Source organism: Chironomus tepperi, unplaced genomic scaffold (genome assembly GCF_022539635.2).
Source record: "Chironomus tepperi strain 1889 unplaced genomic scaffold, CSIRO-AGI_Ctep_v1 contig_219, whole genome shotgun sequence".
NCBI classification, from domain to species: domain Eukaryota; kingdom Metazoa; phylum Arthropoda; class Insecta; order Diptera; family Chironomidae; genus Chironomus; species Chironomus tepperi.
Window position 1 is genome coordinate 197,346 of NW_027226341.1, and position 229,707 is coordinate 427,052.

General features: G+C 26.4%; 30 protein-coding genes and 5 long non-coding RNA genes across 58 annotated transcripts in view; 13 read left to right on the forward strand and 22 right to left on the reverse strand.

Annotated features, from left to right (window-relative positions):
• The window catches only part of LOC139090583 (cytoplasmic aconitate hydratase-like), a 5,059-nt gene extending 620 nt beyond the window's left edge, over nt 1-4,439 (forward strand). The window contains exons 2-11 of the mRNA XM_070640344.1: nt 1-17; nt 74-410; nt 480-947; nt 1,009-1,109; nt 1,166-1,282; nt 2,536-2,866; nt 2,940-3,014; nt 3,071-3,169; nt 3,231-3,685; nt 3,752-4,439. The exon at nt 1-17 is cut by the window's left edge and continues 180 nt beyond it. Of these exons, the coding sequence (XP_070496445.1) occupies nt 1-17; nt 74-410; nt 480-947; nt 1,009-1,109; nt 1,166-1,282; nt 2,536-2,866; nt 2,940-3,014; nt 3,071-3,169; nt 3,231-3,685; nt 3,752-4,276 (2,525 nt within the window). The 3' untranslated portion in view covers nt 4,277-4,439. The remainder of the gene's footprint in view (nt 18-73; nt 411-479; nt 948-1,008; nt 1,110-1,165; nt 1,283-2,535; nt 2,867-2,939; nt 3,015-3,070; nt 3,170-3,230; nt 3,686-3,751) is intronic.
• A 2,846-nt stretch (nt 4,440-7,285) lies between these two features.
• Egfr (epidermal growth factor receptor) lies at nt 7,286-23,791 on the reverse strand. 2 transcript variants are annotated; one of them, XM_070640621.1, is made up of 8 exons: nt 23,620-23,791; nt 11,862-12,281; nt 10,978-11,786; nt 10,743-10,914; nt 10,542-10,674; nt 10,177-10,484; nt 9,043-10,105; nt 7,286-8,982 (listed from the first exon to the last, which is right to left on the reverse strand). In XM_070640621.1, exons 1-8 carry the CDS (start codon nt 23,726-23,728, stop codon nt 7,938-7,940), a joined length of 4,059 nt encoding a protein of 1,352 aa, XP_070496722.1. In that variant the 5' UTR covers nt 23,729-23,791; the 3' UTR covers nt 7,286-7,937. The 2 variants fall into 2 exon arrangements, with proteins under 2 accessions (XP_070496722.1, XP_070496720.1); XM_070640619.1 differs by lacking the exon at nt 23,620-23,791 and adding an exon at nt 14,460-14,870.
• Nucleotides 23,792-24,507: 716 nt separating this feature from the next.
• Nucleotides 24,508-35,188, reverse strand: MESK2 (misexpression suppressor of KSR 2). Of its 9 annotated transcripts, none has more exons than XM_070640623.1 (9): nt 34,664-34,823; nt 30,461-30,651; nt 29,261-29,353; nt 28,213-28,403; nt 28,021-28,141; nt 27,520-27,947; nt 27,342-27,451; nt 27,195-27,279; nt 24,508-25,515 (listed from the first exon to the last, which is right to left on the reverse strand). In XM_070640623.1, the coding sequence occupies exons 2-9, from the start codon at nt 30,649-30,651 to the stop codon at nt 25,316-25,318; spliced, it is 1,419 nt and encodes a 472-aa protein (XP_070496724.1). In that variant the 5' UTR covers nt 34,664-34,823; the 3' UTR covers nt 24,508-25,315. The 9 variants fall into 9 exon arrangements, with proteins under 9 accessions (XP_070496724.1, XP_070496725.1, XP_070496730.1 ...); XM_070640622.1 differs by having other exon boundaries at nt 24,532-25,515; nt 27,505-27,947; nt 34,664-34,822; XM_070640626.1 differs by having other exon boundaries at nt 24,533-25,471; nt 27,505-27,947; nt 34,664-34,822.
• Nucleotides 35,189-35,886: 698 nt separating this feature from the next.
• On the forward strand, nt 35,887-44,124 carry Fkbp14 (peptidyl-prolyl cis-trans isomerase Fkb14). Of its 2 annotated transcripts, none has more exons than XM_070640605.1 (6): nt 35,887-35,984; nt 37,368-37,551; nt 43,100-43,148; nt 43,392-43,462; nt 43,540-43,696; nt 43,767-44,124. In XM_070640605.1, exons 2-6 carry the CDS (start codon nt 37,370-37,372, stop codon nt 43,944-43,946), a joined length of 639 nt encoding a protein of 212 aa, XP_070496706.1. In that variant the 5' UTR covers nt 35,887-35,984; nt 37,368-37,369; the 3' UTR covers nt 43,947-44,124. The 2 variants fall into 2 exon arrangements, with proteins under 2 accessions (XP_070496706.1, XP_070496707.1); XM_070640606.1 differs by lacking the exon at nt 35,887-35,984 and adding an exon at nt 36,569-36,681.
• Nucleotides 44,125-45,500: 1,376 nt separating this feature from the next.
• On the reverse strand, nt 45,501-46,719 carry LOC139090668 (protein CDV3 homolog). The gene is made up of 4 exons (XM_070640467.1): nt 46,432-46,719; nt 46,309-46,365; nt 46,036-46,245; nt 45,501-45,964 (listed from the first exon to the last, which is right to left on the reverse strand). Exons 1-4 carry the CDS (start codon nt 46,591-46,593, stop codon nt 45,740-45,742), a joined length of 654 nt encoding a protein of 217 aa, XP_070496568.1. The 5' UTR covers nt 46,594-46,719; the 3' UTR covers nt 45,501-45,739.
• A 152-nt stretch (nt 46,720-46,871) lies between these two features.
• for (cGMP-dependent protein kinase for) lies at nt 46,872-60,799 on the reverse strand. 3 transcript variants are annotated; one of them, XM_070640696.1, is made up of 16 exons: nt 60,516-60,799; nt 59,450-59,525; nt 58,667-59,363; nt 56,303-56,432; nt 56,210-56,246; nt 52,387-52,606; nt 52,020-52,256; nt 51,778-51,927; nt 50,987-51,342; nt 50,863-50,914; nt 50,749-50,801; nt 50,620-50,691; nt 47,810-47,860; nt 47,685-47,726; nt 47,435-47,624; nt 46,872-47,370 (listed from the first exon to the last, which is right to left on the reverse strand). In XM_070640696.1, the coding sequence occupies exons 2-16, from the start codon at nt 59,487-59,489 to the stop codon at nt 47,205-47,207; spliced, it is 2,493 nt and encodes an 830-aa protein (XP_070496797.1). In that variant the 5' UTR covers nt 59,490-59,525; nt 60,516-60,799; the 3' UTR covers nt 46,872-47,204. The 3 variants fall into 3 exon arrangements, with proteins under 3 accessions (XP_070496797.1, XP_070496796.1, XP_070496795.1); XM_070640695.1 differs by lacking the exons at nt 56,210-56,246; nt 56,303-56,432; nt 58,667-59,363; nt 59,450-59,525; nt 60,516-60,799 and adding exons at nt 53,492-54,004; nt 54,074-54,811; XM_070640694.1 differs by lacking the exons at nt 56,210-56,246; nt 56,303-56,432; nt 58,667-59,363; nt 59,450-59,525; nt 60,516-60,799 and adding an exon at nt 53,492-54,812.
• LOC139090500 (uncharacterized) lies at nt 56,528-57,512 on the reverse strand. The gene is made up of 2 exons (XM_070640213.1): nt 56,798-57,512; nt 56,528-56,734 (listed from the first exon to the last, which is right to left on the reverse strand). Exons 1-2 carry the CDS (start codon nt 57,227-57,229, stop codon nt 56,528-56,530), a joined length of 639 nt encoding a protein of 212 aa, XP_070496314.1. The 5' UTR covers nt 57,230-57,512.
• Nucleotides 60,800-70,596: 9,797 nt separating the features above from the next.
• On the reverse strand, nt 70,597-76,577 carry Drgx (Dorsal root ganglia homeobox). The gene is made up of 11 exons (XM_070640529.1): nt 76,275-76,577; nt 75,231-75,357; nt 75,054-75,145; nt 74,937-74,980; nt 74,820-74,877; nt 74,349-74,360; nt 74,196-74,282; nt 73,763-73,953; nt 73,550-73,684; nt 71,513-71,616; nt 70,597-71,069 (listed from the first exon to the last, which is right to left on the reverse strand). Exons 2-11 carry the CDS (start codon nt 75,325-75,327, stop codon nt 70,609-70,611), a joined length of 1,281 nt encoding a protein of 426 aa, XP_070496630.1. The 5' UTR covers nt 75,328-75,357; nt 76,275-76,577; the 3' UTR covers nt 70,597-70,608.
• A 9,500-nt stretch (nt 76,578-86,077) lies between these two features.
• Nucleotides 86,078-88,948, forward strand: LOC139090743 (uncharacterized). Its single transcript, XR_011544447.1, has 3 exons — nt 86,078-86,336; nt 87,323-88,498; nt 88,752-88,948. It is a non-coding gene; the product is annotated as an uncharacterized lncRNA (long non-coding RNA).
• Nucleotides 88,949-89,106: 158 nt separating this feature from the next.
• Nucleotides 89,107-91,801, reverse strand: fz4 (frizzled 4). The gene is made up of 5 exons (XM_070640631.1): nt 91,018-91,801; nt 90,472-90,940; nt 90,239-90,411; nt 90,082-90,162; nt 89,107-90,024 (listed from the first exon to the last, which is right to left on the reverse strand). Exons 1-5 carry the CDS (start codon nt 91,436-91,438, stop codon nt 89,435-89,437), a joined length of 1,734 nt encoding a protein of 577 aa, XP_070496732.1. The 5' UTR covers nt 91,439-91,801; the 3' UTR covers nt 89,107-89,434.
• Nucleotides 91,802-94,019: 2,218 nt separating this feature from the next.
• Nucleotides 94,020-99,324, reverse strand: LOC139090600 (aminopeptidase N-like). 2 transcript variants are annotated; one of them, XM_070640365.1, is made up of 13 exons: nt 98,991-99,324; nt 97,954-98,068; nt 97,838-97,892; nt 97,677-97,778; nt 97,442-97,602; nt 97,175-97,378; nt 96,848-97,012; nt 96,470-96,760; nt 95,721-96,382; nt 95,071-95,649; nt 94,929-95,017; nt 94,295-94,863; nt 94,020-94,219 (listed from the first exon to the last, which is right to left on the reverse strand). In XM_070640365.1, exons 1-13 carry the CDS (start codon nt 99,092-99,094, stop codon nt 94,094-94,096), a joined length of 3,222 nt encoding a protein of 1,073 aa, XP_070496466.1. In that variant the 5' UTR covers nt 99,095-99,324; the 3' UTR covers nt 94,020-94,093. The 2 variants fall into 2 exon arrangements, with proteins under 2 accessions (XP_070496466.1, XP_070496467.1); XM_070640366.1 differs by lacking the exon at nt 98,991-99,324 and adding an exon at nt 98,141-98,242 and having other exon boundaries at nt 94,021-94,219.
• Nucleotides 99,325-99,678: 354 nt separating this feature from the next.
• Nucleotides 99,679-102,223, reverse strand: LOC139090669 (late secretory pathway protein AVL9 homolog). The gene is made up of 6 exons (XM_070640468.1): nt 102,039-102,223; nt 101,810-101,982; nt 101,639-101,733; nt 101,093-101,573; nt 100,103-100,691; nt 99,679-100,034 (listed from the first exon to the last, which is right to left on the reverse strand). The coding sequence occupies exons 1-6, from the start codon at nt 102,074-102,076 to the stop codon at nt 99,866-99,868; spliced, it is 1,545 nt and encodes a 514-aa protein (XP_070496569.1). The 5' UTR covers nt 102,077-102,223; the 3' UTR covers nt 99,679-99,865.
• Nucleotides 102,224-106,075: 3,852 nt separating this feature from the next.
• LOC139090766 (endocuticle structural glycoprotein SgAbd-5-like) lies at nt 106,076-106,815 on the forward strand. The gene is made up of 4 exons (XM_070640586.1): nt 106,076-106,233; nt 106,316-106,419; nt 106,474-106,601; nt 106,667-106,815. Exons 1-4 carry the CDS (start codon nt 106,222-106,224, stop codon nt 106,735-106,737), a joined length of 315 nt encoding a protein of 104 aa, XP_070496687.1. The 5' UTR covers nt 106,076-106,221; the 3' UTR covers nt 106,738-106,815.
• A 305-nt stretch (nt 106,816-107,120) lies between these two features.
• Nucleotides 107,121-108,946, forward strand: LOC139090769 (uncharacterized). The gene is made up of 3 exons (XR_011544449.1): nt 107,121-107,205; nt 107,276-107,472; nt 107,542-108,946. It is a non-coding gene; the product is annotated as an uncharacterized lncRNA (long non-coding RNA).
• On the reverse strand, nt 107,275-109,416 carry LOC139090768 (coiled-coil-helix-coiled-coil-helix domain-containing protein 7). Its single transcript, XM_070640587.1, has 3 exons — nt 109,275-109,416; nt 109,119-109,217; nt 107,275-108,537 (listed from the first exon to the last, which is right to left on the reverse strand). Exons 1-3 carry the CDS (start codon nt 109,326-109,328, stop codon nt 108,427-108,429), a joined length of 264 nt encoding a protein of 87 aa, XP_070496688.1. The 5' UTR covers nt 109,329-109,416; the 3' UTR covers nt 107,275-108,426.
• A 225-nt stretch (nt 109,417-109,641) lies between these two features.
• Nucleotides 109,642-117,025, reverse strand: LOC139090586 (multidrug resistance protein homolog 49-like). 2 transcript variants are annotated; one of them, XM_070640347.1, is made up of 15 exons: nt 116,888-117,025; nt 114,663-114,844; nt 114,068-114,577; nt 112,904-113,973; nt 112,804-112,838; nt 112,692-112,743; nt 111,836-112,627; nt 111,736-111,770; nt 111,249-111,661; nt 110,844-111,009; nt 110,638-110,773; nt 110,286-110,579; nt 110,192-110,226; nt 110,074-110,125; nt 109,642-110,007 (listed from the first exon to the last, which is right to left on the reverse strand). In XM_070640347.1, the coding sequence occupies exons 2-15, from the start codon at nt 114,833-114,835 to the stop codon at nt 109,775-109,777; spliced, it is 3,996 nt and encodes a 1,331-aa protein (XP_070496448.1). In that variant the 5' UTR covers nt 114,836-114,844; nt 116,888-117,025; the 3' UTR covers nt 109,642-109,774. The 2 variants fall into 2 exon arrangements, with proteins under 2 accessions (XP_070496448.1, XP_070496449.1); XM_070640348.1 differs by lacking the exons at nt 114,663-114,844; nt 116,888-117,025 and having other exon boundaries at nt 112,904-113,844; nt 113,904-113,973; nt 114,068-114,085.
• Nucleotides 117,026-117,861: 836 nt separating this feature from the next.
• Nucleotides 117,862-123,257, reverse strand: LOC139090579 (protein 5NUC-like). Its single transcript, XM_070640339.1, has 7 exons — nt 123,127-123,257; nt 121,082-121,396; nt 120,949-121,030; nt 120,626-120,879; nt 120,431-120,558; nt 119,949-120,380; nt 117,862-119,886 (listed from the first exon to the last, which is right to left on the reverse strand). The coding sequence occupies exons 2-7, from the start codon at nt 121,378-121,380 to the stop codon at nt 117,992-117,994; spliced, it is 3,090 nt and encodes a 1,029-aa protein (XP_070496440.1). The 5' UTR covers nt 121,381-121,396; nt 123,127-123,257; the 3' UTR covers nt 117,862-117,991.
• Nucleotides 123,258-124,941: 1,684 nt separating this feature from the next.
• Nucleotides 124,942-125,700, reverse strand: LOC139090697 (uncharacterized). The gene is made up of 2 exons (XR_011544444.1): nt 125,390-125,700; nt 124,942-125,273 (listed from the first exon to the last, which is right to left on the reverse strand). It is a non-coding gene; the product is annotated as an uncharacterized lncRNA (long non-coding RNA).
• A 9-nt stretch (nt 125,701-125,709) lies between these two features.
• Nucleotides 125,710-126,153, reverse strand: LOC139090698 (uncharacterized). Its single transcript, XR_011544445.1, has 2 exons — nt 126,048-126,153; nt 125,710-125,981 (listed from the first exon to the last, which is right to left on the reverse strand). It is a non-coding gene; the product is annotated as an uncharacterized lncRNA (long non-coding RNA).
• A 377-nt stretch (nt 126,154-126,530) lies between these two features.
• On the forward strand, nt 126,531-127,496 carry LOC139090644 (RING finger protein 11-like). The gene is made up of 3 exons (XM_070640438.1): nt 126,531-126,702; nt 126,988-127,180; nt 127,295-127,496. The coding sequence occupies exons 1-3, from the start codon at nt 126,595-126,597 to the stop codon at nt 127,435-127,437; spliced, it is 444 nt and encodes a 147-aa protein (XP_070496539.1). The 5' UTR covers nt 126,531-126,594; the 3' UTR covers nt 127,438-127,496.
• A 3,242-nt stretch (nt 127,497-130,738) lies between these two features.
• Nucleotides 130,739-164,585, reverse strand: grh (grainy head). 5 transcript variants are annotated; one of them, XM_070640268.1, is made up of 18 exons: nt 164,390-164,585; nt 157,522-158,482; nt 156,152-157,235; nt 147,825-147,984; nt 144,831-144,941; nt 143,843-143,943; nt 143,449-143,740; nt 142,605-142,819; nt 141,545-141,707; nt 138,862-138,973; nt 138,015-138,109; nt 137,876-137,932; nt 137,689-137,787; nt 135,575-135,754; nt 135,355-135,512; nt 134,889-135,072; nt 133,337-133,401; nt 130,739-132,953 (listed from the first exon to the last, which is right to left on the reverse strand). In XM_070640268.1, the coding sequence occupies exons 3-18, from the start codon at nt 157,195-157,197 to the stop codon at nt 132,827-132,829; spliced, it is 3,165 nt and encodes a 1,054-aa protein (XP_070496369.1). In that variant the 5' UTR covers nt 157,198-157,235; nt 157,522-158,482; nt 164,390-164,585; the 3' UTR covers nt 130,739-132,826. The 5 variants fall into 5 exon arrangements, with proteins under 5 accessions (XP_070496369.1, XP_070496373.1, XP_070496368.1 ...); XM_070640272.1 differs by lacking the exons at nt 156,152-157,235; nt 157,522-158,482; nt 164,390-164,585 and adding exons at nt 148,701-149,018; nt 153,701-154,360; XM_070640267.1 differs by lacking the exons at nt 157,522-158,482; nt 164,390-164,585 and having other exon boundaries at nt 156,152-157,481.
• Nucleotides 164,375-165,090, forward strand: LOC139090535 (uncharacterized). Its single transcript, XR_011544434.1, has 3 exons — nt 164,375-164,455; nt 164,525-164,582; nt 164,732-165,090. It is a non-coding gene; the product is annotated as an uncharacterized lncRNA (long non-coding RNA).
• A 4,408-nt stretch (nt 165,091-169,498) lies between these two features.
• On the reverse strand, nt 169,499-173,798 carry Hem (Nck associated protein 1 Hem). The gene is made up of 4 exons (XM_070640420.1): nt 173,657-173,798; nt 171,442-173,344; nt 171,358-171,375; nt 169,499-171,220 (listed from the first exon to the last, which is right to left on the reverse strand). Exons 2-4 carry the CDS (start codon nt 173,287-173,289, stop codon nt 169,718-169,720), a joined length of 3,369 nt encoding a protein of 1,122 aa, XP_070496521.1. The 5' UTR covers nt 173,290-173,344; nt 173,657-173,798; the 3' UTR covers nt 169,499-169,717.
• Nucleotides 173,799-174,768: 970 nt separating this feature from the next.
• On the forward strand, nt 174,769-178,226 carry dos (daughter of sevenless). The gene is made up of 6 exons (XM_070640373.1): nt 174,769-175,520; nt 175,716-176,055; nt 176,117-176,532; nt 176,603-177,382; nt 177,456-177,551; nt 177,620-178,226. The coding sequence occupies exons 1-6, from the start codon at nt 175,437-175,439 to the stop codon at nt 177,899-177,901; spliced, it is 1,998 nt and encodes a 665-aa protein (XP_070496474.1). The 5' UTR covers nt 174,769-175,436; the 3' UTR covers nt 177,902-178,226.
• An 842-nt stretch (nt 178,227-179,068) lies between these two features.
• On the reverse strand, nt 179,069-185,821 carry LOC139090604 (alpha-tubulin N-acetyltransferase-like). Of its 3 annotated transcripts, none has more exons than XM_070640375.1 (10): nt 185,723-185,804; nt 184,665-184,779; nt 184,156-184,220; nt 184,010-184,097; nt 183,290-183,534; nt 183,116-183,230; nt 182,869-182,978; nt 182,663-182,703; nt 180,994-181,037; nt 179,069-180,016 (listed from the first exon to the last, which is right to left on the reverse strand). In XM_070640375.1, the coding sequence occupies exons 2-10, from the start codon at nt 184,769-184,771 to the stop codon at nt 179,425-179,427; spliced, it is 1,407 nt and encodes a 468-aa protein (XP_070496476.1). In that variant the 5' UTR covers nt 184,772-184,779; nt 185,723-185,804; the 3' UTR covers nt 179,069-179,424. The 3 variants fall into 3 exon arrangements, with proteins under 3 accessions (XP_070496476.1, XP_070496475.1, XP_070496477.1); XM_070640374.1 differs by having other exon boundaries at nt 179,071-180,016; nt 184,665-184,860; nt 185,723-185,821; XM_070640376.1 differs by lacking the exons at nt 180,994-181,037; nt 182,663-182,703; nt 182,869-182,978 and having other exon boundaries at nt 179,077-180,016; nt 184,665-184,860; nt 185,723-185,821.
• Nucleotides 185,822-186,454: 633 nt separating this feature from the next.
• Rack1 (Receptor of activated protein kinase C 1) lies at nt 186,455-188,068 on the reverse strand. The gene is made up of 5 exons (XM_070640534.1): nt 187,881-188,068; nt 187,665-187,818; nt 187,533-187,587; nt 186,932-187,241; nt 186,455-186,868 (listed from the first exon to the last, which is right to left on the reverse strand). Exons 1-5 carry the CDS (start codon nt 187,987-187,989, stop codon nt 186,540-186,542), a joined length of 957 nt encoding a protein of 318 aa, XP_070496635.1. The 5' UTR covers nt 187,990-188,068; the 3' UTR covers nt 186,455-186,539.
• Nucleotides 188,069-189,318: 1,250 nt separating this feature from the next.
• DAT (Sodium-dependent dopamine transporter) lies at nt 189,319-196,790 on the reverse strand. The gene is made up of 11 exons (XM_070640557.1): nt 196,497-196,790; nt 194,423-194,614; nt 192,307-192,440; nt 192,072-192,227; nt 191,598-192,003; nt 191,482-191,544; nt 191,315-191,405; nt 191,131-191,255; nt 190,253-190,259; nt 190,158-190,171; nt 189,319-190,082 (listed from the first exon to the last, which is right to left on the reverse strand). The coding sequence occupies exons 1-11, from the start codon at nt 196,531-196,533 to the stop codon at nt 189,376-189,378; spliced, it is 1,932 nt and encodes a 643-aa protein (XP_070496658.1). The 5' UTR covers nt 196,534-196,790; the 3' UTR covers nt 189,319-189,375.
• Nucleotides 196,791-198,455: 1,665 nt separating this feature from the next.
• On the forward strand, nt 198,456-199,694 carry LOC139090796 (small integral membrane protein 14). Its single transcript, XM_070640616.1, has 4 exons — nt 198,456-198,614; nt 198,892-199,036; nt 199,225-199,431; nt 199,489-199,694. Exons 2-4 carry the CDS (start codon nt 198,953-198,955, stop codon nt 199,522-199,524), a joined length of 327 nt encoding a protein of 108 aa, XP_070496717.1. The 5' UTR covers nt 198,456-198,614; nt 198,892-198,952; the 3' UTR covers nt 199,525-199,694.
• Nucleotides 199,695-199,822: 128 nt separating this feature from the next.
• LOC139090795 (zinc finger CCHC domain-containing protein 8 homolog) lies at nt 199,823-201,792 on the reverse strand. Of its 2 annotated transcripts, none has more exons than XM_070640615.1 (2): nt 201,508-201,792; nt 199,823-201,399 (listed from the first exon to the last, which is right to left on the reverse strand). In XM_070640615.1, exons 1-2 carry the CDS (start codon nt 201,583-201,585, stop codon nt 199,957-199,959), a joined length of 1,521 nt encoding a protein of 506 aa, XP_070496716.1. In that variant the 5' UTR covers nt 201,586-201,792; the 3' UTR covers nt 199,823-199,956. The 2 variants fall into 2 exon arrangements, with proteins under 2 accessions (XP_070496716.1, XP_070496715.1); XM_070640614.1 differs by having other exon boundaries at nt 199,826-201,399; nt 201,460-201,792.
• A 429-nt stretch (nt 201,793-202,221) lies between these two features.
• On the forward strand, nt 202,222-203,887 carry LOC139090616 (uncharacterized). Its single transcript, XM_070640394.1, has 3 exons — nt 202,222-202,469; nt 202,532-202,650; nt 202,712-203,887. Exons 1-3 carry the CDS (start codon nt 202,262-202,264, stop codon nt 203,819-203,821), a joined length of 1,437 nt encoding a protein of 478 aa, XP_070496495.1. The 5' UTR covers nt 202,222-202,261; the 3' UTR covers nt 203,822-203,887.
• Nucleotides 203,888-204,784: 897 nt separating this feature from the next.
• On the forward strand, nt 204,785-208,098 carry IKKepsilon (I-kappaB kinase epsilon). Of its 2 annotated transcripts, XR_011544437.1 has the most exons (8): nt 204,785-204,976; nt 205,391-205,758; nt 205,820-205,873; nt 205,971-206,177; nt 206,239-207,323; nt 207,399-207,713; nt 207,781-208,004; nt 208,051-208,098. XR_011544437.1 is itself a non-coding variant. In XM_070640334.1 (7 exons), exons 1-7 carry the CDS (start codon nt 204,921-204,923, stop codon nt 207,898-207,900), a joined length of 2,205 nt encoding a protein of 734 aa, XP_070496435.1. In that variant the 5' UTR covers nt 204,785-204,920; the 3' UTR covers nt 207,901-208,098. The 2 variants fall into 2 exon arrangements, 1 of the variants encoding a protein (XP_070496435.1); XM_070640334.1 differs by having other exon boundaries at nt 207,781-208,098.
• Nucleotides 208,099-208,826: 728 nt separating this feature from the next.
• Nucleotides 208,827-211,364, forward strand: LOC139090742 (solute carrier family 22 member 7-like). The gene is made up of 8 exons (XM_070640547.1): nt 208,827-208,995; nt 209,090-209,951; nt 210,033-210,135; nt 210,192-210,488; nt 210,554-210,642; nt 210,710-210,844; nt 210,905-211,117; nt 211,179-211,364. Exons 1-8 carry the CDS (start codon nt 208,993-208,995, stop codon nt 211,340-211,342), a joined length of 1,866 nt encoding a protein of 621 aa, XP_070496648.1. The 5' UTR covers nt 208,827-208,992; the 3' UTR covers nt 211,343-211,364.
• A 425-nt stretch (nt 211,365-211,789) lies between these two features.
• LOC139090716 (zinc finger protein OZF-like) lies at nt 211,790-214,131 on the forward strand. 2 transcript variants are annotated; one of them, XM_070640515.1, is made up of 5 exons: nt 211,790-212,258; nt 212,327-213,077; nt 213,456-213,752; nt 213,840-213,985; nt 214,068-214,131. In XM_070640515.1, exons 1-4 carry the CDS (start codon nt 211,890-211,892, stop codon nt 213,956-213,958), a joined length of 1,536 nt encoding a protein of 511 aa, XP_070496616.1. In that variant the 5' UTR covers nt 211,790-211,889; the 3' UTR covers nt 213,959-213,985; nt 214,068-214,131. The 2 variants fall into 2 exon arrangements, with proteins under 2 accessions (XP_070496616.1, XP_070496615.1); XM_070640514.1 differs by having other exon boundaries at nt 213,840-214,098.
• Nucleotides 214,132-214,946: 815 nt separating this feature from the next.
• On the reverse strand, nt 214,947-219,721 carry LOC139090646 (solute carrier family 22 member 4-like). Its single transcript, XM_070640440.1, has 9 exons — nt 219,668-219,721; nt 219,061-219,213; nt 218,059-218,979; nt 217,869-217,971; nt 217,509-217,805; nt 217,348-217,436; nt 217,150-217,284; nt 216,868-217,080; nt 214,947-216,795 (listed from the first exon to the last, which is right to left on the reverse strand). Exons 3-9 carry the CDS (start codon nt 218,849-218,851, stop codon nt 216,641-216,643), a joined length of 1,785 nt encoding a protein of 594 aa, XP_070496541.1. The 5' UTR covers nt 218,852-218,979; nt 219,061-219,213; nt 219,668-219,721; the 3' UTR covers nt 214,947-216,640.
• Nucleotides 219,722-220,875: 1,154 nt separating this feature from the next.
• LOC139090679 (cilia- and flagella-associated protein 91-like) lies at nt 220,876-224,187 on the reverse strand. The gene is made up of 4 exons (XM_070640480.1): nt 223,772-224,187; nt 223,299-223,715; nt 222,321-222,506; nt 220,876-222,241 (listed from the first exon to the last, which is right to left on the reverse strand). Exons 1-4 carry the CDS (start codon nt 224,185-224,187, stop codon nt 220,882-220,884), a joined length of 2,379 nt encoding a protein of 792 aa, XP_070496581.1. The 3' UTR covers nt 220,876-220,881.
• Nucleotides 224,188-229,707: the final 5,520 nt, after the last annotated feature.

Genomic DNA, 229,707 nt, shown 5'->3' on the forward strand with positions numbered 1-229,707 from the left:
CCACAATTCTAAATTGGGTAAATTGATTAATATGGTCTAATTTAAAATTACTCTAAATGATTTTGATATTTAGGCACAATATAAAGGAGAATCAGCAGATGATAATCAAGAGTATGAAATTCCATTCAAACCTGCCAGAGTTATTCTCCAAGACTTTACTGGTGTTCCAGCAGTGGTTGATTTTGCCGCTATGCGTGATGCTGTTTTAAAATTAGGTGGTGATCCTGAAAAAATCAACCCGATTTGCCCATCAGATCTCGTCATTGATCATTCAATTCAAGTTGATTATTCCAATTCAAATGATGCGTTGAAAAAAAACCAAGATTTAGAGTTTGAGAGAAATAAGGAACGGTTTACATTCTTAAAATGGGGTGCAAAAGCATTCAATAACATGTTGATTGTTCCACCAGGTTTGTATACGATGATAATACCGCTCTCAAAGCAATTGTTTAGTTAACATTTTTTTATTAATTTTTTAGGCAGTGGAATCGTTCATCAAGTTAATTTGGAATATCTTGCTCGTGTTGTTTTTGCAGAGAAACAAAATGATGGTCGATGTCTTTTATATCCAGATTCTCTTGTTGGAACTGATTCTCATACAACGATGATAAATGGTTTGGGAATTTTAGGTCATGGTGTTGGTGGGGTAGAAGCTGAAGCTGTTATGTTGGGGCAAAGTATTTCTTTTCTCTTACCTGAAGTCATAGGATATAAATTAGTTGGAGAGCTAAATCAATACGTTACTTCAACGGATTTGGTTTTAACTATTACAAAAAATTTGCGTCAATTAGGAGTAGTTGGAAAGTTTGTTGAATTTTTCGGTCCTGGTGTAACATTTTTGAGTATTGCTGACAGAGCTACTATATCAAACATGTGCCCAGAATTTGGTGGAACTGTTGGATATTTTGCAGTCGACAACCGATCTCTTGATTATTTGAGACAAACAAGTAAATGTTTACTTTTTTTTGTTAATTCTATAATATTATCTATTTTTTTTTATTATAATAGATCGAAACGCAAAAAAAATAAACATTATTGAGCAATACCTGAAAGCAACAAAACAGTTCAGAGATTATGATGACTCCATGCAAGATCCTATGTTTTCAAAAGTAATATTTTAAAATGAACAACTTTTTGAAATTTATCATTTTTATTGAATTTCTAGGTAATAACATTGGATTTGTCAACTGTTAATTCTTCTTTATCTGGCCCCAAAAGACCTCATGATCGGGTTCCAGTATCACAAATGAAGCAGGATTTCAAAGAATGTCTTGTTAATAAGGTAAACGACGTTTCTTAAATTTTATGCGACAAACATTTGCCCAGTGATGATAAAAAAATCACAACACATCAGTCTGAACATAGTTTGTCGCACAATTTTTAATTTTTTTTTTTTTTTTTCACTTTTATATAAATGATGATTGGGATTGTCTAAATTAAAGTACAACTACTGTGATATATTTTTTTGATTTGTATGATATCACAGTAGAGTTCCTTTAATTTAAATCAATTTTCAACAATACCCTGTTTTTAATTTACTCTATTTAAAATTTTACATTAAAATATGAAGACGAATGAAAACTAGTAAGGTACGATCGGCTGTGATATAATTTTAAAATACTAATATCACACCGACAGTTCCTTCCTAATTTAATCACTCAAAAACTTGGCAAATAAAACTGATTTTATAGATGTAAGAACCAAAATGTTTACTGCAAGGATGCATTAGCTTTATGAATGATATAATTTAGTAGTCAAAATATATCAATATACATATATATCATAAACTCAAGCACCAAGCTGTAAACATGGTCATTTATTCAAAAAACTGAATACTTAATACTCAACTACTTAATACTGTTGATTAAATTATTTTAAGTTTAGGATCGAGTGTTCGGTCTAGTCACTAGAAGAAAGTAAACAGAAACTATCCGCCACTCGCCCTAAACTATTTTTTATAATTTATTTAAAAAAACACAATGATACACTTTCACTTTTAAATCTGTCACGATAATGAAATTAATATTTATAAAATCCTAAATTTATAGGGATTTTTCAAAGAGAAGATCCTCTCATGAGAGATATAAGGAGAGAAGGGAATAGTTAATTAGAAAATTTTGTATTTAGAGTTCAAGTTCAGGTATTAATTTTACAAAAACTTTTTAAAATTCCTCCTCTTTTTATAATTTTTATGCGAGAAAAAAATTTTTATTGCACCCAAAAATAGGTAGAACTAGTCAAATTAGCAATAAGCATACCTTTCTTAACGTTAAGTCAATGCATACTAATTTTATTCATTCTTAATGCATTCTTACGCGAAATTTATTTTTCAAAACATTTTGATTTGCTTGACAATTTTTTGTTTGATGAAATATTTTTCCATTTATTTGAGTTCGATGACACTTTTGCAAAATGCTTAGTAAAGCATAATCATCATATTTAATGACGATGTAGTCAATATCTTTAATTTATAATACTTTTTAAAATAAAAAATTTAAAGCTCATCATATTTTCACATATGTAAAATGTTCAAAGGTTGGATTCAAAGGTTATGAAATACCTTTAAACGAAATAGATGCTGAAGCCTCATTTATTTGGGAAGATGGAATTGAATACAAAATAAATCATGGTTCTGTTATTATTGCTGCAATAACAAGCTGTACAAATACTTCAAACCCAACAGTTATGCTTGGTGCCGGTCTATTAGCTCAAAACGCCGTAAAGCTAGGTCTTAAAGTGAAGCGATATATTAAAACATCATTATCACCTGGTTCAACTGCTGTTGATCATTATTTGAGGGAATCTGGTGTGATTCCAAGCTTAGAAGAACTCGGGTTTCATATTGTTGGATATGGATGCATGACATGTAATTTAGTTTTTCTTTTTTAAATTTTTAATAGAAACTTAAAATTTTAAATTTTTGTATTATTTTTCTAAAGGTATTGGCAACAGTGGACCGATTCATGAAAATATTGCGACAGCAATAGAATCAAAAAAACTTGTATGCTGCGGAGGTATTATATATATAATTTTTAATTAATTCAATCGATTTAAACCAATTCTATTAAAGTATTATCTGGAAACCGTAACTTTGAAGGAAGAATACATCCTTTGACCAGGGCAAACTATTTAGCGTCTCCACTTTTGGTAATAGCATATGCATTGGCAGGTAAAATAATTTTACTAACAAATTAAACTAATAAATTAAATAATGAATAACGAAATTTTAGGAACTGTGGATATTGACTTTGAAACTCAACCAATTGGAATTTCTCATGATGGTAAAGAAGTATACTTAAAAGAAATATGGCCGAGTAGAGCTGAAATTCAAGAAGTGGAAAGAAAATACATCATTCCATCAATGTTTCAACAAGTTTATGAAAAAATTCAATTAGGTTCCTCAAATTGGCAATCGCTTATTGCTCCAACGGGAAAATTATATCCTTGGGATGAAAATTCTACCTATATTAAACATCCTCCCTTTTTTGATGGAATGACTCGTGACTTACCTGTGAAAGATCAGATTAAAGATGCAAGAGTTTTATTGCTTTTAGGAGACAGTATAACTACAGATCACATTTCTCCAGCTGGATCTATTTCAAGAAATTCTCCTGCAGCAAGATATTTAACAGAAAGAGATCTTGCTCCGAAAAATTTCAATTCTTATGGCTCACGTCGAGGAAATGTAAGATATAATCTGAGATGATAATAAATCGTTAAAATTATTTTGAAAAAACTTACAATATTTTAGGATGCTGTTATGGCCCGTGGAACATTTGCAAATATCCGTTTAGTTAACAAATTTATGAAATTTCCAGGGCCAAAAACAATTCATATTCCAACAAATGAAGAAATGGATATCTTTGATTGTGCTGAACGTTATCGCCAAGAAAAAACTCCTTTGATCTTACTAGCAGGAAAAGAATATGGTAGTGGCTCTTCTAGAGATTGGGCTGCAAAAGGTCCATATTTATTAGGCATACGAGCAGTAATTGCTGAAAGTTATGAACGTATACATCGTTCAAACCTTGTTGGTATGGGTATATGTCCATTGCAATATTTATCAGGTCAAAATGCTGAGTCGTTAGGACTAACTGGATTTGAAACGTTTAATGTTTTACTACCCAATAATGTCAGTCCCGGACAAAATATAAATATTGAAACAAGTTCAGGCATCACTTTTGAGGTAAAAGTGAGATTTGATACTGATGTTGAAATTTTATACTACAAACATGGAGGAATCTTGAATTATATGATTCGAAAAATGATTTCCTAATTTTTATGTATGTTACAACTAGGGTTTTCAATACCGGTATACCGATATGGTAATATGGGAAATGGGTTTTTAATTTTTAAAATTTTAAACATAAATGGTTATATATTTTTATATGTTATTTACGAAGGTTTTGAGTATAAATAAAGACGAAATAAAACAATAATATTGTTATTTATTTTACCATACCTATATTTTTCTATGGATAATACCGTATTTTACTGAAAGTGTGGAAAATTATGTAAATAAAAGAACTACATTTTTTTACCGCATTTTTGAATTTTTTTTTTTTCAAAAAGGTAACTGGGTAATTCCACAGATAGGTTGAATTTTGAAACCTTTTACTTAAATAATCCGCGTTCTTTAAAATTTAATAATTTCCAAAATGAAATTTCTATCTGATATAATTAGTATGATTCTTCGTTAGGATTCTGGTTATGATAATGCTGAATTTATGCAACTTTACTATGACTTCTTGTAAGGTACATTATATAACCAAACTATAACTTATATTCAACATAAATGTCTTAAAAATTGATAGATTGATTTAATTTAAGCTTATTAGGCTTTATATTTCAAAATATGAGATTAAATTCAAATTGGCATAAAATTGGCACTATAAATTTCAATGAAAATCTGAAATTTTGTGGAAAATTTCCTTAAAAGTGATGATTCTAAGTGGGCCCAAATATATTTGGGTTTAAACCCAAATATTTGGGGAACCCAAATAGTTCGAAAAAACCCAAATATTTGGGTATTTGGGTATTTGTATTGACATCTCTAGTTTCCACAGATAAGATTTTTTTGTCTTTGAGTTAATATTTCTATAAATTAGAGAAATGTTGGATTGTTTTGTTTGCACAAGCTTATGTAAAACATTAAGATATATCATTTTGTCTAATTCGGAAGTGTTTTTATGGCTTAATTAGTGAGATATTTTAATTTTTAATGCCCGTTGCTTGGATTCACAGAGTTGAATTTTTACTTTTGGGGTAGAAATTTTAACCTTCTAGACTGTTTTATAACATGTATTTTCCATTTTTTTATTACTTTTCCCAATCAAGCTTGCCTAAAACACTAATTAAACTTAAAATTGAGATTTTATGTAATTTTTTTCAAAGCAACGCTAATCCGCAAAAACGTACTGAATTTTGATTCCGGTTATTGATGTAATCGACGAAATCATTAAATAGCTAAAAAAGAAAACTCTTGTGTTTGATATTATTTGATTAAATATCAATTGATAGTTAAAGTTTAAAATTTTAACAAATCAAATTTTCTAAAAACGACAACATTACAGACAGGAATAAACGAAATTCAACCAATCTGTGGAAATGTCCATATATTGGTAACAGTGTTGACTGAATAAAGTTTGAATTTTTCGTAACAGTTATGTGGTTTGAATCAGTTTGAATTATAAAAATCCGTTTTTTAGGAAATACTTAAATTTCTAGTATGGTGTCATGGAATTTAATGGATCTTGTTTTGTGGGTCTGGAAGTGAACTGGAACCTACTGATTCTTGTTTTTATGGATCTGGAAGTTGTATAGTTACTACTGGATCTTGGATTTTAGGTCTAGAAGTGACTTGGATCTTATTTTAAAGTTCTGGAAGTGTCCCGGATCCTTCTGGATCTTATTTTGTAGACCGACAACTAACTAAATAATCAATTACTTATCGCAGGGACAAAATGCGCTGAAGTAGCTATAACGTGATAAGAACGAGTTCTTTTATAATTTTTTGTATCAATAGCTAGTATGCGTATTAAATATCAAGAATTATTTGATACTAGTTCATTCAAAAAATTCAAATGGACATTTTGAAACAAATTCATGAAGATTTATATGATTTTGTTTTTCAACATTTTACTGCAAACGAATTATTAAATGTATCAGAAGTTTCGAGAAAATGGAACAATATAATAGGTAATTCAAATGTTTTTTCATCAAAAATATGGGTGAATGTTGATGACCGATTTGCAGAACCATGTAATGAAATTGTAGAAATTTTTCAAAACAGCAAAAGAAAATATGATAATTTTAAAATTTTTGAAATTGGAAATGGCTTAAAAATAATATTAAATAGCAAAAGAAAATGGAAAAGAGCTCAAATTAGTATTCAGTCATTTATGGAAACAACACAATATTACGAAATATTAAAAACAATTAATCATATAATTGATTTGAAAATTTTCGAAATGGATATACAAGATGCTCAAAAATTACAGAATATTGAAAAATTAGCTAGAGAGGAATTTTCATTTCCAAACTTATTCAAACTATATTTTGGTTTTACACCAATTAAAGCAATCGAACCTTTTACTGTATCTTGTCCAAATTTAAATACTATTATTTTTGATGAAGTTAATTTTAAAAAATCCACTTATGAAGAACAAACAATAATTACATTTTTCAAATCTCAGCATAGTTTGAAGAATCTTTGCACTCCTGTTAAAATTTTAAACTTAATTATTAAAAATTTGGAAAACATAAGTTTTAGTTTGAAGAAACTGTTTATAGACTTTTCAAATGAAGATATATTACATGAGGAGCAGTTCGAATATTTCTTGTCAAAGCAAAAAGAGATGATTTGGATCAAGTTATATGAATGTTCTCAGTCAATGATTGTCACGTCAGTTTTAAAAATTTGCAAAAGCTTAAAAAGGCTTAGTATAGAATATTTTGATAGTTCCTCTTTAAAATTTGAAACTCAAAATTTAAAGGAAACAAAAAATTATTTTGTCGAACAAATTGATTTAGAATGTGAAAATTTAAACATAGAGTGGATCATTCCAATTTTAAAAGTACCGATAGTATTAAAAAGTATTTATGTTTTTCATTTACAAGAAGTGTTGTTGAATTATATTGTTGAAAACCATAAAAATATTACGAAAATTTTTTATTGTTCAATTTACGATACTTTTAAAAAAAATTCTAAATTTAACCATGTTGAATTAATAGAAAATAAATCGTTTCTAGAAGATTGTAATCTGTAAAAAAAATTACACGATAATTTTCTCATTTTTTATTTATTTTATTTATGTTTAATATTTTTACATTTTGTGCCAATTATTTTTCTGATGATAATTAAATTTAGTAATTATGGAAGCTTTTGATTTGTTTGTCTAAACAATGTCTTAACATGCAAAAGATCTTTGATGGCACATACAGTTTTGTTGTAATTTTCAACAGAATGCTGAATTTATAGTACGTTTGCTTTTTTCGTAATTTGTACTTTTGATAATTATATTTTGAAATAGTATTTGTCAAATTGTCAATCAATTGTTATTTTATTTTTTCATTCATTAATTTTTTAATGCTATATAAATATCACAGTTGTTTTTTTTTCTTAATTATAAGTTTAAAAATTATATGCTTTAAGAAAGAATTTTCTGACATAAAATTCAAATATTTTTTTTTTAAAAATTGAAATTATATGAATAGCAAAAGGCTAAGATTGTTTCATAAGTACTTAATAAATAAAGTGAGGTTGAAAAATAATTAAAATGATTTGAGAACATTCTTTTAGCGATTTCGGTTTATGAATTAATGAATACCCAATTGAAATTTACAATGTTCAAATCATTAACTGTATTTAACATTAATTTTTATAAAATTCTTAGAAAAAACACAGAGTAATTTAAAGGCACGTATGAAGTTTTTCACTAAACAGTTGTTTCGCTTCTGGTAGTGTGAAGAGGTTGCAATTCTCTTTGAAGATCATTATAATAATCATGTTCTGATATAGGTTCTCCAGAATTTGTTAATGGAATACCTAACGTTTGAGTAGGTAGAGTTTCTGATTTAATTTGATTATTGTTTAAATTATTCAATAAACTATTATTATTTAAATTTTGAAAATTGTTTTCCTTAATGCTACCGCTTATTATAGCTATGTTTGAAGAATTAGAATTAAGTAGATATTCGGGATTATCTATTGCTGGATGAGATAAATCCATGTAACCAGATCCTGCACCTGGACCAGTTGGCATTAAGTAATCATCTTCATCCAAAGGCAAGTCTAGACGTAAATTTCCTATTCCTACTTCTCGACTTGTATCAGTCTCATCGTCTCCATTTTTCAAAGGGTCAGTACAATATCGTTTGGGGTGGTTGTCATTATGCTCATTACTACTACATTCTATTTGCTGTCGTGATTTGGGCTGTAAATATTCTTCGGCATCTAAAATAGTGTTCCCAGATGTACTGTCCAATGGAGCTAATGTTCTTATTAGATCTTTTTCGTCTTGTGTTGTATATGAAGGTAAACGCATAAATTTATCTCCAGGTATAACTAGATATCTTCCAGGATCCCTTGCCTTTTCGGCAAAAGTTTGACCTAATTGCTTAAAAGTAGGTCTAGAGTCTGCATCTAATACCCAACATGATAATAAAATGCAATAAACATCTAGTGAACATATATCGGGTTGTGGTAATTTATGCCCTATTTCAATTAAATCAGGAACATCTTTTGCTGGAATATTCTCATAAGGTCTACCTCCATAAGTTAAAATTTCCCAGATTGTCACACCGAAAGACCAAACATCACTCTTGCTTGTGAATATTCTATGTCTTATGCATTCTAAAGCAAGCCATTTAATTGGCATTTTTCCACCGGCAGCGCGGTACGTATCTGAATCATAGTCCAGTAGCTTGCTCAATCCAAAGTCAGTAACTTTAACACATGATGGCGTTTGTACAAGAACGTTTCTGAAATTATTTATTTCCATTATTATAAAAAAATTCTCGAGGGAAAAAAAACTATTTTACCTAGCAGCTAAATCACGATGAACAAGTCTTCTTTCTTCCAAGTATGCCATTCCTCGTGCTATTTGTGTCGACCAATTTAAAAGAGCTTTTGAACCAATTTTATCTTTGTTGCTTCTAACATAATCTAATAAACATCCTAATGGCATTAGTTGTGTAATAAGCATCATTTGCGATGTCATACAAACAGCATGAAGTTTCAAAAGATTTGGATGTTCAACAGAACACATTATGTAAGCTTCATCCAAAAATTCTTTACTTGACTCTGATCCATTCAGTTCAGTTAAAACTTTGATAGCTACAGGAATTTTAACGTTTTCTCCTTCCGGAACCCAAACACCTTTATATACACGACCAAATGCTCCCATACCTAATATACCACCCCTACGTAATTCTGCTTCTTTTATAATACGCAGTTTTGTTAGATTTGGTCCAACATTAGTAGGTCGTAATGGTTCAGAATCTTCGCATCCAGCCAATACTTTTGACATTTTAACAACATCTTTTTTTGCTTTTGCTTTTTGACGGCACAAATATGTTAAGATAATAAGAAAAGTAAGTACGAGACCTAATGTTATAAAAATAACAATCAATAATGTTGGAACTCCAGCAGTTATCCTTAGTCCTAGATCAGACGAGCAATATGGACGAGATTTTATATCGTTCGCTTCTGGGAATATTTTATACTTGTATTTTGGAGGGCAAATAGATGTGCAATTGAAAAATGTTGTGTTGTGGTAATGAGCGTTTGGAACTCCGTCGTGGAATATTTTAAAATTTTTACAATCCACACAATTATGAGGACCAGGTCCCCGACATCTTTGACATTCATCGTGGCAAAGATCACATGTTCTTGTCTCCTCATTTGCAAAGTGATTGTCTGGACATTCTTCCTCGCATTGCTCTCCTCTTCGATAACCCGCACATTCAGTACATACGCTTTCATGAAAGCCGTATTGTGTGCATTTTTTGCAACGAGGATGACACGGTCTACAAATAGATTTTCCTGCCATGTTCTTTAAGGAACCAGTTTCATAAGGTGGAACCCATTCGTGGTAAAACCGATCTAAAGTTAGAAAAAAAAAAAATGTTTTTAGAAACATTTTGACAGGATGTTATGTTTAATGTTTTCATTACCTGGACATGTTGCATTCTTTTTAAGACATTTTTGAATTGTTGTGTTTGGATAAATAATAGCATGGTCACATTGTATACACCCATCATCAGATATTATGTTTCTAGGACCTTTGCAACCGTTGCAAGCTTCGTGACAGTTGAGACAAATTCCATCTTTAGGATATTTTGTATGAGAACATTCTGCAACACAATATTTTCCATCTTTAACATGAAGACATTCATAACAGTCATCAGCATTTGGACCCGTACACGTTCCTTTGCATTCTGGATGGCATTCACCACAGTTTTTCTCATCGATTTGATAAATACTAAAAAAAATTAATATCATTAGAAAACAGGTTTTTAATACTAAATTTTCTTCATACTTTTTAGCACTTTTGCAGCTTGGTAAACAAGTTCCTTTGTATATAAAATTTTTACATTCCAAGCACTGATCTGATCCTTTTCCCCAACAGCCAGCAAATGAACATTCTTCGGAACATACTTCTCCTTCTGATTCTATTTTTTCAAAAGAATTGCATTATTATATATTATTCTTAAAAAATATTCTTTAAAAAATATATTACCGCATTCTGTTACATCACGATTTCTAGCTGAGACTATTTCATGATCTCTCGATTTCTTTATTTTATTCCAGTCAATTTTGTTTGCAAAACAAAGATGTTTATTTTCTACAATTACAACAGCTCCCGAATTAACTCTTTTCAACGATTTCAATCCAAGTGATTTTAATGAAGTCTAAAAAAATAATTTTAATTTTTTGCCATTATTCATAAAATATTAAAAATTTAGAAATAATACCTTGACGATAAATAAAGAAGCAAATAAATTTTCTTTTAGTTGTCTGCCTCCAATAACTTCCAAATTTCTAAAGTATGATAAATTCGTGAAGTCATCATGATAACCTTGTATATTTAAGTAACCTGTAATTTCCTTTACAGTTGAAAAGACTTCGAGACGATCTGGATGTATCTTAATAAAACGAGGTCCAAATGAAAAATTTGAATAGACTTGTTGATAGCCAGTAAATGTCTGATCTAATATTTCAAGAGAGCCTTCTATAATAGTGCAATCTTTATAATTATCAATATTTCCTGAATGTACTATTCCTTCGCTATTGCATGTTTTTGGACATGGTCCATTGCATTGTACACATTCACCGTTTTTAGCCATTTTATTCGATGGACATGTTCGTACACAAGCTCCATTGTCTTTAAGCAAATGTTCTGGACAATGTCTAACACATGTAGCACCATAAGCATACTTTCCATGTGGATTCGGCTCCCAAAGATAGTTTGTAGGATTGTATATTTGCATGCTGGGGCATTCTTGTTTGCACTCACCATCGTCATAAAAGTTTTTACACGCTAAACAGTCTTTTTGTGTTGGTCCTGTACAACCTCCAGCACAAAATAAATGGCAACAATCTCTGGGTTTTGGACCAAAACATCTTCCTTGGGAGCATTGTGGAGAACAATTGATTTTACTAAATTTTTGGCAATTTTCTGGACCTTCTCCCCAGCATCCTTTTTCACAACTAGAATGGCATGCTGGACAATCTCGTTCAGGAGAAGTAAAGTTATACGTATATATATTTGTAGCATTTGCAGCTATTTTTAAAATTTTAAAATAAAATTGTGTAAATTAAAAAAAGCAATAAAATTAAATCTAAAATCTTAAAATACCTGATAATATTTCGTCCCATTGAATTGTTCTTACGTGACATAGATTATAATTGTTAAACATTCCAGAAGAACCATTTAAGATATCTCTTAAAGCTGGTAGCTCTAATGTTTGCATTTGTGAAAATGAAACAAACAATCCAAATTCATTTTTCCAAACATTTAACTTAAATAAAGTTCGTCCTCGAATAATTTGTAAACGTGGTAACCTAACGTGTTCTACATCCACATGGCTTATTAATACATATCCCGTGACTTCTCTAATGTGCTGTAAGAAGCTTAAATCATATGTATTATTCTGTATCCAAGTTATTTCGAGGTTTCCGTCTACGTAAGTACAGTTTGTGTAGCGATCTTTGAGATTTTTGTAATGAAATTCTCGATTTGACGGTACTGACATTCGCCCATTAGTTCCAATGCATACTGTTAAAAGAATTTACAAAGAAATTGAAAAAAATTAAACTTATGATTTCATTATTTGAGATATATGTTTGATAATTCATACTTTAAATTTACTTTGACTTTCGGCACTATAAAGAATAAACAATCATGTGCATCATTTTTGACTTGCACGATTTCAACAAAAATTTTCTCTTATTATTTTCTGAGTTCGTGTTTCACGTTTTTCTTATTACCATTTTATTTTACTCTTTATCGTTTCGCTTAATATTATCTTTCGTTTTTTCTTCGTTTCATGCTTTCCATGCAATATGCCTTTAGATATATTATTGTGCATTGTTGTTGCTAAAATATTTTTATAAACAAAAGAATTACTTTTCGTTTATATATGTAGTCGAAAAAGTATCCATGAAATCCTTGTTTATTTTCTTTAATGATGATTCTATGAAATTGTGGACAAATATCAGTTCTTTATGTTCTTTTTTATCAGATAGAAATGGATAAATCCAACACATTTGCTTTTACATAAATGTTGTGAAAATGAAAGGAGAACAAAGAATGAGAGAATGAAGTAAGTAAAGAAAGAAGAAATAAATGAAAAAATCATCTCTCAAACTCACACAGTAGGGATTATGGAATTTTTTGGATTGACCTTACGGACTAGATACCATTTTGAAGAGTGAAGTCCATATTTTAGATATTTTTAAGATGTTTACATGAATAGATACAAACAATTATTAGACATCAAATTAGAGTTAAACTTAATTTTTTTTGATTTAATTATTCTTAATAAAAAAAAAAATAAACTTAAATAATATCAAAAAAATGTCGACGGTCTTTAATAAATATATCTACTGTACGTATAGATCATTTTAAAAGTTTATTTCAATATATTCAATATTAAAAGCACCTCAAGAATTTAACACTCAAACAGACAAAACTGCAAATACAAATAGATGTGTGATGCTGAACATAATCAAAGAAAATAAAAAGCAGCTAGTTTGATCTTCTCTTTTAGTTTCCATCTTCCACAAGTACAATTTTTTAAAAGAATTCCATAAAAATGCTTTGTTCACTATCTTTGTGTTAGTATGCTGTTTTTTTTATTATTAATTTCTTATAACTTTTTAAGTTCTGATTAGATCAAAATAATTATTTTAATACTTTTTTATACCAACACTAAAATATTTATTTTTCAAAGCCAATAATCATAATACTTTTTAATTTTGAGCTGGTTGATTTATATAGTTTATTTTTGAAAAAAAAAAAGTATTTTTTTTTTTTAATTTTAGTCGTTAGAAAAAAAATTAATAATATGTTACTGATTTAATACTCATATAAAAATGTTTGTTTTTAAAATACTCATTTAAAATAAAATTAATCCAACAAATAATCAATATATTTATGAAAAAATTAACATGAATTAAAATTTTACATTTAAAATATAACACACCATAATAGAGTGTGAATATATAAATATAAAATATTGAGGATGAATATTCAGTCGATACTTAGAAAGTTACAAGAGAAATAAAAGAAATAAAAAGATTGAATAATCATTTTAAGAACTAATAAAGATCGACCTCGTGACTTATGCTTTTTGTAGTTTTTTATGGAGACAAATGCTGAACTCTTTTAAGGTTTATTTCTTTTCCTTCTTCAGGACTTCATACTTTATTTGCTTTAAAATGCCGATTCGTTTTAAAAAGTACATAAACTCAATGTATAAAATTTCATTTAGCAATTTTTTTTTCACAATTGTGTAAATATTGTTTATTATTTTGTCACGATTTTCAGTTTGTATATGAATTGGAAAAAATGTTTTGGTATTAATGTAAATAATTTTAACAATTTACTTTAATTCATGCTGTTAAGTACTTTGTTGATTTTTCACCTTTATCATAAATTTATCAAATATCAAACAGCATAAATGGTTATCATTTTAAACAACAAAAAACAATTTTATTACGGTAGTGCTTATCAGTAAATTTTATTTTGGAGCGAAAATAAAAATAAATATCACATAGATGTTTAATTAAATAAAATTTCTTTCATGTATTTTAAAAATATGTTCTTATCAGTTACCAGTAATTGTGCAAGTATATGTTTAAGTAAATATTCGATTCATTGATTTTTTTTATATTTTATTTCTCATTTTTCTTGTGAAATACCGTTTGGTTGTATTTTATTATTTAAACTTACTTTTCCCTTTGACGAATTCAGATTGACGTTCTTCTTGTGCTTGTTGTTTAAGTCTTTCACGATCTCTTTTATTTTGCGTTTTTGATGCCAATAAAGGCAGAGGATTGACTAATATTATAAAAACTACAATGTTAAGGACAATCCCCAGTTTCATAAAATCGCACAACATTATGACATTATGCAACAATAAAAGCCTTAAAAGTAGCTTTATTGAAGCTTTAAAAAAACGTTGGACGTTCAATGCGATCAATATTTCCAAAAGATCACAAAAAAGTCAATAAAAGAACAATATCTTAAATTATTATTTATATATTTCCAACTCACAGAAGAGTCTATAATAAGTTTCAATTCTTTATTCTCACTTGCAGAACAAAAAAATAAATACCACTTGTTATGAGTATTTTTTTATTATTTTAATTGTATTTGTGTTATGTGTGTGTAAATCGATTTCTCATCTTATCTTAACACTTTTTCAACATTCAATTTTCTAAATTTTATTCATTTTTTTTGTTATAAATTCTTTAATTGATATTTTATGCAACTATTATTCCAAAATTTTTAATTTCACAATTGTTCACAAACTTTTAAATGTTTTATAATATAATTTATGATAAATAAAAAAAACTACTTATATAAGAAAAATACGATCAAACATCTCAACAGTTAAACTCTAACTAAAGTGTTTCAGGTTATAAAGGTTTGCGCGATCCATCTATTCAGGTTTTTTATTCTCTGTATGAAATTTTGTGTTGATGTATACAGTTGTATGTACATAAGAAACACCAACACTAGTATTCATAAGAGCTTTTACCGAAACAAAATGGAATGTGAAAGAAAATTATTATTTCATGTTTTTAACTTAAATAAGATTTTATGTTGTCTGTATTAGTTTCATGATATGCTTATAAATTATCTTTTTGAAGAGGAAAAAAAAAATATTACACAAAAAGTAATCTTTATAGAAGAAAAGCATCTAAAAAGAATCAGGTATATAATAAGATGAACAATACAAGAAATCAGGTAAGAAGATGCTTTAAAACTTCTTAGTTCTTTTCACATTTACAAGATATGAGTAATGTAAAGAGCATTGTTTTAAAATGCTAAATCATTTTTGCTTCTTCTTTTGGAGAGATTTTCATAAAACATGCATTCTAAAAATATGTTGATGCATACTAAAATTGATTTTAATACTATATAAATTCGCTTTTTATTCATTTTAATATGAATGCCAAATTAAACAATCAATTAGGTATTTAGATTTTTTAATCTTTATTAAAACTTAAGTTAAACGAGAAAATTTAGAAAATATCATAATAAAAATATAAAATTATGAAGTTTTTATTTTTTATTTTATTTTTTTTTTATCGAACAGCAGTTTTTCACAGGCAATATAAAAATTTGCAATATAGAAACCTGAATGTGGCTTATCAGTTAAGTAGCTTATTCTTAAACGAAATACCGTAGACAGAGACTTAAAAAAATATTCCTATATGACAATAAGTAGAAAGGCGATTTATATATTAAAACGAATTGAATATCAAACAAGAATTAAATACATAAACACGGATCTTCTCTTAATAGATGACAACGACAACGATGAATAAATACAAAATTTTTAATATTTTTCAAAGAAGAATATGAGAGAATAAATTAATTAATTAGCATTCTTTAATTTTAAAAGTTGTAGATGAAATTTTCAGCATTCTTTAAGATTAAGCGAAAATAAAATAAAATCCCGATTAATTTTTATTAATGTTTGTGTTTGTTTAGCAAATGAAATTTAAGCCTTGTGTAATATTCTTTGCATGCTTGATTTCTTCATTTTAATTATTTACTTTATATTTAATAACTATTGTACAACCTATGACATAAAATTAATAAATATTCAAGCTAATAAAACTATGTTTTTTATATTTGACGTATCCAGTTTTTTTAATAACTTTATTAATCCAGAGACATAAAAACATTTTCAAATTTAGACTAGTTCATTAGATTTGTAAGACACCAAAAAATTTTTATTTAATTAGTTGTTAATAACGAATTTCGTCTATTTATTTCTATGTTAACCTAAGAAGTCTTTCTTGCATGCATTTAAAAAAAATGAAGCATTTATTAAAATTATAAATTAATAAATTCTTGTAAGGAAAACAACAGGTAGAGAATAGAAGAATGTGTATATGATCCACACTGTGAGTTGAAGAGGTTTGAAAGGTTCATAAAACTTTCTATTGTCTACTTCAGATGAATTTTGTTGAGAAGAATAGTGAATAGCCAAAAAATCTTATTTTCCATTGCTCTTTTTATGATCCGTTTAGAGATTAGTAAAAGTTGAAAAAATGGACTTAAACTAATTTGGTTGAAATTTTTATAAATATTCTAGAATGATCAATAATTAATAAAAATAAAATACACTTTTCTAATTATTTCAGTTTTAATTAAGCTTTTTTTTTAAAAAAAAATTTTTAATTTAATGTGTATTTTTTTTTTTAATTGTCTACAAGATAAAATTATATTATTAAATAGCTGAACTAATAAAAATATGCACCAAATCATAACTTAAAGAAACATTAAAAATTTAATCATGTTTAAATATACAAAAGTGTATGTATAAAACCGGTTTAGTGTGTTATTTAGTATGGATGCTGTTAAAACTTCTGAGTAATATTATTATTGTTGTATTATATATATTTGATTATTATTCTTTTTAATAACGATATTTTAAAAATATTGCAAGCAAATAAATTAAATATTATCTTCATTTATTAATTAAATTTTAAATTTAAATTCAATTACACAGTAATATCTCTAAGCAATAATCATTACGATGATTTTATTTCTTTTATTCAAACGGTTACAAAATTTTTAAATAAAAAGCTTTTAAAAAGTTTTGTGATCGAAAAAATAAAGTTTCTTGACTCAATTGCGTCAAGTATTCTGCTAGTTTTCAAGTTAGAATCAAATATATAGGTCGCAATATTTGCAAAACAAGTTTAAATTTTAAAAGAAATTTTATAACTTATTTCAAGTTAATTTGTTTTTTTTTTTTTCATTGTTGAACAAGTATCTAAACATCAGAAAAATCATCATTTTAAGAACAAATATTTCCTGTCTAAAGCTATTAATACATATAATGAAAATGAATTCCAAAATAAAATACAATTGAATTCAAAATTTTGTTGAATAGAAATTATGTTGATAATTTTATGTAAGATCATGTTCAGAATGCTCAGAAAAAAATTATACTATTTGTGTAATTTTTATTTAACATTATAAAGAAAATAGAATATTTATATACTAGTGAAGAATCCCATTAAGCTTGACGAGAATATTTGTTTTTTCCGGGATTCTTTTGAGATCCAAAATTAATAAAAAAAACTTACAAAAGTACTCGTTCTTATCGAGTTACTTCAGCGCATTTTTGTTCCAGCGATCAGTAATTGATTATTAAATCAGTTCCCAGTGGAGTTCAGAATGAGAAGTCAAACATTTAATAATTATATTGAAACCATAAAAAAAGTTTAAAGTAATTATCAGAGATAGAATCTGGTTTTTCGGCTAATACTATTTTTAGATTTTTTGCCATTATTGAAAATGACTGTGAATCCTAATATTTCATATAAGGAACAACGGTCATGCTTTTTTAATTGCTTTATGTCGCCAAAAAATAAAAGAAATGGTTTTAGCAGAAAAAATCGACTTCGATCTATGGTTATTATAGTCATCTTCAAACCATTTCAAAATGAATCTTTGATTCTTGAGTAAATTGAACTAAATAGTTTTTTATTACAATTTCTTCATGCATAATCCAAAGTTTAAAGTCATTTTAAATTAATTATTTTTCTAGAGCCTAATGTTCAGATAAAAAAAGAATAATATTTCATCATTGAAAATAAATTCCTAGAACCTACCACCCCCCCCCCCACTTCCCCCCCTGTTACGAAATGTCCATTCAAAAAAAATTTTTTTGTTTAGGCTGTTTCAAAATCCTAGACCTCTCCCCTAAAAAGCGAACGTAATAAGTAAACGGCCCCTTGGTTGAAACTGTTTTGGTTTTACAGGAAGTGAAAAAAAAAAAAAAAAACATAAAAATGTGATTCAAATTTGATTTAAAAGGAATTGTTTAAGTAGTTTACAGAAAGGGTTCCATATGGAATGAATTTATGCTTCTTTAGATTAGATTTTACATAAAAATATATATTTGTTTATTTTGTTTTTTTCTTTTGTTTTAATTTTAAAAAAAAAGTTGTTTATCAATCAAAATCTGACGATTCTATACTCAATGTTTTAGTCCACATTAGCATAGGGTTCGTTCACTTTTTACGTTACGCAAAAAAACGAATTTCTAGACCCTAGTTACAAAATGTCCATGCAAAAAAAAATTAGGCTGTTACAAAATCCTAGACCCCCATCCCCCTTAAAAAGAAAAGCGAACGTAATAAGTGAACGGTCCCATATCTAATTCATCGAAATTTTATTTCCTATTACGCTCCACAAAAAAAATATTTTTCCAGCTAAGTTCAATCGAATTATTTTCTTATTAAACATTTGAAAATCTATAAATTTAATCAATAGAACTTTTACAATAACTATTGACTTTTAGATATTATGCAACAAGAATTTTTTGAAAACCAGGTTTTTTAAAATTATATTCTTTAATTTTCCGAATTTTTTTAAAAATTTAATTTTTTTTTTTAAATTTTTCATGGTTTCTGAGTAATTGTGTAAATGTGCAAAATTTTCTAATGTGTATCAGGTTTGTCATTATTATTTATATAATCATTTAGGCCAAAAGTAATTACGGATCCTTCTCGGATTTTTATACATTTTTCATTAAATATTATAAATGCAAATTTTCTATGAAGTACCCCCATATTGCCATTGAAGTCGGCAAATTATACGTCAAAATTTTCAAATCTGCCTGTATTTTTTTTTTTTTTTTTGCAAAAGAAACTTTCTTCATTAATAAAATATATGTGAAAGAAAGCTGTCTTATTCTAGATAAATACAAGACACAATATCTACAAGAAGACAAATTTCTTCTGCAGCTAGTATATTATATTTTGAAAGACAAAATATGTGGAAGAATTTGCTGTGTTCTTATTTGGCGGACATCTTTCATGCAAAACAAATTGAGTTTTTTTTTTTAAGTTAAACAAATTTAAGATCACATGTTGTGTTAAAACTTTCTTTCTACAAAAGAGAATGCATAAAAAACGAAAACATATGTTTTTATGAAATTTTCTCACGCATTTGTGCATTAAAAAAAAATTGTGTATTAAAAATTATTAGCGAATTAATTTAAAATCAGGGAAGATCTATAAAAGTTTTTTTTACACCGGATTTACACCGATTAGATATAAAAAATCTCTCATATCAATCTTTTTTTAAAATATTAAGAAGACAGTTGTCGTCCCCCTAGTTAAAATGCAGAATTCTTGATTTTTTTTCCTTGTTTTATTAAATCATTTGTTTACCAAATTTAGCAGTATGCATCATGTCAAAAATTTAATAAACAATCATTTCTTTGAAGACCATTTCACTTTAAATATTTATTTTATGGTCTTTTATTTAAAAAAAATTATTTCATTGTGAACAACCAGATTTTTGAAATCCAATAAATTTATTGAAATGGATTTATTTCTCTAATGAATTTTTTACATAATTCTATATTTTTTAGAGTTCTAAGAGTGAAACAAAAAAAAAGCAATTTTTAAAAACAAGCACACAAATGACAAATCATTGAAGTATGAAATAAACTATAAAATATCTTTATGTTCAAAATTTTAAATGTTAAAGAAAATCTTTTTCAAAACTTATTAGAAAAAAAATGAAATGATTAAAGTGTTAATATTTGAGCCAATATTTAACTTTATTCAAATTATAATTGTTAAAATAAAAACTAATAACAAAATTCGTTAAATAAAAAGTATATTTTCATTTTGCTTGAATTCACTGCATACAAGCAAATAATTTTTTGTAGCTCAATGAATAACATTGTATTCGAGAATGAGTAAAGAGAGAATCAAAAAAAAAAAAAATGAGAACAGCACTTGTTGACTATAGATTTTACGCTCTTTTGCGTTAGACAGAAATATAATTTGAAGAGACAATCTCTTTTTTATAAAAAAAAAAAAAACTTTTTTTTCTTACTCAAGCATTTAAGTTTCCAAATAATTTTTCTTAATAAATTTAAAAATAATTTAATAATTTTATTGAGTTTAAAATTAAAAAAATAAATATCTATTAAATTCAAATGTTATGAATTAAAATTTGTTCTTTAAATGACTAAACAATTAAAAACTAATGCTTAAATATAAAAAAAATTTAGATTTACAAAATTTTTTTACAGCTGGGATTGGAACATCATGGGAAAATTTTGTTTCTCTCTCTTATTCATTTGAACGGAAACAGATGCATTACTAATAAGATCCTTTAATCCTTAATTATAGTGAACAAATCGTGTTTGTTTTATATTGTAAGTGTTTATTGATTTTCATATTTCGAAATTCCAATTCGAAGCTTTTTTTAATTGATGATTTCAATTAAAAACAATTTAAGTAATTAGTCGTCTCGCAAACATTCAAATCAATTTCTTGTTATGTATACGTTTTAAGACATATATTGTTACTTAAAGAATATTTTTTACTACTACACAAGAAGATATGAGGGATCGAATTGAATTCAGTTGAAACGAATATGAATCAAGAATGAACAAATACGTTGAGATAAATTATAGAAGAAAAAAATGTATGACTAACTTTTGTGTCAAAGATCAAACTATCAATGAATGGAGAACTAGGTTGATTCAAATGTCTTAAATATATTCAATATGTTTAAAATGTGTTCATTCTAATGTCGATCATTTTAATTTAAACTTAAAATTTTATCAACTGAGATATAATCAAAGTTGGTTGAAGACCTTTTTCTCCCAATTTTTTGACACTCAATATTTAAAGAACACAAATTTAAAATTTTTTGTACACCAGTACACACATATTCTATCGGAAATTTAATAATTTGTATCTTCATTTTGTATATCATAAAAATCCTAAACATTTTGAAGCTTCGCAGTAAACACAGCAGCTCGGGAAAAATACAGCATTGCAATATCACGTTATCATGTGGTTCATTGTTTGTTAGTAATTTATAACTTATAACTTATAAATTATAAGTAATGCCACAGGTATCGAGAGCAACTGTACAGAATTTTGAATCATCTTATTACTTAATTATTGTAGCAATCTGTTTTAATTTTTAATTTTAAATTTATTTGTATGTTTCAATGTTAAAATATGTTTTCTCTTTTCTTTCGAGTTTTGTAGTTTCTCTAATTATTTGACAATTTGCTGTCAATGAACCGTCTTAAAAATAACAAGAATATTATAAACTGGGAAGTTGAATTAGAAATATTTAAATTTAAATTTTTATTATTATTAAACATACAGGAAATAGCATTTTTCAACTCTATTATCTTTTTTATATTACCTATATTAAATATTTTCATTTTTATTTATATTTCATATTCTTTTCTGAATATATTTTAATACATGAAATAAAGTAGAAGTAACTGAAATTAAGCAAAATAATATTAAATTTTTTTGCTGGTTTAATTTTATTTTCTGCTGGTTCATCAGTTCATTCCACTACTTTTCCTTACTGGTGTGATTTTTTTTTTGTATTGGTGTGTATAGTATTAATAAATTTGCGTCATGGGTCAAATTTCAGAATTTTTTTATCTTTGTTTTTATTGTAGAATCAACTTCAAATGAAATCTACAAAATATTTTTTTATTGTATTAATAGGAATGCATATTTAATATGCATTTTAAAAACTAGCGAGTAAGCAACAAATGATCAAGTTTCTTATTTCAAAAATATTTTTTCAAATTGTCGAAATACTTTATAGATAAGTTTCAAATTACAACTTCATACACACTGTTCTTAGATTTGTATTGTTGTTCTTTTGTGTATGGGATCAATGTGAATATAGATAGAAAAGGAAGATCTTAACGATTACAGTACTCTTGAATGCTTCTACAACATCCGTTTTAAGGCCAGCTTGTAAACAGCAGTGCATTTTGTTAGAGAAAAAAAATCAAATATGAAGAAATTTAGATCTTAATATTCTTTAAATTTAATTAAAAAGACAATTTTTTAAAAATATTGCTGCAAAAAAAATTGATTTGTAATGTTACATTGTCAAATTAATTTTATGATAAATTATACAAGAGTGTCTCGGTGAAACAGGTTTTTTAATAGTACACTACAGATTGCACCTTGAAGCTAGAAGCAATTTACAAACACATGTAAAATCATACATCCACATGTTGCCATTTTATGTTCCACAAAAAAGCAATAATGAAAAAACTGGAAAAAATTCTTCAATGGGCTTCACAATTTTTTTACCTACTTCTTTCCACTAGTGAAAATATATGTATTAGTTCTCAAATTTCTTTTTCACTTAACAATGAAAAAAGTGCTCACAAATACAAACTCAAACAGGATGAAATTCCATGAGAATATTTTTAAAGATTTAATGAAATTTGAGAAATAATAGTTTTTAAAAATATATGAAGAAAAGTATATTCAGTCTTAAAAACAAATTTAAATTTTAAGATAATGCAAAAATTTCATATTTTAAATGCAGTTATTGATGTAGTACCATTAATATAAAGCTACTCTAAAACTTGTTTCTACACCGTTTCATTCATCTTTGATTTTTCATTCATTCTTTTTTATCCGATTCATAATTAAGTAAGAAGATTTATACAGAGACGTAAAAGTTCATTAATAATTGATTTTATTCATTTCTTCGATCTTTTTCTCATCTACATTTGTGTAAGTTTTTAAGAATCCGAATTTTTTTCCTATGATTGCAAAAAATATGCACAATTTTTCAATTTTTCTAGTTGAAATTTTAATTATCATTACTTTAGTAATCGTTTATTTCAGTTTATTTGATAAGATAACATTATAGTCTGTGATAAGTAATATGGCATGTATAGGAAAAATAAATATTTTCTTACTAATTCAATCATTTGTATCGTGGGAGCATTAATGAAATTGTGATATTCTTTAATATATACTTTAAAATTACAAATTTTAATGTTCATCCTAAATTTAATATTTAAAAAACCTAGAAAAGTGAATATTAAATTTACCTCGAATTTCGTTATCCTCAAATTTGTTGACGATATTTGTATAACATTTACAATGGTGAAATAATCCACAAAGAATCAACAAAAAAAGCCAGAAGAGTTTATTCAACATTGTTTTTCTTTTTTTAAGTCAATTATTAGAACTTTTTTTTAGCACAATAACTTGAAAAATAATATAATTAAGAAAACATTATTGCATCACTGATAAGTGAAAAAATATATTATATTATTTCCCACTGATAATTAATATAATTTTCTATCGATTATCACTTTTATTCTAAAGTCAATAGTATTTCACATAAAAACTTAAACTAAGTTTTTTGTTTAAAAAACGTCTTATTTCTTTTGAATACGATCCACGTCTGAACGAATGATCATATTGAAATAAACTCATTCTCGTTCAATATATCTCACCAAATTTGGACTCGCTCTTTTATTTTTTCTCTTTTACTCTCTTGCAATGTTTGATGCTCTCATCGTGTAGAAAAAAGCTTATCAAAAGCTTCACATTGCTTAAAAATAAATCTAAATAAAAATTTTAAAAGATTGTATTAATAAAAAACAAATTATTGGTTTCCAAAAGTTTTATTAAAGCTTATTTTCATGATTTTATTTTTTATTTTTTAATTACAAATTAAAAATGACTTTTCGCGTGTGTAAGATACAATATTTTTAAAACCAAATATGAGAACAGGCACTCAAATATTCAATTAGGCTTAAATGTTTTTTTCATATTAATGATTTAAAAAATATATTTTTCAAATAAATGAAAGTAACTGTTACAAAAATTCTGAAGAAAATTTTAATATCATAGCTAAGTAGAATTGCTGATTTATAATGATAAAGAAACACTAAAATAAAAACTAATTTTCTCGATAGACACAGAATACAAAAAGTTGAGGAGTTTCTTACATTCTAAACAATGCTTATTGATCACGTTCATAAATTAAATCAAGATTGATAGTAAAATTTATTTTATTGCTTGAAAATGTTATCGAGAATTTTTTAATATCAGTTAAGATTATAAATAAATAAAAGAAAAATCAAAAACTAAAGTTAAACAATACCGTGGTTTGACTGAAATTTAATAAACAATAATTTGAACAAGAAAATTTTATAGCAATATTTTGTAGTTTGTGAGTAATTGATGGAAATTTAAGAAATAATATAGGTTTTGACTTAAATTTTTCATTTAAATTTTTAGAAAATGTCATCTCAATTTTAATTTCAACTTTGCAAGATAATCTTTTACGAAAGCTTCATCATCTACATTGAAATATTATCATAGAATACATTATTAATTTTTTAGCGTAGCTGTAGCATTTCTACTTATTATTAGGGTTGTGTTTTGAAATAAGTGGCAGTTTTTCATTCTGTGTTCTGTGTTAAAGTAAAGTAATAAATATTAGCACAAAATACCATTTTGTAGATATGCATATGTCTCAGTTTTATAACAATACATGAATTGAAATTTAATTTTCAAATTGAATTTATTCAATTATTTCAAAATTCTTTTTTTAAATATGATGCTTAATTTAAAATAAAAGTTTAGCAATTGTAATTTAATCAAATTAATTCACGCTTACATTATCTTTAAATATTGTTTAAAATAAATTAGAACAATTTTATTTGATCTCAAATTATTTTTTCAAAAAAGAAAAATTCATAAAGATTTAGTTGCTAAAAAAAAATTTGAAATTTATAAAGGCAGCGGGTTCTCGGTAATTCTAAACATGGTAGTAGTTTTCCCATCAGCACAGTTGTATTTTCTTCCATTTCCATTATTAACATCAATTTCAGCATTGTTGCCGTTAACTTCATCAAAAGCTTTATTATTGATGGTGCTGATAAAGCTCTTAAAATGATATTTCAAATAATGTTGCGTCATGAAGGAAGGTGCTGGTAGCGTATGTATAATTTTTAAGTTTAAGTTTTTGTTAAGAAGCAAGGATGCATATGATGTATATTTTTATTATAATTATTATTTACTGATGATGTTACGCAAATGAACTGGATATTGCTATAGCACTTTCATTTGAATATTTTTAAATATAATGCTGTAGATGTTTAAATTTTTTCTATGTACATGAAAAGGAAAAGTTCTTATTTACTTTTTAGGGTTTTAGGAAAAGTTTTTTTTTTTTAATTTTATTTCCTGTTTTCTATTAAAAAACAAAATTAGTGATTATATAAAATAATCAACTTATTTTTAAATTAAAATTTAATTTAAAAAAATTAGAGACTTCGATAAAGAAAGTAACCGTTATTGCTCCTATTATTGAAAATATGTTTGAGTAAAATAAAATTAAAAGATTCTAAATGTTTCTCACCAGAAAAGTCATTTACGAGAAAATAGCAAAAAATATATAATTTCTCTGTATTTATTTTAAAACAAACATATTGAAAGTGTTTACTTTCAACTTATGGCTTAATTATAGCAATGAATTCAAGTTTTATGACGAAAATCACTTGGTGTATAATTCCAATGAAATGAAAAATTATAATTTTCGGCAAAATATAACAAAATTACAAATTTAAAACAATCAACAAGATTTAGATAATGAAAAAATATTGCATATTTTGTATGATTAAAAAATTATTTGATTTATTGTTGCTTGAATTTAAAATAAAATTCTGATAAAGTTTTTTAATCAATTATAAAATTTTTATTTTTTGATTTTGGTTTATTGTAAATTTTTAATGCATTGGTTGGTTTTTGGAATAATTTTCTTTACTATTTTTTTTTTTTTTTTGAATAAATGAATAAATTAATTAATGGTTTCAATTGTAGGTTCACGGGATAATTTTTGCAAAGCACCAACAGCTAAAAATATGAAAATTAAAAATAAAACTAAATAAAATGCACACATGAAAAGAAATATGATAACAAAATTTGAATTCTATGCTTCTCATAATTATGATCGATGGCATGCAAATATAATTGCATTCTTTAGACATCTTAAATTATTAAGAATAATTCAGACAATACTTTATTCTCATGTTCTTAAAATCAGAAGAAATATAAATATAAGTTTTTCTTCATATATTTTTTTTATCAGCGTGATTTGCGTATCATCAACGTTTAAATGAAATATTTTGTTTAAGTGAGTCAACTGTGTTTAAATAGCCAAAACTAAAATATAAATGAAAGTTGAACAAAATAGCGTATGATATTTAAAAATATAAAAAAATAATAATAATAAAAGGTGTAAGTGAAAGATTTGTTTTAATTCATTTTCATTGTTTTTTTTTTTAAATAAAAATTTATTGAATTAATAAAATACCTAAAGAAATAAAACTCTCGATATTTTTCATAATTCTAAGTTTAACACAAGTTTTTTTGAAAAGAAATTGCATAATTTTTGCTATTTTTGGTCTTTTTCAAACATTTCATAATTTATTGATTGAGTAAACATGACCAATAGAACGATATTATTAGTGTATGTATTGAATGAATTGATGAATATCATAAATGAAAAAATGAGAAAGCTTTCTTGAATAATCAAATTTTGCTTCTGTATACGATTATTGTGGTGTTTACTGATTATCTTGTAATTAAAATTAAAATTGACACTTACCATATCCTTCACCTTGTAAAAATAATCTAAATGCTTCTGCTAATTTTCCAGGCTGTTCTTCAAGAACGAGTCCACAATCGCTAATCTAAAGAAAAAATACATTAATTTTAATAACATTAGATGACAAATTTTTTTTTAAAAACTTACTTTCATCCAATTAGTTTTTGCAGGATCCAGACGTCCATTAAACGTAACAGTATCGTCAATATGGGGAGACAAAGATCCGGTTATATTTAAAACAGGCATTTTTAAGGTAGCTGAAAATACAATAAACAGTAAATATAGATATGTACCTAAATACAATTCTTACCACTTTGTGGGCTACCTGTAGGAGTTCTTGCAATATTCATATCCATTCGTTTGACATAAGAGTCAATGAACATTGCAAGGTTAATAGGATTTACTGAACGCTCAAAATATGACTTATACATTTGCACTAAATCTAAATTTCTCTCTTCTGGATTGCGACCAAAATGATGCCACATCAAATAATCTAAAACACCTTGTGTCATTCCTTTTGCCCTTAGGTTTCTCGAGTTTAAAGATTGATAACCCCATTCAATCCATCCAGCTTGCGTTGAGCTACAATTTACTAAGCAAAGGGCTCCTACTTTATCAGGATGATGCATCGCAAATCGAACTAAAATATTTGCCCCTGCGCCAATTCCAAATCCAATAATGCTTTTCAATCCAAAGTGCGACATAACAAACAGCAGTTGAGAAGCTAGCTCATCCATAGTAGGATAAATGAAACTGTTTTAAAATAAATAAATAAATATTTTGTAAAAATTAACTTAATTCAAATTTTTAAACAAACTTTTCATACCTTTCTGGAAAAGTCGGTGCATTTTCTTCTTGACCAGGAGCTGTAACATGAAAAACGCAGAAATTTTCCAACATAGCTCTCATAGTTGGATAGTTAAAAAAGCCAGTAAATGTTGATGCATCTAAATTTTGACAAATAAATAAATAATTTGTTGAGGGATAAAACGGTTAAGGGAACAAAAAAAATACTTACAGTTTAAGCCGAGATCATGGAACGTTAAAATAGCTGGTTTTGAAAGATCACCTTGTACAGCAACCGTAATGTCTCCTTTATCAGTTGAAATACAATGCATATCGCATGCATTACTAATTGAATCGCGTGAATGGGACTGTTGAAGTTGAACAGAGCGTAATTCTATATCATCCAATTCAGCTGGCATTGTGCTTTTATTTTTAAAAAAAAAGAAAAATTAAGTAAGGTATGTAAATTTTAAAATAATCCCGTGATAAGTATGTACTTAATTAGATAAACTTTCCAAAATCAGTCAATATTTACTAGATTCAGATAAAAAAAATAAACTGTAGCAAAATGCATCAATTCAAGGGTCACAAAGTTTTAGATAATTTGAAAGTATTTTTTTTTTCTTATTTAAAATTGTGCTATTAAGCTTTCATTGCAAGGTAATGAAATACAATGATTAAAGCCGTTCAAAAAATAATTTAGGATAGATACGAGAGCAAAAATGGAAGGTCATTTGATTATGAAAAAAAAAAAAATTAAATGTATAAGAGATAGATTTTAATATTGAATCAATCTTCTAATTCATTTAGTACGAGTGGAAACTGCATGCTTCTTTAGTGTTTTGTCATGACACAAACTTTAATGCAATTTTGCTCAAACAATAAAAAAATATACAAAAATGTACCTCAGATATATTCTAAATTAAAAAATTATATATATATATATATTTAACGATTTTTAATTAAAGCATAAGAGAATGATGGTATTAATGGTCTGTATAAGTTTGTTTTCATGTTGCACTATCATTAATATGTTTTCAATTGTTTTGTTTTATTCGCTCTAAATGTTTTTTTTTTTCTCTATGTTTAAATGATCGGTTTGCATAGTTTTTATATACCTAAATATATTTATATTGATTTTACGCATTTAATGAATATATTCTCCCAAACAATTCTGCAAACAAATAATTTTCATGTTTGTTTGTTACATTTTCTTTTACTAGCCATTATCTTTATGTATATCAAAATTTCATTCAGTATTTTGGTTAGTTAAATCTTACCCAAGTAATCTTGTAGATTCTGCAGTATGCGATGGAGCTGACGGCATTCTGATTGAAGTAGTTTTGCTTATTGTTTTAATTTCTTTCTGATCTCTGAAATTTTTTTTGTCATGGACGGTATAAAAACAAACAAATATTAAATACATGCATTTAATTAAAAAAAAAAGAACAAACTTAATGCACAAAATTATTAGTTTTTACTTTATCTGTTGAAATATAATTTTAAATAATAATAATAAAAATAATAATAAAATCCGAGTTTATGGTTTTTATCAATTTATCACGTTTCTGTCTAATATATAGAATTTTATGTTGGACAAACTTTTCACAAGTCCTTACTTTTAATAAAAACCTTTAATGCTAACATTTTTGATTATTGATTTTTTAAACATGGAATTTTCCTAATGAATTTAAATAATTTATGATTTAAAATAAAAATTAATAATAAAATAAATCAGATTTTTTTTTAAATTTTATTCCATGATTGTGATGAGTGCATGATTTTGAAAACGAAAAAGCATATTTCTGAATATTAACACTTACATCATTATTTGGTAATTAGAATTGAAATTATATAGAAATTTGCACATTTTTCACATTGATAGTAAAAAATTATTTATTCTTTTAATACTTTTGTTTTAACATATTTTTTTTTTTTTTGTTTGATTATTCAAGATAATATGCTATTTAATTAAGATATTTAAAATATCACATTTAATTAATACACAAAACACTAAAAAGCAATAAACATGCTGAAAGTTAAGCATAAAAAATTAACCATTTTGCTGCAGTTTTAAATTCGTTAAAGGATGAGAAAACAACATTTTTTTTGCCTAATCATTCACAAAATATAGCAGTTTTTCATTATTGATTCATTATCAAAAAGCGTTCCTTCTTTTTTTGTATATATACTCTTAAAAAATTTCATTGAGAAATTTTGTAATAATAACCCTTTTAAACGTATTTATAAAACTGCAATTAAAATAGGCTGTTTTTTGATTTAATGAAAAAGCCGAATATTGATGACAATTCCATTATTTTTTTTCTAAAAAAAGTATAAACAGTAACTTTAGTAACTTTCAAGGAATCATCAATTAAAAATGTTTGTTTAAAAATTAAAACGAAAAAAAAAAAAAAATTAATAAAAACCATACTTAAAAAACATTGATTTAAATCCGTATATTGAAAAAAGCGACTTACCTTACATTACATGCAGACGAGTTTGAGATATCAATGTCATTTGAGTTAAATGCATGCTTCCCAACAGCATGTTCGAGAGCTTTTTTAACTGTTTCTAATACTGTTAACGATTTCGTTGGTTCTGTAGTTGAATTGTACACATTTGCACCCTCAGATAAAGAAACATAGCCCCCTGAATCAGATAAGGGCATCTATTTCCCGAAGAATATTATATTCATTACATATTAAACATAAAAATGACGGCTCAAATTAATTATATTTAAAAGTTTTTTGCTTTCATTTTTAATAAAAGAAATCTTAATTTAAGTTTTATTTAAAAAAATGCTGTTTAGATAAGTCTAGAATTTTTTAACAAACAAGGCTCTCACAGGCCTATAATTTTTTTTTTTCTATTTTTCTATTTACCTCTTCTTTTTTTTAGTAAGTAAATTTTTTTGCAACCTTTAAACTTTTTACCTTGTATAATGTCATGATTGTATGCTACATGTCTGGTATATTATGTAAAATGCATGTCATACCAAGAAAAATTAATTATAGTTTTAATAATAATCACACATATTTGCTGTGGTAAAATTAGTGTTTTTTAATGTATCACCATACTATATTTTCGTGAATAAGATACTTTTAAACAACAAAAGGGTGTTTCTTTGGATAAATTTTTCAAAATTTTCGACTTTGAATTAATTTTTCTCATAATCTGGCAATTTTATAGCTCCATTCTTTATATTCACTTACGGAATTTGTGCAGATCTTTATTTATGAACAATTATTTTTTACTGCATGCTTTATTTAATTAAATATTCCAATTTTTATGCCAGTTTCTCGGAATCAAATAATCAAATTCCGACTTTCAACATGAATTTTTTGCACTTTATTCTACTTGTCACTGGTTGAGTTGATATTTCGAGTGTATTTCACCTAAAACTATCGTTTGTTGCTCTTTAAACGTTGCAAAAATCCTTAATTAAAGAGAAAAATTGTAATTTTAGTGATTCCGAGAAACTTTTTTCCTAATCCGTGAGAAAATTCATTTTTTGATTTTATGTTTTTGCAGGAATTATAGACTAACAATACAAATTGAGATATTATAATTAATATTTTAACCAAATTAACAATTAGTTAATTTGTTTAATAAGTTAAAGTAATGTTTTTCTATATAGTAAATTTTGTAGTTTTTGAGACACGAATTATACGAATTTGACTTATCCAGAGAATCACCCAAAAGTCTAAATGTATTTCTATATATTTACATTTTTAGCGCATTTTTGAAATTTGCTTTCAAGAAGATAGCTTAATAAATCACTTTGTTCATTCGGTTGATGATAAAAACTTTTTATCTAGACATTGTAGATAGCTCTAGTTTTTTGTAATAGCTCAGTTCCATATAGATACTGTGGCGACGGACATTTAAAAGTTTTAAATCAACGCATAAATGGTTTATTTAATGAATTTTTGATTTTAGTATAAAATGTAAACAACTTTTGGCGGGAAAATTTTGAGATTTGCAGAGCCATTAGAAAGTTTGAATTTCAGAAAACCGTTACATGAAACACATTAAGGACATTTCCACCGATTGGTTGAATTCCGTTTATTCCTGTCTCTAATGTTGTCGTTTTTGGAAAATTTGATTTGCTAAAATTTTAAACTTTAACTAATCAAATAATAACAGAAACACATGAGTTTTCTTATTTTTAGCTATTTAATGATTTTGATGTATTCAATTTAACTTATCAAGCTATAATTACATCAAAAACCGAAGTCAAAATTCAGTACGTTTTTGCGGATTAGCGTTGCTTTGAAAAAAATTACATAAAATCTCAATTTTAAGTTTAATTAAAATGTTTTAGGCGTGTCTGATTGAGAAAAGTTATAAAAAATGGAAAATTACATGATATAAGGACGGTAAAGTATAGTAAAACAGTCTAGAAGGTTGAAATTTCTGCTTTAAAAGTAAAAATTCAACCCTGTGTATCCAAGCAACGGGCATTAAAAATGAAAATTTCTCACTAATTAATCCATAACAACATTGGAGAATTAGACAAAACGATAGATCTCAACTTTTAACATAGACTTGTGCAAACAAAACAACCAAAAACTTCTCTAATTTAGAGAAAAATTAATTCAAAGACAAAAATTTTGGAAAATTTTATCAGTGGAATCGCTCTTAAGAAATTTACTGTATGAATTGTTTTGAGGTCTGGAGGTGACCTGTATCTTGTGTTTTAGTTCTGTAAGTGACCTGGATCTTACTGGATCTTGTGTTTTGGGTCTGTAAGTGACCTTTATATTGCTCGATTTTGTTTTTTTGCAGGAATAATAATATCTATGAATTAATTACTGATTGCTAGGACAAAAATGCGCTTAAGTCCCTCGATCAATTAATTACACCATGAATTTTGTAATTTTTTTATGTTGAAGTGGAATTTTGCGAACACATTAAATGCTCAATTTATAAAGTTTAAAATTAAAAAAAAAAAAACAACATAAAAACAGCAAAATTAAAAACAAACTCTTCACACAATGTAATATATATTGTCTAATATATATATGAAAAAAGTGCATTTGATTGGACAAAAAAAGACTTTTGGATTTCAAAGTTTTTTCTTCTTCTGGAATTACCTTATTTTTTATTTTTTTGTAATAATCAAAATCATAATTTTTTGTAATAATCAAAATCATAATTTTTATTAATTATAAAGTCATACATTTTTTGTTGTAATATGTGCTAACTTATTATTGACATTATTTGTATAATAAGTGTTAATGTGCTAATTTTGCATGTTCAACTTTAAGTTTAAACGTTCAAATTTAAAAATTGAAGGATAATTTCTTTGAGCTTTTTAAAAAAAATGTTTAATTTTTTAGTATGAACTAATAGTAATACATAGTCAATTTAAACAAAACATTTTTCTAAATTTCTGTTTGTATTTTTCCTGAATGATTTGTGAAGAATTTGCGTATATTGTGTGAATTAGCTCGTATTAAATAGATGTTTAAGAAAACTACATAGATGCATTTTATGTATGATTAATAATGCAATGTATTTTAATGAATTGGAGAAACTTGTTTAGGTTAAAAGCAATACGATATCGGAAAGTGAGGCAGTGCAATGATTGTTGTTGTCGTTAGTACAGAAAACAAGATTATATACATCAATTTCGAATAAATAAAAAAGATAAATATTTCATAAAGCACTGAAAATATAATTATCGCACAATTGTGAAATCAAGTGTAAATTGTTTGTTAAAGAATTACTATGAAAATATTTGAAATGTATCACCAAGAGACTTGAAGAACGCAAAAAAATACTGTTAATTTTAAAAAATAATATAAGTTTAGCAACTTCGCTACAATATGTAAATTATTAAGTTTTATTTTGCTTTGAATTACTGGCATGAACAATTTAAACTTTTTTATTGACTCTTAGAATTTTTCAATAATATTACATAAACATTTGTAATGAGTCGTTTATTTATCATAAAAAGTTCAAACCTGCGCATAAATGTAGAAGAAAACTTTCCGCTTTGTAATGATTTACTTAAAATTTAAAAAGAAATTAACATTTAATTTCTTAAAATAACAGCTTATTTTATTTTAGATAAGCTGCATAAGACCAATTTATACAAACGGGTATAAATTAGTAACAATCGTAGGAATCCTAAATATTATCTTAAACATTGTGTTATGTAACTTTAGAACTTTCTGAACTACAATTTTCTGCTTCATTTCTTTCAATTTTTTTCTTTGTTGTAAAAACAAAGTTGTTATAGAAAAAATATATTTAATATTAGTGTCAATTGACACTTCCTGCTGTATATTGTTAAGAAAATTCTCAAGTAATTCAAACTTAATAGTAATGAGCTGTATGATGAAAGCTTTTAAAACATTTGATTTCACTTTATGCTTTCGAATATCATGAAAGAATAGGTATGAAAATTATAAGAACAAAATAGAACAAGGTAAAACGAACATATTGTATGATGAGGAAAGAAAAATCAATAATCATCAAAATTTATGATAGAAAAAGATTGATTTTAGTATTTAAAACCTAATTGACACACTAATATCCTTAATTTATTGATGATAAAACATTAAATTAAGAATAAAATAAATAATACTAATAATTTTTTAATGTTAATCAGAATAATTGTAATCTTATTTTTTCACAATTTATTTCTAATAGTAATAATTCTTCACATTTACCTTCAATTGTATCTTTTGTATATTAATAAAGAATAAACAATTATTGACTTAATAATTTTAGTATTTCACTATTTAAGTTATTTAAAGTAATTTTTCAAGACGATTTTTTTTTTCACGATTTGCCCTTTTTGTTCAAGTGTTTTTTTCTTTATAAATACACGAATAATTCGATTTTTTTTTTCATGGAATCTCGCAACTTTGAAATTTAAAATCCGTTAAAGTCAGCGCTAAATGTTCAGCACTTAGATATAAGAAATAAAATATTCGATAGATGACACCACATTATGAAAACAAAATTATACAGACGGTTGAACAATCAAATTGATTGTTAAAAGAGGAATTTAAAAAACAAATTTTATTGTTACTTACCCATAATACATTTGTGCAAACTATTATTAAAATGTTCCGTTCTTTTAGGTTTATTTTATTGAAATGTTTTCATTTTAACAATGCACACATTTTTTTTATTTTACACATTTATTTTTTATATTTTTAAGATATATTTTAAACCAGAATAATTTAAAATATTAATTCTTTTTAAATCTCAATGGTTGCAATTATAATAACCGTTTGAACTTTAACAAATAATTGGATAATATTTGGAGATATATTTTAAATATTATTGTAAAATCTTTTGTAAAATGATAGTTTGGATGGAGCTGTTTCAACTGTGAAACTATTCTCACTAAAAAACTAACAGACAAAAGTCTGCTTTAGACTCCAGCGCAAGCAAAGTACATTCACACGTTCAAATAAAATTTAAATACACTGATAAAAAATAAACATCAGTAGGTATATTATTTTAATATGACAAATGTTTGAGAGAATATTTTGAAGAATATAAATTCTCTAGAAACCACTTAATGAGCAAGCAGGTATTGATACTAAAATAAATGACGAGATTTAAATAAAACTTGTCTTCGTTTAACAAACACATTGTTTAAAAAAAATCATTTTATGACTATTTATTTACTAAGAGGTATGAAAATTCCTTTTTCAACAAAACTTTCTTTAATTAAAAAAGGTTAATTCCTTAATTATGTAGCAGTAATTATAAATGCAATATCAGTCCTTTTTATTAAAAACATTTTACAACAAAAGTTTAATTAATTGTATTATCATACATTTGAATGTATTTTGAAAATGCTATACACAATGACGATTATATTGTTGTGTTGTATATATATTTATTTTACATGTAGTGATATTAATTTAAAATAAAGCACTACTTCAGATCAGACATTTACTCAGTGACTTAAGAGAATTCATAGTAAATACTGTACATAAGTTTAGAAGAAAAAAATTAAATATAGAATAAAAGGTAATCATATTGTAAATAAATTTGCATTTTCATAAACAATTTCCTTATAATTAAGTGTTTAAAATTTTTTTTATATTCTTCAAAATAAATCTTCCTTATCAAAACATGATTTGTTGGCAAATTGTAAAATAAAAGAAGAACAACGTGGCATTTTTTAGAAGTAGGAATTTAAAAAATATTAATTACAGTTAAAACTCGACAAGTATAATATTTCAGGATATGAAAACGTAAAGAAAATTGCAAGAAAGATAATAAAAATTAAAAATTTATGTCACAAGTGAAGAGAAAACATTCATAAAATTTCACATTTTGCCACGAAATGCATAAAACTGAGCAAATTTTTTATTATCGCTACGCAGCTTATAAATGATTCAAGAACTTATAGCGTGCTTTGTCACTTTCTCTTAAGAAATGAAAGAGCTGAATGTCTCAGTGTTGAATAAGTAAAAACATACGTAGTAATCTGCTGCTTAACGATATAACTTTCTGCTTACTACAAAATTATGAGCTTCACATACACATTCAAGAGAAAAGTACCGTTGATGTTGCGCTTTTTTGTTGTTAAAAGTGCTTCGTCTAAAACAGTTTCATATGAATGAAATCAGTATCTTTCGATTCTTCCAACAAGAATCATCTTCATCGCAACATTTGTGGTCGGTCGGATCTGTTGAGTATATTTTTTATACCAAAAACTAAAGTAATTATTACAACATTAATATATTAAACCCGGTGATATATATTATGCATAAAAAATTAAAAATCAAATTAAGTGAAGTTATTGAATGCCCATTGTATGCATGCACTTCAATGTAAATTTAAATGTGCTCAATAAATTAATGAAAATTTGGAAAGCAATTTTATTTACCTATAATCAAATTAGAAATATTCGATCATTTTCACACCATAAATTTCATTGACTGTGATGCATGATAATTTAATATTTATTTAACTGTGTATAATGCAGTCATTGCATAGCTGATAATTAGCATGTGAAAGCCTTTTCGCTTCATCGAAAACATTCGGACGTAATTTGTTACTTTTTCAAATGTCAAGTGACATGTCATTCCAATGATATTTAAATTTATGTTTTGCTATATTCATTGAAGATATGGTGATTTATTTTATCCTGAAAATCGTGCAAAATTATAGAACGATAATTTTAAAGAATTAAATTAAAATTTTCACTCTGGTTTTTCAAAAATATTTCATAATTTTTAATTTTTTTCCCACTCAATATACTATGTAAAACTAAATTCGGATGTAAATAAGAAAGAAAAAATTATCAAATTGCTATCAAACTTAGTTAATTATTTACCATTCAAAAAAATACAATTGAAATCTAACAATATATATATATATATATATATTTTTTTTTTTTTGCAGTAATGTACTTTAAAATAGTTTTATTAGTTTGCTCATTAGCCTGGGTTAATAGCGAAGGAGATAAAGAACTAAAAATTGATTATGTTTATAAACCTGAAGAATGTTCATTAAAATCAAAAAGTGGTGATACACTTACAATGCACTATACAGGAACACTTACTGATGGAAAAAAATTTGACTCAAGGTAAGAAAAAATTTTAATTTACTAGAACAGTATTTCTCAAACAGTTCTAAAATATGAGAAATATATCAGTTGCTGTATCGACTTTTAGTGAAGAAAAAATTAAGATATACAAAAGTTATATTGAAAAATGTTTCAGTTATAATTTTGCTCAATCGAACTTAAATTTGGAAAGAAACTTTAATTGTGAATATGTAGGAAAAATGCATTTTTGAGATTCACAAATGATTTATATAAAATATATTTTATTAGATTCCTGCCTCTTTAAATGTTAAATTTTATCAAAAATTAAAAATTCACTCCTTTTCAATGTTAAAAGACAATAGATTTCAGTTTATTTATTCATTAATTTTTATTGTAAGAATTTTCAATGGATCCTATTATATTTTGTCAATATAAATAACTCAAAGCTTTTGTTTCTATCAATGCCTGGTGATATATCGATTATTCATACAATTTAGTCATAAATTTTACTCATATAAAAAGATATTTATCTTTAACGCGTTGTCCATGTAATACAGTTAATTAAAAAAATTAACTTTCTTTTCTTATTTTAATGAAGAATACCTTTACAACTTAAAATTTTTAAGTAAAAAATGATAGTAATAAAAAAGTTTTAGTTGATTTTTGCAATGATATAGTAAAATGTTCGGCGACAGACCAAATTTCAGTATTTTTAAAAGTTTGAGAACCACTGTATAAGATTAACAATTCTAATCTAAAAATATTTTAAGTTTTAATTAAGCTTATTTTTATATTAATCATAAGTATGTTTTTTATGCTTTGAAGTACTGAAACCTGCATTTAAACAATTAGCATTTAAGGCTCTAATTGTTTTTAAACATAGAAAGTGTGAAAACTTGAATTTACTTAAACTTCCTACTTACTTTATCTTGATGATTCGGTCCAATAAAAATCTAAAATTTTTTTTTACATAATTATCACGTTTCAATATCTTTTTTTACATGAACATTTCAATTGAATTTTATTATTGGTGAATACCTGTCAAGAACATCTGCGTTCTTATGTCCGAAAAAGGAAATGTTTAAAAAGGCTAGAATAATATTTCACTGTAAACGTGCTTGTAATGTTTTTAGTGGGATTAATTGAATTTACTCACTCATTTTCATTACATTACCGTCGTTTTAGTCAATTTATGATAAGAAATTTTCATCATGTCTGCATTTATAATTTAAATTTTCGTTCTTATCAAGCAAGTCCATAAATAATTTAATTTTCATTTAAAATACTAATCACCTTTTTATATGAAGAAAATATACAATTTATAAGTGAAGCTCTTAAATGAAAAAAGCACTTGAAATTTTACATTTGTGATGAGTGCAACATGCTTCAAAAATTGAATCATCTCTACAACCCTTTTCGTCCTATGTGAAATAAATTAAATAAGCTACATTTATGAAACTACCTTTTTATATTTTTTTACTTTTTGTAAAGTGCTTTTAACATGCTTTGATTTTTAAAGAAAAACTATTGAAAAGAGTTTGGTATGGCAAGAGAAAATTTCCGGAAATTAAAGTCTTGAAGGTAAAAGACTATATATAAATAACTTTTTCTGTTTTTTATTGATAACATATTTTTTAAACGTTTTAAATTTTAAAGCAATTAATTGTTTTATTCTTGACAAAAATTCATAAAATTAAATAATTTTAAGCAAATACTTCACATTCACAGTTTTCTTAATACATTTCTTTGGTTCTTTATCTTTTCTATAAATAATAAATTAAAAAGGGTTATATGAAACTGTTGGAAAGGAGCATCATATGTTTAAATAAATAGCTAACATATTTTTTCACGAGAAGTATCGGATTACCTATATCAGTTTGCGGGTAGAGAAAAATTTATATTCTTTATTTATTTTTTATCACTGTGTTCTGAAAGCTCACAGAACATTCTTGAGTACATCATCATAAAATAAAGTATATGTTTTAACCCCTTCAAATTTTTACAGGATCATTTTCGAACGCAAAAAGAATATCAAATTTTGCTCTTTTTTTATCTATATTTGACAGTAAAGAAAGAAATCCCTGCTTCAACACTTAAAGAATATTTCTTTTTCTCATTCATGGAAGAAAATATTAAGTTATCCACCATAAGAAATATGACTACATACCTTTAGTCACTTATTATAAAAACGTGCCTTTTGGGAGTTTCTGGTAGATTTGCAAATACTTATTTTGAAATTTATCATAAATTATTTAAACAACTGCACTTCTTCTTTTCTTTTTGACCATTTTGTGTCAAATGTCATGTATGTTAGATGTTTGAGGCATACACGGAAATGTACAGCATCATGTTTTGATGAAGTAAAAAAGAAAATGTGACACAGTAAAAGAATATGTTAAATAAATTTTTAATTTAACGATAGCGGTAGATTTTTTACCAAAAAAATAAACAAGGCTACTGAATTCAAATGATTTGAGGAACTTCTTTTACAAGCATAAGTATCAAAGAAGACGTATCAATTCATTAATTATTCATTTAATACTGTAAAATTCAGGGAAAAAGTGTCAAATTTTTTATATTCAAATAAAAGGTCGTGTTTTTTGTGGTTTTTCTTACAAAAAAAAATTATTTCTACCAATTTATTCAAATATCACTTTAATAAGAATGTTATTACATGAGGACAGTCGGCTTTTGGTCGAAAAGAGAGAATTGTCGTGGTGATAAAAATGTACATGGTTTAAATCAAAATATGCTGAAGAAGCCGTTCACTTATTATGTTACGTAAAATAACGAGTTTCTAGACCCCCACCATACAATAAAAATTGTTCATGGAAAAAAATTATTTGGATCCCCGTTCCCCCTAAAAAGCAAACGTAATAAGCGGGGCCGTTCGCTTAAAATAATTGTTGTTCTACTTACATATATAATAATTACAGACATATCTGTATCTTAAAAAATTTAGTCTATTTCAAAAATTTAAAATAAAGCAATATAGGTAATTTAAAAATAGCAAAGCATATTTATGAGCTTCAAAGATTAAATCGTTTTGTATAAGTCCAATTTTTACTGCAATCGTTTGTATTCCTAGTCTTCTGCATTAATTTTCATCATGTTGCATTCTAGGTATTTGGAGAAAATTAATTTTTGAATATTAAATTAATGAAACTGTAGAACATTTTCAAATATCTCCTTCATATCGCGAAATAATGTTAAACTCTTTCATCCTCTAGAAATAGGAACTTTATATTTAATGAATTCAGCACACTAGATACGTGAATGAAGTAAATTTTTTAACATCTGTTCTTTATTTTATCTATAAAATTTACAATTTTTATTTTCGAATGAAAAACGTTTGATTCACATAGGAAATATCCGATCTATTGAAAAGAAACCCATTTGAATTTCCCAAGAATTTTCTTTATTTTTATTACATTCTTTGCCATCACATTAAAGTTTATTACTTCATAAAATCCAAAACACGAGAATTTCAACCACTACATGAAGGAGCAACCAAGCTATCAATATTTTTGTTTAAACAGTGTTTTGTAACAACTACAATACACGTTCTATGAACAAGTTCCAATATAGACAAATTTCAAAGAGATAACGGAAGAAAATTATTCTTTACCGTACTCAGATTGATGTTGTTTAATCGAAGCCAAACAACTTTTATTTCTCGACTCTAACACGCTTTCCAGTACTCTAACAATCGTTTTGGCAAATGAACAACCACATGGGATTGAATTCAATTCAAATTCCTAAGATGTGAATTTACATCACAAAATAATTTTCATCTGACGACAATTTGCATGCATGTAGTACGTATATATTCCTTTCTCACTTTATTCACAGTTCGCTTATATCTGCTTATAAATAAATGATAAACATTTTTACAAATGATTTTCCTTTTTGGAATATTTTTTCTCTCGGTACTTCTAAAGTCTTCATATGGTAAAATGTATGCTTTTTGGATACCACTGCTATTTTACATACCTTTTTACCAATAGTTCGACAATTTTCATGAGAATTTGTTGCAATGTAAGGCAACATTTATCACAATTTAGCATTATAAAAAGAATCTTTACTAAATGTATGTTCAATTTTTCAAAAAAAACTTGCAATCAGTTTATATTTCCAAAACCCTTTTTTTAATGCTCTTATCCTTACATACTGCAATATTTTTTTTAATAAAGAACGTTCTATAAGTAAAATAATATCGTGTGTTAAAAATCATCGGTAGGTTTCTTCAATTTACCAAAAAGGAAGCAAATTACAAAAAAAACAGTTGTCTTATTTTCCTCGGGGATTAGATCTCATTTTTCAAATTTTCATATTTATTTTTACGCTATTTTTATTCTTTAAATCGTATAAAAAAACATAGGTATATCACACAGGTTACAATTTTTGTCATTTTTTTCAATTGGCTTTATTTATCATTAGAAAATGCTTCATTTTTTATCTCTACATCATGTTTATGTCATGTTCTTTACTTCTTTAAATATTTCTGTCGCAATATCACAATAAAACAAAAATTTGTTAGAGCAGATAATATTTGAAATACTTCAGACATTAGGATAACAGCATCAGAGTTGACAAAATTATTATAATATTTTTATAAACAGAGCTCAAAGTCGACTAGAATTTCGAATGGTAAACTCAGCCGCTAAAATTTTTCTTCCATAATTGTTTAGGGTGATTCCACCCATGTAATTTTTATTTAAAATATATTTGATTTTGATTTTTTTTTTGACATCTTTCAGATGTCAAATGTTTAATTACTTAATTCATCTTATATTGTGCTTTTTAGTACTATTAATCAAGTCATTAAGACAAAAATTATAAATATTCTCAATAATTACAAAAATAACAATAAATAACGAAATTCCTAATCCGCAAAAAAATAAATTTTTTTGCTTAATTAACAGCAATTGCTTTCATTAGAAAGCTATTTATGATGTTAAAAGAGGATTCAACCAACTAATAACAAGATAAAACTGAGCTGGGTAATTCCACAGATTGGTTGAATTTTGAAAATTTTTACTTGAATAATCCATGTTCTTTAAAATTTAATCATTTCCAAATAGACATTTACCCTGAATATACGTTATAAGCCACTACCCGTTGCTAAGCCACTAAGCTTAGTAAAGAAATTTGACTCTGGAAAAATTTTTGTATCCGTTGATAAGCCACTGCCAAAATGCCAAAGACAAGACAAAATAGAGTTAGGACTAGAAAAAATTAACAATTTTTAAGATTTCCATGATAATTTTCGATTTTTCTTCATTTGTTTACATTTCTTTACTTAGCCACTACTCGTTATTAAGCCTTTTTTTGCGATTTTGAATACTTTTTTCTTCCGATAAGCCACTGGCTTATAACGTAAATTCAGGATAGTTTAGTTAACATTTCAAGAAAACCAAATAAAATTTTGATTTTAAAAATTAATTTTTCATCATTGGAATCACCCAGCTATTAAAACAAATTTGGTGTATTATGATGTTTAGTTCTTAAGTTGTTGATGTAAGAGATCGCACTGATCCAAACAAGAAGCTACATTTTTTTAAATTAATTTTTTTTAATTCTTTAGTTATGACAGAGATCAACCTTTCACGTTTCAATTAGGAGCTGGACAAGTGGTAAGTGAATAACTAACAAAGCTTTTTTTTTGAATGATTAAAGTTAATATTTCATTTTCATAATTTATTTCTCTGCTCATCCGATTCTTCGTTCCTATGTAAAATTTATTGTTAAAAAAAAAAACTCGTTAAATTCCTAAAATTCAAATCATCCACTAAAAAATATTTTCAATATAAAAAAAAAAATTATTTTTACAAACTAAAAATATTAACATTATTTTTTTATATATATTTTTTAATTAGATAAAAGGATGGGACCAAGGCTTAGTTGATATGTGCATAGGAGAGAAAAGAAAACTAACTATTCCACCAAGGTTAGAAAAATTTATATCAATTAAACCATATAGGTATTTAAAATTATTTATTAAAATTATACGCTAACAAACAATAGCTTAGGATATGGCGACCGTGGTGCAGGTAATGTTATTCCAGGCGGAGCAACTCTTTTATTTGATGTAGAACTTGTTAATATCGGCGATTCTCCACCAACAACAAATGTGTTTAAAGAAATTGACGAAAATAAAGATTTGCAACTATCTCGTGAAGAAGTATGTATCGAATATATGCAAATATATATTTAACTTCATATATTAATTAATTATTTCAAATTTTCACCAGGTTAGTGGATATTTAAAAAAACAAATGAGTGCAGTAGAGGGTCAAGATACTGACGAAATTAAAAACTTATTGGCAGAGCATGATAAATTAGTCGAAGAAATTTTCCAGCATGAAGATAAAGATAAAAATGGCTATATCTCTCACGATGAGTTTTCTGGTCCAAAGCACGATGAACTGTAGTAATATAAACTATCATGAAATTACAACATATCAGAACATTGTAATAATTAGGATTTCTTAATTATTTATTTGTTCATGTATGCGCATCGATTAATATTAGAGTGCATTACAAATATAGACTTAATGTATTTACTTCTAAAAAACATACATATCAACAATAAAAGATTTAAAATTTTAATTGTCTACATTTTATTATTTTTTTTTCTAAATTAATACGAAATCGATGAGATATTACAGAAAACCTTTTTGATACCGTCTTTCCGATTTCTAGGCCTAGCCGTGAAATCAAAAACTATTTGACAAATCATTATTAAATATGCTAAAAATATTTTGTGTTTTATCGGTCGAAATTTAACCGATTTTGTTTTCTTCAGAACACATCAGTATATTTACAGAACGTACTTAAACAGAGGCGTTGTGGTCGAGTGTTGGCCCATCACTCTAACGACCCAGCTTCGATCAGAGGGAAATTCTTGTCGGATTCGAACATTCGTATTCGCGACACACAAATTGTGACTAGGCACATTGCATTGGCGTACCCTGGGCGTTACAACTGTTCAGAGTTGGAAAAAAAGCAAAACTTCAATTATGACAAATAAAACGCAATGCTTATTATTATTAATTAAATATAAAATTCTACATATGAATAATCGAACATCATATATCATGTTAATCGTATCCACTCCATCTTCCTTGATGTTTGATTAATCTTGGATATTTAAAAAAAAATGTTCACAAAAATCTAATTAAAACAGATTAGAAAAAAAAAATAAAAAAGTACTCGTTCTTATCGAGTTACCTGATCCAGGAAACTTCCAGACCTAAAAAACAAGATCCTGAAAATTCCATTTCACTTCTAAACCTAAAACACAAGATCCAGTAGGTTCCAGGTCACTTCCAGATCTAATGCACAAGATCCAGTTAGATCCAGGTCATTTCCAGAACTAAAACACAAGATCCTGGTCACTTTCAGACCTAAAATACAAGATCCAGGAATGTATAAGTCACTTTCCCTACCTAAAAAACAATTCGTACAATAAATTTCTACTTATTAAGAAGTGTTTTATGTAACGGCCAAAAGTTGTTTACGTTTTGTACTGAAATCATAAAATCATTAATTATAGTATTTATGCGTTGATTTGAAACTTTTAAATGCCCGGTGCCGCAATAAATTTGTGGAACCGATCTTTTAAAACCATTCCGAGCTCTCTACGATGTCTAGTTGGCAGTCGGCCGAACAAAGTGATTTATTAAGCTACCTTTATGAAAAAAATTTCAAAAATGCGCTAAAAACTTTGCTGAGATCTTAATAGAATTTTTCCCTTCTTTTAAAATTATCATTTATTTTAGAATAATTTCGTATTTGATAGTTCGAATACTAAATTTATACCTAAGGAAAGTTAATAACTATGAAAAATGATTACTCATTAGTTTAATAATTCCAAATTTTTTATTCTGAATAAAAAAAAGAGATGTTAAAATTAAAAAATATTTAACACTTTTGAAATAAGTAGTTTTCATTACTTTTTTTTTAAAAAATATTCAACGTTTAAAAAGCAGACAAAAATGCATACTCGTTTGAAAAACAATAATTAATGATAGTTTTCAAATGCACAAACTATTAAATTAGTATACAAAACAATTCAGATTTCGAAGATTTTCAATAAGGTCTTCAAAATTTTGGAAAAAATACCGGTTAATGTCGAGTATGATAAATCTTATTTTAAACGTTGAAAATGAGGAATTCAATAAAAAGTATATTTTATGAATCTGCAGAAAATTCCGTTGACCTTTTAGCTTTCAATATCATTATTATTGAATAGTGAGGAATAGGTGTTTCCTACTGAAACTGGATTATTTGTGAACGTTGCCTGTGCACCCTTTTTAACTCCATGTTTGACTTCCTCGAAACCATCTTTTTTCATTTTCACTTGTTCTACAGGCTTTTCAGTTCCAAGAGATGGAAAGTAATTTTCATTATTCAAATCCGGAGCATTCTTCTTTCGGGCTTTAGAACTCTATAATGTATTTTAAATATAAAAAACAAAAATAAAGCTTTGTGTATTTAAAAATGTAGTTAATTATTTACATCTCCTCTAGGTGCAACGTAAATTCCTGGTTTTGAACTAGAAGCAGCAGCAGCAGCTGGAGTCGCAGTCTCTTGTTGAGTTTGTGATCCTTTCTTCCATGGATTCTCACTATTATCACCATCATTGTAGGCTACGTTATCAAACTCATTATCATTACCCACATTACTCTGATTCTGTTGTTCTTCTTCTATTGTCAATTGTCCCAATTTCTAGAAGATCATAAAAGCATAAAAAGCCTTAAACATGAAAATTAAGGTTAAACTTTAATTTACCAAATTAGAATAGTCTGGTCTTTTTGATTCCTCAAATTCTCTCCATTCGTCGTCATTCTATAAACAATAAATGAAATATATTAAATTTAACGAAAATTTAATTACCAATGATTAAATATATACATCATCATTTCCAGTTTCATTATTTGATTCTTCTACAGTTTTATTTTGTTCTTTTTCCTTCACTACTGATTGTTCTAGTTGTTTCAATTCACTTGAGACGAAAGATTTCTTTGATTTTCCCTTTTTCTTATCCTTTTTTGCAAAAAAGTCGTCTAAATCCATGTTTAATTCACAAAAATTTAGAAGTTTTGGAATTATGAAGTTTAGCAAATACGAGTAAACACGTCTGGTTAACGTAACGTATGAACTTCTACGTGAGATGTAAAAACAAATGTTGTTCTAAATCTGAATCTCAATAATCAGATTTTTACTTGCGTGGAAGTTTATAGATGTTGTATTCGAAATAATAATTTCGAACAAACTTTCCATGAATGTTATTTTTTTCTTTCGAAAATTCAAAATTGAATATTCAGTTACATAATATAAAAAACTAGAATATCTTGAACGGTCTTGAACAACATGAAAATTGACACATTTTATTAAATCAATTATTTTTAAGACAAAAAATCTAACATTTCAAAATAGTTTTCAAATAAAATCTCGAAAGATCATTTTAAAAATGCAATAACCGTGAATAATCATTAAAAAAAATACATATAGAATTAAGTAAAGAAATATTAAAAAGAAATGTTTCGGTTATAATCAATAATAATAAATTTCAACAATATATATATATATATATATATATATATATATAATATATATTTAAACTATATATATATATTTTTTTTGCTTGTTAATCACTAATAATTAGTTAATGTTATATGTAAATGTTAAAAATCCTTATCCCAACCAGATAAATCATCCGGTGGTAATGGTTCGCTATCATTAGGATATTCATCGAAATTTGAAGTATCAATAACACTTTTAACAGTTGGTAATATGGGTGGCGTCAATGTTTTATTACGCAATCCTTCCCAATAGAATCCATCAAACCATCTAATTTAAAGCGTAAAAGATAATTATTCAAAATTAAAATAATTTAATATAAAAATAAACGTACTTATGCTTTTGAATTTCTTGTATTCCTCCACGTTGATAGCCTAAACGTTCTGATGGATTGTCACGACAAAGCTTTTTAATCAATGCGGTGGCATTTCTTGTGATATTTCTGGGAAATTCTATGGCATCAATACCTTTCAAAATAATATTATATGTACGCATAGGATCTGGGCCAGTAAAGGGAGGTGTGCCTAAATTATAAAAAAAGTACATAAAAGCAAATTTACCATAAAACTTATTAAGCACTTTACCTGTTAAGAGTTCAAACATCAGAACTCCCAGTGACCAATAATCTAATTATGTTATAGGAAATAAATTAGAAATAAATAAGAAGCATTATTTTTAATTTCATTTATAAGATTCAATAATATTTTACCAGCACTAATGTCATGTCCACGATTAAGAATAACTTCTGGTGCAACATATTCTAAAAAAATTAAAATTTTTATTTATCTTGGTTATTTCTTGAATTTCTAACTTAAACACTGAATATCTACTAAGCAAAAGAGTTTTTAGGTGGTGTATGTACAAAACAAATATAAAGAATTGATTTGAATATAAAATAATAAAATATTCTCCCACCAATCATGGTTGGAAGATTTTAATTTAAGGATTAGTCGGGCTTCTATCGAAATTTGTATAATAACAAACAAATCTCAAAAAGTTTAACAAAATATTTTTGATTTTACCGAGTTATATGTTTTGGAAAATAAATGTTTTCAAGATGATTTCAACGGGTTACCGACAAAATCCCACTGTACATTAGCTCACTGACATTTTCCTACTCGTACATTAGCCCTCTGGTACATATGCCCACTGGTATATTAGCTGGTTCACATGTCCACAAGTGGAAAAAAATTTAAAAATTGTTTTTTTAAATAATATTTTAAATTTTTTTTTAATATTACTTGATTTTATTGTTGACTGGATACTATGTGCCAATTCTAAATACATAAATTTAGAGTTGTCCGATAAACAAACAAATTTGCCTTCTTGTAGGCTTGCCTAGCAAATGGCAATACTGTCTAGCCAAAGGGAATAATTTTTGCCAATAGTAAATATGCCTATGCCTAGGAGAACCTAGCGTAGATTTGAGTAGGTACTTACTAAGTTAAGTAAATAAGTCTACAGGTAATGCCTATGATAAATTTTTTGCCTTTGGTAGCAAATCGATAGGTGACAACTCTGCATTAATCTATAATTTCTTAATCAGTAGCTTTCTTCATAATATTTAATCTACACTCAAAAACAGTCTGCATTTCATTTATCTTCAAGACCAATCTCTATGATATGCTCTATGAAAACAGTCAGAACATTAACTTGGGAACTAGTTGTCTAATTAAGGCTAAATGTTTGTGTCAATTACATCAACTTTAAAACGGGAAGCTTTTTCTAGTACATTAAGACGCTTCATTGATGAAGATCTTGATTTGTATCAAACAAGAGACTTGAAGAAAAACCAAAAACTCATGGGAAGAAGCTAATGATTAAGAGAGTATAGACTTATGTATTGAGAATTGACACACAGTATCCAGTCATCTAAATATGTATAATGCTTGAAGGGCCCAGTCCTATGAGCTGGAAGCACTGCAATTTTAAATCTGTTGTACCACACAATTTAGACCTAGAGTTTATAGTGAGATCCGAACCACTTGCAAGCTCTGAACATTGCAAAAACTGTACGTTAAAACTCGTGTCCGCAAGATTTCGTACAGAAAGTCATCCAAATACTTGTATATCCTTGTATACCTAGCAGTGGAGACACATTATGTGCCAAAGACCTCAAAACTCCACACGAACCGAGCTTCATAACTAGAACGGTGAAATGGATGATGCCATTTCACCGTTATCCAGTCATCTAAAAAATCATGTGATATTTTTTAAAAAAATTATAATATAGCTACCTTAATCAAAGAAAAAAAAATCTAAAAAAAAAATTTAAAATAAACTTTTGTTAAATATCACTTCAGGGGGTATATGAACCAGAGGGATTATGTGCCAGTGGACATATGTACCAGTGGGTTTATGCACTAGATGGTTAATGCACTAGAGGGTTAATGTACCAGTGGGCAAATGTCAGTGGACTAATGTACCAGTGAGCAAGTGTCAGTGGGCAAATGTCCTGCACCCGATTACGACAGTAGTTACTGCTTAATATTCGAGAAAACAGCATTCAAAAAATGGTGTGTTGAATGTATTTTTAAAGGATTTTTTTTGAATTTTATCGGAAAAAATGGCTTTGTTTATCGTAGGTATATCAATTGTTTTTGTTATATTTTTAGGTTAATTAATTAATTATAGTAAATTGCTGAATAATTAGAGCGATCTGTTATTAAAAATTATTGTGATTTTATGAGGAATCAAACATTAGAACAAGATGTTAATTAAGGTGAAATCAAAAATTTCGTTAAAAAAAACCAGGATTGAAATATTTTTACTAATTTCATCAAATTAAGTTAAATAGCATAGTGAGATCAGAATCAATGAATAAATGTGCATAGGAAAGGTAATACGATGCAATTTATACCTTATAAATTACAAATTTAGCATATTTAACTTCAATTAGGTATTTGGAAATGTAAACAAATGAAGAAAATTCATGGAAATTTTAAAAATTATTAATGTTTTCTAGTCCTAACTGATTGTCAACGTCTAAATATATCATTTGAAAACAATTAAATTATTTTATCTAGTTTAATTAATGACATTTTGGTAGTGGCTTATTAACGAATCCAAAAAAATTTTCAGTCAAATTTCTTTACTAAGCCAGTGGCTTAGTAACGGGTAGTGGCTTATAACGTAAATTCAGGGTATATATATATTGATAACAACATATTTATCTCTCATATCATATATTTTAGCTACAAAGTTATTGCTATATTGAATTTTCGTATTTTTTTTCGCCAATGATACCTAAGCGTTTTGCTTAGAATATGATTTCTGCAGTATCAATTGATATTTTGATACATAAAAACATTCATATTTATGCATTAATTACGAAAATATCAAGCATGATGGGAAATTATTAAATTATTATCGATAATTTAGGCTGAATTGGTATTTATAGCAATCGAAGTTTTTAAAGTTAACTACAAAAAAAAAATTAAAAAGTGTATTTAAAGAGGCGGAGCTTAGAACGGAATGACAGTTGTAATAAAGAACTAAATTATATATTATAAAAATTACCAGGAGTTCCACAAAATGTCCATGTCTTAAAGTGTCGACCACTTTGTAGCTTTTTAGCAAAGCCAAAATCAACTATGGAATAATAGAAATGTTTTAAACAATTAAATTTCATTTATTTTTCTTACAAACCTAATTTGACGTAGCCAGATACATCCAACAAAAGGTTTTCAGGTTTGAGGTCTCTGCATTTTAAAAAAGAAAATTTATTTGAAAATGTATATTGCAAGAGAATTATGTTCATACCTATATATTATGTTTCTAGAGTGTAAATAATCAAATGCCTCCACAACGCAAGCTAAATATGAATCATTTATGTTATACATTAAGTCATATATTTTATTTTAAAATGGGAATATTATGAAAATACCTGTATAGAAACGAGTAGTTGAATCATCAAAATGTCCACGATCTCTTAAAATCGTCCACAATTCACCACCTAAGCAACTTTCCATTAACATATACAAGTATTTGCGATCTTTGAACGTTTTAAAAAGTTTAACAATGAAATCACTATTTGCTTCTACCATTATTTCTTTCTCTGACATGATGTGTTGCTGTTGCCTTGTTTCAACTATTTGAGCTTTTTTCATTTGTTTGAGCGCATATGAACGAGTTGTATCATCTTTAATTTGAACTAATTCGACACGTCCAAATCCACCAACACCAAGTGTGACAATAACTCTTAAATCCGTAAGTTGAACATCACGAAATTCTTCATTGATTCTGTAATTTTGTTAATTCACAAAATTATATTTTAATTAATAAGGTTATAATGACTTGGGTATTTAAATTAGAACATTGAGACTTAAAATATTTCCATCCGATTCATGGACAAAACTTCATCCGGAACAATACGAAAGATTGAATGAAGTTCAGTGTAAACACCTTAAATTTACTAATATTTCATCTTACCAACGTATTTTTCCTTTTATTTAAGATTGATAGCAGTAATAAGTAACGATTTAATTAGTCTTATGAAGTGTTAATAATATTTAAAAATAAATCATTAAGATAATTTTGAATTAATAGCTGAAAATTTTGATGATTTATAGTTTTAATAAAAAAAAAAAAAATTAAAAAATTTTTGGACGTTGTTGATTCTAGTTAAAGATAACAGATTTTTTTAAATGAAAATTTTAGTTTCTGATTACTTCGTACCTTCTTCTTTCGATAGTACTTTCATCCGTATATCGATTTTTTACTTCGTCTAAGTTAGAAATTAGTTGGATAAATGTTTCTCGATCTATCACCAAACATGTTACTCCTTCTTGTGAATCGCATATGATATTTGCTGTTCTCAAATCGTCACTATAAGAGTTATTTGTAATATTTGTAATAATTTTGTAATAATTGTATTTATTGTATTATATAAAAAAAAATCTAAATGTTAAAGTACTAACCCTTGAAGAGCTTTCTCTCCAAAGAAATCTCCTTTGCCTAAAGTACGAATAAATTTCTCTTCGAAAGAATCTTCGGGTCTTATTGTTACACGAACTTGTCCTTTTGATATGATAAAAAAAGTATCTCCTCGTGCTCCTTGCCGAATGATATAATCTCCCTTACGATAGTAACATTCTTCAAGCACATCTGATATTTTTATCAAGGTATCTTCTGAAAGATCCTTGAATGTTGGGACACTGAAAATATTAGAAATATTTATACATAGAATTTTATTTGTAATTTACATTTCAATTAATATTCTAATTAAAAAATTGAGTTTTTGAATATATGTTCAGGGAAACTATCGGCAATGTAAATAATAAATACCTTTTAAGGAAGTCTGTATATTCAGTTTGCTTGATCAAACCAGTTCTCATCATAATTGTCTGGAAGCATTGTCGCTCTATAGCCCATAATTTACAGTCTGATACAGCAGTTATTGTCGCAGTTCTCTGACAGTTGTATAATATTGCTAATTCTCCTAAAACTTTTGCTCCAGACAATGTTGATAAATATTTTCCTTCGCGTGATACTTCAACGCGTCCCTCTTTATGTATGAAACGAAAGGGAAAGTTCATTTATGAATAGACAGCATACAGAAGAAGAGAAAAAAGAGAATTATTTTCAAAGCTATCAAAAGAGTATATTTGTAAGTGAAAGTGACTAAAGTTTTGTAGCAGAGTTCACTCACATTTTTTAAATTTTAATCAGAGTTTTTTCTCTATTTAAAATCTATCCGTATATTTCTTAAACATCAATTTTAAAATTAAATTTAAAATTTTCCTAAAAATACCTATACAATTTTCTATTTATTGTATATAGTTGTTAATTCCTTTTTCATTTTAAATATTTTTTTTTTTTAATTTAATTTTAACTTAATATAAAATATTAGCATTTATGTTTATCTGTTTCAAAATTTAGTTGAAATGTAAATTAAAAACATGAATTGAAATAATCACTTTTTTTAATTATTATCTCATGGTCAAGCAACTTAAAATTCTGTCACAATATAATTTAATCAGTCTATAATTTGTGACTAATTCTTCTAAAACTTAAAATTATATTTGAGATTTGAAAATAATCTAGAATTTATTTCGCATTTTGGTATTCATTCATATACTTGTACATTCTTTAAAGAACCGCCATTAATTCATTTACAAAAGCATGCAGTTTAAATGGGTATTCCTTTTTCTTCTCAATATTTCATAACCATTTAAATGCTATTGTGATAAGTTATGCAATTGTTTCATATTAGTCATTCAAAGCAATGAAAACACATCTTGTAACTTTGAGCAGCGTAGAAATATTTTTCTAGCTTGTGAATATGTTGTTTTAATATGGAAAAAATCGACGAAGCATAATATTTTCATTCATAAAAAATGTGTGGTACATACTTACATTAATATATTCAGTTAAATTTTAATTTTTTTACCTTTAAGTTTGCCATCATTATTTTCTTTAGATATATTATCTTTATTTAAATTTCCAGTACGTCTTTTGCGTGTATAGGAGTGAACAGGAACTATTAAGCGAGGTCGAGGTATGGAAAACGTTTCTAATTCTTTAGATGATTTAATATTGTTTTCATACAAAATAGGAGAAGCAGATAAAGTCGATGTACTTGAAGATTTACTATCTTTTGCTTGTAGATTTCTTTGAAAAGACTCATTTAATTCTGAAACTTTTGTTCTTTGACTCTTCTGACTCTTTGATCGACCTAAGAGAACTTTTGGAATTTTAGAGCCAGTTGATATCGTATTGTAAAACAATTTAGTTAAACCACTTTTTTTCTCTTTCTTCAAATTTATATTACAATCGTTTGAATATATTTCAAATTCTTTGGCAGATTCGCTTGACTTTGAATTCTCAATGTCTCGTATTGTATCAATAGCATCCAATTGATTCATTTTGGTTTTTTGTTTTCCTACAGCTGCTGTTGCTGTTGCTGAATTAAGTATTATTTTTGACGTTAAATTTTCTGTTGCAAAACTTGAATTTTGTAACTTTTCATTACCTTCATTCAAAGTACGAAAATACATTGTTTTATAACAATATGATTTATTCGCTTGATTTCCATAGTTTGGATTGTTTAGTCTAATATTTTCAAATTTATCATTTAAAATATCACAGTCTGATTCGTTATCACAATGGCGATCTAATTTATTTACTTTATTGATTCTATTTTCTTCTCTTTTATTAAAGCTCCATTGATTTTGTAAAGAGCCTTTTAAATCTTCCTTTTCTCTTTTAAAATAATTTCTTGATGTTGTAGGTTGCTTTACAATTACTGTCTGAGATCTTTTTATAAATGTATCGGTGCTTTTTGCATTTGAAAATGGCAGGTAGTCTGAAGAGTGCCAGTTATTTTGCGAATGGTTGTATAAAGGATTTGAAATTGTAGTATTATTTTTTTTCTGAATATCACAGTCCCATTCAGCATTACTTTCTGTTTTGTTTTTGCTTACTTTTAATTTAGACGGACGATAACCTATTTCAATATTTTTTCTCTGTTGGTTTGTTTCTAGTTCTCTTAGTTTATCTACACGTTCTTGATAATATCCCAAGGATGAAACGTTGTGACTAATTCTTGATAATTTAACGCCTTTTGTCAAATCTTGCTTTTGGTTTGAAGTATTCCAATTAGCTTCATACATTACTCCCAAAGAATTGTAATTGCCAACATAAAAGTTGGCATCTATTGCATAACCAGGATACGATTTTAACTTCATTATTTCATTCAATTTATCTTATTTATTATTTAAAATTTAATATCTAACACATTTTTATTAATTAATTGATTGGCAATGACAGAAACGTTTAAAAATATATATATATATATATATATATATATACCATCCTCTTTTTTCACTTTCCTTTTTTCATTTATTTATTTTTATTATTTGTCTTTTTTTAGTAACTTTTGGTTTCTTTTTTATATTAAGAAAATGTAATAAAGAAATGGAATTCGATTTGAGATCATTTTTGAACAATAGTTTTTAACACTGTATTGACTTAACCTTCGAATTCGCATTTTCCATACTTTTACTGAATAAAGGAATTTTTTGCTGAAGGTCTTTATGCTTACACTTCAACGTCTCGTACACGAATAAACAAGTTAAACTATTGCTCACAATTTGGCTCTTTTTTAAACCACACACACAAGATGTATTTTTCTCTCACTCTCTGTGTCTTTTGCTATACATTAACAAAACAAAGATTTCTTAATCTTTTTAACACTGTCTATAATTTTAACATTTTATTTTTTTAGGAGTTAAAGTAATGTGAATTTTTTTTAGTGCTTAGTTAATGCCAATTATTCACTAAATAATTTAGTTTTGTAATGTAATATGTCTGCCAAAAAAAATAACAGCAGATTCATTCACAGATTTTGTTTTTTGAAAGATATTATCTGCGGAAGAAAGTTTTTCTTGTTCAAAAATAAATTTTTCTTCTGCAGATTGTGTCTGCGCATAGATTTAACAATCAATTTTAAAAGAATGTTTTAAGGTTTTTAAAAAGATTTTTCTGCCGAAGATTAAATTTACATTGTGACATAATCTGCACTTAAGTTTCAAAGTTTGATTATTTATCATAATATTAGATTTAAAATTTTTTGTTCAATCTGCTACATATGTCACTAAAACTTTCTTCATGAAATAAAAATTAAACAGAACAAAAACCATTTTTTTTTATATTCACACCGTTTTTCTAAATATTTAATTTGTTTGCATAGCAAATTGCATATATTTCAGGCTAAGTTATTATAATTATTTAATTAACAAAAACTGCAAGTTTTTCATTCAGGACAGATCTAAAAAACATTTTTTTCGAAAACGAAATTTTTGTAAAATTCTCGAACACTTTTTGTTTTGCTTAAATTTTTTCAATTTCTTTTTCTTTAAATATTATCAGCTGGACTAAAGCAATAAGAAGTTAAATATTTGTGTAAAAATATTTCAGTACCGTTTATTCGAGGATTACCCTTGAAAAATTTGAATATATTTTTCATTTTTATTCTAAATTATTTTTATTATAATTTATGAGTATAATTGTCAATATTACTAATCTTTTAAGAGAAGAACAACAAAATTGATGGATGTTATCTCATGATAGCTAAACGGGTTTTATTATAAAAAAAAAAAATTCTTACCTTCCATTACGTATACAATGCTTCCCACATCACCTTCCTATAATTATCAACATTTTAAATTTTTAACTAATTATAATTTTACAATAATTGTACCTTAATAATAAGACTCCCAGCTCCATATTGCACAGGATACATACAATCAACAATTTCTCGAATTTGGGTCATTTCTAAATTTTTCATAAAATCATTGTCTAAAATTGCAGACTTTATAATCTGACGAGAACTAAAATAAAAAAAAAAAAAAAAAATGAATAATGATTTTTTGTTGTTTTTCACCAAATTTTCACAAAAATAAAGCAAACTGATTGTGATAAATGCTTACGCTGAATCTTTTGGGACTTTAACTAAATCATTGTTTGCTCCTGTAATATGGGACAATGGTTCAGCTGATATTGCTGTTCTTTTTAACCGTAAATGTTCATTCGGAACAACAACACGAGTATTTTCCAAACCAGGACCAATTTCAATAAATAATTCATTCTCATTTTTGTGTTGTTCTAATATAGATTTTGTAAAAGGTCTAATCTAGAAAAATTGGATAAACGATTACATGAATGAATTTAATCATTCTTGAAAAAACAACATTACCACTTCTCGAAATTTATCCAATTGCCGACTCATTTCTTCAATACGATCATCTTTAGATAATGATTCTTTTTGTACAAATATAAGATTGTCAGAAAGTCTTACAATTTTCCTATTTAATTCTTTAATAAGATTATCGCGATCTTTTAGTTCTTTTTGTAATTTATTCAATGTAGAATCTTGAGTTGTTGTAGGAATTGAATTTTCGTCTGATATTTCTTTAACAATTTTCATACAATTTGGACAACTCTTGCACGTAATTGTGTCCTTAAGTCTTTTATATTCTTCTTTCAAGTAATTTATATTGATATCGCGATTTCGTAGATCTTTTTCTAAGCATATCAATCCTTCATTTTTATTTTTAAGCGACTCATAAAGAATTTGCAACTCTTGCCTAAGAGCGATAACAGTGTCTTCTATATTTTTTCGCTCCATATCAGTGCATAAACTTCAAAATCTACTTTTACTATTATATTTATGGAAAAAAATTGATTATTAAATTTCATCTGACCACTCAACACTTTGTTTTTCATAATATTTCATTTTTCAAAAAACGAATAGCACAAAGTGAATAGATTGATTATTATTTTAAATCAAAATACAATTGATTCCATTGTTGTCGAATAAAATTCATTATGGTGATGATATGTAATCATTTCATAAATAGCAATCACGAGATTATATTATGTGCTCATAGTTAAAATATATCTTTATTTTTGTAATAAAACTTTTAAACTGTTTGAATGATTGATATATTTTTCTTATAATCAAGTCAGTTTAAAAAAAATAGTAACAAAAATAATACAAAAAAATGAGAGGCCTTTGCACATATTAATTTGTGTATGTTACGAAGGGTAGTGTCGATGATGTCATTTTAATTGTAGATTGAGGACATATTTTGTTTTCACCTTTAATATTTTTTTATTTAGCTTTACTTTTCTTTACTATTCGGTTCAATTAAAAATTTACAAGAAAAATTATTTCATTTGGATATTATTTTGAAATTGAACATTTATAAGCATAATTTGTCCTCTTTTACTAGTAACATTGAATGTGAGTCATATCATTAAAATATGCACGAAATACTTTATAGCTTTAAAATATCAACTAATCAGTAAAAAGGTATACTATAAAAACAACAATTGTAATGAATAAAAAATGGAAAGAAAAGTAAAATTTATAATAGCTTAAATACATGCTAGTAATAAAAAATGAAATTGAAAGCAAAGTGTCAAGGCTGATCTATTTCTTTTTTACAATGAAGTCGTGAAGGTTGAAAGATAATTACTGCTTAAATTTTTTATTTTAAATCGCTAAATTTTTAATTCCACTTCAAAATTTATTGTATTCTATTTGTTTAATGAATTTAAAAATTTAAAGCTAATTTTTGTGAGACAGAATATATTATTAAACTATTTTAATTTTCACTGCTCTCGACGCAAACTCACAAAACGCACTGAGGAGCAATTATTTTTCTATAAAATAGACTCGCTATGTTTTGATGTCAAAGATATAACTTTTCACACATTAAACGACTGAAAGACTTACGTAAAATTTATAAGAGAATAAATATTTTTAAATGTATGTTAAGAGACTGAGAGATACTTGCATCCAATTTCTCTCGCATGTGCGTGATCAAATATATAGGAGTTGTATTGAAATTCTTATGTACATTTAAGATCAATATGATTGATTAACATTAAAATATCATAACCCGAAGAACATAAAAGCTCTATTTATATTCCATATTAAAGCCACACGGGTTTAAAAAAAATGTTATTTTAAATATTAAAAAACTTTTCTTTCATGATAATTATATCACAATCAACATGCTTTTTCAATAACTTTTTAAGACTAAAATCTTTTACTCACCAATCATTCTTTTCGTATTTTGGAAAAGCTACATTTAAAAGCTCATGCATTGAACTTTGACTTTGTGGTTCAGCTGATATACCTTGAGCACGTTGTCTTTGAATATTTCTTCCAAGTTTTCGGTTCATGGCACCACTTGCACGACTAAATGGGAAAACACTTTGAAATTTATCTAAATGACTTTTTAAATTTGCAATTTCATCATTTTTTTGATTCAAAAGTAGCTCAAGCTCTTTAATTCGAACATCTTTACATTGAATAATCTTAATAAGTTCCTTTTCTTTGTCTGTTAACTGTTGCTCCCTTATTTCTTCCATATGTATATCATTAACGTAACATTCATTGATGTTTATATTTCCAACTGCATTGTTTAAAAAATCATTTTTTACTAATTCCATTTGAGAAGAAATTAAATTATTATTTTGTGAATCTTTTGGTTCTGTTTCTAATAAAATTTGTTGTCTATTAGCATCATCGTTCTGATGAATAATCATTGGCATATCACCACCAATATTATTATTATTTTGCAAATTCATATCTTCGTTGTTGATCATTTTTGTTGTATTCAATGGTATTTGCAAAGTTGAAATATTTTCACTTGCATGAAGTTTATTGAAAAAAGTTGTAACGTTAAAATTATCAATAGCACTCGCAAGAGTTAAGGTAGTTTGAGAACTTTGCTCAACGGCCAATGGCCCTATAAATGTAAAGTTATTATTATTAATAAGAAAGAAAGATTAGAAAAACTAGGTAAAAAATACAATAGAATTTAAGATAACTTACGTTGGGGCCCTAAGCAAAACCCGTTAAAGCACAATCTCATTCAATTTTTATTCTACATTCCATAGTAAACATAAATCTAAAGATAAAAGGAAAATATTTTTTGATTAACTCTAAAATATTATAGCAAATTATTTGTCATTTATGTGATGGATAAACGACGCATAAATTTAGAGGTGTGAATATGAAGATAAAGATGACAAAAAAATTATGAAGGACATGTGTGTTTACTTTTTTGAATGGCCACTAAAAATTTAGTGTTTTGATACTTAATAACACTAATATTGTTATTTATTTTTAAATCTTTCTTCATTTTTGACTTTAAACAAATTATTTAATAAATATATTATTTCAAATAAATTATATTTTTCTGGTTGTAGCTTATTAAAAATTCTTATATTCTGTATTAAAAATATTAGAATAATTAGTAATAAAATGTACAGTACACTGACAGTACCTTAATAAATCAGAAAATAGTTTTCTTTTTATTTTTATTATCATTTTGTATGTCAGTGCAATTCTATCTAATCAAAGTACTTAACTACTTGAAACTGAAGATAGAAAATTGTTGACAACACACATAATATTGATAATCATATATTGATAGTTTAAATTTTATATAGTATGTATATATTTTACATTAAAAGAAAATAAAAAACGAATGAATTAAATGCAATTAGAATGATCAAGTAAAAAAATAATAAATGATCATGTGAACTGATGTGAACAATATTAACAACATCAATTTCATTGGAATATATCTAAATTTTACGAGATTTTTCTGCTTTTCACTTGATATGTTATTATTATTATTTTTTTTAAATTAATATCAATTAATATTGTTTCTTTTTTAAATTTTTGTGACTCTTTATTGCATTGAACTAAAAATTAACTAAACTAAATGGTAATGCATGCAAAATATTCATATTAATAATTTAATTTTTGCTTTATTTTATTTCAAACATGTGACAACTTCATATTGTGATTACCAATTAGCAAGTTTTAAAGTTTAGTCCAAATAAGTATTTATTATACTCTATAACATATAATAACTATAACTATATATTACCTATTTTCTCCCGTCAAAAATATTTATATTGCTCCGCAAACTGGCGAAAAGCACACTGAAACTTTTTCCAAAATACGATGAGGTTTACACTTCTTTTCAGTTTGTTGTTGTTGTGAGTTAGCAAGTTTTATATGTATTTTATATTATTATTCCACAATTGCCGTCTTTTAATTTATTTTATGTGTACATATTATTTTACCAACATTTCGATTAATCAATTTTGTCACAGTATTGATTACCATAGTATGAATAAAATCCATACAACTACATAAAATATTTAAATTATTTTTAGTTAGTTCACTTCTGTTATTGTTGTAAATAATTTAAAATATAAAACAAAATTAAGAATTTAACAAATATAATTATTTATCGAAAAATATTTTCGTTAACTTGAATAAGTTAAATAAATATCTGTTAATTTAGAAAATAGATCAAGAAATTATAAATCGTATGCATGTGACTTATCTTTTCAAAATAATTTTTTTTATAAACTCTAAGCAAGTGATAAAGAATATCTATTTTTAGAAATTTTAATAAGTTCTTTATATTATAATGAAAATGTCAAAAATTTAACACTTATTAAAATTCCATAGAGTTTACAATTCCAGGATCACAACAGAAATTGTATTTTTAACCTCTTTCACCTTTAATATCTCATTATTTTTTATTTTCAGTTCTTGCAAAAATTTCTTTACATTTTAAAGAAGTCAAAATTTTGAGATCATTTTAAGGTTGAAGATTATGTCTGTATTAAATGCGTACGTACATAAATAAAAAAACACTGTCAATACAAATAGAAAATGATCATATGTAGGTAAAATATTTTGCCAAAAATTTCTACTTATCAAAAGTTCTTTCTATATTTTAAAAATGCATACTCAATTTTTCATAAACTGAAATAACTTAGTTCACTTTATTTTATCACAATGGCACAAATCATATCAATAAATTGTAAAGTTATTAGGTATTTTTTTTTTTAAATATTATTTTCTAAATTACTGAACTTTCTTTTATATCAGATTAAACTTTATTTAAATTTTTAAGCACATATACAAGTGTTTCCTTCCAAAAATAATTCAATGTCCTTTGAGGTTAAAGAATTTTTTTAAAAATAAATAAAACTCAATCTCTCTTTAGCTGCGATTGTAGTAAAAGTACGATTTTCTTCGGTACCACCAGATATACATTAGTTTATTTATACAATGTCATAAATTTTTTTTGATGTTGATGTTTTTGTTCTGCAATAAATATATTTATAATGTAATAAATAAAGTTAATTTTTAATGACTTTCTAATAGTGATTACTATAATTTGATAGGAATAATCATTTTTTTTAAACAAAAAAAGTATAATTTCAAAAGAAATATATCGTTTTATTTAAAAGCGTGTGAATAAATAAAATTTAAAGCAGTATAATAAAACATTTGTACTGTTTTAAGAATTTGAAAATTATAAAGTCGTTGGTGGTTTTTAAAAATATTCAAACGATAACCACACCTACACATATAACGAAAATTTAAGAGAAGGGATATGATAATAAAAGAGAAAGTCGACTCTAACAGGGGAACGATGTGTTTATTTTGAATTTCAGCGAAGAAAAATTCCATCTCATAAATACATGGAAAATTATCGTAATCAAAATTCACAAAATATTTTATTTGAGATATAGGCAAATAAAAAAGTTTAAAATATTTATATTTTAATATATCTTGAGAGATAAACAGTATTTCTAATAAGGTGAATCAGGTTTGAACCTGAGCGACGGCACCAGCAACCACAGTTGAAAATTTATAGCAAAGATAATTTTCATATAAAAGTATCAAATATCCTTTTAGATGATGAAAATTTAATGTTTACTAGCGCGTTCGAAATTGAATTTTCTAGCACATCTGTTAATCTAATTTTTTGTATAGACACTAAGTAGAAAAAAATCAATAAATATAGAAACGAGACATCAATTCAATTATAGATAATTTGATAACACTATAAACGTATATTAGGTTTGAGTAATCAATAAGATCTGTAAAGAAATAAAATTTCATACTTATTATATTGTAAAGGAAAACTTTTTATATCAATGAAAGGATACTTTTGATGTCTTGACGTGTTCTTATTAAATTTGTGGATGCCAAAACTTTCACATAAACTCAATTGGAGAAAATTATTTTACTGTTATATGAAAATACTACGGTCAAAGGTTCTAAACTAAATAAAATCTTCTAAAAAAGTTGTTATATTCCAAATTGAATACAATCCTTAGTTGTTACTCTTGATTTTTGAGTTTTTTTAATAACCACATTTTAACATAAAAGACGTTTTTTTTTTAACTTTTTTTAAAAATAAAAAATAAAAATAAAAATGTAGTTTTGTTAAAACATTTACAATAGTTTCCTATTCAAAATAAATTCATTGCATTTTATTACAAAGCATTTACCTTATTTATTCATCAAGTATAACTTTATTATGAGATAATCTTTAATTAGAGTACTTGTGCAGTTTGCAATTTGTATGTATTAATATTGTGAAAAATTATATTAGTGACCCTTCTATTGTCAATAATCCTCTTGAGATTTGAATAATAATCATGATGAAAAACTCATTAGAGCATATTATCGTGATCTAGTGTTTTACTCTAAAATTATTTAGTATTATTCAAAACTAAGTAAGACTTATATGCAAATAATTTAGTTTTTTATTAGTAAAAGTAAAAATCAATACTTAAAATTAAAAAATATTTAATTTCTTTACCAATATTATATTAAAATATTAAAATTAATTTATGGAATAAGTATATTCAATGTAAATTTTTATGACAACTATTATATTATAAAGAATTACAACTAAACAAGCAAGTGTGAATAAAATTCAAACATTTGAAATTATTTATTCTGTTTCTATTTTCTTTTAAGTTTACCCTAACACATGAGACATTTTTATATCAAAATAAATATAATAATCTTGTATATTGAATTTAGATTTTTACTTTTTACTCTCGTTCACACAAACAAAGTCAAAATTATGCAAATTACATCTAATAGATGACAAAATTCTTTGATTGTCAAACGTATACATTACGAAGTTGGCAACGTGAAATTTGAGAAGTAAAATCAAGCTGATTTAATTTTTGAAGTGAAGATATGCAGTAACAGATGAAGGGAGTGATGAATAATATCTCCTAAATTAAATTTGATTTGCATTTTAGCTTTCTCAGGGAAAACTAGAGAGAAAATGATTAGAAAGAATATTTTAGTAGGCACATGTAAAACGTAGTACTTAATTATTTCACATTAAAATTTTATTTCGATCAAAAGAATTTTAGTACCTATCAGAAAACAAAAGGGTGAAATATTTTTTTTTATATATTTTTTATTTAATTGATGAATTTGTGATTGTAAAAAAGTAGGAGAATAGTCTTCTGCGCTAACGAACTGGATTCGATACTAAGCAATGGCTAGTCAACTTTGAGTAAAAAAGCATTATTATTGCTTGAATTTTGTTTTTACGACACACGAATATATAGAATTGTGAATCAATCGTCGTCAATGAATGAAAACAAAACAAAACAAATCAAATGAAAAGGGATATTTATTACATCGAAAACCATCAGGAATTTCGCCAATATGGAAATCAATGATTTAAGAAATTTTATTTAATAATATCGTTCATTTGTCCTTCTGTCTGCCATCCAAATTTAAGCTCCGCCTGTTTTTCATAAACGCCAAATTTATATTTTATAAGAATATTTTTAAGTATCTTCGAAAAAATTTAAAAAGACTCTTGTTATTATTTTAACAACTTCTCTGAATTGTAAATTTTTGATCACCCACCCATCCATACATCGCTGCTTAACTAAATAAACTATTTATTAATCTTAAGTTGCATAAGGGTGTTTCTTTGGATAAATTTTTTCAAAATTTTCGACTTTGAATTAATTTTTCTCATAATCTGGCAATTTTATAGCTTCATTCTTTATATACACTTACGGGATTTGTGCAGATCTTTATTTATGTACAATTATTTTTTACCGTCATGCTTTATTTAATTAAATATTTCAATTTTTATGCCGGTTTCTCGGAATCAAAATATCAAATTCCGACTTTCAACTTGAATTTTTTGCACTTTATTCTACTTGTCACTATGGTTGAGTTGATATTTCGAGTGTATTACACCTAAAACTATCGTTTGTTGCTCTTTAAACGCTGCAAAAATCCTTAATTAAAGAGAAAAATTGAAATTAAAGTGATTCCGAGAAACTTTTTTCCTAATCCACGAGAAAATTCATTTTTTGATTTTTCGTTTTTGTAGGAATTATAGATTAACAATACAAAATAATGACAGATTAAGATATTATAATTAGTATTAGAACGAAATTAACAATTAGTTAATTTGTTTAATAAGTTAAAGTAATGTTTTTCAATGAAGCAAATTTTGTAGTTTTTGAGACACGAATTAGACGAATTTGACTTATCCAGAGAATCACCCATAAACTCGATCAAATGTTAAATTTTTTTAAATGTGTAGAAAATTTTTTTTTGAAAATAAATTAAAAAAATTACAAAAGTGTTCTTGATCGAGGGACTTAAGCGCATTTTTGTCCCAGCGATCAGTAATTGATTAATAATTCACTTCCAGACCTCCAAAATGAGATCCAGTAGGTTCCAGGCTATTTCAAAACCCATAGAACGAGTTCCAGTAGCATCTAGGTCATTTTCTGACCTAAAATACTAGAACCAGTAGGATCCAGGTCACTTTCACACCTAAAAAACAAGATTCAGTAAGATTTAGGGCACTTCCAGAACTGCAAAACAAGATCCAGTAGGTTTGAACAATCATAAACAAGTTTACAAAAATGCGCTAATAATATGTCAAAGTAAGAATTTTGAATTAAATCTTTAATATCTTGAAATGGCTTGAAATAAATGCTAAATAAGTCCGATTAAGATAAAATAATATGAATTAAACATTTGTCATATCTGCACTAAATTTTTTTAAAAATATTTTAAAATCAACAAATTTTCTGGAAAATTACTCAAAAGCTTTGTAAAAAAAAATTTTATCATGCCAATTCAACAGTAATCTGTTCTTCAATATTTTTGAGTTTTTTCTTAAACTAGTAATTACTGTTTACACTTGTAAAATATACCACGATTTAAGACAAAACAACATGCACAACGAAATTCTGATTGAATTTAAAAAATAATTAATTTTTAACTTCATCTCCTTCTGTCATTCCACTCTAAGTTCGAGCAATTTTCATAAATTTTCAAAACGGATTTCGCAGTCTCTATTAGAAAAAATTGTTCCAAATTGAAATTAGAATAATAATACTACATACAAACTTATAATGAAATCCCATCGAAACTGTTATTTAAATGATATTATACTTAAACGGAAAAGTAGGGTTTCTGAAGCCGTTAACGGAAAACGGAAAATGGCTGTTAACGGCACCTAAATTGAAAATGGAAAACGGCCGTTTTTAACCTCCGTTTAAGGCACTTTTCCGTTTTCTCCAAATTCATAAAACCAAATAATTTTTACTATTATTGAAGGAAATATAGTTTGCTTTAATCATACTTAGTCTTAAGTTACTTAATAATTAGGTCTAGGTACATTCTTCAGAATCTCTTATTTTGTTGAATTCAGAAACTTTGAATAAATTTTGACAATTCTCCTTTTGAAGATTTGGGTTCACTTTCAGGACTGAAAATATTTTATAATTCGGTGATTCCACCGATTGGTTGAATTTTGAAAATTTTTACTTGAATAATCCGTGTTCTTTAAAATTTAATCATTTCCAAAATGACATTTAATTCAGTTGACACTTCAAGAATACCAGATAAACGTCTTTATTTACTCACTTAATATCATAAACAGCATTCTAATCAAAGCAATTGCTGTTAATTAAGTTATAATTTTGATTTTAAAAATTTATTTTCACGTGGATTAGGAATTTCGTTACTTATACTTTTTTTCAACAATGAGAATTTTTAATAATTTTAGCTTAATAGCTTGGTTTTGAGCCCTAATAAGCACAACATAAGATGTATTAGATAAGGAACCATCGATTAGACTACCAAAGAAGCTTTAAAAGTGTTTAAATAGTCTAAATTTTCGTTTTGAATGATGTCAAAAACAACAAATTCCAAAAAAAAAGTATAAGTAACGGGCATAAAAATGGAAATATTTCCTTAGTTAAAGTGTATTAAAGGTACTAGATGACATAAACGATAGTAAATAGGTAAATACATGATATAAGGCATTAAAAGTAGTGAAAAAGTGAGTAAATTAAGAGAAATATCATTTTTTGTGAAAAAATTCATCGGTGGAATCACCGAATTAGGTATTTTTGATACTTTTTCGCTAGTTTTTAACTTAATTTAACTAGTTCTTCAAAAATTGAGACTCAAAATTATTCAAAAACCTCTAATAGTGCAAAATTAAATTTATTTTGCTGTCTATTAATTTCATCTGTAAACCAAAAACGTTTTTCAGAATCCCTCGGTGATTCCACCGATGAATTTTTACACAAAAAATGATATTTCTCTTAATTTACTCACTTTTTCACTACTTTTAATGCCCTATATCATGTATTTACCTGTTTACTATCGTTATATGTCATCTAGTACCTTTAATACACTTTAATTAAGGAAATATTTCCATTTTTATGCCCGTTACTTATACTTTTTTTTTGGAATTTGTTGTTTTTGACATCATTCAAAACCAAAATTTAGACTATTTAAACACTTTTAAAACTTCTTTGGAAGTCTAATCGATGGTTCCTAATCTAATACATATTATGTTGTGCTTATTAGGGCTCAAAACCAAGCTATCAAGCTAAAATTATTAAATATTCTCAATGTTGAAAAAAATATAAGTAACGAAATTCCCAATCCGCGTGAAAACAAATTTTTAAAATCAATATTATAGCTTAATTAACAGCAATTGCTTTGATTAGAATGCTGTTTATGATATTAAGTGAGTAAATAAAGATGTTCATTTAGTATTCTTGAAGTGTCAATTGAGTTAAATGTCATTTTGGAAATGATTAAATTTTAAAGAACACGGATTATTCAAGTAAAAATTTTCAAAATTCAACCAATCGGTGGAATCACCGCCCTACGGAAAAGTACAATAGTGTAATGTAATATAAGTAGGGTTGTCAATTACAAATACCAATATTTGGGTATTTGGTCCATTTTTACACACTGTAAAATTGTGAAACTATTTGAGTCACCAAATAATTTGTAATTTCAAACCAAATAATTTGTATCTACCAATCTAAGATCTAAGAGTTAAATGTAAAGCAAGTATGAAATATTTCCTGAAAATCTTCAAGTATAAAATTTTGCAATATTTTTTAAAAAATTTATTAAATTTTTAGAATTTTTGAGCATTGTTTTGATTAAATATCTAATGAATACAAAAATCAATTTATATATATGGGGCCGTTCACTTATTACGTTACGCAAAAAAACGAATTTCTAGACCCCCCTCCCCCCTCGTTACAAAATGTCGTTACAAAAAAAATTTTTTGGTTGAGGCTGTTACAAAATCCTAGACCCCCCTCCCCCCTAAAAAGCGAACGTAATAATTGAACGGCCCCTATGTGGTTATACGAAAAAGTGACCATTAAATTTTTGAAATTTACCAACACTATTATGTGTATTTTACACGGAGAACAATGGAAAATTGTGATAGTGTTAGTTTTGTTTGGGCGAAGTTTGTCTGTATGACCACATATATAAATATTGACAAAAATTTAACACATGTTGTGGTTTTGAAAGTCAGAACGAAAAGATAGAAAATCGTACTTCATGTCCTTATGATTAGAATGAGAAATACTAAAAACAGGACTGAGAATAGAGGTTAGAAAATTACCGGTAATCGGGATTTGAAGGTAACGGATATTTACCGGTAATTACCGGTAATATATATATATCTATATATATATACCTATATTCAGCGTAAACGGATCGAGAATTCATTTTAGCATTTTAGAATTCGTTTTAGCACTTATGTTTGAAATTTTAAAAACCGTTAGAAATTATCACAAAAAAATGATTTCTTCTTGAGTTTAAAACACGATTTTTAAATTATTACTTTTATTAATTTTAAATTAATTACTGTTTATTGGGTGATAACTTGCAGAAATTATACCAATATACATGTATAATTCAGTAAATATCAATTAATATTAGCAATGAAAATTTTGTATTTTTACCGTTAAATTTTTATTCAAATTTCAAGTGCTAAAAACAGTACAAATTATTTTAAAACCATACAAAAATAACCGTCAATTTTTCTATTCGTTTACCCTGGATATATATATAAAAAAATCGGGATAAAAAATGTTATTTTTGGTCATTTTTGTAAAAGGGCATTTTTAAGCGTTTTCAGACCATGGATTGTATAGATCAGTTGTAAAAGATCAAAAAATAAGAACTTCTTCATTAAAATTTTTGACTATTGGACTTCCTGTAATTTAAAATTTCCAAAAGAAAAAATTGAAAAAATGACCAAAATTTGGTCAGTTTTTATTACAGCCGCTAGCGTTAAATGACTTGTTTTTCATGAACTAAAAAGTACCCATTCTCTATCATTCTTCATACCAAATGATCCATTTTCAAATGTAATTTCGGCTGGAACGCGAGATCTCGAAAACTAGACATCGTAGAGTGCTCTGGTTTGTTTTTATAGCTTCGTTCTATCAAGTTATTGGGTTATCGGTCATTTAGAAGTTTCAAATCAACTCATAAATACTATAATTAACAGTTTTTCATTTTTATATACAAAATAAAAAAAAACACGTTTTTTCATTGTTTTACAGTGTTTTTCAATGTTTGTCGATGTTTTTACAGTGTTTACTGAACAATGTTTGAATTTTTTTTGACCGTTATGTTTTTTTGAATTATGAAAATTATGAAAATCCGTTAAATGATGAAGATTTATATGGATCTTGTTTTTAAGATCTGAAAGTGACCTGGATCTTACTGGATCTTGTTTTTTTTTTATGTCTGAAAGTGACCTGGATCTTACTGGATCATATTTTTTTGATCTGGAAGTGATCTGGATCTTACTGGATCCTGGGTTTTTAGGACTGAAATTTATCTGAATCTTGTTTTTTTAGGACTCGAAGTAACCTGGATCTTCCTGGATCTGTTGTCTTGGTAATCTTCGTCTTTAACATCTCTAATGCTCATCGCATCGACATCATAAATTTATTAATTAAAACAAAATTAAGTTGTAAAAGCCTGTAGCTTGGTCTTTTAAAATTGAATTATTTGTATTCATGAAAAAAAATTAATAAAAAATACAACGTTTATAAAAAACTGAATCTAACATTTTTAGCGCATTTTTGAAATCATGGATCAACATTTCAATGTATGCCGGTTGGATTTTTGATTGTATTTTGCTATCATTGGCTTTTCGAGCTTTTTTTCGAATTGTGGTCGAAATTTAACAGAATACTATAGATATAATGAACAACAACGTCTGTTACTTGAATAATTTTGATTTTAAATCATTCTGATCTCAAACACTCCGAGATATACTTGGAAAACGAAAGTACATAATCCAAATTCAAGGATAATCTATTTTAGAGATACCGGCCAATTGAGCTTGATTCAAAATAAAATAAAAAAAAAATAAAAATTATTGAAAATTATATTTCCTACTATGCTGTGTCCTTTAAAGTTAAAAGTTAATTAAGTTAATATCAATATTTTATTTGACTGAATAAATTGATAATTGGTTTATTTTACTCTGATTAAAATTGTGAAATATACAGAAAACTACAAAAACAATAAAAGTTATCTTTAATTTGTAATTACTTAAAAGTATAGAATTTCAAAATTGTTAGTTTGTTTATTTGTCATAATCAATCATATAATAAACAATATTTAAAGTTTTTCATTGTTTATCAATTGAAAATAAAGCTTATAATTATTGATATTCACAAAAAAGTTTTTTTATATTAATTGCAAATGTTCAAAATATTTAATTAAACTTCAATTTGTTAAAGTTAAAATCATATCATTTTATAGAAGTTTTAGATATTCCAAAATATGGTTAGCATAGGTAAGTTAATTATCATTCAGTTACTAATATTTTCGCTTTTTTCATTTTTCTCTACTTGTTCTATTTTACTTACATTATTATTATTATTATTACTATTGTTATTATTATTATTGTTAATATTATTATTATTACTATTATTATTGTTATTTGATATAATACTTCCACTATTATTTTGAAATGAAATTTCGTTTGTATACTCAGATGGAAAGTGACAATTTTTTATCGATCGGCTTGTTAAGGCATGATGTAAGGAAATAGGTGGAAAATGGATTGGTAATCCAGTATGTAAAGACAATCCTGCAACTGCATGCAGACTATGAAGTAGTGCTGCTGAATGTTCTTGAGCTTTTCTTCTTAACTCAGCCACAGACGTGGTTCTTGCATCAGTGCCCAAGGAATTACAAATTGTTGTTTCAAGTGAATTGTTTGCTGCATGCGATAAGTTTTGTTCCAATAACATTGATGAACAAGAATTTGCTGCGTTATAAAAAAAATGCAATAACATTAAAAATATATAAATAAATAACAAATTGAGATTACTTAGAAAAAATGAGGAATTATAAAATAAAACGCCAAAAACATAAATACCGGCCTGGTCGAAAATTTCAATAACGGTTATTCATAATTTTCATAATCTTCGTCAGTAACGGTAATATAAATGACTCTAACAAAGGAACCAAGCATGGAAAGTCTTTAAATTTGGTACCAAATTGTGTGTCTTGGCGAGTTCTATAGGATAAAAATATAAAATCATATAGAATAATTGAAATATTCGAGTAATCTATCCGTTACTGACGTAGAATTTTTTTCCAGGTCGAGTATATATATATATATATATACTCCAGTATACCAACTATATATATATATAGCTGAAGGTGCGTTTTTAGAAAACATATCTCTTTTGTGTTAGTATTGCTTACCTTTTAAATTTGAAAATAACGGTGGTGTAAATTGTGAACTTAAACCAGCTAAATGAGGTGGCAGAAATAACGGTGGCTGCCCATTATCCAAATGTCGAAAGTTGCTTTATTAGCATTTAAAAATAAAAAGTAAAAAGTAAAAATAAAATCAATAAATTTAGTCAATAAATGATTTTCTTCGGAGATGACTTCCTGACCACACGAGATTTTTAATGATTCTAAATAAAAATATCAACTAATATTAAAGCTATTAGGGGGAAACTATTAATGATACGAAACCAAAATTTATTTACTAGTCTCTCAATGGAAGTGTTGCTATAGAGGGTAAATTGGAAAAAATCTATTCTTTGTTGTAACATTGCCACAATAGTAGCAAACTTATGTTCAGATTTTTTAACAATTCATCATAATTTTTTAACAAAAACTTCAACCCCTGTGATGTTCGAATACTTTGGTTTACAATATTTTAGTACTTCTTTTTCTTCAATGATTATTTGCATAAAAAAGTGGTCTCTATAAATGTTCTTTTCACAATTTGTTATGTATGTATCACAATAAATTGAGGGCGTAGCAAAACAATTGCTATGAAATTGCCTTTTAATGCTTTAATGCATGATACATCTTAATTTTTCATATCTTCAATGCCTTTCTTTGAGTGCTCATGAATAATTTATAAACTAAATAGGATTTCATCTTGAATCAATATACTTATTTTTCATTTATATAATTTTTGTATTCCTTTATGAACACAATAAAATGCTTTGTAATGTGGCAATAATGGAAAATACTGCAAATTGGTGAATAAAATAATTCTTAATCACAGCATGTCTGCTGATGCTGATTACATATATTTTTTATATTGAATAATTTTAATGGCATCATCCCTTGTAATTGCTTGTACACAAACAATAAAAATTTAACATTCCAACCCCATATGTTGTCAAACAATTAACAATCGTTTACTTAATGGTTCTTTATCCGTTTACATTGTTAACAGCTATTCTTTTTGACAAAATCACTGTTTGTAAATATTTTATAATGATGATACGAGAGTCAACACGTGCTTGATTTAAAAATAATTATGGAAAACAATTATCAGATGATATGTTTGCGATATAAGCACTACAGAAATAACATTTATTGAGACATTAGAGATTGTTTTTTTTTTCAGTAATTTCCTTTAAATAATAAATATTATATTAAAATCGTACTGGAATTGCCGGATTTCCTTTTAAAGATTTATGAGAAATTTACTTCATTTAAGGCATAAGATTTGCTTACTTTTTGTGATAGATCCATATATATCTCTCAAAATTTGATAACCTGGTAGGACTATAGAAATCGCCGTTAAGCATGACGGGAAAAATTAATAAAATGATTATTTTTGCTTTTTTATAAACAGGGCCCTTGATAAAGGTCTAAACTGTTGAGATTAATATATTTTTTTTACTTAATTGTACCAACAAACAAACAGAATAATTAATGACAGCTATTGTGAAGCCTCCTTTGTGGAAGACAATTCAATTGCAAAGGTATAATAATAGATTAGTATAGGCAATATTGTCTGCCTAAGTCCAGCAATACTATCTAGGCTTCATCTTTTTCTTGAGTAACTTCTTGAAAGTCTCTGCTATTAGCACTTGACCTATTTAATTTTTTTTATGTTTTCATAAATTTTTACATAGATTAGATAGAAATACTCTTTAAAAAACTCCATCTTTTTGTTGACACTGCAAAGGTAATGATAGGTTTTAGGTTTTTATAGAGAAAGACAAAATGAGTCTTTCCAAAACTTATTTGTGATAGATGGCTTTGGTTGTAAATATGTAGATGAAAACTCTGTTAGAAATTTCATACTGATCGAATCTTTCAAAATTAGAATCTAAAACTTAAGCAACTTTGGATTGTGAAAACTCGATTTATAAAATTTGGTTTAAACGTATTTTTTTAAAATCAGTGTTTATACTTCTTTTTTTTGAACTTTTCTTTCGATTAAAAAAAAAAAAAAAATAAAAAATAAAATAAAATGTTACATACCTATCAAAATTACCAAAAATATGGCTCTGTATATTATTTGAGTTCATTTGATTTGACTTTGTTATATTTTTGGGAAGAGGATCTCCAACTTCTATTGGTGAATCTGATAGGGCAGGACTAGAAGAAGAATGTTGTCTATAAAAATTAAAATACATAATTTTTTTTACCAAATATTAAATTAAATTAGCTAAATTTGATAAAAAATTAATAAACCTTAATTGTGGGGATGGTGTTCCATTAACACTAGTCGAAGAATTCGATTGCACTTGGTTTGCTGAAGTTGAACGATCGATATCTATTTCGTTTCTTGGACTTGTGGCTGTTGCACTAGAACTTTGCTCATCATCGTCATCCATATCACCTCCCACGTTTGGAGATATTGAATCTCTACTATCTACATCATGCTAATGAAAGTAATTTATTAAATCATTTGTAAAAATGGAATATCCTTATTCTTTTATTTCTATTAATTGATTATTGACTAATTGAGAGTTAGTTAAATCAGAATATTGCAAGAATAAATCTGGTGGTTTTTAAATCAAATGCAATTTTAGAATTAATATTGACTTTTATTTATTCAGAAACCAGATCAAATCATAATATTTTGTCAATAAACATATAAAACAGTATTAAAATAAAAACTTACTTTGTCTGAGCCTAAATTTTCACTATCATCACGCTTTCGTTGATCTTCCTTAAGACGCTCTGATTTTCGCCATTTCGCTCGTCGATTCTGTCAAACGATATTTGTTTTTTAATGAATAGATTCTAACATTATTATATTTTATTAATCACTTACTTGAAACCAAACCTTTTGAAAAGAAAAGACAAAAATTAGAACATTAAAATTTTGTAAAGAACATAAACTATTAAACTTAATATTTGGGAATGTTATTATTCGCGCTTTTACATAATTATTTGGTTATAAAATATTCATAGACTAAAAAAGATATAAGAAAAATTTAATTCAATTTATTTGAAAGGGAGTATGAGGACAAACCAAATTTGTTTAAGTAATGCGTTTTGAAGAAAAATTCATGCTCTTTCATGTACGCGAAAAGTATTATTAAAAATTCATGAGTCATTTAAAATATGTTAAGAGGGGATCTTCACCAATTCACTTAATGCAGCATCAAATTTAATAAGGTAATTTGAAGTAAAAATATATTTGATAGACAATAAAGTATTTTTATAAGTTTTTAATCTTTAACCTTTAAAATAAATAATATAAATTTGCAATCATCTAGATTAGACAAAAAAACAAAATTACCTGCACTCTTGCTTCCGTTAAATTTATTTTCATCGCCAAATCTTCTCTTGTGAATACGCTAATGGAAAATATAACTTTTTTAAAAAGGAAAACTTTTTCAAAACATCAATTTCTTACTCTGGATAGTGAGTTTGTGCAAATGCAGTTTCCAATTCTTCGAGCTTTAAAAAAATTATATTAAGCAATAACTTGGTGATTTTTTTTTTACAAAAAAAAAATATTTTTAATCAATACCTGCTGCAATGTAAATGTTGTTCTATTTCTTCTTTGCTTTCTTCGAACGAACGTTTCATCATGTATTGCTGGATGATATGAATAGCTTGTATCTGTCGCAATAATATGATTTAATTATTTTTTAAAAAGCTAACAATAAATTATACAGTAAATAATTTTAATTCATTAAAATATTACATGGATGAGTAGGAGCAAAAGGATATTCTAAAGTTGGCAATCTTTGCTGTGTTCCATTAGAAGTATGAAGTGCAGGTGGACAATGATAGCAAAACATTCCTCGTCCCGGCACTGAAGCGGGAGGTATCTATAGAATATTCATATTTATTTTTTTTAAAAAAAAAAAAAAAATTATTAATTTCGTTTTGAATATCCTCGAGTTAAACAATTTTGATTTAAATTTATTAATTTTTAAGTTTTATAAAATTTTTATGGATTTGATCAGAAACAGAACTCATTGTATTTTGTTTTTCACAAAAAATTCTTATTTAGTAAAACATTTGTGTAAATTTAATTTAATACACAAATATCAATGTTGTAGCATTATTTTAATTAAATGTTTCATCACAATATTCACTTGAACAAACACTTGTTTAAAACGTTGTACATTAATAAAAGATGACTTGCATTAAAAATTTACATTAGCTTTTTTAGATTCACAATATTTCAATATATATTATAAACTTTCATCCTTTGACTTTTGCGACGGTTTTTTCTAAATGTAAGAATGCTATTCGTTGTTTTATATGTCTTGTTTTATAAAATACAACAAAAAAATTGGATAATATAGATCCTTTTTTAAACTGATGCCAAAATCTATTGTATATGATGAATTCCATATTTTTATATCTTCAGAAACTTAGATGTATATGCACATATGATATATAATATTTTTTAACAGTATACTCTTAATTATATTGTATCGACCTGTAAAATTTGATTCAATTTTTTTCTTCTTTGATTCATTCTTTAACTTTTTAACAACTTTATTGTATTTAACTTTTTTTTTTATTTATACCGTCGGAAAGCACAATAATATTTTTTTGAGTTTTTCTTCAAACATGAGCACAGTTTATTTATTTATTTTATTCAAAAAAAAAAAAAAACCAATATATATTCACTTTTAGGTATTTATTTAAAAACATTATTGCTAGAGTCATTATTATTAGTTTTTTTTTGCTATGATATGTTTTGCATTTAACTATTTTATGATAATAATTTTACCTTATTTCCTTCCGTGAAAATTGTGAATTTAAAAATGCGAGAAAATCTCGCTTATGATTTGAAAAAACTGATTATTATTAAATAAATATATTTATTTTATTTTGATATAGTAATAATCCAATAGAGTCAATTCTGATATTTTTTGTAACACATTTATGTATTTTACGTCTTCAATGCTCCACGCTTGTTTCGCAACTGAATAAATGCTATGTTTTCGTCAGCAATTATCAATTAGATCGAATCAACATCACACACAGCTATCAACTTATAATATAATACATATTGCATAATGATATTATTAAAAAATAATATTAAAGAAAAATCTGAGTAAAATGCGATCCACAAAATTCATTTAATATAACTCTCACTATACGAAAATTATAATACTTATGTAGCTGGCCAGATTCTCATTAAATCCTTTTTACCGAATACTAAAGAGAAGATGCGCACATATATACATTCTTACTCGTGCTCACATGTTTTGTGTTAACGCCTCTTTTCCCCTTAAAAATTATTGCTGATATTATTGTTTTGTCCTATGCATTCTATACAATTTCATTCACTCAACTTATATCTCAGTTTGATCGTGGTACAGTCTTTATTTTACTATATTTTGGCATGGCTGTAATTTTGAACATTTATTATCTTGAAAATATTTATGTCGCGTAGTTTAACTCACAGTGAATCATTGTTTTTATTCCTTCAATAATTCATTGAACAATAGTCAGGATAATAACTTAATAGCCGTTTGAATATATTGAAAATTATACAAATATTATTAAATAGATTTATTAAATGTATAAAAGATCATTGTTCATTGGAAAATAATAATGTTTATACTAATTTATAAGAGGTTATGTGTATTAAAAAGGACTCCCTCTTGTTCGTTTTATTATAAGAAGAAAATGGAAATAAAATAATGAATGAAACCATAATCATCATCGCTTACATAGCCTTAGGCGATTGTTAATGTACTTTAAAATAATTGCAATTTGAAACAATCGTTATAAGTCTTCTGTCAACACAATATTCATTATATTTTTAAATTATTTAGAATACGTTTTTAAATACTTGCTAATGTAACATGAGTTCAACACACATTTGTATTTACAGTTGAATACACGTAATAAAGATTATACAAGAATTATGTGTATATGGTAATTTTTTGTTTTAAAAGTTTCATTCAAATGAAAATTTTAGAGTATGTATTTGTTAATTTCTTGAAAAATTTAATTAAAATGTATTAATTCATTAAATAAATATTTGATTAGATGTTAATTAATTTCATTAAAAAATCATGAAGCTTCCAAGTTGGAAACAGTATTGAAGGAGTTGTATATTTATAAAAACGCTATAAACACATACATTTTAAGAAGCTTAATCTAGATTCTAGAATTTCTGATTTCATTAACAAAAGCGGAAAAAAGACTATTTATTGAAAATCCCATGAAATATTTCCCATGAATTTTATAATAATTAAAGTTTTCTAATAACTCTTAGTCTTTATTTACCATATTCTGAAATAAAGAAAATTCCTTTGTAATTATGTTAATTAGTGTATGTGTCCGTCAAGGGTGTCTACTCAAAAGTTTCATTTACTAAGTGTTTCCAAACAAAAAACTACTGAAGAATTTGAAACTTTTAAAAATGAAAACTTCTTTAAGATACATTTTTTTTTTTAATTTGATAGGGATTTTAAGAAACTTAGAAAATACTACAGGGCGATTCCAATCATAGTTTAAATTTCAAAACGGAAAATTAATTTACCCTTTTTCATATTAAAACAATACAGTTGTTGTATCGAGTGGACAAAAATATATTATAACTAGTTAATAGCAAGTTAACATCCAGTTGATGATTAATTCTTAATTTTTTGATAACTCGGCTAACTTTATATAAGACGGAGATTTGTCGTGATGACGGTTTTTGTCAAATCGACGTTTTTGTTTTCCCTAACTCTGCATGTTGCATGACCCAGGGTATATCAATACACCATACCTACCCACAATTTGTGGGTCGCGAATCACACAAACCAAGTTGGTGTGACTAGAAATGCAAAAAATATCCAAATCCAATTAGGCTTTCCCTGGGATTGAACCTGGGTCGTTAGAACGGAAGTCCGACGCTATAACCACTTGGCTAACACCCGAGCTAAAAAATTTTTGATTTGCTAAATTTAATTTAATCAATCAAAATAAATATTAGGTATTAAGTACATGCTAGGTATTTTTAACACATTTTTGAAAAAAAAAAAAATAAAATAAAAATGACGCTTATTAGCGCATTTTTGATCAAAATAACGCCAATTTCCCTCCAAAAAGTGTACAGAAAGGCAGACACTCTTTATTGATTACACAAAACATTACTTTATATATTTACACAAAATATATTATAAAGATTAACATTTGATCTTTGGTGAAAAAGTAGATTTAAAGTATTTATATTTTTGCAATAAAATATAATATTACGAGTTACAAAATGTGTTAGGCAGCATCAAATTAAATTAGATTGGTATAAATTAGAAAAGTTATTAAATTTTCCTCTCCTTTAAAAGAATATAAAATCTTTCCCACACACATATACTTCTGCACATAAATTCATTTCATTTGTATTATTGAAATCCGACACTTTTGAAATACCAAGGGACAAGAACTCGAAATCCGCGCGTAATAAATTTATGAACATTTTGGAAAATAAGAAAAATTTAATGTAATCGTATTATCCTATCCATTACTTGGAATGTAACAGAAATGTGTATTTTTTTCCTCTAAAGCTATGAAGATTTAAAATTTATAAAAATAAAGGTATTAAATTTTCGGTTCATATTTGGTTCATATTTTAAATTAAAATTCATGAATAAAAAAATTCAAAAAAATAATAGGAAAAAAAGCAAATGGTTCTATTGCTTTTTAATATTGTAGATTGAAATTTACACAATTAATAGGACGTGGTCAAATTGAACGAATTAGAAATTTGATTTAGTACCAAACTTCATTTTCAATTTTCAATTTTTCGTTTTGATGACCAAATTCCATACCGATTTTACCAGGATTTATTCACATATAATGCTTTACGAGTCATGCCACAAAAAGCTTTGGTTGATATACTTCGAAAATCCAATTTTTAAAATTTCCTCTTTTCTCTTTATGCATCATTTTGAGCAAGTGAGAAAGATGAAGAGTATCCAATAAATTTTCGAACAATTCTGCTACGTATAGTGATAAAATCTCACATAGATGATTGATATATATGAGATTAACTGAATAAAATATTCATAAAATTTTAAATGAACATTACAATTATGTTGCAAATATGGACAATTACATTCTATTCATAGCTTTTTAACAGTGTTCAGAAATTAGTACGAGAAAAATATTAATTATATTGTAATGAAAAGTTACATAATATCCATAACAAAAAAAAAATCAGCACCTGAGCTTTGTTTGTTTCTTCTTCATTTTTTATGTTTCGGAAGGGAAATTTATTGCGCTTTTTCATTTTTGAAAAAGTAAAGAGAAAATTTCATTTGTTAGAGTTTTTAATTCAAATATATAGCTGTAAATAAAATATGTATGCATACAGAAAGAATTAAAAAGCACAGATGGTTCATAAAAAACCAATTTAACTAATGACTTAATTTGAGGATGTTTTCATTTTAATTAAAATGTGGTATATATGCTGAAAGTATGGTGAATTACACAATATTTTTAATTATGTCATTTATGAATTTATTATTGCAATTTGCTTTTTAAATAAGTTTGTGGTTTCATTTTTAAAATCATATCGATTATATTTGTTAATTAATTTTGTTAATCACACATCTGAAATGGAACTTAAAAAATTAAAAATAATTCTTACGCTCTTATATTATTGCAGATAATAAGAAATTATTTTCTGACCTTACATAACATGTCACGAAAACAATGATCTAATTTTTTGTTTCAATTGTTTCAATTACTCTTTATTTAATAAAGTATTTTATTTGAATGTACGCATTTTTATTTAACATAAATTTGATATTTGAAAAAGTGTTTGCACATACACGCACAGCCGTATGTATTTATATATTGAAAACTAAAAAAATATACCAAGAATTAAATTACTCGCTTTATTTGATAATGATATCAAAAAGTATATAAAAGCGGATGCAAATTTATTAAATTTACACAATAAAATATTTTTCAATCCCCTCATGTATATTGTTTGAGTATAATAATCATATATGATCGTTTCATTTTGTCATGAGAATGCCTATTCAAATGCATAATTGAGATGACAGAGTCATTTCAACAGCATATAGAATGCTTTCAAACTACGAATTTATTGAAATTGATATATTGAATCATTCATGATTGAATTGAAATTTTCATTTTTTTATTTTACCTGTAAATCACAGATAATTGAATTTAAATTTTTATTAAAACCCAATGTGACAATTTCAATTCTTTAGGAATTTTTAACCAATTTAATAAAATTTCGATATTCTCTTATGTTTTCGTCACAAGAGAGCTCATAATTTATTCATTTAATATATTTTTTTTGTGTCTGTGTGTACATAAATAATAATTGAATCTCAAATAGCCTAATTTGACTTAAATGTACAAAACATTGGATATAGTTCTTTTAGACGTTTATTTTGCATAAATTTGCCTTGAGTGATTAAAACAATAAAATTTAGTTTTAGACCAGTTTTAAAGTATATATTTACCTTTATGTAAAATAAAATCAATTTTTTTATTTTATTTAATTTTGTTTCAAATTACTTTCGAATTAATAATAAAATTGACATTTAAAAGTGATTTTTAGTTTTCAGCATTGATAGTTCGTATACTAACCATTGAATTAAAAGAACTTTACGTGAAAACGGAATAGTAAAGAATAATGTTTTTATTCCAGTCTCAGACATTTTTAAAATTTGCTAAAGAAGGATAAAATAAAAGCGTGGACGAATATACCGATAATCGAAACCCAATGAATAAGCATTTTAAAATAAATTCAATAAGTAATTTTTTGTAATATTTGCATAATAATTTGCATGAATGCGATCAACTAAGTTAGAGTTATCGTTTTGCAGAAAGCATTCTGTGGACTTTACTCCAACTCTGTTTTTACATTACATTTTACGTATAATTTTATACGAAATACGATAAAATTTAAAAACTTTCAACGATGATTAAAATTTATCATGTTAACTAATAAAAATTACTTTACTAATGTAAATTATTTCACACGAATTAGATTACATAAATGAAAATTTAAAGATTTTCACAAATCAAATTATTTAGGCAACAAAGCATAAAAATTTATTCTCAGATATTTTGTCAACTTTTGCAAACATATGATATTAATTTATTCAATTAAGCCTTGAATGAGAACATTAAATTAATAGATCTGTTGTCTTAGAATGTTCTTTAATTCAATTAAGTTCAATTTATAAAATTTTGTTTTCATATTCATATCAAATAATTTTATTAAGTATGAACACTCGTCTATCTCCCACACAAAACAATAAACGAAATCATCTTGAGCACTTGCGTTCTTAATCATTCTATTAAATACAATTAAGTTAATTTTATTTTTTTTTTGACGCTTTTTGAGATTGATATATAGCTTCAAACAAAACTCATGTATGACTGCTAAATTTTTTTACACATTTTATCATTAAGATATCTAATTTTTGCATTAAACTTTATTTGCTCTTCCGGTTTAAATTGCATCTTACTTCCTTTTATTTTTTTATTCTAGCTTTTTATTTAAAATATAAAACAACTCCGTATTTGCAATGTGTGATTCAATTTAATGTAAAATACAACTACTTTATAACTTGATTCAGAAAAAGACTAAGTAAAAATGGAATGAAAAAACTGTATGCATAAAATTTGTGTAAAATATCACGGGTAAGGAGAGAAAAACACTCATGTTTTTTATTGTTGATAAAAATCTCAAATGTTTTCTAAAGACATTTATTCTTAGAGTATGTTGTTCAAAAAAATCTATTCTTCAACTCTATAAAAATATACTTAAAAATAGCTTTGCGGATTTCTGTTTGTTTTTCAAGTATGCACTAAATAAATGGTTTATTATTCAATTTACTTATGAGAGTATTTCATTTACCTTAGAAATACAGATTTATTCTCTCGAGTTCTTGCGATTCCATTTATTCGATCAAAAAAATATTTTAAAATATTTTAATAAAGAAGGAAACTTTCAAAAATACTGTTTTAAATTTCCTACAAGTGTTATTAACAACTGTAAATCTTTTTTTAATCTTCTTTTTGCCACAAAATTTCAAGTGTGTAGTGAAAAATATGACGACACACTAAACATGTGTGTCTCTTCTTGAAAAAATAAAGCGAGTTATCGACTCATACAATGAATCTGGTAATGCTCAATTACAAAACATGGTTTCATGAATTTAGCTTTTGGGTGAATCCTAACTCTTTTCGAATGCCTACAGCATATTTGATTTTAAAAGAATCTATACATATTTAAAAAATAAGAAAAAGTCAACATATCAACAATAAATAAGTATTGCACGGATCGTTAAACAAAATGAAATAAAGTCTAAAAAATCTTTAAGCATAAATATCCCAAATGAATAACATCAAATCATCCCCTCAAGATAAGTGCACTTTTCACAAAATGTTATAATTTCAATTACATTCAATGAAAGAGAAAATTAGTATTATTATTATTCGGAGGGTTTATTTTGACACATGTAAAAATTATAGTTAATTTTTTTTTGGTTTCTTAATAAAGGGTAAAATGAAGCGGGTGTTAGTTGTGGTGTTCTGAAATTATTCTTTAACACTCACTTTTGATGTATGAGAATTCAAAAATAAAATTTAAAATATTTAATTTTCTTTTAAATCGTTACCCGTATTTTTATTTGTTTCATGATATTTTAAATTAATTTTCATCATGCATTTTAATTCAAATTCAATCAATTTATTAATAATGTATATTCTTTTTTAAATGAATTTTGATTAATAATCATCAACATAAATTGCTTTTAATAAAATAAATCTTTTATGAAGTGTCTTGCTGTTCTCAATTTATTGATTGAATCAATTAACAGTATTTTCTGGCTGATGACAATTATTATGTTTATTCGTTTTATTCATTAAAAAGAGAAAACAAAGCAGACTTAAGGAATATTTTCGTTGTAAAATCTCGTTTTTAATGAATTTTTAACGTTATGGTTAAAGCAATTTAAAAAAATTATTTCATTTTATTTCCATTCCATTATCGTAATTATATGATTTTTTTTCTTTAATATAGTATTCTCAGGAAAGGAAGAAAAAGGGATTTTTGAGGAAGTAAAAAAATTCTTTTTACAATATTTCTCTTCATTTTGCTCAAATCCAATCATCTAAAAAGCAATTTGATATAGATTATTTTCTCTTAAATATATCGTTATATTTGTAGTAGTAAAAAATGCATAAATTTTCTATCCTCTTTCGATTGGTGGATTTTTTTTCTTCTCTTTTCTCCTACTTTTGAGCGATTGCGCATTTAAAACTTCTCCTTCGGTATGCTCAAAACAATACAAAAGTTTTTTTTTAATACATATATCTAATATCGACATATATAGAGTTATACATATATTTAATAAAGGCATATATAATGGACGAGAATACATATTTCACTTAATAGCAATTTGATTCATGCAATTATTCAAATAAAGGAAAACAAATTTATTATCATTAATAAAGTAATACTAAATATATAAGCAACATAACTTTTTTAATTCTAACTCACAAATCATTTGTAATAACTTCTATGAAAATAAATGATTGTTCTTATTTGAATGAACGGATGAACACACATAATATGAAACAATAGTAAGGATATCTTAAATATAATGATGTGATTTCAGTAAAAATTTCTTTTCAGTAGCGTAGTCTGAGGTTAAAAATCATTTTCTTAGACTATACGAATCAAACTAATAAAATTTTTCAATTTAGTTTTATGCCTTTATATATAAGTTTATATTCAATTTTATCAAAATAATAGACATGTAGAGGAAAGTAAAACCTGTTTTACTTATCTATTTTAGGGTTTCTGAAAAACCACAATTTTCCAAAATCGCACTTTAGTTAATTTCCGAATTTGTGAACACTGCGGTTGCAAATCACTGAAATTTTTTCGAAATGATTTTTATGTATAGAAGTCAAAACTATCTATTTTAATTAGATTCGGTTCTAAATTTATTTAAATAATAATCTAAAACTGACTTGTTTTAAACATTTAAAATTTATTTATTTTTGAACAATTTGCAAAATTTTAGTTTGTTACATAATTTACTATAATTGATAAACCATTTTTAAAAAAATATTTTTTTTTTGAATTTTGCTAAATTGTACTATTAAATTATATCATGTTACTTCAAGTTTCATAATATAAAATTTAGAGTTTCATTAACTTACAACGTGCTTATAAAACTTGGCTTCTATTGAAATTTATAAGAAATTTTCAACATTATAATAATAAAATCTGTGAAAATTTTTAAGAGTATCGACATGACAGAAAGAATAACTATAGAAATATTGAACTTATTTGGAAAATTTTAAAAAAATTACTGTTCATTTGAAAATCAAAAGCAACATGAATGATCTATACAAGAGAGCAGCCTAAATGATTCTTTAATGATTTTCGCTTAATACTTAACGTGGAAATATTCTAGATGTTTACATGTTTATAAAAATAAGTCTATGTATATAAGTATACAATTTACACATATATGCTTTAAATGAATTAATCTTTTACATATATAGAATCATAGAAATGGTTTTTTCCTCTTTACACATACACTGTTTAATGGTCTCGGTAATTAATTCCATTTCCTAATTCCTCTTTTTATTCATTCATTACACTCAGTTTCTCCAATTAAGATTCAATTTGCAACGTTTAACTGAAGCAATATATTTCTTATGTTCTACATAATGAAATGTTATAAATCTCATCTAGATTGCTAACACCCTCTTAGACCTTAACAATGTTTGCAAATGTTTACTTCTTTTGTTATTCTAGACAAGTTTCATTTATTGTTGCTCATTAGTAATAAGGTTTCATTTTCACTACTATAAAAAGAATCTCATGTTGATATTTCTTGGGATTTTAAGATTCCATTACCTATTAGAATTTTAGTTTTTGTTTTGAAATTTATAATTCATAGTATGCATGAAAAGCTCAGAAAGCATTTTAACCAAGTCAGGTGTCATTCTGAATGACTTAATATGACATTTGATACTTGTGGACAGCTTTATACTAAATATAAACTGGGTAAATGTAAAAAAAAATGTTAAATTAATCCATTAAAAATTCAATTTTGAATTAATGGCAAGTCTTGGTTAGAAGCAAATCTCATGCAAAAATGAAAGAAATTATGTCTCATCATGGAGAAAAGGACTAAAGTAATTTAAAATTAAAATTGAAAAAGGGGGAAAATCCTTTCCTTTCCATAATTGTTGGAAATTTTATAATGGCTCTTTATTCAAGCGAAATCTTTATAGAAACTGCATGATGCAGAGTACTTGTGTAATAAAAATTTCTTTATAATAAATTTACGTTAAATGATACTATGCTGACATAAAATAAAAGCATAATTTTAGATACGTCTATATAGCTAATTAAGAAACTGACACATAAACATTTTATAAATCATAAATATTTTAATAAAATTATAAAAACTGGATACATATAAAATTTAAAAAATCATTACGATTTAAATTAATTTTTTAAATTTTTTCAAAAAACAATTTGAAACTAATTTTTTTTGAAGAAAATTAATCAATAAATCCCAAATTCATATGCCAATCCCAATCATAGTAAAGGTTTTGCTTTTCATTTGAACCCATTTAGATCTTGTCATTAAGCAATTTCTTTTATTTTTTATGTGATTTTTTTATTGCTCAGATTTTCCCAAAAATAACTTTCACATATTTAACTATAAACGGATGATACAGAATCAGATAATCGGGAAATCCCGAAATCCCAAAATATCCCGGGATCCCAAAAATTTCAATAGTCGGAATCGGAATTGAAAATTTTAATTTTTAGGTAAATTTTACATTTTAATTTCAATTTTAAAAAAATAATTAAAAAATGTTTAGGGTAAAAAATATAATTTCTTGCGCAAAATGCAGTTGAAATTTTCAAATGCTCATAACTTTTGAACGGAAGCATGAATTTTACAAAACATTGTTTAAAAAAAATACGAAATCAGTGAATTTTCAGATTTCGTAAGAAAAATATTTTTTGGATGCTCCATTGCTTCAAAAATCGATCATTTATACTGAATATAATTTCTTGCGCAAAAAATATAATTTCTTGCGCAAAAATATATAATTTCTTGCGCAATTTTGGACAAGTAGGCGATTGATTTTCACGACACAAAACTTCAATTTTCGGACGATTTATCCTCCTTTCTGACGTTGTTTTGTTTCCAAATGGTTTGAGGATGGTATTGGATTATTTTAAAAATATTTCAGAGGTTGAAAACGCGAAAAAATTACCAAAACAAAATTTTGAAATTTTCGTGTGCAATTTTGGACAAGTAGGCTATCACAAAAAAATTTTGTTGTGATAATTTTTTCGCATTTTCAACCTCAGAAATATTTTAAAATGATCAAGAAGCATCCTAAAACTGTTTGGAAGGAAGACAGCGTCGTAAAAGAGGGTAAATAATCAGAAAATTGATGTTTTGTGCCGTCAAAATTAATCGCCTACTTGTCCAAAATTGCGCAAGAAATTATATTTTTTTGCGCAAGAAATTATATTCAGTATAAATGATCGTTTTTTGAAGCAATGGAGCATCCTAAAAATATTTTTCTCACGGAATCTGAAAATTCACGAAATTCGTATTTTTTAACCGATTTTGGTGTCAGCAGAGTTTATCGTTAAGGAGGTATAAGCATTTAAAAATTTCATGTCAGAAAAAAAAATTTTTTTTAGTGAATTTGTTCGCGCAAGAAATTATATAACGCAAGAAATTATATTTTTTACCCTATATATTTTTTTTAATTTTCATTTCATTTTGACATCAGCTTAATTATGTTAATTTATCGATAATCGCTTTTAAGATGTTCAAAAAACTTCCCGACAGTGGTAAATTAAAAAAACTTCTCATCTACAAGCTAGCCGTGAGACCCATCTTCACATACGGCTGTCCAGCATTTGAAGGGATGGCAAAAACCCATCTACAAAAACTACAAGTACTACAAAACAAATTCTTGAGAATTGTTCTCAACAAAACAAGATATGAAAGGATATCGGATCTACATACAGAAGCAAAAATGCCCTCTATTGAGGACTACGTCGGAAAGTTGCTAGTCTTGCATTGCTAAACTCCGAATAAAGCATAACATAAATTAAAGCAAAACAATTTCAAAATAAAATCAAAAACTAAGTGACTAAAGGCGATAAGCCTGAATCCTTAAAATTTATCCAAACTGTTCATAATTAAGATAAGAACTAGTAATGAAGTGGATCACGCTTCATGGAATATTCACACCATACGTGGATCAGAAAACTGTACAGAAAAGTAAGAATTAAAAAAAAACAAGTTGAACAAAATAATCGATTTATCAAATAAATGTGATAAATAATGATTACTTACGCCTTCACTCGTTTCACTCCGTTCAGGACGCAAAAATTTGTGAGCTTCGCTCAATCAAGTCCGATCTACGTTCGAACTAATTTAGTTCAAGCTTCGCTCGAACTATTTTTCTTCTCACGGCAACATATTTTGATATAATTTCCGTTTCTAATGTTGAGGAGCTTCGCCCGACTTTGGTAGATTACAGTACTAATGTAGATTACTATACGAGCCGGGCTAAGATAAGACGTTATTTAATAGTTTACTTTACGAGCGAAGCGAGTCCGCGTTTTTTTCGACATGTGTTTTGGAATAATCGGCTATAATTTTGCAAAAAATGACAGTTATTTGCATCGTGTGCCTCGGTGGAAGCATCTTATGACTCCAAAAACAATACAGCTCTGGCCATGCCCATTCCCTACCAGATGCAAAAAACCCGAAGTCTTAGTATTGAGATTGAAGAGAGATATCTGGCTGATTAACTAACTAACTAAATAGCAGAAAGTGTTTTTTTTTTGCGATTTCTCCGCACTGGAACAACTAATCAAGATGCACTGTTGGATTCACTGTTGGATTGAAATTTTCAGGCACAGACTTTCCACCATTGAAAATATTTGTCAATTCTGTAAGTCTGAAGCAGGAAATTACAAAAACCGGAATTTCAAAAAACCAAAAGCAACATATTCAACCAAATTAAAAATTTGGTGTGAATATGATATAATGAATAAATTTTTTTTTTTTAAAAAAAAGTAAATTACCCCGGGAAATCTCGAAAATTTCAATCTCGATCCAGAAAATTTATCGGGATCGGAATTTCGAGAAAACATAATCACCATATTAGAAATCAAGCAAAGATAATAATCTAGTTTTCATCGTAGGGAAAAATAAATGTGATACACTCGACTTCTGATTGTACTTCACCTTGAGATTTCAGCAACCAGACATCGTTTAGAGCTCGGGTTCGAATCAATAGGTCAGTCAACGATTTTTTTATTCTTTTTTTCTTAAAAAAAAAAGATTTTTGAAAACACAGCTTTAAAGTACGCGAAGATAAAAAATTAAGACATGCATTTTCTGTTAAATTTTAATAATCTTTGAATAAAGTGTTTTTTAAAAATATTAACACAAATGAACTTTAGAAAAATTTACACAAAATTAATTTAAATCTTTATTAAAAAAATTAAAATTTTAACTATAATTTATATTTATATATAATTTTAAGTAGTACTTAGTATTTCACAGCCATCAATAATTTATTCAATTTATTAATAAGTTAAAATAAGTACATTTAAATCAAAAGTGTTAATAGGATTCTTTAATTTTTTCATAAACATAAATTGTTATTTAAAATGTTGACAACGATTTTAGCGTTTAAATTTTACCAACAATATATTCATATAATTTAACAATCAATTTTTTTTATGATAAAATAAATTTTGAACTATTAATTTGGATATTTTTTTGAAAAAAATATGTTTCATCAGTTTTCAATATTTTTACAATGTAGCATTTGCTGGTAGAACTGTTTTTGAACTTTGTACAATATGCCTGGCAATAATCTTTATAAAATTGTTTCATTTGCTGTAAGGTTAGCTGATTGAATTGAAGATGTCCTATATGAAACCCGAGATCTCCGACCATGAGAATGAGGATTTATGTGATATGGCTGATTTTTTCTAATGAAAGAACTTTTTGTTAATAGATTCATTGATATTATTGAAGAATTAGAAACCACGGAATTCGGTGGACATATAGTTTGATATGAAGCAGAATGAAAAGGATTGTGTTGGCATTGTACAGATACAGGTGGCTTATAAATTTGTTGTTTAGTTTTGATCGTCTGACAAAATCCAATTCTTAATTTAGGTCCTATTGCCCAAGCAGATGAAAGGACTCCAGCGAGTAATTCTAAAAACGGATGAGAAATATACAACCACAATGGTGCTTTTAATTGCTGATTCTGACTAATTTTTTCGATTAAATTAATCCAGTTTTCTCTATTTCCAAAAATATAAAATATTGAAAGTAATATAAGTGCGGTAAGAGTATTGTATATTAACAAAAATGCACCCATTCCATTCAAATGTGCAGGCAACTGCAAATTAGAGTATGATTTTAAAGTTAAATAGCCACTTAGTAGGTACCCGCATCCTAAAATGAAGAAAAATAAAATATTATGTTCACCTTTAAAAAGTATTTAGAACAAACCAATTGTCCAAAAAATTAACATTGGAATGGCTATCAGAGACAACAAAGCTTTATCAGATTGATTTCCAACATAGCATGTACCTAATCAACGAAAAAAAAATAAATAAATAAACAAATAAAATACCAATTTGATTGTTCATTGAAAACATAAATTTACCTAGAAGCTCATCAGCATCTACGAGTCGTATGACTAATGATATTATGGTTTGAATTGCTGGTATTCCATAGGCACAGATTTGAAGAAACGTATTATGAACCATTTCACTATTTTGAGTTTCTTTAACATAACATCTTAAATTTAAGTTCCATCGGTAACATAGAATGGTAATCCTATATAAATTAATAAAAGTTAATATACTTCAAAAGCCAAAAAGCATAATATTCAAATACCATATTAACGCGGACATTCCAAAGTAATATCGGAGTAAAAAAGTACATGAGCACGGAGATGTAGATAAACCATCACTTAATAGTAATGATGTTCCTGGAAATTGCATGTCATAACCACAACTTGTATTATTTCTTCCTGCTAAAATCCGAATAATCCACGAAACTCCTATTAAGCAGTGACTAACTACTAAGGGTAAAAGATTTTTATCTCTTTTACTATCAGATAATATCAAACATAGCAATGCAATTATAGATATAAGGATTGCTGCAATGCTCCAAGATCCAATCCACAACCAAGCAATATGTTTTTCATTTGTATCAAAAAGAATTTCAGCTTCACATAGTGGTGTACATCTATTATTTCTGTTCAGCCTTACATATAAGTGAGCTTTATACAAATATTTGCATGATGATTGTAGCGGCTGAATTTTGTTTGGAACTACAGAAATTGTTGAAGTTTCCCCTGGGCCTTAACAGAAAAAAGTTACACAAAAATAACTCGTTTAAAAAATTTTCAAATAAACAAGTATAAAAAAAGCCATGTACCTTCCATGCACATTGATCCTTCCATATTGTCTTTAGGAAAACGGTTGCAGTCCAAGCTATTAGGCCAACTAAAACCAAAAGAACTTAAAACAGGATGGCATCTAGCACGAACAGCTTCACACAAGCTTCGGCATGGTCCGATAACACTATTTACTTTTACTGTGCACATTGGTAAATATGCAGAACACAGAAAAAAATTAAGCTGCGCACTACATCCATAACTGATCAATGGAGAAAAGGTTTGCAAAGTTAAATCTACATCCGATTGCATTTCATGTCCAACTAAATTGGGCATTGATGTTTCATTATAGCCTATTCCTTTACATATTTCGATTTTGATTGTTTCACAATGATTTGAAGCAGTGCGACTTATACCACAAAGCACAAAATAAATGATACAATTTATATGTTTCATATTCATTTTTCAGATTTGTAGATAATGTTTGGATTTAAAAATACTAATTCACAAAATTTTCTCTCATTTTGTTTAATTCATTCACTTTAGACATTAAAGTTAAAATTTGTCTTTAATTTTTTAAATTACATCTATGTGAGTGCACATATACACTTGATACTTTAAAATTAACCAAATATGTCTTGCATAAAATTCTTGACAAAGTTATTGAATTTTCACTCTAATTAATACTTCTAAATTATTTGAACTTCATATTTTTCAAAAAGAGCTTTGCTTGTTTTCTTTCATCGTGACAAAATAATTAAACTGCTTTTATTTTTGGAAGAATAACTTGCTAAAAACTGATATAATGTCCGTTTTGTAGAAAGAATTAATACACTACTAGTGTGCGTATGTAGGTAAGCTTAGCACACTACTTAAAGTGGAGAAAAAAATTATCTTTGTATAACTCCAGAAATACGAACGTATTTATATCTTCTCTTGTTCGGTATACACTGAAAATACTTATAAAGGTACTGATCTTTTCTTAAAAAGTGTGTGTATAAATGAAATATTTTTTACACCTTTGAATAATATAAACAATATTGAACCTAAATATTGAGCGCATTTTTTTAATGCATACAAAATATTTAGGTTTATTTTTTTTTATATCATTTATTGCTACTTTTTAAATTTTGGTTTCAATTGCAAAAGTAATATATTCTGTGTTCTATGCGTTATTTAATATAAATTTTTCTTTTAATTATAATTGCTCCCAAATAGCATTGAAAAAAACTGCCGTGATTCAGAGGTTTTTATGTGGATCTCTTAAGAACGATATATTTTGTAAAATCTGAGTGCCATTGCTAATATATTATATAAATGGAATAAATAAATTCTAAATATGCAATATAATAAAAAAAACCCTTTAGATTATTGAGATCCAGAACTGCGCTAGGGCGTTTCGGGGCTAATGATTGCTTAACGAGTGATCGTGCTCCAGACCATTGCACTCAGTTGACCTCCAGTTTATGGAGGGATCAGAAACACTCCTTTGATAATGCTTAATGTTTTTCCCCTTTAAACAGCATATGATTTATAAAGGAGAGGTAAATTTTTTTTGTCCTGGCGATCATACAATAATTAGGGACCGAAATACGTCCTAATTTATAAATATAAAAGCCTCCATTTGTTCATAAGATTTTTCTGTTTTAATCTTAAAAGTTTAAAGTTTTAAAGTGAGATTCAATAAATGTTCCCATTTTTTATACCCATGTAAGCCCGAATGATATATTTTGAACTGTACTATAAATTCTGCCCGAAATAAATTTCGGTGCAGTTTTCTAATATGATATATTTGTTAAAAAACATGCTCTTGTTTTGTATCTTAAAAAACGATATATTTATTGAAATAAAAAAAGAATATTTACACTAATTAGTAAAAACATAAGCAATTATTTTTGACAAATCACATTTTAATCAATATTTCATACATTTATATCATTTTTCTTTCCTTACTTTTTAGACTTTGGCTCTAAATTTCATAAATAACAATTTATGCAAATATTTTTTTATGAGTCCTATATAATAAATGTAATTTCATAACATTTTATACATACTTATAATAATAAAAGTAAATTAGAAATATGATAAATTCCAAAAAATATAATCAGCAAGTAGCTTCTGAACAATTTCGCCAAAATATACAGTGACCTAAACCAGATTGGCAAAGTAAAAAAACAGCAGTAACAAACACTAAACTACAAATGGTGCATGGCTAAAAATGTATAAAAAAACATATTTTAATGTAAAATATTTAAAATTTAATTACTAATAATTATTACCTTTCGTTCCAAAAAGAATGAAATAAGATAAAGCACTATAAACAATCGATGTATGAAGAAGTTATTTGTTTCTGTTGGTTTAGGCAATAAAAGGACCTAAAATTTAAAAAAATAAGTAGTTATTATAAATTTTTGTTACAATGTTTAATTTAATTCTTCTGTTATTTAAGGAAAACAGAATTACGTTTAATGAAAACAATAACTCAGTTATATAGGTTTTTTCAGTATTTACAATATTTTAATTTTACTAACAGGAAGTAAACACTGCAAACAATACATTGTTGTAATTTTTAATTAGTTTTAAATTACAAGATTTTACTTTGGATTTTTTAAAGTGTTTATTTTCAAATCAGTTCTAAAAAAATTACAAAAGTCCTCTATTAATATCGAATAACTACAGCGCATTTTTGATACAGTGGATCAAGATTAGATGTTATCAGCGTAAGTACAAACCAATACCAAGATGTTATTTTGAAGATTTGAAATCATTTCTTAAAAAATAAAAAAGACGTAATTAAAAAATTTATAATTTACTATTGTCAATTATCATCTTCAATTTTCCAAAATTCCAGCCTGACAAAGTGTTTACAATTTTACAAACATACGCGATAACTGATTTTTTTTTTTATTTAGGTAGTTTAGTGTGTTTTTACATAACAACAAAATTTATTAAAAAAATTAAAATCGTTAAATTCATTTGAGTTTATTTCAATTCAATTAATTGATATGAGAAAATTTAATAAAAGTCTTGAAAATTTGAAACTTGAATGTTAATTGATTAGTAAATATTAATATATGATGTCTTAAAGTCCTATAATAGTATAAACATCACTTGATATTAAATATACTGTCCAATATTACGCTTCCAGTTTAATTTTCTAATAATTTTATCCCGACATCGTTTCAAAATATCCTTGTCTTTATGTCTGAATGTTTCAGGATAAGTTGAAAAAATTTCTTGCAACTAAGTAGTATTCAGAAAAGATTAAAGTAAAATGATTAGAGGATTCAATATCAAATTTAATAAAACAATACTTACAACTTTATATTCATTTTCATTAGAAATGTTTTGGAATATAACACTCAATTGTCTTATGTCATATAATTTTATAATTGTTTTCCAGTTTATACTCAAATAATCTAAGATATATTTCATTGCTATTTTGTTTTGAGAAATAGATGTCAAAATATCCGCAGAAAATTTGTAAAATTCTTTTTGAACCAAGAAGTTTATAAAAGAATTAATTAAGCTGATTTCTCTCGTACATCCTAAAGACCTCATCAAAATTTTGCGATAATTTAAATCGTTTGTATTATTAAAACTTTTATAAACAATATTCCATTCAAAAAATCCTGAATATTTGATAGTTGTGCATAATAGCCGAAATAGTTCATCTTGAGATTGATTTGGGGTGATTAAAAGTTGATTATTAACTTCATCATCAGTTAGCAACATTTTTTCAAACTTATTCTTCATGTCATCAATGCAATGGGGATATCCGAGCATACAAGAATTGTCATCAATTAAAAATTCTAGTCTTTTTTCTTCATCATCTTCAGTGAAATCACGTGAATATTTTAAATCATTGATTTTATTATAAACTGCATCTAAAAAAATAATTTTCGTCCACATTAAAATTAAAATAGTAATATAACGATTAATTTTTACTTACTGACAATTTCCCTCATAAAGTTTTCAACAATACCAAAATTTGAGAGCTCTTCCATTGAAACATAAAGATAGTTTAAATTATCTAATGCACTAAAATAAAAATTGTCATTTTTAATTGTATTGAGTGAATCACAGAAAATTACCTAAGCCATGGATGTAAAGTCAACTCATCTTTAGCCATTAAGTACGTTAGTAAGTCAAAAGCAATAGTGTAGTTTAGTAAATTCATTCTTGCCAAATTTAAAACATCGTCTATTAATATTGCTCTTGTTGTATATGGAAAAACATTATGATCTTCTCTTAGTTGACGAACAATTGCTTTCCAGTTGTCATAATCGTAATTGACTCTGTAATATCCAAATCCATTATTTATCAGACACCAAGCAAAAGGGTCAGATTTATCATATGCATTATGTATTACAGTAAAATTATCTTCCATTAGCCAATATTCAAAACCAGAAGAAAAATTTTTGGCTGTACTGTTAGTAAATGATATTGGGATGTTCCATAACGATTTCTGCGATCCATCATCATCTTCTGTATGACTACTTTGATGTAAAATAATACTACCATTGATTCTTTGAACATTTACTATTGGATATTTTTCAGATGAAATCCATCGATGAATGAATTCAGAAATATTTAAACCTCGAGGAACATGCATGCAATCAATTTTTGTCACATTAAAACATTCTATAAAATCTGCATATTCTTGATCACGCCTAATTAAAAAAAAAAAAAAAAACAAGAAGAACGTTTTAATCAACTCTTCAGTAAATCTATATGTTCTTACATTTTAACGAAATATTTCTGTATTGCATTTTGTAATACGGATTCAGAAATTGTACTTGCAATCATTCTTAGTATACTTGCACCTTTTCTTTTGATAAAATTGTAATAGTTAGTATCATCCAAATGTTGCCAAATATCCAAATATTGTAATGATGTAGATTTATAATTAAGTTCTTCTCTCATCGCATTCAAACGGTCTTCCAAAACTAAATGTTCTGCTTGAGTTGATTTATTTAAATTATTTAAAACTGTAGTTTGCAAATACAAACTCAAAGCATCATGGAGCCACAAGTGCTCGCGAGTTTTATAATTAACATAATCTTGTAAGTATAATTTTGAAATATGAAGAGATAATTGTTCAAAGCAAAAATTTTCACTATAAGTGGTGAAATTTCCTCCTAATATGTTTGTTATTATATGCATTTCGCTCGATATTATCATTCCACTCTTTACTTCACTTAAATGAATATCAGAGTTTGGAACAGCAATATATTTAATTTTACTGTGAGAAAATTTTAAATCGATATAATCTTCAATTATTGTCACTATTTTTGGTATTTGAATGGAAGCAAATTTCGTATTTTTGAAATAAAGATTACGTGTATAGAAGATAATAGATAAATTATTATGAATATGATACAAAATTGGGTTCATATTGCTGATCTATTTTGAGAATAAATAATGTTATTGACAATTAATTAATACATACATACCTATAAATTTTGATAAGTTCATAAAAATAATACATACTGTTAATCCAATTTCAGATGCTTTCATAGATGTTGTAGCATTATACTCATCAATAAAAAGTTTGTCATATATGATGACTTCTTTATCTTCTAAATCTGGCGAAGATTCTGTTGTCATGTCTTCCCGTCTAGACACAGTTATATCAAAAGGAGTTCTAAAGACGTGATCATCAAAGCAAGGATATAATCTTCTTGCATTGTTAGGTTCTAAAAACGTTGTTGCAAAATATTTTGTGCTAGTTGTATAATTTCCATCAGAAGCTTCAGAGGGATCATTAACATCATCATAATACTTAAATAAGAATCTCAACTTACTACTATTTTATCAACTTTTAATTAAGCATTTGTTAAAAATATCATTGCGTTGCAATAAACTTACGGTATAGTAAAATCCTTTATCATGAGTCATATTTCCATAAAATTTAGCTTTTACCACATAGTACACATCTTTAGCCATGTCTGTTGCCAAATAAATAATAAATTTGTCGTTCGATTCATCCATTTCAACATCAACAATTTTTATGGGTACAAAATTCTCTTTCTCCTAAAAATAATTTTTGTTTAAAAATTTAAAAATTTTTAGTTTACTATACCTTAATATTTTAAATTTTTTCTTTTTTGTTGTATTTAAAAAAGCATACTTGTTTTTAAATAATTCCTTGTACAATTTTAAATATATTAAATAATTGCAAAAATAATAACTTACAAATTTTGGATAAAAATAAGTTTTGTTTCGTGTATGGGATGATGATGTTTCATTTATTTTTTCATTGTTATCGATTGATTCATCAGAATCTGTGACCTCGCTACCATTGTTCTGATCTACTTTTGTTTCGTTTACATCATGTAAATCACGTTTATTACGTTGAACAACGATATATTTATATAAAATTTCATGTGAATTAAAATCCTGTAATGCAATAATAATTTAGTATAAGTATATAATATAATTCAAAATAATTTTTTATCATACTGGATCATCGTCAAAATCTAGATGTGTCCATGTTAAGCTCCGATAAACGCTAACATCTTGCGAAGAAATTTTTAAATTTTTCACGTTTATTTCTATGCGTTTATTGTTGTTCTTTTTAGAGACGACTGTTACATATATTAAACCCATATATGTGAATGGAGCTGAAAATCATTAACAGGGAAACAATTAAATCAATATTTTATGAAGTCATTATTTTAAAGCAATTTTATTTTACCTAGATCTTTGGTAGTATTAGATCTCTCTTCATCAAATCTTGGATGCAATACCAAATGAAACTGCTTTGGAATGATGTATTTGGGAATTTTAGCATATTTTTCTTTAAAAATAAATTTCCTGTAATCATTAACCATAATCCATAAAATGTATAGAACTTACCTATCAAAAAGTTTCTATGATTTAGGAAATCTCCTAAAGTAAGATTAGGTTTAGTCTTAAAACAATAAGTAAATTGTATCAGTTATTCAGAATAATTATTATTAGACTCATTTTACCTCATATGCATACTTTGTGCTAAAAAATATTGTAAACGAGAGAAAAAACAAGAAAACCAAGAGTCCCATAAATATTGAAATTCCACGGCAAATCGATATGAAGCATCCTCCCGACCTATATATTGTTTTTAAAAGATTAATTTTAGTTAAAACTTTTTAGTAAATTAATTAATTATGATTTTATTACAACTTATTCAAATCCACATATTCTAAAGTTTTTTTAAATTTTCACCATACCCTAAAACTAGGTTTATCATTATTTGAACACAACAATCTTATCAGGAAAAAAGTCAACATTTCAGTTTAATTTAATGTTAATATTTTTACATTTAATTTACAAGGACTTCAAATCCAATCAATAAAGAACTTGTTGTAAAATTCACATTAAAATTTAATTAAATTCAATTTTCTAACTTAGGTACCTAATTTAAATTCAAGTTTAAATTTATTTAGGTTAAATTTTAAAATATTTTTGAATTTTAGAAAGAAAAAAATTATTTTTGTCTTAAATTATTAACTATACAACCTTATTATTTCTAAAGTAGAAAGTCGATCATCTATTTCCTCCGCAAGTGGATTAAAATGACATGAATTCAACTCATGATATTCATAATGAAAACTTTTTCTATTACTTTCGTATGGTTCTGTACTCATTCTTTTAAATACTGAGCATCTTATGCATAGTTAAAAAATTTTAATGATAAGTTCATAAAATAAAATGAAGATGACATGTGCAAATAAGATAGTAAGTACATTTATTTCTTCATACAAAAGCTAATTTACTTTTATTGTTACACTACATTCAGTACAGATTATATTAGTTTCAAGGGATGAATTAAAGAAAAAGGATTAATGTTAAAAAATTAGTAAATCCTAATTACAAAGTTCAAAAATTTGAAAGGTTGAAAAACTTTTGTTAACATTTTGAATTGCTTTCAATTTGATATCAAGAGCGATATTGTAGATCAATGTGAATTTCAATCGACCTTGCTATTAAAGGTCATGAGAAAAAAAAGCAATTTTCACGCCATTTATACCTGTTATAAACAATATTTTCTTCTTCAGGAGAATCACTTGTATAAATAAAATTAGTTCTTGTACTATTAATTCTATAAATTTTTGTATCTCCATTATTATTCATAATTTCTAATTAAATTATTTAACACACTTTTCTGAAAATAAACTTCAACCTTTTAATATCAAAGCTTCAATCTTGAATGCGACAACTTGTTGATTTAAATATATGCTAAATTGCTTTTCTCATATTTCCAATTTAGAAGCTCTTTGTTAATTTGATGATGTTTTGTCTGAATGACAATAGTATACTTTAAAACCATTTCAAAATAAAATTCCTTATGCATCTAATTGGAACAGTTTTCAATATATATATATATTAAATTTGAGTTGTTAATTTTCAACAGTGGATGGGGAAGTTCAGTTTTATTATGTACAGGATTGCAAAAAGAGATTTAAACAATAGATTTTCTAAATAACTTTCAGTTTTATTCCTAAAGTTTTTATAGATATGATCATAACAAAGATTATGCAAAACTAGAATTTAAAAAATGCGCTTTGTAATATAAATAAATTTTAATAAAAGATTTAAAGTATGTAATTCATTTTTTTTTTTTTTTTCAATTACAATAAACTAGGTATTTTAAAATGAACATAAAAGAATTTTTAATACAAAACACAAATGCTTTTATTTGAACTATGCAAGTTTAAAAAGATGACTTTTGCAATACAAACCACTATCTGTTTGAACTACACAAAATTGGTAAATTTTTAAAATTAATTTTATTTAAAAGCTTAATATGTAAATTGAATTTTGCGTACAATAATAAAAAGCCAATAAGAATTTCTAAAGACATTTAATAATGTATATATATAAATATATTTAATGATTAATTGATTATTTTTTTTCTTGATCAACTTTAACATATTCGTCTTTTAAACTATCGGAAACGTCATCTTTAATGGATAAATTTGAAAGCCAAGAAGAAAAACTTGATTTAGCATTAGAGAATGTTGTTGTTACAGCAGTAACCGTTTTCCTTGCAGATGGTGTGTTGTTTATAGATCTATTAAAGACATCACATAATGTTCAATTTAAAAGCACTTTTAATTTACATAAACTATAATACTCAACTGCACAATTTTGTTTCTAACATCAGATACATTGATTGGTTGACGAGAAAATGGATGGCCTACAGGAAATTTATCAAAATCATTTCCATCAGGATTGCTGGACATAAAAGTTATCTTTTTTGCCAGCCAGTCCTGATAATTATTCGTTTTTCTCCATTCTTCCATAAAGCATTCATTGAAGCATTCTAGCTCACGGTTATTATCAGCTTCGTAGTTTGTTCTTAACATTGAAGTAAAATAGCTCTCGAATTGATCTCGTATCCACTGATCAGTTCCAATACCTCCCATTTCTTCACTTGGAGATTCTATGCCTCTTAAAATGTGTTCCAAAAATCTTAAATCATGACTTGTTAGCTGAAGTGATTTTTTAAGTTCTATATCGTTATAATCAATTGTTTGTGTAGGAATATCGATAATAACATCAACCAAATTCTTTTTTTGTTGAAAAAGTACATTGCTAGCTCCTGCTATAAATCCATTGTTGAGTTTATCCGCAATTATATCAATATAAGGAAGTGAAATAAATGGCAAACATAAATATCCATTCTTAAATATGTGCATAGGTGCAAAAAAATCTTTTGAGTTTATACCTGTTGAAAACAAGAAAGAAATTAATGAGATATAAATCCAAGATATATAGATGTGTTCATACAAAGTATACTCGACCATACGGAATTTAGTATGCTAATGTAAACAATAATATTTGTAAAATTTTGCAAATTTGCATTCAAAAATTTTTAAGCAAATATCGAAAGATACCTTATTTTTCAGCTTTAGTTAGTTAGATTAAAGCATTGGAATGCTTCTGTACTAACAAAATTTATTTAAAAGTAAAAAATTTTGCATATCAAATTTTTAAATATTTTAGCAAATTTCTTTCGTTGTGTTAGTGTTTACAAAAAATTCGAATTTTTGACCGTTAAAAACGACCGAATTTTTATATGAACACATCTTGTATAAATCTTAGAATAATATGTAAATTTTATATTACATTTAAGATTCACTAATTGTTGTGTTTTAAGAGAATCTGTTGAATTACTCATTTTGTCTTCAACATAATTTTTATCATCTTGAGATATTTCCGAAGTATCTTGCTTTTTTTCAATACAATTCCAAAATCCTTTATTAAGCAAATGTGGATGTAAAGAAATTATTGACAGTATTGTGGTACATAACGGTCGCACAGGTGATCCATAACATAATACACGTTTTTCGAGGAGAAGTAGTTTGAACAAAACCAAAATTTTATGCTTCCATAAATTAATTAGTTCTCTTAAACAAAGTCCAATGTAAAAGTCGTTTAAATCAATGGTTTCTAATCTCATTGACATGCATCTATTTAATTCAATGTATGATTCCTTTAATAGTTCTTCACATTTTAAAAAATCTGCCTGTTCAAATATTTTATCCACATATAAATTAAGCTTCACTTCAATATACCCAAATAAAGGAATTCTTGTTAAACAACAAACCTGCAAATAATAATTATACAGTATACCATATTGAATCAAATTAAATTTAAATTGTATATTAATACCGATTTTTGCACTGAGCTTCTTGAAAATTCTGTTCCATCATTTTCTTTACGATTAATTAATTGGTCAGTCTTAATTTGACGAAAACACGATACACCTAAAAAGATATATTAAATAATTATATATTAACAAATTGACAAAACATTTTATAATAGAAAACTTCAAATTTTTACCAAAAATTCTTTTTTCCTCATTAGAATTTGGAATCACAAAATATACAGAATCAGACTCATAATTATGAGATTGATCCGGTAAGCATAAAGAAGGTAATCTTTCAATATCAAAATCATATTTATTTTCCTTTGGATATTCACTATCTTTAACACAGCCTTTTTTATGGTGAAATCTAGAAGAAAAAATTATTAAAACTAGATTTTAAAATTACAATGACATTAATTTTACCCAATAAGAAATATTTTTAAAACTATTGGTTCTTCCATAATTAGTTTAATTTGTGACTAGACTGACAATTTATATTTTATTATGCTTTATAAATTTTTAAATTGCTAAAACATTTTTTTTAATTTTTTTTCTTTTTTATTAATCTATTGGCAAATGTTAAAGAAATTTTATTTTTTTGAAATTTAGTTTTCTTCAAACAATTGAAAGAATAATATGATCGGATAAACGAATGGTATTAATTTGTTTGAAAATTTCAGTTAAAATATAACAGAAAGAGACAAAAACTGTTAAAAAAACGAATGTGCTGAGTTAAAAAAAAAAAAAATGAAGAATAAATGCAATTTATATCAATTTAAATTTTATAACAGGAATAAAAAGACATTTAAGTTAAGATTAAAATAAAATAATAAACATATTGAATAAAATCATGTTTGTTTTAAAATTCTTCGAAGAAATCCGTTAGCAAAAATCACTTATATATTCAAGTGTTTTTTAAAACACTTTGTTTAATTAATGAAAAAAAAAATATTATAAAGCGAATGATGACATTTCTTATTTTATTTTAATGCAAAATAACACAACAGATCAGAAAAACTGTGACTTTAAAGCAAAAATAAAAAGAATTTTTTTTCTCTATAGCGAGTATGTATTTTATTTTAAGATTCACATATATAAACATAGAAGGGTCAAGGCGGTAGAATAAAATGTGCATTTGGTGACAAATTTATAATCTAACGATAATCTATAAAATTTTTTTTAACGTTAAATTACACATTACATCATTAAAAAAATTGAGATTTCACGAAAAAGTGTATTATAGCTTGAACATTATCATAAATTTATTCACTAGGACAATTTGGTTCTAGAACCTAGAACCTAGTTGACCTCCCAAATTTAACATTTTTGATTAATAATCTATGGACCAGGTTGAATATAGTCTAAAGGTCTTAAAACAACTATAAACCGAGCAACACGATTCGGATTTTTCGACATAAAAATTAATAAAAATCAATCATCGCGTAGCGTCAAGGCAAATTTACATCTTAAATGTTAATAAAGCGACCTAGACGTATATTATTGAGCACATTATGTTGTTCGGGTAGCATGTATGTAAAAGATAATTATCTCATAAGACCGTGGATTTAAAAAATAGTAAACATCGTACTAATGAGCTCATCCGATTATTGTCTTAAGCTGTCTTCTTGCTTTTATTAGCAAATCATCTTCAAATGAATTCAAACATTCTCGTTTATACATATAAAAAAATCTTAATTTTTCTCACATCCATTCATTTATTCTAGAAATAATAATGTTCACCTTATCATCTTATCATCAATAATCCACATCAAAATTATATTTTTCATTGTTGAAAATTTTGAGACATGTTATACAAGTAATAAGGTTGAGTTTTCCACATAACCTGACAATTTTATTGCTCAGCTCTTTGTATTTACTTTTGGAGCTTTAAGTGGTTATCGTCGTAAGAACTATCGTTTGCTGATCTTTAAGTGCTGTTGAAATCTTAAATTAAAGAGAAAATTGAAAATATAGTGATCCCAAGAAACTTTTATTTCTAATCCGTTAGAAAATTCATTTTTTGATTTTATGTTTTTACAGAAATTATAGACTAACAATACAAAATAAAGATAGAGTGAAAAATTATATTGAATATTAGAACGAATTTAACAATCGGATATTAAGTTTAATAAGTTTAAGTGATGTTTTTCTATGAAACAAATTTTATAGTTTTTGTGACACAAATTCGTCTGTGACTTATCCAGAGAATTGATGATGATTGGTTCCTATTGATTCACTATGAATTGTTGGGCGGTAATAAAGCGATTGAACAGATCTCTGTTCCGGGTTATACTTCTGTTAACTTCTTTTGTTGTTGTTCTGCCTCCTTCTCTACTGTTGTACGCCAAGTAATTTTCCTTCTGACAACACTCCTTTTGTCTTTAACGTTCCAAAACAGTGCTTGTCGTGCAATATCTGTTTCGTGCTTTGTTATCCAGAGAATTGCCCTGCAAGAACACAAAAATATGTCCTATTGTTTTAATAACCAATATATTGGTGACAAGATTTGCCTTGTTTGCTCTAGAGGATCTTAGTGCACTGCAACTTATTATTATTTTTAATTTACTCGTAAAGTAAGTCATTTAAATATGGAACGCCAAGTTTAAATGCAATGTGTAATGATAGCTTAGATTTTGTTACAAAAAGTTCTCTAATGCTTAATAAAAAATTAATTTAATTTGAAACAGTTTATCCATAAACTTATCAATTTTTTGACATAATTATTTACCCTATAAGGCAAAGAGACCGCTTTTAGGTACCGTAGTGGTATTTCTATGCCATGAAAGCATGATTTTTGACTGTTAGGGTTAGAATCTATTTTCTTAAATTTATTAAATAAATAAATTTTCAATTGTTTTTTGGATTTCTTATTTCGGTCTTTTTTATTTCTTTGACAATTAAGAATGGGCAAATAAATAATCTATCAAAAATTCAAAGCTCCAAATTATCCATTGGTAAAAACAATAGTTTTGTTTATATAAAAAGCAAGTAAAGCAAAACGAGGGTTAAAAAAAATTATCCACAAATGTAAACACATTCCTTTTATTTAATTTTATTGACGAAAAAAGATTCATTATTCAAATGTTTTGGTAACCCAACCTATATTTTTAAAAATGTCGGGAATCATTTTCTATTTTAATACTTGAACAAGTCCAATAATTTATTTTTGCTTATCTTTAAAGTGAATGATCGTCATTATTCTTTATTTTTTCTTTTTTTTATTTTATTTTATTTAAAAAAAAAGCCAAATTTTTTCAAAAATGTGGTTTTTTAAATAGAAATTAAACGAAATTTTTAATTTTATTAAATTTAATTTTGACCTAGATTCAAGTCTTTTTAAATTTACGGTGCTAATCAAATGAGGTTGCCCCGCCAAATCAAAAATTAACGCATGTGTCTGCCTTATTTTAAGCAATGAAATATGCAGGAATTATAACTTAATTGATTTTCTGTAAACACTGTGTCTTTATCACGTGCAATGTCATCTATCACAAAAATGCATCGACATGATTGCATTGCAATAAACGTGCTTAGACAAGTATATTCATAGAAAAACACTAATAAAGCGTTTTCAAATATACCTGAAAAAATTTAAAATAAGTTTATATTTAAAAACTTTTTAATAATTTTAAGGACAGTATTATTATAATAGGATGACCATTAAAATTTTAAACTATTTTAAATCTTTTTAATCGAAGAAAAAATTTAATTAAAAATGAAGTGTTTTTGAATATTTAAGATATAAAAAAATACAAATTAAGCATTTTGCATTCATATTTTATTACTATTTACAAAATTTTTTAGAAAAAGTGAAATATGAAAATCTAAAAAATAAGATATATTTGAAGCTTTGTCAGGATACAGCGGCACGTGTGAAGAGTCCAGGCAAAAATACAGCAGATGGCAGCCCTTTATTATAACAAATTTATCTCGATTAGCATTTAATGACTGCGAAATATATCTTCATTCTTTATTGTAATAATCAATTTACTGATAAAAAAAATTAAAATAATCTGAAAAGATAAGCGCCGTCATTTAAAATTGTCATGATAGTTTCATTACAATTTAAAAACAAAATTTATTCTTGAATGTATTTGAAGACAAATGTTTTTTTTTTCAACAGTTAGTGCTTTAATGAATTGTTGACGTGAGTAAAGTGATATTCAATGTATGATATTTCGCTATAAAAGATCATGTACTGTAAACAGGCAAAAAACGAAGATGCGCACTGATCGTAAGCTTATAAAATGCTTTAGCATAGAGATTAATTTGCACGCGATTATTTTCGGCATTCGAACTTTTAACTATAATACTAGAAAGGTAGGTTAGTGTGATGGTGCTGACAATATGCTCCATGATGTCACAATGCAAATTTTTTGATTGTATATGTGCACATGATGCTATAACATCTTCATCATCTCAGTAGTTTTATGTGTTGTTTTTAGGGATTAAAAAAATGTTCATTAGATATACTTCTCATTCACTCAAAAACAAAATAGTGGTAGGAAAATCATATAAAAACCACAGATTTTGTTTAATTTCTATCATATTAGAATATTACTCTTACGAAGTTAAGACGAGGAATTTTAAAATTCAGTTATTCAAGATGAAACTCATGGTAAGTTAATATTTACAAAATAAATCATGTAATTGTAAGGAATTAGAATTTATATGATATTTTAATATTTTTTATAATTTAGATCGTTTTGGCATTATTTGCTGCTTGCGCAATTGCAGCTCCTCAACAACCTGTCGAAACTCTTAAATTTGTAAATGACATTCAGGAAGGAGGTTACAATTTCTTGTAAGTACTAAATTCGTTATAAAAAAATGATTATATTTAAAACTTATGTCAAAGGTATGAGACATCAGATGGACAAAAGCGCGATGAAACTGGTCAATTGAAGGATGCTCCACCAACACCTGAAAATCCAAACAACAAAGTTATTGACATTTTTGGATCTTATGAATTTACATCACCTGAAGGTATATTAAAATATTTAATAATATATCATATATGTAAAATAATTATTTTAAAAATACATTTACAGGTCGCACTTACAGAGTAGAATATACATCAGGAGTTAATGGATTCTTACCAAAGGTCTCAATTGTTAATTAAATTGCTTAAATATCAATTTGAATATGAAGATGAATTACAATAAAATCAAAGTCAAATAAAAATAAATACTCAATCTAATCTTCTTGTACATTCTATTAGTATTTTGATTTATTATTCTTTAATTTAGGTATTTACGATTTAAACAAAACAAAACATTGAAGCTTGGAAAATTCTAAAAAAAAAACATCTTTTATTCACTTTTTTCTGTTTTTGCTATACTAAATATATTTTATCTTTCAGATGCTTCAAAAAATTTTAAATTTAAATATAAATAAATAAAGAATGCTATCTAATGGGAAAGAATATACCAACCTTAAAAAAATATATGCGAATATTTATACAGAAACTGAAAATTCAAAAGAGAAAGAAATTTCATCATAGCACTTTATTCCGTTTTGATAATTTGAACCGTCAAGAACATATTTGGAATAAGAAATAAATTTCAATTTAAAAATGAAAATTCTTTTGGTATGTTTAAATTTTTTTATCTTTTGTGCAATTGTTAGTTCTCATAAATCTCATAATTTTGATTGCAAAGGTATTACTCGCATTCTTCATTTTTACAATCGAATCAGTGACGTTTGTTGAAAATCAACCAGGAGAATATATTTATTATCCCGAATCTTTGATTTTTAATGACGATTTAGAAAGAAATCGCATTAAGCCACATAGTTCTAAAGCAACTATAATAAGACAAGAATTTACAAGATTTGAAGATGGTGGATATAGATTTTAGTAAGAGCAATTTTGTTTTATATACGTTCAAAATATAATTAAGTTAAAAATAATTCAATTTTTCGATAGTTATGAAACGAGTGAAGGTCAATCAAGAGAAGAAGTCGGGTTTTTTAGACTTGATCCCCAACTAGGAAAAATTTTTAACGTTCATGGCTCATATGGTTATATTGGACCTTCTAATAAAAAATTTTTTGTTAAATATACAAGTGATGAACGAGGCTTCCGTTATGAGAATAGTATATATCCTCCAGTTGGTTTGCCAAGCAATATCATCAATCAACAACTTGAAATTTTAAATTTGAAAAAGTAACAAAAGATTAAAAAGTGCTTAGAGTCATGCACTTATGACATCAATAAAACAGTAAAAATTCTAATGTATCGGAAGTCTTTCTAGTTAATCTATCTAGTTAGTTTAGGTAGCAAAAATTATACAAAATTTTAATTTTAATTTCATACACATATTGGCACAAAAAATGTCGCGTTAATATTTTAACTTTAAAACTTATCTGAATTTATCCGTGATTCAATAATGTCAAAAGGTTAAAAAATAACAAGCAATAAATATAAAAAAATATCATAGCTCAAAAAGATGTGAAAAAAAAAAAATATTTTTCAAATGTTGCGCATCTTTATTTCTTGGCCATTGTATAGAGTGTGTCAAATCATCAACTTACTTAAGTCAAGGTTGTGTCGATGGTCAATGCCAATTAATTACAAGCATTCTTTTGAAACAGGTTTTTGGACCTTTTAACACCATTAAGCATTTATTTTCTTAGAGAATTATTTGCAATTTTTTATTTATAGACGATATATGAAAAAAATAGTTGTATACACGTTACTATTTAAAATGACAAAATAAAATATTTTAAATGATTTCACTAATATTAACATAACATCTTTTATTATCCTGATATATATGTCATAATGAACTAATTAATCTTAAATTTATTTTCAACTCTTTAGTTTTGTTTTCATGTATTCATTTTTAATTGATTCACGCTCTTCAATGGGAGGAACTTCCGGAAATATACCAAGTCGTCTTCTGTCAAACTTTACTTTAGTCTGTTAAATATAATTTTTTTTTAAATAAATTTTTAATTTAATTCTGATTTTTTTTTTTATATAGGCTCTCTATTTTTAATTTCAAAAAAGCAGTGCGAAATAGTTCTTAAAATCATAAAAAGGCTTAAAAACTTAATAAAAAATTTAAAATAAGGAAAATTAAAAATCATAGAAAATTAATCTTTTTAGATTTTCAATATTCAATTATGTATGTCATTGAAACACGAAAAAATTATTTTCTTAAGTTAAATTAATGTCATTTTGGCAATGGCTTATTTCTGGATAGTATAAATGAATCAAATTTCTTTACTAAACTTCTGGGTTGATAACGGGCTGTGGCTTGTAAAGTAAAAACATGATGTAAAAATTAATTTTTAATGATCAATAAAAGAATCAAAATTAAGGAATATATGCATGTTAACTTAAACCGAAGTACTTTCTTGATAGTACCGTTACTGTGTTAAAGATTTGAAAGATATATTTGATCACTTTACTGATACAGGAATTAATGAATAAAGAAGATTATTTTATAATAATTGATAAGCTAATATTCTGCTGAATAATAAATATTAAAGACTTACCCAGAACCTCATACATTCGGTATAATTTGCAAAATAAACTTCACATTTGTGTTTATCATAATTATTTTCGGAAAGGCACTTGTAGCTGATATTTTGCTCCTATTTAAATAATTTTAGAGAAATTATGTAGTAAATAATATTCTTACAAATACTTACATTTAAGCATGGATTATCAGGTGCTCTTGGATCCTGTTTTCCTTTAGGCGGCATTTTAATGTTTTATTTAATTTTTTTTATATTTATTGAATTTGTGATAGTAAACAAATATCAGATGTTAATTTACAATAGGGCGATTCCACGTACGATTTTTTCACTTATTCTAATAAACTGCATAATAAAAAATTGTAAATAAAATTTGAATGTTATTACATCGTTTTTTCTTATATTAATATAGGTTAAACCAAATTTACATGTTTATTAAATTAATTATTCTATTTTCAAAATCCATTTTTTGCAGAACAATCATCATAATAGCTCATTTATTCGAATATTACACTCATGAGTGGAATTACCCAGTAATGTGTAATTTTTTTGTAAATCTAGTACAATTATATTTAAATTAAATTTTACCAGTATTTTTTGAAAAACAAATTTTTAATTAAAAATTCGATTCAGTTCAATCGCAATATTAAGAATACATTATCTTCAATTATCTTTTATTCTCTAATTTGTTGCATTTTATAAAGTTTGGCATATTTCTTGTTAATATTCATTAACTCTTTATGAGTTCCCTTTTCAGCCACTTCGCCATTCTCAAGAACATAAATCACATCAGAGTTTTGAATTGTTGTTAGTCTATGTGCTATCGTAATACAAGTCCGACCTGCAGATGCTTTATCCAAAGCAGCCTGAACAATTTTTTCACTCTGTGTGTCCAATGCAGAAGTTGCTGTAAAATTAATGTGCATATCAATTAAACAACAAAATTTATGTTCAAATAAAAATTAGCTCAAACCTTCATCTAGAAGCAATATTTCTGGATTTCTGACTAAAGCTCGAGCAATTGCCTTTTAAAGTATAATTTAAAAATAGTTAAATATGATATTGATCATTATTTATTGACTAATACATACAATTCTTTGCTTTTGTCCACCAGAAAGTTGAGTTCCTAAAAATTGAACTGTTTTAAAAATAATACAATTTTTATTAGAAAGAAATATATTATACCTCTCGTCCCTAAATTCGTTTCGTATCCTTTAGGTAATTTTGATATAAAATCATGAATATTGGCAGACTTTGCTGCTTCAATAATTTCTGCCATTGAAATTGTTCTTTCATTATCACCATAAGCAATATTTTCAGCAATAGTTCTATCAAATAATACTGGCTCTTGAGATACAAGTCCCAATTTAGCTCTTATCTTTGAAAGTGGATAATTTGTAGTGTCCAAATCATCGACTTCTACTTTACCATTGTCAGCATCATAATAACGCAATAGTAGTTGTATGCATGTTGATTTTCCTATTATTGTTTCTGATTTTAAAAATCAATCTCAAGAAATTTTAACAATAATGCTTACCACAACCAGAGGATCCAACTAGAGCTACCGTTTGTCCTTTCTTTATATCGAGATTGAGACCTTCCAAAACTGAAATATTCGGTCTTGTAGGATATCGAAAGTCGATTTGTTTAAAAGAAATAAAATTTTGACTTTCCTGAAAAATGTTTAAGTAAAATTTTTAGAGTATAGCTAAAATAAATAAATCAATACAATTTAAATCTTACGTTAAATGGTTTTGTGACTGCTAGGGTAGACAAGTTTTTAACTTTCGGTACTCGTTCTAATAAGCTTTTAATTCGAGATGCTGAGATTATAGCTCCATTGACATTAGGCGCGTACGCAAGTGCTTGTCCTAACATCCATGAACCAAAAATTAAAGCTTCCCCAACTCTATTCGATTATAAAATATTGCATTCAAAGTGGTAATTAGTTAATAAACATTATTCGAAATTTTAGAGAATATATATAATAATGCATGTTTTTTTTTATTACAAATTGATGATTGTCAAATTTTTTTAACAATCTTCTGGGTTAATTTAAAATGTTCAATGCAATGAATATTTACCTTTTTAAATAAAAATTTTGTTAAAGTAAATGTTTCAAAATATGTTATAAAGTTGTGTACTTACTTAATTACATTTTCATATGGCATTTCATTTTTTGCAACTAAAGTTCCACCATACCAAAGGGAAAGTCCATAGCCCATCAATGGAACAGTTTGCCCTAATCCAAAAACAAACCCACGATAACGAGATTTTTGTTGACAGAATTGATGTAGATTATCCACTTCTTTGTTATATCGATTCAGTATGTGAGGTTCCTGTCCTAAACTAGCAATAGTTCGAATATTTGTGATCGCTTCAACAGCCATTTTTGTAGCTTCTTCTATAGCTAATTTCTCCTTTTCATTATTTTTTTCTACCAATCGTGCTTCCATAACGATTCCCAAAAGAACTACTGGAATCGTGATAAGAGCTACGAGAGTCATTTTATAATTGTAATAAAATGACACTCCTATACCGATTATAATAACTGATCCAGCCTGCTCCAAAAGAAATAATAATAATAATAATAAATTTATTTTTCATTTTACTGAAAATGCATTTTGAAACAAACCTGAACTATTGAACCTATACGACTTCCGGTGGCACCTTGTTAATGTTTAAAAAGTATATAAAATTATATTTTAAAAAATGGTATGTTTAAAATTTTATACCTTGCACTCCAGAACAATCACTAGCTAAACGGGCACAAAGGGCACCAACACCATTTTTCGGTAAATCAAACCATCCCATTTCTTGGCACATCATTGATTTAAATGTTAATGTTCTTAATCTAGATGTTAACCGAACTCCTGCATAATTGAACATAAAAGTTTGCATAAAGGTTCCGATTCCAGTAGCAATCCCCAAAACAAGAAATAAAATTGAATAAAAATTGGCTTGCTTTTGAATATCTTCAGGATCATCATCACTTAAAATTCCATACATTTCACCAAAGAGAATTGCAAATATTGGAAAACTAGCTCCAACAACAAATGAAGAAATAACTCCAGTTAATATAAAAGGCCATTCTTTGGAATTTAATTTCATTAAATATGAAAACGAAATTGTATGCTTATCTTCATCAGAATAATCAGTTTCTTCCAATTGTACTTCGGTATCTAGCTCATCGTCAGTTTCAGAGTCATCAATTTTTTTGCGATTGATTGATTCACTCTTTTTTATTGCTCGAGAATTTCCTTTTGTAGACGAAGTTTGGGAAAGTTCACCATTTATAATAATTGAATTATTTGCATTTACAAGTTCATAATAACTCTTTTTCATTTTTAGTAATTCCTGATGTGTACCTTGCTCTACTACTGTTCCTTTGTTGATAAAAACAATTTTATCGGCATTTTGAATTGTTGAAAGACGATGAGTAACTATAACTGTAGTGCGTCCTATGCTGGCTTTTTCTAAAGCCTCTTGAACTTTTTTCTCTGAAGTTGGATCTAAAGCAGAAGTAGCTTTAAAAAAATAATTGGTTATTTCACTAAATGAAGTAATATTGTGAAAGAAATTTACAACTACCTTCATCAAGAAGTAAAATTTTAGGATTTCTTACTAATGCACGTGCTATAGCCTAAAAATTATGTGAAGTTATGTAAGATGCAAAAGTAATAATTAACTAATATTTACATACAATTCTTTGCCTTTGCCCACCAGACAATTGCCCACCTGTTGTTTATACATTTATATTTTATATACATAATAAAAATAATAATAATAATAATACATGTTACCTTTTTCGCCAATTTTAGTCAGATAACCAAATGGAAGTTTTGAAATAAATTTATGACAATTTGCAATTCTTGATGCTTTTTCTATTTCTTCATTACTAACACTGGGATTTCCATAGCGGATATTTTCTGCTATCGTTGTTGCGAATAATACTGGTTCTTGCCCAACTACTCCGATAAATGATCTTAGTGATTTAGTATTGATTTCGGTGATTTTCATGCCATCAATATAAACCATGCCTTTTTGTGGATTATACAGATGTTGAATTAATTGTAGACACGTCGATTTACCACAACCAGAAGATCCGACAAGAGCAACCGTTTTTCCAGCTTCTATATCTAGATTTAATTCATTTAACACCTGAACATCTTTTCTTGCAGGATATCTAAATGTTACATTTTCAAATTTTATATTCCCTGCTATTGTTTTTGGTTGAATTCCGTCATCATCCATTGAATCTATTTCTGGATTTCGATCTATGACTTTAAATATAGAAGCTGCTGAACCTTTTGCTGTAGAAAAAGCTTCAATGTAGGGAGCTGTAAATCCTAAATTTTGAGCTCCACACAGCACGCCAAACAAAACAATTATTAAAATAGCTGGTGTATAATCTTTGTCAATTTTATCGCGGTCTTCCAAAATTAAGCTAATTCCATACCAAAAAGCGAGAGCGTAACAGCAGTAAATTATTAACCACATTATACCTCCTCCGAAACCTGAATAAATTCCCTTTTTCTTTCCATTCTTTTCAGCTGGTTTTAATCTTTCTTCATAGCGTTTAAGTTCTTTATTTTCACCACCAAAAGCAACGACCGTTCTTATTGAACTAAGAACTTCCTCAGCTACAGTTCCAGCTTTTGAATACGCTTTTAATTCCTTTTCTGTTAAAGTGCTTTGCATTCGCGCTACTATTGCTGTTGATATAATAATTATGGGTGCACAGCTGAGAATAACTAATGTTAATTTCCATCCATAAATGAAAGAAAAAATCACTGATATTACAAAAGACATTAGTAGATAAATGAAAATTGATAGCTTTTCTCCAATCCCCTCCTTTAACTTGTCAAGATCTCTAAAAAAATTTAAATAAAAATCAAATCATTAAGCATATTAATATTTATATTAAAATAAAAAAAAATGGAAAAAATGAATAAATTGATACTTACTCTGTCATTCTAACTGCAAAATTGTCTGATGTATTTAAATCATACCATGTCATATCTTGACGCAAAACTGACTTCAAAAATAATTTTCTAATTTTTAAAATTTGATTTTGTGCAACATAATTTAAAATGCTGATACTAATTGCAGCAAATATCAATTGCATTACAGAACCGACAGCACATCCAATTCCAAAAGCTGCCGAATCTTTCATAGTTGCATCGTAAATCTCAATTTCTGAAGCATTAGTAAGTATCTGTCCACCACCAAAAATGCTTAAAATATTGGTTTTTGTTGAAGTTCCTCTTGCAATCTTACGATCAACAAGTATAGTTGTGAATTCTCCATATAATATCATACCATAGGGAAGTCCCAATGAAGCGATCGAAGCGCTTAGAATTCCAATAAAAACTAATAAAATTTCAAATTTTGTTGCAAATCTAAAAAGCTTCCAATATGATAATTGAGTTCCTTTACTTTTTGGTTCTTTTGATATTTTCTTCTTTGTAAATTTTCTAAAAAACAAAAAATAATTTTTATTTTAAAAACTTTTTTTAAAAAAAAATAATAATAAAAAAATGGTTAAAAAAGGTATATTACGCTTGTGAAAAAAGGGAATTTTTGTCATTTCCATGTGAAATATCTAAATTTTTGTGGGATTGCATCAAATTGCTTTCATTCTTTAAATCCTTTTTTATTTCGTCCTCTTGATATCCAAAATTGACTTCACCCTCTGGATCAATTTTTCGATACGTCTCTAATAGCGAACTCATGATTTTATACTAAAAGTAAGAGCATAAATTCAATATTTAATTCAGAAATTGAGAGAAAAAAAAGAGATCTTAATTAAGATTTTATTAATAATTTTTAAAAACCACTCATTTTTTTGTATACTATTTACTATTGATTTGCATTGAAAACAGTAATGTTCTCATCACTAGAACGTGGCCTTTTGTATTAGTTCCCATCTTATCATGAGTTTATAGGATTTCCTTTGATGAATAATATTAATTTTACACGCATATAAAGTAACCTTTTTCAATCATATTATTTTTATTTTTGTAAAGGGCAAACTTTACTTTATTCTATTTTACTTTATGATTAAAATCTTAATCATATTAAAGAGTTATACTTTTCTTGCTTTTTAAAATCTAGAACCATGTATGAATTTTTCTTCCAAGCTCATTAATAACAACGCTGAGTTTAATAGACGGAGTTTTACATTCATTTAAAAATACTAAATAATTTTCCATAAAGAACAAATGAAAGAGTCTTTAACAATGAATTCGGAGCAGTAAAATTTTTTCAAATAATTAATTTTTTACGGTTTCCTATAAGTATTTTAACAACATCAACATCGTATTCTAATTGATTTAAACATAAACCAAAACATTGTGAGTATTTTCACACGTTTAAAAAAATTCAAAAAGGTTTCTAATCTTAAATATTCTAACAATTGAAAAAAATTATCTATTGATGAAATTGAACGCTGTTTAGATTTTTTGCTACTACTTAATTAAATATAATAAACTATTCTGTTCCGTTAGTAAGTAAAGTTGAATTAATTATTAAAAATTATGAATTAGATTGAAATTTGAAAAAAAAGGATGTACATTGGATTTTCCAAGTATTTTTAAAGGATTTTGTTTGAAATCGTGCAATTGATTTCGATTGTAGCCCAAAAAAATTACAAAATATTATCTTTCCATTAGTTTCTAATCAGATCTATATTTAATTAGTCCTAGTAAATTTTCGATTAAATATTTTAAGCATCAATGAACTAATAAAAACGTCATGAATAATTATTGGTATGAATAATGATTGTATCGTGGGATTTTTCAGATTGCATAATTTTCGTTTTAACAGTTATTATTTTTAATGAAATTCTACCCTGCAAATATATTTATCGCTTATCGATGTATTGCGGTTTTAGATATAATTGTAATATTTAGATCTATTGTGATTACTCAACACTTTTTATAATTCGATGATATTTGATATATCTTAATTATATTCAACTTAGATAATTGGAACTGTCTATTTTATTTATTTCACAAATTTTCTTATGTATTTTGTGTTCATATATTGATATGTTTATTATCTGAGAATTGCAAGATTAATATTGACATTTATTTATTTATTTTTTGTGATATAATAAATCAATTTACGAGTAAGTTAGTCAGTAAATTACCCTGTATAGTTGTGGCTACACTGTGAGTCGCGGCATACTGCTATGACACAAAATATTAAAATCCTAATAGATTTTTTTAAAAAAAAAAAACGGAATTTTACTAAGAGTTTTTAACCAACTAAACACTTGAGAGTCCAAAACTGAAGCTGTCATCTTTATTATAGTTATTATGATAAGACTTAATAATCAATTTTAATAATTTTTACTCATCACACTTAACTGCTGTGTTTTATTGTTATTATTACTTTAATAATTTTTTTCTTTCTTTAAATGGTGAAAACCTAGTCGAAAAAGGTTGATCACCACTGACAACTGATATTATTAATTAAAAGAAATTAGAAGTATTAGAACCTTTTTTATGATTCAGAAATATAAGATTACTTCCTTCTGTTTTTCTAAATAGTTTCTAAAAGTTGTTTCACAAATAAGGTCCATCACAAATTGAAATTTTAAAGGCACATTTGTGATATTTTTAAAAATAACTATTACGGTCTGATCCTTAAAAGCTAATATTTTTTGTACCTTTGCAAATATTTTGTGCGTTTTTCTATTTTAATTTATATGAAATAATATATATATATTTTTTTTTTTGAATATTGAAATATTTTTAGTTGTTTGACATTATATCCAATACCTTTAAGTTTTTCCACTTTTTCCACTTATATTTCCAACAGTTTTCTATTTGTATTTTCAATTATTCAATCATTTTAAAATTTCCAAAAAACTGCTCTGAAATAATTCAATTATTGCTTCTAGATAGTGTTTAGTCTAAATAAAAAGATGAACTAAAGTGATTTATTAAAACTCGATATATTTATAGGAATTCTACCCTTCTCAGTAACATTTTTCATCTCAATTCGCATAAAAAAAAATTCTCACTAGAAACAATTGCTCTCAGTTCATTTTTCAAAATATGACTATAAGTATGTTTATTAAAAATTCAACTTTATATTTTATTAGGTTCTAAATCTTTAAAAGTGAAAATTTAGAAATTGCTCTACCAAAGTTTTTTTTTAAAAGTTTTAATCCGTTTTAATAAACAATAATTTAAAAAAAAAATTGATTTACGGAACTAAGTAAATTGAAGATTTCGATTAAAACAATTCTTTAAAACTAAAGCTGTAGAACTACATAATTAAATTTTTTAAATTGCTTTATTTAAGAGTAATTCCATTTTTTTCATTTAAAACATTGAAATAAAAAATCATTAATGCACCTACTTTGAGAGAACAATTTTCAAGTTTATATAATATGTTATTAATCTCTCGAGAAAGTGATGTACATGAGTTCAACAATTTTGCAGGAATTAAAAAATATATAAATGTTTCATGAACTTTTGTTAGTAAATAATTCATTACATTAATAATTTTTTATCAGATCAATTTATAATTAAATAAAAAAAAAGTCACTAAGATAGGGCGTCCATCTGCTGTATTTTTGCCGGAACGCTGCTATACTTTTCTATTTTGTTGTTGTGTCCCGGCAAAGCCTCAAAATATCCAGAGCCCCAAAAGTGCCTGAAATAGAAATGTCCCGATTTTTTCAAAAGTGTCCCGATATTTTGCGAAAATCCTCTGGCCACCCTCCACCAAGATAAAGTTCTGGCAATTTTAAAATTTAAGTAATTTTTTATTGACGTAAAAAATTTAAAGCATGTACAATTAAAGAATTTTTAAACAAATATTTGGAAAAACATTACAAGAATTTGTTGATTTAGAATGAAATTTTACAAAAACAATTAGTTATAAAAAAGAACAGTTAATGCTGATATTGTAATCAATATATACGAAATTGGTAAATTTGAAGCCGATAATGTTGTCGTATCGATTGGGGATGAACTTGTGTTTTCATTATCTTCTGGTATAATCGTTATTCTCCATTCGACAGCCGGATAAATCGGAGATTTCTTTCTTAGATATTGAAGGAAAACATTAATATCACTTTCATTTAAATTTTGAATTTCACCATTTGAAATAGAATCATGGTATTTATCTTCAATCAATTTGGTTTGTGCTAAAATTTTATATTCAGCAGTTTTATTAACTTCGTTATGCTCAGGAATATCACACAAGCTACAGAGCACTTTTAGGTCGGTTATTCTGTTTCCTGAAGGTTCATTCATATTGAAAACAACTTGGATACCAGATACTTGAAGTAAGTCATTATATTGTGAATCACCATAATTTGAAACAGAAAATTCTAGTAGGTTAATTAAATCAGTTCCTTTTATTGTTAAGACCTGCAAGTCATATGGCGGATCGAAAACTTTTTCAACATCGTTCCTCATTATATTACCAATATTAATCGAATGTTTAATATTACTTCCCTGCATAATTGCTATGGGGACATCAGTCCATCCATTTCCATTGTAACTCATGGCATACCAATCAACCATTGAATCAGTAATGAAATTTCCTAAATTGCATTCTTGTGAAATGCATTCATCACTTAAAAATACTCTTGTGTTCCCAACAACATTTTGTGAAGGATCTAAATTATAAAAAGAAATTCTCCATTCAACAGAAGGATAAATTGGAGATTTTTTCTTAATGTAACTTATGATTGCATCAACTTCAGTCGTGCTGAAAATATCAACTGTCATATCTTTAAACAAAGTGTACCCCAAGCTTCCTGTTGCGATGTTACTAGGTAACAATATATTGTAAATATTATCCAATTTTACGTCTTCTAATTGAGGTACTGTACATGATGAACATAAAACTTTTAAAGAAGTTACACGGTTCCCTATTCCCTTACTCAGGTCATATTCTACTTGCATACCAGAAATTTGCAAAAATTCAGATGGTTGTATGCCTTGTGCATATCTATGTATATTATATTCCAGAATCTCTAATAATTTACTGCCAGTTACTTTTGCGAGGGCAATCTTATTATTTTGTGGCAATATGTCCATTGTATCTTTTCTTGTGATCATCCCATTGTTTACTTTGTTGTCAATCGAGTGTTTAATATTATTAGCTGGAATTAACGCAACAGAAGCATCAGTCCAACCACTCGTTGCATTATGATTTGTCGAATACCAATCAACTAATGCATCAGCTATAAAGTTACCTAAATTACATTCTGCTCTATAACAATTACTGTCCAAATAAACTCTAGTATATCCAACTATATCATCAGAGGGATCAACATAATCTGTTATTAAAATTCTCCATTCAACAGGTGAATAAATTGGCGACTTTTTTCTTACATACTCCTTTAAAACTTCAACATCTAAAGTTTCTGACTCTTGAATTTGTGAATCTTTAAACATCGTATATCCATCTCCACCATTAGCAAGAAAATCTTGTAAAACAATCCGATATGTTTTATTAAAATCAATATCTTCCAATTTGGGTACTTCACAGTAGGCACATATAACTTTCGCATTTACAACTCTTTTTCCAGATGGTAAATTCATATCGTACTCAACATAAATTCCTGAAAACTGTAAAAATTCACCACGTTCTTCATCATCAGTGTATCGATGTACAGAATGTTCAAGTGCTAACAACAATTTTTGTCCAGATACTTCTATAACCACAACTTTACTTTCAAAGGGAAGAACCGTAGACAAATCTTCCATTGTAATTCCATTGCTATTTTTTTCAATTGATGCACGAATACCACCACCTATTTGTACATTCTCATGTAAAAATCATTTAAAATATAAAACATTAGCTTATTGTATTTACCTTGAATAATACCTATTGCAGAATCTGACCATCCTTCACCATTGTACTTAAGTGCATTCCAATGAACCATAGAATCTGCTATAAGGTTACCCAAGTTACATTCTCGACGACGACATGATCCATCTAAATGAACTTTTGTCTTTCCAACAATTTCATTTTGTAGATCCAAAATTGCAGGGCGGTAAATTTCTAATAATGCAAGGACATCTTTTTCACGATCAATACTTTCATCTAATAAGATTGGTTCTCCGTCTATTTCAATTAAATTTCCATACGTATCGAATTCCAAATGCAATTTGCCTAAATATTTAGTATATGCATAACTTTGAACTACAGGAACTTTTTTTCCATCAGATTGAATCATTGTTACTGGATATACATCATATGGTATTTCACTGTCGGGAGGTTCTCCGTTATATAAAAATGTGTGGGCTGAAAAATGTAATAAGTTTAATAGAAAAATATTAAAAAATTTTACTTACAGTGGCCCCCAATGACCAAGTCAACTTCTGGACATGAATATGCAATTTGCTTATCGCGCTCAATTCCACTATGGCCTAAGGCAATAATTATTTTTACTCCTTTTTTTGTTAGTTCAGCAGCTTCTTTACTATAAATAGTTCAAAATTTAATTTTCAAATTTTAAAATAAAATATTTATTTATTTTTATTGCTTACTTTATAGCTTCAATTTCATCAATAAACTCCACATCATTTGGACTGGCAACTTCTTTAGTTTCTGGTGTTAGATAACCTATTATACCTATTTTTGTATCTTTAATTGTGAAAATGTGCGAAGGCTTAAGATGTTCATTTTTTAATTGCGGTTCTTTATCCAAAATCAAATTTGCAGCCAATACGGGAAAATTTATTTCATTTAAAAACTTTGCAAGATTTTCGGTTCCTTCATCAAATTCATGGTTTCCTAATGACTTTTGAAATTAATAAAGTTTGTAAAATAAAAATAAAATCATAAATATATTTAATAATTTTAATTTTACAATTGCATCCGGTTGTAGAAGATCTAGAAAAGCAGCAGTTATATTATCTTTGAAGAGTGAAAACCATGGAGTCCCAGTATATCTATAAAAAAATAGTAAGTATATATTATTAAATGCCAAATAATGTACTTACGTGTCGCCTGCATTCAAGTATAAAACCGGTGGAATTTCACCATTTTCTGCATTTGTACGATATTGTCTAACTAGATGTGCAACCCTCGCGAATCCTCCATAACACTTGTTGTTTTCTTGGTCTTCTACTTTGCATCGACTACTAAGGGCATTTGTTTGCTCAAATCGTGCATGCATGTCATTGTTGTGCAAAATAGTTAATTTAAAACTTTCAGAGTTAGAAAGTTTCTCGGATGGAGCAGCAAAAGTGCACGAAAAAAATAAAGCATAGCCAAAAATCTTTAAAAATCTGTACATCATATAGAAATTTATCTACCTGAAATTTATTTGAAAAATAAGTATTTTACAATGCGAATCATTGTACACAAATTAGGCTTTTTTTGTGAGACTAGCCTCATTGACTACATTAGTTGGAATTTCAATTGTATAAAAATAAAAAATTATCTGCTGAATAAATGTCATCAATTATATGTATTAATTATGAGCATAGAATTACATACAAAATTCTCGAAGGATGATGATGAGAATTCAAAATATTTTAGGACTTTCAGTTAATTATTTAAATTTTAAGATTTAGGAATTTAATCTTGTTTTATATTCTTCTTACAAAAACAATTTCATTAGCATAAATGAATTTTATAAAATGTAAAAACATTAAAATTATCAATGCACACTAATTTTTTTTAAATTACATGCTTTACACCATTCTAAATCTGTTTAAAATGATGAAAATAATCTTACTAGAAGAAAAATTTGAAAAAGCAATTTAAAGTCATTGACATACTACGTCATGTCTCTTGTGTAGACTAAAAAAGAAGAATATCAGTCAAGGTGAAAATTAGAATCACGAGACTAAAATATTAATTGTGAGTAAATTAGTTGTTAAATATCTTGAAAGAAATATCTTTTTCGCTGTCCTTTTTAATTGCTAATTTTTTTTAAAAAAATTAATTTTACCAAAGCAAATAAAAAATTTAACTTTTTTTTTCTTTCTTTAATATTCAAATTTTTTGCTGTTTGATTTGTTTTTTGTTTCCAAAAAGACCTAATTTTGATATCAATTTTTCGATCAGTTCATCAAATATAATTGAGTTTAAAGTTTTTATACAAGAATACTCAATTACAATTTAAATTTCTAGCAGTGATTAAACTATAATTGGCTAATTCATTATTATTTGAAATAGGACTTTTATGTTCAATTTGCAAAAGCCAGATAGACATCTTAAACAAAATGAATCCTAGTGTAATCTTAATACGTAACTCGGAAGTAAAAATAATTTGAAAATTTTAAACCTCTACGGCACAAAATATTTTTTTCTAAGTCTCCACGGAATTTACCGGTAATTACATTACCGGTAGATTTCTATTTTTAAGTCTCCACGAGAAAAACGTGGTTTTTAAAGAGTTTTTCTAAAAAAAGTAATTACTGTTGAGAGAAGCACTTTCTTCAATAAAATAATGATTAATTATGAATTGACAGTATAATAGTTTTGTTGATGTGGCATAAGTATTAAATAACTTTTTTCAATCCATCAAGTTATTTGAACTTTTTAAGTAGTTTTGACTATTAAATTGTAATCAGAGCCAAAAAATTTGTAAAATGTTCAAATTTATCAAATAATTTTACTAGCTAGGTATTTCAATTTTTATCTCATTTGTAAAGTTTTAAAATTTATGTTAATAAAGCATACATTTAAATTTCAAACAATATCAACATTAAAAATTACGAAAGAGTATGCATGAGTATGATGAACAAATTTTTTCCTTAATTAATTAACATCTAATTTTCGGTTAAATTATGTAAAGAACGATCATCATGAACTACAGAAATGAAAATATTTTTTACAATATAAATGATTGATTTTTTAAATTTTGTAAGTACTTATGAGATTAAACTATCATAATGAACTGTTTTTATCATTTTAAATTCACGATATAATCAGCTTTAATGAATTCCCATATTGCTAGCTGATAACACAAAAATAACCACTCGAATTTAATCCTTTTATTTTGAAGATTATTTGTGATTAGAGTTGTAATTCTTACTTTTCCATTAACACCTTCAAAATAACCTTCAATTAAATAATACTCTACGATCTGTTACGATCGATAGACAATAGTAGACTAATTATTTGAGGTAATAAAACTCTCTATAAATGTTTGTACAAAAGTACTTTTTGCAAGAGACTGAGTAAGATTTTTTTTTTTTCATACAGCTTTCATGAATTTTCCTCTCTTCAGGTGAAACATTGTAAAAGAGAAATAAAATATCTGCACAAAATACTAAAACTATTCTCTGTGTTTTGTTATCAGCTGTTTGTGTATTAATTTTGTTTCTTCTCAATTTACTCGGTATTTTTCGCATTTTTCTCTTATTCAAAGTTATCAATGTAGGAATAAAAACAAATATTGAACGTGAAAAAGCAATTAAGTTATACTTGTACTCAGCACAATTTTAGAATTATCTGCCAATAGGTAAAATAAAAAATGTATTTAAAATTTTGAGGGATATTGATAACTAATGCTTTAAAAGACAAAGCTATGATAATCTTAAGTTTTATGTCCAAATAGGTAAATAAAAAAATCATCGCCCAATATATATATTTTTTATTATTATTTTATTAATCAATGTCTTATTTTTATTTTGATAATAATGCATAAAAAATTTATCATCCTTTAAATTTTTTCAAAAAAAAAAAAAATAAAAAATGCGTATTTAAAATTATTACTTTTTTTTTTACAAATTTTATTGAATGCACAATTGTGTATTATTTGCAGACATGTTTAAAGATGTATTTGTGTAACATCTGTTCTTATTTACAATACTATAGGATAATTTTTTTAAAGTGAATCTAGTATTTTAGATGTACACTCATACGTGTGTTGCTTTTATGAGTATTTATTTAATGAAATGAAACGAACATAAAACCGAAACACCATGAAAACACACAAACTGCAGCTGTTTGTTTCAATTACTACTACATTTATAAAAATTATGAAGCATGTTGAATTCATTCCAAAAAGGAAATCATTCACTCGTAGCATAAACTTCTTAGTGAAAAGTTTGATAGATTAATATTAAAAAATTATATTATTTAATTACAATGAGTTTTAAAAAGAGTGCATTAAATAAAAGAAAGGCTGAAATAGATACTGAAGATTTAAGAGAGGATTTTAATACAGTCAAAACAATGCGTATCATATCTGATGAAACAAAGAATGATAATTCAAAATCAAATGAGGTAGACAACAAAGATTATATCGATGAAGCATTAAAAACGTTAGAAGATCTACGAAGAAATTTGAATACAGATTGTAACGATCTTGAAAGTCCTGAAACAAGTGATTGTGAATTTGAAGATGATAATAATGCACGTAAACATGATATGATAGAAAGTGCACATTTTTTAGGATACACTGCTTGCATTCAAGAAACTTTCCGATTTCTCGATGATTGTGGAATACCGAAAAGTGATCCTTTATATGAACAACTGAAAAAACATTTTATTGAGTCATCGGATCGCACATAATAAAAATAAATTCTCAATTAATATTGAATGAAATGAGCAGTTTTATAAACTAATTTTACTAGTCATTAATATAAGCAGCAATGAAAATTATTTTTAAATAAAAAAGAAATTATAAATATCTAAATACGAATTAATATACATATAAAAATATATAAAAATAATTTAATATTTAATCTGACGTAGTTTAAAAAAAAAAAAGACGAAACAATCTGAAACAATTTGTTTATTAAAAATCATTGACACACAGTCTAAGTAAACAGTAGAAATATTAATTTTTCAAACCTGATAAATTAAGAGTTTGCTAAAATTTTGAAAAATATGTAATCATCTATTAAAAATTTGAAATAAAAATGTAATTAGTAGTTTTTATTTCAGGAAGTATAGATTTTTAATGACTTAAATCCTATAATTATTGATAATGCTATTCTATAAAGAATTTTACAACGTTTAGTAAAAAATTATCAAAATATAACAGATTGATGAAACTTTTTTCAGCATTTATTTTTGATATACGTTAATCACCCCTATCTTCACTCATCCTCCTAATTCGTGTGTCTGCTGTTCTTAATTCTGCTTCATCAACATAAAGTACACTTTCAACAACTCTGTTATTTTCCAGATCTTCAGAACCATTTGATCGAGTAATATCTTTACTTTTTCTAGCTAAATTTAAAAAATAAATAAATTTGAACTAGTAAAAATATTTTTAAATCTTTTCAAATAGGTACTTTAGAACCAATGAAACTTTTATTAAAAATTATTTAATAAAAAAATCTTACCAGAGCAACAAATACCCATTACTTTTAGCTTTGAACTTCAAATGCAAACTGACAATATTTTTCACTATCGTAAAATGGATCGTGCGGTCTTATCAACAAACATAAATACAAGAATTGTTTATTGCTTTTTACATTCACACGTTTTTTGGTATTTTTTGCTTTAATTTTCATATTCGCAAATTTCTTCTATTACTTCTAAAATAAAATATAATAACTAAAAGCGTTTAGTTAGGTATTTGATCTAAAACGGTTATAATAAAAATAGATAAATACATGAAGTAAGGAGGTATACAGAATTTTGATTAATTAAAAAAAAAATCTGAAATTGAAGAAATAATTGTTTTATAATCATTAATTTATTTGTGACAATTACATTTTGTTTGTGTTTACCAAATAAAATATGTGACAGAGCCGTGATTTTTATTAGATTCCAACAAAAACATAACATTTTATTTTAGTCATCTGCTTCGTTGATTATCAATTTGAAACTCGTGTGTGACTTCATAATATTGTCTCTTTGGTGATGCTTCACATATCAATTTTTGAGAATTTTCTAGGTAATTTCCTTGAGACTGAATTAGTATTTTGTGAGCTAGTAAAATTTTTAAAAATTTCATATTTTTTAGTTTTAAGCATTGCTACCTAATATTCAACATACTTGAACAACAACATCCCATTTTTTATAAGAATTAAATTTTTTTTCACCAGCTTGCTCACCAACCATAAACAAAATACTAAATTCGATTTATCTAATTATCTTTTCCGATCTTTTTTTATAAAGAAAATCGTACTTTAAGATATTGTTAATCGATTTTTTTATTTAATAGATAAAAAAAAGATAATGAAAAAATAGGTACGTTAAAAAAATAATTAACGGTTAAAAAATTTAAATTTTTTTTTTTGTAGATTTTTTGATATTTGAAATATATACAACTGTTATGATATCAAGAAAATGAAAACTCTAAACCAAAAGCTAAAAAGAGAATTAATTTCATTAGTAATTTGTAAACTAATTAAATAATAATATTAAGAAATAATGACGAAATCATCAGAAGAAATAAAAATAATAAACATATACCTAATTTAAATTAAATTTCGTTTGTAGCAGACAATTTTACTACTACTAAAGTTTTAAACTACCACAAGTAAAACAGAATAATAATAAAAGTTTTTGTTTCGTCTTTTTTTGTGTAAAATTAAAAATTATGGGCAATTGCTTGGGAAATAATTCAACTGATGATTTAACATTATTAAATGGAAGAAATGAAGGTGCTCGAGAATCAATTGATCAGGAACCATCCCTACAGTTTCAGGTAAAGATAAATTTTGTGTTATTTTCAGCTAAAGAGAAATTCACTTCCGTAAATCCATGACTTATTTTTTCTTTATTACATTCATTTTCTTTGTTTCACATCTAAAAGTTGTGTAAATAACTTTAGTTTTCAGGAGATATTAAAAAAAAAATAATATCGTAATTAGATTAAAATATTTTCAAATATTAAACAATTGAATTAACGCTTAAAAAATTATTTCTAAATGCACAAATCAAACGGAAAATATGTTTATACCTATATCAAATGTTTTTGTTATATTTTTAGGAAAATGTACAACCAACTTACAGTCAAGTAGCATCAACAGTTCATCAATCATTAACTGAAGATGAGCAAATAAAAATCGCTAAGAGAATTGGAATTGTTCAGCATTTACCCATATCACAATACACACATGAAAATTTCCAGTCAAAGAAAGTGCCGAGTGAATGCGATATTTGTATGAATGATTTTGTTGTAGGTAAGTAAAACTGCATAATATTTTCTTTTGTTAATCACCAATCATTTCTTAAAATTTAGAATTATATTACAAACCAAATACCTAAAAAAAATTTTTTTTTAAAATAAATTTTAGGCGACAGTATTCGTTATCTTCCGTGTATGCATCAATATCATGTACATTGTGTAGATAATTGGCTAATGAGATCACTTACATGTCCATCTTGCTGTGAGCCTGTAGATGCATCTCTTCTCCTTTCATCTTTTGAGAACGTTTAATTTAGCTAGAGTTGTTAATAATCAACAATTAAACTGAAACTGATTTTTATTGCGACAAAGTTTGTGTGTTTCTACTCTAAAATTAATATGATGTTATCCGTGATTTAATTTTTTAATTATTGTTTCTGAAAAATCCTCTTCGTCAATACAAAAATTTATGTTTAAGACAAATTCTAAATTTCTGAAATAACTAGAATTAATGCACTTTCCTTCATTGTTGATGAGTTTACATTTAATTTTCATGATTTTTTGCTTGAAATTTCAACATTTTATATATGATAATAATTGTAGCATCATACAGCTTATGATATGTCTATGGAGAACAATTATCTACGTTAAAACTTTTTAATTAATCTTTTATTATCATGAATTCAACATATTTTTTTTTTATTACTTAATCTTTGATACCTATTGCTTTCCTACATTAATGATTTTCGCTTTTATTGGTGCTAAAACCATAGGGGAAAAATATGTTTCATATATATTCTTTATGTTATGGTATGTAACAAATCAAAATTTAATTATGATTAATTTATTGTATTAAAATTTTCTTGATTTCCCAATCTGGTTTAATTTGCGAGAACACTACAAAGCCTAAATTCAAATATCGATAATTTTAAAATTTTTCATATTTTTAACAAAAATTTTGTACTTGAATATTTGCAACTAATTTTTTGTAGTGTATTCATAAATATATCTATGTTTGGAAATCGAAAAAGTTTAATTGTATCCCCGGAGGATAATATTTCTTTTTATTAAAATTGGTCATAGTTGTTTTGTAGTTTCCTTTCCGGACTTTAAAATGTTTTAATTTTGAACATGAAAGCTCATTTAAAAATCTTAAATTTATTTAAAAATAATAATAAACTCAAAATACTGTCACTGAACATTTAAAATGCTGTTTTCTGCTTTGAGAATGCAGAAAGTGGTTAAAATATTTTGGTTAAATAAGAGAAAAAGAACTCATTTTCTAAGCAGGCAACTTTTATGGATAGGAATTTAAGAAACATTTTTCAAGCTCATTTTAACAGATTGAGTCAGACTTGAGTCGATTTTGAGCTCTGCCTTATAAAAAACGAAGTTGTTTCACAAAACTAGTTAATGAATCTCAGTCAAACTTTAAGAGGTCTGAATCTTAAATTAGTTTTGATTCACAATTATCGAGATAAATGTGGTGTCTATCCTCTATTATTACTGAAAAAACCAAACAAATTCGACCACAAATTACTTAGGTCTTACAAATTTGTTCTTAAAATTCTCAGCATTCAAGCTGATTATTTTTTTAAATTTCCATTTTTTTATTTAATTTTCGATTGATTTATTTGAAGCTGTTTAAGGAATTATTCTTATGTAATGGATTTGAAAACATGCATTTTATGATGTTTCGTTTCTATTACTCTGTAAAAAGTAATTTTACCTTTTTATAAAATATTAATATGTATAAATACAAGATAAAATGTAGACTGTGATTTTTGTGGAAATTAATAAATAAATATTATGATCCCTAATTTTCTTTTATTCAAAACAATTTTTTTAATGAAACAGTCTTCATTGTTAAAGCTCTGTTTCAGTAAAGTGGATTATCCACTTAATTTTTTTGGAAATATCTCAAGCAATTTAAGAGTTGCAATATTTTTGTTTTTAGTTTATAATAATAATATTCATTCTATATAGGTAAAGAATCTAATTTTTGTGGTATTGACATTTTTTAGGAAAATCTATTTTACACTGCTTTTTCACTTCCAGAAAGGTAAATAAATAATGCTATAAAAATGATAGATGTTTAGTTTTATGAAGCTTTTACTTTACTATTTATAATTTTATAGCTCCGTTCTTGATATATTCTTACGGGGTTTGTGCAGATCTTTATTTCTGTACAATTACTTTTTTCTATCATGCTTTATTTAATTTTATATTTCAATTTTTATGCCGGTTCCTCGGAATCAAAATATTTAATTCCGACTCTCAACATGAGTTTTTTGCACTTTATTCTACATGTCAATATTGTTGGCTTACTATTTCGAGTGTATTCACCTAAAACTATCGTTTGTTGCTCTTTAGACGCTGCACGCTGCAAAAATCTTTAATTAAAGAGAAAAATTGAAATTTTAGTGATTCCGAGAAACTTTTTAGCGCATTTTTGAAATTTTTTTCAAAAAGGTAGCTTAATAAGACACTTTGTTCGGTCGGCTGCCAATAAAAACTTTTAATCTAGACATCGTAGAGAGCTCGGAATGGTTTTAAAAGATCAGTTCCATAAAGTTATTGGCCCATCGGGCATTTAAAAGTTTCAAATCAAAGCATAAATGCTATAATTAACAATTTTTGATTTTCATAAACAACAACAAAAAAAACAACAACAACACGTTTTTTCATTGTTTTACAGTCTTTTTCAATGTTCTTCGATGTTTTAGCAGTGTTTACTGAACAATGTTTGAATTTTTTTGACCGTTATAAGGTTTGAATTATGAAAAACCGTTGAATGATGAAGTTCTTAAATTTGTGGAAGTTTTATATGGATCTTGTTTTTAAGATCTGGAAGTGACTTATTAATCAATTACTGATCGCTGGAACAAAAATGCGCTTAAGTCCCTCGATCAATAACACGAGGACTTTTGTAATTTTTTCTTAATACGTGACAAAATTCATTTTTTGATTTTTTGTTTTTGTAGGAATTATAGTCCAACAATACAAAATAAAGACAGAATGAGATATTATAATTAATATTATAACGAAATTAACAATTAGTTAATTTGTTTAATAAGTTAAAGTAATGTTTTTCTATGAAGCAAATTTTGTAGTTTTTGAGACACGAATTAGACGAATTTGACTTATCCGAAGAATTGCCGTTATCCAGAGAATCACCCGTAAACAAGTTTTTGTCTAAACTTTTAAAATTTTTCAAAACCTCTAGAAAATTTGAATTTCTAAAAACCGTTACATACACCATTAAAAAAAAGATTCTACTAGATCTTACTTTTTAGGCCACGGAGGTCCTAAAATAAATTAACATGAAGTAGTAATTTAACTTCTAATTCATATGTCAACAATGTAATAAGGATCATCACCATCAGAATCACTCGAGAATTTTTTGAGACGGTGTGGTTTAGACCGGAATGACAGAAAGAAAAACAAATGACTTTTATAATAAAAATATTTATCGGGGTATATTTATCTAAACCTTTTTAGGCTACTTCATAATTTTTAAGGCATTCATATACTGTTGAAATCTGAAATGATATTTATTGAAAAAAAAATGATTTTCTTTTTGTATAAAAATTTATTTATTTAAATACTAGCGTCAATATTTAGTATGAAAAATACAGTTAGTAAATACTCAACAGATAGCATTTTAAAAGAATTATTATGGAAACAGGATTTTATGAAATGTCTGTACTCGAATGTTTTTGATTTTAAGACTCATAAAATATAATTATGATGTCGAACGTAGAAAACTTACTCTAAGAAACCTTCACCAAAAACGTCAAGCAGTATGCTCGTAAATCTTAGTAGAATTTTTTTAATTATTTTAGACATTTTTCATTCTTATACAATAATCTAAATATTAAAAATATAAAATATCTATAAAATTAATATTGCAAACATTTTTTCGTACTTAATTTGTTAAATTGTTAATTGGCAAGGAAAACGTTGTTTATGTTAGTGCCATCACTGCGATCGATTCTATCGTTTTATCACAAGATTTTTTTAATACATTTCTAAACTTTTTATTTTCCTTTATAGATTTTCATTCATCATAATTTCAAGGCGATTAAATTGATCCAAAAATTTTTTTTTATTTCTTAATAATTAAATGACAAAATATTGGCATGTATAGCCGTTTAACAAATTTATTAGATATCCATAAATTGAAATTGAGCAACTTTAAGTTTTTAAAAAATTTAGTTCATTTAAACTCCTTGAATTTGTCGTACTTCAGGTACAAAACATAAGCAACGTCATCAATACTTAAATTCTTAACATTTTAAATTTATATAAAATATAGTTAATCTATTAATTATGGCAGTTTTATCTCATTATGTTTAATATTCAAAAACACTATGAAATGTTTATAATGTCATGGATGGCAAGAATGCAAACATTTTAATAGGACATCATGCTCATCATTTTTCTTTTATTTATTAGTACGTTATATTTTGTAGAAAGAAAAGAAAGTTTTACTCTTAAATTTTTATGAAAATAATTGAAATTTCGATGAGTATCAAAAGTTAATTAAATGTTATGTAGTAATTTTTTCTAAATTTAAACAAAACATTTTAAATTGAGAATTTCTTTTTGAGATCTCTTAATATTGTCAATTTTTTGTGATGTCACATCTTAATAAGGACCAAGCGATTAAATAATTTATCGTTTAATCCATTAATAGATATTCAAATAACATAAAAATTAAAATGAAAATTTTATTAAGCATTAATAATATCGAATGAATAAAAAGTAATACGCTTTATATTATTGAATCTAATTCTAATTTAATTTTGTATAATTTCTTGTTTCTTAACATATGGCAATTACTTGATTTATAATATAAAAAAATATGGAAGATAAATGCAAATCTCCGAGTTTAATGTATAACTTGAAATTTTCTTTTGATATTATTTTGTATTCGTTCACAATCATTAAAGTAATCAAGTAGATGGCACTAAAGGTTATAAGGTTCACATGTAGATTTTTAGAAAACTATTTTGAGGAAAAGTTTTTAATGGCAATTCTTCAACTATACTTAACTTCATTTTTTTTTTTTTTTTCAAAATTGACTTTTCTTAACCATCGAAAAATTTGGGGCAAACATGGCTTTTCATTTTCTTAAAAATGACATAAAACGAAATTTTATTAGAAAACTAAAAAATGATTAATATCTTTTATAAATTTCTACGAGCTTTTAATATCAACTTTTCTAAATTTTTGTATATTTTTTTTCCATTTTATGGCATAATAATTCTAGAATTTACAATTTTCTCTTCAATTTAGGATTTATACACATATAGACAAAAATTGGCATTTTGGAGAAAATATATTTATTTTTCAAAAAAACCTTTTATTTTTTTTGAAAAAAAAAAATCCTTTAAACTTATTTTTTTAATTTTACGTTGTCAAAGTAACTTCCTCTTATTTGTTATTGATAATTTTAATTTTGTAGAATAAATTATTCAGAATTATTCAAAACAAAAAAAATTCTTATCAAGATTTTTTTTTTTGCAAAATATTTCTTATATGAATGAAATCAAACAAAAATTTCAATAATCAAGAATTTTAAGAGAGTCTTCAATTTTTTCTTACATTGATTCATCTCCTATTAACAAAAATAAAACAATTAAAAAATTCTAATAATTAATAATCTCAAAAATGCACGGGAGCCGATCGTTGACATCTAGTGATTTGGAAGCTCCGTAAATGTAATGTCAAATAGATCTTCTTCAATTTGTCGTACTTCCAAAAGAAACAAATCCTCATTACAATAATATGAAATCATATCATCGTCAATTTTCGCTGTAATTCTGTTAAAAATATAAATTATTAGTTAAATAATACAAGTTAAAAAGTTATGTGATAAAATAGTGAATTGAAATCATAAAGTTCTTGTTTCCTTGTAAAGTTTTTGTGTTGTGTCTTTGAGCCTTTAAGCGTAAAACATAATTTATTTAGAAGCATTTGTTAGCACAACATGAAATTTATAAGTATATTGTTTATTCATTTAATTGGTTCATGTGTTCTTAAAATTAAATTAGAGATAGTGTTAGTACACATGAAAATATTTATGTCTTGCTAAAATTTCATTTGATCCCTATTAATTTCATTTAATTCAATTGATTTTCGCGATTATTGAGACACATTGAAAATTACTTGGAAAAAGAAGTAATAAAAATACGAAGTAACTTACCCTTTCTTATTTTTTCGATAAATATTATTAATGCTTGATGGCGAAATTTTATATTTATTTTCAATCTGGAATGATTTTAAATCACAATGAGTGAAATTTTATAGTTTGTTATTTTAAATCACAATGAGTGAAATTTTATAGTTTGTTACTATTTTTACTATTTTTTTTTATTAATTAATTAAGTCTTTAAACGAAATTTTGAAACAAAATTTTTCTTAAGAGTGGTGATTCATAAAAGTAATAAAAAAAAAATTAATTATAAAACATTTAATAAATACTTTTACGAACATAATCTGAATCTAGAAGCCAAACACAAATAAACTACCTTTATAAAGAATAATGAAAGTATTTTTTTTTTCACTCTTGTTATCATAAGTAAATCTTCAATGAAAAAACGAGCATTAAGTATATTTATAAAATTGAAATTCGAAAAATTAATGTTCCACCATTCGATTGTCAACAAGCAATCAATTTATGATATGTACAGAAAAATTTGAAATATCGTACGATCAGCATGTTATGCCCTTTGGTTATTACAAAACAAGCAAAACAAAAGTTTTAAAAAACCTATTCAAAGGAATTTGAAATATAATTGGAAGTAATAATAAAAAAAAATACGGGAAAAAAAACTTGAATTTTCATAAGAAATTCGACATTTTGAATTACAATTTGAAATGAGAATAATGCATATAACATTTTTCCAAACCGTTCCGTCACAAAATAATATAAATGTTATATTCTCTCTAGGCATTGTTTTAGTGGGAATTAGGTTTAATTAAGACATTTAAAAACGAATAAGCTAATGAATTAAAATATTCATAATATTTTTATGAGCAATGCATTATGAAAATATCTATATTAAAATAATGGACTGCATCAGCATCCAAGTTTATTAGCCAAAGATTAAAAAACACATGCATTTATATCAAATACTTTTCCCATTAACAGCACATTTTTAATTAATCAAAATTTGTTAAATTAATACCCGTTGTTATAAAATAATCACCATTGTAATATATTTGTGTTTATTTAGTAAATAAAAAAAGAATCCTCAAAAAATATTCATAAGTGTTACAGGCTCAATAGTTGTGTATGTATTTTTTTTTTTTTTGAAATTAAAATTTTTGTGTCATTAAAACAGTTACAAAACAATCAAGTTTACTCTGTCAATAACTCCATTTAAAATTTAATTAAAAAGTTATATTTTTTGCCTTTCATTAGGTAATTTAAGTTCTTTTTTTTAAGTACACGTAAAATGGAAATTACACTTTGGAAAACTTTTTGACTACTTTATGGGTGAGTTTTATTGTGTTTGGTTAGAGATTTTTATAATTAGGAATAATAATATATTTAAAAGTGTTGTGATTTGGCATATATGTATAGAGATCTATGTAGACTGATTGATCCAGACATTGAGGCCAAAAAATATATTTTATTTAGTGTAAATTTTATAGCGAATTTTGTTCCAAAAAATTATCATTTTATAGCGAATATTTATAATCCACAATGCAATTAAATAAAAATTAATTATCATCAAGTGTATTTAACTTACCGCACTAATTAGACCATTAGTTGTAGGTGGAATAACATGCAAAGGAGTATAAACATCTTCATTATCTTGTCTTACGTATAGCATCACTCGTTCACTTAGTGGTGGCGTGATACGCTGTCTCTTTATTGGTACTCCATATTCACTTAAAACAGTACCATCCAACATAATATGCTCCTTTTTGTCACTATTCGTAATTAATTACATTAAAAAAAGCATAGAGAGAAAAAAATGACATTAGTTTTATTATTTCCAGCCTAAAAAATAAGATATATTGATGTATGACAACTACTTTCACTTCTGCTATCACAATTTTTTCTTATAAATTACATCTCCGTCTGATTAAAATTGACAACATTTATGTACGATTTATGTGACATTGAAATGTGATAAAATTTCAGAGATATTTCATTAATGAAAGTGGCTTAAAAAATGTATCTAAAATTAAATTATTTCGATTTTTACTCACGTAGCCATATCTGGTGGAAAATGATTGTGAAACTTTAGTGTTGGCGTTGTGGGTTTATTTGCAGAATGAAGTAAGAAAGGTGATGGTTTAATTCCATCAGGTCCTGTTAGTGAATCTGCATCATGACCATAAAATCCCTGTAACTCCATCGATGATAACTGCAATAATTTCAAAAGAAATTTAAATAATGTCAATAAATTTTAAGTTTAGAAAATTTTACTTTCTCAATGTCCTCGGCAGGTGAAAATAAAACTGGTGGCTTCGCAATATCACTCATCGAATAGAACTCTGACCTGTCGGCTACAGGATGATACAATTCATCGAGCTTTTTACGACCCGTTGCAGTCATTTTTCTTTTAGCAGCCCGTCTTTCTTCATCCCGAGTCTTTCTTTCAGCACCCTATAAATATTTATTTTTATTAAAAATTAATTTTAAAATAAAGTTTTTGTGTAATACCACACTTTACAAAGCTTTCAATACGAAATGAAGTAATTAATGCGAAATCTTAGAGAAAAAATATTGAATTTTGTTAAAATCTATAAAATTAATTTATCATATTTTTATATAAAACGCGCTGCTTATTACAGTAATAACTGATGCTGTTCGCTTTTATTTCTCATTGGTTTTTTTTTTCCTTTTCCTTCTTATTATTACAATATAGTTGCTTGAAATTGCAAATGCGAATGTAATACCTCATTTATACATAACTGCATAATACAGTTGTCTGCTAAATATTTTGCTTACGTATAATTTTTTAAAGATAAATATATATGTCAGGTAGAAAGAGAGTGTCATGATGGATTTTATTAACCTAGCGTTTGTCAGATAACAAAAAAAAAGGAATTAAAGTATAAGAGAGAAAAGCATCACATGTATGCATATGTAATATTTTATATTGTGACGCTTTTTAATGTCATTCTTTCTTTGTTGGCAAATATGTCACATGAAAATTGAAGACAAGATGTGTTGCTTTTTAAAATGACAAAAAATAGTATACTTTTGTATGAATTCTTTTAAAGTAATTCAACATCAAGATCATCACTGTTGATATTTAAACAAACATGTGATTGAAGCCTACTAAATGCTTTTCAAAAGCATTAAAGATGTCATAGCATTTAGTATTTTAAAGATATAGAAAAACAAATTATAAAATTACTTGCAAAACTTTAAATTCTTTTCAAATACATTTTCATATATAATAAATCTGTGGTGCATAACTTATGCTTTACGTTGAAACTTGATCGGTTTTTCCAGTACTCGAGTACTAAGTATTAATTATGAGTATGTTGTATATTTATTATTTTTTAACCAAGGATTGAAAAATGTTATAAAAACTATTCAGTAACTTGAGTATTGAAAATAAGCAAAATAATATCAATTGACAATTGTTTCGATTGAGAATGTTTTCGATTGTTTGATTTTCAAAAAGTGTATCGTAATACATAAAGCTTGAAGACTACTTTAATGCATAAAAAAGGAGGAAAATGTTCAATAAATACGATACGACATGTAAATTACATTTATTTATATGGATATTTTTTATATCGCAGAACGAGTTGTTGATGAGTTTTTGATTAAGCTTTAATAAATGACCATATAAAATATTTCCAGGAATAAATGAAATTATCATTATAATCATCATCATAATTATCATGATACTAGTCAGAGGTGAATTCAGCAAGGATTTATTTGAAATAAAATTCATAGCGATAAAGCTTCAAATATATCATTTAAGACTAACGAAATATTTTTGAATTTAAACTTATATATCAATATATATCTATATTGATTTTGAATACGAATTCTTTTAGGTATTTCATATTTTTAGAAAATTTTGCCATTTTATAAATTTAATATTAATAGCAAATTAATAGTTAAATTAAATTATTCATCAAAATAATGAAAATATTATTACTATATTATCTTTTTTAAAATAAGAAAATGTACAAAAAATAATGCTCTGAAATTCATTTAAAAGAAATAAATTTTGCATCATGAGCATATAAAGCTTGCAATTTAGATTCAGTGAAAATAAAAATATTTATATATATATGAGAAGTTAATATCCGTTGCACTACATTCATGATCAATTTATTATCAATTTTACTTTCGTATTAACACCGGATGCTTCGAGTATTTAATGTCAATTATATCGCATAAGAGAGGCAACAAGTGAATGTCCTATCAGAGAAGTATTCTAGCTATCGTCTTTAATTATAATAATTTACTAAATAATTATATTGCAACAGTACACATAATTTAATGAGTATATAATGGAAAATTAACAAATTTCTTATTTCAACTAAATATAAATGTTAATAAAGGGAATTTACCTTATCACAAAAAACTTTAATTTGACAGTAACCTCGATGACACACAGTTGTATCTCTTGGATCCTCAAATGTATCAATTTGAATATGTAATGGAAGTCCCTATACAAAGGAAAATTATCAATATAAAATAATTTATACCATTATTGGGGCTACAATATATAATAAATAATTTCTATAAAAAAAATACCTTTACTCCTTTTTGACTACTGAAGTCAGTGCTTAAACATTGAATGGCAATATTTATCTAAGAAAAATAGTAAAATAATATTTATTTTAATATTTTATAGTTACAAACGTTTTGAAATTCAATTTTATTGTGATTTTACCTTAGCAGAACTTTCCAGTGGATTCCAATAAACAGCAATAGCATTGTGGGAAATTTCTTCAATCAAACCAACTAATCCTACAGAATTTTTTGTATCTATAATGCAAATAACATAAGATTTTATTCTTAAAAAAAATTTAAAAAAAAGCAAATAAAATTAAAAGCTTAAATTTTTTTTAACAAAATTGCTATTTTACAAAAGAAATAAAATTTAATTATTTATAAATCATTAAATTGCTTTTCATTTGCTCTTGGCATATTTTCCATACGGAATGTAATATAAGAGAACTGTAAATGGATAGAAATGATGAAAACATTTCATTTGACGATTTATAAAAATAAAAAAGCTATTAAGTTTTTACATTAAAAAGATTCCTACATTTCTCTTCACTCAATATCACATTTTCACTGCATTTTCATTGATTTTTATTTATTGAATGATGAAAACAAAATATGGTCAATGGAAGAAAAAATAGCAGAATAACAACTGGCCGATAATTAAAATTGTTGTTGTAACTCTTTCATTCTCTTCATTCTGTTTATGACTACTTTCATAGATGTTGTGCAAAAATGGCAACTTCTTATTTTTATACATGGTGCTCAACAAAGGAAAACTTATGGTCATAAAGATTCATTATGAAAAATGTCGCTTATTTATTATCAGCAATTATTATCATTATCATCATAAATTACATTCTTAGTTGTAAAAATTGTTTAATTAGCAATTTAATCGATATTAGCAATAAAAATATTCCTCAATGAATAGATAACAATATCTATAGAAAATTGGTTGCATTAAAATCTTTTTATAAACACCAATAAATAGAACGAAATATTCTAAAACTTACCAGCATCTAAGATCCGCTGTTTAACAGAATGTTGTCTTGCATGCCAAAACTGCCAGGCTTTAATTTCATCTTCAGGACTTTTTTCTTCTCGAAACATCAGCATTATAACACTCTGCATAAAATGACATTTTATTAATTTGAAATCTACAACACCAGCTAGTGTAACTAAGTATAACTTTACACCGTAATTTTTGCATAACGAAATAACGAGATTATAAAGTTACAAGGTCTCATTCCACTATTGTAAAAATATTATAATTGCATATTATTTTCAAACCATTAATTTTTTTTTTTTTTCTGAAATTTGAAGTCATCTAATTTTATTTGTTTTATTTATACAATCAAAATATAACTTTTATTTTTTAAAAAAAATGTATGTCGAAAAAAATTTCTAATCTTTAAAATTGGACTTAAGTCCAATTTCATAAAATATTTTATTTTAATCTAAACCTCACGGACATTATACTCACGGACAAAAGCATATATAAGTTTTAATTTTATATTCATTAGTAGCTTTAAAAAATAGATAGATGTATAATGTATAATACATATCTATAAAGTATAGTATATACTACAATAAAACTTCACCAAGCATGATTGGAAGATAATAATTAATGGTTTCTGGCTTCAATTGGAATTTAGGTGTAAATTAGTTATAAATTTCAAAAAATTGATATAAAAATTGAACATCTGAGATTTTCAAAACTACAAAAAATTATCACAATTCTAGTAATAAAAGTTTTCGTAAATAATAATTTGGTATTTATAAAAAGAAGGGGGTCCTAAAAATGACAGACAGGCAAGTGACCTATATTATATTAATAAATAATATATATATAGAAATTAAGTTTAGATACCAGTGATATTTAGGTGTGTTACGAAATTTTTTTTCAAAACTCTAAAACAGCTGGTTTTCAGCAATTTTCAGAATCTTAAAAAACTTAAATTTTGTCAATAAGCCACAAAATATTTTTGTTTGTGATATGTGAAAAATTTCTATTCTGAAATTGTAAGTATGTTATAATAGACCGACTAAATGAAATTAAAAATGTCAAATGGTTTTAAAAAATTTGACTACCACTGTCTAATACAATGAAAAATTCCAAAACAGCAATATTGTTATTTTAAGTTTTATAAATAAATACGTATAAATAGAAATTTAAATAATTCGCATTTAACATTTTGAGACATATCCTGACAGTAAAAAAAACCACCAAAAATTTTTGATAGAATTAGTTTAGTTGAAGTCTATTTTATTAAACATGTTGAATCATTTTTAATTTTTCCAATTATAAAATGTTCATTAAATATCAAATGAACATATAGCATTCACTATGCTCAATCTACCTTTGAGTAAATACAAATTTCAGCAAGTTTATTTATTATTGTTCAAAATCTGTAGGTAATTAATTCACGGGAGAGTATAAAAGTTTTGATTTCAATTTATCATAACAATGAATAAAGATGATATTTAAAGAAAGGAAACTAAGGGTAGATGAAGGCAGCATCACAAAAAAATGTAAGTTATAGTTAAATGAAGGTAAGGTAGAATTTTAAGCAAATGAATAATTATATTCTATTATTTCCATATATTTTAAACCATGATGATGCTTATCGGATAGTATAAAAAAAATTTAAATGTTTCATCTCATGCTTAATAAATCTTCATCACTCGAGAATAAAAAGTCAGTGAACATTATTTATGCATGATATTTTTTAACTTAAGATGCAATCAATTTATTTAAAGAACTAAGAATATCACCCTTCTGTTTCACTGACAATTTTCTTTTTTGTTTGTTTTAAACCATCTGCATAGAAAATTCGTTATATGCAAATGCATTTTGAATTTTTTTTACTATAGTTTCTGATTGTATTAAATATTTTCTAGCAAAAAATTAAATTATTTTTAATTAGAATTTTTAAAAAATCATCTTATCTGATTTAAACTGTATTGTCAATAACATCATTTTTGAGTTTTCATGTTAAATTAATTTACATTCCATGAACACCTTTTAAGAAATTCTGACTTCTTTCCCTAAATTGAAAAGTACAAGATAAGTCTTCAATAACTCAATGAGGATAAAAAAAAAGTCTGAACTTAACAGATTTTGAAGTCATCATTTTTAATTATTATGAGCATATTTTTATTTTAAGTATGCATCAAATAAAAAATATCATGATGAACAAAATACCCCTTTCTAAAGAGTAAAAATATAAAAAATCTAGAATGAACAAAAAAATCCCTTTCATAAAGAGTTCAGTTTACTGCAATCCTGCTTTAATTTAAATTTTTTTTGTCGTAGTACATTTATATACATGCCAACGAATTTTTACAAGGTGATGAGTCTAACAATACGTAACAATCACAACAATACATTAAAAGTAAGAATATTTGATGAAAGACATTACAATTGTGACAATTCTTACATGTATCAATTTATAAATAAACAATTACTTATCAAATTTTATCACATGCAAACTTAGGATTTTCTTTATCTTTTTTAAATAAGTTTTTTAATTGATTCGATATTTATTGTTTAAAAAAATATACCTTTATAATTTTTTATGTTATGACGGATTCAATGACTTGGAAATAGACATTTTATTAAATTTTTGTGTAACTTTATAAATCTTAATTTCATTATAGAAGGAACATACGAATATAATAGTAAAAAATAGCTACCTTGACTGTTTGATTTTTCAAAAGCTTATCAGAATCAGGTATGTATTCTAACGTAATGCCATAAAACTGTCCTTTGTTAATATATGTTATTCTATCATCTTCACGACGCTGCGATGAGCTTATTGGCGATTCTAGATGATATTTAAATCCTACATTTGAAAATCTAGATATAAAATATTCAAATATTTAGTTTATCATGTTAAGTATGTATGTATAATAAGGATAAAGCATGCTGAGAAAATAAAACAGTTAACGTTATTTGTGATTTAATTAATTTTTAACCAAACATTCAATCAAGAAATTATTAAGTTGTATGATAAGAGTTATCTCAGCGACAAAATTAATCCTTCATTTTGTTTTTCATTACTTTTCTCAACTTTTTTTTTCCAATATTTTAGCTAGTTTTGCGATATAAATTCACATAGCTCCATATATACTGATAGAGGCAATTCATAAATTTCTTATGAGTTGTTTGTATTATTTATTACACATGATTAGAGAAAAAATTTTATTACATATAAAAAAGAGAAATTTTTTTGCAAATGCTTGAAGCTACTAAGCTAATTGGATTTGAAAAAATAAACGTAAATAAAATATCTCATGTATGTATAAAGAATATAGGGGAATGCAGATGAGTGCTAATTCACTTTTGAAAAATATTTACATTTAATTTAACTCATTAATTCAGCTATAATATGTAGGTATAAAAAAAAGATCCAGTTAGATCCAAATCACTTCTAAGACTTTAAAAAACAAGATCCAAAGATTTAAGTTACAATCACAGATCTAGAAAACAGGATCCAGTAGAATCCAAGACTTTTAGAAGAAAAAAAATTTATATAGCATTTAAAAATGAGTTATAAAACAAACTAAATTACCATGCCTAGATAAAAAGCTTTAAGCTTTCTCCGACCGAACATACAGACAAAGTGCATTTAATAATGATAATATTTTTTTTTCAAAAATCATCTTGAAATTTAAGTATAGTCACTATAGCATATAATATTTGAAACTTAAAAATTGAATTAAAAAATTGCTTAAAAAGACAATGTGTACTTACATTTTTGGTATTTGAATTTTATCGGCATCGTTCTGCCTTCCAAAATCATGCCATGGTCTTGATGATCTTGTGGATGCTGGATTACTGCTTATTGATGTCGTTGGACTGTTTTGGCCACCATGTACGTTCACAGTTGTTCTTTGAATTCCTGTCACCGATACTGGAATTGCTCCATTATCCATGGGTTGTTGACAAAGCTCTGTGTAATCAAATGACTGTAATCAAATATAAAGTAAATTTAATGAAAATACACTCAGAAATGTGTAAAAAATAATTTTCCTTTTTACTTATTTTCATATTTTATTCCTTTTAAAATGTTTGTTTTCATATTTAAAACGAAGTTAAAGTTAAAGTTTTTAGAGTCGCATCAACAATTTCTCAAACATATAACGCCAATTTTTTTATCATTAAATATCTCAATCAGCGATAAAGCATAATAAAATACGATCAGTTAACTATTATACTTTTTTATTAGATAAAACGTATGAAATGCAGGATTAGTAGAAAATTGCTAAACAAGTATTAATATTTTCTGAGACAAAGATAGAAAAATGAAAAATAAATAAAATACCATAAGTAAGAAAAACAGAGATACAAGGTTTCAGTATGTTGAATTTAATGCATTTAATGTAAGCAAAGAGATGATTTTAAACACAACAGTGCATAAATATAAAAAAAGAAAAAAGTGAGAGGCGAAAGTGAAAAGTTATTAATTTCATGTATGCAGTTAATAATCAAATGGTTTTATGAATGTTGACAAAATTAAATTGTAGGAAGAAAATAAAATAAAATAAAATCTAAGTTTAAATAATATCAAAAGAAGAAATCAAGAAAGGAAAATCACCTGTTGAATATTATTTTGATCTCGAGGTGTAATCGATTCGGCACCAATTCCTGAATCTGGGCTTGGAAGATCCACTGTTAGGCCTGTAGCGGATGTAATCGCTTTTGCATACATAGTTGTCGATTTTGGATGTGTAGTAGTATATCTTCCTTCATATCCAATAGGTGTTGTAGGTGTTTCGGTATCGGTATAGATTGCAGCACTACGTGAAGGCACATATCCTTGTGTATCAAAATATTCTCTATATGCATATGGCTCTGTTATGAATGTTGCACTACTTCCACTCGTTGAACTGAAATTTTTTAAGTTTAATTACAAATTTTTTTTTCATGATCTATTACTGTGTTATTTGAAATGTTGTTTAAATAAATTTATAAATAAGTCTTTTACTTACGGCATTCTTGCTGCTGCATAATATTGAGTTGCTTCATAATGATTTGGACTCGGTGTATTATTGACTCCAAGCGTTGTTGCTGAAGATGTTTGATGGGCACCCTAAATTTATATCATTATTAATTTAGTAAAATTTAAAATTTTATAATATGCATGTTTCAAAAATTGTATTGTTGTGTTTTGTGATAAAATATGTGTATTTTTTTTTTTTTATATTAGGGCATGTAAGAACAACGAAATTTTTTCGACTAGTATAAAGTATACTCTAGAATATTTAAGTTCAGATGATATTATAATGGAAATAATAAAATGAATAAAATATGAAAAAAAATACAATATCTTTTGAAATATATGTAGAATTTGTTGATCAAGATAATTAAGATCAATATTTATAGCTATAAGTACTTAAAAATATCTAAATAACTTAAATTTTATACTTATATATTCATCATATCAAACATTTTTGAGACATCGATTTAATGACGCATGATAGTATTGTTCATTTGTTAATTAAAAGGCACAACAAAAACACCACAAAAACCAGAAATTAAGGCTCCAATTAATTACTAGCATAATTAATAATGTTTTAAGTAAAATGTTAATTATGATTAAAGTATAATAATATAAAATTAGCAACAAATGAAAAAAAAAAACATTTGGATTCCAAATAGTAAATTTTTCTTTTTTTTGAGAGCAAAATTAAATAGAAGAAAATAGAATGATCATAATTTATCTTAAACACAGCAGTTATTAGTATTTCAAATACTATTAACTTAATAATTTTATTTTATTTATTTATCTTGATGCGGCTCTTTTTATATTTTATTTGGTGACTTGAAAATAAGTAATGAAATTTTTTCAATTTTGAAATATTTATAATTATTGTGTAATATGGTACTCTTTTATTTTTATTTTAGAGTAATGAAAAATTGTTCATGTATTGACAAAAAGTGTGTTTTTTTTAAAAATGCTTATTTATAAAAAATTACCTGCATATAAATTTGCGTACCCCCAGAGTACATTTCTACGGGACTTCCAGGACTTGGAGGTTGCTCTTTTATTTGTAAAGATGTAGGTGCAGGAGATTGTACAACTAAAACCTATAAATCGTTGTCAAGTATGCGTAAAATATTTTGTACACCATTATTGTATTGAAACATATCAGCAGAGAAAATTGCAGCATTTCATGTTTGTATGGATGTAGTTGAATAAAATTTAATATTATTGAAGTGAAGTCCAAAGGGAAATGAAAAAAGAAAAAAAAATCAAAGAATTAATTTAAAAATAAATGTATATTTTATATAAAGGAGATTGGAAAGAAAATAAGTAAATTGAATTAAATTAATTAGTGTTTCGAACTGCTTTAATAATTTATTTATGTACAGTTTTTTTTTAAAAAAAAATTTTATGCTACTTGTAATTGCTAAATAGGATGGCAATTGAAGCAGTAAAATAATTACCATTGCTTCAAATATTTTTAATCTAACTGAAACTTTTCTGATGGTTTCAACTAATTGAGATCTTTTAACTTCATATTTCATGCAAAATTTAATTAGATTATTGATTAGTTTTCACCTTATTATTTTTTTTAATACATGTCCGATCAATAAAAACTTAAAATATTAATTTCCTCACTCTTGTCTTGCATCTTATATATTTATTTTAAATAAAAAATTAATGGCTTAATATCACTTTAATACACTGGAGAGAATTCTCATGAATATTAAAATGTACAGTGAGCTTTAATAATGCTCTTATGAATGCATTTATGAGGTATAATTAATTAATATTAAGTGGAAATTGCAAGGTCTCCGTAAAAATTGATTAGCATTTTGATTGGAATTCATTGGCTAACTATGGCTACACAATTTTTATTTCCAGCTTGTTACACATTTCCTCAGCGTTTCTTTCTACTTGCATTTACGTATAATGTTTCAATGTTAATATTGCATCTTGCTGAGGAGTGATTTTAATTTTATGCATACTTTTTCTCTCTACTACATTGTACATCTGACAGTTAAAAATCCACATCCAATTGGCATTTTAATGCGCGATATAATAAAATTATTATTAATTTTTCTAAAATGTGTTTATCGACTACTACTTCTATATAAGCTAAGTAGCGGATTTATTACTTTTAACAACATTTTAAACAAGCTCAGTTTTCATAAATGCTAAATTATTTTTTTTTTTCGTAAATAAATATTTTGCAGTACATTGAAGTAATTTACAATTGAGACACAATGTATTTATTATTATATAAAATTTTATAGAACAATTTGAGTTTTAAAAACTATTTATTGTCAAAAAAAATATGATTTTTTTTTCAATATTCACTATCGACTTATTAAAATGCTTTAAGGAAAAATGTAATTAAGATGAATTGACCATGAATTTATAAAAAACAACGATCAATATATTTTCCATTGCTATCATCTCCGTGCTTGATAATTTATTGTATAAGTAAAGCGAAAATGGAAAAACTGTATTTTTTGATCGCAATGTGAGAAATCAAATTTGCATTTTGCATGTTTCGGTAACTTTTATCTCCTTCTCTTCGTGTTTATGATCGCCCTGTTTTACCACTATCTTGGAGTGATTGACTGCAATTTATTAAATGAACACACAAGAGCAGAAAATTATATTCCTTTAACTAAAAAACCGAATCACTACACAAGAAACATAATTCAATGAAATTTTACAGCATGATCCTTATATTTTCAAAAATGTCACATAATGGACTAAAATTACTTACAATTAATTATATTTCAAATACTTTTGCTAATCATTCTGTTTTTCATATAAAAATCACTAATATTTTATATTTTAATATTTTTTTATTATTTGGTTCACGATATTTTTTAATTATTTTTTTTTGTATTTTTTTTCTTAGAAAACTTCACTTATTTATCCATAATGAAAATATTAATTAAAAAATTAAAGATGTTCTATTTTATTAATTAAAATTAAAATTAAATCTCATAGATTATTATCGAATAAATACTATAATATTTTAATGCGCTAAAAATTAGTAAAAATGTAACAACAACGATGTATCCTCTACAACGTTTTGAATTAAACTAAAAAATAATTCAATAAAATTTTATTATCATCGTCAGTGTTATAAAGGCAAAACTGAAGAATAATAGCAGAAGAAAAATGAAAAATATGTATAAAAACTCAACAGAAGTCGGGTAGAAATAAAATAATAATAAATATTTTTTATACCTCGACATTCATATGAACAATAACACTATTTAATATTATGAAACACTTTTTCTTGTCTTATGCTATACACATCATGCGTTTCTTTTTATATCTTGTGTTACCTTCATGAAAGGGACCGAGTGCCTCTTTGATTCATTCATTCTTTCTATTCCCTTTTAAACTAACTTTTTATTAATATTATTGTATAGTATTTTTACATACTCAAGTTTTTTCGCCTTTCTTTTTCTTTCCTACTGGAATCTTATGTTTACATTACAATACATTAGGGTTAAATTATTTGCTACATAAAATCTCATACAGATCAGAAAAGACAAAAAAAAATATTTTTGTTGTCTCGGCAAGAAATGTAAAATATTTTAATATGATTTTCGTATTGAATTTTCAAATAATCATTTAACAGCAAAAGTCATTCCAAATACAAGGTAATCAATTTAAATTAGTTGTGTAATACATTTTATGTTAATCATTCCTCAAATAGTTATATTATAAAAAATTTTCATTTATTCGAAAAACAGACAGCAATTTTTACTATGATGAACATCAATCGTAATTTTAAATTTTTAAGAAGTGTGCCTTCGGCAATAATCTTTTTTAAGCAAAAATTTTCTATAGGGTTTTTTTCATTTAATTGAGTTTATATGTATGAATATGTTTATCTATCATAATATTTTTGTAATCAATTGCCAATTTAATAATCAACTATTATGAACTCATTCTTTTAGAAGAATTAAAATAAATACATCATGTTTACTCACTTTCTGACTTCGTGGACACTTCGGATCAATACGAAGATCTTCTGGTTCACGTTTGACATTAATAGCTTGTTGTGATTGGTGTGAACCGAGTAATAGGCCTTGGATTTCGTTTTGTGAGAGACCTGGAACATCAATTGGGGCGTGTCCATTTACTTTTGTACTGAAATAATGAAATCGTAGAAAAATATAATTATTATAAATTTAAATTTAAATAAAAATCTCATAATTATTATATGAAACAAAAAAAAATTTGCAGCCTTTTCAAATAAGTATGATAAAAAAAAATATATTTTTTCAGTAAAAGTATTTCAGAAATAGTAGATCTTATCCACAGTAAATTTATGATCCCTAATTGGGATCTTCTAAATAAAAAGTTTAAATGAATTTATTAAAATATTAAAACCATTAAATTAAAATTACTATTTCCTATTTTTATCACAAATATAATGAACTAGAATAAAACCACAAAAAGCATGATGGAAACATATTAATTTAACGACTGATCGGGTATTTGGTATTTACTAAATTTTCTTCCTCAGGTCAAATTTCCCATCAAATGATGTGGAAAATTTCCCTCGAATTTATACAATAATCTCAATTAATCAATTAATCACCATGTTAAGTGGGGTATTATAAAGTAAATACATTGTCGTTATTTTTTAAAGTTCAGAAATTATAAAATTGAATTTTTAAAAAAGATTAGTGAGAATCTTGTTACGATAAATTGTATAGAATTCCATAACATCACATTAATTTATTCATTTGGACATTATTTAATTCTAGTTTCGTATAATTTATATGTACTAATCAAACAGCATAAAATTTATAAAGTTTCCATACAATATGTCGACGTCACAAACATATATCTTTTTTTACCTTGTTGACCATTGTAAGTTATCTTTATCAGTACTAATTTTATAGTATTCATATGTTGTGCCATTTCCATTATGCACTTGATGTATTTGATGTGTCATATTTGATTGTAAAGGATTTAAATTAATATTACTTATTAAGGTATTATTATTGTTATTATGGTTTGATTCTTCATCGTTTTGGATTTGTGAAGTAGTTCCTGAGATTTGTAACATGGCAGAAGTAACGGCAGTCAATGGATTCTCAAAATAACGTGATGAGTAGTTTGAATGAGATGTTATAGGCTCTTGTTGGTCATTAGAAGAGCTTATTGATCTCCTTCTAAATTGCCAAAAATCATAAATTATTTCATTAATTAATCACTTGAAGGAAATATGAAAAAAAAAAAAATACTGAAAACTCATTTTCAACTTTATCTACGTTCCAGTCATACGTATTTATGTAAAAAAACACACAAAATTTGTCCTCTTTTGTATCAATTAGTGGAATGAACTTTTAAGTAAATTTTTTGTCTTATTCTTCAAAAAGAACTTCAATTCAATTTTTCATACTTAGTTATTTTTTGTCAAGTTGTGATGTTATTTCTTATCATTATATAAGTTAACTAGCAAAATTTTAGACATAAACAAACGCTTAACGAAGGTTTTAGCATAAATTGACTTAAAGAAACAAAAATTCTAATTAGTTTGAAGTTTTTTGTAATAGTTTTGTATTGAAATTGAACACTTTTAACAACAGTCCAAATGATGATGTCCTATTTCGATCTCATAAACATGAATTGTAAACGAAAGCGAGAATTAAATTTTTTTAAGGATTAAATATTATTTTTCAAAATACATATTATTTTATAATAAATTGTGGCTCCTCGCAAAACCATTTTAATTATGATTTTGTGGTATTTAATCTGAATTTTGATATTATGGATTTTAATAAGTTCGTATTTTTAAAAATTCTAAAAATTGGAAATAATTTTACTGTAACTTTTAAATTGTTGAAAAGTACAAATTATTTGATTCTATTGACAGTATAAAAAATCATTTTTCTTAACTTAAATAAATTATAAGAACTATAAAAAAAATATTTATTTTTTTTTTAAATCTCATTTCTTTATGAAAATGCAAATTCTTTTGATTTGTTACTATCATAATTTTGCTATTAGCTAAATACTAATTTATGAGAAAAACATTACACAGATCATGCATGCTTACTAACGGAATTAGCATAATAAAATGGACTAATTGTTCCTCGAGTACTTTGCAATATTTAGGACATTTGCCTGACATCTCTTCATGTTTAAGCTTTTTGGTCTCAAGTTTTACGTATCATACACAGTTTTATGCTTGGATGACATTTCTAAAATACACCAATTCATGGGTACAAACTTTATCAAAATTTTTTTTGCACACTCTTTTAATACTTTTTCACAATATTTTGTAAACTTATAATGTTTTATGAATATATACATAAATATATATAAATATATATATATGAACATTATTTTGTTTAATTCAAAGCATGTAAAATTTAATTAGAATTTTACAGCCTAGTTAAGTTTAAAAATTTTCTTAAATACAGATTAATATATTATAAAAAAATCACTGATTTTCTGGTAATATTTACTTATTACTTCCGTTTTTTTAATGGGGATAGGGATGACTCCGATTTTGTCACAAAAAAATTAAAAGCAGATTGTGTGCATGAATTGAAGTTTGTAACGAGAGAGGGAGTCAAATATACTCATTTTTTTACATACCGAAGTAAGTGAGTGACCCCTATCACATATCATGCATTTTTTAATTATGTAATATTTTAACAATTAACAAAATATATCCAATTCAAGATGATTTTAACAGCTTTTACTTTTTGTTGCTTTTCATAAATTTTCTAAATACATTTTACCTAATATTCTACTGATTTAGTATTTATAAATTACTGTTTGTACTGTTTTTTAAAGACTCAATGGGTGATATTTTCATTTCTTACTTAAATGAACAAATAAAATAAGAAAGAATTATAGAACAACCTATGTAACCCGTTGCGTTTTACATCGTGAAATGAAATATAATTAACTTTAATGCAATTTTGGTATCTAATTGAAAATATTTTTGACATATTTAAGAATGTTTTAATAATCAAAATTTTAACTTTCATTTAACCTATGTGGAAATTGACATTTCATAAAGTAAGTAATGTCATATTGATATTAAATTTAATTATGAATTTATCAATCAGCAATTTTCGACTTTTGAATTTTTATGTCACTGACTTGAAAGGATGTAAAATTCCAAATCTAATTAAGATATAAAACTAAAAACATATTTGGTTGTGACAAAAATTTAAATATATTAATGTAGGTTTATTTTTGATTTTGTTATATTTCCTGATTAATAGTTATGTATAGTATACGCATGTCATAATTGACCCTCGTCAATCAAAATTAATCAGATCGAAAATGAAATAAAAAAATGTCCATATATTTAATTTTGTTTTCTTAAGCCTTTTTATAGGTAAACGAGAATGCATGTTATACGATTGCCCTGAATTTTACTTATTTCAGGCGACAATTTCATTTGACAATCATTAGGAACACATTTAATACATTAAATAAATCATTCAAATAAATAAATATTTTATTCCAGAGCCTTACATAACAATAACAAAGTAAAAACAAAAATAAATAAATAGAAAGAGAAAATATGAAAACCCGAATAACAACCCGAATCTAGTCATCCACACACTTTGTTCTCCTTTTGTCTCGCTCTTCCATACCTTAAGAAGGCAACAAGTGAATTTTTATTATTATTAGTATTATTCACCTGAAGAGAAAGATAAAAAACCAGAAACAAGACCCCAGTTAAATCAGGTTATCACACGAACAAGTTTAAAGTTAAAAAAAAATATATATAAAAATGTCACTTTTTGAATCGATATATTTAAAGAAGAATATTTGATATGAAAATGTTAAAATATTTCTCATTCTAAAATTTGGTGGTCATGCACCTTAATTTTATAAAAAAAATTCAATTGTTAATTTATTGCTGACAAAAACAACATAAATATGATTATCCTCGACAATCAAACGCAGAATTTATAATAAAATTGATATATCATGTTAGCCGGTATAATACTGTAACAATTATTTAATTGATGTTTTTATTCACATTATAAATTAATCAGACTTTATTAGGTAATTAAGAATTAAGAAAAATGAAATAACAAAATTACGACTACGAACAATTAATTTTCATATTCGGATGTAAAAAAAACATTAATTGAAGATTCTATTTTACCAATGTCCAATAATTTATAATTTTAATCAAAATGTATTTCAAATAGCTTTATACCACTTTTTTTGAACTTGAAAGGGTTCTTTCTTTTGTATTTATAAACATAAAGAAATAAAATTATAAAGGGGTAAAGTGATGAAAAAAATTCAAGCATTATATTCATTCTTTGAGAAACGTTTATGAATACTGTAAATCCATTTTCATTTGAAAAACAAAATTCGGAAAAGGAAAACAAATGTAGCATAGAAATTAGTCCAAAGTCTATAAACACAAGAAAATCAAAAACTTAGTGACTTAGTGGCAAATATAATGTATCCAAATTTTGTACTATAAAAATTCTTTCCCTTCAAATAAATCTCAGGATAAGAAGCTAATTTGTCTTATTACACATTTTTTTGCGGTGTTTCTAGAATTCAATTATTTCAATTTGAATATTAGGATTTTTTTAAAATTCTATTGGTTTTGGTTTACTACTACTTTTGGTAATCAAACTTTTTTTCATAAATGAAAATTTTTTAAAAATTGTAACAATTTTTGAAATTTCAAAAAATGATGACAACTTAGGCATATCTTTAGCTATAAGATATTAACAAATTGACATTTAAGAGATTGCATATATTAAAATACCAGAGGAAACAAATTAATTTTACGAATTTTTATAGAAATCGAGGTAAAGGTCAATCGGAACATCGAAAAGCTGTTTTAAAGTGCATTGATATTGAAATTTTATGTCACAATGAATCTATTTCATATGATTTTAGCATCACACTTTTTTGTGTTAATTTAATAAGCGATACAAGTGCCATTATTACAGGAAGTAATTTTTCAATTGAGTTGAAAAATCAAAAACTTTTGTAATATACTAGTTCATAAAGCGTTATAATTATCATAATTGTCTCATTAACAGGAAAAAAAACTAATCCATCGATATGCAAAAAAACCTAAACGTATATGTTTTAATTTTTATCTCAAGGAAACTTCGTCGTTTTAAAACTTATTTTATTGGTGTGAGTGAATATTAAAGTGCGAAATGTTCTGATAACCTTGAAAAGTTGTCTGTTAAACTATTCAAAGAAACATTATCATATTGTAGTAGTCTTATAATTGTACATGTAAAATTAGCAATACATGTAAAAATCTTAGAATTCATAACTTCAAAACCATTAAGATTGAATTTACGAATTTATATTTTAACTAAGTGACAAAAATTTTAACTAAACATTAATACTCGTTATTTCAAAACCTCATTTGTGAAATGGCTAGACAAAACATAATAAAATTAAGAAATCACCCATAATTAGTTACAGAAATATACAATAAGCATAACAATAAACTAAATGAACTCTTCGAAATTGATAATTTTTTGAATATTAAAATTCAACAAAAATATCAAATAAATTATTAAAATTTAACATACTACACGTGTAATGTGATTAGGAAAAATCACAAAGTTTACACAATATCTAAAAAAAACTTCCATCAGATGCTCAAAATGACGAAATTTCTCGCATATATTACACTCAAAATTGTTGAAACAGACTGTATATTTAAAATTTGATAAACAAGTCTATCAGCAGAGAAAAAAGCGCGAATTATCAAAAAACCGAAAACTTGATATGTAATTACAGGAATAAATATGAGTAAAGTGAATTTTTAAATTGAAAATTTGTTGAAAATGAGTTTTATTTTATAAAAATTATGACAAAAAAATTGTACCTATCCTCACTTAGCCAATCATTGTCGGGATAGGCCAACTGAAATGAATTTCCGGTATCCAGTTTGACAAATTTTATATTCTCTTCTACTTGCATAAATAAACTATTCTACTATTTTAAGATACTGAATATTAGAGTTAGCTTATTTTAAAGAAACTATTGATCTAATTTAAAGCTCATTATATAAATTATTTATATATTAATTGTTATAATTAAATGTTTATTAAATTTTTATTTCACTTCTATTCTTCTATTCTTCAGCACTTTATTGTTTTTTTCATTATTTTATTACTTTTTTTATTTTTTTTATTTATACACAAATATTTATTCCTCATTCATTCACAATATTCCAATATAATCGATTCATTTAAAACTTGTTTAATAAATTTTTGCATGAAGTAATTAGGGTTGCACCTTGTACTTCTGTTGTCAACACGGCACAAAATCACTACTGATCGCTATGAAATTATTTGCACAATAAATATGGCCACGTGTGTATATGTAAATATGAACTAGCAACAATGTAGAATATTTTGACAAATTTTTTGTTTGTTATTTTTTTTCTCTATTTTCACCTTTCTACATTTTATCAAAAAACAAAAACTGAAAGAAATTTCCATTCAAAATATTCCGTAATCAGTTCTATGCCTTCTGACAAACAGATATAAACTGAAAACCGCTTTTAAAAATTTTCTTCACACAACAGACAGCATATAATGTTGACCGTCAGAAAACAACAATAATAATAAAAATAATAATAACACAGGCAAAAGACAGGGGTCTGCAGAGAGTTAAACATCGATAGCAATGAAGAGTTTTAAGACGAAGAGAGTGTATAATAATAAAAGCAAGTATTCTCTACAAATAAAAATTCTCTTTTCAAAGCACAGCTCTGTTTTTTTTTATTGAGATACTCGGACTTGTATTGAAAATTTTTCTACCTGCTTTTGTCTCTTTTTCATCTCGCGTTATTTCTTCCTACTGAACAGTACAAATAAAAACCAACTGATTTTGATTAATTAATCGAAAGATACTAATTAATTTACACATTTTTTTTTTTTCAATTCTTTCTCAATTTTAGCTCAGAGTAGAGAATCTAAATTTTTATTGATATGATTCCAAACTTTTTGGATGATTTTAAAATCGAAACTGAGAAAAATATTTTTGATATTAAATATTTTGCAAACATTAAAATTATAAAAGGTATGATTTTTTACCGAGAATTATTTTTTTTAATTTTTTGAAAAAAATTGATATTAAATAATGAAAATTTTTTAAAAATGTTTCGACGTTTTACAACAAAAACATGTTAAAAAGAAAAAAATATTCTGTTATCAACCTACATCATTATGAAAAGTTATAAATAAAATAGCAAGCACTTTGATCAATTGATTATAATTATCATTACCACAGTTAAACAAGGAAAAAAAAAAGACATAGAAAATATAACATACATACAACCTCAAATTATGACTAATTTACATAATTTACTGATTTAAAAAAACGAGCTAAAGAATTGCAGTTTCCAAGACTAAAAGAAAGACAAGGAAAATATTTGACAAAACTGTAGAAATTTAAACAGAAACTCATGTCAAGTATTTGAAACTTATTTTTCAATTTATTTCAATATATGTTAAAAAGAAAATTTAACAGTATTTTATTATTGGGATTTAAAGAATTTAATTGTGTAATGTTTTCCAACAATTCATAATCATTTTCAAAATTCATTTTTAAAAATCAAATTTAATATTAAAATTAGAAAATTAATTAATTTAAAATTTTGAATGTTTTGCGATGATTCTTCTAACTAGGAGAATTTATTCAGAAGTAATGATAATAAAAAAGAATTTAAATTACATATACATTTATTGATTAAGATAAATCATACATGCATTAAGAAAAAAATAGCAACAGACATTTTAACGTCATTCATTCAAGCGAAAGATATAAAATATTACGGAACCGTGCAAACACATATCTTTTTTATGCATTTTAATATTGTAATGATGTATTAAGTATCATTTTTTCTTCATTGACAGTGCGAATATATACATTTTTACATATATTAAACTTAGCATGGCAGTTACACTCTTATCAATTTCATGCTTTTGATGTAAATTTAATGGAATAAAAGCTTGATAAAGAAAGACAAGCAGACTAAAAAATTAAAAAAAAAAAAATAATTTTTTTAAGTAAATGCCATGTTATCCTTCTTACCTTAATATTATAAAACATTAATTAAAACTTTTTCGATTTTTTTTTAATATATTAAATATTATATATACGTGTTTAATGTATACAGTTTAAAACTATTTCTGAATCGTATTAAAATTTCAACAAAAAATTATTATACTTGAATAAATAAGAAATTTGAATTTAACATTGAAAAAGGACTTGCAAACGTTTATCAAAGTAAGAAAAGTAGGAATAAAAAGCGTGTAAATTGACTCACCTTTGTCCATTCATGTCACCCCCGACTAACTCCGATACTACATATACTGTTGTTCCATCGGGTTGAATTTGCGGGGTGTATTGAAGATTTCCTTGGACAATTATTTGTCCACCATTAACACATTCTCCGTTAGCTGAAAATAACTCAAGATTTTTCGGTTCACTTGGAGAGTCAGGGTTTGATGTTTCAGCATTATTCGATGAAGATGATGTATAAATCACTGTTTTATTACCATCTTCATATATTAAATCAATATGTTTCTGAGAATCTACATTATTAGTATGGTCGTATGGTTGTGAATTCTTTATTACACCCCCATCATGGGTTGTATATATTATTTGAGTCGTACCTTTTGCATCATCAGAATTTTTTGAATTGATGTTTGTATTTACTAAAGTATTGAAAATTTCACCATTTACCATTTTACCATGTTGCTCTACAGCAGTATTAACAATACGAGTTAGAATATGTTCTCCATTCTCATTACGTGTAATAATATGATGCTCGCCATTAATAATATCTCTACTAACGATTTGTTGATTTTCACCAACAAGTTTTGAAACAAGATGATTGGTCTCTATAAATCTAAATAACGATTCATCACTAGCGTTTATTTTTGTCAAAACTTGATGATCACTCCCGTTTACATTTGGACTGTTACGAACATCGCTAATTGTATGATGCACCAATCTTCCATCAGCGAGATGATCATTCACAATTCGTTGTAGCATGACACCATTCGATTCATGCATCAACTCAAAATGTTCATCTTTAAGTGAATTATCAATTGATAAATCCGATGGATGTTGATTAATTACAACATGATGATGCATTTGCTGATTTTCCGATGCAAGAGATTGTTGATGATGTACATGATGCATTACTGCTGATTCAGGTGAAGGAACTGACATAGCTTCATCAATCTTTGATGACGATGGTGGAGCATTGCTGTAGACATAAACGGTATTTGTATTTTTATCATAAATCTTCGTTTCATTGGAAAAATCATTTTTATGTAAATCAAGAACATTAACAACATTTGTCATGGTTGCTAGTTCTGGTGGACTTGATGGAGCTGCATTTCCTTTGTGAATTATATGAGATTCATCAGGAAGTTGAATTTGTTGGTTATTTTCAGATGATGTAGCCGCCATTTTTTTATTATCACAAATGCAAAATATTAATATTTTATTTTATTTTATTTTTATTTATTCTAAGTTTGTAATATCTACAAACGTACTTTCTTTTTTTCTTCACTTTTAATACATACAATCATTGCATGTAAGCAAACTTATCTTCACTTCATCTCAGTATAGATATATTCTTTTTATTATATATTTATATTATTATTACATAAAAATCTTGCTTACATTTATTTATTACTGTGCAGACAGTTATATTTTATCTTTTTATTTAAGCTTCGTTTCTAAAATATTTTTGCGATTCCATAATACAATTCAGCGGACTACGTATTGCACTCAATTTTATTCTTCTCTCTATCACTTTTATGTATTTTTTTTTACTGATAAAAGAACAGTAAAAAAAACAGTCAAAAAAAGTCTGATTAAATATGTAGCGTAAAATATGTACGTATTGCATATATTAATATCAATTGCATTGAATTTTTTAAATAAAATTCATAATATTACTATTAAATTCTATTTTAAAGAGAAACAGTTATTTGACTGTTAAGTTACTTCAGTTTTCAGTTTATGAATGCATTTTATAAAATAAATGCATACATACACACTGCAAGTTTGAATTTAAAAGTTGTTAAGTTTAAAATATAAAAAAATGTACACGGCACTATATAGAATTTATGATACAATGATCAGTGAATTAGTCTTGCTAAACACTTTCTTCTTTTGTATAAACCTTGTTATATTTTTTTTATACTTCACATGTTATTGATATTGATGCAATTTTTCGATACCTTTTTTGTTATTATGGCACTAAACATTTCCTTATTTTTCTGCGCGATCTCGACAATTGTGGCAACACTAAAAATTATTTATTGTTATTATTATTTATAGTTATTGTAATTATACTCTGCACACAAATATCATATGGCTGTCATATATATAAATATTTATTATTATCGATGTCGTTCAATTAATTTTTCATATTTTAAGGCACTGTATGGTATTCACAACACTCCACATAAATGTTTTACATTCTCACTAATATTATTTACTTGTAAGCATTGATATTCATCTATTATTTTTTAAATCTTGTTTCAAAAACATTATATTTTAAAGGATTTACCTATGTATTCAACACATAATATTTTTATTTTTATCCTTAATTTTTATTTTGTACCAAAATTTGAACCTGAAAAGAAAAGAAGTGAAAGAAAATTTGTATTATTAATTAAACATAATAATCATCCTGAAAATAAATTTGGAAAAATGTAAATTAATTATTTCATTTCATTAGTAGAAAAATAGGATATTAACCAATATTAACACAAATAAAAATGTATAGTTTTATACATGTCTCTTGATTCATTTTATTTTTTCATTGATTTAATATTGAGAATTTCCTGTGTACACAAAATAACGGTAATTAAATTCTTTATGCAGTATATACGCTTCTACGTTTTGCACAGTGTAATGCATTATTTTATTTTATATTATTCCATGTTATTCATCGCTATTATATACATAACGCAGAAAGTAATTTCTTACGATCTAATTGCAGCCAACAAATGTTCATTTACTTCCTCAAAATTGTATCTTTCTTTTTATGCATATACTGAATACAAAATAATACACTGGAAGCTTAGCTAGAAGCTGTAACAAAGAAAAAAGGAATGAAACTACTCCAAGTGGAATTTTCAACAAATCTTATTAAACAGTTTTCAAGAAACGCAGGAAAAATATGATTACATGACAAACTGAATTCGTATTGCATGCTACACATCATTTAAATACTTTATATAAAAATTTTGTTGCAATTTAATAATGCAAGATGCGCTGGAAACGTGTAAAGACAATATCACATCTACAAATGGTTTACAGCAAAATGAGGCTAGAAATGTATGTAGATGTAAGGAATTAGTACATCATAGATCTTAGATAGGTGCATTTTGATTTTTGATTAGTAAGCACTTTCATTCATTTCATTCAAATAAATAAACTTTAATAAAAATCATTTTTATGTTTTAGTCAAGTTCCAAATCGTCCCCCAAATCCTAAAATAATTAGGGGCCTAATCAATAATAAAATAAATTCGAATGAATTCTTAAATTTGCATTAAAGTTCACCTCACCCAAAATTATGGCGAATCAGGATTTGGGATTGGAGTTTTTCGAAGTAAAATTTAAGGATATTGGATTGAACTAACTACATGTTATTCAAAGATTTTTCTGCGTTGCAATAGCATTTCTTTGAATCATTTGTAATAAATAATTAGCATTACAAAGACATTTTCATGTGTCGTGAAAACTTAGTGTGTCGCCCGTTAAAAAGTTTGAGAACCAGCGATTTAGAGATAGCAAGAAAGTGAACATTTAAGATTCAAAAAAATGACTAAATTATCATAAAAACTTGAAAAAAAAAATCGTATAATGAAGTAAATAACATAAAACACAAAAACTGTTTTTGATCAATTTTATAAGATCGTCTTATGTCTAAGCTCAATAAAATGTATTTAGCCTTCACGAGATGCTAAATTATGAACTCATCTGTGTTAACACATTCTTCTCTTGCAGATTGTCTCAAAATTATATTATGTATAAAATTTTTTGTGTTTTTTTTTCAATGTCACAATATATTAATTCCAAGAAAATAATTTTATATATTAGATGGCATCGATTTTTTTGTCTTTGTGATAGAAATATTCAAATATATATATATTACGTGAGAATAAAATAAAAATTTAATTTGCAAAGTAATTTAGGTGCTTATGTGCATTTTAACATTAAAATATTTTTCAACCCTGGGTCCAAGTTTGAGGGGAAAACGTTGAAAGATTCCATTTGAACTTAATTATTCTTAATTATTTTATTTGTATATATTAAAACAAGAAATGTCATTGAGGTACATGCAGAATCAAATAAAAAAAAAATAGAATATAATCTGTTAAAATTTCAGTCGCAATTCATGAATCCAGTGACGAAGAAGAACTGGATTGTTTGTGATTAAATTGTCTGGGTTAGCTTACATATTCTTAAGCCGGTCACGATTTACTAGTTTTTTACCGAAAACTGTGGTTTTGACGTCATTGACTCTCTTTGTACTTTGTTTTCAATTTCATTTTAGCTCTATGCCAGACACTTGTCGCACATGAGTAAAATTTTTAACAAATATACAAAACTTGTGGAACTTGAAATCTTGTTGTAAATTTCCAAAAAAAAAATCTGGTTATACTAAGAAGATGACATAAAGAAACGTGTTATAAATGATTATGATATGAAATCGAAAGTTCTCATGCAAGATTCTAGTAGCAGTTAGGTTTTGTCGTTTAAACTAATTTTGAAAGAATATGAAGATGGAGTTAGATACCGTCTGATATATTAATTAAGCTTATGTTCTGTAAACAGTATAGTTTGTAGTTGCTACATTACAAACATGTCGCCACTTTTATGACAAAAATTAAATTTGCAAAATATATTAACCTCATCGAGTAGAAAAAAAAATCCTTTTTTTTGTCGATAAGGGTAATTCACTAATTATCCTCACGGGTGGGTTGGTTAAAAGGTTTTTTTAAAAAAATTCTCCTATATCAAACCTTTAAAAATAAACGAAGATGCTTAGAAAAATATTATATTCCAAATGACGTAATATTTTATGTGAATGATATTTAAGATACAAAATTTTCAAGATTTTGAAGCTTACACGAGCCATCGAGGTTCATTAAAATGCTGAATAAATTTTATCATTTTATTTTATACAATTTTTGGTATTATAAAATTTTATAGAGACTTCGTGAAGGACCAAAAAAATAATATATTTATATTTTTAAAATGCTAATGATTTGCGTCAAATATATAACGTTACAGGTTGCTATGGACTCACGTGAACTATTATTTCTGCATGTTATTTTTGTTTAGATACACTTAAAGGATTAATTTGTGATGTAAAAAAACTCTATGATGTTCATTATTAGTGAGATTTATAGCAAGGCTTAAGAACATTCATAAGGTCCTTTACAATTTACAAAAGCATTTTTTTTGGCACCTAAGACCTTTATCTAAGTAATTAAATCTTATTTGTTAATTATAGTTCTTAATTTTTGTTTAACAAAATAATTAAATATTTATTTAAGATATATTTAAAAAAGAATAAAACCTTTAATTTAATACAATAAATTTAGCTAGTTATTGAAACCTATAATTCGAAGAATCTTTTTAGTCTAGGTCCTGATCTCAATTTTAATGATTCATCGAAACCGAAATTTCGGGAAACGCTATATTATATTTACATTATAATAAATGAAAATTACTTAATAATTAATATCGATTTCAATATGAGATTATTTTCGAAATTAGCTGTTAATATATATACATAGAAGCAGTGGTAACTGTTAAATGAAGATCATCATACCATGCTTGGTAGGGGTTTGGTCTATTTCATGTATAATATTACTCTAAGATCAAAAAAATTCTACTGTACGCAGTTTGCAAAATTGACTAATATTGAATGATTTAACGTTCAATAATGTAAATGTCTAATATTAAAATGAAAATAATTCATTCTTTTTCAACAAAAAATATAAAAAGATAAAGTGTCATGATATAAAAAAAAAGTAATTTTATGACATAAAGAATATATGAAAAAACGAAGACAGAAAAAAAGAGTTGAACTTTTATGTTATCTTTTTCTTTACTTTTCCAATCCGTATAAAGTGATGCTGACTGTATGTATAATATTTCTCTCGAGAATTCAAAATACGTGAATAAAAAAATTATATATCGAGAAATAATATGTGAGTGTGTTGTATCAGTGCCATTAACACAATCCAAGTTATTAAATGGAATGTTTCTTCTTTTCTTGTTAACATTGAATGCATGTAGATATAAGAAACAAATACAAAGGCAGATTGAAGGAAAGGAATATTATATTGACTAACTGAAATGGACAAACAGAAAACTTCCATACAAAAATTCAAAATTCTTTCTTCTCAGTTTTGTTGAATACATGATTCTCAAAATTATTATGGAAAATTACCAAACATAATGTAAAGATTTGCCGCGTGGAAGTTATAAATATACTATAACATAAGAGTAAAATCAATGATGATAACGACAACGAAAAAGTCAAAGAAGAATCGAGAAGCTGTTAGAAGCCACTTTGAATATAGAGCTCTCAATAGAAAGCTCAAATATTTTTTATTTTATATATATTTTGTTTGAAAAAAAAAAAACAAAAAAAAATGGAAGACGAAAGATTGAAATTAATGGCTTAAATAAAAATCATGTAATGGACACAAGTTGAAGAAGAAAAACAATAACAAATACGAATAAGGTTGAAGCCATAAATATTTTTGACACTGTTGATGTTTATATATATTCTTCTTCGAAGTTTTATCCATCTAACTAAGGTGTGGTCTCTTTTTGAAAAAAAACCTTATACCTAATTTATGTTCGTTAAAAAGCAGCAAATATTATGCATGCACCTTATCATTCTAACAACAACTGAACAATGAAGGAAATCACCTGATGACATTTTCTCCTGGATAAAGTAACAATATAAAAAAAAACTTGATTTTTTAATCATGCTCGAGGGACAAGTGATGAGAAAACCTGGAGTTTGGCTTACCTAACAAGTTTTATTTGAAAAAAAGAAATCCGGTTTTTACAATAAACTCACGTGGTTTTAAGATCTATTTACTTTTTTTTTCTTGCAATTTATAATAGACAAACTTAAGAGATTATGTAAATAATTGCAATTTTTTAAATTATAGAATTTTTGAACAACGCATTATATTCAAATGTTGAGACATTACATTGATGAAATACAATCATGTCATTAAAAACTAGCAATTATAAGGTAGCATGTTTCAGTATCAAAAAGGAAAGTACAGAAAAAACTTTCATTATAAAAAATTCGATAGCATTTTCCAGCAATACTGTAGCACTGAACTGAGTAATATCTTTATAATGTATAAAAACGTATCCAACATTGTTGAATATTGCACTTTTTAAGAACTGAATTAAATTGGAGAGCGTTCATATCTTTAATGTATCAATAAAAAAGCTATTGGAATGCAATCAGCTACAGATTTCACATACTCAACATGGACCATGTAAAAGAAAATGGTTCACCAAGAGAAAGAGTAAACAAAAGAAAGGGTAGGCACATATACTGATTTTTTTTTTATATGCATTAAAACAATTAAAGTTTTCAGCTTGATTGCAATATTTTAATGATTTATAATAATGAACGAAAAGAACTCATAAAATTCGTGAAAATAAAGTCTTTTTCATTTAGATGGAATTTTTTCTAAATAAATTTTGAAAATTCTATTATTAAAAATATTTGAGGAAAATTGTCAAATTAGCAATATTTTGGTAAGTATAACTTTAATAAATATTTCCCGGCAAAACTAGAATTTTATTACACATTCATTCACTCGGTGTGTACAGAGTATTCTCTCTCATTTTTTCATTCAAGAATATACATATCAAGCAATTGACAAACTAGTTTTTTAATTTACCCTTCTTATACACTCAAAACTGGTTCTCAAATATTTCATTCATACATCTCAAAACAACAAGACTCAAAAATAATAAATATAAACAAAAATTTCACTCATGCAATTTTAAGTATTTTAATATTTTTGCTAAAATTATTATAATGAACATTTTCACTGTAGAGAAGATCTTTTTACTTGGAAATCTTCTTAAAAGTTTTTTTTTTTAAATCAATTTGGTTTTTTCATTTTCAATTACTGTAGTTTTTGGGTTGTTGTTCATATGATCAATAAGATTTAGACGCTTAATAAAAATATAAATTTATTTAATTTCAATTTACATGAACAGTTCAGTTTAATCCATAGTGATTGTTTTTGATTTTGCATTTTATAGCCGCATATAAGAAAATTATTTTTAGGTTTGTCTCGTGTGTGTGCATTAAATTCTTTCCTATTCGATGTATTTTAAACAACTTTTCAGTTTCAGATGCTTTTTAATCTGTTTAATTAACTTTTTATAAATATATTTATTTGTATTTTTTTTTGTTACTTCACTTAACTTTACGTTTTGACTTATTTTTTTACACAAGGCATTCGACTCACCTTTCAGATTAAGTTATAACACTCAAACACTAACTTAAATTTATTCTTTCGCAATTTTACATATTGGTACATTGATTGAATATTTTTTAAAATGATTTTTGTCTAAATTTTGCTTTTTTATCAATTTTAAAGCAGGTGTCCGAGCCAAACCTAACTACTTTAACTACGTTTCATGGCAACTGCGCACAAAAAGGTAGAGAAGAGAGAAAATATTTTATATGAGTATAACGAAATATAAGAAAATATAAAGATACATCAACGAGCAGTTCGAATAAAAAATAAATAATTTTTTTTTCTTTTGTATCCGTGCCATACAACTAATAATACACACCAACGCAACAGGTATAAACATTTAACACAACAATACAAATGTATCAGAAATATCCATTAACTTCAAGTCCGAGAGACCAGACATGGAGAACAACGAAATAAATAAAAGAATGTGAAAAGAAATAATGTGGTGGCTTTACACAAATACATTGGAGCTATATTAAACATGTGAATTTTCCTATATGATTGCATTTTATTACCACGTATACATTCGAGAAAGTAACACATAAGAGAGAATCTATAGCAGGTCATAATACAATATCAATGTTATTTTAATGTCTTGAGAGACTCACATATTTTGTTTCCTCATGCTATGACTTTAAGATTTTTAGCGCATTTTTGTAAACTTGTTTACAAAAGGGAGCTTAATAATGCACTTTGTTCGTTCGTTCGGCTGTTCGGCTGTTCGGCTGGATCTCGAAAACTAGACATCGAGAGAGCTCTGGTTTGTTTTAATAGCTTCGTTCAATCAAGTTATTGGGTTATCGGTCATTTAGAAGTTTCAAATCAACGCATAAATACTCTAATTAACAGTTTTTCATTTTCATATACAACAACAACAAAAACATCAACACGTTTTTTCATTGTTTTACAGTGTTTTTCAATGTTTGTCGATGTTTTTACAGTATTTACTGAACAATGTTTGAATTTTTTTTTTGACCGTTATGAGGTTTGAATTATGAAAATCCGTTAAATGATGAAGTTCTTAAATTTGTGGAAGTTTTATATGGATCTTGTTTTTAAGATCTGGAAGTGACCTGGATCTTACTGGATCTTGGTTTTTAGGTCTGGAAGTGACCTGGATCTTGGTTTTTAGGTCTGGAAGTGACCTGGATCTTACTGGATCTTGGTTTTTAGGTCTGGAAGTGACCTGGATCTTACTGGATCTTGTGTTTTAGGTCTGGAAGTGACTTTTTAATCAATTACTGATCGCTGGGACAAAAATGCGCTTAAGTCCCTCGATCAATAACACGAGGACTTTTGTAATTTTTTTTACTTTAACATACACAAAAAAAATTAATGGATAAAAACAATACATCTTTATCTTGAAGTATATGTTTTAATTTTTTTTCTATAAAATATGTATTAAATTTAAAATTTATTGTGTGTAATAAAATAATCTTGGAAAGCTTTAGATTCTATCTTTTTAAGAATAAAGACTTTTTAAAATTACCTATATAATATCGATTGTTAGATAAGTTAAAGCAAATTATTCTCAGTTTATGTCAAATAATTTATGAGAAATTATCAAGAGCTTTACATACAAAAAATGGGCGAGCTTTTTGGAACTTGATTGACCTGCGGAATTGCCCTATTTAAGCAAACTTTAATTGTCATTTATCTTTCTGTATATCTGTCTTTTCGCATTTCCCCATTTTTCAAACACCAATTTCAATTAAGAAAACTCTTTTAACTGGATTGTGTAACTTTTTATTCTCAATTTTAAAATTTATTATTATTTATTATTATCCTTTCTTCATGCTTCATCCTTTCTTCATCACTTCAGCGCTTTTTTTTCTCAGCGATCAGTAATTGGTTGCTTAATTAAAACAACATGAAAAAACTTGCCTAAATCTAGTTTTAAACTTCTGTAACTTTATAATAAGATCCAATAGGGTCCAAACTAATTTCCTGACCTAAAACCAAGAACAAGTACAAGTCACGTTTCCGGACCAAAAAAAAATCCAGCGCCATGCTAAAGTCATACCGGAATAGGTGCTGGATTTTAGATCAATTAATTGGCTTGTGATATTCGGGAATGATATTCAACATTAAAACTTAATTTATGGTAAATTTTAATTGTTCAAGCGCTGATTTTTACATCTTAAATGTTATTATTTGTTGGTTTTGATACGTCTGGATACGTTCCTATCTTCTGGATGATATGTTTTGATATATGTAATAAATGACGATTGATTTGCAGCTCAGTATAACTGCATAACTCATTGGGTGTATCAATGCAATATACATAGCACAAATTGTGTATCGCGAATCATACAAACCGAGTTGATATGGGATCGAACCAGGGTCATTAAATCGCCTCCATAAATCTGTGTATTTATTCATGAATATCTAAAATTAATAATAATCAAATTTCTAAACCAAATTCTAAACTAAATTTCTTAAATATATTTTTTATGCATATTAAGAACGAAATCCTTTATCCTAACAGTAGACTAAAAATTTCTCAAACAAATTTTTTTACAGCTGCGCAGATATGCAAATTAAATTTACTGAAAAGGTGGCAATGAGATACTAAGGGTCAATTTTAAGAAATCCATTACAATAAAGTATAAAAAACTAACTGACCGTTAGATAAATAGATAAATAGGTTAAAACCAGAATTTCTTGAAAGTTGTCCCTTACTGGTCATTTCAATATTCTAAGAAAAATTTTCCCATGCATTACCAAAACTATTTAAAGTTGAAATTCATAAATTTGATTTATAAGCGCATTTATCCTCAGAAAATATTCTTGCACAAAAAAATTGATCGGTGGGTTAGAACATCTCAATTTTGTACATTTTGATTTTAAAAAAAAATTTATGGAAACTTTAAAGTTATATTATAAAATTGTTAAACTATAAAATTATATTTTACTTATATTTTCGGTTGGAATCCACAAGGGAAAAGGCGTCCAGGTGCTCCAAGAGCAACATGGCGTAGGACGGTAATGAAGGAATGCCAGTTAGATGTCAAAACTGAGAATTTGTACAAGCTTTGTGATACAGCCAGCAACAGAGTCAGATGGAAGGCCTTTTGTAGCAACCTAGGCTTCAAGTCAGAGCATGGTTCCAGTAAGTATATTTTACTTAAAATTCTATTAATTTTAGTTTTTAGAAGATTGGTAACATATTTTATATTAGTTTTAAAAAAATATCAGGCAGACAAATTTTGTTAGATCTAGCATTTATTCTTTAAAAATGTTGAAATAACGGTTACGTGTAATGATATTTAAAATGTGCAATTATTCCTTCTCGAATCTTCTCCTTTTTAATAAATCTTTAGTAAAAAAGATTATTTTGGGGTTGAAAATTAAAAAAAAAAAAATAACGAATAAAACTACTGACCACTGGGCATCTCATTGTCCTATGAAAGATTAAAAAAGAAAGGGTTGTTGTTCACACAATTTATAAAAATTCATGCATATGCTCATCTTTTCTTTTATAAATGATTATTCCTTCAAAAATTTCAAGCACTAGAAAAAAGAACATATTTCTTCGCTCCCATGTAGCATTATATAATATGCTAATTTCTTGAGATATCGAAAAGGGGAAAATTTTAAAACAATTTTTTTAGATTTTACGTACAAGCATAAAATGTGACGTTGAATGTCCACCATCAAGACATATTTTTTTTGCTGTTCATAATTGTTTAAAATCAACCTTAGACTTTTTTGTATTTTTTTAAAACGTGAGAAATTCTAGAATTCTTAATTTTAATTTTATTTTCAATTTCAATATTTTGATAGGTATATAGGTACCATTATATTTTTGAACGTTTTTTTTAAACATCGATATTTTTTTTAAATGCTTGAATTTTATTCCAAAAAATATTTTCTCTTTATCGATTACATATACTTTTTTGTCTTCTTTACGACATTCCAATTCTTTTTATCATTGCCACAAAATATAATTGAAGTAAATATTTTCCCTGTTGCTTGTTGCACTTACAGTTAATGGTCATATGAGTGAAACGTTAAATTTCAGTTGTCAATCACTATATGAGTGCAATTTTTTGTTCTCATTGCAAATGGAAATTAAAATCAGAATGAATTGTTTGTTCGAATCAATGATATGAATTAAATGCAATTCGTTTTGCAATTGTAATTCAAGAGACCATTGCAAAAAAATGCTGATGAGAAATTAATTTTCTTTTTTTAATTTAAAAAAAAAGGAATGCGAAGGAAATGAAACATTTTTAGAGCATTTCTGAAAACTTGTTTTCAAAGAAAACAAAAAAATAGTCGATTTTTCGCGTTACGTAATAAGTTAAAGGCCAATTAGCTGTCATTTGTTTCTAAGTTTACTACCTCCTTATTGCCGTGGTGTCAACATTTCAAAGTGTGCCGATCAGTTCCGGAAGAAATTTTCATCCTAAAAAATTAAATCTGAATTTTAATGAAAATCGAGAAAACAACAAGATTTTCTTATTTCGTGATTGCTTTATGACTTGTATTTTGTGTCGCGAAGTGACATAGATTCTACATGATTTTTAAATTATTTGCCTGTAAGTGCATGGGTTATACTTAAAGTTATATTTATATTAACAACGTTTTCACTTCATCTAAATAAAATAATGGTTAACTCGACGGTTGCTATTTTTTGTTTATTAGAATAAAGATATAGTGTGTATAGGGTATGTATATTTATTTATAATCTATAATGAATAATAGAACATACATATCTTTATTATATATCAATACATTAGAATACCATAGAATTTGATAATATAATTTTACTCCGAATTTGCCTAAAGTTATACTTATTAATACTTTTTTTTATTTATTTTTATAGATGTTTAATGCAAGTTTGAAATATTCAAAAGATTTAATGCGAATTATAACTGTAAAAAGCTTTCAATACAAAGCAATTTCTCTTATTAGTTAATATTATCTAAGTTTATTTGTTAAAGGTGAATTATTTAGGTAATTATTTAGTTTTTTTTTAAAAAAAAATCGAAATTTTCAGAAAATAGTTTTTTCGTAATTTTTTTAAAAAGATGAGATAAATTCCATTATTTGACGATTTTAAAAAAAAAATAATTCTAATAAGAACCATTTGTTTTACTGTAGTAATTTATTGAAATTTTTAAAGGAAAAATTTTTGGTCTCTAATTTGATGACTCTTTGCACAATTTGGTTTCCCTCCGAATACTATCCATTTTCTTCCATTTCTCGCTCATAGCTCATTATATAGTAACTCAGGCCACTTAAACGTTCAAAACGATTAAGTGGCAAAATAACGGGAGCTGTTTCGAGCAAGAAACATGCTTTCATCTAAATGGACATTTCATTTTTATACACCGCATGGTAAGCGTTACGGATTAATGCATAGGGGAAACATGACTCCAAAAGATCTTGTGTTAGAAAGTTAGATTCCTTTACAATCTCGTGGAGAAGCAAATAAATGGATTCGCGATTTTTAATATCTTCCTTTTCAGTTTCCTGACCTAATCGAAGGAGTGAGGAACTGGCCAAAGCTAGAAATTCAGCCATTCGATCTTCAATGTCGTTTTGTCCACAAATTGTGAAAAGAGCGCCAAAAATATCATTAACTGCAAGAGCTAAGCAATGAATATTATTTGTATGGGCTTCAAGAGAAGCTCTATAGAAAGATTGGTCATTTTTGGCCAACTTTGGAATTGAAACTGCAACAAATACCATTAATAATAAAACTGTCAAATGTTCTCCCTCATCAATTTCAGGCTTTTGAGCCCTTAAAGCATTTAATAACGTAGGATCCACTTTACACTTTAAACCAGATGCTGATGCCATTTCGGATACAGTTTTCAATGGATCTCCACCAGGAACGTGATTTTGAAAATCTTTAACTGAGCTTACAAGGAACGGAATTCTTTGTTCTAAAACATCTAAAAGTGCTTCCTGTAAGAGTTGCCTGAAGCTCAAAATAACACCAATAATTGTCATTCTCTGTAAAACATTGTCAACGTGCTGCAATCTCTTGAAATGTTCTTTCATTATATCAGGTTTATCAAAATTACTTCGAAGAATGATTAATGTTTCCTTATTAATCGAAACCATACGTTTTAATTCTTGAACTTGATTTGCAATGTGCCACATCAATTGTTCATTTATTAGTTTGATACCGTAGGGCCCAATAAGTTCAGCAAGCGATCTTAATTCATTGTAATCGGAAAACTCTTCTGGATTAAATGGGATGCATCCTTCAGGTGAAATTGCAACAAATGCTCTTTGATTCGAACTAAATACAATATTTCCGCCACTAACTTTTCGAAGCAACACATCTGAATACCATGAGTTATAGTGTGAACTTATAGTTTTCTCTCCATGACTGTCGATTTGTTGTGTCTGCTGTAACAAGCAATTATTAAATATTCGTGTCATGTCGATGTTGACATAATGTTCTACTGTTTGTAAAACGTTCATGTATGCTCGAACTGATGCAAGAAGTTCTGATGGTTTTGCAATTTCCATGGTTTCTGAATTATACATTACCATACCAACGAGAGCTCTGGAAAATCTTGTTTCCAAATGTTGATAAAGATATTCTCGTGGAGCAAAAGAATAGTCCCAAACATTAACAATTTGACAATAATTAATTGCAAAGCAAAGTTCAGTCAGAGCCATGTGGAGCTTATCCATCGTTGTAAGATCTTCTCTTGTTTTTCGATAACTTTCATCACCTGGACGTTTAATATCATCCATATGTTTTTTTAATTTGTCCTTTTTCTTTCTTTGTGTGGCAACTGACAAAATTTTGGCACAATGTTTTGGAAGAAGTGCATCAGCCATCATACACTAGTAAATAAAGCAGAGGATATCATTAAATTCAGTTTTAGGTATTTAGGAAAAAAAAAAAAAAAAAAAAAAACATTTTTTTCCATAAAAAAAACATCTTCATAGTGAAGTTTACAGAGCAGCTTTGGTATATTTACCTGTTCATCACAAATAGTCTAAAAGGAAATTTAAAAAAAAATTAACACGGTTAAATTAGAAATAAAAGAACAATAATAACTTACAGTTATAATGTTTTTAGCCTCCTTAGCCATTTCATCCAAAAACATATTAACAACAGAAATTGATCTCTCTAGGATGTGATGTCTTTCTTCAGGACACATTTGATGAGTACAATTTTGAAAATGACTACAAATCAGTGGAAATGCAATAATATATCTATTTTGAGCTGGAAACTCCAAGCACATATGAAATTGATCCTCCAACATTTTGCTATAGAAACAAAAAATCGAAAGGTCTGAAGTTTCCACGAGAGCCTCATCCAGGTTGTCAATCATTCGTGTATGGAATATCATTGAATCGAAAAGTCGAGCCAAATCTACATGATCAGTAATTTTGATGGCAGCTTTTGCGACACTCATATATGATTGCAAACGAAACCAATCGAGACGAAAAGCTCTAAAATCAAAGGTTTCGCCCATCTCAACTTGCTTTACAGACAATGGTGCAATTGTCTGATATAATGAAGACAAAATAATACTTTCATCTTCAGGACAAACCTGGAGATTCTGCATTTTAACGTTAAGCTCGATAGCATCATAGCCCGATAAATATTGAACGTAATAACGTTGAATTACTTGGCTATATTTGCGTACCAAGCCGCGTAATTCTTCCATGTGAAAGAGTAATTCTGGTAATTGACGATCGACTAAGTCTTCTGTTGATTTCCCCTTTGCTTTTGAACTTATTGGAGGGTTATCATTATGACGAAGTAGCCACAAAATTTCGTCACGTGCATAACAAAGACCAATCAAAACATAAAGTGCTTTAGGTCCAAGCAATCCAGCCTGATCTGTTAGAATTAGAGCAAGCTCTTTAAGAGCTGTACGCAAAAATTTTCGACGTTCTCTATGCATCAAAGCGGCCTTTTGAATCGCATGATTATAGTAATCTTTAACTTCAGAAATTCTTTTGCCATATCCTTTGATACCTTCAAAAGCATTCTGAATATATTGATGAATGTGTATAACTTCATCTCTAAAGAGAGCAATGACCCATGATGATTCCAAAGCTGCAACCCACATGCTTGTTACTTGATTCGACTGACCTAACATCTGATGATTGAGCATAAGTCCAAAAATAATCCATCGATCAAGTGTTTCAAGCGATATATATTCGCAAGACATTGTATCAGTTTTGGATGGTTTTAATAAAGCAGCTTGATTCCCAACAAGTGTAAGAATTTGTAATTCACGCCATTTCTCTGCTGTTAAATTTCTCATTGGATAAATCTGAACTAAAGACTTTAATGCACTCGTTAAAAGACGCTGGTGTGGTATAAATTCATCTGACAATTTTTTTGTAGCTTGGTCATAGTCTATGATCATTTGACCTAGTCTTGGAAAATTTGGATCACTTCCGTTGTTCTGCATCTCGTAAGCTGCATTGAATAGTCCAAGGACTGCTTTTCGATCATCTACTCTCGACAACAAAATCATTAGGGAAACATATGTTGTGACCAAGTCCAAATAATTTTTTGTCAATTCATGATTTACGGTAATGTCCAAATAAATTTGAAGTGCATCCATTGTAGTTAACAGCTCACAAACATTGTCTTTAAAATCTAGCAAATCAACAAAAGTATAATAGTAAAGTGATAATGATTTAATTATTTCGACCTTGATGTTTGTTATTGCTGTCAAACTTTTTGTGTCAATATTTGGAAATTTTTTCACAATAAACTTAATTGACGAATCCAGTCCCTTATCTGATAAAAATCCTGGCTTAGATTTTGCGTCTCCACAAGCTTTTTTTATGTTGTAAATTCTTGTCAAAATTCCAACACCCCGATCATTCAGTATAATCAATTTTTCAGATATTTTCTGCTGTATTGGATTTAATTGTCGAGCCATTTTCAATTTTTTATGTTTTATGAGCAAAAACTGATGAAATTATAGTTGCAATGATCTAAAAAAAAAAAAACAAAAAGATAGTTAAAATCTAGAAGAAGAAAGATTTGGTCTTTTGATTTCTAGACCATAACAAACATATCAATAAACGATGGTAAATTATCGGTCATAATGTATTTTAACATGGGGGGATTATACAAGGGCGAAAAGCACTAATATAGACTACAGTTTTTTAGGTAGATCTAGTGAAAAATATTGAAGAAAAAAACAATTTTATGTTTCCAGCAGTATATTTTCCCCTGCATTAGAAATTACTCATCCGAATATATTTTTAAACACCATTTAGTATTACACTGATATAACTTCTAACCTATTTTAATTAATCCTTTTGCATCAAATGGTAATCTTGATATTAAAACAATTCGGAACTTTTAATAATTAGTATTTTTAAATTTTACAAAATTTTTGTACAATAATTTTTAAAATTTTAATGTTGTTGATTAATGTGCAGAATATTTAGAAGCAAACTTTAGCTAAAACGAACCGTTTTTTTAATTTTTGAAGTTGTTAGTAAAATTGTATCATCTCAGTGAAAAACATTATTTTAGAAACTAGATTCAAATTGAGTGTGACCGTTATGACTAAAAATAAAACTCAAAAAGCAATTGTCAACTCTCGCCTAATTCTCAATATTTTTTTTTTGATATTTGTACAACATAAACGTTATTGGATTTCACGCTGTTGCTCCATGAAAAACTTGCTCAGTTGATATTAAAGATTGTGTGAAATTTTAAAAGAGATAACATCTTAATCATCTAATAATAAGCAAACTTTTAAATCACTTTTTGCACATAGCACACTTTTAGCCCGAAATATTGCAGATGATATCATATTTAATAAGCGAGATAGATATCAATCAATTAGCTTGTCTAATCTTTGGAGATTTCTCATTTGAAAAGAGTGAAATCCAACAATTAGACAAGAAAAGCATCATTCAAAATCTAATCGCAAGACATTACTTGATTAGGTGAAACAGTTACAATTAAAATGGATAAGTTGACTAGATTTTTTTTTTAACTAAGTACATACTGAGTAAGTGGTATTAATTTTGATAGAATTCATTTTATTTTTCTTACTATTTCTTATAGTTTGAGATCAATAAGATTTTCAATTACAGGGAAATTTGTTTTATCACTTGAGTATTCAGAATCGTGGGTGCACGAAAATTTAGACTTGTTAAAGTCTGTTGTTCCTAGCATATTATGGTTTTGAATTATGTTATTTGAACTATGCTAATGATCTTGAATAAAGTATAATTTAGTTAGAAAAAAATGCCTACCATACTTTGTCGATCATAATTTTTTTCACTTGTGTAAACTACAAACAACATGTCTACTGCAACGGTTAAAATAATTTCAAATGACTTTAATAGTCATAAAGATGCAATACAATTTTTGTTAAAATGGATCTTATTTCTAAATATTATTCTATAATTAATAATGTTGTAAAAATATATAGATTATTTTTGTCGTCGTGCTGTAGTTAATAATCGGTTTTATCACATCAATATGACTCATTCGAGAAATTGCACATACTACTAGAACAGACAGTCGGACAATCGTTGTCGACGTGACATTTTTTTTAAAAAAAAGTTGTAAACTAGTTTTTATTTGAGACATTATTAAAAATAAAAGAAATGTTTAAATTTTTAAAATATATTGAAACTTAATAGATACTCTCTTCAAATTCAAAACAATTCAAGTGCAATTATAAATTTAAATCAGAAATTGAAATCAAAAAAGCATTAAGAACACAAAAACTATTGACTTGCTAACGGAGAACAATGCAAAAAAAATATTGTATTCCCATTACTTCTAATTTTTGAGTGATTAAAAAAATAATAATCAAGATAAATAGTAATGAGTGGAATCATACAAAAGTTTCTGGATAATTCATATTAGTATGAATAGCTAATTGTGATATCATATTGTGATAGGAAAAAAATTCTATAAGCAAAAAACATTTTTTGACAGTTCTATAGCATCAAATGCATTAATTCAGAGTATTTTTTTTAAGTTAATGATACAGAAGCATTTGAGGAAGTATAATATTTTTTATATAGACGAAAATTATTGTGAAAGTGTGGTATAATGCACAAAAAGAATGTTGAAATTTATCACTGTGGATGGCTTGTTAAATCTCCGCCAAATCCGAAAGGTTCTATTTTCAAAGCTGTAAGTTAATAATCATTTTTTAGATGTTATTACCATAATTATTATATGGATGAAAAATATTTTCAAAAAAAGATGAATATGGAATTGAATCACAATTTTTTTTAAAAAAAAAATCTGATTCATGAAGAGTTTTTTGAATTTGAATAGACTTAAGTATGTCCTTTTAATTACTATATTTAATTTGGGTATTTTAAGCGTTGGCGTCGTCGATGGTTTACACTTAAACAAGGCGAATTGCCTGGACAATTTTTCTTGGAATATTTTACGGATAACGGCTGTCGGAAAAGAAAGGGAGTAATCGATTTAGATCAAGTCGAGCAAGTCGATGCTGGATTATCGCTAGATAGAGCTACAATAAAATTTCAATTTATGTTTGACATGAAAACTCCAAACAGAACATATTATTTAGCCGCAGACAATGAGCAAGATATGCGAGATTGGGTAATGATAATTTGTCAAGTATGCAACCTTCAAGAAACAGAGGATAAAAATGGTGTAAATGAGTCATCTTCTTCATCAAACATAACAGCACAATGTAAATTTTTTTGTCAATTTTTAATTATTAAATCATGATTATTTAAACTTTAAATTTCTAGACTATAATATTGGTCCAAATAACGATTTTGAAGCAAAAGAGATTACTCAGAGTGATTTATCAACAAACACTGACAGTACATTGCTAACAAATACAGTCTCTGACTTTTCTGCAGTATCCAATCGAACAAACCAACAATTTTCAATAGTCAATGAATATGAAAACGATGATTTTGTACAAAACCGAAATAATAATCACAACGAAGGAATAAATTATTCAAACTTGTTGCCCATGGAGTCATCTCTGAAGGAAAAATCGATAAAATCTACTGGGGCAATAAAAAAAATTCCTGAAAACTTAAAATTACGTTTTGATGATAAAATCAATAATAATGGAACGGAGGATTGTACTTTAAATCGCGCTTCAGGACCATACATTCCATTAAGCGATTGCTTCAGTGGTAGTCCTGTGTTATTCGTAAGCTCTCAAAAATTATTAAACTCAAATTTGTGTTAAAATTAATGTTTGTTCTTTTTTATAAAAACAGAAAAACGATGGAGATCCAAAAACTCCTCTGAACTCATTAGATCCCAAATTTTATGAAACACCACGTTCACACATAACAAATATCGGACTCAATCTTACTGATGATCAACCAAATTCTCCAAAAAAAATTAATCTTCAACAACAAAATTCCAAAAGTATCAATTCATCTCCCACCGATTCAGGTGACTCGACGACGGATGAAGAATGGAATGAACCGAAAATTATTGATCGTAAAACGAGACCTTCTGATAGCTCTATAGAAAATGAGGCTATCATTACTACGAGCGGACAGAGTTATATGAAAATGTCAGTTAATAATCCAATACCATTACCTCCAAAACGAATCAGTATAGTTTTCGATAAAAAACAAGATTTATCTGACACAGAAGAAAACGTTTCACCTATCAGTGCATCAATTGGACCCAAAGAAAAATCATCTTTTGTAGAAGATTGTTATGATTTTCCAAGATCTCACAACATTCAATTGTTTAGTGGTAGTCATCGTGATATTGGGAAAATCGGTTCCTCTATTCACGGACATCTTATGACATCAACTCCTAATTTAATTCATAGTTCATCAGCGCTTATAGATAAAAATTTTTATGGAAATGCGCCACCACGCGAACGTAATGTTTTTGTTTTTGATCATGAATCGATTTGCATGCCACCGCCTCCTGAAGTCAATCGCACTTTAAAACCCAAGAAAAATGGAAAATCTATGAATAAAAATATCCAAAATGCACCTGTTATTGATAGAAAACTAAAGCCATCAATTGCAAAGGTAACATATTTTTTTGTTTAAATTAAACAATTAATTCGCATGTAATAATTTTTTTCCGAAATATATTATATAGCCGCAAATTATGGCAGGAACAAATTCACTCAAAAGACGCGGTCCAGAAACAATCTCATTGACAGAAGTTGATGACTCATTACTTAATGATTCATTGGTGAGAAAAATATGCTAATTTTTATTTCTCTTGATCATTAAGATATATTTGAAAATATAAATTTGTAGGCATCTAATCAATCATTCGGCTTATCACCAAAAACTCCCGATCGACTACAATATTTAGACTTGGATCATACAAGCAGCCCACAAAAAAGTATGCTGGGATCTATTGCAGCAACATCTATTGCTAGTAATATGGCAAGTTTAGACATTTCATTTAATGGATCAATTAAAGAGGGTCCTGGCGTTGCATACACAACTGTAGATTTTTTAAAAACTGATGCTTTCAACAGAGTCCGCGAAGATTCAGAAATGACACGAGCCAGTAAGTCAAGAATCAAAAATTGATTATCAAGGTGTATGAAAAAAAAAATACATTAAAAGTATTTTTAAGTAATTTAATTAAAATGCCTCATATTTTAACAAATCTTTTTTTTTAAAAAATCTAAATGAAACATTAAAAATTTTATCCAATGTTACGTCAATTGGCCATGAATTACACCCCATTACATTTTTTTTTTTTTTTTCAAAAAAGGGTTTATTAATTCTTCACTTAAAATATTTTACCGTTAATTCCAAATTTTCAGATTTTTGTAAACCAGGAATTCAGTTTGAGTAATACCTAATTCAATTCATGTTAAAAAATTTGGCGTATGAAAATATAACAAAAGTTTTAAATAGAAATTTATATTTGATTCTCTTTTAAAAAACAATTAAGTGCCTTTGATATAAACAATATTCTTTAGTTCACTTTATTAAAAAAAATCTTTTAGAATTAAAAATCTTGGATGTAATCAAAAAGTTATTGAAAGATAGATATATTAAAAATCCAAATTTTCAAACAAAATATTTATCTCCAGTTATTATTCTTAATTTGAAATATATTTTATATCAATCTTAATAATATTTTTTGACACACACACACAATGAATCTTGATATTGATTATATTTGTAATTATAAACTATTTTTTAATTTTTATCCATATATTAATAAGACGAAATAAATGTATTTATTTATAAATCCAATAAAAAATAATTGAGTAAACAAATTTTACATTTCCGATATGCTTAAAATTTTGTTTATTTTTTTTAAACTATCAGAACTTTCCAAGTGAATTAATTTTTTTTTAGACCAACATGTTTTTATTTTGTTTCTGGGGTGAAAACAGGACATTAGACCATAGGTATATCCAGAATCGTAGATCAGAGTCGAAAATCTAAATTAAATCGCAAACTTTAAAAAAAAAAATTTTTTTATAGTGCTTTCTATCTTTATTTAAACATTTTGCATCAAAAAACATACATCAAAGTGAATATGAAATTTTTAGAAAAAGGATTAAATTCCATTATAATATTTTAGCTGGTTCAATATTTATTTTTTATTTATAGAATGTACGAGTCTGTTTTAGGTGCACTGCAATAATTTCAAAAAAAAGTTGATAAAATTTTGTTTAATAAATCTGATAAAATTATTCTTATGATTTTCTATCTTTACTTTTTTCAATAATTAACATATTAGAATATTTAACAACAAATAATATTAGCAAAAAGCGAAAACAATTAGATAATCATGTATGAAGTTAGTATTCATATTCCTTTTATAGTTATTGAAAAGCATAATAATAAATCAATCAAATTGAATTTTGGACAATTAGATTGTGCGCTAAACGAAAATTGTGCTAGATATCAACAATTAATTAAAGCATTGTTATTTGGAAAATATTTTGTGATTACATTCATTTTTTTAATAATAATATATTATTGAATATATTTCTAGTTAATTGTGTATGAAATGTCTAGTAATCTAAACCTGATTCCTTTTCATTTAATAAGATAAGATCTCAAAATTTGTAGTGATTTTCGTTTCAAATTTACCACAATCTGTGACTATAAAATTTTAAATCAAAATATCCATCTGCAGTATGTGTTCTCTCTGAATCATGAGAATGAATGGATTCATTATCATTTAATTGTTCATGAGTACTCGATCGACTTGAAACACCAATTGGTCGATTTATTTTAACAACACCAAAGCCTTTATCATCGACTTGATCAAATTCAATCTTATCATCAGTTCCAACAACAATGTGAGAAACGTTTTTCTTTCCAGTTTGCCTCTTGTTATATTGAAAGGAAGTTGGACTTGTGCATTGTTGTTGCCTTTCCGGAATTTGTAGATTTTGATGGTTTCTAAAATGTTGCTGTTGATGATGGAACTGTTCGGAATCGTCAAAAAAATTAGTTTGTTTTTCAAAGTACTCAGTATCATCATGATCTTCATTGATATCATTATCATTTTTACTCTCAAGCATAGCTGACGTTTCAAGATTTGAATCGTTCTTTTCTAATTCAAGCATTTGCATTTCTTGTGAAAGCTTATCATTGTTTTCAGCGTTCTCTAATTGACCTTCATTGTGGATATTTGTATCGTGTGCTTTGATAATATTAATGTTGTCTTGTTGGCTGTGTTGATCAATTTATGCATGAACAATATATGATTGAAAATTTATAGTAGTCGTTTTTTGGATGATAAGGATTGAAAGGAAAAAAGGTAAATGGATATTGCTTAGTTAATATTCTAATTTTTTTAAAAGAAAAATAGCGTCTTTTGACATGAAGCTTTCTACTTAGTTAATGAATTATAATGCCAATTTATTTTATGGTTTAAGCTTATTGAGTATGGTTAAAAAAATCAAAAAGAATTTCATAAGTATAAATGATCACAACATATTTTTTTTCTTATACAAAGTAAACATAATTTAATAATTTTTAATTAACAACAAAGGTATGTATAAGGCAAGAAAAGGTTAATCTGATATTCCGAATAATTTAAAATTTATTACAAAATATAGAAATTCGTTAATTTTTCTTATTTTTTTTGATACGTAAATTCATGAAATTTGTGATAAATTAATCATTTGATTAATGAAACTAGTAAGTAAAATTGTTCGGGTATTTTAGAAATAGATTTTTTTAATAAAAAAAAATAAAGTGCTAATTGAAATAACAAAACCTCATTCTATTAAGTTATGAATATCATCGTTTTTAAATACCCAATTATTTTTTGTAAAAAATAAATTGCTATTTTAATACATATTATAATAAAATTAGATAACAACAAGATGAAAAGCATTAATAAAATAATTTAATTGATATCAGTAAAGCATCAAAACAATTTCTGGATCAGGTTTATACGGAACACTAGAAAATGTGTCTGCAAAGAAATTAAAAGTAAATCATGAAAAATGAAAAATATATACCTAAATGAAAGAATAAGTTGTTTAACAAAATTTAAGCTAAAAGGTCAAAACAAAAATTAGACGAAAATAAATCGTGATAAAAATTGAGAATCGAAACAGTGTTCTTATGGCGTATACACAATTTTGATACATGTACAACAATCACTGGATACTTAAAATTATTTGTCATTATTGGCTTACCTGTTTGGTTCTGTTACTGAAGAGACAGGCTTGTTGTGAATTATCTATATTTAAAAAGATAAATAAAGGTACATATTGTATTAGATTGATTGTGAATTAGATTTGATATAATTTTAGTTGAATGATGTAATTTTTGCATGCAGCAACAATCTTTTTAGAATTCAGGAAAAAATTTGACCTAACAGGGCTAAATTAATGATATCAAATATTCTTTTTATGTAGCTAATATAGTGTTTGAGTTATGTAATACAACATTTTAGCATATGTGAGTAAAAAAAAAGAAATTAATTCTTTTTCTATTTATTATTTGTCCTTCTTGAAAATGACCTTAGTTCACTTATTATGTTCGCTTTTTAGGGAGAGGGGTGTCTGCGATTTTGTAACAGCCTAAACAAAAAAAATGTTTTTCCATCGACATTTTGTAACGAGGGAGGGAGGGGGGTCTAGAAATTTGTTTTTTTTTTTTTGCGTAACGTAAATTACTTTGAATGCAAAGGCAAATCTACTCAAAAAAAAATCTTTCATAGGCAGAAAAAGGCAAACGCAATTTTTTCTGCCTTTGCAAAGGTAAAATCTTCGCAAAGTCAAAGGCAATGACTTTAATTTTTCAAAAAAATTGAATTTTTGACAATTATAAAAATGGAAAAAATTTCATAATTACATAAGATGATAGTTTTCAATGACAGCTTATGTTTCCAATAGTTAAGGCACAAAAAAAATGCAATTTTTAAAAAATTGTCTGCCTTTGCAAAGATTTGCCTTTGCCTTTGACCTTGCATTGCAAAGGCAGAAAAAATTGCCTTCGCCTTTTTTCTGCATTTGAAAAAAGCAAAATCTTTGCAAAGGCAAAAGCAATGCCTTTTTCAAAGGCAATCCATATCAACACTGAACGTAATAAGTGAACGGTCCCTTAGTTACTTTCATTTTCAATGTGATTGAATGAAAACATTACATTTAATATAACCAAGCACGCGATAGTGTTTTATAATAAAGTTATACTGTCAAGAACTGCAGCTTTTTGAAGATTTGTTTGCAAGATTAAAACAACTTCTTTTATGTCCTGTATCTAAAACAGAACAGTCGCTAAACGTTTTTTTAATCAGTTATCTAAATAATATTTTTAGACATAAATGAAAAGGACTTCATAGTTAAATCATGAAGATTTTACTAAGCTTTATTAGATTAACAATTTAATTAGGATGTTTATAACATATCAATTACGAAAACACTCCTTACTTTTCACTTCATTGTTATTACACAAAATTGCATACTTGGCATACTATCGTAACAGCAATTTTATTTATGTATACTAAAGTATATTGCAGAAGGTAATGTCTTATGAGTTGCTATAAAACTTGAGCATTTTTTCAAGATTGTATCTACAAACGCGTTGATAGAATAAATTATACAGCTTGAAAATGAACAAAAGCTCAACGGCTCTCTTCCTTCCGTTTATTGTAACTTAAATCGGTGATATACAAATAGCAAATAGGTAACTAGTCTTATAATTTTGTGGGAATAAAAACCGTTTGAGTACAATCAAAATAATGATTTGAAAATGAGCAATAAAATAAAAAATAAATCGAGATCAAGTATTTTAAACATAGAAAGAAATATATAAACTTTAAAAATGGACATCACAATTAATAATTGTATTTAAGCATAATACCTGGTTTAAGCTACATCCAGGACGCGGGGCGCCATATCTTCCTGTGTATGTTTTTTTTTGTGTAATGTTATTGAGTGTTGTATCATTTTGTTAGAAAAATAATATTAAATATATTCACAATAACGCATTATGACATAAATAAAGAAAGCAAAAGTAGGTAATGTAAATTAATCAGAATTAGGCGTTCTTATTAGCAAATTTCTTACCGTATACTTGACTCTGAACTTTTGGTGTCTCTTCTCTTAATCGTGAATTGGATCGACGATGTGAATTCTCTTCACTTATAAATTGGGGCCCAAATAATTTTGAGTTCAGACTTTTAAAAAATAATTTAGAAGTCATGATATGATCATTGTTAGTTAATGAAATTAGAAATTAAGCAATTAGACACAAAATGATTCAGGTTAGTAATGTGTGGTTTATCATTAGAATTTATTATTATCGGTAATTTACCTAGCTGTAATATGCATGTTCGATGCTTTCATTTCATCCCTCTGAGAATCTTGGACAGAGAAAAATCCATCGTAAATCACAAAATTATTCATTTGTGGAATTTTTTCAGTTAATGCTATTGAAATTTAAAAAAAAAATTATTACAACATAGTCAATATCAATTGAACATCATACCATAATGTTTTTTAAGGAATGACAATAATTTTTCACTTGGTCGATCAATTGCAAGTTGCTCGGGTAATAAATTCTCATACTCCAGCATATATTCAAATAAAACTTTTCCCAATCCAGCTCTCTGCCGAGTCTCATGAATATAAAAATCCAAAACACAAGGAGCTAAAAGATGCTTTGTGTCACCAAATTTATCAAATACATATAATGATTTACGTCCTATTTTCAAAAGGCCAACTACAAGTCCACTGTAATCAAACAAAAAATTCCAAAGAAACACATATTATGATCAGTATTAATACTATATAGGTAGGTAAAATTTAGAATGTTAAATAAGAGAATTTGTAGTCGAGGAAATTCCAAATTTTCGGCTTTAACAAGCTTGAAAATTCTTTTCATATAATAGAAAAGGCTAGCGCTATGGTAAAATATACAATAAAATATTACTGAATAAATTATGAAAAGCTACTTTATAAATGCAAACGTATTACAGGAAACTATTTCATGACGTCATATTGAAATCAAAAGAAAATGTATGTATCGTGTGAAATAAAGTTTTCTTAATGGTTAACTTGTTAAATAAAAAAAAATTAATTAGGTCAACGAACCCCTTTGTTCATTAAGAAAACGAAAGAGTCAAAATTGGAAATAAATATGATTCTCCATTTATAAGTTTCTAATCAAAAATGAAATAAAGCAAAAATGTGAAAACAATTAACTTACTTCTTTCCATTATCTTCAGTCATCAAGTATACAACTTGTTCATCACAATTCCGCAGTCGATCAGCTGTCGTAACCGCTTGATTCAAACCTAAAACAATGAATAATTGTCATTATGGTTTGCTACAAAGGTGAATAAAATCATTGACCTTGTGCTGCTGCTGATGCTTGTCCAATAGTATTTATTATCTCCGCAACATAAGCAGTCGCATCTCTATATAAATTGAAATAAACAAAAGAAATAAACACAATTAAATGTCTCGGTTTTAGAAATTGTAAATTAAAAAAAAATCAATTAACTAGATTTGAAAATAAAAATGTTTGATTAGCAGATTGCTATTATCATGCTTACATTCATTCCATTCTGCATATATAGATACAACTCTCAACATACCAAACATGGTATTAAACACTTTTTTGTGTTTAAATTTAAGTTTTGTGACTCACACTTATTTTTTTTTATTGATGTGGGAAGTTAAAAATATTTTTTTATTCTAAAAGTTCTAAACTATGTATGGGTTTCATAAGGCTAAAAGCACTAAATATAGTAGCCCACTACTTTTTTATATGTCAACAACAACATACTAATGCATGTGTTTAAGATTTTTTTTTTAAAATATTTATGTAATTTATACAAAATTTATTAATTTTTACTTACAAAGCACTTCGCCTATCAGGTGCAACAAATGCAGCTGGTAATAAGGAATTACCAATTCTGCTGATGTTGTTCTTGAAGATTTTATTGATATTGAAGCGAAATTCCATTGTTTGTTCTGATATTTCGAAATTTCGTTTATGATTATTGCACAAAAGTCAGTGAAAATAAATTTTTAATGCACAAAATTCACAATGATCTAAAAATATAAATCTTAATTAATCAAACTTTTATAAGTTTAGTTTAAATTGATGATTTTAAACTTATTTAATTAATTTACGATAACACCTTGTTTCATCAACAATTAATTTTGACGATGAGATAACGAACAATGTAGGAATGCAAATACACTGACGACATATTTGTTGTCATATGAAATGTTTTTATATTCGATATTTTTAACACTATGACCTTAAGTAAATCATGAGTAATTTTTTCTTTATTCCTCTATATAAGGAAATCTCAATGTATGCTGGTTAATTTTTATAGTTTTTTTCTTCTAATTTTAGCTGTTGTACATCAGAATGAATAAGTGAATAAGTGAACTGTTAATATAATTTTTTTAAACTAAGATTCAATTAGACTTGAAAATCAAATCTAATTTTATCAGATGTAATTCTCTGTACAATGTCACGTATATTTAAATTTTAAAGAGTTAACTAAAGTCAAAAATTGTACGGAATGAAAGCTGATTAATTCATAAAAAAATATGAATAAGAAAGTTTGGAATCATGGAACTGAGTAAACAAAAAAAAGATGTATATTTTCTAACATAGCGGTATCATAAAGTATAGAAAATCATCCACTTTGAACATAACAGATTTTTGTACTTAAATTATTCACAAAAATCAAGTGTTTTGCTAAAACTTTACAATTAGGTAAGCTTACAGACCAGAAAACTTTATTGATAAAGTAAAAAAAAAAAAATGATTTAAATTGCTCGAATTATTTTTTAATTTAATTTATTTAGGTGTTGATTATAATTTTATTTAATAGTATTTAAAGTTATGAATGGAAATTTTCCACTAATCACAAAGTATTTGGGATATTTAATATCTTACTTTTTAACAAATTTTGAATATATATATTTAATGAAAATATGACTAAATAAATAACAAGGAATAATATTCGCGGAGAAACGATCTATTCTTATGACAACGCGAATGAAACTGTTTAAACTGATGATTCCAATTCCAAATAGTTTTCGTTTTTTTCTTCTAGCGTTAACATGTTTTCATATAGTGCTTTTGTATTGGAAATTCATGCGCATGTCATGAATTTCTTCCGTGCTCAAATTAAGTTTGTATAAAGAAGTATTTCATTTATTCTTATTTTAGACAGACTTAAATTTAACATGTTCTTATTCCTCGTTTATCAATTCCTTTAAAAAAAAATTAATTTGAATTTTATTGACGAATGTAGAGAAATTATATATTATTATTTAGAAATCGTCATACGGCATGGAAGTTTTATATATTCAAAAGATATGCTCGTCTCACTTGTGTGAAATTTTCCAGTGCTGAGTTATTTTCAAAATAAAAAAAAACATGATCAGCTAGTGTCGATTTTTTTATAAACAATAAATTTCCAATACCTACCAATAATATTATAGGACTTATTTTAAATTCCTTTGCAGCCAGATTTTGATGATTAAAATTTTCGAGTTATCTCAACAAAAGCGGGAATTACTTATTAATAAAAATAAATGACCTAAATACTAATAAAAAAAAAAAAATTATGAATTTAGGAAACATGGGATGATTATTGAAATTAAAACGAGTGAAAAACGCATATTCATATTTCAAATGATCCAAAATATTTTTTTTGGATACTTTATTTTTCATAATCAAGAGGATTGATTAATTTTTGGAACATTATTTAACGGGCTGTTACAGAAACTTGCCAAACGCGGATTTTGTTGTCACTGTATCCTGCGAATAAAGTTTGTCCATCTGTAGACCATGCCAAAGATAAGCATTGAGGTGGATCTGCCTTTGAGGAGTCGTTTGTTGAAACTCCGGGTCTCAATTCTTCAACCATCTTCTTACATGCCAAATCCCAAATTTTAATGCTGGAACCATAAGCAACACACAACCAATAACGATTTGGCGAGAAGCATAAAGCATTAATGATATCGTTATGATCCAATGTATGTAAATGTTTTCCATCATTCAAATCCCACAACAATGCCTTGCAGTCCTTACCACCTGAAATAAGTAATTTATCATGAATACTAATTTTAAACATAAAGCTTAATTAAAGTTATTTACCTGAAGTACACAATGAACCATCAGGAGAAACTGTGACTGTATTCAAATATCCATTGTGTCCATAATGATTGAGCTTCAATTTGCAATTAGCAAGATTCCATACTTTTACAGTACGATCCCAACCAGCACTGACAATTATTGGATTGACTTGATTTGGTGAAAAACGAACGCATGAAACCCAATCGCTATGCCCATCTTCTTGGATTGTATACTTGCATTCAGCCAATGTATTCCACAATTTAATGGTCTTATCTCTTGAACCAGAGACAATTTGACGATTATCAGCTGAAAAAGCGACGGAAAGGACATCCTGCAAAAATATTTAATTAATATTATACTTCTTTAACATTTTAATGATAAAAAAAAGGAGTATAATTTTTCATTTAATGTACATTACCGTATGTTGATTTCTAGTCATTTTATGTCCTTTACGGATAAAATTGTAGATATTTATAAATATCTACAGATTCTGCCTCGCATAGGCGCATTTGGATATTATAAATTTAAAAAAATACACGGATGGAAATATTCCCTTCGACCCATAAAAATTATTTAAGACAGCTGCCCCTCAAAATAAAATTGGGTAACGATTTAATCACACCTTTGTATGGTCTTCAAAACGGCGAGTTGACTTTCCTGCTGCCAAATCCCACAATCTATATAACAATTAAAAATTACAATGAACGATTAAGCATTTTAGAAATTAGAAGATTTGACATTTATTCTTAAATACCTCAAAGTTTTATCCCATGATCCAGAAAGAGCATAGTTTCCATCAGATGAAAGAACAACGTCACTAATGAAGTGGCTATGACCGTACAAACGTTTTTGTGGAATTCCGTAGCTGTTAGCTTCACGCAATAAGCGCCATACGATTAAAGTCTTATCTGCAAATTAGAATATAAATGCAATCAATATCAAAAAATTAGGTTATGTATGAAAAATTTACCTCTTGATGATGATAAAATCATATCAGGATATTTTGGATTTGTGGCAATTTGAGTTACCCATCCTGAATGTCCAATAAGTGTTCCTTTTAATTGCAATGTTTCGGTCATTTTACCGCTTTTAAATTAATTTTCTTCGTAAGAAAATTTGAAACACGTCTGAATCCGACAAAAAGTCGTGAAAGAAAGAAAGAATTCAGTAGTTATTTTATTGTCTGAATATCATATTCCGAGATGACCCATTTTAATTCAAAACTTTTTATAACGATTTTTTTTAGAAATTTTATTATTCCACGCCAAGCTTCAACAGATGAATTAAATTTTAAAAAGCTTGTTTATTTGTAGCTCATTGATGTCTAAAACTCAATTCATATTTTTACTAATCAAATTCGATTTCATAGTCAAAATTGATACTTATATTCAAAAACTGGGATGATTTTTTCCTGTAATTAAATGATATTAAGGAGCAATGAACAAAAGTTCGAGGTAAAATCTACAGACATAAAGTTTTCACAGAACCCCTCCTCCTCTATATATATTTCCTTAGTTGCATGATCTTTAAAGGAAATATATATATTGAAAAAATTAAAAAAAAATATTTGATTTTCGTTTGTGTGTTTTATTTAACTAAAGAAATAAGAAATTATTTTTATGTATTATATATGTTGAAAAAAACTTGTAAACTATGCGAATTTTATAGTAATTCCAATTAAAAAAATTCTAAAAAAATTTATTTTAATTAATAAATGTTTAGTTTAAACGTTCGTTTAATTTAAACCTGCATCTTTTTTGAAGAATCATTGATTTTACTTTTCCAATGGCTGCGTGGAAAAACAAATTCAAAATTACATGATTGTGCATTCAAAATGAATTTAAATTTAAGTCATATGGCTGAGTTTGCATAATCTAATGCAGTTTATGTAAAGATGACCAAAATTTAAATTCAATCATTTAAATTAAATCACATTTTAGTATTCGTCTTCTATTAAATATGTATAATTTATGGTTTTTTATCATAATATTTAAAAAGTTGGTCATTATGAAACCCCCAAGTAACAACATTTTTTGTAAATAATCATTACAACCTTTTTTACAACTTAATAATTATTTATCAAGCAATTATCAAAAATTTGAATCAAAGATTCTTAATAAGTCGCTCTACTTGTTAGTTAACATGTAACTTTTTCATATAATAAATTTTTGCATCTTTGTTTTTCATATTAATTCGTCAACAGTTTTATATTTGCTTTTCTATTATCTATACAGCATAGTTTTGTGGTTCTTTTTTATTACAATTTGTTCTAAAAACTTTCGAATCACTTAAATCGCTTTTTCCGATAAAAAATATTCAACATTTGTTTCATTCTTAAAAATTTGTAATGTTAATATCATATGTCCATACAATGAGCATTTCAACATAATATTTTTTTTTTTTTAAAAAAAAAGGACATTATAAATGTCATACTAAACATAATAAATACTAAAACTTGCATAAATTCAAACATCTTCTCCTTCAGTATTTGTTGTTAATCTCGTTCTTATTTGCTCTGTAGTAACTCCATTAATATTTTGTAAAGCTTGATCTTTAACTGGAGTCGTTAAAATTCGTATCCTTTCTAAAAAGCTTCCTTTTGTTATAGCTATTTTATAAACTGCTACACCCGGTATCATTCCCATAGATGATATAGCAATACACCATCCTAGAGTGTTTGCCCAAACTGGATAAACGTAATCTCCATGAGATAATGGTTCATAATTGATTAATCCAAAAACTATGATGAAAATTAAAAACAGTGGTGCAGCAAATTTCCAGCAATATATCCAATATTTTCCAGGATAGAAACCAATCATATCTTTGATGTCTGCACAAAATCGTTTGGTGCCATAAATCCAACTAACAGCAACTGCTTCAAACAGAACAGCAATTAATATGGAATATCCAGCAGCATATTTATCCAAAAGTTGAAAGAAATAAAATCCTCCTTGTGTACAAGATGCAAGACCGACGAGAAAATAAACCGAAAACAAGCATGCAACAAATACTTCTCGATTTCTTTTTATAATCGGAAATTCATCACTTAACGCTGTAATTATTGCTTCTGAACCTCCAAATGAAGAGTCTAATCCTAACGTAAGTAGCATCATGAAGAATATTATTGCCCAAAAGACGGACCCTGGCATCGTTGCAATAGCAGCAGGATAAACTGAGAAAAAGAAATCAAAAAATAAAATTAGTTTACTATAATTTTTTTATATTGCTATTTAATTTCGATACTTACCATCAAAAACCAATCTTAAAAAAAATAAAAATAAAAACTCAGTTAGGAAAAAAGGTCTTTTTAAATTTATTTCTTTTTTTTCTTTGACAACTTACCCTGGACCTTGAAGAGTCAATGATCATCAGAAATTAAAAAGAATAAAAAAAAAAGATTATTAGTGGCCCAAAGGATCAAGTGCAAGCTTATTTAATTTGAACTTAAAATTGTAGGAAATTTTAAACTGAAATGATTTATGAAATTAGGGCCGTTCACTTATTACGTTCATTGGGAGATTTCTATTTAAACAATGGAAATTCAGGAAATTACATTGTTAATTTTGGAAAAAAAAGTTCGTTATTCTTTAACGTAATAAGCGAATGATCCCTTGATATAAATTATATTTAACGATCAACCAACACGTGAAATTTCAGGCAGAATTCAATTCAATTTAAATTTCAATTCCAAATAGATCTATTGGGTTTATATAAGGATCAAAAATGGAAAAAGGCATTGAATCATATTTTGGTAAGGCTAATATTAAATAAAGCTCTCATCAAAATGTAACTCCACTTTCATACCAATAAATCAAATCTATTATATTATTTTGGTAAATTATTAAAATCAAAACAGATTTTTTAATCACATTTTGAAAAATCTTAACCAAGTATGGTGAAAGGATTTTATTTTTCCTATTAGTGGGGCTTCTATTGCGATTTATATAACGACTTTAAATTTGTGAGATTATCAACTTGAATACAAACAAATTTCAAAAAGTGTCACAATTTTGGTAAAAAGTTTTGATAGAAAATTGATGTTTAATAAAAAGGGGCAAAGCTTTGAGCGGAATGACATACAGAAGGACAAATGACTTAAATTATATTATTTATTATTGTAATTTACAATTTGTAATCAAAAAATATATTTTATCTTTAAACATTAAAATTGTTTAAATAATATTCGCATAAATAGAACAAATTGAATAAGCAAAACTTACCCTCTGTAGCTACGTCTGATATTTTTTGCCCAGAAGTATAAGCCATATATCCCAAAACGGAGAAAATTACAAACCCCGAAATAAAAGAGGTAGCTGAATTGATAAAACTTGTCAGAAGTGCATCTCTAAAAAGATAATAAATCAATACGAAATCCATATAAACAAATATGGGATTATTTTTTACTTGTAAACGTTATTATGGTATTTATTATATGAAGCGTATGCCAATAAAACACCAAAACCAGGACCCAAAGAAAAGAAAACTTGCGTTGCGGCTAAGTGTTAAGAACAAAAATATGTAAGGTAAATAAGTTAAATTTTTTTTTAAAAAAATCATTAATTATTGATTACCATCAACCCAAACTTCTGCTTTAAATATTACATCAAAATCAGGTCTCAGATAGTAGGAAATTCCTAAGTAAAACAATTATATTATTATTGAAAATTTCAAAAAAAGTAAAACCAACCTTCAGCACTACCAGGAAGAGTGATCCCACGTATTAATAATGCTAATAACACAACATATGGGAAAAGGGCAGTAAACCAAACCACTTTACCACTCGTACTGATTCCTTTCCAAAGAGAAAAGTAGCAAATTAAATAAACAATAAGTAAACACGCCGCCATTTCCCATTTAATAATTCCTAAATCATGAATTCCGTCCGATTTATGAATTTCCAAAATAAAACGATTGAAGTATTCTGATGAAGCAGAGGAGAAAGCATTTGTTACATTTGAAACTATTGTAATATTTGAAGCTACGGTTGTTATTTCATTTTCAATCGTCGTAGATGCAACAGAAGAATTTAGAAACGGTTTCATTGTAGTTTGAAGAAATGATGGCTCAGGAGAACGAGAATAGTTAACTTCGAACTATTTTTAAAAAAACAATAAAAAATGAATACATTGGTTTTAAATATAACTCTTTTTATAAGTCTTACAGCTTTACAGGAATTTGTGTTAAATTCGTGTCTACAGTGTGTCCAAGGCAGTACATCAGTAATGGATGCAAAAAAGAACCTCAGCGACCATGCAATTATAACATTATAAAAAAAGTCCACATAAAATGCAATTAAAACTACAGCCCAGCCTATGCCCTAAACAGTGATTTTTTTGAAATACAAATTTAAAATATTTAGTTTTCATAAAAAAAATATTTAATAAAAAACACAATACCTTAAATAAAGGAACAAGATTTCCCCATGTCGTTATAGCTCCTTTTCTCTCATGTTGTCCCAAGGCTAATTCCATGTAGAATAAAGGGATTCCACCTATCAGCAACATTATGCAGTAAGGTATTAAAAATGCCCCTAGAAAAATAAACATTTAATTATATTTTTCAATTTAACTTAAATTTTAATGATTCGAAAATTAATTTTAGCTAGGTACCTAGCTAAAAAAAATTAAAAGGTAATTTAATAATTTATTAGGAGCAATGAAAATTTGTAACATTGATGACAATGTAAAAAAAAAATAATAATCTTGAACAAGAAAAACCATTTCCCCAGTTTTTCCCATAAACCATTAAGCGGATAATAAAAGATTTTTTACTCTATAATGCAACAGATTCATATTTTACTATATAGCTCGTATTATCGAAATGAAAGATTTGATTTTTTTCTTCTTCGTCGTCATGGAGAATAGAATTTTTTATAAGATATTAAAGTTAAGTGGACGTTATTCAACAAGTCTAAGTATATAATACTCGAAGTATGTGAGTAAAATGTTAAGTGTAATAACGTGTAATGGAGTACTTCTTTTACAACAGAATGTTGAATCTTTTGACTCGTGACCATTGAATTAAAGTAAGGGAGAATTGATATTTGTCATGAGATTCTGACAGTTCTAAAAGGGTATGGAAAGAATGTGTGTACTGGAATGGAAAATCTATTAGATTATTATTATTTTTTTTTTTTGGTGATGAAAATATTTTTTCTTTAAAATTTTAGTTTGAATATTCTAAATTTCAAGAGAAAAGTATGAAATACAGCTTGAACCAAATTGATGCATAAAAAAGACTATCAAGTAAAACCAATCTATTTATCAACTGTAAAATTTATATTGTGTATCAAAGTAGACAATTTAATTTTTTATCACTTGAAAGGACTAGAAAAAAGAACTTGACATAATAAAGGAATATTTTACCCTCCCATTTTTATGATATCTAATGTATTTCAATGTGATTGAACATTAGAAAGCATGTCAGAGCAATAAGGAAGTTGCTAATTTTCTCTGCAACTTGATTTTCCGATTTTCTCCCTCTTTTATATTCTTTTAGTGGCAAATGTCTTCAACAACTTTTTCACACAATAAAATTTTTCATAGCTAGTGAAAATATGTTCCTTACATTATATTAAATGGGCAAATCATTGAAAAAATGTAGAAAACTTGTAATTTAAAGCTTAATTTTATATTGTTTTATCATTGGAATTTTAATGAAAATATGTTTTATAAAAATATGATTAAAATTAACACTCTGACGTGACCAAAAAAATTTAATTAAAAAGACCACATATTTGAAAGCTGAACACAGTGAAATTCGGATACTCTTAAAATTAGGACTTAAATATTATTATTAAGCAGTTAACTAACAAAGGTTTGATATAAAAAAAAAAATCAGAATTTCATAAAGGGATATTGATAAAATATTAAATATAATACATATTATTTAAAGTTTTTTTCCGTAGATTTGCCCATATGTTTGTATAAAAAAAAATTAAATAAAAATCTGTGATAGCAAATTTATAATTTAATTGTTGTCAGTGTTCTTTCATGTCTCAATTACATGCCTCTAGTTCATACTTGTAAATGACGATGGTATGATGTTTTAAATGCCATCAAAATGGATTGGAAAATATTTTTACATCAAGGGAAATAGATGATGATTTTTTTAAAGGCGTTCTTAATTAGTTTAAAGTCGCAGCATTAATATTATTATCAATAAATTAAATGAATATTGAAACACAATGTATTGTCTGCAATAGTGTCAAAAATTTCGTAAATTAGGTAGAACAAAAATTCTTTCGTAATTTTGTAGCTTCTTTTAAATAGAAATTATAACTTTTTTTGTTTCATTTTATTTGGTGTTTTTCAATCAATTAATCATCAAGATATTTAAAGAGAATAATCAAGATTCTCATAAAAAGACTTCATAAGTTCTTAACCGGTTATGACTGGTTAACAAAGAACAAAAACTCTGTATTTGTTGAGGAAATAATCAATTTGTTGTTTAAAGTTTACGGCTTTGTTCATGTAAAGAGCAAAAAAATTAGTGACACATGAGTTTAATTACCTCCACCGTTTCGATAACATAGATATGGAAAGCGCCATACATTGGCCAAATCGACTGCAAATCCTATAACTGATAATAGAAAATCGACTTTTCCAGACCATGTTTCACGTGGTTCATCGGGTATAGGTGTTCTTGGTGCCTTTTTTAGATGTCCAAGTAATGACATTGAGATTCCCGCTTCACCTTGGTTGCCTACAAAAACATGAATATATGGAAAAGCTTGTTAAATAATTCGTCATCAACAGTGCAAAAGTAGTCGTGAAGTAGATGGATTCGGTTGTTTTTTCACCGTCATGCTAACACGGTTTTTGTATTCGATTCACCAATTATAAGTACTTATATTGTAGGGATTGTGGAAAATAGACTACATTCTGTTTTCATTTTGTCATTGTTTTCTGTCTAAAACAGCGACTAACAGTTGCTTTCTAAAAATCTTTATGCATGTCCATTCTTCTTAAGATTATGTAATTTTTAGGTAGATTTGAGGTAATGAATTATAGGCTAGATAATCATATTTTTAGGACTTATAAAGAAAAATATTTGCACTTTTGATCCTTAAAGCAATTAATTGATGAAAAATTAGACGTGGTACGGTGACAGATTTTTGTTAAAAACCGTAAGAAAATATCAATCCATATCTATCCAAAATATTTGAAATCGAGAACGACCTCAGATTTAAAAATTACATAGAATTTAGATAGTTTCTAGTATGATGGGATGATACTAATTAATTATCGTTTATTCGGAATAATGAGCTAAATTTAATTATTATTTAGTATCAATTATGATTAGTATTCCGCAAAGCTGATGATGTTTTTTCATAAAAATTCCCATAAAGCATGGGCAACAGTTAAATTAAAATCTCCCCAGCATGCTAGGTGGGGTTTTATTCTAGTAATATATTAATTTATGAATTCTAGTTTTAGTTTTTTTCAACGAATGCAAATCTATATTTCCGTTACTTATGTTCTAGTAGACATGAAATGTGGTTAAACAACTTCTTTTTTAACTAATTTATAATTGTCTGTAATTCTTACAAATAATAACGAATACCTATATAGTTTTAGTATTGGTTTGGAATTAATTTGATTGCAATTGAAAACGAAGTGAAACTTTGTCATTTCTGAAACCTTGAAGTTAGATCTCTTTTTATTATTTTTTACAATTTTTTATTATTAAAATTACTTTAGAGATTAAACATACAATAAATAACACGTTTATTTTTTCATAAAGATTTTATCATTTATTCGTACTGAACAGGATGGAATAGTATGAAGAAAAAAAGAAACAAAATAATTCAATCGGTATGATGGTAAACTAGCTTTTATAAAATTTGTCATTTGATTCTCAAAATCATTTTGATCAAAGAATATAAAGTTATTTTTTTGTTAATAATAAAAAGTAAATAACATTGGATACGTAAGATTCTTATGAAAAAAGTAATTCACATTTTTCAGAATAAAATTAAATTAAGATTTTTATGATACACGGAAAAACCAAATGGTCGAACTAAAAAATTAAGATAGTAATTCGGCATGGAATTTCATTAAAAAAATTCTTTGAAAATTAAAGAATTCTGTTTAATATTTGTATGAGTAATGTTCGAACGAATTTTGATAATCACTTGATTAGTTAAATCAATATAAATATTTGCCAGAAAAATATATCACGTAAAATTTATATGAATGAATAAAATGAAGAGGTTTAATAACTCATTTACAAAATCTAGACGTACATCATCATTGTATAGAAAATATAATGATATAAATCACAGAACATAAGTGTTAATTGAGGACTTCTTGATACTAATAAAATGTCAAATGTTAAACAATTGGATTTGACATGGGCAGGAATCCCTTATAGAAGTTATGTTTAAAATATATCTAATAATAAATAAAAATGATTCATATGAAAAATATTACGAATGAAAAATTAAGTATTGTATGCTTCTCATTCATTTAATTGTAAGTTAAATTAATTTCCGGATAAATCATTTTAATAGGTAATATTAAGTTGATAAAAATGTAGAATTATGGCAATTAACTAAAAAACTTCAATTGATGTGATATTTTACCTTTATCATTCTCATTTTTTGACACTTGTTTCATCATATTAATTTTTTTTCAATACCTTTGTTTTTGATAATTTTTTTAAAATATATAATTACGACAATTTAAAGTAGAGTATAGTAAACCACAGAAGAACATGGAATAAAAACAACACTTTTCACTTAGATAAATAATATACTTCTTTAACGGTCTTAAATACTGTTCATGCTTTATAAAACTTAAACTAATTCATATTCGACCAATAGTATTGAAATCTCTTAACTGACTAAAACTGATGTTTGAAGTGATTCGTATGCCTTTAAGCTTGAAATATTACTAAATGAGATTTTTTCATTTTCTCTCTTTTTAACCTTTTTTATTTTTTATGCATCGTGTATGTAAAATGTGAATATTATAAGTTTTATATATCATTTAAGATTTTTATACTTTTATAAAATTCACAAAACGATTTTTAAATAATATTTTATCGTTTTAGTTATAAGTTAAAATAAAAATGATACTTACAAAATTTAAGTTAATTTAAACACTCTGGAATCACATAATTAGCAAAATTCTGCCTTTATATGCTTATTCTTTATGCAAAAGAATAAAGAGGAAGCTTTCAAAAAAATATAGGAAGCTCTCACAACAAAAAAGATTTCTTTATTTCCTTTTACTACTCCACTATTTCCACTTCAACCTTTTGTTAATGTAAATCCGAAATTCCTTTTGCAACTGGGACATGTCACAGCTCTTGCAACCAATTTATACACCGGGAAAAAGCGTGATATTGTTGCAAAAAAATTTCTAATACTCAAATCAAAAATTATCACTTTGTCTTATAAAGATTATACTACTATTAATGAATTTTTAAATGTTATTATAAAATAAATTTCTTCTGAACCTTGATGCATAATTTAGGATGTGCTGAAACAAATGGTGAAATTGCCAAAAGAAGTAATGAAGAACTTATAGTGCGTTTATCTCTAATATATTATCATAATTTTCAACTTAAAATACATTTGCTTGATAACAACCAATAAAAAGTGATAAAATTTTGCCATGCGCATTTTTGGGATCTTAAGTTGTTATATTGTCATTTCTGTATTAAATCTTTATGCAGCTAAAATCATTTTAGTGATTAAAAATATTTTCATAGGATGCAAGATTTAAACGTAAAACCAGAATCTCTTACGTAATGAATAATGCAAATTTAATATTAATGAATATTAGTTAACTAACTATATTTTAGAATATCATTATTTATTATCATAGTAATTGCTACAAAAAATTTTCGATTCCAAAAATAGAGAAAAAAATTCAAGATGATAGTAGTTATTCTGAATCTAATCACATAAAATAATGAATGTAACTGAATAATATCTTAAAACTTCTGAAAAAATTAAATTTATAGTCAATAAATTTGATGTTTAAAAACGAAATTCTAATGTTCCTTTTTTGAAAATCGTTTGATTTTGCATTTTACAACAGATTGTCACTAGGATTGACAAACAGCTGAAGAGTTGTAAAATTTCAGGATTAAGAAAAGTAGTGTTGTTAGCAGTTGTTTGTATCTTTTAGTCATTGTACGACAGTGTACGAAAGAAAATTGCAAATCAAAGAAGATATTTTAATTTGTATAGAGTTGAACTCGTTGCTCTTAGCATAATTTTTCATTAAAACAAGTGTACAGAAAGAAGACCTAAAAGTTTTTGAAAGTTAAAAAGCAAGTGCATCATTTTAAAAAATGATCGTAAGAATGGAACATGTCTTTTCAAAAAAAAAAAAAAAAAAAAATAGGTAGCTTTTAATTTAATTTCAACTGTTTTCGACATTTAAATATTGTCAAATATTTAAATTCTTGAATTTAAAAAAACGGTTATGTACTAAAATTTTTAAAATGTAAAAGCTTTTCATGTGTGTATATTATGATCTGCCCCCTACTTTTCCATTCTCAGAATAATTCATTTGTGAAATTTGTAACTAAATTTCCTTATTCCGTAGTTTCAATTTAAATTCAAAACTGGTCAGATAAATTTAAATTGAATTTAAATACCTTTTAAAAAAATAATAATAAACAAAACAAACAAATAATTATTAGTTAATGTGGAAATAATAAACAAAGTTGTTAATAGAAATTTAAAGTAAGTTGTAACTTTCCATTTTTGCCACGAATATTATTTATCTCATTTTTCAAATAGTTTTTTGTTTGAATTCATAAAAAATCTTTGTCTTAATAATTCATTGTTTGAACAAAAAAAAAATCATGTTTTGTTTTGTTTATTTGTAAAACTACAAAAAATATTCTTTTTCTTTATTTTTTGAAAATCCAATGACCCAAAACATGATTTTGTTTTTCTTTAATTTTGAGAAAATTTAAAAAAGGTTTGGTATAAAAAAATACCTTTTCTTTATATTTAGGCTTGAAAACTGAAAATCTTTCATCTGAAAAACTGCAGAATAAGGAAATTAACAAAAAATCATGGGCGATGATCAAGATTTTGACCAATCTTTATGTGAATGTATATTTTCACATGAATTTGCGATGCGAAGATTATTAAATTTGGTATGTAAAACTTCTTTTTGAATGTATTTAAAAAAATTAAATAACGAATAGAAACAATCCACGCAAAGCTTTAATATTTTTATTAGGATTTACATTCATAATTCTCGTGTGTATTAAGTTATATATCATGATAAGAGCATAACTCAATTGTTTTTAATTTTAATACAAATTAAAAATATTTTTTGCAGCTTCGCAATGGACAATCAGCATGTACGGACAATGAATGTACAGATTTAGTACGTCCGGAAAATGGATCTACAGCTAATGATAACGGTCTTGATAATTCTACATTTTTAATATTTATGTTGATAGCTACTGTGATATTATATTTAATCAGACCTAATTCATTAAGACCACGATCGACTGGAGACACAAACAAGCATTCTCGTGATAATGTATGAAAATTTGCAGTAATGTTGTTTTTAAGGCGACAAGATTTTTTATTTTTTTAGGGTCCCAATGATGAAAATGATCCAATGATGAATTGATAAAAGCCGTGTTAAATCGAATGTGTGAATTGATAATACAAAGGGCCTATTAAATATTTACAATAATATTTTCATAGATATCTTAATAATGACATAGAGAAAAACAACGCACGAATTAAAATTATTTTTCTATGAATTAAATAAAAAGCATGAAGACAGATTTACATAAATTTAGGTTTATGAATTAAATTAAATAAATTAAAATTTCTGGTGAATATCTACCAACTAGTTGTAATGAATATCAATTTTTTTTACAACAAAGTAAAACTTAATATTCCATGCATGTATGTATTTTACTTAATACAGATTCCCTGTAGGTATTATATTTACTAAAGAATTTTAAATGTTTTATTTCATTAGAAATGTTTGATTGTACAATAGTAATAAAAAATATATTCATGAAAATTTAAAGAATTCAAAAAGTGTCATATCTTAGTCTTTCTGATGCTCTTTAACAAATACTCGTACTTTCTTGATGAGCCCTTTCATTTTTTCATATTTTCCTGTTGATTCTGAAAGATTTTCAAATGCAATTACATCACAAACACCCTCTTGAAATTTTACATTTGAAGGCAGAATTTCATACGGACTAAATGATGGCAATACTGGGCACCCAAAAATTGTAGTTTCTACATGTCCTTGTTGAATGTCTCCTGATTCTTCAACTCTTTTATTGTTTGTGCCGGATTTTAATAAATTTGTATCATTTTCAGATTGCGAATCGTTAATTTCTGACAATTCTGTCAAAAGTTTATTTCGTTCCATATTCAATTCTTCGCAGTTTAAAGAATTATCCGAGTTGTTGGATAATTCACCATCTTCAGGAGACTTGTTTGACAAGTTAATGCTACTCGATTCATTTGTAACTGTTTGATTGTGATACATATCGTTGTCAACATCCATTTCTACGTCTTCCACATTTGTTGACGTATCAAGTTTTTCTATTAAATCCCTCAATTTTCTTTTCTTATATCCATTAACCACAAAGTCATTTCCTAATGACAAAATGAATTCTTCTTTTGAATGATGAGCTTGCATTGGAGGCAAATTAAATAACCGATGTTTATCGACAAATGGTAAGTTCGGTGAAACATTAAAGCCAGGAAAATCATAGATTCTCTGAATATCGTATTTAAAACTATCTCGAATATTATCACCGCCAAATTCAATGTTCTTGTCTGTTAGAATTTGCAAACCAGAATAATAAACTTTTGCTTCTTCAAGCCATGCCATAGGATATCCGTAGTTTCTCATTTTATATATGTGTAATGGAAGCTGGTTATCCGTTAAGCCTAAAGCACTTTTTAAATCGTCGCTTAATTGACCCGGTACTAAGTCAGCATATTCATCATTGTCGTGATAACGCAATTCCCTTCTGTTAAATTCGTTCCGGGCTTTTCTTATTTTAATCATGTTTTTTGGTTCTGGACATTGCCGTAAGCTATGAGTACCTTTGTCACAATTAAAACATTTATTAGCTGAATTTGTGGAAACTGATTTTTCTTCTTCTTGATCTTTTATGTTTGAAAGTATAACTTGACTAAAAGAAGTGTAACGAGGAGTAGATTCGGCTGCATTTTTAATGTTATCAATATTTGGGGTAGTATCAATTAAAAATGAATCTGATTTTTTCACCAATTTCTCAGATATGCAAATGCGTTTGTTTGATGCATCATCACTAATATCCAGATCATCAATTTTATCTTTATAATATTTTTTAATAATCTCAATAAACTCTTCGTGAAATGCAAAGTATGTTTTCTTGTTGCGAAAATTAATATCAATCAGCACTTTTTGTACAGATTTGTCATTTGAACTTAAACATTTTGTGGGCGTTAGTATTGTAGTGTTGTCTATCAAATCTTCAACTTCTTCCTAAAGATAAAATATGATTATTAGTTAATTTAATTAGTAATTTCAAAAAAAAAAAATTACTTGAGCCTGAATTGTTTTTTCCGATATTTCTTTGTTTTCCGGCATTACCTTAAATTCATCATCTAAACAAACAACGTCTTCATTATTTTCCTCCATAATCCCTAAGTTTACAGAGCAATTATCCATTAGATAAAATAGATTTTTGCCTAATTTCTATTTTTTATGCATAGGTTTAAATTGTTTTCAAAAGAGTGATATTTTTTGTACGTCTCTCTGTCTTGTTGAGATCCTTTTGGATAAAACTTTATATGTCCTTCAATAAACTTCGTTAATATAGAATTTACCTAATTTCACTTTAGAAATTAAAATCTCAAATTATTGACAGCATATATTTGTTTATGCTGTGACTTTAAAAATATTTGAAATTCAAATTTAGAATTACAGTTACACCAAACAAAATTTTTTCTTGACTTTTAAAACTTAATAAAAATAATTAGCTTAAAATTTAGATGGCATTTTGCAGAATTATTTAAACATTTCAAAAGAAACCATAAACTTGAAAGTTTCTTCTAAACAATTATTTAACAATTACTAAGATTTGAAAACATGTTTTACAATCTGAATTTAATGTTTATTTATAATCCGTTGTAATGAAAGATATTAAAAATGCTGATTGTGTATTATCACTAAAAATAAAAATACATTGATATTTAAGCGAATATATATGATAAAAAAATTGATAACAATACTAAAGTAAAGGTAATATTGAGCTGAAAGTTAAAGCGTTAAAAAGCTTTTATTTTTAGTTTTTAATTGGATTCGAATGAAGTTACTACAATAGAAATTTATTTTAATTTTAAAAATGTCAGTGAAGGAAGAAATTTTAAAAACTGAAAAATGTGATGCTAAAAATTTTAATCCAAACACAGTATTAGAGTGGGTTGACTTTTTTCAAAAAAACAAGCCTCAAATCAATGGTCTGGTTGGTGGGATAATGTTGATTGTTTTTGGTGGTCAAAATATTGGTTGGGGAATTTTTAACAGTCATTTAAGAATTCAACCATGGTCAGGTATAACTGAACAATATATAAATTGTTATTATCTTGGCTATCCTTCCTTCATATATTTATAGGTGGTTATGAAGATGATGGCACAATATTTTGGACGATTATTTCTTGGTTCATAGCAAACATTTTTGGGCTTATTATTGGATCATTTCTTATTCGCAGGCACACAAAAATGAGGATTTATGTTAGTTTTTTTTGTCCCTTGCTTTAATTTTTTTCTATTGTTTTCTTATTAAATTTTAAAGATATTTTCATCATTGTTATCAGCAACAAGTGCTATTTGTTTCATTGTCTATCCAACTAACATTTCGATTATACAAATAGCACGAATCGTATCATCTTTGGCAAATGGAATAGTTTACCTGGTTATATTGGTGCATGCAAGTGAATTATCCATTCCGAAAATTCGAGGATATCATATTTCAATGATTAATTTTTGTCAATTTATTGGAGTTCTTTTAACGGCACAAAATATAAGCTATGTTTACAAAACAAGATCATATGAAACAGATCCAACTAAAATGCTTGGATATAGTGGACTAATCTGTATTTTATCTGGTTTATTCCTTGCATTATTTTTGAATCGTGAATCACCTGTGTATCTTATTCAAAAATATAAAGAAAAAGAAGCATTGAACAATCTAATGAGACTGAGGTCAGAGCTACATGAAAGTTTATCGATCAGAGACGAATATAACGAGCTCGTCCTGATGGTAAAAGAAGATTCACAAAGTGCTTTAAACATTACACATTACTGTTATCAATTTATAATTGTGATAATTCTCAAGAGTTTATTCGTTTTTTCATTTAATATGCCACTCAATATGTACTTTCTAAATTTAGCGAAAATTCATTTCTATGACGGTGAAGTTGATAACACTGGTTTATATTTATTGAGCGCAAGATTAGTAGCAATGCTGGTTGCAATACTTTTTATTGATTTTAAACGAATGAAATTGTTTTTTTTTTCATTACTTGGGTCAGGAATTGCTTTGATTTTTTTGTCTCAATACCCAGTCAAAGACGATTCGATTTATTCTGCATTAATTGCAATTGCCTTTCAAATTTTCTCTGGTTTTGGTATCAGTTTCATATCGGACATTTATTTAGTTGATTCTGTGAATACAAGAATTAAACCAATTTTTATTTCGCTAACTACCATATATGAAGTTTTATTACATATAATTTTAGTTGTATCTTATTTTTACTTCAAAATATCGATATCCAACTTATTACTCATTTTCGGGCTCATGATGATTTTTGCAATTATAGCATACCCTTTTAACTCTAAATATAAGATTCTTCCCGATACTAGTGGTTTAAGTTTGCGTCGAGCAAGAAATAAATTTTTATAATGTTACAAAATCAAAATTTTTATGACAAATAAAATGCTTTTTTTATATTTTATGATTAGGTACCTACTTATTATCAAACTGTTTCATTATTCCTTCCTTATAAATATTCAAATTCAAAATGAAGCTATCCTTAAAATTATACAAAAATCTTTTTATTTCAAACCATACGTTAAACTTTAAATTTTTATTTTATGTTTTCAAGAACTTGTTTTTTTTCTCTCCTAAGACTGGAAATAGTAATTGCAGGAGTTATAACACGTTGTTGGTTGTCATTCGCTACAAATGACAGACTTCAGTTATATTTTACGTTATGTCACAAAATTTGTACTTGCTCAAAAAAGGTATAACTTCCCAGGTTGATATTACCTTAAACTTAGCAACCCCTTTTCTTACCCCATTTTATATCAATAAGTCAAAAGGGTTGGATCCAAAAGCAATAATTGTAAGTTACTCTTATATGAATTTTATGCATTAAATTAACTTGAATTCCTTTATTAATCTTAAGTTGTGAACTCACGAATTTATGGAATAAACCAGCTGAATTAAAAATATAAGCAAGTCGTTTTTAATTGTATTATTTGGCGTTCGCAGAAATTGCGCTATTCCAACCTTGAAGACAGATGGTTATCCTTAAGATAGAAAGCACTTTTTAAGCCCAACCAAATACAAGTTTATTTCGAAAATATAGATATTTATCTGTTAGGTTTATATTTGAAATTATTCTCAATGATTTTTTGTATGTTTAAAAAATTCAAAACTGTTTAAAAAAGTAAGCATAAAATGATTTTTATTCATTGAACCAAGCTTTAAAATCTTAATTAATAAATTTTAAAACATTAAAATATAAACAAGAATGAATTTACAGTTGCAATATGCAAAGTTGTTTGATGTGAACAAAAAAAACACAATGTATAACAAAATTTATGAAAAAATAGTTTCAATATTCCAGCCATGTGAATATAAGAAATATCAAAAAGAAACTTTTGTATCTACCTAAATAAATGAAAACAAAACAAAAAATTTTAAAATAAGTAAAATTAAGCCTTACAGAGTTAGTTCTTGATTATATCTTTTTGGAAAATAATAGCAATAAGCCATCATGTCGTTCTTAAGAGGAAGCCTTAATTATGTATGGTGTACAACTTCAGTTTTAGGGTAAACATATTTTTTTTATTATTTTTTAAAATTAATTTCACTGTAATATGGAATATTAATTTTTTAAAAGATAATTCATTATTAATGTTTTTTATGAATGAATACACCACATTTTGGTTACTTTGCCAAATTTAAAATATTTCAATGAAATTGCTGAAAATGTTAAAGTTTTATGGATTAAATGTTTAAAAACACTCTTTGTAATTTTTGACTAATGCATAAATTCATATTATATCGACATAACTTTATACGTAAAGAGAACATTATTATCAGTTTCAACTTAGACATTATCAAACACGATTGAATTGAAAAAATCTCGAATCCTTAATTTTTTTATGATTAAGAAATACATTTAATTTTAAAATTAAGATTTCATGTTATAGAACCACAAACTTTAAAAATATTTAATTTTAGGAAAGGAGCAACAGGAGCTGTTTTTCAAGGGGTAAATAAGCATAATGGAGAGCCAGTTGCTGTGAAAACATTCAATCAACTGTCACACATGAGACCTTATGAGGTTCAAATGAGAGAATTCGAAGTGTTAAGAAAAGTGAAACATGACAATATTGTTAAACTTCTTGCAATCGAAGATGATCAGGAAGGTCGTGGAAAAGTAATTGTAATGGAACTTTGTACGGGTGGTAGTTTATTCAATATTTTAGACGACCCGGAAAATACATACGGACTCCCACAACATGAATTTTTCCTTGTACTAGAGCACTTAACTGCAGGAATGAAGCACCTTCGTGACAATAATTTAGTCCATAGAGATTTAAAACCTGGTAAATTTTTGTTATTAAGAATAGTGAATTTAAAAAAAAATAATAATTTTTTTTTATGTAGGAAACATTATGAAATATATATCAGAAGAAGGTTCAACGATATACAAATTAACAGGTACTTTTTTTTATTTTTTTATCATGATTTTGAGAATAAAAAAACAATTCAAATATTTTGTTAAACGAAGTATTAATATTGCGATAAAAATATTTAGATTTTGGAGCTGCAAGAGAACTGGAAGAAAATCAACAGTTTATGTCGCTTTATGGAACCGAGGAATACTTACATCCAGATATGTATGAGCGTGCAGTGTTAAGAAAAAGTATAAATAGATCATTCACTGCTAATGTAGATTTATGGTCAATTGGTGTTACACTTTATCATGTAGCTACTGGTAATCTACCATTTAGACCTTTTGGAGGTATGATTTTAAAATTAATTTAATAACATAATTAGAAAATTAAAATCAACAATTATTCTAGGACGTAAAAACAAGGAAGTTATGCATCATATTACTACAAAAAAACTTCCAGGGGTCATCGCAGGTATGCAAACAACAGAAAATGGACCTATAGAGTGGTCTCGAAATTTGCCCGATCATTGCCAATTATCAACTGGACTGAAGCAATTGGTTACGCCACTTTTAGCCGGTTTATTAGAGGAAAACCAAAAACGAATGTGGAGTTTTGATAGATTTTTCAATGAGGTCACAAATATTTTAAATAAGAAGGTTGTTCATATATTTTACATAAACAGAGCATCTTCAATAGAGATTTTTATGGATAACGAGGAAACAAACACACTATTTCACTTCAAAGAGCACATAAATTTACAGACGGAAGTTAATCCTGATAGTCAATTATTGTTGTATGAAGAAGAACATTTGGAGGATCAAGTAGCACCAAATACATCGATTAAAGGTTATCCAGAAACTACCATCTTCAACCCAATTATGCTTTTTAGTATTGAAAATAATAATGTTTGTCTTCAAAATGATCAAGAATTACCGAAATTTCCTTCATTTCCCGTCGGTGTTAGTGTTGAAAATGATGCAAGTATGGCGAAATTAGCCTGTTCAGTTGGACATGAATGCAAAAGACGTATACAAAACTATACCAAAATCGATACATTAATTAATAATGGAATTGAAAGATTTATAGGATTATTAAAAAGTACATTAGACAAGCTTTTAGAAAAATCAAGAAATTTTGAAGATATCCGATCAACAATCTATGAACTAGCTGATACTCTTGAGACATTAGTTTCCGCTGAGGTATTTCATGATGAAGTGAAACAAATTTGCATGGAAGTGAAAAGTTTAAAAGAAGACTTTTCTCGGATTCTAGAGCCCATTCAACAATTAAATAATCGATTTTGTGTAGAAGATATTCTTACACGTGAATGGAAAACTAGTTCTCGTGATATAAAAAGTCCCTCTAAACATTATTCAAACGAAAAGTCAAAATACTTAGTTGAAAGATTGAGGGATTCTTGGCAACATTTATTACGAGATAGAGCCACACGTTCATTGACTTACAATGATGAACAGTTTCATGCATTAGAAAAGGTTTGTAAGAATTTCTTTATTTCCTATAGATATAAAAACACAAATTTACTGTGACTAAATTTTTAATTTTTTTAGATAAAAATTGCTGAAACTGGAAAGCGCATTAAATCTCTTTTAAATGATATTGTTAAACCCGCGATTATAATGGAGGCAGAATGTTTAGCGGATTGGTATAAAATGGCACAAACTATTTATTTGCAGACGCAAATTTTGGAGAAAGATTTATCAAGTTATGAGGATACTTTATTTGAACTTCGTGATAGATTGATAAGGATCAAGGAAGAAATGAAACGAAATTTAAATGAATCAAAAAAAAATATTCCGTGTGGCTTCAAAGAACCATCAATATCAATGTTGAAAAAAAGAATTGAGATTTCTAGCGATGTTAAGGTAATTTTGATAATGAAAAAGAGAACTCTTTTTATGTTTGTCCTTATGCATTTCACTTTTTTTACAGAATATGTTAGAGTTTCAAAAAGAAATTAGAAGTATACTTCAAGAAAATGAAGATCTCATAAAAATGTTGCAAAATGTAGCTTTTGACGATGGTAATTCTATAGAAAATAGTCATTTATAGCTTCAATTGCGCATTTTAGAACAAGTATTGTATCTAATGGTCCGAAAAAGCGATGCTTAATTACATCGTAAAATTCAATTCACATTTAATTTAATCTCAATTAGGTATGTATAATGATATTCAATTCACATTTAATTTAATCTCAATTAGGTATGTATAATGATATTCAAAACTTAATAAAGAATCATTTCGAATTTATCACGTTTTTATGTAATTGGACTTTACATTTTCAGATTTAATAAATGTTATTTTAATTTTGCTTATATGACGTTTTTTTCTTAACTTTTCGTTACAAACGCAAAACTTCAATAGAAGTGGAAGATGAAAATTTTTAGTCACTAATTGTTGACAAGCAAAAATCACATTAGAAAAAACAACGTATATTGATGGTTAATTGTTTACAAATTTTGAATCTGCGACAGTTTAACATTTCCCAATTAATTAAGCTACTTAACACTTAATTTGCATTGATTCATTCAAAACAACATTTTTAAAGTTCTTATTTGATCATATTTGTAAAGTATTCTTACCACTTATGATTAAAAACATGTAGAAACCCAGAGTAAGGAGCGTAGGCAGGGGGAGTAAGATGTGTAGGATCTAATCCCTTTTCTTCATTTTTTCAAATTTCAAATTTCTTCAAACTCTTCATTTTTTTCATGATACAAATTTTTTTAAAAAATTAAAACCTACAATCCTGTCTAGGGAGTGATCCTGTTTTAAAAGTAAATATAAAAAAATAGTTTAAATATATTGCCAATATTTCTTTAAAAATTAATTGAATAATATTTGTTTAAATCTCATCTAATATTGTTTTAAAATAAAATTCAAATATTGGTTTGCAAGATTAATTTGCTTTATTTACTAATTAATTATAACATTATCACTATAAAAGCAGCAGAGCTATGAAGCATCTGTTGCACTAGTTTTATGTTTTGTTGGAATTCACATGCTCACTAGAGTGTGAAGTGGATACTAATTATTTGATAAAATATTAATATATGAATTGTTAATTATTTAATTGAAGGATCGTGATTTGTTTATTTGAACACTTTTGCGTCAAATTGTGTGTTTATCAAAAAATCATATAAAATGGTAAATATCCTATAGACTAGTTTATTGAACAAAATACCTTCGTGTTGCTCTGAGTGCCGTTTATTTAAGAATAAAAAAATGTGCTTTTAAATAGGTCAATATAAGTAATATTATCGAAACCCACAAGCAGGAAGACACAAAGTGCCGCCAAAGAAAACTTTCCTGTGTTGATAAAATTGAGGATCATTTAAAAATTAAAGTTGATATCACTGATAAACCTTCAAATGTTTTAAATAAATCCGACCATAAAGATCAGCACCACATTGAAAAAATGACCAATACAAATGATTTTATTGGAGAATTTTTGGGGCCAATTGGAAAATGGCAGATACGAACAATACTGTTAATTTACTTGTGCAAAATTCCAAGCAGCTGGTTCATGTCGTGTATAATCTTTACGGCAGTAACACCCCAAGAAGGTGAAATTTTTTGCAGACCTCCAATGGAGAATATGTCACACTATATAAATGATTGGATAAAAGTTGCACATCCAGTAAAAGGAAAACGTACTGATTCAGAACTTATTATTGATTTCTGTAATGTGTATGAAGATGCTATGAAAAATCCGGAAGTGATAACTGAAGAATTTAACGCGACTAACAAATATGAAAAGTTTGAAAACATATCTAGAACACGAAGATTAGTTCCATGTGCATTTTTTGAGCATCGACCAGCTTACACATCAATAATTACACAATTTGATCTTTACTGCTCAAGAGAAGTTTTAGTAGCTGTTACCCAATTTTTTCATCTATTTGGAGTTTTATGTGGTGGAATAATTACTACAAATATGATGAAGTACATAGAACCTCGTCAATGCATGTTGATCGGAATGATCACACAAATTATATGTGGAAATTTAACAGGCTGGGTGAATATTTTTGAATTACATATGTTCTTTAGATGCCTTTCTGCTGTTTGCTGTGGATTAATGTACACAGCCGGAGGATTAATATGTAAGTTTTATCCATCAGAATTTGAATAAGTGATTCTAAAGTTTTATGTGACATTAAATTATATAATTTTTTCAATTAAAGTTACCGATATAACTGATGGAAAATATAAAGTCATAGCCATCTGCATGTTTGAACAGTTTTGGTCGATTGGAATAATGTTACTTCCAGCGGTAGCTAGCTATTGGTAAGATTCATAACGATTTACTTAACTAAGTTAATGTACATGTTTTTTATCGGCAGGTCAAGTTTCAGTTATCTTTATATGGCAATATCATTTCCTACAGTTATTCTAATTTGTTTATATCCCTGGATACCAAATTCTCCAAGGTGGCTTCTAAAACACGGCAGAATAGAAGAAACTAAACAGGTTCTGTTGGAAGCAGCAAGAATTAATGGAAAAACTGATTTTTCAATTAGTTCTTTAGAAAAACAGCTTCAAATTCAAGCTGCTGAATACAGTAAACCGGTTAAAGAACCATCATATTGGGAGATGTGGAGAGGTCAGATACGAAATTTACTTGCTGTTCATCTTGCTTGGTATGTGCATTTTTAAAAACATTTGAGTATGATTTAACGATTTATGACAAATTCATTTTTACCAGGTCTATGTATATTATCATTTATTATGGATTTCTTCTAAACATTAGAAATTTCGGACGCGAATATTTAGAAGAAAACACTATTGTATGCGGTAAGTAACAAAAATAAAAATATTGTCAAATTATTTGATATGTTTGACTTCATCCTAATTATAATAGGCGTTTGCGAGATAACTGGAACATTTATAGGATTATGGTTAATAATGACGACACATCGAAAATGGCTTTATGCTGGAATATTCAATTTCATAGCATCTTTTATATCATTGGGAGCACATCTAATTCCCTCTGATGGTAAAAAAAATAACTTTACATATTTCTCAATTTAATTATTTTTTTATGAATTTTGTTTAGTTTCATTATTTCAAAGGATGATATTACTAATGATTACATCTATGGTCTCTAAAATCGCTATTAGTACAACTTTGTCTATATTAATGACTTGCACAACCGAAATTGTATCTCCTGATAAACGTCGCCTATGTGGATACACTTCTACAATATGGACAAGAATTTGGCTTTTAAGTGCTCCATTTGTTGGTGCTACATCTATTTTCGGTCAAATCGGTAATGCTTATAAAAATCCCTATATAATTTCATTATTATATTTTTTTTATATATATTTCAGTTCCTCAAACTTTCTTATCTGTGCTAAATTTGGTAGGCTCGATTGCTACAACTTTCATACAAACCCCACGGACCATTGAAAATAAGCCTTCAAAAGAATTTTATCCTAAAGAAATTCCTATACCAGATATTTGGCTATCAAGTTTTAAACAGTTTGAAAAATAAAATACTATTTTAATTATAAAAAGATTTAAAATTGTTTTAACACTAGTTTACTATCCTATTCATATTTTGTAAAACATTAAGGTACAGTTTAAGTCAGATCAATAATATCCAGAGCTTATATAGTGTAGTATATAGGATCAGAGGGAAGAGTGGTTCTTTGATAACATTACTGCTTACAGGCTAATGGCCCTCGTTATATGATTGGTAAAACGACAAAAACAAATTCGCAATCGATAGATTTTTCATTTTGAAACATTGCATGAATAAAAGTAAATCGATGACTGAGATCTAACGTTCCAAGGAAATTTTTCAACGTTGTAATACGATTTAAAAATAATGGGTAACGATTTCGAGTGTGAATATAAATTTCATTTTTTGGTCTTCTTATTTAATTCAAAACATAAATATATTTATGTATAAAAAAAATACACAAGAATATTTGACGATATTAATAATATATTTAAAGCGATTTCAAATTAAAAATACATTTTAACTAGTTATTAACTTATTGTTATCACCGCTATAAGACATTCATTCTTAATTTAGGATGGAAAAAAAGTGTTTAGTTTGTGAGAAAACTACATCTTTGAAAGTCTTGGATGATCAAGAATTGCGAATATGTGAACAAATCAACGAAATTTTTAATATAAAACTCAATGAATATGTATTCTCAAAATCTATGATTTGTAGTCGATGTATATCCAGTTTAAGGATATCTCACAAATTTTATCAACAAATTCAAAATGCAAGAAATCGATTAAAATCAATTAGCACAGTATTAATAAAAGTCGAAGTAAAGGAAGAAATTTCAGAAAATTACAATACAGAAGAAGAATTTCAAATATTTCAACCATTTGATTCGCCTTTTTCGTGTAAAGAAAATGAAGAAAGTGAAATGGAAACTACTTTGCATAAAGTATAAATATTATTGATGATTTGCTTAAAAGGATTTAAATTTATTAAAACTCTCTTTTCATGTTCTAGATAAATGATGATCTAAAAAGTAAACGAAAATACAACAAAATTCCTCCTGAATTACGGAAGAAGAACCGCGGAATCAGAAGGGCAAAAGAAGCATTAACTATTACTACAAAAATTTTATATAAAAATGAAATGAGCGGACAATATTGCGACACACCAGAAACTCTAGAAATACTTAATGAAGATAAATTGAATGACGGAAAAATATCCTCTCGAGTTGTCCAATTATTCAGTTCCAATAGTTGGTCAACTTTTGATTGGACCTGTTATGAATGTCCTGAGCAAAAGAAGTTTTCACATATTTTGGAACTAAATGAACACCTCCATAAAATACACAAAAATAAGTATAAACGAAACTGCAAGGACTGTAACAAACCCATACCACATTTTGCAGCGTATTTGAATCATATTATTGAAAGTCATTGTTCCCATAACAAATTTTGCTGTATTTTATGCTCTGAACCTGAATATAGATGGAATTTTAAAGATCTGTATCTGCATTATCAAAAAAAACATCCAAGCACAAAAGTAATTTTTTGTATTTATTGTGGATTACATTTTATTTGTGGAGCCAAATTAAAGGAACATTTAATAAGTAAGCATAAGAGGGAAAATGATGAAGGTGAAAAATTTCAGTGTGACTTTTGTGGATGGAAAACTGAGCTTCGGCATAGAATGAAAAATCACATGGTAAAGCATGTAACAGAATCAACATTTATGTGTGATCAATGTACTCTAATTTTTGCTAGTGCAGGTAAATTACAAAAAACTAATCAAGATAAATATTTTAATTCGTTTTTCATTACAATTTTTTGCATTTTTGTTCCAGCGATCAGTTTTTGATTAACATAATGAATTGTTATTTCCAGTAGGATCTAAGTTTTTCGAGCAAAATCTATAGAATCCAAAACAATTTCCGACCTAAAAAATAAGATTCAGGAAGATCTAAGTCATATTCACAAAGATCCAGTAAAATCTAATTCACTTTTGTTAACGTTTAATAGCTGTCAGAAAGTTAAATTTAAAACAATCCAATTAAAATTTACTGTCGAAAGAACAAATGATCAAAATACAATATTAGTTTTCACAAATGGGCTAAAAAAATTAATTAATTTTTTGAAACATATTACAGCTTACTTGAGTACACACATTAAACAAGTTCACAGCAGATTAGAAATAAGTTGTAGTAAATGTGGAAAATTATTTAAAAGTGAGAGACGACTACGAGTTCACGATAAAGCAGTTCATCAAGATAATAAGCAATTTAAATGCAATTTATGTCAAAAAGCTTTTCATGCTCAATATAGACTAAATTCACATTTAAGAATTCATGCAGATGCATTAGAAGAGAAATATCAATGTTCTTATTGTGAAAGAAGATTCAAATATAAGCCTGGAATGAATTATCACATTCGAGCTGCACACACGGGTAATTTCCAATCCATTTAATTAATTCCACTAAATTTTTTTTTTTTTTTTCATTTTCGCATATTATTTTATTTATCAAACTTTCTAGGAGAGCGTCCGTTTTTTTGTCCTATTGAAAGCTGTAATGAAAGGTTCTTAGACTATTCAAACGCAAGAAAGCATATAAGTGGATCACACAACTCAATGCTGAAGCCATTAAAAGAATAATTATGTTTTAAAAGTATATTTCATATTTTTTTTTACTTTTTTTTTTATTAATTTAGAAACAGAAATTAATAATTAAATTTTTTTAAGCATAACTAAAAAATTGGAAGAATTTCACAATTTATTTATACCTGTAAAAAAGATTAACTCAGATTTTTTTTTAATTTTTAAATTTATGTGTGTATGTAAAAACAGAAATAAATTAAAGTGAAATCTAATTATTTGATATTTTTATTCGAATTTTAACTACAATGATCAAATCGGACAAAATTTTCTCTTCAATCGACTTAGTAAATTAAGACAAAAGTATTATTTTGATTAGCTATCTCTAATGAATTTCCATTCATTCATGAAGTATTTATTACTAATTTATAATTTCGATTTTTCAATCTAAATCACAACTACACTCTCATACTTTTGAGATTTTAAATAGTTTGTTCAAATTGCTTTTTAATTCAAAACTTTAATTTTAAAAATAACTTATTTAATTCATTTTTTTTATTCATCAATATTTGTAGGTATTAGGAAAATACATTGTCGATGATTATTTTCTATCGGTTTGATTAATGTTTTATTAGTTATATCTTTTGAATTTTTTTTATTAATTTTAAAGAATTTTCTTTTCATCATATCAACTTCACATTTTTAACATTCATGATACATGAAATCAAAGCACTTTGTAAATATTTTTATATTCGAGAAAATTCCTAATATTTTTGTTGAGTTCATTTCTAAATTGAAAATGTTGAAAATCTAAATGCAGAATCTTTTGAGACGCAAAACCCTTATTAGGAAGCTTTAAGCAAATTTATTTGATGATTTTAAAGTTTTAAAATTTAGAGAATAAAATAAATTATTATGTTTTTAACATTTTAGAGATTCTTTTTAGGTTTTAAACTTTATAAAATAAATAAATATTTTCCATATTTTGTAACATTAACGATTCAGTTTACTATAAATTAAAGTTTTTTGAGTCTTTATTGATGCTGAATTCATAATCAAATTTAATTAGCATTTAATTATCATAGAATTAACATAGATAAACAATTTTATTCTCATCGTATTGAGATTTTTAACAAGATTAATTTATATCATCTATGTATTGTTACTAACCGTTACTAAGGAACTAAATTTTGGCTAATGTTTTAAAATACGCCTTGAGATATTTCAGCACTACGAAATATACAAAATTTCATTCTACTAATATATATTTATAATTTTTTGCATTTCGAATCTGATTACTACTAGTGTCTTTTTAATTAATTTTGATTTTTCGAATACTATTTCAATAATTTCTGAAAAATTTATGCTGTTAAAATATACGTTTTAATTGATTCGTGTGCAATTTGGACAAATATAAATAATTTCTAAAGTGTTTCAATTCTACTAAATACTTGATTTAGATAAATTGATTATGTTTTGAGCCGTTTTGAGGTAGTCATTCAGTTTAAGGAAATTATTATTTGCCATTTGTAAAATTTTAAAAGATAAAATATTTTATTTTAAAAATATACCTAGTTCCTTTTCTTTTACTTCACAATACTGTTTCCATAATACTGAAATTGTCAATAGTTTATTTTTTACATAGGTAATTCTAATTTCAGTTCTTTGAAAAATTAAATTTACGATAAACATTTTAGGACAAATAACAATGGCACATAGAGGTAGGTTGGTATTCAAAATTAAGAAAAATTTTTTTTTCAAATTTTGGACATAGTTTTTTTTTCAGTTCTATCAGGTTATTGCGGCGTCGGGCATTTAACGGGTACTTGAACAAATTTGAAATTGTTAAAACAGTTAAAAGTTTTGAATTTTAAAAAAACCGGAATATTAATACCTATATTACATGAATTGTTGAATTACTTTGTATTGTTTTTGGAAGTGGTCTGAATACTAATGGATCTTGTTTTGTAGGTCAAGAAACTGAATTTGAAATCAATTAATAATCAATGGGCTGAAGTGTGACTCAATTTTTTCTTTTAAAAATAAAAAAGAAAACCAAAATTTTCATTAAATCAATTTATAAACGTTGAGGGTTATCCACAAATGACGTCTAACATGTATGATAAACATTTTTTTTTCTTGAAGTATTTATGTCCAGCATAATGCTTCAAAAATATAATTGGATTGGAAGCATAAAAAATTTAAAATGTGTAATTGAATGTCAAATTTTGAGTTAGTGTTTTATAATTATAAATCAGCAAAAATCTGTTCATATTTGCAGAACTTCTTTTCAGTAAGTTCTCATGAGTTCCACAGTTAAAAAAAAGTAATTATTTTTCTGAAATCATATATAAAATTTGTGATTTGTTCACTAATTTTATATAAAATTATTTTTCTTAATATATTGTCATTATGAGTCAGGTATTGTGATTGTCTAGTCTTACATACTGTATTTACAGACTTATAAGGAAAATTAAATTATATAAATTTTAATTTTAACCAATTTTAGGGACTTTTCATTTTATGTTATTTTCGATTATATTTAAATACATTTTTAAAAACCCATCATAACTAATATTAAATAAAAATAAACATTTTGAAAACTTCAACTGTAGAACTCATATTTTGAGCAATTTTTTTCTGCTTTAGATAGTTTAAAGCCCATCAGCTTTTTGATTTTTCGAGGAAAATAATTTTTTAAATTATTAATATCTTTTAAAAACATACTATTTTCCTTCATTCTTATTGCTTATGAATTGCTAACCATAATTCTGGATATGGGACCTTTTCCAAATATTTATCTTGTTTATGTTTTTTTTCAACAGAGCGTGGAGTATCAATTAGAGCGGTTACTGAAGCTCCAAGAATATTTAAAAATGACAAGAATGTTTGAGGCACTAAAAATAATTATTTAAAAAACCAGTTAAATTTATAACTTTAGATTATTTTGTTATGTATGTAGATATTACCCAATTTTCCAAATATAGCTGTAGCACCAACAAATGGGCTGGTTAATAACCAAATTCGTGCCCATATTGTGGAGGTATATCCACACAAACGACGTTTTTCAGGAGACACAATCTCTGTTGTGCATGTAATTAGAATTGACAATGTTGAACTGATTGCAATTTTAGAAATCATTGATGTGGCCATTAATAGAATAACTCTGTGCAAACCAGTAACTGTTAATAAAATATTTCTTATAAAAATATATTATCATAAGAAAAATCAATTAATTTTACAAATATTACCATCAGGTGGAATAAGATGGGCAGATAAAGATATAAATGAGGCAATAATGTTAAAAATGCTAGTGTAAAGCCACTTTTGCTCAGTATTCAATATGAACCATAATCCTATAAATGTACCTATGATTTCACAAATACCTAAGTGAATATTTTAAATTATCATTATTGCAATAGTAATATCATTTAAAAATATATATTCACCAGCAACGATAGTATTTTCCTCTAAATATTGGCGTCCGAAATTCCGTATATTTAATAGAAATCCATAGTAAATAACTATATACACAGACCTAAATTTTTTTTAAAAAAATATTTAATTAATATAATAAAATGGAATAAAATAAATATTAAATTTAATTAACCATGAGAGATGTACGGCTGTCAAATTCTTATACTGTCCCCTCCACATTTCAAAATATGATGGTTCTTTGGGAGCATGTCTCAATGCCATTGCTTGAATTTGAAGTTGTTTCTCCAGATTATTTGGAGAAAAATCATTTTTTCCATTAACTCTCGCAGCTTCTAGCAGAATATTTTTAGCATCTAAAACTCTTCCTTTCTGAAGTAACCATCTTGGTGAATTTGGTATCCAAGGATATAAGAATATTAGAATAATTGTAGGAAAAGATATTGCCATATACAGATAACTCCAACTTGACCTGTTGAATGATTTTGTTATTATATCTGTAAATACCTTTTAATTTAATTTGTATAAACTTTACCAATAGCTTGCAACTGCAGGAAGTAACATTATTCCTATTGACCAGAATTGTTCAAACAAACATGCAGTAACTATCCTCTGTTTTCCACTTGTTATATCCGAAACTTTTGTGAAAAAAAAAATATACAGTAAAAATTTAATAACTTAAAATTGAAAAATATATATATTGATAAATATATGTAGATAATTACATATTAATCCTCCAGCTGTATACATTAAGCCACAACATATTGCGGAAAGGCATCTAAATATCATATGTAATTCGAAGGTATGAGCGTGACCAGTTATATTGCCGCAAAAAATTTGTGTGATCATTCCAATAAGCATGACACGTCGTGGTTCAATTATTTTTAGCATATTAGTGGCAATTATACCACCGCAGAGTACACCAAACAGATGAAAAAATTGTGTTACCGCTACGAGTATGTCTCTCGAGCAATAAAGATCATATTGAGTAATAATCGAATGGTAAATTTTTTTATGTTCAAATGTTTTACATGGAACTAATATTGAATTTTGTTCAGGAGTTTCAAAAAGATCAATATCATCGATTTTATTGGTGCTTTGAGAATCATTTAGAAATCGAACAACGTGTTCTTTTGCATCTTCATATATATTGCAAAAATCAATTGTTACTTCTTGATCCAATTCGTCTCTTTTTGAAGTGTATGCAATTTTAATCCATTTTTTTGAAGGATCTGGTGGTTTACAAAAGACTTCGCTGTGTTCTGGAGTTGGTGCGGTAAAGATTACACATGACATAAACCAAGAACTAGGAATTTTACATAGATATATCAGTAAAATTGTTCTTAATTGCCATCTCCCAAAAGGTCCTAAGAAGTTACCAACATAATCATATGATTCTTGAACTTCGTTTGTTTCATTTTGCTCAAATGCTTCTATGATAGATGATCGATCTGTTATGCACGCACCATTGTTTAAACATTTTGAACGTTCACGCTGTTGATGGCGTTTTAGAGACATCCCTACGTTTTTTTTTAATGTTTCCAAAAAACTTATTCCATTTGATGTGTCAGTTAGTTTGAACAAACTTTAACCAATGCAGAATTAATTTCAAATTCTAAATTCAGTTTCTGTAACCCTGATAAGTTCTGTAAAACAATGTATTATACACATTTTTGCAGTACTTGCTGAATTTTACATCACTTATGAGAAAAAAATTCCATGCTTACCTACAAACATTTACACACACAGAGTTAGAAATTTTCCCGCCTTCTGTACTCGAAATAGAACTGTATTCTTGTTATCTTATTATTAATTAGCACAATATCATTTATAATGATTTATATTTATTGTCCAAATTAATCATCCAGTCTCATTACGAACTATAGACAAAACAAGTATTTAAAATTTTAAGGACATTTTTGTTTACATCTGTTTTGTTGAGCAAATTTTAGGTTCCTTTCACAAACACAATGAAGTTTACACTAGTAGTTGTATTAGATTTTTAATAAGTATATGTTTGAAATTATGAATGAAATTGGAAAGCTCAATTATTCTTCAAATATTTGAACATTCTCTATAAAAAATATCTAAACTTGTCCCCTCTTCCTGAAAAGTATGTTGAATGTCACATTTTTTGTTAAGTTTCTATTTGAAATATTATATACATTTTAATAAATGATAAAAACGATTGCGCAATTAGCACTAAAAGAAAAAAAAATGTTCTTTTGAAATTCTAGCTTGTTTTATGATAAAAACTTTAAATTCAAACTCCAAAAATGTGTGCTTCACTTTAATAACTGAATTAAAAAACGTAAATTAATATTTTACTGTTACTTTCTCTATAAATAATTTTCAATTTAAAGCTTAGTATGACGAGCTTTCTACGGAAGTCCAGGACAGGGTAGAAATCTCCTGTTTTATACAAAGTCAAATATGAGAATGTTGTGTGTAAAATTACATGAAAATCATTTCACACATACAATAACACAAATTTACCGTTTTTTACTTTTCTAGGATGTTTGAATTGTCCGTTGCTGGCAAAAAATTATAAAACGTAAGAAAAATCCTGGAAATGAAAGCCAGATCAATCACATGTATGTATACTCATAAATTTTTAGTTACTAACTCATACAATACTACAATACTACAATACGTCATTGAATAAAACATTTAGAAATAAACTACAAATGAAGAATATAAAAATTTGTAGTTTTTATTGTTTCAGTTAAATCTTGATTCTTGCTTAGATCTATCTTTGTATGCTTAGATCAATCTTTGGAGATGCATTAAAGTGAACAGACTTATTCGATGGACAGGACATGTTTTCAGAAGACCTGTGGACGCTTTTTTGTTAAAGGTATTTAAATCGGACTTTTTAGAAGTCAAGAGTTCACGCGGTAGGCCAAATAACTCATGGAAACAAGCTTTCGAAAGAGATAGAATCACACTTTGAATTGGTAATTATCAAGCGGTAGCCGATTGAGGGAGGCCATGGATCAAACCTGATCTGTATGTCCAGTGAAGAAAATAAAAGTAAGTTAATCTTGATTCAAAAATTTTGGATCCTAAACAATTTGAGATTCGAAAACTTTGGATCCCAAAATTTAGATCTTAAAATTTTGAAACTTGAAAAATTCGGATCCCAAAATTTTAAAACTCAAAAAAAAAACAATAATATAATGTTAATAACTTACAAATAACATCGTGACTCAGTAAATTGAAATTATTTTATTTTATTTTATTTAGCTTGAATAGCTTGCTTTTCACAACTGAATCTGATGTCTAATTTCAAAAACTTTTCATAGATGACACTAGTTATAACTTAATAGATCGTTTGGGTATTTGTTACCTCAATTTTCCTTATTATCAATTTAATCAGTTATTTAAAAAAATAAGAATAATTATTTAACATTAAAAATAAAATCTTAATCCAATAATTAAGCAAAAGCATATTTATTAATCAATTTTTTATATATTACATTCAATTAATCTTTTTATTTGAATTAAAGATTCATAATCGACACAAAATTTTATTTAGAAAGCTGATTTTAAAAATCATAATTTTCACTTGATGATGAACTCAAGATTACGTTTTTCAATATATCTTTTGTTACTACTTCAGCCAATAAATCATTATCAATAATTTCGGGTTCGAATTCAGATTTAGAGTTTAAATTTTCATTCCAATCATATGATTCACACTTGTGTCCGTTATCTATAATGCCATTCAGAATGTCTTCAACAATTTTTGTTGCTAAGAATTCAGCATCTTTAGATAGCTGCCGCAATAGCCTTTCTTCATCTAATTTGCTTTCGAAAGATACTACAATTGCATTTTCTAATATTTCATTAAATATAGAAGAGCACATAGAAAGATCTTCTCGTTTTTTAAAATTTTCATATTCCTCTTTATATAAAGAATGGTGAGCTTTCATCAAATATTGTTTTTGGAGAGAAACCAGTTCATTATTTTGAATTTTGTGCATTTCTTGAGATAATATACTAGTTTTGAGTAGCTTAGTAATAGTTTCTCTAGAATTATTGATAACTTCAGAAATTTCTAATTGCTCATTTCTATCATCAAATGTAACTTTTTTGTCTGCTTTTTCATCAATTTTTCTAGCCATATCTCTAATAATGAACCTTGAATTTTCATCAAATGCACGATTTATTCCTTCAAGAAGAATGTTTTCTAAATAAACAGTAATGGAATCATCTTTAAACTGTTTTTCGCAATTCATGTCTTCAAAATGTTCAGCTTCACGTCTGTATCTTTCTCGCTCTGCTAACAAATAAAAAGCATGAGCCTTTTTTTCATTATTCAAACGATTTAGTTCATTTTCAAAATAGTTTAATAAGTGTCTCACATCACTTGATTCAATTCTATCTAATTCTTTTTTCAATGTCGAATCATTTTTTAATATATATTCAAGTTGCTTATATTCGTTCATTATTTCTTTTTGACAATCGATTTGCTGGCAAAATTCTTTTGGAAAAACATTTTTTACTGATGCTATTGAATGAGTTTCTTTCATTTCTTGAATAACATCTTGCATTTTTTTCATTCCTTTTTGAAGCATGCTCTGTATAGCTCGCCCTTTTATCGTCTTCTGGATAAGAATTTCATTTTGGTAAGTATTATCATCGTGGTCATCTGGAGCTTGTAGAGGTAATGAAAGTGAAATTCTTTCATTCTTGACAGATGAACTTTTTTCCATTAACTTTCTTTGATACTTTTTTTTATGTCGAAAATGCTTTAATGTTTCATGAAGCCGTTTTAAATAATTTTCATTCCATACACCACGTACAATTTCCTTTGTTGGTCTTTTTGGAATCCACAAGTCATGTCGAGAAGGTTTTAAATAGTTTTGTATGTCTTCAAAATCTTCTCGTTCTAATGATGCAAGTCTAATTAACAAAAAAAAAAACAAAAATAAAAATAGATTAATTTGCAATAGTAATGTGGTAATCAGTTTTTATCAAGTACCTATTTTTATTATATCCAACAGAATTTTCAATTTGAAATTGTTTTCTTATTTTATTTGATTTCTTTATTTGTATTTTTGGAATTGCGTAGTCTGACTTTAGTAACACTGGATCATCTTTTAAATTCATCATTACTTCCTTACGTTGTGAAATATCAATCTTTCTCATACACCTCTGAAATTTGTGACTAAAGTTCATCGTTAATTTTGTTATACTCTTGTTTTTTAAAAAATATATTACAGCAACATTTTACGTTATATACTTTACAACAATGTTTCAATATGATAAACAAATACAAAATGCATAGTTGAAGAAAATCGAATGTGGAATCAAAGAATTTGAAATTTTGACATATTGAATCAAAAGTCATTGAATCGAATATTGATTTGGAAAAAATACTTCAATCTTCTACGACAAATATTTTCAGTTAGTAAAAATATGAAAAGATTTTAATTAAAAACTTATCATCTGTGATTCTCAATTCATTTTTATATGTATATAAATAACAAATTTCAATAACTTTCACAATTCTGGAAATTTTGTATTTATGAAAATTGTTGAGGTTTAAAAAGCGGAATGGCAGTACTTTGTACAGTATTTTGAATATTTCTAAGTTTACAGAAAAATCGAGAATTGATTGAAATTTTAACTTATATCCGAGTGGACAAAAATAAGTTAAAACTACTTATCAATTAGACATCAACTTGCCATCAATTTGTTACAACGATTTTTTGTCCATCGGTCTTTATAACACTTTACTTTCTAAATGTTTATAATGTTTACACTGTTCGCTACTTACTATGTAACGCAAGATCACCAAAAGTGCTGCATAATAAGCGGACTTTTAAAAAAATTTGGCTTTAGAGTTTAAGGGCAAAAAATACTTTTTTTGATATTTTTTTATAAAGATAAGTAATGTGAAGTTAAAACTCTCGCAATAAATATAAAAACGTGTAAAAATAAACAAAAAGTAACTTACATAAGTAAATTTTTTTGATGATTTCTTTCATTGAGAGCTTTTTTCTTGCAGTTTTGGACTTTCAAATCATTGTCAGTTTTATATTTTTGCTCTCGCTTTTCAATAAGATCTGCAACAATTTGAAGACGAACCTGTTGGCATTCATTTATATCTTTCTCTCTCGCAATCCATTCTTCCCATTCAAATGCCTCCAAGGCTGCTACCCGTGGAGGTATTTCATTTGCTTTTTTAATAGGAGGCAATGTCGTTTCCCACATTCTTCTTTTTCTTGCACGTTCAACAATTTCAACTTCTTTTATTCCTGGATAAGAGACTGATTCTATAATATCAGCGACAAAAACAACTTCAGGAATATTTGATGAAGCTTCTTTGGTAAAACATTCCGGCAACCAAGATTTAGTTTGTGCTGATGATTCTCTAAAAATTGCATAATCTTGAAGTTTATTATGTTTGCAAAAGTCTTAAAAATTTACCTATATAACGTTTGAATGGATATATTGCGCACATTTTTATCTTCATTATTATTTCTGTTTTCAATACTTTTATCAGCCATTAATCCAACATTTATTGTACGAGTATTGCTTATAGGATTACAAAAAAATTTTGGCCTTTCTCTACCAGTGATAGAATAATAATTTTTACTCTGAGAATCATTGCACGTAAAATGTGTTGGTAATTCATTTCTTTGATAAGCATAACAATTTCTATCTTCATATGATAATTCTGAAAACATCGAATTATAAACAGGATATACTCTTATTGGTGCTGATCTCGTTAATGCAATGCAATTTTCTTTATAAACATTTTTTTGATCAGATGTAGTAAATATTGGATCAAAAAGATGATCAAAAACTCGAGAAGGTGCAACTGAATGACTTCTAAAACTCATCTTTCCTTATTTATCGTTTCAATTATTAATTTAAACTTCGTAGACTAAATTTACTGATATTAATATCAAAATCAACTTTAAACCAGAATCGATGAAAACAAATGAATATTTTAGTCATGGTTACAATTTCTATCCAAAGGGGAAACATGTATTTTTTTTTTGTCTAAAGGATATATAATAAAGCCAAAACTTTCTTTTGGGTATAAAATTACTATTTTTTGTTCTATTTATATTTAATATTTGAAAAAAAAGTATATAAATTCATTCTTACCTTTTTGTGCATTTAATGGTACATATGCATTCGGAAGTATTCATTTATTTTTCATACTTACAGAATTTTATTCATTGATAATTAGCAAAAAATAATTGAAATTAATATAATTTTCCTGGAAATCAATCAGTAATGAGAAAGAAAATGCAAAAGACAATTTGAAAAAGTTCAACTGAGTAAATTTAATAAACTTAATAAATTTTTGACTACTTTTTTCTTTTAAATAATAACGAAAATTTATTGTAAATTTGATATATAATATAAATATGTTATGAAATAGGAAACAATTTAACATATGATGAAATTTGTAGTGACATTGGTGGTATAAGATGGATCTGAACGTTCATTATTTAATTTATCTTATTTTGATATACTTTCGCTCTTGGCATTCACCGCGTGCCTTATGAACTTTTATATTTTTGGGAACATACAGGCCTACAGTGAAAACCAGGAGAAAAATGCTTTAAATCACTTGATTTGCAGATGCTGATCGTTCAAAAGTCCTTTGTTGTATACCATGATTTTAAATTATAAATATGGACTAATGAAATATTAGGAACAAATTAAAGATAAATATAGATATGGTTAATTATGTTATCAAATTTTAAATTCACCTTCTTTCCTCCTCTTCTTGTATAATTTGGCATCATCATCTCATTATAAATTCACTTTTTTGTTGATCATCCAGAAAATTATATTTAGTGAAGTAGAATTAAAAGAGATATTTCTTATCACTAATTTTAAAACACTCCTATTTAATACAAAAGAATTAATACCGTAAGGACATCTTTTGTTGAACATTTCTATAGTTTAGAGTTTGAGATCCATTATATTGTGAAATATCTTTTTGAAGTTTATAATAATTTTTTTAATTATTATTTTATCATTCCAAATTAAAATGGTTTTAATAACATAAATGAATAAAAAATAAAAATTTTATATTTGTAATATAGGTTTCTGTTCCCCTGTTTTTTCTTTCTTCTAGAAGTATTAAACAAAAATCTGCTGCAGCTGGCCTTTACACTTTTGTCATTTATAGTATTGATGTAAAATTATCCTGAACTTTTATTTTATAAAATTAAATAAGTTTTTTTAATTACTATTAACTAACCTAATTACTTAAATCTTTTTTTTTTTAACCACCACGTTAATTCTTAATTTTTAATAATAGGATTTCAACTAATAAACGTATTCACTTTTATTAATAAGAAAATGTTTATACAACTGTTTAGCAAATTTGATATTTATAAAATGTAATGATGTTAAAAATTTGTATGATTTATCCTTCAGCTGAGAACCGTTTTGTGCGGCGTGATTAATCTATATGACTGCAAGGCAACAAAAAAAATGTTATGTATAAAAATAATGTAAAGTTTTGTAGTGCTGTAAATAGATCCCTTAATTCTATATGCATGTATTGATATTATGTTAGTAGCATTATTCGTTTTCATATTACAGATTTAAAATAATATGTGTATGCACAAATTTAAAACCCAGGGGTTGCTAATACAAGTTCGAAAGAGAAACTTATGTACATTGCGAACAATAAGATTCTTATATAATATATTTTTGATTGACTATCATCTATTAAACGTTCAAATGATATTTTTTGGAATTTGTTCTCCTGTCAATTGAATTTTGAATGAATTTAGTTTTCAAATTTAACTAAATTATTAAAGTTGCTACATATTTATCAAAAACGTTTACGAATTATTAGATAGAAAATTTAAAAAATGGGAATTTTTGTTTTTTAATTGGATACATGAAGTAGACAAAGGCAACCATTGGGAACCCATACGAAGTCATATGGCTTTGAAATGGAGCCTTGTGTCTTTTCAGTGCTCAGGAAAATATTAAATACATTAAAATTAAATTTGAAAATAAAACTACCTAAGAATACTTTTTTTTATAAAACTAAATGCAACCCTCTTATAAAACTTATTTGATCTTTCTGAAAAAAATACACCCCTTTAAATTGAAAATAAAAATCCTAACGGCTAAAAATAATATTTTTCATTTTATTTGATGTATATATTTTTTAGAGCTAAGGTTTAATTTATTTTTATTCCAAAAGTTAAAGAAGGTTTTCTATTATTTTTCCAAAAAAAAAAAATCTAAGTCTTGCTAAAGGACGTTAAAAAGATTTATATTAAAAAATGTGCTATTGAATATAATATATGTTCTTAATTTCACAAATAATTAATTAAATAAATATAAACTTTTCATACTTACAGAACAATGGGAATATCCCATTGACGAATATTAACATATGGTGCATTATGTCTTCAAAATCGTTAATTTTCACTTATAAAATGCAAACTTCACTAAATAAGCAAATTGAATGAGTATTTTTTGAAAACACTGCCAAAAATTACTACTTTGAACTATCTTAGAAGAAAACTTTTTAAATTTCTTTAACTTTGGAAAACCAACCCGATTTTTATTGATTTTTCCACCATTTTATTTTTCATACAAGAGCTTATCTTGGCGTTGTTTAAAAATCGCAATTTTCTTCTTATTATTTGAAAATTTTACACTTCTTATCTATTTTTGCTGATAAAAATTATAAATTTTTCTTTCTTTATAATAATTAATTTATGATTACTGATAAGAAAAATCTCCTTTTAGAAAAAAAAAATCCTTTTCACAAGAATAATATATTAAGGTAAAAAAATTTAATGTCAGCACTACAGAGCGTTTTCGAGCTTTCTAGTTGACGCCTAAACGTCTACTATGAATTAACATTGGTACATAAAACCCCTGTCCTCTATTATACAACGCATCTTCGACGCGAGATGATGCTGATTTCGCAACTCAAAGAATCTTCTATTTCATTCATTCAAATGTACTGCTATATGTTATCCTTATTACTCTCACAGAAATCATATATATAAATATATAGAGAAGCGACGATGCCCGGGCAGAGGCGACAGGAGTATTGCGATCTCCGTTTCTCCCACACATCAAGGGTGAAGCAGCGGATGCTGGAAAATGGATCGATAAAATACGAATGGCTGAATGCTTTATTTGTAGTAGTAGTTTTATATCCTTCTTTTGTCTTTTCATCTGATTTACTCACACAAATATGTTGCAGCGCCTGGGAAAAATAGATGCAGCCATTTTATTATGGGGAAATGAGATAGATGCTTCTTGATGGTTCCACTACCACTTTTCATTTTTCCATTCATATTTCACATAATGATAAACATTGATGCTCATATACACAAAATACTCCTACATCCAAATGAACAGATGTATCTACACATTACTACACGCTAAAAAAGAACATGTTCAAAGAATTTTCTTACTAAGACAGATTCAAATGCTATTGAACGTGAGATATCACACGAAAAAAAATAAAGAAAAGCAAGTAAGAATGCCAAATGGTAAAATTGTTAGGGAGCTAAGTCGCTGGAGCAAAATTACAATATTGTAAAGTTTAGTATATAAATTTACATATTATACATATATTTATACCGGGTGGTTTTGAGGATAAAACCAAATATATGTTTAACCCTTGAGCCAAAATTTTGATTTTCGCCAAAAGTTTTTTTCCGTCCGATTTTGCCATTTTTTCGCAAGATATTGGACGATTTTTTTTCGCACGAAAAACTCCGTCCGATTTTGAAAGATTTTAGATATTGCCAGAATAAATCTTGCATTTGGCAAAAATCTTGAATCTTAGACGTCCGATTTTTGCCAGAATTTTTTTTTTGAAAACCTACGAAAAATCTTGCATTTTCGTCCGAAGTTGTGCAAGATAAATCTTGCAAAAATCGGAAAATTTTTCCAAATCTGTTACAGAAATTGAAAATGATTCTTGAACGATTTTGCCAGATATTTTTTGATTTTTTTTCGGAATTTTCAGAAAGTTTAAAGTTATATATTTTTGATTTGAACCAGATTATGCCGGACACATTTTTTCAGATTGACTAGAATTGAGACTTCGCTTTGATTAATAAATTCAAAATGACTTGAAAAAGATCACTATAATGCATATAGGAATTTTGCAATTCCAAGATATCCCTCTTAATCTCAATTCTGATGTAAATAATGATGTAGAATTAAAAAATACTTATTACAACTAACCGTAATTTACCATTCGTAACCTAATCTCATTACCATACAGGCATGTGAATAAAAAAAAAATATATCAATGAAAAGGTCATTATCATAGTAAAAATTGTGATACTATTAGGCTTGATTCATAATAACCGCTGTTAACCGCGTTATACAGCTCTTTTGAGTTTAAAGTTATATACAGCATAAGCAGCGGTTATGGACAAAACGCGGTTTCAATCAAGAATCCACCCTATCTACACATCTACTACACGCAAAAATCGAACAGTATCAAAGAATTTTCTTACTAAGACAGATTCAAATGCTTTGAACGTGAGAAATCACACGAAAAAAAATAGCAAGTTTTAAAAATGCCAAATGGTAAAATTCCATAACTTGTAGCAAGTAAAGTCGCTGGAGCAAAATCGGACAAAATTGATAAAGTTTAGTATATAAATTTACATATGTATACAAATTTATACCGTTCTGGTTTTTCGAATTCTGGAATAAAACCAAATATATGTTTAAGTTTGCAAGGCTTGATTATTTAACAAAATTATTGGAATAATTTTTATCGAATTAATTAATTCCTTCACGTAAAGCTCCTTCACGAACACAAGTCAAATCAACTGTTTTATTTTATTTGACCAATTTGCAAATTTTATTTTTTCAATGTACCTAATAGAAAACGGAATCTTATTTTTAAAAAATATAGAACTTTGGACATGAAAAGCTCAAAAACCGAGGTTTTTCCTCAAAACTGTTTCAAAAAAATTAAAAAAGTCCTCGTGTTAGTGATCGTAAGCGCATTTTTGTCCCAGCGAATAGTAATTGATTAATAAGTTACTTCCAAACCTCAAAAACAAGATCCAGTAGGATTCTGGTCACTTCCAAGCCCACGAAACGAGATCTAGTAGGATCCAGTTTACTTCCCGACCCACAAAACGAAATCCGGTAGGATCCAGGTCATTTTCATATATAAAAAACCTAGATCCAGTAAGATACAGGTACCTTCCAGACCTAAAAACCAAGATCCACTAAGATCCAGGTCACTTCCAGACCTAAAAACCAAGATACAAGTCACTTCCAGGCCTTTAAACCAATATCCAGTAAGATCCAGGTCACTTCCAGACCTAAAAATCAAGATCCAGGTCACTTCCAGGTCTAAAGACCAAAATCCAGTAAGATCC

Bases quoted from the DNA above. Each gene is read 5' to 3' on its own strand.
- Rack1 (XM_070640534.1), bottom strand. From the start codon at position 187,989: ATGACCGAAACATTGCAATTAAAAGGAACACTTATTGGACATTCAGGA. The intron at 187,819-187,880 runs GTAAATTTTTCA...TCTAATTTGCAG, and splicing joins GATTTTATCATCATCAAGAG to ATAAGACTTTAATCGTATGG. The intron at 187,588-187,664 runs GTATTTAAGAAT...ATTGTTATATAG, and splicing joins TCATGGGATAAAACTTTGAG to ATTGTGGGATTTGGCAGCAG.
- LOC139090742 (XM_070640547.1), top strand. The intron at 209,952-210,032 runs GTAAGTTTTATC...TTTCAATTAAAG, and splicing joins CACAGCCGGAGGATTAATAT to TTACCGATATAACTGATGGA. The intron at 210,845-210,904 runs GTAAAAAAAATA...AATTTTGTTTAG, and splicing joins ACATCTAATTCCCTCTGATG to TTTCATTATTTCAAAGGATG.
- Hem (XM_070640420.1), bottom strand. From the start codon at position 173,289: ATGGCTCGACAATTAAATCCAATACAGCAGAAAATATCTGAAAAATTG.
- Egfr (XM_070640619.1), bottom strand. From the start codon at position 14,628: ATGTTGTGCGATTTTATGAAACTGGGGATTGTCCTTAACATTGTAGTT. The intron at 11,787-11,861 runs GTATTTTAAGAT...TTTTAAAAATAG, and splicing joins ATGGGACGAAATATTATCAG to CTGCAAATGCTACAAATATA. The intron at 10,106-10,176 runs GTAATGAAAACA...TTCTAACTTTAG, and splicing joins AAAGAATGCAACATGTCCAG to ATCGGTTTTACCACGAATGG.
- IKKepsilon (XM_070640334.1), top strand. From the start codon at position 204,921: ATGTCGTTCTTAAGAGGAAGCCTTAATTATGTATGGTGTACAACTTCA. The intron at 204,977-205,390 runs GTAAACATATTT...ATTTAATTTTAG, and splicing joins TGTACAACTTCAGTTTTAGG to GAAAGGAGCAACAGGAGCTG. The intron at 205,874-205,970 runs GTACTTTTTTTT...AAAAATATTTAG, and splicing joins AACGATATACAAATTAACAG to ATTTTGGAGCTGCAAGAGAA.
- LOC139090644 (XM_070640438.1), top strand. From the start codon at position 126,595: ATGGGCAATTGCTTGGGAAATAATTCAACTGATGATTTAACATTATTA. The intron at 126,703-126,987 runs GTAAAGATAAAT...TTATATTTTTAG, and splicing joins AACCATCCCTACAGTTTCAG to GAAAATGTACAACCAACTTA. The intron at 127,181-127,294 runs GTAAGTAAAACT...AATAAATTTTAG, and splicing joins TATGAATGATTTTGTTGTAG to GCGACAGTATTCGTTATCTT.
- LOC139090604 (XM_070640375.1), bottom strand. From the start codon at position 184,771: ATGGAATTTCGCTTCAATATCAATAAAATCTTCAAGAACAACATCAGC. The intron at 183,231-183,289 runs GTATGATGTTCA...AAATTTCAATAG, and splicing joins ATTCCTTAAAAAACATTATG to CATTAACTGAAAAAATTCCA. The intron at 181,038-182,662 runs GTATTATGCTTA...TTTTAAATATAG, and splicing joins CTGGATGTAGCTTAAACCAG to ATAATTCACAACAAGCCTGT.
- LOC139090586 (XM_070640347.1), bottom strand. From the start codon at position 114,835: ATGAGTTCGCTATTAGAGACGTATCGAAAAATTGATCCAGAGGGTGAA. The intron at 110,774-110,843 runs GTAAGATTTAAA...AACATTTTTCAG, and splicing joins CAGTCACAAAACCATTTAAC to GAAAGTCAAAATTTTATTTC. The intron at 110,008-110,073 runs GTTTGAGCTAAT...TTAATTTTACAG, and splicing joins AATATTGCTTCTAGATGAAG to CAACTTCTGCATTGGACACA.
- LOC139090796 (XM_070640616.1), top strand. From the start codon at position 198,953: ATGGGCGATGATCAAGATTTTGACCAATCTTTATGTGAATGTATATTT. The intron at 199,037-199,224 runs GTATGTAAAACT...TATTTTTTGCAG, and splicing joins TGCGAAGATTATTAAATTTG to CTTCGCAATGGACAATCAGC. The intron at 199,432-199,488 runs GTATGAAAATTT...TTATTTTTTTAG, and splicing joins ACAAGCATTCTCGTGATAAT to GGTCCCAATGATGAAAATGA.
- LOC139090668 (XM_070640467.1), bottom strand. From the start codon at position 46,593: ATGGATTTAGACGACTTTTTTGCAAAAAAGGATAAGAAAAAGGGAAAA. The intron at 46,366-46,431 runs GTATATATTTAA...TATTGTTTATAG, and splicing joins ATGAAACTGGAAATGATGAT to AATGACGACGAATGGAGAGA. The intron at 46,246-46,308 runs GTAAATTAAAGT...ATGATCTTCTAG, and splicing joins GACCAGACTATTCTAATTTG to AAATTGGGACAATTGACAAT.
- LOC139090579 (XM_070640339.1), bottom strand. From the start codon at position 121,380: ATGATGTACAGATTTTTAAAGATTTTTGGCTATGCTTTATTTTTTTCG. The intron at 120,381-120,430 runs GTAAGTAAAATT...TACATTTTTCAG, and splicing joins CTTGGTCATTGGGGGCCACT to CCCACACATTTTTATATAAC. The intron at 119,887-119,948 runs GTAAATACAATA...ATGTACAAATAG, and splicing joins TGCAATAGGTATTATTCAAG to GTGGTGGTATTCGTGCATCA.
- LOC139090669 (XM_070640468.1), bottom strand. From the start codon at position 102,076: ATGGAAGAACCAATAGTTTTAAAAATATTTCTTATTGG. The intron at 101,574-101,638 runs GTATTAATATAC...TATTATTTGCAG, and splicing joins GAAGCTCAGTGCAAAAATCG to GTTTGTTGTTTAACAAGAAT. The intron at 100,692-101,092 runs GTAATATAAAAT...TGTTTTCAACAG, and splicing joins ACAATTAGTGAATCTTAAAT to GTATAAACTCAAAAGATTTT.
- LOC139090616 (XM_070640394.1), top strand. From the start codon at position 202,262: ATGTCAGTGAAGGAAGAAATTTTAAAAACTGAAAAATGTGATGCTAAA. The intron at 202,470-202,531 runs GTATAACTGAAC...ATATATTTATAG, and splicing joins AAGAATTCAACCATGGTCAG to GTGGTTATGAAGATGATGGC. The intron at 202,651-202,711 runs GTTAGTTTTTTT...TAAATTTTAAAG, and splicing joins ACACAAAAATGAGGATTTAT to ATATTTTCATCATTGTTATC.
- LOC139090500 (XM_070640213.1), bottom strand. From the start codon at position 57,229: ATGGAGCGAAAAAATATAGAAGACACTGTTATCGCTCTTAGGCAAGAG. The intron at 56,735-56,797 runs GTAATGTTGTTT...CAATTTTTCTAG, and splicing joins TGGATAAATTTCGAGAAGTG to ATTAGACCTTTTACAAAATC.
- MESK2 (XM_070640622.1), bottom strand. From the start codon at position 30,651: ATGCCCTTATCTGATTCAGGGGGCTATGTTTCTTTATCTGAGGGTGCA. The intron at 29,354-30,460 runs GTAAGTCGCTTT...AAAAAATTTCAG, and splicing joins TCGTCTGCATGTAATGTAAG to AGATCAGAAAGAAATTAAAA. The intron at 28,404-29,260 runs GTAAGATTTAAC...TAAAAATAAAAG, and splicing joins GAATCTACAAGATTACTTGG to CACAATGCCAGCTGAATTGG.
- Drgx (XM_070640529.1), bottom strand. From the start codon at position 75,327: ATGTTTTGCTATCATTGTCCACCTGCACTTCATACTTCTAATGGAACA. The intron at 74,981-75,053 runs GTATTGATTAAA...ATTTTTTTAAAG, and splicing joins CAACATTTACATTGCAGCAG to CTCGAAGAATTGGAAACTGC. The intron at 71,070-71,512 runs GTAAGCAATACT...TTTATAACGCAG, and splicing joins GTTATTTTCAAATTTAAAAG to CAAATTCTTGTTCATCAATG.
- fz4 (XM_070640631.1), bottom strand. From the start codon at position 91,438: ATGAATATGAAACATATAAATTGTATCATTTATTTTGTGCTTTGTGGT. The intron at 90,412-90,471 runs GTATTTGAATAT...TAATTTATATAG, and splicing joins GGAATGTCCGCGTTAATATG to GATTACCATTCTATGTTACC. The intron at 90,025-90,081 runs GTTTGTTCTAAA...TCTTCATTTTAG, and splicing joins GTTAATTTTTTGGACAATTG to GATGCGGGTACCTACTAAGT.
- LOC139090646 (XM_070640440.1), bottom strand. From the start codon at position 218,851: ATGTCTCTAAAACGCCATCAACAGCGTGAACGTTCAAAATGTTTAAAC. The intron at 217,437-217,508 runs GTTAATTAAATT...AAAAAAATTTAG, and splicing joins ACAGCCGTACATCTCTCATG to GTCTGTGTATATAGTTATTT. The intron at 217,081-217,149 runs GTAATATTTGTA...TTTTATTAACAG, and splicing joins CCATCTTATTCCACCTGATG to TTACTGGTTTGCACAGAGTT.
- LOC139090679 (XM_070640480.1), bottom strand. From the start codon at position 224,187: ATGAGTTTTAGAAGTCATTCAGTTGCACCTTCTCGAGTTTTTGATCAT. The intron at 223,716-223,771 runs GTAAATTTTTAA...TGCAATTTTTAG, and splicing joins TCCATTCAAACGTTATATAG to AGAATCATCAGCACAAACTA. The intron at 222,242-222,320 runs GTACTTGATAAA...TTTGTTAATTAG, and splicing joins GTTGGATATAATAAAAATAG to ACTTGCATCATTAGAACGAG.
- for (XM_070640694.1), bottom strand. From the start codon at position 54,788: ATGAAGTTAAAATCGTATCCTGGTTATGCAATAGATGCCAACTTTTAT. The intron at 50,802-50,862 runs GTATGAACATAA...TTTAAAATGCAG, and splicing joins TCTAGAAACATAATATATAG to AGACCTCAAACCTGAAAACC. The intron at 50,692-50,748 runs GTTTGTAAGAAA...ATTATTCCATAG, and splicing joins ATCTGGCTACGTCAAATTAG to TTGATTTTGGCTTTGCTAAA.
- LOC139090766 (XM_070640586.1), top strand. The intron at 106,420-106,473 runs GTAAGTACTAAA...CTTATGTCAAAG, and splicing joins GAAGGAGGTTACAATTTCTT to GTATGAGACATCAGATGGAC. The intron at 106,602-106,666 runs GTATATTAAAAT...ATACATTTACAG, and splicing joins TGAATTTACATCACCTGAAG to GTCGCACTTACAGAGTAGAA.
- LOC139090600 (XM_070640365.1), bottom strand. From the start codon at position 99,094: ATGAATAATAATGGAGATACAAAAATTTATAGAATTAATAGTACAAGA. The intron at 98,069-98,990 runs GTATAAATGGCG...AACAATATATAG, and splicing joins GAAAATATTGTTTATAACAG to GTCGGGAGGATGCTTCATAT. The intron at 97,779-97,837 runs GTAAGTTCTATA...TTATTTTTAAAG, and splicing joins TCATAGAAACTTTTTGATAG to AAAAATATGCTAAAATTCCC.
- grh (XM_070640267.1), bottom strand. From the start codon at position 157,305: ATGGCGGCTACATCATCTGAAAATAACCAACAAATTCAACTTCCTGAT. The intron at 143,741-143,842 runs GTAAGTAAAAGA...AAAAAATTTCAG, and splicing joins TATGCAGCAGCAAGAATGCC to TTCAACGAGTGGAAGTAGTG. The intron at 142,820-143,448 runs GTGATTTTCCTT...ATTTGATTACAG, and splicing joins ATCAAAATAATATTCAACAG to TCATTTGATTACACAGAGCT.
- LOC139090768 (XM_070640587.1), bottom strand. From the start codon at position 109,328: ATGCCGCCTAAAGGAAAACAGGATCCAAGAGCACCTGATAATCCATGC. The intron at 109,218-109,274 runs GTAAGTATTTGT...TTATTTAAATAG, and splicing joins CTGATAATCCATGCTTAAAT to GAGCAAAATATCAGCTACAA. The intron at 108,538-109,118 runs GTAAGTCTTTAA...TATATTTAACAG, and splicing joins CCGAATGTATGAGGTTCTGG to ACTAAAGTAAAGTTTGACAG.
- Fkbp14 (XM_070640605.1), top strand. From the start codon at position 37,370: ATGTACTTTAAAATAGTTTTATTAGTTTGCTCATTAGCCTGGGTTAAT. The intron at 43,149-43,391 runs GTAAGTGAATAA...TTTTTTAATTAG, and splicing joins AATTAGGAGCTGGACAAGTG to ATAAAAGGATGGGACCAAGG. The intron at 43,463-43,539 runs GTTAGAAAAATT...AACAAACAATAG, and splicing joins AAACTAACTATTCCACCAAG to CTTAGGATATGGCGACCGTG.
- LOC139090716 (XM_070640515.1), top strand. From the start codon at position 211,890: ATGGAAAAAAAGTGTTTAGTTTGTGAGAAAACTACATCTTTGAAAGTC. The intron at 213,078-213,455 runs GTAAATTACAAA...AACATATTACAG, and splicing joins TCTAATTTTTGCTAGTGCAG to CTTACTTGAGTACACACATT. The intron at 213,753-213,839 runs GTAATTTCCAAT...CAAACTTTCTAG, and splicing joins CATTCGAGCTGCACACACGG to GAGAGCGTCCGTTTTTTTGT.
- DAT (XM_070640557.1), bottom strand. From the start codon at position 196,533: ATGATGAAACAAGTGTCAAAAAATGAGAATGATAAAG. The intron at 192,004-192,071 runs GTAAGACTTATA...TTTTAAAAATAG, and splicing joins ACACAAATTCCTGTAAAGCT to TTCGAAGTTAACTATTCTCG. The intron at 191,406-191,481 runs GTAATCAATAAT...CTTAACACTTAG, and splicing joins AGCAGAAGTTTGGGTTGATG to CCGCAACGCAAGTTTTCTTT.
- dos (XM_070640373.1), top strand. From the start codon at position 175,437: ATGCACAAAAAGAATGTTGAAATTTATCACTGTGGATGGCTTGTTAAA. The intron at 176,056-176,116 runs GTAAATTTTTTT...TTAAATTTCTAG, and splicing joins ATCAAACATAACAGCACAAT to ACTATAATATTGGTCCAAAT. The intron at 177,552-177,619 runs GTGAGAAAAATA...ATAAATTTGTAG, and splicing joins CATTACTTAATGATTCATTG to GCATCTAATCAATCATTCGG.
- LOC139090795 (XM_070640614.1), bottom strand. From the start codon at position 201,585: ATGGATAATTGCTCTGTAAACTTAGGGATTATGGAGGAAAATAATGAA. The intron at 201,400-201,459 runs GTAATTTTTTTT...TTTTATCTTTAG, and splicing joins AAAAAACAATTCAGGCTCAA to GAAGAAGTTGAAGATTTGAT.